The 269873-nt window shown below is 44.8% G+C and overlaps 2 protein-coding genes across 13 annotated transcripts; both read right to left on the minus strand.

Moving 5' to 3' along the window:
* Positions 1-23496: 23496 nt before the first annotated feature.
* Positions 23497-152300, minus strand: ESRRB (estrogen related receptor beta). 4 transcript variants are annotated; one of them, XM_084287576.1, is made up of 9 exons: positions 152175-152300; positions 123566-123666; positions 123283-123388; positions 64082-64491; positions 54161-54277; positions 41108-41218; positions 40281-40442; positions 34396-34665; positions 23497-28045 (listed from the first exon to the last, which is right to left on the minus strand). In XM_084287576.1, exons 4-9 carry the CDS (start codon positions 64476-64478, stop codon positions 27801-27803), a joined length of 1302 nt encoding a protein of 433 aa, XP_084143702.1. In that variant the 5' UTR covers positions 64479-64491; positions 123283-123388; positions 123566-123666; positions 152175-152300; the 3' UTR covers positions 23497-27800. The 4 variants fall into 4 exon arrangements, with proteins under 4 accessions (XP_084143702.1, XP_084143701.1, XP_084143700.1 ...); XM_084287575.1 differs by lacking the exons at positions 123283-123388; positions 123566-123666 and having other exon boundaries at positions 152175-152283; XM_084287574.1 differs by lacking the exons at positions 123283-123388; positions 123566-123666; positions 152175-152300 and adding an exon at positions 107206-107501.
* A 41496-nt stretch (positions 152301-193796) lies between these two features.
* GPATCH2L (G-patch domain containing 2 like) lies at positions 193797-232217 on the minus strand. Of its 9 annotated transcripts, XM_084288161.1 has the most exons (11): positions 232135-232179; positions 231648-231739; positions 230632-231302; positions 224767-224831; positions 221441-221617; positions 221017-221096; positions 218853-218920; positions 217904-217958; positions 215798-215883; positions 206743-206834; positions 193797-201841 (listed from the first exon to the last, which is right to left on the minus strand). In XM_084288161.1, the coding sequence occupies exons 3-11, from the start codon at positions 231288-231290 to the stop codon at positions 201669-201671; spliced, it is 1455 nt and encodes a 484-aa protein (XP_084144287.1). In that variant the 5' UTR covers positions 231291-231302; positions 231648-231739; positions 232135-232179; the 3' UTR covers positions 193797-201668. The 9 variants fall into 9 exon arrangements, with proteins under 9 accessions (XP_084144287.1, XP_084144286.1, XP_084144293.1 ...); XM_084288160.1 differs by lacking the exon at positions 231648-231739 and having other exon boundaries at positions 230632-231299; positions 232135-232217; XM_084288167.1 differs by lacking the exons at positions 217904-217958; positions 231648-231739 and adding an exon at positions 218011-218050 and having other exon boundaries at positions 230632-231299; positions 232135-232217.
* Positions 232218-269873: the final 37656 nt, after the last annotated feature.

The raw sequence follows: 269873 nt of genomic DNA on the forward strand, positions 1-269873 counted from the left end.
AAGGAGAGGAATAGAAATTAATTATTTCCCCCAACCTGAACTCTCTTTGGATTTGTGGGTCCTCTCCCTAAGCACATGAAAAATTCTAGACTATCCAGTACAGCTGTATCAAAGGTGGAAGACTTACTCTTGAAAGGATGAGTTGCTCTTTGTTGAGCCTTTGAAGGAAGACATAATTTTTTCCTTTTTTCCCTTCTTCTTTATTGTACACAGAGCTTTTTGCAGACTAGAGATATTTTTTTGAGCTGCACAGCTTCAGGCAGGAGAATTTTAATTTCTTTTTCAGTGTTATTTTTCTGCATATACTTCACCAGTGCTAATATTTACTTTGCAGTAGTTCCCAGTTAGCTGTCATACAAATATGGAGGCACTGATCGTGTCCCAAAGCCTGGTAATTTAGGCTAGGTCTGAACAAGAAACTTTTGTTGACTTCATGGTTTCCATACATGAAATTATCTTACCCCACATTTGTACTAATAAATGAATGTCAGCTTTAGGAGAATGTGTTGAATTTACTGATATAGTTATAACTTTCTAATACTAAGAAGTTAATATTTTTTTACTTACGGTATTCTAGCATATTGTAAGTCTGGTGCACTGTTTAGATGCTGGATGGATCTGTATGTGCATTGCATACCTAAAAATCCTAAAACAAAATTCAAACATCAAAAATTGGTATGCAATAATGCATTGTTTTGCTTATTCATGTTGTTTCACAACCTAGGTTATTGCTTACTATCTGTTTGTATAAGCTACAGTTGGAGCATTTGAAACCATTTTATGTCATGTTTGTCAGTTCAGCATGGAGGCAACAGATTTGTTTGATTCAGGTAGTTTTTGAAGGCTTAATTAACTGATGCTTAAGTAGCTTTCAGAAAATAAAAAAGGTTCAGGGGGGCTAACTTACATAAAAATATATGCTGGCAAGCCCTAAGTTGGAAAAGCCATCACAACTGAAGAGAAATGTTTATGCAGGTCATCACTAACCTAATGTACACAGAGCTCTTATTTCCACTGTTGAGGTATTCAGCCAGATTGCCATGAAGCTTACTGAATCTGAAAAGACAAAATTCCCTTGCCCTGCTGAGAACAGGGCAGGCAAAGTGACAGCTCTGCCTTCTATGCTGCAGAGAAAACTGCTGTCCGGGGCTGATTTTTGTGCAGGATAATGGATGGAGGAGATGGATTACCAAGTGATAAATCACACAGAGAAATTGGCTGGTGCCAGAACCCATGAGCAAGGAGATAGCTGGCATGCTCTGAAGCGGGTATTGCCATTTCCACCTAAGGAGCACTAGCCTTTATACATACACAGTAAAACAAAACGAGTTAATTACAGGGCAGCTTCTTGCAATAAGGCATTTACAACAAAACAAGAGTGGCAAAGGGAACATGTCAATTCATGTCTGTCTGTATATCTTTATTATTTTTGGGGGAAAGATCAAGGGAAATCCTCTTTGTTCTCATTTTTCCACTTTATTCTCATTAATTAAAGCCCTTAGTGTTATTTTGTAGGGAGAATCAAGGAGAATCACAGGCATCTTTCAGTAAGGAAATAGAGGACCTAACTGAGCATGACACAAATCAATCCTATTCCACATGGTTTGTATGCACTCCCTCTGTCCTGTCAGGCAAAGAATGGTTGCTGGCACTCACTATATAACTCTGTAATCAATTATACTGCTCCACATCACCCTGAAGACCAATGATACTTCGAGCTCGGTGTACTCTGGGCTGGGCACTAGACAGAGTTACTTGGAGATGGTGGAAATTTGGCTTAGTCCTACAACATCTTCGTGTGGGCTGAAAGACTATACTATGCTAGGCACTCTTAAGCGCATCGGAAAAGTGTGCAGTGATGTGCTCTACATGTCAGATTTCCTGAAATGTGCAGCAGAAGTAGGGGCTGTGCAGCTCTCTAGGAGGCTAGGGAGAGGCTGGGAGCACCCAAAGAGTTTGCGAGAGAAAATCTTTGAACTCGTTATTTTCAGGAAGACTGCAGCCCATGGGCACCTAAGCTTTGTCCCATCAAAGCTTTGGGTAGAATCTCTAAAAGTCTTGTGTGTCTTGAGACTTCTTCAGTAAGCGTAACCTGACACTGTTGTTTTTAATAATGTAAAGGATTTGACTGAACCTTGGCAAAGCCATCCATTACACATGGAGTTAACTCATAACTTCTGTGACATGTAGGGTAACTGAGATTCACTCTGTACCCAGACATATGGACACTGGGTTAGCATCTAACACACCAGTAGGGTGGTGGCACTGACTGTCTCTTTTATGTAAAGATCACTGAAGCTTGACCTATATTTTTTGAACATGATATTAGAACTGTGGTTAGATAGTTGATTAATCTTCCAGCTGGCTCCTCCCAAGGACCTGGCATGTATTGAACACTGAAATGACAGATCCACTACCTTGCTCTGCTGTCTCATTGTTGAAAAACCCTGTGTGAGTGATTTAATGTTCAGAGTTTTCCCTGGAAATCCCTTCTATTTCACAGCAGTTTCATTCTAGAGAAAGAGGTGTTGACATAAGATTGCCTTGAATCAAGCTTTTTTGAACTTAAGTTTTTAGATATTCTGACAGTTCCACTGTTTCATGGCAGTATGAAATTTGACAGGGAAAGAACTTGTAAAAAGGGCTTTTTTTTTGTCATTTTCAAGAGTTGACTGCTGGAAATCACTGTTTACATGCTGTAGCTCATGTTTTCCTGGGAAAACACTGTTAAGGTATCAAGGCAGTAAGTAAACATGCAGGCTCCAAGCTGAGGCAGAAAATTACGTTGAGTAGGCTGAAATCTGGCAGAGTTGCATAAGGCTGTGGAGCTGAAACTTCTGGCCTTGCATGGGACTGCCTCACAGCACACCTCACCTTCTTTTGAATCCGTTAGATAGCTGTCCCTTGGCCACATACCCAGGGCTCACATGAGATTAAAAGCAAGGTCGCTGCATTCTCTGCACTACCTCCCAGTCCTCTGTGTGATACCAGCCATCTTCTCCCGACTTTAAAACAATACTGACTCCTCTAGCTGGGAGCAAGAGCACCTCAGTGGTAGAAAACCATTGGATTTGGAGTACAATAATTTTTCTGACACCCACATCTGATGTGGGGGGAAAGGATGTGCCTGAGTCTTTTTCTTCAGAGCAACTAAGGCAGGATCTATGGCCATCACCACTTCTCCCTGCTGCCTGCTCTGAGTACTGTCACCTTGCTTGTGAAGGCACTTTGTTCAGGAGTCAGGAGAGAAGGTTTGTCCCTGCAGGCCCAGCTGGGTGACACCAGCACAGGACTGAGAACTGCCTCTTCGTTCCATAGAAGGATGCTGGACCTTGCTGAGGGGACTGGATGTTTACAATACTATCACTGCGATAAAGGACCCTTCTCCTCTCGAGAGATCTCCAGGCAGTGCTTATGTTACCTGCCACATCCAGTGTGTCTTGAAAACAAATCTCTGCGAAGAAGGTTATCACAGAGCTCTTTATCCGATTCCCTCATATGTCCATCACATGAGGAAAACAATTAGGCTGTGCTGCCTACACCTCGCTTAGAAGAGAAAGGAGCTGGCAGGACTTAGGGTGTGCTGGAAAAGAGGGAAATGACTGTATTTCAGAATGCCTGCCTACAAGAAATCTCCGGTGCCCATTTCAGATTTTTATTTTATTTTTTTTTCACTGACACTAAAAATGAAAAGGAAATGGACTTAATACTTGGGCTGCCTAAAGCGTTTGGTTTGAATGACTCATCTATTGCATTCAGACTCTCCATCCTGCAACACCTATTTGCCAATTGCTAATTAGCTGGCATTGAATTTTCCAAATAGTACTGAATACTTTTTCTGTGATAAATTTGTTTAAAGAAACACATTTGACTCCCCTTGGAGAGAAAGTGGAGTTGATATATGTTACAAGGAGGGACACATTTTCTTTAAGCATACAGCAAGATGTCTGATTGCAGAAGGTTTAACCAGAAGGACAGAAAGGCACAGAGAGACTCATGGATTTTGGAGGTAATACTCTTTATTTTATTAAAAAATTTCACTTAGCATTTTCTAGAAGTTGACTGGCATTTCTTACTTCTGTGACATGGCAGATACAGGCTTAACACTGACCTTTCTAGAGTCTTAGAGTAGCAGAGTTTATCTCTGCTCTGAAACGTGATCACAGTCAACTTTTCATTAATAGAGAGGGCTGGGATGCCCCAGATAATGGGGAAAAAAAAAAAAAGAAAAAAGAAAAAGAAAGAAAAATACATTTTTGAAGACCATCTTTGAATATGTTACCTTCTTGTTAGCAGTTATGTTAAGTTAACCTTACTGACTCTGAAATGAAAATAAAAGCATGTGTGATCTTTTACTTTGTAGTTCTACTGAGGCAGTGGTGCCACGGGGAAAGATGCAGGATGCTGTTCCTCCGCTACCAACCAAAGGGTGCGATCTGACTTCCCAGAAGGCACATGGCAGGAGGCAAGGGAACGGTTGTATTGTGCCCGTAGCATTAGTCAGAACCAGACAGGATTTAAACAGCAGAGCCATTCTAAGTAGCAAGGCACAAGAAATTAGATGATTTTCTGAGGCCTGGGTGAGTTTGTATTCGCAACAGGTAATGACAGCATTATAAAACCTAAGCACATTCGAGTTGGAGTCATTAGGCTTCAAGTACTCACACCATCTCAGAAAGATTTACCCACCATTTAATTTCTGGAAGCACAGGAGAAACAAATAGATATGTGTTTACATTGCATTATGCACATATACACATACATGCACTGATGGCCAAGTGTTTTCAACAGAAACAATTCATTTTGTGCATCAGAGCCCAGCTATACTGACCTTAGGGAGTCCAGCAGGGCTCATCTCTTTCTTCTGCAAAAACAGCCTCCAGGTTTTATGGCAACAGGCTTTCAGCTTCTGCTTAGGAAAGATCTTGAACCTGTGTAGCTTCCAGGGAAGTTGCTGGTGTTTCCAGGTGCTCAATAGTACTCTGAACTGGAGCTTAGACAGACTTTGGAGTAGCCTGGGTCTCTTTATTTATGTGCTTATTAATGGGGATGTTCTGGGAGGGGTTTTTTCATTCCTTTTTATGGACATGCCTGGGTTTTTATAAGAAGACGTATCATATAAATTAACTCATAAATCTTTATTGTGGTCACTTCAAATACTCTGTGATTCACAGTACAAAAATGTGGTGCCTTGGTTTACCAAGAGGCTGCCTAACTAAACTTGCTTTCCTGAGTCTCTTCTGCTGTGCTAGGGCGTTTCTCAGACCACATATCAAGTTGCATTTTTATTATTTTTAAATGCCTCCATGCTTAAGTGCTAGAAATCTATCTTTAATTCCAGGCACTAATATCTCTGGAGAAATGCTTTTTTACGTTAATTCAAAACAAAAAGAGACTGGAGTAAAAAAAATGGAGGAGTTCAGAGTCTGGTTATGCTGCTGAGACTCCAAAGAGTGAGTAAGAAAGCATAAGACAGTATCACCATTGCTCCCCCCAATAAGGGGACAGAATTGCCTACCTGAGTGCCATAACTCATTTACCATTAACAGGCAATAGGGATTTCTTTTTATCTTGTACAGTAATTTTGTACTCTTAAAGGAAGGAAAAGGACCTGTGCAAAAGCAAAACAGAAGTTGGGATAAAAAGCAATGAGATAGTTGGTCTTGACAAGATAACTGGCTAGAGCCTGTTTATCGTGAGTTCAGAAAATCATCTGATAAGGTGCCACATGGCGATTAGTGGAGGAATCAGAAGGGAGAAGGGGGGGGACAGCAACAGGTGGTGATGAAAGTCGAAGTATTGTGCTGGAAAGAGGCTTTTCCAGAAATGATCTAACCATTAATGGCTTTGGCCATACAATTGGCATGGTGCTGGTGGAAGCTCTGAAGCTGGGAGGCATTTTCAGTGTAGAAATGCTTCCAGTAGACAAGAGGAACTTGCAATTGCCCAAGGGCCTGTTACAGCTGCTCCCAAAATAGCACATACAATTCCACCAATATCCCAGAAGGATGGGTATGAACTGGAACAGAGCACACAAAGGTACTAGGCTGGCCAGTGATATGGGAAGCCTGTTTTACAAGATTTAGGAGCTTTGCTAGTTCAGTCAGGCAAAATGAGGAAAGAGGGGCTATGATTTCTGTCTATAAATACATCAAGCCACAAAACCCTCAAGAGAGAGAACAGCTATTTAAGCTTAAGGACAATGTTGGCACAAGAACAAATGGGTATAAACTGTCTGAGAATAAATTAGTCTGGAAATTAAATGAAGGTTTCTAAGCATCAGAGAAGTGAGATTCTGGAACATCCTTCCAAGGGAAAAGAAACAGAATGAATTTTAAGATGGAGCATGATCTTTCATGAAAGGGTGCCTGTGATGGTGCTGGTAGCAGGAAGAGGGTGGACTGTATGACCAAGAAGTCTCTTCCAGTCTGTGCTCTCACCACCTTTCCCCTGCCCTCACCCTAGACCATGCCCCTTCTCTTTTTTAGTACTCTGAGCTCCACCTGCTCCCGCTCTGAAGGCACCATGGACCCCTTATCAGAATTCTGCATTGCAATAGGTTGTTTTTAATCCTCCCCATATCTCCCTTATTTTTTTCCTTGCCGAGCTTGCTGGGCTGTAATGTTTCCCTTCGTGTAATCCATCACAGACACAATGTCGCTTGTGCAAATTAAAATGCACCTCGGAATAATAAAAAAGGGGCTTTTTTTTTTTTTTCTTCCTTCCCAGCAGCAGTTCCTCAACACAAACCATTTGTCTCTGGGCAGGAATTCAAGAATGTTAACCCTGTGTGTACTCCTGTGGGGTACACAGCACCTCCTGTGGGAACAACAATTACTGGAGACCTATGCAGTGAAGGAGGCTGCCTTGTGGAGTGGACCTCGCAGATAGCTGGAACTATAACCCAGTCCTTTGCTTCTGAGCGCATTAATGGTAAGGCCCAATGCAACAAATTAAAGGTCCTCCATATCTGAACAAAACGGTACAACCCAGGAAACCTTCGTAGGAAACCATGTGGTGTGCCACAGAACTCAAAGAGTGGTTGGAGCTAAGCATTGTATAAAGGGTCACCAGGCTATCCCATACTGCTGTGTAGTTCTGGAGGCTGTACTTGGCCTCTAGGTAGGGCACTGGTAACTTGTGCCTTCGAAATAAAGTTACAATGAATCCTTGCTGAACGAATTCCATCCTAGCTGAGACAGTGCATCTAAGAGGTTAAGTCAAGGACAGGATTTTATGTCTTCTTTCTTTCATTTGGGGGGAGGGTGTGAATTTCTCCTCGGTGGCATATAAATTCTTTAAAGTTAAATATGCATCTTAAACACCCATTTCATATGACAAGAAAGGTACAAAACTGGACTGAGAGGTAGGCAGGTACTAGAAGATTTGAGTGCTTGGCTGTAGAGAGGATGTGGCTTTGAACAGCCACCTAGCGTGGAATGACACAGGAATAGCAGTTGGGGGGGTGGACAAAGACTGAATACGGTCCCTGGGAGGGGAGCACTGGTGCTTGGATGGAAAATGCTTCCATAAGGTCATGATTGAGAGATAAAACATATTTGTAGATAATGGCTTTGGCTTTTGGTTTATGGCTTAGGTTTTTGTACATCCTAAATTTTTCTCAGGCACAGTTGGATGATTTTTCTTAATTCCCCAAAGAACCGTTTCACCCTGGACTTTGACTCCCATCAGAACTGTTTTATTTACAGTAAGGGTAGGTCACCTCTCCCTCCAGCAGGACCAATATTTCTTACTCTCCAACTCCTTTCTTGCATCTCCTTCTCCAGATCAGGAGCTTGCTATGCAAGAGGTAATGGCAGTATTAGTGCAGTAACACTTCCACAGCTTTCCATGTCAGGCATGGGGTTTGAATCATCCAGTTTGACGTGGGGAGAAAGCTTATTCACAGAAGGGGAATTAGAACAGGCTACTCAGGATACAGAAAAGAAAACAAAACATTTCAAAGCTTGAGGTTTCTGGCAGAGGAGATTTCTTCATTGTTCTTAATTCTTCTTTGGAATAACAAGGTCAGGAGTTGTTAGAAAAATGGGCACATACCCAACAGTGGGGAAGTGCACAGGCATGCTGAACACGACCAGCAAGGTTGCCAGAGGAGGCTCTTCTCTTTGGGTTGGCCTGATTTTGCCCTCACTAATCCAAGGGACCTCAGCCATTTTACTGTGCTGTAGAAGCTGGGTAGGTGGCTGGTATTCACTTTGTAGAGCAGCGAATTCTATTGATATAATAATTGGCTTTGTATTAACAGCAAGGCTGCTCTATTCATCATTTCCTTCAGGGGTCCCAAACAAATGACATAAAATCCTGGGAGATTGTTCCTTTTCAATTTATTATTTTTTCCAGCTCTTCCTACTGCAAGTCTTGCTCTTTCCAAGCTTCATCCTTATCTTCTGAAAAGAATAATTCCAAGTTGGATCTCTGCTCGTAATTCTCGGTGCCAAAGAAATAGTGCTGTCTTCTTGCAGTGTAATTGTCTTCTTTAATCTCCCTCTCATAATGCAAATCCTCTCATAATTCAAAGAGCCACAATTTTTTTGGAAAACTTTCCGTTTCCAGTAGATCTAAAAACAGCCTTAATTCCTTCAAGACTTATTTCCAAATGAAAAAAGGCTTAAGTGATCGAGCTGTCTGTCTGTGACTGTCAATCTGTCTATAGTTTTTCTCTCATTCCCAACAATAATTTTTGAATCTGTTATCCCAAATGGATTTGCTGAAAGAGATTCAGAAATCTTAAATGTGCTGGGCCCTAAGAAGTTCCCTGGACAGGGAAGAAGACTTTTCAGTGTGTGCTTTGGAATAACATTTCCAACCTCACCCCTTGCTAGACAGAAGGCAGTCCTTTAAAAGGGGTGCATGAATGTCCTAACAGTGGGAAAAACCCTGACTGGAGTTCATACACGTTTACATGCAGCACAGTAAATTCAGTGCCTGGCAGAAATCAGTAGGAAGGTGAGATTCATTCACCCTACTGCTCATGATGCTATATTTAAGGACTTCAGTAGATGATTTCAGAGTTACACAGCTGTGCTCAGTTCTATCTGGTGTATTAATTTGCGTGTTCCTTTCTAATGCCTTCTTCTAGGCTGGATTTGTATTTTCTGTTGCATTTTTTTCACAGGACATAAGTTGTTCATACCTGGCTTTTTCTTCTGAACACTCACGTTTTTCCCATTTTGCTGATTCTTTTGAGTGCAGGCTGACTTTAGCAAGGCAATTCATGTTGCTTAAGTTTCTGTGTCCCTGGCAAAGAGGTGAGGGAGAGCTGGAAAAAGCAAAACCAGACATGACCAGCCTGCCCCATCACATTCGTGACTCTACCCTTGCCATAAATCTTTTTGTCACTGCCAAGTTGTGGGTTACAACAAAAGCAGGAGGGCAGCTGCATTGAGCAGGATAATAACTCACTGAGCCTGCTCCTCACAAAGACTGACAGAGGTGATTTGGCATCCCTCCCTTCACCAGCTACTGCTTTTGCCCTGGTGACCTCCTCCTGTGAAGATGGGGTAAGCCCCGGGAAGGGATTTTTGTTCTTGTCTGAGGAATGGATGGCAAAGTTCTCTGGGGATCCTGAACCTGAGGGAGTATTGTGAAGCATATTTGTCGCTGTGGCCCTCATCTTCTGGACTTCTTTCTCCTTTCTATGTTAGGGCCCCAGTGCCATCACCTTAAGCTGCAGTGCCCTCACAGTACCCTTGGGTAACTACTAAGGCAGCGTGAGAAGAAGCCCATGATCATCTAGAGCTCTCTACTGCACATCCTCTTATAACTATTCTGCATTGGCATCCAGCACTGACTTTGCTCTGCCTATTGAGTTCAATGTGCTGTGGAGCATCTGAGGTTCTTAGCTAAGTGTAGAGAAATAACTTGCCCTTTGTCCCATGCCCTCTTCTGCAGGAACCCATTGGCTCATAGCAGAAGTAACCTGGTAGCTGTGTGCTTCTCTGGAAAGCAACCACACTGCCCTGTGCCCACATCTTGTTATGTGCTGGCATCATTGCTCTGACAGCATGAAGGATGTTTGGTTTTGTTCCTAATGCTGTTATCATTTATCATCCTATTGTAAAGCCAGAACCCACTGTTCACCCGCCCTCTGTCTGTTCCAGGTTTTCGACTCCCCTGCTTTCTGCTATTGTCCAGGTAGGGAAACAACTTGTATCATAGAAACAAGCTGTCTTTCCCCTGGGTACTAGAAAAGAAGAAGCATCCTTTCTGCTCCCTGAAGAGACTGATGATGATGCTGTGACTGATGATGATGCTGTGACTGATGATGATGCTGTGACTGGTTTTTAGCCCTTGAGCTTTGGAGAAACAACTCCAATTATGGACTGGAGAGCTGATAGTAAGCTTACTTGATAGTTGGTCATCACATAGAGATGGTAGCTGGTCCTGAATATGGAGAACTCCTATGCAGGTGATGCCTTTGGAAGATCTTAAGTTTTCTAATGCTAGAGATGGAGAGAGGGATGCAGTGTGCAAACTCCCTGCTCTTCAGATAGTGTAAGACCCTCAAAACTGCCTGGGCTGTAGCATGCCTGGAATATTTCATAGCCAGAGCTGTGGAATATGTAGGGGTAGAAAACGACTGAAAGAGTATCCTGTCTTATTCAGTCTTGTATCCAGGCCTCCAAATGATACAGAAGCAGCCCTCTAAGTGCAGATCAACAGGCCCATAAGTTTCTGTGGGCAAGCTGAAGTAACTCAGAGGCAAGGAGAAGCATCTGTTGGGACTTGGAGATGATGAGGTGAGGAATGGAGACAGCACTCACCTTGTTTGCTCTGGCAATGATTTCAGGTAACAACAACCTGAAGTTGACAAAAATGTAGATTGGAGCTGGAGGTATGCAACATGCTGCTAACATTTATGGTGTAACCATGAACTGTGCCAGAATGATTTTTCTCCTGCCTTTCCTGCCTCAGTCTTGATTGAGTAGTAGTGATGCATCTCATCTCTAGAAGCCTAGAAACATTGCACTGTGTTTCCAGAAATATTGTGTACACCCTGTATGGGATTCCTCAGCCTGCCTTGGAGAGCCAGGCTGCAATGATAAGACTGCTTGCAGAAGGATCAGCTTTGCTCTTGCTGTGCTCAGAAGGGCTTTGATGGGTATTGGACTTCGGGTAGAAGCTTGTTTGGTATGAAATCTTCCAGTAAGCAGAATGATCTCACTCCATGGGCAGGCTTTATCCTATGCATCTGTTGGAGCTGTCAGCATTAGATTCTTATTATCCTTATTTATAGAGCAATATAAGTGCTCTGAGCACTTCACAGATACATAAAAGAGAAGATTTCCATTCTCTAAGGAGCTGGCAGTAACTCAGATGTACAGGAATCATGGGACAATAAGTCAAATTCTGAGGAGGTGTCCTGGATTCAGCTAGGATAGAGTTAATTTTCCTCCTAGTAGCTGGTATGGTGCTGTATTTTGGATTTAGGATAATAATGCTGATAACGCACTGATGGTTTAGTTGTAGCAGAGCAGTGCTAATACAGAGCCAAGGACTTTCCAGCTTCTCACTGATACTGCCATGCCAGTGGGGAGGCTGGGGGTGCACCAGGAACTGGGAGGGGACAGAGCCAGCACAGCTGTCCCAAACTGGCTGCAGGGTTTTTCCATATCATATGGCATCACGCTGAGCAATTATATGGGGTGACTGGCAAGGGTGGGGGGAACCGCTGCTCAGGTATGGGATGGGCATCGGTCAGTGGGTGGTGAGTAACTGCATTGTGCATCACTTGCTTTGTACGTTCTATTATTATTACTATTAATAATAGTAATAATCTTCCTTTTCTGTCCTAGTAAACTGTCTTTATCTTAACCCATGAGTTTTTACCCTTTTTCCCCCTTGAATCTCTCCCCCATCCCACTGGGAGCACTATGTGCCTGCGTGGTGCTTAGCTGCCTGCTGGCTTAAACCCTAACAAGAGGGCAGATGTGGTGGGACAGTTACTCAGGGCAGAAGTCTTTGCAACAAGAGGCTATGACAAGAGGGAGACCCTGTTAGCAACAAGTTCGTGCAGAAAGCAAGTGAGAGTGATGGAGCAAAGGTGCCAATGAGGGAGGCTAAGAGATGGTGGCGAGAGAGTTGACTGGGAAGAGAGGGTTTCAGTGGATGACTCAAAAGGAGCCCAACTCACTGTGCTCCATTCTTTTTCTGCTCCCAGCACTGAGAGAAGATTGAGAACATTTGCACTCTCCCTACTCTTCTACTTCCCTGGCTGCTGAGGAGAGGAGGGAATGATGCTAATGACTGTCATTAACAATACTTAAAGTACATCTGCCAGCAAGTGCCAGGGGCTGCATTTGCCAGAGAAGTTTGCTTGTAGCTGTAACTCCTCGCTCAGGTCGGGGCCTTGCCTTCAGTGCTCAGAGAGACCACCAGCTCCTGAAACCAGTCCCGTGCCATCACAGGCAGCCCAGCGCTGGGTCTCATGCTGTCACCATGCTGGGCACTGCCTGTGGGCATTGCAGAGTTGCTAGCACCAGCCTCGAAGAGCTGGCACAGGAGCAGTGGGGTGTTTTTTCCTCAATGATTGCTAGGGCCTGTGTGTATCCCTTCTCCTTCAAGTAAATCCTTGCAGTGTTTCTCTGTAAAACTCTATTTGTCCTAGTTAAGTAGATTCTAAGCTTAATAGCAGCATAGTTGCTTTACTTACCAATATTTGTGAACCCACGTGCCTCTGTGAAGGGAGCTACAGACTGCAAGTCAGCAGGGTCTCCTGTCCATGTCAGCGTACGTCATCCATGCTGACCTCCCTCCACAAGCCTGCTGGTGGTTGTGGAAGAGGGCTGCAAGGTTTTGCTGCTCTTTTTTTTTTTTTTCTTTTTTTGTCTGCGGTAATGGACAATGATTTCAAAAAATAAAGATACCGTTGTCCTCCCCCCTCAGCTCCCCCTCTCACTTTGTGCCCTGGTCGAACTAAGCACTCCTGCTGCCTTTTATTAATCTTCTCCCGGGACAGTGCTATCAGCAGCCCATCAGCATTCGACATGCCCTCAGTCACTAGCGCTAACTCGATTAGGGCAGTGAGGAGTGACTTACAGGGGAAGCTCTTCTCCACAGGCAGTATTTGCATACAGTGATTGATGCTGATATGTCCTCTAAACACATCCACATTTTGCATTTTAAACAAAGCAATTGCTGTAGAACTGTTCCCTGTCATTCAGCGGGATTCCCAGTGTACCTTCCCTTTCTTAAAATGGCCTCTCTCTTTCCCCAGGAGGACTCTCAGGTGGGATGAAGAGAAGGTCGCTGACTCCACCTTATGCTTAGATGGGAGGAAAGAAAAGCCTGCTGTTTGTCCTGGCTTGTGAAGTTGCTTCTGGACAGCTCTGTGCTGCGTGGGCAGTGTCACACGGTCAATGGACTTTCCACCAAGAAGGTCAAGTTTGAATGGGGCAAGTGATCTGAACAGCTCCTATGTTTCCTTTAAAAACTTTCCTGGTCAGATTTTAGGCCCAGGGTGGGCACTCCCAATATTAACTGTCCCCTCTCTGTCCTGGGAATATATGAGGTGGCTGGCACCCATGCAGTACTGCACATATGTACATGTATGTATGCATAAATGCACCTTCCTTCAACAACTGTCAAAAGAAGCTGTCATGCTTTCTTCCAATTTCTGCTGGGCATTTTATTGGTAGGGCCTGTTCAGATGAAGTTCTGATCTGGAAGTGGTGTCTTAAGCCATATCTTCTGTAGAGGAGAACATGAAGGGAGAAAATGGGTAAGTTTAACTTCTGTTGAAGGAAGGACAAAAGGAACAAAATGATAATACTGGTATTTACCAAGGGAATTCAGCTTGCTTTGCAAAGAAGACAAAGAAGATAAGTTTTTTTTTTTTCCTTTTTTTCCTTTTTTTTCTTTTTTTTCTTTTTCTTATATCCTAAGTGTTTCCTTCCTTTCAAAGAAAAAGTAAATTTGCCCAGAAAGCAACGCACTTTGAACAGCAGCAAGGACTTATCTGTAACTTAGGCTGTTAAGATCCTTGGAGCTGGCACTCAGTCCTCCCATTTGCATGTGGAGTGCAGGGATCACACAGGAGGAAAGATAATAAAATTTACGTAACACTGTATGGAGGTCCCAGAAAGAGCATCTCCTAGAGGCTGCCAGTACCCTTTGCTTTCTAGGTACTCGTGGTTTGCTGCACTGTTAGGGCCTAGGACCTTCAACAAGACTCAGAAGCCTGTTGGTGCAGTGCTCCAGTGAGACCTAAAAAAGCTTTGCTTAGACGTGGTAGGAAATGCCTCTTTTCACCCATTCTGTCATTGCATTCTCATCTCCTGCTTATCTCAGAGGGCTTGGAGTGTGCTGCTGATTGCCCTTCGAGTCTGAAAACCTCGTGGTTTTACAAAGCTAGGCACTTCGTTCGTGGGCTCACACTGTCTGGCTCCATAGACACGAGAGCTCTGCAGAGAAGGTGGCCCTTTTATCTCCTGCCACACCATATTAATTTTGCAAATGTGACAAGCTCAGCTTCGCAAAAATAACATATTGCCCATGTCTTGTTCTATTTAATATTGTATTCAAATGGTCCAAGTGCTCAGCGGTGTGGGCTGGGGGGAATGGCTCTGCAGGTTTCGCTGTCACTTGAGTGGCAGCTGGCTTCCAGAGGTAATTATAGCTGTTCGGTGCCATGGTGCACCAGGCCTCTTGGGGATTAGTGGGGCATCAGGTGCACGACGTCTCAGAGGGAAGCACACAGATGCTTCAGTTCCCAGGCCCTAATGGCCATAAGCTTTATGAATCGTAATATCCACTTGGACCTGGGACTAAAGTGAAGAAGAAACATTGCAATGACCTTGCAAAGGGTGTTTTAATTTTCCACAAGTCCAAAAAGGCAAATTTAGACCTAAGGAGCCTGATTAAAAGTGAATTGCATTGCCATCATGTGGATGCATGGAAGGTAATGTCCCCTCAGAAAAAAATCTGGGGCTCTGATTTCTAAGTTAGAAAAGAAAACAAAGTCATTATAATTATGAAAATTGTTAAGTTAGAATGTTAACAAAATCTGTAGAGGAATTATAATAACAATTTAACTATGGTAGTATCCAAGTAAACACTGAAGTGAGTTTAATGAAAGTGATACGGGTAATTGGTATGAATTATAGTCTAATGTGTTCATTAATGTCACTACTTAGTGACATTAGGTGCTTACAGAATTAGGTGCTAGAAACTTTAAGTACTTAGAAAATTAATATGCAAACTAGATAAAGTAATACGGGATCAGCATGGCCCTTTCTTGTCTTCTTTGGGGTGGGGTTTCCAGGCACCGGACTGCATTAAGAGGCATTAGGCAAAAATCCTATATGCTCTACCTGAGCAATAAAAACTGTTAAAACTGATAACTTGTTAAGTTTCTGCTCAAGTAAAGTGATTTTCTGGAGTAATCGCAGTACCAAAAACAAACCTGACAAAGTAATATGTGTTAATTAGGCTCTGTGATCTTAAACTAATCTAAAAGTTGTTAATCACTAGGCAAAAATGGTTAGACTTGCAAATACTCATGGTAAACAGAATGAAACTGTAGTAGCGTCTGTCTGTGCACCTTCAGGGCACATCAGGTGCAGACTGAGTGCCTCTGCGTCTCCGTGCCTCCAGCATAGGTTAGTGCAGGATGCAATCCTCAGCTTTAGGCCCTCCTGGTTGGGAGCCCTCTGCCTCTGGCCTCTGATGCTTACCCTCAGGTAGGAACCTAGCTGCATTGCCTGGCTGCCCCATAAGGATCCTGTGCTGGTTCCTGTCTTTGCCTCAAGGTCAACTGCTCTTCATTCCTGCAGTGGAGGTTACTCTGTATTGATCAGCTGCTCTGCTCCTGGCTTGCCTCATCCTGGCTGCGTTTTCTATAGCCTGGCCATACCTTGGCCAACATCTTTTGAAGGCTGCTGCTTCCTCCCTACTACTGGTTCACAAAAAGGAGTTGTGCTGCAAGATAAGTGAAAGTCCCAAATCAGTGGGGAGGGGGAATGGATGGGAATGCTTATTTCCAAGGTAAAAGCTTCTAGGCACAGAACCAAGACACCTGCTGGATCATTCTTTTCTGTGTATTTTGCCAAGGAAACAGAAGAGATCAGCCGGCCTTTCTTTGCACCCTAGGGCTCCATCTGGACCAGGCATCCTATAAGGGTTGAAGTAGTAAACTCTTTGCTATAATGTCCTTACAGATTGTTGTATGGCCCTTCTCATGGCACAAGTCAGTCAGCTGCCAGTTCTCATCTGTTAAGACTGGGACAAGTGAAGGACTGATGTTGGAATACCAGGACATCAGGCATAATTTCTGCTACTCTCTTTTGTTGTAGTACCCACAATGGAAATACAGTTAGTACATGAATAAATACAAATATTTTGCTTATGCAGTTTTTCCCAGGACAGCAGTAGGTGGAATGTGGGCGGATGAAAAGCAGTTTTCTGTAGGATATAGCCACACACACACAAAAAAATGAGGAATGAGGTAGGCAGAAGACTTCAGGAGAATCAAAGGAACTTTTAAGGTACAAGGGGGCAGTGGAAAAGAGGGCAAGGACACTGGAGCAAACTGAAATGAATTCTTTGTGCCAGTCCTTTCCCGTGTTTCTAATTTTACTTGATAATTCAACCAATTTACCTGATTCAAAGTAAAGCTCAGTGGTCTGTGACTTCCCAGATCACCCCATATGCCTTTTTTAGAACAACTTACAGCTTTGGCTACCCTTCATTACTCCAGCAGAACAGCTGATTTTAATGAGAGAAGTCATGTTTTCAGAAGCTCAGCCACTTCCATCCCAGACCCCTACAGATCTCCTGGATATACATGGTACACCATGCAGGCGATGATTTGTTATTCTTTAGCAGTTTGTTCCAGCATCTGCTCTCCTGACACCTCAGTCTCAGTAGGTGTCTCATCTTCATTACTTGGGAAGGGTAATTCTGGGAGAGATGTCTTTCCAGCAGGTCTCTCTCTCTTGTGGAGACTCATACAGAGAAGCACTATCTTTTGATGTCTGGATAAGTATTTACCTTTATGGCCTGCTTCTCCAAGAGAGACTTTCCTGTGTGATGCAGCAACAGATAATAGCCATCTCTTCTCCATAAATAAAAGTACTAGGAACACATGAATATGGGACTGGGAGGAATGCTGTGGCTCACACATGTACATGGATCACGCTACATCTCAAAGGTAGCTGTAGTTTTGTTGCTGTCCTTCCTGCTGGGCAGCACTCCCAGAACATCCTTACTCCAAGTCTAATGCCCCTTGTTTACCCTGTTTTGGATTCTTTGCTGCTGGCTATCAAAACCCAGATTTTGGGCAAGAGGTTAAATTCTGTTTCTCAGTCAAAGAGGTGATGATTCCCAGAGAACAGAGCTTGCAGTGAGGGTATGGGGAAACCTCTTGCTGATGGGAAAAATATATTGTAGCTTTTCTGTTGGCTCTGAAGAGTGCTGGGCTTCGCCTGCCTTGTTCAGATGGACTTTCCTCATCCTCTACTATATTACTGTCCCATCTGGAAGTATGGAATATGCAGTAAAAGCACATAACAGCTGCTTGTCACCCTTCCTGTATGTGGGAGTCTGATTAAGTCCATTGATGCTGAAGCTCTGAATTGACATATTCTCCCTTTTGCTATGCATTTTTCTTCCCTTTCTTTTCCTGTATCAGCTTGTAAGCCATGAGAAATCTCCCAAATTTCTCAGAATGCATCATTAGTACCATGTTTTTTGGGCATGTTCCATGAGAAAAGCAAAAAAAGCAAAAAATAAAAGGGGTCATCGAATCCCTGTCCAAGTTGATTCAAGCAGTGCAGCCATTAAATCTCCTAGTATTTTGAGAAGTCCCAGGCATCACTTACATGAGGTTTCAGCCACTTTTCAGGATGTATTTATTTGCAAGCAGCATGCCTTGAGGAAGGAGAGCAGAACCAGGGTTGCTTTATGTGCACTGAGCAGCCACAGAACAGAAAAGAGACCCTGCCCGAAGAGCTGGCAGTAGGCATCAGGTGGAGAAGGAAATGCTTGCTGGGCTAGCATGGCAGTACTGATACCTGCAGTATCTGTTACTGATCTGCAGAAAGGGGATCGCATTTGCTTTTCTATTAATTACATTTTCCATTAGTTATTGATAGTTATAACGATCACCTTATAATTTTTGTAAACCCAAAACATTTTAATTGCCTCTCTAGGCAGGCAGGAGGTTTTGTTTAGCCCTTAAGCATTTACAGCTGACAAAGTACATGGGACACAAGGTAGTCCACGAGCTTTCCTTTTGTTTAGAAAAGGCAGAATGGTCTCCTGATTGAAGAAAGTTGAGAAACACAGCTGTGGAGCATATGTCCTGGCTTTGTCCTCTCCTTCTGGCTCCTTGGTTCTGTCATGATTCTATTCTCAGACACACTTGGAAGGTGTTTAAGATTTATTTGTAAAAATGTTTTTATCTGCTGTGATCACTAAATGTGATCATGATGGTGTTTCTATAATTGCTGTAACTCAAGTCAGGTTAATAACTATTTTGCCAAACGAACACAGCATCATGGGAATGCCACTTTTCTAGTTCAACACTGGCAACATCACATGCTGCTACGTGCTACCCTGCTGCACGGCCTTGCTGGCTTCTGCAGGTAAATTTCAGGTTCTCTTGAATTGCACCGTGGAGCATGAGATGAGCATGGTATTTCACTGACAAGGCAGATGCTGCATAGTTTTTCTTATTGACTAGACCTCCCATGAAAGCTGCCATGGTCTAGTCTGACTGAGGACTGTGGACTTCATTGCTATCTACTTTGGTTGCTTTGTATTCCTTGCAGAGCTGGAATGTCAGCACACCTCAGGAGAGCCTCAGCAATGGGGAACAATAAACATAGTTAACTGGGGTGTCCCTCCTTCCGAGTGGAAGCTATCCAGAACAGTGAACAAGGATGTCCCAAAAGGGGTTTGGAGCAGCTCAGTGTGGTCAGCTAGCACAAGAGTCTGCATATTCACTGACGTTCTTCCCACCCACACGGGCAGTGTGACAGAGACAGAGCATGAGGAGAGAGGCAGGAGAAAGAGAGGCTATCACAGCAGTGAAGAAACCAAAACACAGTGCCTGATCATGAGAAATCAAAAAATTGAGATGGAAAGAAGAAGCTGCAGTAGCAATTTATTTTTTTTTCTGCAGCTCTGAAAAGCTAAAAATGCTCAAGGCAGTGGCAGAGCTGAGGCTAGCACCCAGAAAAGATAATGCCTATGCTAATGCAGTTCCCATAAGCATCACTTCCTTAGGACGCTGCTGAATTTTTATGGTTTGATGAAAAAAGCGGTGGGGGAAATAAGTGATTACCCCAGGCTTGGTTACAGGGGTTCATTAGATAGAATAATAGCCGATGAAATTGTATTTCTTAAGACTGACCCAAAGGATCGTTGATTTGTAGTAGCATTAACCACTGGCAAAAAAATATAAACAAGAGTTTGGTTAATGTGTTTGAGTTTAATAATGTAAATGGTAATGGAAAATTACTTGCACAATTGACTGCTTTCAGTGTTGCAATAGAAAAGAATTTACAATGCTGGAAATGTAATTATTGAAGGTGATTATAATTTTGGCTTCAGTTAGATCATTTTCCTTCCAAATACAACACTCTTCACTCCAATGAGATTATTCATAACTTATGTATTGCACTTGACTTAATTGGCATATGGTGTAAATTAAGCCCTCTCAAAAACATGATTTATGTGCTTTGTTCTAACCGATCTATTAAAGGCAGCTTGTTTTGAGTTGATTCTTGCCAATTTAGGCAAAGTGATTTCAGTTTGCTCTGTCGTGGCTTCTCCTTATCTGATCACTGTCCTGACTTATTATTCAACAACTGCAGTTAAGTTGGAGATGTGTGATAAAGCTGATTGAAAATGTAATGCCAGTTTCTTGAAATCAGAGAGCAAAATGTGTAGTAATTTCATTCATCAGAATAATGCACTTTTTATAGCGTGGTCAATGTGCTCATTTTAAGCGTTTGGAGAAGCAGTAGATTGGTATTTATGATTTTTAAAAGCCGGGATTTCTAAACAGAAAACAAATTTTAAAGTGCAATAGGAAGGAATATATTACCAAAAACCTCTTATCTAATACATCAAGGAATTCATTAAAGATCATCTGCTTTTAAAACACATTTCTGCTATAACAAAAAGATTAGATCAGATAAAGGCCAAGGAGTCTTTTTAGTTCCCTTATTTTCAGATGGAAAAAAATGGAGGAGAAAAACCCCTGTTGGGGAAAAGGCCTCAGCCATCTACAGGCAGAAGGATTCTGATCTGTTAATGTTATTATTGTTAGAAAAATATGGTTTAAATAGGTTAATTTTTTTTAAAGCTATTTTGAAGAAAAATGCAAACTTCAGTAGTGCTGTGAATGAAAGCATAACCAAGAGACTCAGTGGGTGAATGTCTGCATGGAGACAGATACAGGAAGAGTGACCTGACCCTATCTGTGTGTCAGACAGGGACTAGGGTTTTGTCTTTAAAGTATCCAGCTCAAGTGGTGCAAGGCAGCCATTTACCTTTCTCACGATCACATTTTCCTAACTTAATTGGTGCAGTGTGTACCCAGGGAAAGGGGTAAGGATGGCAGCTGCATTTCAGCCCTACAAATAAAGGACTGAGGGTGAAATTGAGAGAGACATAGACTAGTGTGAACAGTAGAAAAAGTGAGCATGGGTCACTGTTCCTTGTGTCTTCTAATACAGGCTGTAAGGGCATGAAATGAGACTTGCTGATGGCATGTTCAGAACAGGCAAGCAGCTACTTCTTTGAATAGTGAGCTAAGCAACTCATTGCTGCTGAGGAGCTGAACACTTGGATTGGTTGAAAAAGTGACTGGACAAATCCATGTAAGAAAAATCATCAGGGGTTATTAAACACAGAGACTTTATCTCTAGCTCCACAAGTCATTGGTCCTTAAATGGCTGGGAGACTTGCTTTTATACCTCCTTGCCCTGTTTTTATGGCCTCTGGTCATCTGCTGCTGGCCACTTTTGGAGTGAGGGAACTGGCTTAAATGTGCCTGCAGTCTGAACCAGTACAGCTGTTTCTGCATGCGCTACCCAGAGATGGTTGCACAACGCTTTCAGCAATGTTAGCATGTGACTGGTGAGATCTAAGGGCTCCGTGAAGCACTGAAGTCTGTAGCAGTCCGTGATGAGTCAGGGGTAGCTGTTGTCTTTCTCAGTTTTTCCTACTAATGATGCTTTGAGCCTTTGGCCAGTTCTGGTCTTTCCCGTGACTTCACTCCTGCTGATCATTATTTGGATGCTGCTACTCCCAGGGCTGATGACTTTTCTAGCCTTACCCAAGCCCCAAGGAAGGAAGCACACAAACACCATAACCATGCTGGTCCTCTCAAAGCTGATTAGCACTTATGGAAAGAGACTTTCTGGCTGCAGTTCTTTTGGATTGGGGCTGTTGTTTTTGGCAGGCTGGCAGCAGTCAGGACTGCTGTGTTTTGCTGAACCATCCTTGGGCTTTCTAAACCCCATGCTCATTAGTCACTGCTCATCCTCTGTCTTTTCCAGCCACCCCCAGCACACTGCTAGGTTAGTCCTCCTGTTCTTCAGGCACAGGTGCTCAGGTTTTTCCACGGTGTCATTTCAACTAGGTTGCAGTGGGAGAGACTGACGTTGTAAAGAAATGGACACAAACTCTCCAGCTTTCTGTTACTGGAAAGTTGAACACTGAAATCTTCTGTACATTACCTAATGTTTGCTTTTGTTCCTTAGCCTGAAAAATGTTGTTGGTTTTCCTTTTATTTTGGGTGCAGGTAGTCACAAGCAACTACTTCAATCATTTGGAGTTGAAGAACATTTCCTAACAGTTAAACGTGCCTCTAACTTGACTTTAGAGAACTCAGTACAAAGAAACCTCCTCCCCAGCTACTCACAAAAACAAACAAAAACAAAACCCAACACCCTACAATTTAGTATGAAGCTCTCCTGTAAGATACAATTTCAGGTTGCCCTCAGCCTTTCTCCCACTGTTCAGTGCACCTACTGTAAGCTTTTTTATTATTATTTTTTTAATTCCAGGGTGACTGAATAATAGTAAGGAAAGCCTAGAAGAACCTGATGGTTGCCAAAGCAGAAGGATGCCCAGGAAATGTAAGGAAGGCAGTTGCTACTTTAGAAGTACAGGAACGAGCAAAGCTTAGATCCCTCAAAGTGTTTGAAGTTGGACGCTGATCTCTGTAGCCCTCTAACTGCCCTTACTGATCCCTTGACCCCAGCAGCTCCAGGTGCCTCACCAACTTTTCGGAACCCCCAAACTACTGCTTTTCTCAGTACCACAGATCAATGATTCCTAGGCTGTATTTAACACAAAGTAAAGTCGGGATTAAACTTCTGCTACCATGGTGGCTAAAATCCAAACTTGCTATGAACTGTTACAACAGTCAAAGAAGGGTGAGGGCTCTAGATGTAGGTGGACTACAAGGGTGAGCGTGAATATACACATGCAGACTTCCTAAGGGACTGTGCTGGTTCAGACTGAGCCCATCACAGAGCAGTATGACTGGGAGGCTGGAGGCAGCTCTTTTAAGTGTAGAAAAGTCTTGTCATTCTTCACCTCCCTCCCAGCTTTGTGCTCATCTTTTTTTTTTCAATCGTGCCCATCTCTCCCATGGCCTCTCCTACCAGCTACTGCTTCTTCAGCCACCTCCTCCTCTTCCTCTTCTTCCTCCTCCTGAGGGCAGGCTGAATGGCTTCTTGGTTGCATGTTTTAGAGGAACCATCCCAGTGAGTACCACTGTCTGTTGAAATTGTTTCAAAAAGGGCCTTGGCAGCACTGACTGAGGTGTATGGGGATGGCAGTGCTTACACAGGGTGTGGAGCTGTCTGTGCTATAGACTCAGATGTAGAATAAAAACCTGGGGTCCTTATTTCTCACGTCTCTGCCCCAGTCGCCACAGCACGTTTCCTTCTGCTTTCTCAAGCAGACACGAGCTTGCCCTCCTGCAGCACCTCACCACCAGATCAATGCAAATGCCATGACTTCAGCACTTGTACCCACTTTATAAGCACTGGACAGCTGCTGCAGTGCTTGCAACACTCTTGATGTCACCGTTGGGCTTAAGCCAATGGTCTATTTTATGATTAGAGATTTTGTTTTTCCCTGGAACAACTTCAAGGCTTTTTCATCACTAGCTCATGTTTATTCCTTGCACCAGTGAAGTGCAGGAGGTGGGGAAAAACGGGTGAGTGGAAGAGACAGAGCGGTTCGTGCCAGGGCCTGACGGCAGTGCCTGCTGAACCAGCCCTCAGCAATGCTCATCTTACAAAAACTCAGAAGCTTGCTGAGAACTTTTTTTCTGGATATGGGAAAAAAACAAAATGAAGACTTCTAAGTGAGAAGCTTGGACTTATTTTCCCTTCCACAGCGTGCAGTGATCAGGCTTTCCCCCACCCCAGCCCTGTCAGTGGGCCTACGTGCCTCCTGAGGGGCAAAATGGAGTGTGTCCTAAACACAATAAACATTACTCTGTATGGGTTAGTTTTTACATTTCTGTGTTTTATTTCTTGTTCTGTTTGAAATGACCTGTACCACAAGAATACAATTTATTTCACAGGTTTTTCTTTTTTTTTTTTTCTTCTTTTTTTTTTTTTTTTTTTTAGGAGCAGATAATAGTTAAGTAGATACTGTTTATGTCACTGACTGTCTATAACTCCCTGCATCATTCTCACAGCCTCTGTCTCCCCAGCTTCCCCATATAAGCCAGCCACAAGAACAAGAGTGGCCTTTGGCCATATGATTGATTATAGCTTGTGGATACAAAGTGGAAGCACTTTTTCTCAGCTCCAGTCGGCAATAAAAGCTCAACAAGTTACATTCTAGGGTCTTTCTCAGTGATTTTCCCCTCTAAGAGCTGCTTACATGTTCCTGGTGCAGCATGTTTTATTTTATACATTTGTTAATTGTTTTTAAAAAAAAAGATGACAGCTTACAAAGAGAAAAATAATGCCCCCTTAGCGTGAACAATACTGCAAGGTTCTGATCGTTGCAGGGGAGTTTCTTGTAGCTTCACAGTTTTGCTGCGAGGTGTAATGCCCAAGTTTCCCCAGAAACCTAATTCTGTGTGGTATTTTACCCTTTCTTTTAATTGATCCCCGTGAGATTCATTTTGCATTACAGGCCAGAGACCGCTGTTCCCAGAGAAGAATGTGCCCAAAAGAGAAGAGCTGGTCACTTGGGAAGAACTGCCTTTTGCAGAGGCTGACAGGTAGGTGGTTTCTGTTATCCGCGCATGCAAATCAGGGGCTCGAGCTGTTTTACCATCACAGTAGCTGTATGTCGGCTTCATGTTTATTCACCATCACTGATACACTTACCTCTTTCTTTTCTTTCAGTCACAGAGGCCGTTTGTGTCCCAAGGCCCAGACTCTGGCACCTTTTGCCCCACGCAGAAGGACAGCTGTATGGAGCTGACTGTGACTCCCAAGTTACAAACGAATGGTATAAAAAGCACTGAGCAGAGCCCAATTCCTGGTTCATGGCTGAAGTACTACATCTCCAGATCTTTTTGTAAGAGGCTATGAGCATTCAAAGAACTAAGCAGTTGCTGAAGCCTCATTTCCTATTTCAGACTGCACTGAGAGAACTACACTAAGATGCCACCCCTCTCTGCAGGCCCAGCTCACCGTGTAGCTGGACATGCCCCTCAGTTGTGGCAGCGTGCTAGTACTAGTGATGTACAGACCAGAATAGCTGGGAAGGGAAAAGGTGCATGGGATTCCTGCACTTGTCTGAAGGGTCCAAGAGACCTGACCTGCTTCCCAATTAAAGGTGGTACAAGACTTTTAAGGGTTAAATTTAGACATGTGTTTCTATCCCAGTTCCTGGGGAGGAGTTTGCATTCCTGGTGTAAAGAGATTAATAAATGTTAATTACTGCCTGCTTCAGGTCCCATCCTATTTCAGACGCAAACATTTCCGAGCCTATTACCTTCAAGCAATGGGGGATAACCAGATGGGCTCCAAGGTTATGCAGCTGTAATGGAGAAAGATGGTCCTGGAAAAAAAAATGCATTTGGTATCTGTGTATTGTTCTGCTAAGGCAGGAGCTGCCTCCATACCATAGCTCAACTCTAAACAGCCAGCAGTGGCTGTGGGCTACAAGCTGATGCAGCAGCTCTCCTTCATAGTCATGCCTGTAGGTTGTTCTCCCTTCTGTTCTGGAAAGCAGGCCCAAATCCAAATTCAATAAAGCTGGAAGAGCCTTTTGCAGCATCACAGAGTGGTTGAGGTCATCTGCTCCAAGCCCCCACTTGAACAGGGTGACTTAGAGCAGATTGCTGCGGACCATTTATTAAATGACCTTTCCAGCCAGGATCCCACAGAACAGGACTTGCTTCTTAGGAGCTTTTGAGCCCACTTTGGGACAGCTGCTTTTGCACAGCTGTGAAGCAAGTTCAAACACAAAGTACTGCGGCTGGCCTGAGTGGGACTCGGCTGGGAAGCAACAGTGGTCAAGTGAGTCCCACTTAGAGGGGATCGTGCAGCCCAGCAAATTTGTGAGTATTTGTGCCACAGCCAGAAAGGGTTGCCAGGTTGCAACACATGGCAAGCTGGCTCTAGTGATGGTTTGCATTTCAGTTTGGTCCCTCTCAGTCACAGATGGGTACAGGGATCATCAGCGCAACCAGAAGCTATAATTTTCTCCCCAGCTGCCTCTGGGAGGGAGATGAGGAAGAGAAGCACAAGTATCTGTTCAAAGCACAAGGCCACTGTGTAATTGCTGCTGCAAGCATGAAAACAGCCCCAGCTCCCATGTGCCTTCTGCCCCTTAGGTCTCTGTTGGCTTACTAATGTGCCTGAAGCAAGACTGAATTCCTTTATTGAGTACAAAATGGGTGAGAGCAGCAATGACTGTACAGTGCACGGAGAACTCAGAGGAGATGGAGCCAAACTGACTCACATACCAGGAGTGGGCTGGCTACACGAGCTGAGAGCTCAGTATCAGCAGCCTCAGTCTCTGAGCTAGCCTGACCTTCACACTGCAGCACCGAGAGCCTGCACAGTGACACGTTCTGCTCCAGTAGAAAACAAGCACCCACTGTCTCCCTGATCACACACCTTGACCGTCTGGAAGGGTTCCTGCTGGGGCCACAGCACCTGGGCTATCCAGGAAGGGACAGAAGCTTGATGGGAACAGAGGCAGTAGAGGTCATGGTGTCTCAAATGCAGATCAGAGACTTTTGCTCACCTCTCCTGCCATGCCACTGACCACAAAACAGACAATACGTTCAGGTTTCATCAGCTCAGGCTGGCTCATATCTAAGTGACCAAGAAAACAACATCTCAGAGAACGCAAACAAGCTGCTTTTGTCAGTCACCCAAATTCCCTTCTGCCGACTGGGAATACAGCAGTTGTGGCTTAGACAGCAGATCTAAACCAAGGCTTGGATGCAGCAGGAACCTTGTTACATGAGAGGAGTAAATAAACATTCCCCCACTTCTTCTCCCACCACCTCGAGGTCAGGTATACAGCTTTTTCCATCAGCAAGAGAACCTCTTAACAGGTCCAGGGGCAATCTATGCTAGCTAGCTCTTTTGCTGCTGTTGAGGATAATAGGATGAGGCAGGGGAAGACAGTAGTTGGGATATTGGATTTGGGGGTTCCACACCACCCTCTAAGTTTATTTCCCTAGGCTGTCACAAAAAAAATAAAATAAAAGCAATCTCTTGGGCTCAGGAGCTGCCTCCACGAAAAAGCAGTTCCTTTGATTCCTAACTAGCATTTGGCAATAAGCCTTAGTCTGTGTGGAGGCAAGGATCTATCACTTTAACGAAGTCTAGGAAAGCCCTGGTTCGGGGTGTACTTATACTTGGGCGGTAACCATGCAGACAAAGCCTTGTGTTCTGTGCCACAAGGAACGAGTGGGGAATGGCACTCAGCTGAGCTGAAGAGGCAGGTTTGATACACTACAGGGTGAAAAGTGTGGAAGAATTGTAGTTAGCACCACATAGGAGAGGATGCAGAGATTATCAAGTCAACCCAGCACGAGAGCTTACATCGGGCTCTTTTCTTTCCTTGCCCTCTGGGAAAGGAGACTTGCGCTCTCTCAGGGACGCACATCCTGCCTCTTCAGGGTCCTGTGGGGATTGTGCATGGGAGGGACTAGCCAGGCGTAATGACACACTGTACAAGGTCGCAGAATATCTTACACAGTTAGGAGCATCTTTCCCGGTAAGAAGTGGGGCCTGTATGTACAAGTGTTAGCTGTCGCTAGAGGAGCCCGGGAGGCAGCCGTTGCGATCAGGAGAGGTCCAGTGGTGCCCCTCTCCAAAGGAGCACCCGCCCTATGGTTAGAACCAGAAAGGTGGCAAAATGAAGGACCCTGGCTGCTTCCCCTTCTATCTGACCCCTCGCAACACCAGCAGATCAAGTTTATATTGACTCTATTCTTCCTCTCTTCCTGCTTTAGTCCCCAGTCCCCCTCCAGCACTGGCGGAGGGAGCTGGGGAGCAGGCGGCCTGGACAGTGCTAAGAGCATCACCGCTCAGAGGGGCCGAGCCCCAGCGACCGCCTCAACAAGTGCAAGGGCATATTCTGGTATTTCCCACAGAGAAAACAAATGAAAAAAAGAGAAACAGGTGACTGATTAAAAGAGTTTCCCCCCTCCTGTACACGAGATTCTGCAGTCACGCCGACAGATAGACATTAAATAATTCTTCCATAATAAATGATTGGAGATAAAAGCCGGCGGTGGCTGCTGCTGCTGTTTGGATTGCTCCATTGTCTGCATCTTTGTTTCTAGTTTGTTCCCCGGCCACTGTCGGCTGGCGCTGGGGCTGTCAGACCTTTGCCTCTAGCATTTCTAGGAAGAGTTTATGCATGGGAACCTTGCCCTGCAGTTTGATGCTGTAGAAGTGCTGCACAGCTTTGGCGGCCGTCTGCCGCAGGAGGGGCAAGGTCAGGAGCAGCTTGCCTGCTCGCCGGGGCTCCTCATTGCGCTGACTCAGCTCGTAGTCCTGCAGGGCTTCGTGGAGAAGGTCCTGGAGTTTCTGCACTGCATCCATGTCCTCTATGTGCATGGAGTCTGGGGGGAGGGAGAAGAGAAAGCAAACAGCAAAATCAGACATGAGGAGGGAAATGCGTTACAGTCCTTAAGCTAAAGATGCTTCCTTTATTTTATTACTTTTCTGGTTTTGTTTCGTTTTGTAAATGAAAAAAAAAAAAAAATCTTACTGGGGTAAAAACACCTTGCTGGCAGGTGCTGCTGCTCCAAAATTTGGCATGAGCCCCAGGAGCTGACCCTCACAGTGCAGGAACAGTGAGGCTGTTGCTGGGGTTGGTGACACCTTGTGCCCCGTGTGCCCGCTTCGCTGGTACCCCAAGTCTGTGTGGGGGTCAGCCTGGGGCCTTTGCGACTCACACTTCCACTTGCCCTCCATGCTCCTGCCGGGGAGAGTCACCCTGCAAGGGGCAGCATCTGCTGTGCTGCCACTTGGGAGCAATCTCATTAAGAATAATTAACACTGCTATAGTGCTTCATCTGTCTAAACTGCCTAATTGCCGTGCAGCTGCTCAGGGTGTCAGCAAGACAGAAAAGCCCCAGCAGGTCACAACCAGTGTGCACAGGGGTGTTGCTGGCCCCACCTTTGTGCATATGCCCCTGCTTTCAGAGACTGCCAGCAGCTGCTCGGAGAGCTTCCCATTTCAGTCCATCACAGAAATCCGTGTGTCCTGCAAGGCCCCTTCCCCCAGGCTGCCAGTTAGATTCCTACAAGCTTGCAGAGTGTGCAAGGCTCCCTGGTGTCTCTCTGGGGCAAAGGTAGCTCGTAGTGACCCCATCCAGAGTCAAGCTGAGGTATGTGAGGTGACCACGGGCGAACACAGGCTGCTGAACTCATGGGTAAGTCCTGATGACAGAGAGCAGCACCACCGAGGGGAGAGGTTGTTCTGGAGAAGCAACCCAAAGACAGCATCGCTGATGGCTTTGCTCTCTTTCGTCTCACTGATACTGGCTTCTTCCTTACAACTCCAACAAGAGCAAGAGACACCGTTGCCTTGTCTTCATTGTTCAGAGACTTTTAATCAATATTGAACCTATTGATAAAGATTGCTGCCACAGGGCAATGAATCCAGGAGCAGCAGCAAAGGGATGCTAGAATAAGCACGCGTGCACGCAGAACTGCACCCGTCTGCCCCTCTAGCTGGGCTTTGCAGTGTAACAGGGGGCTGGTTCAGCCCACACGCATCCAACACAAATGCAAGGGCTTGGGTTCCTGGGTCTGACAGCAGTGAAGAGGAGGGAAGCTGGCTGAAATGCCCAAATCTCTCTAGAAATATATGTCATCTCTGTGGAGAGCTCAACACAAATTAGAGACTGTGAATTTCATAACATACATGTACAGTTATATCAATTTATGATGCATGATTTATGAAGTATTACAACAGTTGAGAAAATATTCTGTCTAGCAAGAAAGCTGTTTAAGAAGCTGTTTAGAAGGACTCCACTAACTAGAGGATATTAAAGGGTTGAACTTCCAAGAAGCCTACTGAGGAAAAATCATTATCGCTACATTTGCTTTTTGTATTGAAGAGACCAGGCAACAAAGGCCAGAAAAGGGCTGGCAGGTCTTCACAGAGACCTGAGCTAGCCACAAAGGTTAATTTGGAGGAGTAGAGAGGGAGAAGCACATTGCCAAATCAGTCTGTCGACTTCCCCCAGATAGGCAGCACCTCTGGAGAACTCCCATGCACAATCAGGGGAAGCAAGTGTGCTTCCTTCCAGATGGCAGAGGTGATTTTGGAGACAGAAGCATTGAGAGCTGGAATTTGGAGAGAAACATGCTCCAGCCTTCTTATTTAATGTTTTTTTTCTGGCCAGGGGCACATGGGGGAGAAGTAATCATATCTTATCAGAGCTCACAGATCCAGTGGGTGCCAGAGGTACCAAGCAGTAAGCCATGCTTCAGCTCAAGGTGGGTGCTCTGCTTTTGAGTACTGATGCTGCTGTGCAGTAGACAATGCTTAAGTTGTGTTCTCATGCCACCTACCCTCTGTACAGTGAGACCTAATAGCCCTAAAAAGCTATGCATATAGATGGAGAGAAATTGGGGAAATAAAGATCAAGGCCTGCCTTTCCTCTCTTTCCTGAAAGCAGCTCAAAATTGGCAGCTGACTGCAAAAAATAAAATAACATTGCAGGATTAATTTCCTTGCAATCCATCAATGAGCTGGTGTCAATGGCATTGATAAACTGTTAATTACAAAATCAATAGCTATGAATTTTTACAGCTGCCAGTGCACTGAGGTGCTCTGGAGGCTGCCTGGCCATGTCCCTGAGGATCAGCAGGCCTAGATGTGAGGCTATATGGCAGGAGCCCTTCTTTCCAGCACCGCTGGCATGGCACATAGGGCAGGTGAGAGGCTGGACAAGGCCTGCTGCCTCCTCACCTAACGCTCTTCTTGCAGCTTCTGGCAGAAGAAGCAAGAACCTACGAGGACCCATTAATGTAGAATTTGCTACACATCCCCTTGCTAGATCCAGACCTTGTTCACTCCATCTCAGCATTAAATGTACTGGCAAAGAAAAAAAAGGTGGGGGCAGGGGATAACGTTTCTCCCTGGCCATTCTAGGTTGTCCTTAACCGAACATGTGCTATATGCTAACCTGGAGGGCTCTTCAAAACACAGGTTGATCAATTTGTATTCTTGTGGCAAGAGGACCTAGAAATGCTTAAGATGAGGCTGCTGTCTCTGAAGGGTAACAGGGTAAGTCTATAGCATGCTTACTGTGTCAAAAAATGGGTGATGATCACACTGTTGGAACATGCTTGTTGCTTTGGGCATTAAGAATTCATTTCTCAGCTCTCTGAAACACACTTAGTAAAGACAGTCTTTGCTTGGATTCTCTCACCCACCAGGTGAGCCCTGGTGGCATTTCACTGAGGATTTAGAGATCAGCCACAGCTCTGGCAGGGCAGCTCCTTCAAAGCAATGCCTGCCCTGTTGTTGGTTTCTCCTCTAGTGAGGAGTGAGTGAGCTGCCCCTTCTGGTTCCATTTTCTTTAATTACTAGAAACAAAGGGTCAACGTACAACGAAGAGAGGAAAGTCCCGAGAAGCTGGATTACATGAGCAATTACACCCAGCAGGGATAGGGGAAATTCAGGAATTTACCTAGATGGAAGGCAAGCAGCAGAAGGCAGGTCTAGGCAGCACAGGTGCTAATCTAAGAGTTCAGCTTTAAACCCTGCCTCTGACCCAGGGGAGTTATGGACTAGCCCCAAGGTAGTCTGCATTCTTAATGGTTTAGGAGTCAGCTGTTTGCATGCAAGCAAATACATGTAGGCTCTGCAAGTTTATTCCATGTCAAAAATACATTAAGAATAATAACATATTAAAAGAATGCAGGGTTGAATGTGAAGGTTATATTATAAAAATACAGCTTGCGCTATCTAGCTTCCTTGTGTGTGTGTCGAAAGGCTCTAGCTGCATGAAAAACAAGATCTCATGTTTTACTTTCAGCAGCAATACGATAACAAAGCAGGATTGTTGTGGCTTATGCTCCTACAGAACCGCACTTCTACCTGCACCAGAACAAACCGGTGAAGTCAGAGTGGCTCTTCCCATCCAGCTGAGGACATGCAGTGGCCTGTGCCTCCTGACCCTTACCTCGGTTTCTTTATTCCACCAAGCTGGAAGCAGAACCCTGAAGCAGCTGATAAGTGTTGTTTTTCGCTCTGTCATTGCTCAGTGTTCCTCCACTCCTGATACAGACCATCCCATAAGCCTTACACTGGGCTTAGTCCTGACAGCAAAGTAAGCAACACCAGCAGAGTGCTTCCGTTGCACTGTGAAGAGCTTGGTGGCATCAAGGCTGGGGTCCTACAACAGCTCTGCTCATAGCATGAGCCAGATAAGTGTCCCAGTATGGCTCGTCTGTCACCCCGTCACTGCACTGAGGAGCCCTTCTCCTTGTTCAGTCCTTGTGACCTTCCTGGTAGACAGGAGGCAGTTTTTTTTTTTTAACAAGAGTTGATTACGTAGCCAAAAGCCACCGTCCCACAATCGAGAGAGGCCAGCCTTGGCCATCTGCCCATCCTGGTTCAGTGGCAAAGTGAAGGCAGCAATTAGAGGTAAAAAAAAAAAAAAAAAAAAAAAGCAATATATGAGAAATTGAAAAAGGGAACTAGATAGCAATTTATATGAATCAGAAGTTATGAAGTGTAGAAAATCGATAAGGGAAGTGAAGGACATTGGAAGAAAATCCAGGGCTGATAGGGCTAAGGACTCCTCAATAAAGAAGAGTTTTATAAATATTTAAGAAAAACAATCATTTGTAGGGGTGCTCTTTTCTGATGGAGATGATTAATCTATTAACAGAATGGGGAGACAGAAGTCCTCAGTGAGTATTCCTGTCCTGAGTTTAGAAAAAAGAAGTGTTATGTACCTGTCTTACATGAAATGAAGATCATCGAATCATAGAATAATGACAATGAAGACTCCTTAGTCTGTTGTTTATGCAAGAAGATATTAGACATCTGTTAGGTACAAACTTCACAGAAATCAGCAGACCTTGCTTTAAGAGATTTAAAATTGCTGGTGAAGGCTCATCTAGAGCAGATTAATGATGAACAAGTCTTGTTATTTTTGAGAAATTCAAAATGTCTGGAGAAGTTCTAATGATGCATATACTTTCCTGGGTCCTGTTCGATAACTGCCATGGTAGCCTGGTGTGAACCAGAGCAAATAAAGGAAAAAGAAATGTGATGTTCAATTAAGACTTAAAAGATGGTATTACAACTACTGCCAGTCAACAGAATACTTTGGAATAAAGGTCTTGTCAAACAAACCTGATTTCATTCTCTGATGAGATTACAAGTTTGGTTGATAAAGTTAACTGTATAGATATAATAGACTTAGGCTTTTATAAGGCACTTGGCTTAGCACCACAGGACATTCTCATTAAAAAATTAGCACTGTGCAATACCAATAAAGCACACTTTCAATTGATTAGTGAACTGGCTAGATGACAGATTTCAAAGTAGCTATCAGTGGTGAATCATCCCTGAAGGAGGAGTTTTCTAGTAGAAATCCACAGGGATCAGTAAAAAAAAACAGATGCTACCCAACATTTTTATCAATGATCTGTAAGTGATTTCTTTCTTTCCTTTTTTTTTTTTTTTCTTTCAAATTTCTGCTAAGATGTGTGGAAGACAAGGAGGAACAGAAGGCTGTAAAATAGGCAGGATAGAGCAGCCTCACAGAGTGTTCTGGACACTTGACGTAACACATCTATAGGCAAGAAATACAGCTATGGGACAGGAACTGTATCATGTCAAGCTGTAAGGTCTAAAGGACCTGGGATCACAGGAGGCAGCTCAGAAAAGATCAGTATGTGGAGGGTGAACTCAGGCAAAATCACATTAGGAATACGGTACCTTTTTTTTTTTTTTTTTTTTTTTTTAATTGAGGGAACAATTTATTTCTAGAGTCAGCTATCATGAAAGGTTTCAATTACCCACTTTATCTTTCTGGAAGATGGCTTTAGCTGAGCACAGAAACTGGACTCAGTGCTGACCTGCAAGGGTGAATTCTGTTGAAAGTTCGGCGAGATGTGAGACAGTGAGACTCCGGGGATGTAGAGGGAGCCCTCGTCACACGGTAGCTTCAGCCAGCTTCCCTTTGGAAGGGACTCCTGAGCAAATATGTGTCTGGCTGTTGTGCAACAGCAGCACAGCACGCAGCACCTCTCGTGTCTCCCACAGGCACAGGCTTCCAGCCTGCTGGCCTGAGAGCCGTGACCTTCCCCACACTAACATGGAGGTACTGGGCTGAGGGCCCTGGCCTTTCTCATCCTTTTCCCGAGAAGAAATAGCACAGTCACAGCAGACTTCTGCCAGCACATCTTATTCTCTGTCATCCAGATGGAAGGGACCCGGGGGGTGGGTGGGATTGAGTGTTTGTTGTCACTGAACATTTCCAGGACCAGACCAGGCAGTCCCAACCCAACAGGGTTCTTTTTTGGGGGGTGGGGTGGTGGGATTTAAAACTGGGACCAGGGTGTCCCTGTTTGTTGTAACTGACCAACACTACTCAGCTGAATGCATGCTTGGCCTAAATTCCCTTATCTGAGCTCATGGCACACGGCCTTTCTCTTAGGGCCAGAAGCCAGCAGCCTGCCCAACCCTGGCTGGTCCCACTTCCTAATACAGGGACAGATTGCAACTGGGGCTGTAGCGGCAGCAAGCCGTACTTCTCCCTCCTTTTCAGCTTGGAGCCTCCATCTCTCTCCTGTCTGTGGACAGAGGAACTTTGGGGATGCTGTATGACATGGGCAGAGCACAGTCTCGGGCACTGGGCCCTAGATTGCTCCCAGGCCAGATAACAGCATGGGCTTTAACTCCCTGATCGTGAGGCTGCCTGAGCCAGGGCTGTACCTGAATTGGCGAGGGCCAGAGCTTTGAGCGTGACAAACTCCTCCTTTTCCACCTTGAGCTTCTTGTAGCGGCGCACCAGTTGTAGGATGGCCAGGTAGAGCTCCAGCAGACCCGTCAGACGAGAGTGTTCTTCATCCATGATGTAGTCCTCAGCATAGACAAGCTTGTCCTCGTACGGCAGGGAGCGGTACACAATGCCCAGGATGAGGATTTCCATCCAGGCGCTCTGCAGTAGGCTCATCTGGTCCCCAAGGGAGAGATTGGAGAACCCTGAGAGGGCAAAAGACAGCCAGGGTCACAGGGGTGTACAGCAAAGCCTCTAGGAGCCTGGGCTCCTTAATTTCCTTGGGATTCATCCCAAGAACTCTCCCCCACTGACCTGCCACTCTCAAAACAAGGCTTACTGAAGCAACCTCTGTCTGTCTGGCAATCAGCACATGCAGAATATGGCAACCTAAGGCTAATGATAACCTCTTTTTAGTGATTTCTACTTCTCCTAATACAGCAGCTGTTTCATACCATGTTTTCCTGCTCACTGTTCCTCCACAGTTTTGTACTGCAGCCTATTTAGTCTCCCCAGCTGAACCAAAGAGCAGAGCAGAGCTCCAGAGAGCAGAAAAGAGGGATCTGATGGGATAGGAGGAAATGACACGGGCCTGAATTTCAAGCACAGCATAATCTCATTCAGCCAACATGAGAAAAGGTCCCACCACAACAGAGCACTGAAGAGTCAAAAGCTGAATATATCTGTGAACAGAATCCTCTTCCACTTGTCACCACTCCCTGAGCTCCATCAGCTTTCTGCCCCTCACAGCCAACAATCCTACGCAGCATAAAAAGACCTTTGTGGTGCTATTCAAGTACCTAAAACGCTGCCAGAAACTGTAGCAATGGAACAAGCAGCCAGCAGTGAAGCAAGGCAACCTCCCCAGATACAGAAAGAGCAATCACAGTCTGGACATAGACAGTGACAGCCCCGGAGCCCTGCTGGCAGTGCTGAGAAAGTGGAGAAGCTGGAACAGAGAAGTCCTATCTGTCCTGAGGGGAAAGGGGTAATAACAACAACAAAAAAAAGTGCACAGGAAGGAAAGCTATATCTGTTCTGTCCTCTGCACCAGGCATGTGAGAAGGCCAGATCACGAAATACCCTAGGAGGCAGGCACTGTACACAGCCATCACAAACAGAGATGCGTTGGTCCCCTCTAGGCAGCTCCTGTCCACTGCTGACAGGCAGGAGCTGTGCTTTTTGGCAGCTCCTTGTGTCTAAAGGTTCCTAAGGCTGTGGGAGAACAGGACACCCCCAGCTGTGCTCCACTCACCTCCCCTGCCAGTTTTAACCCCAATGCTTATTAAACCTCAGGGCTCACTCTCTTCGAGAGGCCTGGCAGCTCATTAGCTGCTGTCCCCAGGAGCCTCCCAGCCCTGCTCACTGCGTGCTAGGCCCAGCAGGACGCGTCTGTCCCACAGCCCTCCCTGCTCACAGTCCTTGGCCCCACATCGGGGCCTCGGTAGCCAGCCACCATGATGATCATTTGATTTCTCTTGTTATCAAGTTGGCAATTAACAAAAGAGCTGATGATTGCTATATTGACTGGCTGTGGGTTCTCTTTTTCTATCTGCACTATCTCAGCCGGGGAAGGGAAGGCAGAAGGGTGGGTTAGTGGTATTTATTTATCACTGCGCCATGTTTTGTGTTTGTGTTGCCAGGGGAAGCAAAGGGTGATAATGGCCTGGCAGCCCTTGGACATCCAATTTCCCTTATCAGGCCACTGAATAGAAAAGAGGCCCCAGGCCACATTAATTAACAGATACCAATCAGCTGTCACGTGTTGTGTGTGCAAGGTCTGAGGGGAGCAGTGGGTGGGAGGGAAGAATCAATAAACCACTGGGGAGGAGAGCCAGAGGGAACAGCTAAAGAGGAGTCCAGGCTACTCGGGAGAAGAGCTGTATATCCAGCTCCATGGCTGTGAGACTGATCCTGGTGCAGCACAGCCCTTGCTCCACATAGCCCTGCACCTGGTGAGGATGTTAGTGCTGCAGCAGTGCTGACCTCCTCCTTCACCTCAGCCTCCTGCAGGCAGTACTGTGCTTTTGTGCTGCTCCTGAATGCGGCCCTCCTGACCGAGTCCAGCAGCAGGCTGAAGCAGCTCTCAGGCTTGGGATCCTGTATCCTCACATCTCCTTGCTGCACAGGGATCTGATGGAATTGGCCCTGACACAGAGAAAGCTGTGCACGGGTACTGTCACAGTCTGGCACCTGGAATCTGTACCCTGCAACCAGCCAAAAGCAGTCCTCTGGGCACCTATCTCCTAGTGCTGACCACAGAGAACAGCCCAGCATTGAGGCTGCTGCCTTAAGTCCAGTTTCTGGGTCAGTCACGTGGCCGTTCTGCACCGTCATTACCCATCTGGGTTACAAGGGGGGTTATGCCATCTCCTCAGCACAGCCTGCCAACAAAATTTGTAAAAGATTGTGAAACAGTGAGGTAGTGCAGGGAGAGGATCCAGAACAGACATGACTCACGCATTTCTGCTAGAGAATAAAAAGTGGAAAATTTTTACTTAACCCAAGCAGTAGCCTGTACACCCAGCATCTCTGTGAATCATTCTTTCCCAGATGTAGTTATGGCAGACAGGGAATTGCACAGCAGAGACCGTGCTTTACCTGTGCCAAGGAGGACAGAAGAGCCAGCTGCAATTGCCCTGCCCACCTGGCAAAGCCCCCTGCCAGAAGCAGTCTCAGGTGGCCAGCGACTCCAGCATCAGCAGGTGGGCATGAAGGAGGGAGTGTTGCAGTGACAGCCCTGGATTTGAAACACGTGGCAGAATTGGGACCCTCCTCTCCCAGTGTTTTCACAAGTAGAATGCAAGTGCTGGAGGACTGTGCTGTACCATATTGCACTCTGCACAAACAAGGGAAGATCAGGTAACGTGGGGTCTCCCAGGGTATAAAACTTGGGATCTGGAATGATAAATGCTAATTTCACCTGGCCAAAATCACAGGCTTGCTATCATAGGTTTGTCACACTGGAGAACCTCCAGCTGTGAAATTCAAGTGCCTTGCCATCATCTTACAGCTTTCAGAAATTGCTAACAATCCAGCTCTTTTGCGTTCCTGAGCTATTTGATGGCATAGCATCCAGAACTTGCCCTTAATCTGTTTCTTGCTTTTTATTCTTGCTGCAGGTCTTATCCTGAAAGATGCTGAATACTCCACAGGCATCAGAAGAAGCCCGAGAAAGTATTTCAGGACACGGAGCCTCCGTCTCCAGCACAGAGCTGCATGAATGTTTCCCTCCTTCCCAGGTGCAGGTTGAGCAAAGCTGCTTTATTTGCAGCAGCTGATGTGACATTCATTCTTTTTTTTTTTTTCTTTTTTTTTTTTTCTTTTTTTTTTTTTTTTCAGTGGTTTGGCAATGGGAGCTCCCAGAATTACAAAAAAAAAAAAAAAAGTCACATAATTTGTGGCAAGTGGAGTTCATAATCTGTTAATTTATTATCATTTCTGTCATCCTGGAGGGCCATTAGCAGAGGTAATAAAGGGAGATGTAATTATAGGATCTGAGGCCACTCCAGACACAGCTGCTGTCACTCCACTTGCCATATTTCATTCTGTGCTAGTACTACCATCTTCCTAGTGAGAACAGCACAACAGCTACCCTGGGAGAGCCTTCATCGTCACCCCTCGAGAGGAGTCTTGTCTCCCTGCATCAAGGCATGCAGAGAAGGTAGATGTTGTTCAAAGACAATTAGCACAGGGGAAGGGGAAGTAGCGGGGAGGGAGCCTCCTACAGAAGGGTACAACTCTGTACTGGCTAAGTGTGGCTTTTGAGCTAATAGCTAGTATGGCTATTGAGCTAATACCACTTGCTGAACACCATTAAATCATGCTTCCTTGCTATCATAGGAGAGTGACTTACTTAAGCTTCACTGATTTTATTTGCTAACACTTGAGGCAGAAGTTTGTGCCAACATCTGGGATCCTGAAGGGTTGGCGTGACTTTAACATCACGCAGTGCTTTACTAATTCCAGTGTGAGCACAAGGCAGGGATATATGATTTTTGTTCCTTTCTCAGTGCTCTCTGTGTCCAACACACAGGAAGCAGTGTCTTTTTTCTCAAAATCTTTGAAAGGCAGAAATACAGGGCATGCATAATCTAGACACCTGGCAGCCTCCTGGCCCTGCCCTGCTCTGCCCCCTTGCTGCCTAACTCAGTAAGTTTCGTACTTGTTTCAGAACTATAGGGTACTTTATTCCATTTTTATGAACTGTCTTTTATTATGTTTGATTCTTGGTACTGCTCCCTTGTGTAACAGCCCCTGAGCTCTCTCCTGTATACACAGTTGTGTTATGATACTGCTCCTGGTCTGAGCTATGCCAGGCTGATGGCTGTTATCATGTTGCAGGGGCTTCGATAGGAAAGGAAAATACAGAGAGAAAACTGAGATGATGACAGGTGTGTCCTGCCTTTCAGAAAGGAGAAGTCCTTTTCAAAGTGCAGGAGTCCTCACTACTATACTCCCATTCTGGGAAAATGATTATGGCAAACTCTATAGGAGCTTGGAGCTGAACATCCCACACTTATCCCACAGCTGCAAGCAAGGGAGCTACAGCAGGGCACCCTGTACAAACAGAAATGGCCAAGGTTAGAGGAACAGACAGCAACACCTTACTGGATGGCCATAGTGGATGACTGAACTGCATTAAAACCACTCCTGTTAACACCCCAAGTACTGGGTTAGTAGAGCAATCCGGGCTGAGTTCCCTAATCGCCACTGTAACCCCACTTGTGATGACTCAGCCCCAGATGGATTCCAGCACTAGTGATGGGTGTAATCCCCGCAGATCTCATGTAAGAAGGGCACCACTGATATTAACCTCTAGTCAGAAACACTGCCCTCAGAAAGTTTCTTCAGACTTTATAGTCCTGCTATGGACTTATTCCATATAGCCCAGAATACCACTGACCTTTTAGTCACAGGAGAAATACTCACACTGAGAAAGAAGGAGCAGCCATCAAAGAGAAAAAGAGGGGTGACAAAAAGAAGTAGAATACATAGGAGAACTGAACTGTCTGCTCACTCATGCTAAGATGCCTCACCAACAAGAGCTTAAAGCCAAGAAGCAAAGTCTGAATCCATCTCCCCAGAACCTCCTTGAGGCTCATGTCTGCTCCTTGTGCCTGGGCCCAGCCTATCTGCAGGTGTGAGACGCTGGTGCTATGTCACTCAATTGCACAGGCACACTCAATTGGATACAGACAGTGAGCCTTCAGAGGCCAGTCACATTGCCAATAAGTTGTCCTCATTATTTTTCAGCACAGAAGCCTGGAGATTCATTGACAATAGTGAGTATGTCCTCCAACCCAATGGGATGTGTTCTGTGATGAATCCAGTATGAAGAAAGCTTTCCTGAGTCTGGGGGCAAGAATGCCCACTACAGACAAGGTGGGTACCTGCCTTGTCATTAGCACTGAAGTCTGGTCACTATTGTAACATTTATTCATCTATAGGCACAACACACCTAGCACTTATTAACGCAGTTCAAAACCTCTAGAGTCCAGCATTCCAAGGGCTGTTCCCCAAGTGCTTTCTCTGTGCCACTCAATACCAGGTATCACCAAGAACTTTACTATAGCCTCTCAAAGCCTACTGCATAATCCCAGGGCGCACACACACACAATCATCAAATTATGCACTTGCACCAGGGGCTATAGTGGAGTTTGTTTCCCATGAAAGCCCACCACAAGCAGTTTTCTGTGACAGTAGTTTCCATCCATCACTATACATAAAAATCCTACTTGCAGACAAACTGATAAGCACAGTGATAAATAATAGCTCCCTTTGCTGTTCATGCTTAGGCCTTGTAATTTCCCCTGTTTACCTGGGATGTGCTTTGCCCAGCCAATGATCACCACCAGTTCCCTGTCTGCCAGGTCACAGAGGGTTGTCAGGGCTTTGATGTCACTCTCCGGCATGGTTGGATCAGGCATGGCATAAATCTTCTCTGGCTCTGCCACCAGCAAGTGGGAGACGATCTTAGTCACTGCACATTTCAAAGGAGAAGTTGTTGTTGTATCTCTCATGACATAAGGTGTCATAACAGCCCTTTCTACAAGGGCCTTCCTGGGAGAACACAGCTAGAACATAGGCTGCAGGACCTCTGAAATGGTTTTGGTCACAACAAGAGGACACTACGCTGCAGCTCTACAGGCTGTAGTGATTTGCCTATGTCAAACCAGCTCTGTAGAGGGCTGACAAAAGGAGCAAGCTACTCTAAGGCTGTCAGCCGCTCTCTCAGGTAGGTCCAACAAGGCTGGGAGGAGACACAAATTGCAAAAAGTAATGGGAGGACTTGGAAAAGCTTAGAGAATTGTTGGAGAGTTATTGGTGATTGGAAGAGAGAAATCAGCACAGGACCAGTTTTGCCAATGCCAGAAAAGTACAGAAAAAAAAAAAAAACACTACATGAATTTTATAATCTCCTACGAAAGTTCAGTGATTTAATCCTAGGTACAATATGTATAGCACCTGGGTTACACCTTAGATGCATCTCATCTGCCTATACACTATGATCATAAGAAAAAATTCCTAGTTCTGGTGACCAATATGGGAACCAGAAGTGACAACTGCTCTGTTGCACATTTTGGGAGACCAATGAAAAGGAATGTAGTGGCTGTCAGATGACCACAATTCAAGACCGATACATACGTGGCTTTTTAGCTGGAGGAGGGATCTGTAAGCTCAGGTAAGTGCTACTCTCAGAATCCAGTCTCCTCTTGTACTTCTGGCGGCCTCCTCGGACTCGATCCAGACGAACACCTGCAGATAAAACACGATAAATTCTCATGATTCCTTATTGCCACAGGAAATCTTGACATTCAGATGTAAAAAATCTCCTAAGATGTCCCCCACAGTCCAGAGATTGTCTCTCTTCCAAACACTTGAGATCCTAACTGAACCCAGAGATCCCAATAATACCACATAAACTGCCTCCAGCTCTAACAATACTGCTGTAAGCTTTACTTTTATTCAAAACATTAAGGAAGACAAAAATTAACCCATTCGAACTCTTGAATCACCATCAATCAAACAGACAAATGAAAAGCCTCAGAATTCAATGCCCTCTGGATGATCTTGCTTTTAAAAGAAAGACTTTAAATGTCAATCAAACCTGCCGTTATAAAAATAAGCTTTTAGATTGTTCTTAAAAATGAGAAGTTAAATGTTCTGTGACCTCTCACTATTTATATTTGAAAAAAGTGATCTATAGCAAATAGATTATGAACTATGAATTCAACAAAAAATGTTTCAGGTTTCATCAAGTAAGGAACTGTAATAAAAGTAGAACCAAATAAATAGAAACAACCTCTACTATAATAAAGCAATGATAAAACTGAGGCAGGGAGACACTGAAGAATTTGTTAGAGTTCTTTCAAAATCCAGTGAATCACACTGAAAATAGCACACTGAAAACAGCTCCCAGTGACTGTCCTCATACAAAAAAAACCAACAAAACAATAGCAGCATCAATAACCAATTGAACAGGAACAGCAGTTGAATTGCTGTTATCTTGTACTGTATCAGGACAAGATACAATATTAAAAAACAAATAGTGAAAAAAGTCATAGACATTTGTCCATTTGTCAGTTATTTCTGGCCAGTCATATTGCTTCTGGTAATCAGCTCCTGTGAAACTGGGGTAACTCAGTCTTGCTGGGAGAAACAGCCATCGTCAAAAAATCCTTCAAGGTAAAAGTAGGTGCAGACAAATAGAATATTTTTTTGAATCTACTCTATACAAGTACTTCCTTAGAAACACAAGTTTATCTAATCTAATCACAGGAACCAATTATGAGATACACTTACTAATCACACTGAGACATTAATATTTTGCAATCAATTTACTGCATAAACACAAACAACTAAAAGCAAACACTCCAAATCTGTTTTGAAACGATGCTTTTTGAACAACCTGTACCTCTGAAAAACCTGAAGCTGGCTGACAAATATTTGACCTTAGAAAGAGGCACATCTGTCGTTTACACGGTGTGTCTCCAGCCAATGCCACGTTTGCTTACTATAGCATGGAAAAGAGAAAGCTTTTACTGTTGTGCTCACACCAGCCCACTGGCACCACATGAAACCATTACTTGCCCAAGACCTAGATCCTGACACTTTGCAACTGGAGCACCCAAAGCAGCTTGATGGACAAACAGCACCAACATCAGCAAGAACGACCAACACCAACTATGCCATCAGTGCCATTACAGCGTGCCAGCAGGAATCCCTGCAGAGCAGGTCTGGAGCTCTCCAAAGCAAAGGAACTGCTGCTCTGGGAGGATGGAAGACATTAGGTGGATAGAAAGATATGAAGCAGAATAGGAGAATTTGGATCAAACCTTTCCTTCCCCTTCCTGTTTTCTATTTCTGAGACTGTATGGAGAATTCACTGATGTCCATGAGCAGAAGTACCACCTTTCCTCCTTTACACAGCAGTTTTTCTGCAAATGTTGCCTACTGCTTCTTTTATCACCATTCTCTGCAGCAAGTAGTCTGTGGGCTAAATTTCTTCTTAGGAGCTCTAGTATGTTCCAGAGAGTGATTTCAGGCAGACAGGGAATCCCAAACCTGAGATCATCTAGGGGGATCCCCAAGGAACAGCATTAGTAGAGTCCTGGGTGAAGCAGGGTACTTACACTTCTGCCCATGATTTCTTTCCCACTATAATCATTCCCTGGTTTCATAAGAAAGGAGACCTCAATGCCACACTGGGCTGAAGGAGTGACACCTACCTATAGCCAGGAAGGAAGGAGAAACACACATTTCAGGAAATGACAGAAAATTGAGTACCCAGGTGTGAAAATTTGGAGGATCGGGAATAAAACTGTTCAAAGGTTATGGAGGAATGCAGAAAAGGTTGCAGGATCCTGAATCAGAGCTTCCCAGGACCCTCATAGAAGAAGAGACACTGGAAGGTCCATTCCCTCATGCCACTGGGCAGGATGTCACTGCAACAGGGAACCATCCTTCTCAGCCCAGGAGAAACCAGCACACAGCCCTCCAGGACGCTTTTGCTGTGCAGTCTGATAAATAGTGCAGAGGGTGGGGTGAAAATGGGGGAAAGAGCTTTCTTTTCCTTCTCCCAAGGAGAAGCGTGCCATCTCCGGTGCTTGGCAGAGGGACGGCTGCACAGGTTGCAGCAGTATTAGGGACCCTCAATCAGATTATAAGGACACAAAGGACTTAAGTGCATTAAAAAAAGATAAGAGAGACGCAGGGAGATTTACCCTCCATCCCTCACCGAGCAGATAGAGGTCTGTTTGCCCAAGGACTTCAGCTTGTTAATTTTGAACAAGGCTTTGTCCTCCTCTTGTTCCCCATCTTGTGTGACACTCCTTGAGGCAAACGCTTTCAATCAGCATTTGCTGAGCCACTGCTGTACCCTGCCATCATCAGCTCCAGCCGCAGAGCCAGTGAGCGGGCTGACCCCTACGTAGCACATCCCAGTGCCCGCTGCTGAGTGCAATAGCAAATAAAAGCATTTCAACCTGAGTCCCTGACTGCAACAGTCCAGAGGTGAGCAACAAGGCCAAAGCCCTTCCCTAGAGATCTGACAGTCTACTGGGTCATATTCAGATGGCAGGAAAGGGCACAGCCAAAAAGCAGGGTCTGATACTGAGCTGTGGTATTCAGGTGGCTCATTAATGCCGGCTGCTCTATGATTTGCTCAGTGGTTGATTTAAGACGGGGAGGGCTGGTTATAATGCAGCTCTGAAAGGGGACACACTACGGGATGTTAAAACAGAGTGGGGAGGCACAGTGGGTAGCTCAGAGAAGCAGTGTGAGGCGAAACATCGAGTGAAGAAACGGAGTGGGAGGTAAACTGAGATACGAATGGAAGCGAGGGGGGGAGAAGGGAGATGAAAGGCAGGGCTGGAGCAAGGCTGGGTGGTACATACACTGTAATCCCAGGTGCAGATTTCACACCAAACATGCAGCCACCTGTGCCTTAACTGGAAGGTGCAGCAGACAGTTATGAGATGCGGTCGGTCCATACTGAAGACTAAGAAAGGGTTTGGTGCCACAGCCTGACAAGACAACGGCAAGAGAAAGCAGTTGCCCTACTGCTCCTGCACAAACCCATTTCTCACGTGGATAACAGCTGTCCAACTCCCAGGAGAGAAGACACTCATCCTACAAAACTCACCACGACAGGCACTGCTGGACCACCCTTCTTGACACCATCAGCGAGGAGGGGCAGCTAGAACAGTGGAAACAGGAGCGCTCACATACATGATGTGAGGTGATACAGTACAGGGCTAGGTTTGGGACGTACCACCCCATTATAACCTAACTTTCTGGCAGCTGCTTCTTCAGAAATGAAGGCTATCTGTGCTGGAAACATCCCCTCTTCTCCCATTCCCGTGATGCAAGGAACCTCCTTACCTTTGGGGGGAACAGCCCTGCCACCCCACGTGAGTGAGGTGTGGAGCTGGTCCCTGTGTCCACCACAGGGATAGGGTCCCAGCTCACCGGTGGCACGCTGACAGCTCCCCAGCCTGCCTGAGCCCACCTACAGAGAGAAGGGCAAACCCAGGGCTGGTGCAGGACTTCTCAGCTCAGCATCCCGCCTGGGGGAGGGCTGTCAGTTTTCGAAGCGTCCTGTGGGTGCCACTCGTGTTCCAAGCACTCGTGCGGAGAGGTCTGTGCCAGCACCGAGCCTCTGCAGTGGGAGACCTGATCTGCTGATCTGTTCGAGCTCCCTTCATTTCTCTGACATGCCCCTCGGAGAGATGTCTGCCCGACAGCTTTGGGATCAGATGTCCCCTTGCTGACTTGATAACATCAGGCTTTGGGGTTTTTTTCTTAATGGAAGTAAAATAATTCCAGCTTTTTTTAAAAGCTGGAGCTAGGCCCAGTCTGTCGGAAGTAAAAATAGCCGAGTATGCAGAGGCAACAGCACACAGAGTCAGGTTTAGTTTCTCTTTTATTTTCTGGGGACTAAAAATAATCTTAAAAGCTCTGTGAAGCTGAGCTCTGGCCATTGGGAAATGCAGTCTAGGCCCAATATCAGCTGTCGTGTCAAATTACTAGCCTCACCTCACTTTCCATCGAGTCCTATCACATGCCTATGAATTGATAGGAACAGAAAGATCCATCTTGCCAAAAGAGCTAACAGAGGAGCCAAGCTACAGGGTTTTTGCACAGTACAATGTGTGTCTAGACCGAGAAGGACACAGCTGAAGGGAGCGATGTCCCTGGGACTGCTTTTGCCCAGCTTCCCTGTTACACCAGCCAGATCCTGTGCCCACTGCCCACCTATACCTTGCGTTGCAGTTTCTGCATCAATGCATCAACCAGCCTGGTTGCTCTCCTGGAGTCTGGGCTGGGGTGGTGCTCTGCAGGTAACAGAGACACCTCTGTCCCTGGGAGCTGCAGTCTGAAGCCCAGGGGTTGGCACTGCCCAAGGAAGCTGGAAGGGAGAAGTATTGTGACCAAGGTGTTCCCTCTCCCCTGTTGCTCTGAACCTCAGGAAAGACAAAAGGATGTGGCAATGGGAGGAGTGAGCCAGGAGGAGACCTATCAAAGAAACAGAGCAACTAAAGGCTTGCTAAGATGGGGAAAGAAATAGACGATGGGGAAAAGCGGGACTGTCTAAAAAGAAGATGGAGAAGCTGTAACCTAAGCTCTCTTTTGTTACTCTGAGATTCCAGCATGGGAGGGGGAGAAGTCCTGTACATACCATTAGGCTCTTGAGCTACTGCAAAAGGATGCCAGCCCCTGGAAAATCTCCTGGCAGATGACTGGTGCAATTCCCCAGCTCATCTGTAATCTAGGAAAGTGACTTGGGGGTCACAGGTCAGCATGGCCAGAAAAACCCTGTGATTAGTGTGGTGCATGTCAACAAGCCTGGGAGTGACACCTGCAGCAGGAGGGTGGGGAACTAGCCTGGAGAGAGGGGCTGTGGCATCAGAGAATCCATCTCCTGTGTTATAAGGGCCTACAGAAAGATTGGATCAGGTCAAGCAGGATGTTGCAGATTGCTCTCCCTTTGATATTTTCAGGGATGTACTAGTTATGTAGAAAAGCTCCTTTCCTGCCCATCTAGCTAAAGAGTCCCTGGACTTGGAGGGACAGGTTATTCCTGTAATGTCTGATGATATACCTGGTTCCAGAGGCTGTCCGTGCATTGGAGCAGCGACACAAGGTGCCCTTGACCCTCACACACACAAGCTGCACATCCCAGGTGGTTGGTTCTGGTGTAACCCGCACAGCTTGTGAACTAAGCCTTCTCCTCCTCCACTGTCTCTGCAGCACTAGCCATTGTTGTCCCTAAAACGTACAGCTTCCTTCCCATGCTGCCACCCCTCAACCTCACCCCCAATCACAGCAAAAAAAAACAACACAGGAATTAAGAAGGGCTTCAAGGGCAGATGGGAACAAAGAATACTTTAGTACCTTGTTCAGCTTTCTGTAGTAACCCCCACAATCACACTCTCACCTTGTGTTCAGGGTCCATGCAAATCTGCTTTGATGGTTTCCCCTCCTAGCCCTCTAACCAGTCTGAGGCAGGACAGTGGCTCGCTCTATTGCCCATAACAGCAACACCCCCGCAGCAGCAGGCTGAGGGGCACTGTGTGAAAGGAGAAGACACAGGCATGCACCTGCCAGGAAAAGACCATGGATGACTTTCACAAAAGGACCTAAAAGATGGCAAAGCTCCAGCCCCACTCACTCTCCAAGACACAGTGCTCAGAACTAAATCCCCTAAGGGGTGTTTTATGCCTGGGTGTGATTTGACTCACTTTACTTTAGACTTTAACAATTTTCATCCGTGCATTTGGGCTCCTTTGACAAGCAACAGAGAGAAGCGGGCACATCCACATTCGCCTCACCCTCCAGACGCTCACCTGAGGAGGAGTGATGACAGATATTTCTCTCCACCGACTATCAGGGGAACCTCATAAATGCCCTGCAGGGTCAGACCAATGCTTTCCCTAGCTCAGTTTCTTATTTTAGTCTATTTAGGTAGAGAATGCAAACCTTTTGGAGCAGGTAAGGGAGCATAAGCATGGGCTGAGAACCAAATTTTTAGATTTGTGACAGTGGAGAGGCCCCCACCTGTGTGTGGAGAGAGGCTCACTTGTGACAGAGGTCTGCAGGGAGATCCTCAGGCCCACCAACACAGCGTGCTGCCACTTCAGCCAGGCCTCGCAGCACAGCTCTGCTTAGGCCTTGCAGCCATAACTGCTCTCCTGAAGCTCTCACCTCAGCAGTGATTTTTCCAATACTCAGAACTAGCATCCAGCTAATATTTAATTCTTAAAATAGAACAGCTTTGCTGGGCAATTCTGAGTAAATACCCCACCTCCCCCAGGATACCCTGCAGCCCAAGGGCTAGTGCAGTCTTCTCAGGTAGATGAGAAAAGGGGATTGAGAATCTCAGCCGAGCTGAGTCATTGGTGAATGTAGGTCACCAGAGCCCATGAAAATGGTCGTGCACATGCCTCAGGTTACTGTAGAGCAGTGGGACATACATCCAGTCCCAATCTGCTCCTGGCTACCTCAAAGGATCTCACTTACTGCACTGTTAGAACTGCCTATAAGTTTGTAGCATGATGGTTGGCAGCTAAAGATCCTTAAATGGTTGTGTTTTTTATCAGCTTCCCCTTTTCTGTACATGTTATAAAAGTACTAAGCATAATTTCTGGTGATGGAGTACACAGTGTTTATCATATACCTGTGTAGAGGTGATGCCTCTCTGAATCTGCACTGCTGTACATCAAAGGTCTGAACTGCTTGTTTGATAGAACAGAGATTTACTTATAGCAAGAACCATGGGGACTCATCTAGGCAGATCAATGGTTCAAAAGGAATGGAGGAAACCAAACTAGACAGACTGATAACCCAATGGAAGTGCCAGAAGGCATGGGGAGAGTCCACGATGCACCAGTGATGTGATCAGAAAAGAGACACCAAGTGCCATCATCCTAACACACGCTTTATTACAGCCCATCCACTGGAAGCCTCTTTGGAGATTTACCGCTGCCCTGCCAAAGACATCACATGCTCTGCGTCACACCACCACCAAGCCCAATTCCAGACGCATCGCAAATGCTCAATTCATGCCTTGGAAAATAGCTGGGTGTGGAAGATATAGACATCAGGATGCCACTCACTGCACCTGGAGATCCTGTTTCAAAGAATGGGGAGGTTGCCTGTCTGTTTTTAAACACAGGGGCATTTTAGAGAAGGAAAAATCATTTTTCATTCTCTCTTTTTTTTTTTTTTTCTCATTTGGATGCCTCCAATAGTGATATTTCTGGCACCGGCTGGAGGCAGAATACTCTATAAATACAAAGCCATTAAATCCCATGCAGCAGCAACCTGATCAGGGCTGCCTTTTAATTTCCTGACATGAGCTGGCCACTAACCCAATTACCCAGAGTCCCCGGAGGAGCCCTCATCCCTTCCCAGGAAGCACAAAGCAAGAACCTGAGCATATTGCAGGGACGTCAGCTGAGCTTTCACTGAAATCAAATATCTTTTCGAGAACACATGGTTTGGAAGCAGGGATGAGGGCAGAAGGGAGAGCTTGCTGGAAACACTTTGCTCCATTGAGAGATTCTGACACTTAAAAACTGAAATGAAACACCCTCCATTTAGTTATGTTGCGAAAAAGGAGCTCCACTGTTGATTCAGTTACATCAGTTTCAGTGAGCAATGAAGGCAAAGTTACTGAGATTGCCAGTGGGAGGAATCCCTTGTTCAGATACTAAATGACTGCACCCAATTTGTACAATCACATAGCCAGGCCAGCCCAAAGGTGATGGATTTGTTTCCTTGGGAAGCATTTGCGACATCAGCCACTGGTTGTAGCTTGTAAGGGAAACTGCAGAGTTAGGACTATTTGTTAGGGATGTTCCACGGGCTACAGGCTTTCCTAATCAGCCAGGGTCTTTAAAGGAGCAACAAGGATTCAAGAGACAGCCACATTGGAAGTCTGTTGATTCCATGCTCCATCATCTCTGCATTGAAGTGGGGACCACCCCCAACATTCAGAGATGCAAGGACTTGGGCAACACAGGAATTATCACGCTGTTTTAAGTTCCTTTCCTGCTTCACAGAACAGGGAACAACATAGCTTCAGAAACATTATATGTGGGAATCCACTGAAGAAAACAGTCTGCAGGGCTTCCAAAACTGTAAAGAACCACATGCCCAGACAACGGTTGGTATGCTCATGAACTTCTACAGTTGTTATCCTCCTAAAAGCTGCCCAGAATCCTTCCAGATGTTGGGCTACAATGGCACCCTGATGTTGATTTGTTATGTCCAGTATTGCCCATTTGTCATTTCCATCCAAGGAGGAGCTCTGTATCGAGGAGCCTTGACATCCCATTGCACCTCACCTGTTATATCCCACCTCTCTTCCCGTGTCCCCAAAACACTTCCCTTTCAAGAGATTAACACAAAAGGAAGGATTAACATCACTGCCCCCACCGTGTCCTTGCCTGGGTCATGGTTCTGCAAGGTGACACGCAGGACTGTGACTTCAGAGAGGCAGCAGAGGTGTGGAAGGCAAGGCTGGGAGGTCATGTTTAACCAGCCAACATCCAAAATCAAATGTCTGAGCCCACTTAAAAAAGCCGTGTGTCATCTGAAATTACATCCACCTCTTGATGACAAGCAAATTGCTGTAGAACAGAAAGGCCATGGGTAGCTAGAGCGTGAATGGCAAGGGTATATTCTCCCTATACCTGACAAGGTATATTGAGGTTTTAAAAGAGACCTGCCAAATCACTGAAATTTCTCTATCCATCATCTTAGAGAGCCAGAGAGACATAGACCTACGCTGTAGAGTCCAGAGCTGAAAAGCTACACTTAGGCCATTGTGATCATGAGACAGTGCTGGGAGCAGACAGGGATGCCCATCTCTCTAAAATGCCTCTTCTCTGCAAGATGCAGAGACACTTTCCCTCACAAGCCATCCCCACTGCCTCGAATCCTTGTAGATAACATCTCCATGTGGGGACAGCAGTAACACAGGTTGCTCAGGTCTTCCTGATTCCTGCAGAACAGGAGACCACACATTTCGGTTGGACAAAGCTGTGGAGATGCCTCAGTTCCCTCTGCCTGCAGGGTGGCACTTCAGGGAGGCCAAGAACAGCAGAGCATGGGTTTTCTAGGGACGAGACCTCTCCACGGGTGCACTGCAACTGGGATCTGCAGGAATCTCAGCCTCCAAGTTCGACACGCTCCAGATGGAAGGGGAAAGCGAGAGACAGGCAGCCAGACGGGCCAGCACCTTGGGCATCCAGGCCAGCTGGGCTCTGCGGGCAGAGCTTTCTGCCTGCTGCTTCCCCCAGTGAGTCTCGCCTGCCCTGCAGCGTCATGCCTGGAGAACCTGAGACAGCAGCATAGCTCTGGTGTCCGTGCAGCTCCCTCGTTGCGATGCATTGATCGGAGATCTCTTAAAGAAAGTGGCCTGGATATTCGAGACACCTATTGATTGCTCCATCGGCTCTCTTCCTGCCCTGATCCTCATTCACTTGGCATTGCCCGAACAACCTGCACCTCTGCACTAAGGGCAGTCTGCCCAGTCCTTACAGGGTGACAGCCAGCCTTCTGCCCCTCTGCAGCCCATGTGCAAGGAGAGAACATGCCTGGTGACCCTAACGCACATTCCCCATGAAAGGACCTAAGTCTGCTCCCACTGAACCCAGCTGAGCATTTCAGGAGTAAGGGAGAGGCTTGGAATCATCACTGCATGGTTTTTGACGTGTTTGAATACTGGTGCCTCCTTCCTAAAAACAAACTCATACCGCATGCCCAGCAAGCAGAATGTGGGACATACATCATGTATAAGGACAATCACCAGAAAAATCTTTCATCTCTTACCAAGAAGAAATCATGAAGCCCTGAACTAGGTACTGATGGAATATCATACTCTTCTTCCTCAGAGTAAGGACAGTTTCATTACCCAGAAATGTTGCCAGTAAGTTACCAGCCCAATGACAAGGACCTCAAGGAGAAATGTGGCAAAAGAGGAATCAGTTTCCAGACCGCTCATTTAGCCACAAGACAATTTTCCCAAAACTCCTGGCAATCAAGCAGGAGAAAGAATCTGGCTTGACAGTCTTCTGCCATGGATGAACCCATGGAAGATGAGAGGTAAATCAAGGGTAAGGAGAAATAGGAAGGGGAACTACTGAAAGGAAAAAAAAAAAAACATATATCATAGCTTGCACATCAAGACACATCTCATCCTAACGAGTACAGGGTAGGCTCTCTGGGAAAGCCAAAGCATCAGGGATTTTTTATATGGTCTAACTACTAGAAACGTACAGCAGGGAACACTGTTGCCCTGGCAAATAAAGGGGTGGATGAACTAACAGAATGACAGATCAGAGATGGAAAAAACCAATGAACCTTTTCTAATCCAAAATCCCTTGTCAATTCTGCATTTTTGAGCAAGTCAAACAATTATGGATTTGTTCTTTCCAGAAACTCCTGGCTCTGTGGAGACCGAAGACTGTGAAACCATTTTTCTTCGTTTTTGGATTTTGCTTTTAAAGATGTGTATTGATTCAATACTGTATATTAATACTTTGTGCTTCCACCAGGCTTCACTTAAAGTTAACTAATCGGTCTTCACGATCATTTTGCAAAGCAATATAACCCTTATTTCTCAGCTGGGGAAACTGAGCAAAAGAAAGAAAGAAAAAGAAGCATGTCCTACATCACTTGACCACTCAGTGTTAGGACACAAGACTCCTGTTCATGGATCGCTATTGTAGGCTCTTCTGCTTCCCTTGATATTGTCACATGTTCTTGCATCCCACTGCTATCAATAAATCTTTACACTGTATATTCCACAGCTCTAAATATTATGGGCAGGATCACAGATACACTAACATCAATAGCAAACCACCCTTCCCTAGTGGCTTTAATGATGCTCAATCAATCCCTATATGAATAACTAAAGACACTTCAGCACAAAAGCAGCCTCAAGAGTCAAATTTCAGTTTGCTGTGGGTAGTATCCCCTAGGGTTCAGGAGTTCAGGCACAGCATGGTGTCAGTGAACCTGCATTGCCTTACAGCCTACCTCTGGTCTGCAAGGAGTTAACGGTTTTCATACAACTTGGAGGCTAAGCCACTGTTCAGATCCTGCTCTGGGCTGTGTTGCACTCATACAACTGGGAGCAGAGGTTGTCCTGGCCGCAGTCAGACAGGCCAGAATGGGCTCCTGCAGCTCTGCTCCCTCAGCTGCCACCTCTGAGATGCTCAGCTACATGGATGCTGGGCAGTGAGCATACCTGGACCTATGCTGCTGCTCTGCAGGGTGTCTGGAGCCACATCATACTTTTAGGGTTGTTTTATGGGATTCATATGAACAGGCTTTCTCATTACCAATCTGCACTCCCACTAAAACCGGTGTCACTAGCATGGACTGGTGTGTGGGTGAGGAGATATTACACTACCCCAGAGCTACCACATGCAGAGAAGCTGGTTTCCAGCAGTCCCTCTCTAACTCCAAAAGCAGGTGCCTCCCTCCCAGCAGTAGATCAAGATCCTCTGTCTATCACCTCTACACCCCCTTGAGGGATGCCAGACTATAGAAGTCTGCATCTCCTCCCCTTGATACCTGGTGTGCTCCAGCAGGAAGTTATTTACCCACAGAAACTATACATCCATCAAAGCATGGGACAGGGTTTAACATCTAATCTACATTCTTAACAACAGTGGCTGCCATCAACTTGCCTCTCAAGAAATGAGAGAGCGCCAGTGCGAAGCAGAACACGCTCAAGTGACATCGTGCAATTCATCACCAGCTGCTAAAATGGTACGACCTGGAAGCACGCTGCGTGCTGGCATCTTGGCTCCAGCACACTGGACTTGCGCAGACCACAGCCAGCTGCTGGTCCTTGTCGCTAAACTGAGGGAACCGTGCTCTGCCAGGAGTGGCAATGCAGAGGGTTACACACAACTCTTCTTCCTCCCCCCTCCTCCTCTCGCTGCCTCTCCCTGAGGGACCCAAAGGAAACAAAGCTTTAAAGTCAATCCATAAGAATGTGTTTAATTGCCACTGAATTCCCTGTGGTTCACCTTGAATGGACAAGGATTGGGAAGGCAAGGGGGGGAAGGGAGGAAAAGCAGCGCAAGAAAGAAGCTGAACACTGCTCAGAGAATACTGAACAGATCAATAGGCTCAGCACAACGCAGGTTGAGCATGCAGGGCAGACGACCCACAGCTCCCAGACAAACCTGTGCTCGCCACCATCTTCAGAAAGTCTCCTGAGTGGGAATACGGGTATACCTTTGCAGCACGCTGTGCCATAGCTCTGCATTAACTCCATCCTTCCCTTCCACAACCCAGCCAACTCAGTCATGATCAAGCAAGAACCTTTCCTTCCCAACACTGCAAAATGACCTGGAGGGCAAGGAGATCAGCACCTTCCAGCATGGGGTTCCTTCAGGAAATCAAATAGTCTGGCACAGCCAATTTCTAGTTATTTGTCAAATTTGCCCTGATGCTGGAAGTAATATCCCAGCACAAGGGTGCTGACTAGAACCACTCTCCTCTCTGGATTGCCCTCTTGGTCACTGCTGATCCTGACTCTTTTAAAAGTCTCGTAAAGAAATACTCTAGAAAAGTCAGAGAGGGCAAGTGTGTAGTTATTCTATGGCATCCTGCAAGGCCTGGATCCAGTTGCTGCCAGGACAGACAGCGATTCTGAATCTGACTCTGTCTTACCTTCTTTCAGCATCCCCACTTTGAGGCATTTCATGAAGCGACAGGCCTGACAGGACTTGCGCCTCCGTTTCGTGATCTCACATTCATTGGTGGCCGGGCAGCTGTATTCAATATTCCCTGCAATCAAACACAGAGATGGTCACCCATGTTCTCCTCACTGATCCAGGGACAGGCTGCAGAGCCCAAATATTCCCAACACCATCAGTCTGTAAGTTTGCTCACTCATTCGCACATACACACACACACACACTGAGACCACAGTTGGCTTGTGATGGCTCTTTGAGAGCCCAGCACTACTTGTCAGAACACATTTCAGAAAACAAAACAAAACAGAAAAAAATATTGCTGTAAGTATTGGGAGAAACCTGTCCATCCAAGGGGCTGACTCAGTGCTTGGCTTTCAGGCACACTATGTCCTCCCAGCACATCATCAATCCTTGTGCTGCGTTAGTTATAATGTGGCCTGTTCCCTGGAGCCCAGGGCTGGGAGGGGGAGCAATCCAGATATTAGCAACATTCCCCTTCCTGCCTGTCTTGCTTAACATCTGTGGGATGGATGTCACCTGTCCTTTCTTGCCTTGCTCAGGGGACCAGGGAGCTCGGAGGCAGCATTTCCCCTTTTGCTTCCTCCTGCCAGATGACACCCTACAGGTAGCAGGGAAGCAGTGATTGAGAAAGATTGATAAGATGTCCTGTAAAATGAATGCACATCTTTTTGATTTTACTTTATGAATCCTTGTGCACCTGCCTCTCATCCCTTTGCAGAGAAAAATCAGCATTTCTTTCCTCATTCCCTTTCATTTACGATCACTTCACAACACTGCCTCCAAGACAAAACAGGAAAAGAAGCATCCAAAATTTATTTTTGGTCACATCATATTTTATCATAAGCCAAGTATATAACTGAAACATGGATGCAGGGGCCTGATCTGAGGACATAATTGGAAGTACACTGAATCACGAGTAATCCAACAATTATTTAGTCCTAGAAGACAACAAACAGAAACAGCTGTCCCTATCCTCCATTCACTTTGAAGATTGTCAAGAAAGCTTGACAATGATGCATTGACTATGACAATGTATTTAAGACAGTCTGGCTGCTAGGTAAAAGCAGCAGCTCCTGAAAAGCTTTCTAAACTCTACAATCAGCTCAACAGCATGGTTGTTTTGGTGGTTCAGATACTGGAAACTGAGATTCAAGAGTTCAGTCAGAGCTGTAGGAGGGAGCATAGGTAAGAGCAGAGAGGTCACAGTCTGGACTTCGTATACCATCAGATTAGAAGGGAAGATCAGAGCTTAGTAGCACCAGGACAGGATACTTGAGTTTTGTTCCTACTTTGGCAGTGGATTTCTATGCTCTTGTGGAAGACACTTCCTTCGTCTGCATAAAGACCAACATGTAGTACATACCACTCTCTGGGAGTGGTGATTAGACCTTGGGGCTAAGTAGTTGGAAAGCCCATTGAGCATCGGAGTTAAAAGGGTGTGATCCAAAAGGAAGGAAGCACCATTTGATTTATCTCACTATTCTTGGCCCCTTGAAACCCCAGAAGCACACAACTCTCAAAGCATAAACGTGGCCTGCCTGGTAGTTACAAACCTTGTACCCCCTACCTCCTGCCTTGTCAAAAGACCTGCAACTTGACCCTTAGCTCCAGACCAGCCATCCCATTTCTCTCCATTGCTCCTCTGTGCCCAAAACACAGTCAGTCTGCAGGAACAGGGAATGCTGCATGAGTTGCTTCCATTCAGACTAAATTTTTTCATTGTGCAGCACTTGAATTTCAATAGCCAACAACGTATCAAGGTTCTCAGCTGGAAACTGAGATTCAGGCCTGATCTCAAGGCAATAAACAAATCCCTGCTCTATACACAGAGCTCCAGCACCTTACAGACCCATGAGTACACAGGCCCTGACCTCAAGATCTGATACTTGCTGTCTCCCACACAGGAAGAGAGAGAGCAGGAACAAACCTGGGATAAAACTTAATCACAGGCTAACTTTGAAAGTCTTTCCTAAGTTTCAGTGTCCACTTTGCACACCAAAGCCAGGACCAGAGTTCTGGAGAGCTATGAGATTTCATGTTTGTTGGTCCCAAGGTAAAAAAATTTGCCTCCTAACACAGGCACTACGCCAAAGACACTAAGCCCTTAGAGTATCCGGAGGCAATGACAGCCCTCTCCAGCAGTTCAAGGTCACTCTACTGAGTGAGGCAGATCCTCCAACATCCTCATGCCTCTCCTTGACAAAGCACTGGGAAGCCTACAGCACAACTAAACTGTGATGGTGTCAGAGTAGGTATGGGGTACCATACACACACTTGAGTATGCTGCTCACAAAGGCATTTCGGTGCTGGGATCACACCTGCTAAAGCAGCATAGCCAGATGAGGGTAGGCACTGGGCAGGCTCCCCTTCCCAGTGGCAGTGCAGTGGCCACCGCATAGCACAAAATCCATGAGGATTGCTAGTACACAAAGGTGAAAAAACAGACCTAACACTGGTGGGACATCCCTCTGGGCACATCATATTGCCTTTGCATCCAACACAGGCTTGTGTGTCCCTTCCACACACACTGTACACTGTCCCAAGGAAGAAGGCACCAGCAACTGTGTCTTACAGCGCTCTTTACAAGGGTACATGCTAGAGGCGAGGCCCAGGGAGCCCCTTCACACAAGACAAAGCTGCAAAAGCAAACGGACTTTATACCAGCCTCCAAATGTGCCCTGCACTGCATGGATGGAAAGCTACAGCTGGGGGCGATACCTGCCATTTTTGCAGGAAGCAGGGACATCACCAGGGAAGGCACAATCAGCATTACCCAAGCAGAGCTCATCCAAGAAAACTATCGTCTCCAAAACTTTAACAAACTTCTCTGACTTTTTTTTTCCTGGTCTCTCAATTTCTTTTATGGTTCCTGGGGCCGGCTGCCAGCACAGCGCACTGCTCACAGCTCCCTGTAATTTCTGTAAGTGCCCTGTGATAAAGTGATGAGATTAACTCATCGAAATTCCAGCAGCCTCCCAGCGGCTGGCGGTCACACTGCCTGCCCGGCTGCCGGCACAGGGGGCTCGGAGAGAGCTCCCCCTTTGCTGAGGCAGCTCAGGGTGCTGCCAGGCCCTGCTGAAGGGTCTCCGTGCACAAGGGCTCACAGAGACAAGCCTGTACTACATGAGTGTAAATGTGGGGTAAGCCTGTGTGTGATTATGTGACCCAGAAGGAAAGGGCAGAAAATGGGATAATCTAACAGACATGGCCTTGCTTTGAACTGTCATTTATTAGAAGAGCGTTCCTTGATTTAGGCAATATTTACATTTGGTCTGAAAAACCTGCCAGGACCTCCCTGATGCCACTGCACAAGATTAACCTTAAAAAATGTCTTCAAAAAAAACCACAAGTGGCTGGTGACAAGATCAGAGTCTGGAGTTGCTCTAGCCTTCATATGTAGCCTTGGAGGGCAAATCACTTCCTCTCTCTGTCTTAGGCTTCCCATCTGCAAAATGAAATGAGCACCAAACCTACCTTCTGGGGGGATCGTGAGTCTTGATTCATTAAGGTCTAACTGCACTTTAAAGCCTTTAGATGAGAGATGCTAAGGAACAGCCAAGGACTATTAAAGTGATAGATCATGTTTTTTATGCTGGAGAACTGCAAAATTACCCTATTTTCTGTAAAATGGGGACCTTTGACTGTTAAACACTTTGGAACATAATTTCCAGTGTACACATAATAGGAGCACCTGAAAACTGCACTCCAGAACTTGGTTATCCAAGAGACCCCGTGGTCACCGTAGCTCTCTGGAAGGGGCAGGTCTGGAAGAGGAGAACTGGGGAATGTGGTAGCATCCCCCACAGCTCCTGCTTAGGTCATGGACAGGGCTCTTCAGGGGAGATGAACTCAAAATCAGTATAGCACTGAAAGCACAAGCTGCTCCCCACCTTACTCGCTGATTCTGCCTTCTGATAAAGCCTTCTCCAGCTTATACAGGGGAACTCAGGAGAGATCAAACAGAAGTAACCATGAAAGTCTTTAGAGCTAAAACCTTTTCAATCTCTGCTTTTTGAAACAAACAAACAATTCTTCTTTCGGGTTCTTCTCTCTTTCTGGTCCATTCCCTTTCACCATTCTTTCCCTCTCCTCTCCTTTCCTTGCATGCTCCATCCTGCTCTGAAATGCTGCACATGGACCTCTCCTTTCCTCTGTTTCATTGGGAAACATCACTGTAGCTTTTCCCAAATTTCATGGAGAAGACCATATTTGGAGATAACTGCTACTAAGTGCCAAATTCTATTCACTCAAGACAAAAAGTCACACTTTTTACCCCAGCAACTTGATGCAGCACACTGCAGGTTGTGACCAGCAGCATGGTGCTACTCTCCTTTGGCACCCTATGGCCAGAGGACTGAGAGCTGTAATTCCCAGGGAAATCCATCTCATAGCCTTCTCAGCTCATGCATTTGTTTCATTTTATCCCCCACCTTTTTTTTTTTTCCCCCAAGAACTGCTTGCAAAATACCATAGGTTTAGGGAAGTCCCATCAAGCAGTCAGTACAGTGCCTCCATGTCAGAGCTGCATGTGACAGTCTGCAGGAGAAAGCAACCAAACCTCTCAACAAGTCATTACCTCCTTTTATTTCAGTACCCCCAAAATTTGGTCCAAATCCTTTTTATCTCCACTTCCAAGGGCAAGTTTGTCATTTAGGTATCCCAGTGAAAAGGGACCTGGAAACTGTAAAATGGCCCACAGCGAGTGCAGAGCACTATCATATTATCACATATGATAATATGTATGCAGTGGATTCTCTATTACCTTCTGCTTATATTAACAGAGACATTATAGTCTGAGTCCTGATGTGAGGATAGGTGTGTTGTGAAAATCAGAGGAAAATCTCTCCAATGATCTGAGCGAGGTGAGAGGAGTTATTTTTTAGGCCACAGTTTTTAAGGAAAGGGATTCTAATATTGGACCTGTACGTCTCTATATAGGCACCTGAACAACAGGCTTGATTTTCAGAAGGGTTATCCTGGGCTTCCAGGAACATGCTCCTGACCTAGGTGCCTAAGCATATGCAAGCATCAGTGGATGCTCCCATTTTCTGAGAGGAAAAAAAAAAAAAAAGCCTAGTATTTGTGTAGTATCTGTGTATACCACAGCCTGGGCTGGTGCTTGGATTAACCAAAATTTTACTTCACATAATTAAAACTGAAATAACAGGGCCAAGCCTCTTAACACTGTGTGAGCAAATGGGGCTAGCTACAGGTCTAACACCGGCACTGTTCGCCTTCTCAGGGTGGCACACCTGGCTTCTACTCCATGCAAAAGGACTTAGACATTTGCACAGCCTGACTCAAGTCATTCTCCTGCCTGCAAGTGGGTGCAGATGTGCCCCAGGGCTCTCTGCTGGCAGCACACATCTTTCTAAGCCTGATGTGCTTTCTCACAGACACTGGGGTTCTGACACAGAAATCCGTATTTACCAAAGGTTCAGAGAACAGATCCTTCTGCACAGAGCAGTCTCTGCAGATGCACTGAGGCTAAGATTAAACAAAACAGAGCTGAGTTGGACTGGATGTAGTTTTCTGACTCCAAGTGCTAGGGCTGTGATAATAAACAGCACTCAAGCATCAGATCCTAGATATACCATGCTGCTTCTGGTTATGTTGCAAAAGCTTTTGGAAAGCTTAGAACACCTCCTGTGTTTCGACTGTGAACTCCCATCTGAGAAGCAGCAGGCACATTTCTGAGAAGGACGAAGGGACATGACAGGGCCTGACTGCCATGGCCTCTACTGCAGGGATGCAAACCTCCCTCCTGCATCTCACAGGCCCTTTTCTGCTCCTGTGGACAGAAACACACTTCCACTCAGGAAGATGTGCAAACTCTCTCAGCTGTTCCTACCTTCCCAGCAGCCATGGTGACCACTACAACAACAACCAGGAGGCCCTAGAAGAGTATGGATTTTGTTACAAATCCCCGCAAATCTTCTGAGCTGCATTATCCACATGTTAAGCCCCTTATTGGTGTAAGGGCATCTCAGCACAGCAGCTGTGGAGCTACACTACAAGAAGCTTGCAAGACTCAAGCAGGGAATCCACAGATGCAGACACTTTACCTGATACACAACCTGCCCACTCAGAAAACGATTGTGCATGTCTCTTCTCTCAGACTCTCCAAAAACCAGTTCTCCCCAGTACAAATGCTTGCAAGTTCTGTTGTATCACCATATGGGTATGAGTTCCAAGCATGCAATGAGCCAATTCACAAAGGTCAGAGGGTGAAATCTTAATTCAGATTTATTTTGCTGAATTTTAAGATTTTATTTTATATTAATGGGTCATTTTAGAAAAAGCCTTAATTTTTTTCTATTTAAAAATGAAAAATAGATGAAGGGTAATCATGAATATGTTGAATAATAAAGGGCTCGTATGGTTACATAGCACTGTTATTAGTTTAATATTCAGAAAAGGTAACTACTCACCAGTTATAACGACTGATGAACAAAAGATAATGACAATATATTTGATTTATATATTATGTTCTATCTACTGAACAAACTACTTCAAGAATGAATATACTTAGATTAAGAATATGTATCCTGTAAGAAATTCAGCATTTGCACTTGTCCTGAATTTGGATGAAAGGATTAGTTAGGATTTCCATGGAATAGAAATTTAAAAAGTTTTAATTCAGAAACATCCAAAACACATTATCTTTCCTGTAACGGACCTTTTCCATTTCATTTGACTAATATGAAATTCTTGGTTTCAAATCAGACCTACCTTAAGCACCAAGAGCAGCACACTTCAAGGTGCCTGAAACTCAGGTTCTCTCCTATCTTGGCTGGACTGCACCATCCACATGCTCACAGTGGCCACAGTGTTTACAAAGGATACCTGCATCAAGGAGGTAAATGCAGACTGCCCCTAGAATCTAATAGGGACCCAAAGCACAGTTCTCACAAAGCAATACATTGATAGAAAAATAGGGCTCAAATTTTGCTGGACAGCCTAATTGACCAAAAATGCTTCAAGTCAATTTAAAGTTTCTGACTCTTCCCCAAAGCACAGCAAGTCCACCCTGGGGACAAAATGACATGTTCAGAGAGAAAGGCCTGCAGCCCAGTGGTGTGTGCTATCATCTGGTCTCAGATTTTTGCCTTTTTATCTCAAGCACTGCCAGTGCTGCAAATTGGAGATAACACAGGTTTCCAGGCCTTGATCCTTGCCTTGGGTCACATCACACAACAGGAGAGATGTCACAGGCGTGACCCCTCTTAACCTGCGGGGCAGATTAGGATGTGGTGTGGGATCCCGGCTTAAGTTTGGCAAAACCAGCTGTTCCAATTCAGCTTGGTTTGGATCCTGCTGACTTTTTTTCCTCCTATCATCAAAATTTTCCTGGGGGAATTCTGACTTGGTAAAAATTCTGCTCTTTGGAGGAATCTTACTGATGGAAAACTCTAACATAGCTGTAGTACTGACCTTGGAGATAACCAGCCATGTACCTGCTAGCTTTCAGCCTATCTCCCTCCCATCACTGGCCTGGCTAAGGGGGAAAGCGAGTGGGAGTTGCCAGGCTCTGCCATACTTTAATTCAAAAGAGGTCTGCAGCTTGGGTGTCTGTTCTTCTCACTGCTGTGGCAGAGGGGCTGTTGCAAGGTCCTCCTGTCTCAAGACATGTAGGTTTTACACGTGATAATGCAGCTAAAAAAAAAAACACAATACACACTATGTCATTCGAAAGGGGGTGAGGGAGAACGGAGCTGTTGTTTAGAGGGGAACTTAACCTGACATTCTGCCTCACGATCAGGGATATCTAAGATAAGGCTGTGGTAGTCTAATCATCTAGGAACCATTTTATAGCAGCTATTGCTAAATAAAGGTACCAAACGTAGAGCCAACAGATTAAATACTCTTGTAATAGTCATTGGTTTTCCAGATCTCAATACCCAAGCACAGGGAAGTGGAGTGGCTGGTCCGAGATCACAAGAGCTGGATGACGAATTTAGTTACTGCATCCCCAAAACACCTGGAGCTCCCTCCCTGTGCACAAATCTTTCAGTCAACACCATTCCCAAATATCAGAACCACGAGAAGACATGAAGATATGATCAGGGAATGCAGCTGTATAACACACATATCTGCAAGCACCACAGAGACATTGGGCAGCCTGGATGAAGATTTTCCCATTTCTTCAGCTAGACAGTTAATACCTCTACTGAATGTACTACAGTTGACAAATGAATACCTTTTGGAAATGTTTTTGCCTCATTGTCTTGTACGTGATGCTTAAACTCTTTCCCCTACATGTCCAGGGCTGTGCTTGAATACATCATGCGCTGCAGCACCACTCTGCAAACATTTTCTTGACTCAGCCAAACTGTGCAGCTCTATTTCCTACCCAATTTCCTCCCTACTTTTGTCCTTCTCTATTTCCTCCCAGGCTCAGCCTTCAGCTCCATAGCTGCAATTGCTCCTCCTCAGCAAAGCACTCCGGGCTCTCCCACTCCTGGGAACTGAAGCATTTTGGTGTCTCCATTGCTAGCCCAAACTGATGACAGCGTGAGAGAACTCTCCACTTGCTCCTTCCCTTGTCTGTTACACGTTAACAGGCAATCAATTAGGGAACCACAGGGAGGATAGGGCTGTCCTGGGGAGAGGGGATTGGAGGGTTGGAGCCTCCCTTCCTCGGATGAAGTCAGCTGCCATATTACCAAGGCTGATACTGGCTCTAGTTACTGTTTCTCTGCATCACTTTCTTTTGAATTATTATGAAAACTCTTCAAAATTTCCTAGTTTCTTTTTTTTTTTTTCCTTCTCTCTCTCTAGGTTAAGCCTATCTTCTCCTCTGCCACAGATGCTCCTGTATCACTCCTATGAGGGGTTAGTTTTTTGGTATTTTCCTCTATAATAAGTCCCTAGAGCTTTGCTTTCAGAGTACTACCCTGTTCCTGCTTTAGTACCTGAACATGCCAAAGAGAAACACTGAAAATGGGTTCAAGTGCTGGAGAAGGGACAGTCTGTGATAACAGCTAGAAGTACGAGTAAAAGTTCAATCACAGGAGATTCAACAATGACAAATCACAGAAACTCTGCGAGAGTAGATGCCAATGCCCTAGGGATGAACATGCCTTCCACTTGGCATAATGAAAGAGGAAAGCTCAGTGGAGCAATACAGAGTGATTATTTCCGCAGCTGGATAGCAGTAAAGAAACAGATCTGGAACCTATGAAATTAAGCTAGAAATAGTTGATTCTGTAGAGATCTGGGCTGAACCACACCCTGTATTGCTCTGTCCACTCCAGAGCTGAACACCCCCAGTGACGGAATGTAATCAGGCATGACTGGCCCGCTCAATGAACAAAACTAAATTGAATGCTCTCCCCACATGTGCATTTCTTTCATTTTGCAGGGGTCAAGGGAGTGCTGGTGTGGTGGGTTGAACCCAGCCAAGTACTCTCACAGCTACTCATCCACTAGATGCCTATCTCTAGTCAACCCACCACAGCTGGGTAAACCCAATGCACCTTTGTGAATTATTCTGTCCTTTATTTTTTTTCTTTTCTTTTTCTTTTCATTTCCCCCCAGTTAGAGAGTGTAGGAAACATAGGGAGTATTTGTGTATTTAGGCACGTACACGTATGCTCCCACACAGCCTGCTCATGTAAGTACACCCAAGCATCCCTGGTTATTGGAGCTTGCCTGGATGCACTTCTACTTTTGGCTACACTGTTGTACCTGTACCTGTGTGCATCTTCGGCAAGCCTTTAGCAGTCAGGACACAGACAGATACCTCATATGTGAATTGTACAAGGAGATCAATGCACTGCAGTTTGTCTACACATACATGCACTGGGGATTTCAAAGTCACCTATGGAATTTCCGATCCTTAGTAAGACTAACAAAAAGTGGTACACCGTACCTTGAATAGTCCTCTTGAAGAAGGCTTTGCACGCCTCACAGGAAGCCACGCCGTAGTGGTACCCCGAAGCAATGTCCCCGCACACCAGGCAGAGCCGCTTGGGGATCGCATTAAGCATGTACTCGCACTTGGTGGGCGAATCCTCCATGATGGCACTGGCGCAGTCATCGTAGCGCTTGCGGCAGGACCCACCGCCAATCCCTGTGCCGTTGAACATGGGTGGTGAGTCCAGGCCGTTGGGGTGGCCACCCATCGCAATGCCGTAGCCACCGCTAGCATCGGAGGAGCCACTCGGGCTGTGGTGGCTGATGGCGTCGATGCCAGAGGATGGGCTGGAGGGCTCGGTCTTGATGAAGGACCCGCAGCTGGAGGAGAGGTGCCGCTCCTCCGTGGCCATTCTGCCGAGCAGCCTGCAGAGAGAGAGAGCAAAAGCACTCAGTGGCCTCCTGGCTAAACACAGCTCCTGGACACTCCAGAGAGAGCCCTCCCTTTCCCACCTCAGTTCAACTCCAGTTGGCTCAGGCAGTTCAGCCCCACACAGGTGCTTCTCCTCAGGGATATGATCACAACTCACTATGAAACACCTTCCTGCTTCCCACCAGCTCACACCGGGAGAAAGTCAAGGCTATTCACGTAGATCACAATTTCAGGCTCTCCACAGTTTACACTGCTGGGAAGGGGTATCAGTGCTGATGAGGCACAATCCACCCACTCCAGGTATCCCCACAACAACAGAGCCTCTCTGTAGCAGGCCAAATTAAAGATGCTCGATTAGTTCAGGATGCCCCACCCTGGCTCTAAGCAAAGAGCTCACAAGCACACCCTGCAAGAAGGATGTGCTCAGCTTGGATTTTTATTTGTAATACAGAAGACTTTGGGTTATTTTCATGTTGGATTCATTCCCTCCCTTCATTAACATCACTAAAAGGGGAGATCAGAAACAGAAGGAAAATCATCTGATCAAAAGCTTCCTCCAGCTTAATCTTAATCTTTCTTCTATCTATTAGTATAAGTCTTTTGCATGGAGAAGCTTTTCTTAAACTTTCACTTCTTAGAGTCTTATGCTCCGAAGTTGCTAGCATAACTAGCAACAGCATCTTTGCCAAATCTGCAAGCTCTTCTTCTTATTTACTGTAGTCATAGATAATCTTATTGCTCATACAAACGTTCAGTCTTTTTTTAGAACTCTGCTAATTTTGATGGTATCTTACGGCAATGAGTTCCAGGGATTACTTGTGCAGTCTATGAACAAAAGGAAAAAAAACACTTCTATTGTGCATGCTGTATTTGCAGCCTTTCAGGTTCCCTTAATATCTCCCGATTTTCCTTCTCAGGAAATGTACTTTTACTATGTTCTCCTCATTCAGCTCTTCATTATCTACACATCTGTTCATCACGCAGAAGTTTTTGCAGACCTCTTATCTGCTTCATCATTCACCTCTGAACTTCCTCTAGTTTGGCTATTTCTGTTCAGTCCCGAAGAGTTCACTGAGGCAACTCTTCAGCAGCATGAAACTGGCACCACTCCATCACTCCTCCAGCTGAAGGTCTGGACAGTAGTCAAGACAAAGGCATGCCATCAATTACCTAGTGACGTTACCATATTTTCAATGTTATTTTCAGCCCATCTCTTATATAACTCCTTATATTGTTTGCTTTTTTTTTTCTTCTTCAAATTAGAATCTAAATTGTTACCATCTCTTCCACAGACTATATTAGCAAGTTACTTACTGAGGTCCTCAGATCTTTTCCTGAGTTGCTACAGTTAATTTAAAATCCATTAAGATCTATGAAAAATCAAATTAATGCCTTCTGAAATGCAACCCTCTGCAATGGTCAACAGTGCACTTCATCTACCACGGTGCTGTCCATGTACCCAGCTTTATTACAATCCTCTGGAGTTCTTCAGTCTTTCTTGAAAATTTAATGTCATCTGCAGAGTCTCATTGTTCGCCCACTTCCAAGTGGAAGTGCATCATTAATGCATGGATCAAACACCACAACACAGATCTTTGTGGGTCATTTATGTTAACCTTTATCATGCTGAAAATTGACTTCCCTCTCTTTCCTGGGTAGGGCATGCCTACTCTTCTGTCTCAGATGCTTATAAATAGATAATAGTATTAACCTGAGAGGTTAAATTTTCCCTCCAGCAAGACAATTTGTCAACAGCTTTTAAGAAAACCTAAATACGTGCTAGCAAATGATTTTCCCGATGACATGTCCAAAGAATTCTGACTGGCTGGGGATGCTTGACTTTTCTTCTTGGAAGCTCTGCTGGTTTAAAGTTACCATACCATGGTCATGTGGGTAATTTCTATTTCTATTTCAGTTTCAACCTATTTACCTGGTACTTGTGGTAACTCCTCCTGCCAAGAGGTCAGACCCATCAGGAGATAGGACAAAACATTCAGTGATACAGCAAGGCTGGGGTGCACATGTTATATGCATCATTTCTGTGTGTCTGTGGATATGAATGTACATACTTGATATGCAGCACCTTCACAGTCCTGCATCCTTATGATCTCATCTGACCCAAGTATCTCTTAATTTTCCCTTCTCTCTTTCATCCTCAATGTTTGACCTCATCTCCCATCTCTGGGATCGATCAGCCAAGTCTGTTATTTAGCAAGACTGTTGACCTTGAGAGTATGGGCAGGCATCTCACGTTCCTGAGCTGCTTTGCCTGGTGTTACTTGAGAGGAATCCAGAGTTTGGTCCCACTCAGAGACGGTGTGATGAGTTGATGAATGCCCATGCCTTGCCCAGAGGGTCACACTGAACTAGAGGCCATGAAGCTGTTACAGGAATAATTGCTGCAGGTGCATTCGTCTTCAATCCTGCAGGACAGCTAGACAGAGTGCAGATCTGCTGGTGTAGCGCCAGCTGACCGTGTGAAGGAAGATGAAGCTTTGCTGGATGAGACCAGTTTTTAGTATCTCACAGCAAAGCTGAAAGCCACTGTGCTCACCAGATTCTGGAACCTCTCACTACATTAGGGGTGCATATGTAGTAAAAACCTGAAGATCGCCAGGCACAGAAACCTGAGGTTAGGGTTAAAGCAGAAGGCAAAACCACCATAAAACATGCTTCTGCATTGAGGAATTCCACGGTAAAAGAAGTTGAAGTTGCAATGATAAGGACAGAGAGAGGACAACACTGTGAAAAAGGCATTACAAGGAAGTGAATTACACTGTCAGACTCGGTCAGGGAAGTTCACATCCCAGCTTCTGTCTCTTAAAATGCCCAGAATTCACTGACTGGGAAGAAATGAAGAGGCAACAAACAAAATCCTGAGCTACATTACAACAGATACTGAAAACTGGGAGCAGAAGGACTTCAGAGAATTAAGGTTAAGCAGAGGTGACAGAAGTCCTCTGGGTCCATGCTTTTATCTACTCCAACTAGGGAATAACATTTCATGTTCCTCATGTTAGTCATAAATGAACCACCCTCACCCTGGTACACTTCCTAGTCCTAGAGTTACCCTTTACAAGTACAAAGTCAAACCTGTTTAAGGAAAATAAAGCTACTACTGCCACGTCTGGTTATGGGAGCATGAGGCGGGGTGAACTCTCCCATTGTTGTATGGTACAATATACTCAGTCAGCTACTCACTGTCTGAGATTGACAAGTATTTTTGGAAGTTCTGTCTACCATATTCCTAAGTGTAATCACCATTTGTAAGACAAGATCCCACAGTGGAGATTACCTGGGAGCACCATTCCCTCAGCCCATCATAAACCAGGGAACTATTAAAAAGTTGTTTGCAACCAGTTCTCAGGACCATTGCCATACATCCAGGCCTCACCATTTAAAAAAATCTTGGTTCTGGACTGATAGACATGACAACTAGCACTGTTTTGTCACCAGCAAGTTAGGGAAGGCTGGGCTTGCCTCAAACCGACTCAGTGAGGTGTTTCCCTCCACTGGAGAAAAAACACCACAAAACACGAGGCCAGTCTCCTAGGACCATCTCACTTCTCAACTCACAACCTCGGTTATGGAGGCCGGTGGTTGCAGTGACTGTCTGGTGGTCAGTCAAGGAGAGCAACACCCCCTACATCCTTACAACTGAGGACACTCCTGTTCCTATCCGAGGCACAGTAATATATAGCAAGTTCTGGTTAGATTTGAACAAATGCTTTAGGGACAAAAGCCCTTAGCACTAAGACAGATCAAAGATCCTAGCTAAGGTGTCTCCGCCACTCCAGAGGTTGTTTTTCTTTTCTGGCCTCTGGTACAGCTTGCATAGTTGGCTTCAGCTGGGCAGCACACACCAAATCAAGCCTCACCAGCTCTGACTTTTCTACAAGTCTCATGAAGATCCTGCGGTGATTTTTAAACAGACTCAGCGTGTACCCTGGCAAGGAAATAAGACATCTTGAACTTCAAGAGCAGCTAAACATTTTTTGCAAAGAGTTCAAAGTGATGAACAGCCATTTTGCTCAGCTCTAGTTACCTTAATAGGAAAGTAAAAGGAGAGAGACTTGATCCAACTCTCCTCCGTGCTGGCACAGGAAACTCCGTTACTATTTCTGTGCCCATGTAACAGGCTTAGAGGTTCTAAACGTTTCGTTCTTTTTCACCTTTCCTCATCATAGGTCATTCCTTCTAATCCCTTTAGCACCTTTGTGGCCCTTCTCTGGCCTTGTTCCAACCAGCCCGGGTCTCTCTTGCAGCAAGGTGCCCTGAGTCGCACACTGCAGCAATGCCACAGCGCTATGGGGAGAGACGCTCTGGAAAGCACACAGCCAGGCAGACTCACCGACCAACTGAGCAGCAGCTCTGCCAGCCACCAGGCTCCACACCAGCTCACATCACCTGATACCCGCTGTCTCACCGGGACCTCTCTGCACATAAGCTACTTTTGCCACCTTGCTCTGCACAAGACGAAATTTGGATTCTCCTTGCTGCAAAGTACACCCATACAGTAGTACCACCTTTAAATCACATACTGCTAGCTGATGCTTGTTTTAGTAAGGTCTTTTAATAATGCTTTTTTTGTTTGTTTGTTTGTTTTTCAGCCTAGAACTTTTTTCCATTCTGAATTGTTTCTAATATTTTCAGATGTGTCAACTGTAAATTTGAGAACCACGTCTTTTACATTTTCTTCCAGGTCACTAATGAGTATTTAAAACTGAAACATCGTCCTTTTGGATACCACCTTTGCAGAAGGATAAAGAATGTCTCTAACCCTTCTGTTTACACTCTGTCAAGCTAATCCATGATTCATTTCACAGGATTTGTATCAAAACCAATTTGATCTAATTTCCCTAATAAGATCTTGAACAGCTTTGTGTCAAAAGCCCATGCATGGTCCAGAGACAGTCTATCCACTGCTTTCATTTTGCCCACTAATTATCTAATTGTATCAAGAAAGGTTATTGTCTGCTCTACTCCTGTTTGATAAACCCACTGCTGTTTATCATTCATAGCACTGTTAGCCTTTGTGTGCCTCTAACTGCCCTCCGACAAGCATGCTCTGATCTTTATGATCCTGGATGTAGGTATGAATATTTAGACCAAATCAAGATTGTGCTTTAGGCATTCGCAGTGTTTATCCTTCAGCGTTATCTCCTTTGGGCAGTGATGCTGAGTTAATGTTACAAGTTTCTCCAATTTTTCTCTAGCTTTTCACCTTTTGCTACTCTTCTACAATGGCTGGAGTGCTTACAAGTTCAATGCTGTCTTGAGAACAATAGCAGTAATGAGAGAGAAAGACTAGATGGTCAGGACCAGAAAAGGAGAAAAATTAGTGTTAAAAGTCCAGGGAGTAAATATTACCTCTTTTTTTTTTTTTTTTTCCTTCCTTTTAAACCTGAAGGATTACGAGTTTCAGATCCATGCAGATAAGGCTATTTTATTAACCCCCTTTGAGGTTATTTTTTTCCAGAAATAGTCATTTGTAACTGTTCACCTCATTACCCCAGTTCTAGATAAGAAAATGACAGGAATTTAGTATTATCTATGTACAAGTCTTTACCTGACTCAAGAGAAAAAAAGACATACCTCTCACACTTGCTTAGCAAGACAGCTAAAACAATACCCAGCTCTGTAATAGATGGTAACTTTCTCCCACCAAAAGGATTCTCTATCAGCTAAGATATACAGAATTCAGTAATTTGGTTCCCTCTCAGGAGCTCTCAGTGCTGATTCAAAACCAAATATCTGACCCTGCACCTTCTCCAAGCAGCCCTCCATATTCTGATCTGGAGCTAGGAGAGTTTAGAGGCACTGCTTCTGATGTTCTTTAATGGTTGGTCTTCATTACATGACCTTCGATAAGAAACTCAAGGTTATCTTGGTGCTATGCTCCAGTTACCTGGAGGAAGGTAAAAATGGGCATCAGAAGTTCTGCCATATAATCCAGTCCCTCCACCAGTATATTCTAGGAAAATCACACACCCACCAACCCAACATGCTGGACATTTTCAACATTAAGACTGAATTTGTCATTAGAAAGAATGTTGAAGTATATCTGTATGACTAGGATGAACTTGGGGAAGGAGTGAGCAAGGGAACACTCTCTCAGACCCTCCTCAGGCAAAACCTTTTTTTCTGGGTACAAGGAACAATGCAAAAGGTCAGAAATGGTCTTTTTTGGTGGTTCTCACGGCCGGATCTGGATTCAAGACAGCATTAAATCTTGAACTTTTAAAGTCCTAAGATCTACCATAAAACTGAAAACCCCTGCAGGCAACATGCCTATACAGGTTGTAACTTCCAGGGGCCCGATAGCTCTGCTTGTGGAACTGTGCTTTAGTCCTGAAGGTCACAACTGGGGAGTCCACAGGGGATTCAAGGTTTTCTTCTCTTTTTTTTTTTTTTTCATTTTTTATTTTTATTTTTTAACTGAGAAGACTGCCAGTATAAATCTGCTTACTTCAGGTCCCAGCTTGTGACAAAACCACTCTTTGGACTGCACAGACATTTTTAGACCAACCACGAAAGACCAAAGACTCTTTAATCAGCAGAAACACCAATGGTTAAACAGAGATAAAAAAAATACCACCTCTTCTTGGTTACAGGCCTATTTTTACTATCAGTATTTGTTAGCCCAGATGACAAACTTACACTGCATGTGTAAATGAGATGTGCATATCATGCCATGGTGCCATTTGGGCAACACAGACTTTGTGTCCTCTACAGGCCATATGAGAAAGCTTCGCAACTCACAGCTGGGTGACAAGCAATAGATCAGCTTCTCAAACACTCGCCGCAGCTCCAGGAACAAGCCAAATTTTGTCAGGTGTTTGTTTTTAGATACAGGAGACAGAAATAAATAATGTTTTCCAAGTGGCAGGCTAGACGTGACAGCTGCAATAACAGCCCGTGTAATTTTGGGTCACGTACACAAGGAGCCTGTGTCACGGAGCCGAGAGGCTCGCACCCGCCGGGCCCCGGCCTGCACCATGGACAGCTCACACACGGCTCCCTGCTTCTGGACACCCCTGTGGTGGTACTGGGAAGGCGAGGCTCAGCACGCCCACCCGTTCTGCTCATCCTTTCGATACAGACTTCAGATGAAACACACCTCCTCACCCTTACTGAGGGGTCCTCTCCACACAACGGGCCATGAATAATGGGATCTGCTGATGTGCCACTTCTGCACTGCAGGTAATTCAGCCGTACCCACCACAGTCCAGGCAGCTGTTTGGGGCATATGTTATCAAACAGGAACATATCCTCTTCCCAGGGCAACCTTCAGTTCTCTCTGGGGCTAGGCAAGAGCTTGGGTGCTGCACAGGTGATGGGCTTCGTTAAAATGTTGGACACCAGATCATAAACATAATTTGCCAAGTTACCAGTGCCTAGGCTTTAGAGGTTTTTATTCAAATAACAGCATTTTGCTTTTCTGTAAAGGACAAGAAAGTCAGAACCTCAAACCAACCTAAATATTTTTCTCCAGAGTGCAAATATGATTTCTAAGGGGTTTGTTGTGCTTGCTAGCAGCAGCTTCCTTTGGCTTGCATGGGCTACGCTGCTATTTTGTAGAGCATGGCAAGATACAGACAGACTATTTGCAAGGCATTTGTCCCTAATATGCCCACACAAATACCACATGCTTGTCTTTGGAACAAACACAAACCACAGCTTAGCAAAATGCTGATGAGTTGCTCTCTAATTTGGAGTGGAAAGCACCGTGTGACTTCTACTCCACACCATGAACACCAGCCTGGACTGTCAGGTTGTACCAAGGTCCAACCGCCAGCCTTTTATTATAAATGAGTGACACCGTCCTAATTCAAATTGCAAACTTTTTCTGACACATCTGGTTTTGCTGGGCATCTAGTCCTGGCTTACTTTGTAAAAACACATCACACTTGGCTTGCCTTTTACCCCTGCTCTGAAGACAGATATGGATTTATTTATTTATTTTTTTGCTTTATAATTTGAAGAGGTCAAGAGAACTTTTGAGTCAGGAGGCTGAAGATGCTAAAACACAAATAGGTAAGGAAGCCAACAAAGTCCCACAGCTCCCTAGCTGCAAGAGCCTATCTAGAGATCCATCTCCAGTGCTCAGCCCTGAGGACCGGAGATCCATCTCCAGTGCTCAGCCCTGTGCATAGTATGAGATCTACCAAAGTGGGTCATGGCATGACACCAGTTCTGCCATGTAGACTGGAAGAACAGATTCCTTGCAGATGAATGGGCAAAGGAAGCCCAAGCTGGTCTCTTCTGCAAGATAAGGAGATGTGGGACAAGTGCTCATACTCTGGCTCTTACACAAATAGTATTTGCTTGTCTAATGCCCAGGAGATATTTTATCCCTTTGACCTGTTGCATAACCAGAGCCCAGTTACGTATCAGTAGATCTGCTCTAGCCCAAGTTAGCTCACGCTGATGGAATCTGCTGCAGCAAACTGTCTGGAGGCTGCTTAATAAATAAAAAGCCTTCTCGTGGGCAGAAGACATTATGGATTTCCTGCTAGTCTTCATCCCTCTCCTCCTTCTTGTAATTTCTCTTCACCCTTAGGACAACACTCTTGTTAGTAAATGGCAAGAAGTATTACACAGATGAAGTGACAATTAATCTGGAGGTGTGACATATATTATCAGTTCATTCTCTTATTAACACATTGCCTTTCTAAAGTACCTTGCCCTCTGGTGTACTAATGGCACTCCCTCCAGAGTGAATTGCTTTAGCACTTGAGCTATTGCTTCTGGCTTATACTTACTGTTGATACACCACAGCAAAACAAGGACCAGGATTCACTTACCATTCACTGTTTATTCAAATACTACCAGCACCCTTTTTCCCCCCATGTTGCCATTCTACATTTCATATTTCCATGCTGTCTATACTTTCTTCCCCCAATACTTCTGCATTTGGAAGATTGATCACACCAGCTCAAAAATTTTGCTTGCTGCAGCAAAGCTGGAACTCAATCCCTGTTGAAACGCTCAGCTAGACCTTCATTTCTTCTTGAATGTCTTTCTTTATACTGTGCCTGTCTAGGGCACTTCTAATCTATATCTCTCTTAGTAGTACCTTCAGTGTCCTTCAGGCACTTGTGAATGAGACTCATGCAACAACATATTCAGTAGAGCACACTTCAAACACTTATACGTCAGAATTTTGCTTTCACCTTTTTGGCTGGGCAAGGAAATGAAAACTTCCATCACAGTCATTCATGTCACATTCGTTTTTGCATCCCAGCCTGATCCTTCGTCTCATCTCATATAGACCTTTTCTTTCAGTCACTACCCTCCTAGCATTTCTGACAGAAAACTGCCACCAGTGCAAATTCCTCAGCCTGCCCTTCCTTGCATTTCAAGATACCCACTGAAAACACCTTTCCCTTCAGCCTTACCTACAACTCATGACGAACAGTAGCAGAAGAAAAAAGAAAGGCACAGAACTATTGCTTAATTATTGAGAAAGGGAGGAAGGACTTAGGATCAGAGATACCCACTTATCAAGAACATCATCCTACAAACAAATCTAAAAAAAGACTAAAGAATCAATATTTCTTCTGAATACTAGCTTACTGAAAGGGTACTGTAAGTTTATTCAGAGAAAACCTGAACTTGTGTGTTCTCCAGCCTGGAGGCGTTTAGGAATTCACTGAGTCTGAGCAGTAGTTAATTTTTTTGGAGGGTGTCTCTCTTACACCTCAAAACTTGTAACTGTGGCAAGACTCTGCCTTTTTCTCCCATCCCTGCTAAGACAATCCAGTCAGGATAGATGAGCTTTACATAGATTCCACCTGTAGCTCCCGGAGAAATCTATAATTAAGTGGCTCATCATGAGAAACATTACTCAAAAACAGATAGATCCTGAAAAAAAAAACCTGAATGAAATTAATTCTACATAAATTACAGCATGCAAAATAACAATGAGCAATTAGTGCTTTTCAATTTGATTTTTTTTTTTTTTAAATCCCCAACTCACCTGGAACCATTTCTAAGATGCTACAGAAGTAAGACAAGATAATAGTATGAAAGCAAACACTGGATCTGTCATGGGCAAGTTCTCCCAAAACCACTGGAAAAATGTGGAAGTGAGAGTGTGTGGAGTCATGGGTGAGGAGGGAGGCACAAGAGAAGAACTGCATGGGGGTCAAGGAGAGACAAGAGGCTCATGCTACCAACTGGGACCAAGATGCAGTACTTGAACAAGCAAAGAAAGTGAGCACGTGAAAGAACCACAGCTAACAAACACCACAGGATTGAGAAGACTAGATGTTGGAAACACCCAGTTTCCTTCTGTGCACCTTGGACTGCTGTGACATAGAGGATTATCTTTAGCTACCTATTTAAGATATCCCCAAGGTTCAGTTTTGCTGAGTCTTTAAAACCCCACCTTTGGTAGGTATTTAGCAGATTTTCTACAACAGACTGCATATACTAAGTAGCCAGTTGTAGCTGACCCAAATTCCAGCCTTGAACCCTAATGACTTGTTCTAAATCCATTTCATTCATCCATCTTCCAGACTGTCCCCATTTCCTTTGACTGACAAAGTACCTTCCAGTCCACTTGAGCCCAGCCCTACCTCAGGCTCCATGGTGTCCTGCTTTCTTACTTGCCTGAACCAAGAGGTGAGAAGGAGACCGTGGTCAACAAAACACTCTTTAGACAGAAAACTGTGTAACAGAAGAAGCACATACTTCATTTTCCCCATCACTCTGGCTTATCTTGCATGTTCTTTTCTCTAGAAACCAACAAGAACTCCCATTCAAAAGGAAATCTAAAGCCAAATGTCCTTAAATTCCTTACATTTTCCTTCCAAATTGGCATCACTGAAAATTTAACTGAATGTGGTTAAAAATATATAAATAAATGTGCTCCTTCCTATCATGATGAACAGATCTTCTCATCCCAGGAAGTTTTTACTTTACCCTGTTACTATTTTCAAACATGAAAGAGAAGAAAATAAGCCTGCAAGATCTTCAACCCATTTCACTTATTTTTCCATGTATTTAGCATCCCTACTAACAGACAAAGAGAAGCCAAGACAGACACAGCAATGCAGACAGATGGGCAGTCGGGCACCTACAAAGATTTACAGCTGCTTCTACACTTTCACACAGCACCTTTCTGAGACAGGCTTAAGTGCTACATAGGACAAAGGCTACCTTCCATAGGGTATCTGTGTATACCGGGTATGCATATGCACACAACCCCATTCCTCATCCTCACACATCTCTCCTTTCCTCATTATCTCGATGCACCTAAATACCATTCCAGCAGTTCACTACAGAAGCCAAACTATGACTTCATATTTCCAGACCATCACAGTGAGTGCTCAGACCTTTACAGGAAACACGATGTACTAAATCAAAAGATTGAAAAAAAATAATAATAAAAAAAGAAAATACGAAAAGAAACACCCCCTTCACTCCCAAACCAAATCAACAAAAACTCTACTGCTTAACTGGGCTACATCATCTGCAGCCTGCACCCTGATCACGGCCCTGTGTCTACCAGAGCATGAGAGGGAGAAGACTGCACATAATTTTACGTATGTCTGCACTCTGTCATGTTTAGTGTTTAAGAACTCTCTGCTTTCTATCCAGAGAGGGTCTGCGACCCTTTGCAGATACTATGTGGAGGGAACTACCCTCTTCATGGAGGGGACCTGAAAAGAAGCAAGTTTCAGCAACCCCCGGCCCGGTATAACCCAGCCCACCCTGCCCGCGTGTCCTCCCCACTGTGCTTGTTCCGTTTGCCCTTGGAATGCTATCACTTATTATCACGCTGACTTCTCCAGATGGGGCATTTTGGCTATTGATCTGATAAATAAACAGCCTGCTCGCTCGATCAAAATGTTATTTTGCATTTCAATTACTGTTCACTAATGCAACCTTCATCCCGCCAAGAGCGCTGCTGGCAATGACACTCGACCTGGCACAGGCGTTTGCAAGCAAATTCGGCAGCGCCTGCTCCAAGCACCTAACGGGATTACCAACCTCCATTAGATGCATAGATGGAGAGGGAGATGGACAGACAGGACTGGGCTGAAGGGGAACAGATGTGTGCAGAATAGAAGGTGTGAGCAACCTGGACAAGGGGCAGGGATAGGCAGAAGCATAAATGCATTCACAACACAGTTTTGCCAAATATTTTGATGGTGGGAGGTCTCAGAAGATGAAGACATCCCCTCCAACCCCCTCCCCTGACAGCTCATAGCAGACAGAATGAGCTCACTGTGTGTGAGCCATGCAAGAGTTCAGAGCAATGGGAAATGGAAATCAATGGCTGGTGATGAGCCAGCAGTGAGCACTGCAAACCCATCGGGGCAAACAGGGTCATTCCTAAAGCAGATTCTGCAGCCTAGGACCATGGGGGTTCAGCTGGCCCCAGAGCTGGACACAGGCTGCAGTGTGTAAACCTGCAGGGAGGAAACCCTCTTAGTCCTTGAGAGTCCCTCCAGTAGAGAAGAAAATGTGACTGCCTCTGGAGAGCATGGTGGTGAAACAGGGAGAAAGGGTTATCCAGATGTGTTGGTAAGAGATGGATCTTTGGCAGGTGTTGGCCTCTGATTCAGCATTCTGTCTACATCAGGGAATACTTTGCCAAATCCCCAAATTGGTTTCACTCAAACCCCACCTACAATGGGAAAGACCACAAATAGCAAGTCAGCGAGTAGCCACCAGCAGTGAGGTCAGGCATGACTGGTTATGAGACAGATCCTAGCCCCAAACTCTTCTGTTCATGTGATGTGCTCCACCAGATGGTCTTGCTTTCTTTGTCTTTGCCCCAGAATCCTCCTGCATGAAGTAGAATGCACCTTGGGCCCCCTTCTTTTTTCCCAAATTTCTAAATGCAACTGAACATGCATCAAAACCTGACTCAGCCATTCAGCAGTGGCTGTAAATGCTACTAAGTCCTTTCACCACCCCCTGTGTAGCATGGCAGGTGCTGGACTTAGCTCCCAGGTGAGAAGGTAATACAAATTATCGAGAAAATGCATTTCTCTTAATTTCCAGAAATCCTTTGATAAAAATCTCCCACCAGACCTGGACTCTCTTCCATCTCATTACCAGACAGAATCCAGACTGAAACTGCCGGTCATCCATGAGTTAAAAATAAACAAACCCATATAACACCCTGACATTATATAAACAAAATGCTAAGTATACCACAATGAACGAGATCAATGTGATGCATAAAGACAGGATCTATAACTCCACACACACACTTCATCTGCTTTGTGTGGCCAGCTCCCAGCTCACTCTGCCCTTGGCAAACTGAGCCTGTGTCCCACACCCACCTCCCTCTGGCCAGGTCTGAGCTGCAGACCTTGCTCTCCCAGACCTGGCTCTTTTTGCCCATCCTTTCTCAGAGCCCAACCTATTGGAAGCAGAGTCTCTGATACATCCCACACCTAGAACACCTCTCTCCCCAGCCACAAACACAGCCCATGGACACATGTATATGTTACGGCTCCGAGTTGCTGGTTCTGTACTTATGACACGGGGCAGTGAAGTATAACATAGTGAGCCCTTACAATGCAGCCAGGAAGTCTCATAGTCGAATTCCAACCTCAACACTAATCTTGTAGACTTCAGCAAGTTGCTGCAGCACCCCGAGGCACTGCTTCAACTGAAAGGCACGGTTATGGTCCTGAGTGACCTCCCAGGAGCACTGTGAGCGTTAATCAGCAGCTATGCTTAAAAGAATGGAGTGTGCAGATGAGTCTACTAAAAAGAACGATGGACAGATAAAGCCCTTGTGCTCACGTGATGGCTTCCACTCCAGATTATTAGCAGAATTTGAACATCTTTCTTCAGCACTGCAGCCCAGAGCTTAGCCTATGTAAGTAGTGTGAATAGTTAGCGTCTTCCTGCATGCAAGCTAGCCAGAGAGGAATAAAACATTGGTTTAACAAATGTGTCAGTGTTATACAGACCAGTCCTGACCTCCTCCCAAATCTGACTCCACTTTAAACCCAATCCCCTGTGACCCAATCTACACAATAACCTTATCTCTAACACCACCTAATCCTATCTCCAGCTCCCTGGGTGCTGCTTCACACACCAACTGCCTCCTGACCACGCCACCATGCCACTCATTTTTCTATTCTGCTTCACGGTTAGACTTCACTAGAAGTTCTTCATCAAGAACTTATTTTCTTGAAAAACGCTTTTCCCTTTCATTACAAAACTAATTCAAATTTTGAAATGTTTTGTACTGTAAGATGTCCAAAACAAGACTAAACAAAATGAGATGTTCAATTTTGCTTTGTTCCTAGCACTGTTTAGCCTGTCACGTGCTGTCTCATGTGTTGTTTGACTGACCAAGTGTGCATTGTTTCAAGAACATAATGAAACAAAATATTGGAAGTTTCCTTTAAACTCTAACAGAATTTCCACTCTGCTTAAAATTTCAGGTTGCAGCCAGATTTTGGGTGAAACGACATTTGCACTCCTTACATCTTCCAGACAGCCCTCTGCTTGCACTTCACTCAGCAGGTCTCATTTCTCAATTTATGTTTACTCAGAAACATGTATGTTCTGATGTACATAGAAATGTTTTGATACATTTATTACCTTATCCTCTTTAGCCAGGCAGCTTAAGGAGAGAGATACCGACAAATAAATTCAATCTAAATCATCTGAAACGTTGGAACTCTACAGAAAAGTTCTGGAATTCAAGAGTATCATGGAAGCTGTGCCATCAACTCACATAAAGTGGACATCCTGTATTCATCATCGCTTTTACATAGTAGGGATTAACCATGCATCAAGGAGCATCACGCAGTCAAAACTCAACCCCTCTGTTTTGAAAGGCGTGTGCTGCTGGAGAAATCCAACTCTGCTTTTCCATCTGGTGCCATTTAAGCTTTACCCCTTTCCTTCCGTATCACAATGAAATCACTGCTGGCATGTAATCAGAAGCTCAGAAACCCTGGCTCTCTATCAACTTACAAAAATTGACCTGGACTTTTTATCCAGTTTGCTGAGAGCTTGAATGAAACTTCTTTCTCATTCACTCATGAGAAGGAGTGCTGCTGAGCGCTTCATTTTACAATGTACTGAGGAAAACTGTTAGAAATTAGTATAAATATTCTGTTACCTGAACCCTACCCAGCATTTTGTAGCTACAGTCAAAATAAATCAGAAGGATTTGGGACAGGATCCTATCTCTTCATTTAAAAGTCTTGATCCAACTACTACTGAAATTAAATAGGGATTTCTATTGATCTGAAGAGGAATTGGACTTCAGGATCTGAAGAGTCATGTGAATGTTGAACACTGCAGCTACTCCGTGCCCTTCACTGGACTTCTGGAGACTCATCTCCTAATGTTAAATCACCTTCTCCAAATACACTTGTATTTCAGATGTCCCTGGGTGAGGAAGGCAAGATGAACAAATCTTTCCCAGTAGAGGGCTTTCTCAGAAATCCCCGCTCAGGTTAACAGACACTCTTCTCCCACCAGTCACTGCACAGATCGATAACCCTAACCCAACGCCTGCAAATCATGGGGCACAGTGAAAGCCTTCACACATCTCAGTCACCAGGTGCCATCCTCAGCAGGTGACTGGCCCGAGCACCCCCTGGAAACCACACTGCTGTCACCTGTGCCAGGTTTGTCCACCCTATGCAAATCAGTCCAGAGAGGAAATTTAGCAACTACAGATTCCCTAAAAAGATCTAATAATGATCCAATTAATTCCTTTGACTCATGTCAAGCAAATAAATAGTACAAGCTCTAGGTGCATCTGACAATTACCCCGCTTGCAAAGAAGAGGTCCCTGTTCAAGCAATTTTCTTACTTCCCACCTTCCCACCCTACAAATAGCAGTATTCTCAAAAACGGATGAATTTAAGGAATCCAAGCTGCGAATCAAAATGGCTACAAGTAGAAAAAACATTTCCCATATTGTACCAATGAACTCCCCAGAGGGAGTTCCACTCCACAGGGCTGACAGCAGCTACTTAGTAGGAAAATCACTGCTCATCCCATGTATGCCTGAACCACCTATTCTGCTCTACTTGTGTACCGGCTGCAGCGCTACTCACCACCTGGCATCCACAGCAAATCTGGTACAGAATAGGGATCAGCAAGGGAGCCACTGAGCCCGGACTGCAGGGCTGGGAGAGGTTGCTCCTGACCGTGCACAAAGGCAGTGCAAACATGAACGTCAATATTCGTTTTCCTATTTTTTGTACGTAATTTAGCTGAGGTGTTTAAGTTCCTGACAAACCTGCAAATGCTTTAAAGTTCCTCTGTCCCTGCAGAACTGCTGGGCAGAGTTTTAGACCACACGTTGTTGAAAGAGATCTTTTTGATATGTTCCTTCCAAAAATTAAAAAGAAAACCATCAAATTTGGTACAGCAAATACCTCATCGACTACAACATGAGATCCCTCCCTACAACATGAGTCACCTCTAAGGTGACTCATGGCCTGAAACTCTGCTGGAGAGATACACAACCAGTCGGACATAGGGCAAGGTTGTAAATTTGAAGCATGCTTCCTGCAAACCTATACTCATTAGTCAGTTTGGAACACTAAAAGACAGAATGAAGTTGTTTTGTCCAGCTTCAACCCTGAACAGTGGAAAACTCATCTGTTTCACAAAAGCACTGGCTTGCAAACCAGAGACATCATTCAAGCCTTGTGAACTTCCAGCAATCCAAATAAATTAATTTTGGTGAAAGCTATTTAAAAAATAACATCTTGCTGTCTAGCAAGAAGGCATATTTTAAAAAGACCCTCTGCATTACAACCCCCCACTTCACATGGCACCTGGAGAAGTCATGGCTGGAGTAGCAGCAGAGAGAGAAGGGAGGTTATGGATTCTGGTGTATCCCCTCAGAGCACTGTTTATTCTAATCAATCAACTGAAAAAATAGCAGCTGAAAGTAATTATTAATAATCAAGTAAAATTGGATTATTTCTCTGCACTGCAGTGTTGTCTGGATTGAGAAGCTGGTGTAGAAATAAAGTTCATCAGAGCAAGCTACTGAAATAAAATTGCTGACCTTGGCAGTTCATCAGACAAGGTGCAGAAAGGAACCTCAATGGAGCATATGTGGATACTATCTGCACTGCAGGAAGGCTAACAAAGATATTATTGGAAGGCAGCTGCGCCTAGACATTTGAATCATCATATAGCCAGCTGTATATTCAAATGACGGTAGTAAGACCTACTGCCAAAGCTCTCCAATTCTGAGGTATCTGTTTTTGTGATTCCTCACTCCTGCAAGCACAACTCAGGTCCCCCTTCCAAACGCATCGTTTGAAAGGGAGGGGCTCAGGTCATCTCTGAAATGTTCTGCCCTCTATGCAGCTGCGGTATTGGTTGATTCTGTACTCAAGCAATGGAATGGAAACATTTCATTTTATTGTATACGTGCAACATGATGCAATACACATCAAAAAGGAACACTGTACCAAACATTTTGCAATATACTCCAGTCAGGACAGTTGATGTTTGCCTAAAACAACCATAACGTGGCATTGCACAGAGAGAGTCATATTCTCAAACACAAGTACCTAATTGTAACTACAAAGCATGCACTTTTACTGCAAAAACAATGGCTCAGTGAACCTCATTCACAAACTCAGACGTAGAACTACATTAGTCATTTGTGTCCATGTCCATGCAATTACAAACGTATCTTGTAAGTACTTTGCAAACTTGATTTAGGAGTCTCCACTTGAAAATTTATCTCAGATATGGTATTAATGGCCAGACTGGATATAAACCACAGTGAAGGTCCCTTGCGGTAGATGGAATTGTACCAATTTAAAAAATATAGGCAGCAAGCCATAGAACTCTACACCTCCAACAAGGAGACATACTACCCAAGTATGTCTGCAAGGGGAATATGCTGCTGCCACTGAAGGAGGCAGAACTTGGAGCTTTCTGACATCTGTATGTGCAAGACCTCAGCCATTAAACTGAATTACCACAGCAAACATTTTGTGTTTAACAGCTTACTAATTACATTTTCAAATTAAATATTTACTCCTATCTTCTACAGCACCCAACAGAATCCGAGTTACTCCCTCATTAAATTTAACAATTTCTTAAATTAAAATAATCCTTTATTTAAAGGGGGCTGGGCAGAATCTGGAGAGTTTCTCTTCCCTCATAACCGTTGGATGGTGCAGAATGCTACACAATCCCCAACACATTAATGATCTTACAGAACGAGGGATCTGAGGAGTGAAGGGTAGCAGGCAGAGGATATATGCACCTACTCTGCTAAGTCTAGTGATCCCCAGGGCAGGCTTTTCCTCATCACTTGAGGAGGAAAGACGGGGAGATGTGGTTTAATATTTTTCTTTGAGTCAGATCAGTCTGGAAAAGTTCTGATAGCGTGGATTATCTACCAGAGCAAAAACATACCATCACTTCTGCAACATTAGTGTCTGCTTCAGGTACCAGCAGAGCAGCATTCAAGAATGGGAACAGGATAAAAAACAGTGCTGGATGAACAGCACCTTGGGTTCACACTATCAGTGCGAGAAGAAAGGGTTAAACCTGCATTGAGGTTCACATCATCCTCCATGGTTTGTGTAAGACCATCAATCAATCAATCTTACTCTCTCCTCCTTTTCTTCCTGGGAACCACTGCAGGAACGTCATGCCCAGGATCTTGTTTAAATCCACGACTCCTCTCTGTCAAGTCAATTCTTCCTATCCTCCCTCAAGCCCCCCCACCCCCAAGACACCTCCCTCCCTCTCTCCCCGAAAAGGGGCCTTCTGAGCTCGTTTTGCTAATGTATTCTCAAACCAAATTAGGGGCCCTGACTCTCGGTGAAGTTCGTGAGTTAGTTGCCGCGATGCACTGAATTAAAGATACCATCTCGGACTCAAATCAGATTAGAGCCCACACACACACATGCAAAAGCCCACTTTCTAATCAATTTTATAAAGGGCCTTCAGCAGAGATACACTAATGGTATTGAGCTAAGATCTTTAAACTAAGTCTGCAAGAAGTCTGCGGAGATAAAATGCACACTGTATTAAAGAGAAAGCTCTTCACTGTGCCCTTCCTACTGAGAACCCAGAGCACATTGGAAAAGCACCTTAAAACACAAAACAGCCCTCCTGAGCCTGAGATGTACCCTCCCATCCTACCCTCATCTTCCTCCTTCAAACCTTTAAGTCTTTTCTTTCACCCACCTTGTCTCAAGCTGTAGCAGAAGGTCCCTGCACAGAGGGCAGAGGAGACAGGGGAGCTACAGAGCCCTGGCATATACTAGCAATTAGACGTAATGAAAATGTGTGGATCCTTTTGGGATTCCTTTTCCATGAATCTACAAGAAGCAAATAAGGTTGGTGATCAGCTGCCCAGGTTTTTCGGGGTGCTCCTACTCCAACAAAGTTGCTCTGCAGTCATGTACAAGATGCTAGGCACGGCCATGCTGCTTGGAGCATATAACTGGGATGCCACTGCAGCCACAACCCCGGCAGAGATGTGACTCTGTGTATGGCAAGGGAATCCCTTTAGAGCAGGAGCTGTGCACACCCAGCATCCTAACATCCTTCTGTCTTCATGTTTCCGGGTTTAGCGGTGGAAGGTCTTGTCTTTGGCAGCACATTTAGCTCTCTGAAGCCAACAATCTGGCTTGAACGTGGAGCCCAGAAAAGGAAGAGCAACAAGACATGAGAAAAAAAAAAAAATAGGTAAAGATTGCCCACAGACAGTGACTTTGAATGGGAAGAAGAAGAGAGAGTTTAATAAACAAGCTGAAATTGGTGATTTAATAGCCCAGTTGTTGCTCAATCACTAACAGCCAGGAGAAGAAAAAAAAAAAAAAGCAAACTGAAGACTCTGGTTTTGCAAAGTTTTGTGTGTCAGATTAGGAAGCAATCGTCTGCTCTGTTTTAATAATTTCAGTAAAAGCACCTCAAAACATTTCACACATTACAAAGCCAAATCTCAGAACCCAACATCAGTCTTTACAGCTGTTCACTTTCTAAGATGCTGCTTCTAAGAAAAGGATGAGAGGACGAGCTAAGGTAACAGAAAGTCTGTGTCTTAACAACAGTCCCTTAAAGACAAATTCCTCTTTACCCATGAGAAAGTACATGTCTTAGATCCTCAAAAATTCTCAGATGCTCAAAATTTTCTTCGTTTCTGAAACTCTAGTCAGCAAACTGAACTGTGACATTCCGCATATACAGTACAGAGCCCCCTCAAAATCTTGACAGAAATAAGTCAAACACAAAATACAGTTCTCTGACCACTGACTAACTAACACACACACTAGTTTAACAACACACTGGAATTGACCACCTGAACTTTCACAGGGCCAACCTTGAGAAAAGCAAGCCTTCCCCATGGTTTTCAGACAGGTGACAGTTCCTAGAGCTTAGAACACCACCTGTGGCCTCCTGCAGCAAAGAAAACCCCAGCTATACTTTTTAAGGGGCTGAGACAACAATCTTCCAAGAGCTTGAGCTCTGCACACTGTTAACACAGAAGAGAGAGGGATTTTAAGGGCCTTCTCAGCTCAAAGCTGTAGCACACGGAGACCACAATTCCCAGGCTGTCATGCGCTCCTTCTTTACCTGTTGGGCTCTGAGGAAAAGCTGGGGTTTGTATGTGCTGCTCCTCCATATTAACTGCTCGTGTGCATGCAGGACGAAATCCAAAGGCTATGCATAATTAGAAAGTGCCCTTTTGACCACCACCCCGTCACCAGCTTCCTCTAGGCTGAGAAATCTGTCCCCTACCAGCAGCCCAGCAAAGCTTCTCAGAGCTCAGACGGGCTCTGCTTTCCCTGAGACGGCTTCAGGCCTCACACCACTCTGGAGTTTTACGATGTTCATGTGCTGAGGATGATGCCAGTTTTCAATGCAATTAACCTTTACAGCCTAATGAAATGGCTCTATTGGCTGCGGTGGCAGCAAGGAGCCCCTTGGCTCTGGCAGGCTCCTGAGGATGGGTTATCGAGGTTGCAGAGCATCACTGCTCCACTTCTATTTGCAGGCTGCTGCTAATCAATGCCAGACCTGAAAGAAGTAGGCAATGCCAGCCCCAGCATCGTACTCCGACACCATATTGATCCCTGGGAGGAGAGGGGACTTGGGTCTGCGCCCATTGATCTGCTGTGTCACAGGCAGACTTCTTCCAGGAACGTACCCAGGCAGCAGCAGCACGCAGCTGGGAGAAAGGAGAAAATTTCTCAGATGGGAAAGCGTAAGGGTTACATCATAGGGGACACCAAGGCAGCAATCTACCCTGTGGCTTAGGAAGATGATGATGTGGGATGGATCTTAAGGTTTTTGTGCTTGCTGTTTTATCCTCCTTAGCTGCAGTGACAGGCACATCAGTACTCCCAGGGGTGGCTGACAACTGCTGCACCCCGAGGGCTGACACTGAGTCCCTTGCCTCCTCTCTAGCTACTGAGTTTTGGGAAGCGGTGGTGGTGGGGAGGGAGGGTTGCAAGTCTGATGTTACACAAGGAGGTGACAGATACCTTTGTCTCCCACACCAAGCCATCCTGCCAATAAAACTCACAGAGCACAAACCTGACCCATATTTGCATAAGACTTTAACCATCTCTGTTGAGATTTGCCCTGCAGTGCTCAGTCGATCTCACTGCTTTAATTCCAAACCTGCCACAGATGTGCCATCACATTCAAGCACTCTAAATTCTAGAACCTAAATTTCAATCTTGAAAAATTCTAAGAATGCTTTTATAATCAGTAAATTCATAGACTAAAAAATATTGGTGTCTGTCTCGGTTGTCTAGGTGGCTTCATGCTCTCACACCATATCATTTTTTTTTTCTACAATGCTGAAGGCAAGAAATTTGCATTAAGAAACAAAACCATAACCTCCACATCACTTCAAAAAAAGAGGCCTCTCATCAAGTACTGCAAGACCAGAAGCTTCCTCCTTTCTCCATCTTTGTTGCTTTTCTGCTTTCAATAAAGCTTGCTTTTGCTTGCACTGTTTCTGGCATCATTATTTTCACACACCTTCCTCCTTCTTTTTTAGAAAATTACATTTTTCAGATACTGTGTGCATCTTTCAAACACAGTCCTGGCTCAAGCTTCTTAAAAAAACATACAGCCTCAGAAGCATCTGCACTGCTCCAGTGTAAGAAAAATGCCTCCAGGACACAGCCAGGACTTAGCTCCATGTCCTGTCACAACGAAGGTAGGTGCTGCTGCTGGTGGCAGTATCCACACAGGTGAAGGTACAACACTACTGTTGAAACCACAGTCATTCAGTGGTGAAGGAGGAGACAAGGAAGTCAAATTACAGTTGCAGCAACTGAGCTTTGCTTGGATCTGAACCGAGCTTTTCTGCTTTCCGGTTACAGAGCACATTAGACAAATAGATGGTGAACACAAACTATTTGAAGACTCCCAGGACAGAGTTCCAACATCAGCCATCCACAGGCCTTCCTCTCAGGTAGTGGTGCCAAGGAGTTTCCTTATCAGAACCTTCCTCTTACACAGCCTTTGGACACTCGGTTCCCATATCTGAGCAGTAAAGGATGATAATGCAGAACTGCCCAGGAGATTAACCTGAATCATAGTTTTGCCCTACTTACTGACCTGGGAAGTAATTAGCTCACCATATTGCCCTTCTTCATGTTACAAGGCTCCCAAGAATAGCAGAGGCACATAGCATTCACATCGGTAAAATTCAAAAGCTTCAGCTCAGCCAATCTGAGGCAGAGCAACCCTGCAGATCAGGGGGAGGCCTGGCTGAGTCGAGCAGAGAAATGAACCTTCAAGCAGCTAAAAAAGGCACACGATGCAGTCCTAGGAAGCCCTGGATTTCACTAAAGAGACAGAGCCAACCCAGAAAGATAGGAACGATGGGAGATGGGGTGAGAAGAAAATAACTCTCTGAAGACTCCGAAAGGCAACAGAAAAGAAAAACAGAAAATAGGTTCTGGTAACTGTAAATCGAAGATGATCCAGATCAGTTTGCAGCGGATCTGCCTTAAAAGGAGACAGGCAACAGGTAAGCTGGAGAAGCAAGAAAAACACTTTGTCCTTTATGCCTTTGGCACAGAGTAAGAATAGAGGCAGGGCACAGACAGTATGATATAGATGTTGCCAGGGCAAAAAGGTCTCTGAAATTAGTGCTTACGCACGCAGTGCAATACACTGGGAGCTGCTCTCAAAGGAGGATATATTCCAGAAATACAAAATGTGCTTATCTCCATATCTGAGCGTCAAAATCAGGACTGCCACGTGCAGCATACGTTTATATATACAAACACAGGAGCCTGCTTGGAAAAGAAGCAAAGACTTCTTTGCCATTCAGCCCCAAATGAGCAGGGACGCTCTCATCTTTCTGTGACCTGTGTCAAGGTAGAACAGATGCATCTGCACTGCACATAAGCTTTCATCTTGATTGTAGAAATTCAAGCTGAAGGACTTAGGACATGTGGCACCCATCTTCAGGAACTCCTCTCCACTAAAGCAAAAAGGAAGTACAATCTAATTTGTGTGATTGTGACTGGGACAGGGCAGGCTTTATTATTAAATGCATTCTTCTCATTGCAAAAGCATTTCACCCAAGGTGTTAGGCGGTGTACGGCGTATTAAAGCATTCGCCCACAAGAACTTGGATTTCAAAGGCAGATTAAAAGAAAGGAGATGCTTCGATCCACAATTTACAGAGAGGGGAGAGACTCGGAGACTTAAAGTCTTTGCTCAGATCACTTTGGGAGGTTACAGAAAAGCTGGGAACTGGGCTTTGATCCTGATCCCAGCTTTAGACCTCTCAGCCTCCTTAAGAACAGAAATTAGGAGAATGGCAGAACCAGAGGAGTTACTTTGCGTGCTTCCAAGAGCAAGGGATATATAAAATTTATCAGTAGGGACAGAATACCACAGAAAATTCAATTGCTTTTTAACAAAGCCCAGCAACAATAACAGTCATTCACATCTGCATAATCTTTATAGATTTGCTCCCAAACTCATTCTTCAAGTACATCTCAACATTTCAGGATATTTCTTCCTTTATATGTTTGCTTAGATTTTGTTTCATGTATTTTAAGAAAAAGATCATTTTCACTCAGAAATGACAACTATGTGAGGACAACTGTTATGTTTAAGCACAGCTACAAAAAGTTAATTTCCTCAAGTTAAAATTCTACCAGTTCCTTGAGAAAAAAAAAAAAAAAATGTCCCAGAGGTAATCCCTACTCACTGGGAACACAAACCAGATAGCAAAACGCAGCCTTGGACAGCAGAAACATCCACATGAGTGTCTGCAGAAGGAAGGAAACAGGGAAAGGATTCCCCTGTCAGGTCAGAAAGCATCAAGTCCGCTCTCTGTGAGCACCGCAGCTAGGTTTGGGGAGTCTGTGCTGCCATCTTCAGGGATGCTCTCTTCTTTCTGTGACCCAAAATCGCAAATGAAGGAAAACAAGAATTTCAACAAAAAGAAAAAATGAAAAAGAAAAGGAGATACCAGCTCCAGCCTTTTCCCTCCAAAACTGCTGGTTGCCATGTCTTGACAAGCTCACAGAGAATCATGGAAATTAAAACTGTGAGAGCCTAGTCCATATACATCCCCAGGCTGCAGTAAAACTAACTAATCATTGGTGCTTAGCCCTGTCTGATTTTTCTCTCTTCTAATCCAGAATAGGATCGGGTGATTATTCAATGTGCCTCGATGGCAGATGCTCAGTCGATGCTAACTAACCATCTTCTTTACAAAGCAATTTCAAAGAGACAGAGTGAGAGACCCTGACCCCTTCCCACAGGGCTGAATTAAAATGAAACAGTTAATTGTGTGCCCACAGGGTTCTAAAAGCCCTGTTTTGCAAGAACAAATCACAGGTATTCCTAAAACTCATGTATGTGTTATTCTTCCTCAGACTAAACAGCTAGATTGGAGGTGCTGCATAACAGCAAAGGTAAATTGAAGGGGACAAACCAGAATCTCCTTGTTTCTGACCTAGCAGACGTGTACGTATCTTGAATCATTCCAAAGTGCCTTTTGATGTGTGCAACTCCCCCCCCTCCTTTTTTTTTTTTTTTTTTTTAAAAGGACAACCCATCCTATATCGCTGTGAATTCTTTGTCTTTTCTCTGAGTTCTTACCTTGTTACATGTACCTTACATTTTTCAAATTGCTTTACAGGCTCCTGGCCACAGGGCCCTCATGGATCAAATATTGCACAACAAAATACAACCCATTAATACTGTGTTTTCAGGTTGAAAATCATGTGCTTGCTCCCCAGCTGCTATGCTGAGACAGGACTTTCTTTGCTGGTCGTAACGCTGACTGAATGGGAACCGTATTCTTCAGATCTCTATTGCCCTCTGGCCTCACTATCCCCGTGCCCTCGGTAAACATAACTGCTCCATCTTCTCAATTCATCTACGTGACAGAAAAAGAAATAATGTTTTTATTCAAATTAAGCACCAACTATTTGCTCCTCCATAGGTCAGGATAATCGCTGAAGGTTACAGATATAAAACAGTGCTATCATTTTTTATTAATATTAACAACCCATCTTTGTTTAAAGCTTTTGGCTTTGTATTTTATTTCACCTACGGTACAGTTATTACCTCACAAAATGGAAGAGTTCCTTTTTTATCCACTCAGGTCACTGTAAAAAATATATTAAAAAATGATGATTTACAGTGAATAAGAAGCAATACGTAGCACCTTTCAACCACAAGGACTTCAAACTGCTACTCAAAATCGTATGCGCATTAAGGGATTGTTTCGCTCATCTGTCTCTGATGCCTAACGCGGCAGCTCTTCTGCAGCACACAGCCAGAGTTCAAGAATTGGAAAAAGAATTGCCTGTCCTATGGAAACTATAGCAGAAAATAAGGAACCAATGTAAATTTCTGAGCTGACATTTTATCAGAACATTAGTACCCACCAAACAAGCAGTACCGCAGTGCCACGATGGGTGCCAGGCTGAAGTGCTGGCTCTTGGAACAACAAACTTGCATTGGCAACACCAGCTCTTGCCCTGCCCTCCACATTCGCTTGCTTACCTTCTGCTCAGCTTTGCTAACCTGCAACAACAGTCGGGACCACAGTTTAGCATATGCACAAATGAAAGAGGAAGGAAAAAGCAAATGGTTTACTCCTAACTGAAGAGACTCCTGCTAAAAAAGGCTGACTGAACAAAGAAAGCTGTCGCTTTGCTGATGGATTATTTTAAAGCCATTCCTCAAAATTTAATAGACAGTCTCTTCTCACACAGTCCTGGCCCTTTCTGTGATCCATCACGTAGACTCAGCTTGGTCCATCTCTTTTGCATGTCTCTCAAACACGCACCTGCCTTCCTCCACGCCATCCCTCACTCCAGCCAACTGACTGGCTGACATCGCCTCGCAGCCAGTGCCCTCGACACGTCCCTCTGCAAGACCTGCATCTCCTGAAAAAATTGGCAGAAAGCAACTCACTAACGATGGGTGCGATGTGCAATGAAGGACTTGTGCTGCCTTTTCAAAACCTTCACAAAATGTAAATGCACTCACAGCCTATTACATTGGGTGGATTGTATTTCTTTTCACCAGCCCCAGCCTGGTGCGGAGCAGGTGGAAAAAAACACAACTAGCAAAACCTTTGTCTTCTTGGCTTTCCAATTGCTGCCTTGGTGCCCTCTCTGCTGCTCCCTTGCCTTTCCCTGTTCACACCAGGCACTCCAGGGCAGTGCAGCATTTCCACACCTCTATCCGCAGACAGCACACCGCAACCCTGTCCTAGGAAAAGGCATTCCCTGTATCATCCTCGAGGGAACCTGCAAAGCTGCTGGTCTTCGTCTCCGAGCCTCCAACACTGCTCTTGAAAGAAGACGTAGAGGTGCTGGGGGTACATAGCTTGTGGATGCTGCTACAGAGGAGGAGATGGAGGGGCAGATCCAGAGGTAGCAGCAGCTGTTACCTTAGGCCACCGTGGAGGAGCCTGAGCAGAGCCCGTCAGAGGCAGCTTAGCCGCACTGTGCTTTGGTCTGTGCAGTAATATCAGCCTCTCACTTTCATGAGTGCTAAATTCTCACAAAAATGTTTTTTTTAAAACCCACCACAGGCGATTAAGCTGTGATCTAGATTAATTAGCTGCCATATTTCATTTTTAAAATCAGAACTGGCCTGTGCTGACACCGAGGAAACTTATAATATTTTTACTCGTACCTAACCGCCTCTGATTTTTCACGCTGCCTGGAACTGAACGGCTGCTCTGGGCCTCACTTACCCATGCCAGGCTGCTGCCTGCACCCACTGCTGAAAGCACTTCTGCTGCACCCCTGGGGACGGTGCTGGGCTGCGGGTGGGGGACCAGGGATCTCCTAATGAAAGTGCTGACCCCGCCGTAACCCACGCGCCCCCAGTAGCATTGCTTCAGTGCTGAAAACAAAAGATTGATGAATTGTATAATGTACTTTTACTGCTGTTAATTTTTCTGAGTGCTGCTGCTTGGTGTCTCCTGGAGGCTAACAGGCCCCTTTGGCCACAGAACGATATTTACTCCAGCCCGGCAGCTGGTGGCAAAACCTGCGTCCTTGCCCTTCCCAGTGATAAGCAGGCGTCAGAACGCGCATCAGGGAAAGGACAAAGTCTGACAGAGGTACAGCATTACTGCACGGAAACATGGCTCACCTTCTGTCTCTGATTTCCTGTGAAGATCTTTCACTTTGCACCTGTAAATCCCTAAATAAAGAGGGGATAAGCTACAACCTTGCCTAGGCAACACCACAGATAAGCCTTTCTAAAACTATTTTCCAAGATGCTAAACTCTCTTACCCAGCCCTATTGTGCTTCCTGTCCATTAACTCTCCAGAACAAATGATGTTCAACTCACCTCCGCAAAGCACCTTTCAGTCTTGATGACACTTGAAATAAATGTTGGCTCCATAACCCCAATTCCAAATCTACATCTCCCAGAGTCAGGAATTCTCTCAGGGACTGAACGTGTTCATCCAGCCCCTGCCATCAGTTCACACTCCTGTCAGGCTGTTTCAAACATTACATTTACCACAGGAGTCGTAACAGCACCATTCTCAGGCCAAGGAGATGCTCCGAGTCTCAGTTCGGCAGGAGGCACCTCCTGAAAACCAAGCTGGAGCTGTGCAGGAGGTAACCGTGCTTGCTTTAGTACAGACAGACACGTACAAGAGGTGTGCACGTGATGCATGTACAAGCATAAGTCATATGGGTGCAGAGGCAAATCCATTTAGACCAAGTAGCAGCAGGCAGGCACCACGTAACTCTCTGTATATTTAGTGTCATGTAAAGTATTTATATGAAATATCAACGCACAGTACTCCACAAAAACAGGTAAAGCACAGAACCTGCTTTACCTTCCCCACACCTGCTAGAGCAAGCAGTGCGCAAACAGAAAGAGAACAGGAACTACCAAGCAATGCCATAGGCCCACAAACTTTTCAAGCAGAAGAGGTGCTGCCATGTGCTGTTCTCTGCTCCCTCCTTCCCACTCAGCAGAAAGGACTTCAGGTAAAAATAAAAATTAGGAGAAAAGTGAAATCATCTCCCGCACCACGCTGCCAAGAGCCAACAAGCAGCACGTGGTAATTCTGCAACGCAGCACTGAGACTTGAAACCTGCAACAGTTTACAGAATAGGCCAGAAAAGTCTTTAAAAATTGGTTGTTGCCCCCAGTCTCCCCCTTTTCCAGCACACTGAACATGAGTTTTTTTTCTGCCGGGGTTATTCCACGGTGCTTCTACCACAAAAAAAGAGGCAGCTGAGCCTTTCCTTCTTCCATGCTACACCAGGGTTGCCCTAATTCACCCCAACTACCGCACAGGACTCCAGCCCCATCCCACCCCAAAATGATGCACTGCTCCTGTCTTCCCCGCTCCCGTGGAGCAGAAGTGCAGCACAGGCCTCCTACCAGCGGCTGATGCGCATCTTCCTTCTCTAGTTGCAGGGATGCTAAACACACTGTAATAAATCTCCTCATCCCACGGGAGCTGTTCACTTTCCTCGGGCCCCACGACATTACACACAGCAGCTCTTTCCAATGTCAAAAGCTCCATTTCAAAGCTCCTTTGCCCTCTGAAAGATCCTGCTGCCCTAACGCCTTATCTCCCCACACTGCAATTTGCTCCCAGCACCACCCAGCTCCCAGATTCCCCACCATGGGTACAGGAGGCAGGCTCTGCATTCAGCCAGTGACAGAGGGATGTCAGGAGGAAGGGACCCACATGCTTGTGTGGGCAGGCTTTACACACATGTTTCTTCCTCACCTTACAAGGATACTGCCAACACTTCCTCCTTGTGGCAAAGAGACAGATCAAATGAGTCCACAAATTAGAAGAGAAGTCCATTCCCAGCCAAGTGGCCACACAGTGCACATTGAATTAAAAAGCACTGAGAAAAACAATTTCTCACAAAGAGAATTTTTTAGGCAAATCCTCATTCAATTTCAGCAGTTGAAACCTATAAATGTGCTACCAAAATCTTTCTTCCTCCTCCTGTGATCTCTCCTTCCCTTAAAGCTGTTGTACTCAAATTCCAACTTTTTTCAGGAAGAAATGGTCATGCACTATCAGTGTGTGTTCAGTAATTCAGATGAGAAAAGTGGTGAGAAATAGATTTTTCCTACTATGCTGCAAACAGAAACCTTAGACAAGGCAAGACGCAGCCACAGAGACTAGACTGCTGCTCTGGGCTTTTCAGCCACCATTGCTCCCTCACAGTGTGACCTCAAGCTCCATGACCTGGGTTCTGCCTTTGTTCACCTTTCCTCCAGCTCGCCATCTCCAGCCAAACGCAGCTCTAACACTGTCCAGTGGAAGGATATAATCCAAAATGCTCAAGATCATTCTGCATCATCAACTCTCCTTTGGATCTCCTGTCCAGAACAGTGGAACATAGCTGGCCATTGCTTTTCACATTCCCTAGCAGCAGCAAACTTCACGACACTAAAGAATCAGATGGCGTTCAACTTAGATTTCCTACCCACAGGGGGATATCAGTAACGTTTCGCTTAAGGTACGGTTTGTTACATTTGCCTTCCATTTTTTCTTAATCCTATGTTTCTAAAGATGTAATTGCTGTTCAGCTTGATGGCATTTATATATATACACACCTTAAAAGAAACTTGACACAAGAATCAGGTCTCTTCTTCCCAGCTGTCATGTTCTAGTCTTTCTCCTTTGCACAGGCCTTCTTCTTCTTCCACTGGTTTCATCTTCATGAATTTGGCAAAGGACATTCTTATCTGGAGCTCTCGGGAATCCCCCACATGTTGGAATGCTTCCTTGGAGTCCTGCTTTACTCTCCTCTGTTGTGTTTTTATCCCAATAATATTCTTTGCAACTTCAGCAAGTTCACACTTCACCTCCTCTCACACCTCATTTGGCATTTTGTCCTCTGTGCATTTTAGCCATGCATCAAACTGCTCCCCAATTATCACTATAGAGCCTTCCCCAACATACTCCAAATTATTCCCAAAGGGCTGAAAGAATCATTTCATGCACTGGAAGCACGAAACCTGAACTCTGAAAGAAGCAGCTGGTGATCTGAGGCACCAGCAGCACCTGGCAGAGTTTTAGACAAGGAAAATGACTAGTTCCTGGCCTTCCATTCAAAACTTTATTTTTTTTTCCCCCCCCTTCAATATGATCTCTTATAGCAGTTCAAGGGATATCTTCCTCTACTGTGATGTTGAGCTGAATGGTCTAGTATTAATCTTGTGCCAGTTTTACACTGGCATACGCCATCTGATTTTGACAGTTACTTGTCATTTATATAAGTATAAATGACAGCCGATTTACGTCCAAAGCACCTTAAAAGACAATTTTAAAAAGCAAGTTCCCAAACACGCTCAAAGTTTGTAGATGGTTTCTTCATCTTGTGGCTTCTGCTTGTCTAGATTCCCATATAAATTCTTAACACAAGCCTCTTCCTTCAACAACACTGACAGCATTTCATGGTTGTTAGTTGCTTTCAGAAGATGAAGTAACCCAATATAAATTACCTATTGCTGCGAGTGAAACAGAACCTGTTAACATAGTAGTTGCTGCTAGAAGGCAGCAAGTACTGTACTGACTACATTATTACTGGCAGAAGGTTTTCTGTCAAGGTAGAAGTCATTTTAATATGGCTTCCTCCTCAAAGATTTTTCTCTATGGCTATTAAAGGTTTTTTTTCCGTGGTTCAGTAGTCCATATCATGAGAAGTGGCAAATCTGAACTTGCACTCTGGTGAGAGTATCAAAGCTACAGTGAGACCAGAGAGATGTAGTTCTCCCAGAAGAAACTAGAGACACTGAGGACTGGGGACAGGGGTCAAAATAATGTCAATCCCAAACTGAATGGATTGTTCCCTGTTAAATCTGTATTTATTTGCTGCTCGCAGCTATTCATTCATCCTATGAAGAAAAGAATCCCAATAAACCAGCTACTGGTAAGGGAAAAGATAAGGAGAGTATTTAAAACAAGTATGCCGACATGTTCATCATATAGTGATGCAGACAAGACTAGATGAGAAATTAGCTACATAAATTCCTGCATCTCCTGGCGAGACACAATTGATTCTCTTGATGAACCGGTTATGCATTTCAAGCCAATATACTTGTGATTCTTAACTCAGGCTGCAAGAGCACCGTGATTCAGATCCCAATGACCCAGTTATTCTCCCAGCTGCCACTCACCTACAAAAGTGACATCAAGATACACTGTCAGGGAACCAGGTAGGGGATACTTCATCTTCATATAGGTTTAGCCTAGATGTACCTAAAATTCTAGTTGTCACATTATTAGGGAAAGAGTGACAAACTAGATATTTTAAGATACCAGAAAACAGTTGTGTCAACTCAAGAATGAGGAAAAGCAAGACATTGCTTCATTTAGGAAACAGTATGCAAACACACCAAAGACGGACTCAGAAAGATGGTAACGTAGTTCCTTGTTGTTTTTCAGAAATAAGGGGGGAAACACTAAGGTTTCTCTCCTAACCAAGCTTCTTTACCGTGAGATCTCCACAGCCAGTGGAATCGCTCCTCTGCGGATGTGGTGACAGCTTCCAAATATGTACCAGCAAAACGAGGAAGGGAGTTTGCAGGGTAGAGCTGGTCAGGGATGACAGAGAGTGTCCTTGGAGGCTCCACAAGGTCCTCGAACATGGAAACCCTCTCTTAATGCAGCAGTGAGAGCACTGCCAACGTGCCCAGGAGAAACCCGCATACACCTTTTAGAGGGCAAAATAATTTGAACGTTTCCAGCGAGCCAGCCTGTGACAAGAAAGGCGTGATGGTGGGTCCCCAGGCAGCCCCTTCCTCAGGAGCGAGGTGCCCGGCGCACTGTCGGCAGAGCCCTGCAGATGGCTGCAGAGCTCCTCCAGCTCCTACCTGCACAGGGGCAATGGGCAGGTGGAGGCAAAGCCTCCAACCTGTCCCCCACCGAGGGAAGCAAAACTACTCTCCTTCCACACGAAGGACATCTCCATTTACATTGCCTTTATTCCTACCCAAATCTAACAGCCAGTCCACCTGCAGGCTGCGTATCAGTGTCTAACCTCCCAAGGATCCTGCATGCCATGTCTTCCCACCTTCTTCTCCCCGCCTCACGTGTTACAGGATACATCTCTGCAGGGACAGGATCAGGTTTTGCATCACAAAATTTTGGGAGCACATCCTTCCTCTACCTCATGATGATAATGATTTTTTCCTTCTCTGCGCCTGCCTTCTGCCAGTTATATGCTCTGAGTGCAGGGCACCCTGACGTCTGCACCAGCCCGTGGTCAGCTACCCAGCACGGGCAAGCTGATGCTCAGTGCAATTTGGTGCCTTCCTTGAAAATGCCAGGCATGGCAAGGAATCATGAAACATTCCTTTACGGTATTTACCTGGTCCCTTTTCAATCTGCACACTTCTGAATCAAATAAATTATCTCCTAAGAGGGAGTCCAGAACTTATAATAGACACCAACCGCCCGGCCTCTTTTAATCCATGCAATATTAGACTCGTTAGTCATCAGGATAACAATCCTATTTGCAAATCAGCTACCTCTATCAGATAACCAACGGGACCTAGTACAATATCTATTAGTCCAACAACATCAGCACCAAGATATATAACTGCTTCTCTACAAAACCCCTTCTTCTAATCCTTCTTAAACTCAACAAGACTGATTGGTTTTTATTATTCATGAATTAATTTTTAACTCTTGGTCCAACAAGGGAATTGAATCTATAACATTTTGCAGAGACTGAGGCAAAGAAACGGTATTGTGAAAAAGCAGGCAATCCAAAAGCAGGTATTTTTTCTTCTTTCAACCAACAATGGGAGGGGGGAACCTGCATCTGTTTTTCCCTGAACACCTGGGGTGAAAATTCTAAGGAAAATGAGCACATTAAAGCAAGTATAAATACCACATCACTGTACTGCAAGAGCTTTTTGTTTGTTTCATAAATACGTTATTAAAAATGGCTATAGAATTAAATTTGTTCATACTTTTAAAAACAAGTCCCTGTTAGAACACAAAAGTGGGGGGAATTTCTACAGTTACAGTCCATATTATCAGTGATACAGGGATCATGGCCACGGTTAGGGCTTAGAGTTCCCTCTGCAATGACAGTCCCCTAACTGTAATTGCTGGAAGAAAAGCACCTGCTCTGTTTTAAAGTAAAGAAAAACAACAAACCACATCTAAAAGAATAAAAAGAGAATGATCAGAAACACTATAGGTATTGAAAAACACAAAGCACATTCCATGTTCAAATAACTTTCTAAGCAAGGGATTCCATAAGGAAAGCAAACTACATTCCGTGCCTTCCAAAAACAAGAAGGCATTGAAAAGAAAAAAAAAAAAAAAAAAAAAAAGAATAAAAAAGAAGTTTCCAAAATAACCAGAATATAATAAATAAATAAATAAATAAAATAAACAAACAAAAATCAAAACCAATGATTTTTTTATTTTTTTTTGTTACGGCACAAGAGCCCAGCTTTATCTGGAGAATGTTGTAGCGGGATCTGTGTCTTGCACATTGTTTTTCAAATTCCCCTGTGGCATTTTATTTTTAAAAAATATTTGCTTATCTTTAAAAATCACAGATTTTAATATGCATTGATGTGTAAACAGAACAGCTATTCACAGTTGTTTAGTAACATCTAACCCTATATACCTACTAATTATTATACCTACTGAGTCCTAACAAAAACACCAAATATTTTTTAAGCACAAATGTTACGTATGGCATATTTGGACGGCATTCTACTTTTACTGAACACCTTCCAAGCAAGGCTATCAAAAGATTTACAAACTGTAATTAAGAAAGACTCAGCACAACCGTGTGATGCAGACAGACTTACCCATTCTCAGTATTTATGCATTTATACATGCATACTCACACGGAAATACGCAACCACATGCAGAAAAACTTGAGTATGGGTATGAAGAGACATTGTAGAGATAACTGTTCGAGTGAAATAGTGCACATACACAGCATAGAATGAACATGTCATTATATATAAAATGATCAGTTTTATACATGCATTTTCCATTAACTTAGTGTGTGCACATCCTTTTAAAAATAAGTATGCACACATATCTCCTGCTAGACGTACATTCATACACTTGCAGATCTCTACGCAAGAAAACTGTTTCTGTCATACTTTGACTCATTCTAGTCCTTTACAGCCTGCTTGGTGCCACTACGCAACTTGCATCAATTATTCTGAGGGAGACGCATCTGGCATCATCTATGTAAAGTAATACATACAGACACGTCAATGCACTTAACCATCATTTTCAGAAGGTCACATTTGCTACAATCTACTACAGCAAAAAGAACCCACAAGAAGCAAAGTTAGCATCCTTCACAAAGCCCAAGCACTGAAAAGCAAGTCCCCAGGTCGGGATTTCCGTGGCTTTGAAAGCGAGGCTGGGTTGTACCTGTGGCCCCCTCCCTGCCCCTGTCCCTGGGCAGGCTGCGTTGCGGGCTGCACCAAACCGCTTGGAAGCCACTGCTTAATGCAGTTAGGTGTAGGGACAGCTCTGATCCATCCAGATACCTCTGCACTACAGATGAATCTGATAACAAAAAACCTCTACTAAAGCGTGTCAGGCAATAGGCTGCAGGGCTTTCAGTTTCACAAGAGAATGGCCTCAGCATCTCCCTGTACCATTACCCCCCTAGACTCCAAAAACGACTCAAAGAACTCTATCAGCAGAAACACAAAAACTACAAAGTAACTGAATCAAACTCAGAGGTAAAATGTAGAAGCAACAAACCATAAGTCTGAGAAAGGGCTGAAGAACTGAATTGGTGTGTTCCACGTTCCAGAGGATTAAATGCCTCTTATTCCTCTACTGCACTTTCTGAACTGTTTAAAACTAAATGGCATTTGCATGCCATACATAGTCCTGAAACAAAGAAAAATAAAAATGCTGCAATTCCTTAAAATTTCTGTATAAATTGAAGATTGCTTTAAAGAATAAAAAACAAAATATAAAGGAAATGTATACTTTAAAAACGTATAAAGACTAATTCTGCTTCTGTGCACCAGAAAGAATTCTGAATCAAGTCCCTGAAATCAGTAGCACCCTATATTCTCCCTCGTCCTATTGCCAAATCTGTGAAAATCTCATCTAGATAGGTATAATTTCTTAAATCAGGAAATAAAAAATATGGCTGAGAATTAGAAAGTTGTCAGATTGACTGAATAAAAACAAAAACTACACAGAAGACTACAGAAAAACAAAAACTGTTGAACAATAATTCTGTAGCATCCTTTAATTTTTTAATATACAAAATGGTGTAAATTTCAGTGAGAAACCCAGTTTGTGATTGTTCACGTCAGCACGTTTTTAAAAAGGTACCAGCGGCAACTGATAGAAAATCGTATTCCTGTCTTATTTTCACACAAGTGTTTGCACATTCTAAAAATGACCACCTCCATATGCAAAATCATAACAGGAGAATTGAACATTTTTTAAAGCTGTTCTTTTGACCTTTCTCTTGAGTAAAAGGACAGCGAGACAATACACTCACCAGCATTGTTCACGGTGACGGCTCCATCACCGGAGATTGAGGGCCATTATTACTAAAGGGAACTTTAAAGTGCCAGGAGAAAAAGGGGAAAAATTAGAAAATAACACTTCTTAATATGCCATATGTACCAGCAGCCTTTCAGAAGAGTAGACACAGAGCAACAAGACATCTTCATGTAAAAACAGCTGCAGTAAAATAGACAATCAGTTCAAAACAAAAGGTGCTATGATAAGAAATTGTCTCCTGTTACGCAGGATACTCTAAACTGAAGGTCCCAGGCACACTCCCATCTCCTACATTATAGGCTTTTCTAATTTAAGAAAAATATGTGACCCTTAAAATACATGGTAAATCCGACAGCATTTCAAGGATCAGAAAAGGAAAATCTGGACTGAAGGTAAGGGGTTCTCATCAGCGTCTCTCACCCTACCAAGAACAAACTAGAACAGGCTTCCTTTTCCTTGCCAGCTTTCAACTGGACGCAATATTTGTGAGATGTCCTTACAGCCACGACAAAAATTGTACGAAAACAGCTACCCATCTCTGTGTTTAATAAATTTCCTCAAACATGCACAAAAATGCAGGAATAAATAAAACCCTTTCCAAAACAAGAACAGTACTACCATTGCCATTTTATTACAACTTAAGTCTTATCTTGAAAATGAAAAATTAAAGAAATGAGTTGATATTTGCATGAAAAAACAAAGGAGTCCTCTTTTCTTTATATACACACAAGTTTGTGACTTTATGAATGGATTCTGTGCTATTCACTAAATCCTTATGGGGCTGGAATATTTTTTTGTAGGACGACAAAGTCAGCCTAAGGGTAACTATACGGAGATTTGCTGGGATCCCACAAAATGAACAGGATTTTTTATCCATTTTTTCCTCCCCCATTCAGAAAGGGAGTGCAAGAAAATTCCAGCTCAGCAGGGACACAGAGCCATCGCAGGTTGTGTGATAACAGCTTGCCACCTGCTTTTCGCAAGTTGTCTCTGCGAAGTGCAAGGGGCACTGAATAGTAACGTTGCCTGTGGTGATAGGAATGCACTGAACAGCTCAGTATGCAAAAGCACTTACTGGTACACAGTGCTCTTCACAAAGGGCATTGCAGAATGCTTTCCAGACTGTGTCAGAAATGCTAGGAGAGAAAGTATTAGTGCGTGTGTTGCGGGAGGAACATAAGCGCTTGCCATCACAATAAAAGAAGGTATTAGCAAATACAGGTACAAAGCTACTCGTAGGGAAAAAAAAAAGAAAAAAAAAAAAGAAAAAAAAGACACCTACCAAACAGCAAACTTAGCAGCAGTCAGACCAAAAGGAGCATTTCTTTGCAAGAGCAGCAAGGGTTAACAGTGGCATACAAGCTCCCGTCCGGTCAAGATGGGGTCAAATGATGTGCAGTGAAAGTTTCAAGTCCTCAATCCCCCAGAGCTTGTTTGCTAATTACATTTGCAATTACAAACATGACAAATATATTAATATACAGTGCGTTCCACCTTGAGCAGGCATGTTTCTCCTCGCAGACAGTCACTGCCAGCAGCCACACTTGCAAGCCCTGGAAGAGGCAAAGTACACAGTGCTCCAGAGGCGAGGATCATTTTGTGGGCACCTCTCTTGCTCTGAAGAGTCAGGGCAAAGCCTGAGAGAGAGCCAGCACAGAAAGCATGGATAAAGACCCAGAGTGAGTTACTTCAATTTAATTCCTAACAAGTAAAACTCACGAGCTGAAGAACTATTAGTAATAAATAAAACTAAATTATGTTCTGTTCCCGATGGCAGGCACCAAGCACTTTCCACATGCAAGCCACGCAGAGACGACTACATTCCCAACTCAAAGGCAGCCGATACTCAGAAGACAGAAAGAAATCAAGATTTTCCTATTTTCAACAAGGTCACCATGAATGAGTAGTGCTAATATCTTCTTTGTTAAGTCCCTTCGCTACACAAACAACCATCTGATTCACAGTTTTCTGTGGAAGCTCTGATCTTGCTTTTTTTTCCCCCAGTTTCTATAGCAGCATTACCTAGGAACCTCACTGCTGGGTACTGGACAGATGCTAAATTTACTTCCTCACAGTGCACAAACTAAAAATTCTGTTGTGTTCTGGCTGTAAAGTTAATGTCAGTAGATCCGTGGAATAAAAAATAGGTCTTATTGGGAAGAATTTCCCAGTCTCCACAATCTGCGATGGAGCTATTGGCTTGTAACACCGGCGGCTGCTATGACCCCTGACTCCTAAACTGAGCAGCACGAATTAGAAGAAGCTGGAGAAAGGATTTTGGCTTTCAGATCCAAGGCTTATCAGCATCTTTTTCTACTTTTCCACTCTGAAGCAATTCTACCACACTCCCCACAGAAATTATGAAGTTCATCTGGCCTCAGTTTTAAGCTTTTTCCCTTCTCCCTTCTTCCATCCGCTAAGAGCGCTTGTGTCCTTTGAGTCCTGGCAAAACTGACAGAGACCCACTGATATAATGCACAACAGAACTTCGTATTGAACTAAAATCATTTGAAAAATACAGGATATTTCAGATGATGTTAAATTCTGAGCAGTAGAAACGAAGCAGACACAGGGCTGGGGAATATCAGCAAAAAGGGCACTGAGGATGGAGCAACGTTCTCTGGGAGAGGAAGAAAACGGGATGTGAAATCTCTGTCACAGCAACTTTCTCTGATGCAATCTCTCCAAAGTCTTTCCCCTCTCAGGCTAAATGCAATATTTATTGATTACTTCAAATCAATGCAATGAAAAAAATCCTATTTTTTTTTTAATATATTGATCTTTCCATATTTCTCAATAATTGATAATGATTAGACCATCTTTACTTTTACAAACAGAATTGAAAGAGGAAGGAAAAGTTGATACAAATACTGTAAAGGTACCAATTTCCTCATCAGCCTCATGCTCAATACGCTCAGTGTAGCAAGACCCCATTCTGTGATGGGAACCTAGTCAGGAACCCCGCAACTAGGCCGTTTCCCTTACAGAGGTTTTTCAATTCAGTCTGTCAATAAAACCCACAGCTCCCTCCCCATTCTCCGCAATTAACAACTCCTCCCTATCCCAGATTTTCAGAGATAGTCAGAGCAGACCATTGCATTCAGCTTCTCTGACTCAGATTTCCTCCCATTCACAGAATATGGACATTTCCAGTAACCTCTCAAATTAAGTCACATTTCCTCGGTCAGTGCATTAGAGTCAGTGACAACAACTTCGTCAATTCTCTTCTGCAGGGTCCGGAATTCACTCTTTCATTGACTTAAAATTCCAGTGTTATACCTTTCCGTCTCTCTATCAAATATATCAGATATCCCTTTCAACTTCTTCCTTCTGCTCATAAAATAATTTTCATTTTTATCAGATCAGTGACTCATGTGTCTTTCTTGTACATCAGAGGAAACTGTGTAAGAGACATAGCATCTGGCAGGATGCCCTTATTTGCCAATGATTTTTATTTTCCCTTCATTATGGTTACTTGGTCAGTTTCTGTCTGTCATGTAGAATATTAATTAGAAACAGAGATGGCAGTTTTGTAGTCCTATCAGTATTTCTAGTAGCAAATCTAGCATGGCAGAAAAAAATATCTCTGGGACATGGAAGTTAAACTAAAAAAGTAAAACTGCCCTATTTCACTCTCCTTTGAAACAGCCTCAGCTTTGCGTATGAGGTACACATAACACTGATATTCAGCATGACCGTATGTATGTGCACATAGCTACAATATACATTTCTATATGCACACATGCATTTGTGTGAATATAATCCCACATTTGATGTGTCCAGGTGCATATTCCTGGTGTCTGCACACGCGTTCCCTTCCTGCCGTACTGCAGACAGACGTTGTCAGCGCAGTGTAACTAATGTATTCTCACCATATGCCTCACCTGAGAGACAAACCGCAGGTACAAATCGTTGCCTTTGTTAATTTGCCAATTCGAACTCATACAAAAGCTTCTCCCTTGGAGCTGCAGCACCTACCCCAGGAATAATTTGCCCAAAGGTCAGTACCAAAAGGTAGGTAGTGGTTGCTTAAGCGTGGATTCCTGTTCAAGAAACCAAACACATAGCTGCCATAGGACACATGCACAGAGGGTCAGAATTAGGCATAAGCATTTTCTTACTCTCACTGCAAGATCCTGCAGTGAGGGAAGCCACACAACCCGCTGACCAGGACTTCCTCAGGTTCCTGGTGCAATCATTCAGCTCAACACACTCAGACAGAGGAAAGGGAACTTTCACTGCTTCAGGAAGACAAATCCAAAAGCTAAAGAGCACGACGAGGGACAGTGAATTCCTTTGCTCAGATACTTTTTGTTCAGTTGCGAGGCTATTACGAATATCAAGTTCTTAAACTTCAAGGTGAAGGGAGTCACTTCTTCTCTCCTTTGCCTCGTTCATTCTCTCTCAATAATTGCAAGGTGAAATACAGTTTCCAGGTAACTGTATGGATCACGTATTGAGTGACCACGTCCACTTCTCTTCCCCCCATTATTTCCTATAGCCTAACAGGCAACTAAGCAAGAAGAGGCAGTTTGCAATATTTTTAATTTCACTCTTAATTTAAGGTTTAATTTGACTAAAAATGCTGCACACATAATTAAAAGCATTATTTTTTTAAATGAGGAAAATAACTATGAAAGTCTTTTTAGTGGCTAAAAAGCCCAGCAGTCAGAACAATGAGTAGATCAGTACCATAAGGATAATATGCTCACACAACTAGGTAGCGATCCAGGCGCAACTACAATCCCTGTATTTGCACGATATGTTCACAATATAATTGTCTTACAGTGGAAGGTAGAAATTGCTAAAGAGGTATATATTGGACCAACTTTTCCCCTCAGTTATAAGAATGCAATCTGAAATCTACCCTCAACAAAACCAAAATGTAAATCAAAGCAGCACCTGACACACTGCACAGACACCTTTAATTATACTGTGTTTTTAAGGCTTCTCATACCTTTTCCTTCTCTCAATAACTTTTTCCAGACTTAAACATTTCCCTGCATTGTCATTGTACTCATCAAATAAAAAAAATACAGAGATGAAGATATTTAAATTCATATTTCTTGGTCTCCCTTCCCCAGCCTCAGCAATGTTAAAAAAAGGTTAGCTGGCACACAAAACCAAGCCAAGCACTTCTCTAAACTGACAGCACTCCGACACTTTCTCTTCTCAAAAATCAGCCCTCCATGTGTACTGTAAAGCTGTAGGGGCTCAGTGGCACTTCCCCCAGGGCCACCTTCATCTGTCTGCTCTGCAGCCAAAGAGTTGTGAACATGGGCAAGGCGCCCTTGACATTACTGGGCGCTGCCTGAGAGCCCGTGGTGAAGTAGCAGGGGTGAGCAGCAATCCCCCACGCAGATTCTTTCTTGCTGTTTTCACGTTGTTGGAGTTCCTTTTCTCAATTCCCAAAGTAGAACAAATAAAAGGAAAAAGTTAACAGACAACACAGTAAGCGATAATGATCTAGCTTTTGATTGTGGCATTTTGTTTTGTTGTTTTTTGTTGATTTGTAATGAAGGTAAATGCACTTTCTATTTTTGACTAAATATTCCAAGACTCCCAGCGGCATACAGAATACATTTCCCTTAAGAAACTGTTTGTTTATTTTTAATTCAAAATGGAGCAGCCACAAGTGAAGTACCAGTGGGGAAAGGAAAATCACATGGGTTAGATTATTAATTTGTATTAACAATACTAAGTCTCATTTTAATGAAACTGCTGGAAGCAGGGGATTAAAGGAAGGAGAAATGTGCGTAAGGACAGATGGAAATATGGGCAAATGAGACAGGAAGACAGGTAAAAGACAGCTGTAATGAGGAAAGGGGGGTAAGTATCTTTGTGGGGTTTTTAAGTGTTTAAATTTTACTAAATACAAGGTGTTCTTCTGAAAACAAAAGCAATGAAACAGACAAAATTGCTTCGCTCCCACATCTCATGACACCACAGAACCTGCGTAGGTGACACACGGATTATTAACATGCAAACACACAAAAGGGGACTCAGCTCAGGCTGAGATTTATCGGAGAGGAGAAACGTGCGTGGAAATGAATCGTTCCAGCGGGCTGGATGCAAACGCTGAAAAGATTTCGCCTTCTTTCCTAACTTCCCAGAAAGGATCGAGCCAAACTTAGCAGGTTAAAGTGCTTTTGAACGCGGCATCGCCAGGCACAGCCCAGTTCGGAATACAAAGAGCAGTGGCAGGTGCTAAGGTATGTGCCAGCGGTCCCAGCTCGGGATGCCTGCTCGATGCCTGCTCTGCTCGCCAGCCCTCCTGCTCGCTCCACTCTTTCCCAGGGCGGGCTACCCGAATAGAAAGCCGTGGGAAAGTACGTTTCCAGGGGGGATTTCGGGTAAAATCGGAGTTTTTTGGTTTAAAAAAAAAAAAAATAGGAAAGGAAAAAAAAAAAAAAACGCATCCACTTTCTGCAATTTCCTACGCACGTCTCTTTAAAGACGCCTGGCAGTAACTCATCTAATAAAAAAAAACCCGGCACCGACGGAAAGTCAAACTGCGCCGGCAGGACCACGGCGCGGAGCGTTGGCAGCCGGCTCCCGGCTGAGGCAGCGCGGCCCCAAGTTGCAGGGACAGGAGCCGAGAGCCCCCCGGAGCCACCCCCCGGCGCTCCCCCCGGCGGTGGCTGGGCTGGGGGTCGCTGCCCTGCCCTGTCCCGTCCTGTCCCGTCCCGTCCCGCCCCCGGCACGGCTGGGCACAGCCCGGCAAGGCACGGTGCAACTCACTGGTTGTGGTAGCCGAGCGGGTCGGAGATGCAGAGCTCGGAAATGTCCATCAGTCCAGTTTGAGCATTCCCGGTCGGAGGAGAAAATTAAAAAAAAATAATAATAATAAAATAAATAAAAATAATAAAAAATAAATAAATAAGGGGAGAGCAAAAGGAAGAAAATAATAATGATAATTTAAAAAAAAAAAAAAAAAAAAAGCAGGCAGGAGATGGAGCGGGGGAAGGAAAGGAGCGAAGTGGCCGAGCCCGGCGGAGCGGGCGGCAGCTCCCTGCCGGGCGGCCACGGAGCGGCGGCGGCGGCGGGAGGCGGGCGGCGGGCGGCGCGCAGGACCCGGCCACGGGGGATTTGTCCGGCCCGAGCCCCGCTGTAGCTTTAACGCCGGGAGCCGGCAGGAGCCGGCAGGGCGGCCATTGGCTCCCGAGCGGGGGCCGGGCTTGCGGGGCGGCTGGGGGAGGCCCGGCCCGGGGAGGGGGGACCGGGGGGGCGCCGGCAGCGGGGCCGCAGGCGCCGCGCTCCCCGGGGCAGGGCCGGGGTGGGCGCCCCGGGGGCAGCCCCGCAGCCCCGGCCACGCGTGGCACGGCCCCGGGCACACGCAGCTCTCCCCGCGGAAGGCACTTGGGAAGCTCTGCCTGCGTGCACGGGCTGTCACCGTTCCCACGCGTGTGTTCACACCTGTGCGATTGCACTGCAGGTACCGCGGGGATGCCACAAGGCAGGAAGCTCGCTGAGGAGCATCTTTACAGAAGCACTCAAAGCTCTCCGGCACAGCACTGACAGCCCGGCTCACGCAGAGGTGTCCTACAGGGGCTACCCGGCCACTGCTACCGACCTTTTGCCTTCCCACCTGCGCTCATGCAAACCTCCCCCGTCCCTCTTCCACACTTCCCGTTTAGAAATCAGTCAAATATATCGAAATTACCTTCACTGATAAACCAGAGGCCTTTTAAAATGGGAAATACAAACACCCGGGTTAAGACTTCGCTCTCCTGTATCAGGCAAACAAAAAGAAAAATGTTGGAGCTACAATGTTCTTCCTTAATACAAGATGCGGGATGGAAGTTGAGGTGAATGTAACACACCTGGAGGAGCGATGAGCTCCCAGAGCTTGTCAGATGAGGGGGCCTGTACAGCAAAGCAGAAAAGGCACTGTGGTTTGGTGGCAGCAAGCACCAAATTGTACAAAAAGTTTTAGTCTAATCAGTATTTGTAGAAACTTGAAGCAGATCATATCCCAAAAAGGAATGGTCAAAGTCACAGCCACTGCAAACCATCTCCTTCGCTGCTGTCAGTGTAACTTCTGCACTACACCCTCTACCAGAGATCTTAACCACTATAGGAAATGCAACAAAACTACCCTACAAAGCAATGGTACGCCCTGGTGTGTCCCCCAGCTGCGGGGGACAAGCTGGGTGACTCTGATCAACTTCCCTTAAGATAAGGCAGCCTAAGGATATCCCACAAATGAGAATTCTGTTATGGTGGCAGGCTTCTGCGAAGAAGTTAAGGAGAACAGATACTTAGGTTAGAAAATGGGAGCCAGAGCAAGGACCCATCCACAGTTTTATAAGTACAGCAGAGTCTGCTCACCTGAATGTTTCAGGTGACACAAAATTCAGACCATACATCCATCCAGGAAGCAGGATTAAAGCAAATGGAAACATACACACATGTATTTTTGCACACCCAAGTGATACATCAGCACCATGGAAACTCTAAGATGCTTTAAACGTTAATGAGGCAGAGGACAAGGGCTTGGGGGCAGCATGAGTAGGGCCCAAGATTGTCAGGAAGGAGTCTCACCATCCACGCCGGGGAACACCTGATTCAAAGAGGGTCAAGGAGGAGGAAACCAGCACCAGGGTGGTCCTGATGCGCAGCAGCATGGGAGCCTGGGGAGGCACACAGGGCCAGGACGTGGGGAGGCTACAGCCCAAGAGCAGCTAGGATGCTTGCAGGGAGCTGGTTTTGGCTGAAAGCGATTTTCTCCAGAAAGATGCTCACCGGCTGCATCCCGGCTGTGCAGAGATTGGGGTGGGCTCTGGGTGAATGGGACACTGGGGGGGAATGGCCCAGCAGGCATGTTCTGCTTGCCCAGCAGCCAGTGTTTTAATTTGTCTCTTTAAGTTTTATTCAGGCCGAGGTGAGGCAAGCAGGGGCCCATGTGATCGCCTGGCACAAGGTCCACGGGGCCGAATTAACTGATAGCGGCAGCACAATGGTGGGTTTGTGCTCTGGAAATGGGCTGCTGCTGACAGAGAACTCCCCAGGTAAGGTGGGTATTTACAGAGGGGTGCAGAAATGTAACTTTAATCTCTTCTGACCCAGTGCAAACGAACAAATGGTGCTTCCCCTGCCTTGAGAGGAGCTGTGCAAAGGCCTGGCTCTTCCTTTCTCAGAAGGCTGGAAAGGAATTACCTCTGCTGGCTGTGCCTGACCTGTGCGCTTGAATTCCTTACGGAAGGGGACAGGAGTCCTGCAGGCTGGCTTTGGAACTTCAGGAGGCTTCAGCTTCCTTTGCAACCCCCGTGCTTGCTTGCGCTCTTCTCACAGCTTTTGCCAAATTTCTCTTCCCCCCCAAGAATAAAGAAGGGAACACGGATCCCACCATGAACTTCTTTCCAATGCATGTTGTGAAAAAAGTGCCAGAACAAGGACTCAGGCTGCCAGATCTGGAAGCCAAAAGCCCCAGTTTGGGTAAACACAAGGCAGAACGGCGCATACAACAGCAAAGCGAGCTGCCCCCACGAGCACAGCCTTTGTTTGCTGGCCTGACCAAGCCCTGCCCTGGCAAGTGTGACCAGGTGGGATAACAATCATAAGGCAGTCCCTGGATTTTGAGGCCCCCAGTTCTTCTCACACCGATCCCAATGTGGAGCAAGAGCTTTCCATCAGTGCTAGCCTAGGATGGAGCCACAGCAGCACCAGGTCTTTGAGACACACAAACTCCCCCCTCCCAGGATAGAAAGCAAGAAATGCAAAGACATCTTTTGTACTTTCACTGGCTCTTCCAAGAGATGACAGATTAAGAATTTCTCTAGAACTTTCCCCCCCAGCTTTTAACAACTACGCTATTTTTGATGGATTAGCTTTTTTACTTTTTTTTTTTTTTTTTCCAATTTTTATCATGGAAATAATAATCAACTTTCCAGCAAGCTGACTGATTGACTGACAGAAATTTCATTTGGACTAATATGGGAGCAACTTGCAAATCATGCCAAACAAACTTGATTTCACTTGTTGATAAGGTTTTTTTTTGTGAATAAGGAAAATACATGTACAGCAGATGGAGATATCCAGTTACTTTCAAGGGTTTGGGATTTTTTTTTCCCTTTTATGAAGGCCATACTATTGTATTCTCACAAGGAAGTAAATGAGGAGGTACACAGGGCAAAACCCATACAGAATTAGGAGAGCTAAGCTGAGCAGACAGACTCATGTACACACACTCTTGCCTTGTCCAGTGGGGAAAAGGAGCTCAATAAGAAGCCTTTCCCAGCTTCCAATTCATTTAAGGAAACAACAGTTACACATGGACCATTGGGATGAATTTAGAAGACAACCCTTTTACACTTCAGAGGCCAACAGTACTGCTTGGACTTCACAGAAGTCACTGCATTGCATGCCCTGATCCCTCTGCTTTGCAAGGAGGTTAGTAACTGTGGAGAGAAACTTAGGTCCTCTGAGCACAAGTCCCTGCTCACCGGTGGGCATTCGCCACTCCCACATATATCACCCCTTGCTCCACCTATCTCAGATACAGACTCGACCCATGTGGACAAAACAACCTTCTTTGTTTTGAGGCTCGGTTCTATTTTCCCTCCCTACGCCTAAACAAAACAGCTCCCTGTCCCCACCAAACACAATTTGTTGATCTCTACCAAACTCCATATTGATTTTTGTTTCCTCCAAAACCTCTTAATTGGCCTCCTGAACAATATACTCCATCTAAAAGGCATCACCACCATCACTGCTAAGCTCAACATCTAAGCAGGAAATAGTTTTCGCACTCTTATTTTTAACTAACTGCCCATCTGAACATCCTAAGACATGCTTCAAGCATTACCTAGTCTTGGAAACAATAATTCTCAACCTATAGATGTCAAATCATATCATAAAGAGGTTATGTGACTTGCCCAAGATCAATCTGAGCAATATGCAGCACAGCATGGCTCTGAATACATATCTTAACCCTTACTGTCCTGCTTTGACTTGGAATTCCCTATCCCCAAAACACGACCTTTCATTAGGTTCTGACTTTTTCCTGTTTTGTGTTCAGATACAGCAATGTTAGGAGCCTCGAGAGAAGGCAAATGTAATCCTTCCATTATCAATGAGAAGTTAAAACTTTCTTTTAATAACCCCTACTTTTGGAGGGCCAGTGCTGTTTTTTGTCTTTCCATACCTGCTTTTGTCTTTGCAGTGTTAATAGCAGGACAAGTTCTGCTTCCAGAGCAGAACACAGTCCTGTTGGCATCCTAGATGAAAGTGTCCAGATACACACACACAAAGATAAGCTAGGAGAAGCCATATTAACTTTTACACAATTCAAAACAGGGCATCAGAGTAAGAGCCAGGCACTGAGTGTTTTACTAAATAGGAAGAGACACCATTTTCTAGATTTTCAAAGACCTCATAGTAAGAAACATACTTTCTTTTGTATGAGGGAGGCAAGAGAGTAAGTTTTATAGCTGGGATTATGCTTTTATCTCTCTCGCATCATCAGTTTTCTGGGGTATTTAATATGGACTTCTACCCTCCCTTACTCAGAAATAGTACAATTTATCTGCTTCCATGTTTTGTCAATCTACTTCGTCAGCCAGACTTTGCCAAGCTCTTGTTTAACTAAGCAGTCAGCAATCGTCCTCAAAAAAGGTAGGTAATTACTGAAGTAGATTGATCTTGTAGACTTAGAAAATCTCAAAGGAGGGCTGTGTCCCAGCTCCACATTTTGACCTGTTGCTGATGTGTTTCCTGTGATGTATTACAGTAACCCTCAGTTGGGCCACCTTGGTTGAGCAGAACATGGCCAAGACATTGACTGGAAAGTGATTTTATCCAAACTGACAGCTACACATCATCTACTAGCACACTCACCGCTATTTCCCAGACTCTCTCCAAATTGCAGCAAAGCAGAAATGAACCTTTCCCCAGCCATAATCCCAGGTGTCCACAGAGCAGCACTTGGGCTATTTGCTTAGCCACCAAGAGTAGGGAGGCAACATGGAATCAAGGGGTCTTGAAATTCTGTTTAGCCACCACAGACCCTTCAGCAGACATGACAACCGTGGCTCTCCCAGTATGGTGGTTCATCCTGTCAGATGGGACAAAGTCAAACACCTTCACTTTCTTTCCTACCTGAGTACACCAGCTTCAAGTCTTGTATTTGAAAAGGCCAAGGTGGGAGGTCAGGAGAACAGGGGATGCTTGTTCATACCTCTAAGCTGGGGAGATGATTTGCTGCTTCTCTCTGTATTCTCATGCACTCTAACCAACCACCCGAGGACCCCAGTATTCACTGTACCAGTTTACTCACTGAACTGCTCAAAATAAATACCTGTTTTGTCAAAAAGGATAACAGTTACTAATTGTAATGCTGCAAGGAAAGCATTAAAATATTTTTTGGCATGTGCAATTGTAATGCTGAGTGTCTCAGCCCAGAAAAACAGAGAAACTTAAAGAACCAAAATGATTCAGAGTTACATCTGCTAGCAAGCACATCCAACATGGGCTAAGCAGTGAAGATGGAGTATAATTTTTCCAAGACTATGATTGAAACAGGCACCTAAAGTTATCTTGCATGTGCTTTTCTCAGCAACAGCAATAAGGCAGCTGCAGTGGACCATGCTTTCCAGTTTGAATTCTACGACGTGACAAAAAACAGTGGGTATGTGTGCAATTTCCTCTTTAGCTGGGTGCTCTGCATAGGTAACAGAGCTTTCGGAAAGTGACGTAGGACGTTATAAAGAAGCAAACCAGTGAAAGGTTTCCATCCAGGGTATATGGCATGTAGAAAGCAAGGATTAAAGGCTTTCTTTTCCCCGCAGAAACCTCCACCTGGCCTCATCTGGGTACAGTCAACAGAAGACTACTGACTTCACATGGTTGGCCAGACCAAATACAGAAGAGCTCACTGACAGTGGATCTGTGCACAAGTGTTTAACAGTGAGACAAATCTGCAGATTCCAAGTGACCTTAGGAAACCTGATGCGTGACAGTCTGGAAAAAAAAAAACAGAGATCATCACACGACCAGGACTGCCCTTCTGGTCACCTTCTCCAGCCCCAGAATATTCCAGTTTCAAACAGCAAGGGGTTACAGGGTTTGGCTGAAGCCAGACATGACAGAGGACAGCTTCCTTCTGACAACAACACAAAAGCACCAAGCCCCCTCTGCTCTGGATCCTCCAAGCAGCTCAGTTAAGTACACCTACACTCTGAAGATCTGTTCTGCACTAACTTTAATGTTTTACAACAGCACAGATTTGTTCACAACTCCCTCTTGAGTGTATTTATTACTTGTACAACATTTATTTCACTTTCTGGACAGGAGCAAATTGGAAATACGGGTTGAGGTTGTGACATCATTTTATTAGATGGCTTTTATAGGGTTATAACAAACCCTATCCCAAACTTAACATACTTTTAACTTCTGAGTCCCATCAGCTGTACCTCATTCAGATACCTGCAATAAAGTGCATATTAGGAAATCAAAAGTCATTAACATTCACACACTATGCCTACATGAATGATCAGGGTTTCATGGTGCTTTTTCAAAAAAGAAATTGAAAACAACAAGAAATCCAATCCTTACCTATACCACATACCTAAACACTATTTAGGGGTGGCAGAGCAACTCAGGACCATATAAACTTGTCTTCTTTAGCTGTACAATATATGCATATACAGGATCATGAGGGTAGCCAGTCAAAAGGAAATACATGCTGATTACCAGAAAGCTTTTCTATGCAAAGGAAAGGAGAAGCTTCACTAATCAGCCCTACTTCTGCTAAGCAGACCTGTGTACTCCAAAAGATAGCACTCTATCATGTGTGAAAATACAAGTCCCTAGGTATCTTTGTTACAGTCCTATTGGGGTGACTTCCAAGTCTAAGTTTCTCAGAGATCCAGGCACAGAAGAAGTTGCGGGCAGCAATAATGCCATCTCCTGATGGACCCAAATATGCATCACTGGATTTCAGCAAATACGCCTTCATCCTTCCTGTGTTGCCAGCTTTGCCATTCTTGTGGCAGCATTAGAGAAAATTACTTTTCAGTATCATTGTTAAGGCAAACTCAAATCTCACTCCCATGTGGTCTGAGGGTGACTTTGGTGCTGCAGCCTCCTAGCAACAGGTCCCCCACTGTGCTTAGAAAGGAAAATGTGATTTTGGTCTTTCACTCATCTCTTGAGCACCTTTCTTGTAGTGATGATCAAGGAATACCAACATCCACCTCTTTGCTCCTCCATTAAATATACCAAGCTTGCATTAAATATTTACAGCCAGATGAAATCAGCAGTACTCATCTTTTAGGCCTTGCTTATCAACTTTTGGCAATGCTTCATAACTCATGTGGTAAGCAACGCAGTAAAGGGTAGGCTTTATGCCAAGACATATGTATGTATGCTCCATAGGTGGTTGTTACCAGGTTCCTCCTGGGAACCATACAGCCTGGGGCCAGCACTCCCCTTTGCTGCTTTTTCAGAGTACCAAGAGGCCAAGCAGAAGGAAGACGGTAGGAGGGAAGGACTGTCACTTCTTCAAAAATTGAGGTCCACAAACCAGCCAACGATGTGGCACCTGGGAGGGCCTTGCCTTGCTTCCTAGTTAGAAGGTACCAGGTGAGGGTACCTGGAGAAACCACGTTGTTTCCAGGGGCTCATTGCAGGAGAAGAGCCATTAAACTGATTGGTCAAGCAGGGTGGTTAAAGCAAAGACAAAAACGTAGGTCGTCAGACTTGATTAGCCCAGGAATCATTTTAGTTGAATCCACATCCCATTTGGCAGTACAACCATACTCACAGCAAGCTGCATTTCACCCAGCCGGCCTGTTGCCTCTTCCAAAGGCACCATGAGGGAGCACCACTGGCCTGCAGCACAACTCCAGGCAGTGCCAGTACACGTCCTGGGGAACTGCCCAGCAACGTAATAACGTTCAGAACATGCCTTGCACGTCCTACTGCCCAGCACGTGTGCTCTGCCTGCAGAGGCATTACTAATACTTCCAGAAATACAAAATACTTCTCCATAGACGCACCAAGATGACAGCCATCAGATAAGCAATAAATGTCTTCAGGGGTTGCATAGGGCTACATACCAAGCACCTTTAGATTACATAGGACCAATTTTAATTTTATTTTTTTAAAATTTACTACAGTTTATATATACAAAGTTCAAGAACACCACTGTAAGCCCTAAATATTTGGCCAGCTCTCAAACACCCATTAATGAGATGTTGTAGGTCAGCTGAGCAGACAACTGAGAGCCTGCACTCTGAATTTAAGTTCCCAAACTTTTTCCTGCTCACTGTGGACAACAAATAAGCACTCAGATTCCTCAGTAGAACAGTTCAGATGGAAGGAACCTTCAAAGATCATCTAGTTCAACTGCCTAACCACTTCAGGGCTTACCAAAAGTTAGAGCATATTACTAAGGGCATTCTCCAAATGTCTTTTGAACACTGACAGACATGGGACATCAACCACCTCCCTAGGAAGCCTGTTCCAGTGTGTGACCACCCTCATGGTAAAGAAAATCTTCCTAATATCCCATCTGAACCTCCCCTGGCACAGCTTTGCGCCATTCTCATGTATCCTATCATTGGTTACCAAGGAGAAATGACCAGCACCTCCCTCTCCACTTCTCTACCTCAGGAAGTTGTAGAGAGCAGTTAAGTCACCTCTGAGCCTTATTTTCTCCAAACTTCACAACGCAAGTCTTCTTAGCCTTACCTCACAGGATATGCCTTCCAGCCCTTTCACCAGCTTTGTTGCCCTCCTCTGGATGCTCTCAAGCATCTTAACATCCTTTTTATAGTGTTGAGCCCAGAACTGCACATAATACTTCTGTGCAGTAATTAGCTCTCCCAACAGTAAGGGTCTCAGTAAGGGTCAACAGTAAGGGTCTCTCAAGCAAGGGTCAATGCTAGCTGCAATACCTGGGGAGGTGCCCGGCAGAGGTTTGTCAGAATAAGCCATGGGGCAGCATGCTAGAGCCAGTATACTGTAGGTGCACCTGCAGTGCTACCATTTCAACTCACCCCAAACTCCTGACACAACCTAAATACCCCCCAAAACTCTCTCCCTAAAAGAAATTGTTCCTTCAAAAATAGGAGAAGAAGCTGGGTCATCAGGTGAGGGTGGAATTGGTTTAAAAGCCATTAAGAAGAAAGCAACCCAGGCGTTCAGGAGCAATCACAGCTGCTTGGGCTGATCAGGAGAGACAGAGGGGATTATTTATTTATGGAGTTCCTGCTCTCCCTGGGCAGGCATATCCACTGGGGAAGCTTTAAGAGAAGTGGGGAGCAGGAGGCTGCTGGGAATCCTCCAGAGGTTTTCCTGGCTTGGGTCTCAGGAGAGTTAAACACAATTCATGCCCAGAGTGCCCAGGAGGCATCAACTGTCTCTCAGAGCAGGAAAGGCCAGAAAGAGCATCGCGCAGGTCTCTGATGGGACAGAGCCCCGGGCACCCGAGGTGCCATGCAACCTCTGCATAGCTTTCAGTAAGATCCCTTCAGACCAATAGAGCTTCAGTACATAGCTGCTTCTGTTTCTCTTTTCTCGTGGTTCAGCTGCTTCCTTTAAACACAGATCAAGTGTCTCAAGGGACTCAGCAAGCGTTTAACAGACCTGCCTGATGGAAGGACCTCCAATGAGAAAACCAAGACCTGAAAATCCCAATAGACAACCTCAATTCAATCCACAGCTGATAGAGCAACCCTGAAGTTAGATGCAACCAGCTCCTTCTGCACAGAAAGCACATCACTCTAGTCTGTATCCACAGCTCATCCAAACATCCTAAACATAGGGGGAGGGAGGGACTAGCAGATTAAACGAAAGGAAATAACCGAATTGAGAAACAGCATGGAGAAAAAGATCAAGTATTCTTTTTCAAGGTACAGTACAGACTTTGCTGATAAAGCTCCTTATTGTTCCCCCAAACTGGGAGGTGAAGAGGACTTATTCCCTAAAACCATGAAGTTTCCTCCTGTATTCAGAGCTGACCTTTCACCACAACTGAAAAAAAAGAGCTGTAGAGACAGACGCGTGCAGACCAGCCCAGACACATCTGGTAACTACCCTCCTCTCCTGACTTCGGTCAGAGAGCCACAAAGGGGAACCAGGGCTTGGAAACTATCAAATATGACCTGAATTTCTTGTTGGAAAATGCTGCAGAAGAAAAACGTTTCAAAAGGGTCACTGATGGGGGCCGAACAGATTATATGATTGGTACAGCCTGTGCTGTGTCAATTCATGTCTCCCTGAAATTCATTACTGATGAGATGCCAGAGATTGAGATGAAAAGGGCAGGAGCAGACAGTGCACTACTGCTTTAGACACATTTTATTCAACATTCCCAGTTTCTTCCTGCTCCCCCTGCCCGGTATCCCTTGCATTGCTCCCCAGTGATGCTATTCCCTCCCTCTTCCTGCCTCAAATCAGGATATTGCTGTGTGCTGCTCAAGTTCCTGCAAAGCCAGTTACGGCAGCAAAATAGCTCAGGAATACATAAAGTAGTTTGGGAAACCTTTGAAAATGTAAGAACTGAAGGACAACAGGGTAGCATCTTCATTAAGATCAGTGATCCAAGGTAGCCTCAACATCAGATAGGCACACAGTGAGAGAGCTTCAGCAAGTCCTAACTCACAGACTGTCTTCCCCCCAGTCTGCTTCTCACCATATGAAACGTGATTTCTGCTAAATACAGGAAATACATAGAAATGCAACAAAATAGCTTTGTTCTTCCAGCCCATGTTCCTCCAAACAAGGGGCAGTATTAAAAGGATCCATTTGCAACGGAACAGGTCTTATTTGGCCTTTCAAAGAGACCTTCCTTTGCTGCCTGTTCAGAAACAGGTTGCATTTTCACAGTTCCTATGACCTTTCTTTCCCAGTCTGGGAAGAACATCATTAAGCACTGATAGCTGGTTAATCCTGATGGGAGACTGCTCCAGAGAGTGGTCTCCCCAGGGGAGCTGGAACACAGAAGATTCAGGACTCCCTGGGGAGCTCTCCTGCTTTGACCTGAGTAGTGGCTTAAAAATCTTTACAAGGCCACACCAAATACACTGCTAGTTTACAAGCGCCAGGTTTATTATTTTATGTATTTTAATGCACACTGTTTGGGAATTCCAATTCATCCCTTATTTTCCAAACTATAGCTTTAGGTTCTTAAATCCTCTAGAGTCTTCATTGTTATTTGCTCCTTTATGCTCTTGTTTGCCTTTTTTTTTTTTTTTTTTTTTTTTTATTTCCCTTCCAACTTGCCAAAAGAAAAAAAAAAAAAACACACATCCATTTCAACTCTGTTCCTGACCAGTCAACTTTGCTTTCAGAGTCTGGCACACCAATTTCCCCTGCTGCAACTGTCAGGTTACAAAAACAAAAGGAGAACATTCACTTCCTTGTGAAACACTTCCCATTGAGATCTTTCAGTCACAGTAATTTCTGCAGCATGCTCTGTGCTTTCACAGAGTCTCAATTTTGCAGAAATCCAAGGCTTAATCTGTACTTATTGACATGCCTTTGACAGCCAGGAGGAGGCCTCTCCTTCCTGCTAAGGTACACTCAGGCCTCTGCATGGGTGACATTACCTCTGTACTGCTGGGCACAGGATTCCCCCAGTGGCACTGGTATTAGAGACGTCCAGTGTTTGCCTCCTCTCTTCGCAGGCTTTCTTTGCATGATGTGACTGCAGTATAATTCAAGGTACAATTTAAAATAGATTATTTTAAGCTCTAAATGTGCAAAAGGCTCTCATTACTACTGAAACTAAACCTGTTTAGGCATCTAATGAGCCCAAATGAAGTATCCTCAAACTGGCAGGAGAGCATCCGTGGTTTGGATTTTCACTAGTTTAAATGGATTGTCTCAAAATCGATACAAGTTTAAGTGTACAGCTTCCCTGTGTAGAACAGATCTTCTCCGGACTGAGAAAGTGGCATCACTTACAAAATAAAATACTGCCTGTGCAAGGGTATAACACCTATTAATGAGTACCACAAAGCAGCACCGAGAAGAAGGGGCAGAGGAGATAGCTGCATGCAACTTGTTAGGAAATACTGCACCCAAGAAGGGGTATCTAGAAGTGACAGCCAACTAACGAAAGTTTCAGGGATATCCCAGTATATTCAAGATCCTCCCATGGTTGGGAAACATAAGGAAAAAAAACACATGGGTGTATCTCCAGAGACACAGAATGTTTTCAGGTACAGTACCTGCATTACACAGGGGCTCGGGGCTCTCTGTCAGCAGAGGATGCAAATTGGTTAAAGTGAACGGTGCACAGAGCAAGGCTGCCCATCTTGCAGCACTCTAGCCCTACATCCCTGCCTCCCAGGGCAGCTCACAGAGACTTGCTGTCAAGAAAACCCTCCCAGAAGACGCAACAGCCTTTGTGGGAGGCTGGGGCCAGAATCCGCTCCTGTCAAACAGCTCTCCAGCCCAGGATGTGACTGCGGCTGGTGAAACATGTTAGCTAATGAAGATTGAGTCAGGCAGGCAGAGACGATCCCCTCAGCCTGTTAATCCACTTAGGGAAGGAGAAGGGAAACCTGAGCTGAATTCCTGTGCTCCCTGTGATGGACTGTACTCTGCTTCAGCACCTATGCAGAGCAAAAACAACCAGAGCTGGACTGGGGAGAGCTCTGAACACAAGATGAGGGCTTTTGGGAGGCACGATGAAGAGGACAGACTCAGGGAACAGCAATCCCTGTGCTGGCTTTTGTGCTTACTGGGGCTAATAAACCAAACTGTGCTTTACCTGCCCCCTCACCATGAGGAAGCAGGATGAGGCTGGATATGAGCTTCTGCCCGACAGCAGGGCAGGGTGAGCACAGACACCCTGAGCTGTTTTTCACACAGCAAAAAGGCTTCCCAAGGGGTCAGCTCGGATTCCAGGGTCAGAAAATCAAAGAGAGCATTTGTGCCCCACACATCCATCGTTACAGCAGCGACGGAAAGCCAGCCCAAGCCTCCTGTCCAGTTTAACTCCTACGATTTACAGGGACGATGGGTGCCAATCCCGGGAAATGTCAGATTATCCTTAACCACCAGAGGGTGCTCCCCATCTCAAAGACAGAGTCAATGTCAGATTCACCCAGACAGTTAGAGGAGCCTTCACTTCCAGCAATCGGGGAATCTGAGCAAGGGAAAAATTAGAAGATTAATAATAAATAATTATTAATGAATCTGATCCTGTGTCTCCCCTCTCTTTCCCCATCCCTCCTGTCCGGGCAAGGTAAGGCCCTTTGTCCTGTTTGTCCTCTGTGTCCTGCTCAGTCAGGTGATTTTCTCACACTGGAGGTTAAATCACTTTTATTCTTTTCTCCTAGATCATGGATCCAGAGCAGCAAATAAACATTTTCCGCTTGGCAGGTCTGTAAAGAATGAGAGTCCAGCCTGCCTGCCTGCGAGCATGGTAAGGATCGCACCCTCTGGGCACACAGCTTTTTGCAGTGTCAAGGCCTCGCCTTACCCCTGCACAGCTGCAGCAGGGTGGGGTGCACCAGCCCTTGTTTGCAGGCTCATTTTCCCTGCTCTGTCCTAAGCCATTTTTCCAGAGGGCAGGTGCTTGCTGTGCAGAGATGCCTCAAGATGATGCTTTCAGAGCTGATGTGCCCAAGTTTTGGGGCACTAGCACTGCCAATAATACAACTGGAGGGAAAGACAGTTCACTTTGGGAATGCAGGGCCCCCACAGCCTTTCTTCCTCCGCTCACTGGCAAGGAGCAGAGTCTTGTGACTGAAGCGACATGCTCAGGAGCCATGCACCTGGCAATGTGCTGCTTTGTGCATCGCCTTCCCTTTTGCATAGGTTAGAAATAATACCCCAGAGTTACATCATATGGGGAGAACACAGCAGTTAGGGTTTAATCATAAGGGTCATATTGCACCCTGGCATTCAGAAAAGAGAGCTTAAAGCATGCCAAGTAAGATCAGGCACCTATGCAAAGCAGACCAGCTCTGCTGACACGTCTGGCATAACATCCATTTGCCTCAGCCCCAGCTTGCTTTGATAGTCCAGGTCTGTGTGTCCCACGGGAAAACCAGCTCTCGTTGATGGCTCCCACCCAGCACACATGCTGCATTTGCTGTCTGACCACCACAAGAACAGATTGTTGTATTCCTTCTTTAATTGCTCTTTCCTCTCTCCTTTGGCCACTAGTGCCAGGTCCTGCCTGCAGGGATTATTGTCAGAGTTCCTGCTCTTGGGTATCCTGGCATCACTTTTTGTTCTGTCCTCTTTAAACCAATAACAACATTTTTTCTGATAAAAGAGTGAAAATCAAGCAGTTAAACCCCTGCACAAGGAACTCTCATTCAGTCCAAAGCATATTTGATAGGATTGGCTTGCTTAATGTCCAGAATGAACCATTATCTGCAGTACATGTGGGAAACAGTGCTTTCCAATTCAACTGGTCAACAGTAACACTAGCCATACTTGAGAGAGGCTTCACACTCTGCAGCCAAAATAGGCCAATGAATCCTCCTCCAGTGTTTGAAATTGTGAGAAGGGAAAGAGGTGAAAATATAAAAGATTTTATGGTCAGTTCTCAGACACTTGCAATAGACAATTCTACTTGCTACAAACAAAACTTCGGGGCTATGTGTCACAGCTACACTTCTTGCACTACTCATACCATTTTCCCTGCAAACATAGCAAATACTAGACATGGCACAGAAAGGTTAACCAGTGCTGGGTTTGGACACCAACCATCCTAGCATTATTAACATTCAAATCCTCAACTCAGTAAGTTTTAACACTACTCCATTACCATTCCGGTCACCATAAACGTGTTTGTAAACATGTACGTAACCTCATTTTTGATGACTGATTATCTAAATATAGGTATTTTGATAATTACTTTTTTGTGTACTTTCACTAAGAGCTCAAGTTTTGTCATTCTTCCTCCTACCACTATAGCAACAACTTTTCACATCATTTTATAGCCCTAATGACATTCTCCTTTCTTGCATATTGCTGCATAGGAAAATTATGTGGGTTTTTATTCTTTTAATTCCTGTTAGTGGGTTTTAAGATCTCAGATTTTCTCTGATTCCTTTACTCTTCAGAACAGCAGTATTTGGGTGTCATTTTTGCTCATGAAGCCAAATTACAGCGAGATCTGTCTTCCACATGAAGTTGCACCCCATGGTAGATACACATGGTAGATACACATGGTAGATATTACAACTTGGGGATTACATACTATTTAAGATGAACCGGTTTTGACTACCTGCAATTAGCTGCAACTACACAAAATAGAAACTCTTCCTCCAAGCAGAGATGCTGGGACAACACCATCTTACAGCACATAAATTTGTCAAGTACAACAGGAACAGCGAAACAAAACAAAAAAAACTGTGCATTAAATAGGGCACACTACAAATGCAGTTAAGAATTAGAAAATGACACAATTGTGTTTACTACAAGTGAGGAACACTCCTAGCTCTTGGGTACATGCACATTATTTTACAGACATTAATTACACGATCATATTTTTCCCCACAGGATCTCACCTCAGTCTGCACTCAGAAAGGATTGTGTCCATGCAAAGAGCAGCTATTTGAAATACTGTTTTCTGCTCAGAGTGACTGGTGTGGCCCCAGGCCTTATTTACTACACATTATTCAAACCTGGCTCTGGAGATTTACTCATTTCCTCATGTGTTTTTCTTTGGGCTTATCATTACACTGTCCAAGGGCTTCACCATCCCAAGATCATTTATTTTCACACACCCCTATGAAAGGAGGGGGTATTTTTATTCCCATTTTATGGGTGAATAATTGAGGACCACTGTGAAAGGTGTTTGCTAATTCTGGGTGCCGAGTCTGAGACATACACAGCATGACTGACCTGTGTTTGTATAGCACTGTGCTAGTGGATTCCCATTCACTTCATCTGCAGCTGTAAGCACTCACTGCTTCTGTAAAGTAGGTCCTTTGGGATCAAAAAAGGTTCGCTATAAAACAGGGAACGCACAATTAAACACACACTGGCACAACAGCTGCTTAAAAAACTTAAAGACTCATACAGAAATGGTCAGAGAGAAAGTCAACTGCCAGGTCAGAATTTCTCTGCCTCAGCCATAAAAGCTTCTCTTTCTCTCCCGCCGTCCCTTGTCTCACTCACTACACACCTGACAAATGAGGCAGGGGTCCTACAGATGGTCTCTTTCACCGTGCAACTCTGATTTATCTCAGAGTAGGTCCATCACACGCAGTGAATGAGGCAGGGGTCCTGTGGAAGAAATAGCATAGAGGACATGTTGCTAAAACCTGAGTTGTGTAAGACGCACAGTTAGGTTGACAGAAACGTACAGAGTATAACTGGCCTTTCTCCACCTTCCAGTTCTTGTGTTAGCACCCTTCAGAGTGCTCTTTTCAGTTTGTTGTTTCTTTCACAGAAAAAAAAAAATAAAATAATAATCCCTCACAATGCATCACAATGACATTTCTGTGGGTTATCAGAAAAGACAGGCCCATCATGCTATTACCAAGGTAATGGAGCAAACAGGCTGCAGGAGTAGGTCATTCTCCTCTGTGAAGAGTAACATGAGCAGCATGAAACACCAGGTGAATTTCGGACACTGATGACTACCGAGGAATAATGAGTCAGAGGCTCTGCTGACCATTCAACCCAAGTTGTGCCTCTTTTTCTCCAATCCAGACCATCCCAGCCCACTCTCTTCATTGTCTTTACCTCCTCACCCCAACCCTTCCCTTTGCTCTCATCTCACCTCCCCAAACACCATTCCCCTACAATGTGCATTCCCAGCTTGCTTGTTCAACAGCTGCCTGTGACCATTCACTACCCCTCCTCACTTTTTTACTACCCCTCCTCACCTTTTTGCCCGTTCTCCTTGCCCCATCTTCCCATTACTTTGGTGGCCCCACTTACTGATATCCCATCACCCGACACAGTCCTGTCTGTCCATCCAGTGGGGCTTCAAAATGTAATTTTTGAGCTTTATGAAATCTTCTTGAATTATTTCTACACAGAAGGAAGGCAAAATCCAAAAACACCGAATAAACCCTATTTTGTCTTTTAAAACACATGTTATTTTTTACAAAAGTTTTCCCCAAACAAATCTGTCAGAGATATAGAAAATGCGTAAGGTAATGACTAAAGCTAGGCAGTGGTATGAACAGCTTAAATGAAATTTTACAGGGAGTACTAGAAGAAAAATGCAGTGCTAGTAGTCTCTGCTGCAGATTTGAAGGTAAAAACTAAGGAAGATGCTTAAACAAGAAAGAGTCCTGCTGCCATCTCTTTTTAAAACTTCCCATGGTTGGTTATATTAGCATTTGGATGTCAGGCCTGTGATGGTTAGCAAAGTGCTGGTACTCCTTCATATACTATCCAGGTAGCTTATAGATGCTAGCACTTATTTGATACACACACCTGCATCCATCTCAGGCTTGCGTCAGCTGGTCACAAGATCATACACATCTTAGAGTCACGGGATATAAGGCAAGGACCAGGTCAGCTGGTTGCTGCGTCCCTTTGTCCCAACTGAGGATCAGCCTTAGCAGCATTATGTTGACAGATGTTTTTTCAGCCTGCTCCAAAAAACTTCCAGCATTTCCCAGTCTGTGTTCTAATGCTTCTGTATTGTTGCTAACACAAACTTTGTAACGCAGAACTGAAATCTCCCACACTGCACTCAAAGCCCATTTACTTCCAGCTCTAAGAACAATAGATATAGCAAACAGCTTAATTGCTTCCTCCTGGACAGAGCCTCTTACAATTTAAAGAGGCATTCCCCAGCCCCTGTCTAATATCTAGATTTCAATGAAAGAAATATTAACCAGCCTAAACAAAAACAAATTAGTACCTCAGTCCCTCCGATTTCATCTCTCCAGGTCTCTAAGCTTATCACTTGGAAGGCCACAGATTTTGCAGCCAGCAGGCTGGCTTGTGGCAGACAAGCCAAATTTCCCTTCTCTTCTAGGGGACTCCAGCTGACTCAGTAGCCATGCCTCACTGCAGTTACAAAAAAAAAAAAAAAAAAAAAAAAAAAAGGTGTCCTGCCTTCCAGTGCTGTGCCCTGAGCACAAACCAATCTCCTCTTGCTGACAAGCAGTGACGACATGCCAGATTTCATATGAACCAGCTCCCAGGACACTGCAAGTCCACCTCCTTGGCACATGCAGGACAGAGAGCATACAGAATGACTGGAGTTGCACAGGAGCAACGCCATCGAGTTATAACTTTTGGAACTTCACATCGTTAGGATAACAAAGGTTTGCCTCCAGTGTTACAAACAGCTCCCACGGAGGCCAGGAGCCATTCTGCACAGATAGGAAACGGGGACCTTTTCTTCCATAAAGCCTTGGTGAAGTGTTGTGTGGGGGAAGGCATACTGACAGCCCAAAGGCACGTGCAACTGCTCTGCACTGTGTTTGCACAACTGCGTGAGACCGTATCCCTTGGTGATGTTATTCACAGGCCTTGGCCGACAGTAAATAAGACAGTGGAGCTTGATTCATGAGGGATGACAGGAAATCTATAACATGTGGGCTCTATAATCTGCTCGCTACTGCGTAGCAAAATGAAAGAACAACAGTCCAATTACTGAGTCCTTGCTGATCCCAAGCATATCCTCCAGATCTTGTTGTGCTCAGAGCACGGGGAGTCTGTGGGCACCGAGGGAAAGCCAGCTCTGGCTCAGGCCCAGTTTTCCATGCTGGGCAGCGCAGCAACATTTTGGAAGCATCAGACTACCTTCCAGTGGACACAAACACTGCCTAGGCTGGCGTGAACTTCAGAGGAAAGTTCTGGAGAGCGGCAGGCAGCTGAGCTCAGATCACCAGCCCAGGATATCAGTCACTGCGCTCCACTGCAAGCCTCCCAGGGCCCAGAGGGCCGGCCTAGCCAGGGAGCACAGATCCACCAGTGCAGCCAGGCACAGCCAGGGTTAGAAACAGCGTCAAAACACACCTTGTAGGGAAGGAGATGAGCTGGGGGGAAATGTGAGTTCTGGGGCCAGGCAGAAGAGGGATGACTGAAGAGAAGGTTTCACATCAAGTGGAGAGCTGGCCCATGAAAGAGCAAGGAAGAAATCTGCTCTGTGGCTGCTGCTCTCACAGACTGCTCTTGTGCCACCAGTGCTGAGGACACATGGAAAGACAGAAGAAGGTTTCTTTTGGACAAAACAGTGATGCTAATCCCAAACAGAAGGAGGAGGAAATGATTTTGCATCCTACTGTGTGGTGTCAGAAAACCCACACGGCTGCCCTTTTTCTCTAGCCAAACTTACACTTTTCATTCCTTACATCTCTGGCCCTTATCGCTTCACACCTTTCAGATCTACCTCGTGCCTCCTAGGAAAGGGGCAAAGGGAACTTTTCTCACTTTGGCAACAGGTAAACAGCATGGCAGGATGGGGAGGGGGAACAATTTCCACTTGATCCCTAGTAAAGGCTTTCTCCTTTGCTGAGTGCACACTCTGGGGACTGCTGTCCTTTCCCTGCTTCCCCCTACAACCATCTCTGCCACCACCCCCCTTCCCCCCCCCCCCTTGTTATCTGTCAGTAAACAGTAATTAAAGATGTGGCCTGCTTGATAAAGCTCCCGCCCGCCCTCACACGGTGCTGCCCTCTCGGACGTGTCTAATTAAAATCCTGATGAGAAGATGAAGAAATCCCAGCAGCTGGGAATCTGCTGACTCTCCCCGCGCTCGGCCTCTTCATTACTGACGACGAGGCAGAGAGATATAAAGGACCCCGGGAAATGCTCCGGCAGACCAATCGATACAGCCTTTTGTGGGACGTGACGGACCGCTCCAGCCTGCCTTTTGAACTGTGCAGGTAATGAGGATGCTGGAGCCTGGCTCACTGCACGGGGCTGGTGGGCAAGACTTCCCCACTCATCCTGCTACGGTGCTGCTCCTGGGAACAGCACCCAGAGCCCCTGCAGCTTGGCAGCCCCTCACACCACGCAGAACTAACACAGCTATAGCAGCTGGGGGATTTATGTGTTCCCCACCAACCCAAGCTCCAGAAATCACTGCTTGTAGTACCAGAATGCCGCCAGAGCTCTACCCACTCCATCACTTCTATCCAATGTGTGTATATGTGTACATACACTGCAAAACGCTGAAAACCAGCACAGAACTGCTCAGAATGAAACCAGCACCAAGTGCACACCGTTGTGTCCACACAGACACTCATGGGAACAGCACACTTTCACTCCTCTGCCAGGGTTTTGTGCTAAGGTGATGTTCTTGATATGCACAAAATAAAACAGCAAAGGTTTGCATGAAATGCACAGCAATATCATCATCATGAATCACCATACCTCTATTTAGACACACTTCACTTCATGTAAATACATCAGCTAAATGATTTTATTCTTGTGTTTTTTTTCTGAGACTTATTTTACATGGAAACATGCACGTTTTCACTGGCACACTCATGTTTATCCAAATATAAGCAATGAAATTGCTTAGTTTCAAAATGAAAGAAATAGTAAAGGAATAGAAGCAGACTTATATTTTCTAAAGTTTAGAAGTGTATTTCAGGCACCTGCTTCCACATCCCTTGTGAGCATGCCCACAGGAGGTACACTCATCCTGGGGACTAGGATCATGTGCAAGAATGGGGTGTGTATACGGTTGCAAATACAAGTGCATTGTGCATGTAGGAAAAGCATGTTCCACATGTGGAATCAATAAAAAGTTTTTGAGTTCACACCTCCTGCTCCACAAACCACTCCTGCTCATGCGATCAGCATCAGTCCAGCAACAGCTGGTGCTCTCAGGATCTTAGCTAGGTCCTTGGAACTTATCCCCCCAAAAAAGAAACCAAAAAGAAAAAAAAAAAAAAAAAAAACAAACAAAACAAACAAACAAACAAAAAAAAAAAAAAACAAAAAAAAACCAATTGTTTTCTTTCCTAGTTCCTCAAATTTCATAACCTTTCTAGATCATACGCATCAAAAAATATACAAAAGTTGAAAAATAAATTTCATTAAAAACTCATAAGGTAAGTAATGCCTATGGTTATGATTTTCTGAAACGCCACAGTCCTGCCCCGCTGTTGTCAGTAAGCCCCCAGGTCCCAAGAGAAATCACATAACAAATCATTCCTGGTCTGGTTTAATACTGAGTTAAACTTGTGCAAAAAAAATAATAAATAAATCCCCAAACAGCTCACAACAAATAGTCCATAGCACAATGTTATCCGTAACAGCAAGAAGAGGTCAACCAAATGCAGCAGCAACGTGCCCAAAGGTGCTACTGAAAAGGGACTCTGGAGATTGCTCTGGAAAAGATGAGTGAAGAAGGGCAGCAGAGGGGAATCCTGGTGGGAATGGTGGCAGCAGCACTGTTGCAGGGAAGCTCACTGCCTCTCCTGGCCCTGCAGCCTCCCTTGGCAAGAGATGGTACTGTGCAGAACAAGACAGCAGCACTGAGTGCACAGAGCTCTCCGTGCAATCCCCGCCTGTCCCAGTACCTGTACTTGATGGAATGACACATTGCTGCAGCAGCTAATAAATAGAAGTAATTTGATTAGCTTTCCCTAACTAGCGATAAGATCCTGACAAACCCTTTTTAATGCGTTTCTGGAGCAGGATGAAATTGTTTCATTTGGCGAGCAGGGCCCCACGGGAGTTGCCTCCAAGCTCCTTTAGTGAGAGGTAAAAATATGCCAATCATTAATGAGGGGAGAATTACGGAGACTTTAATGCAATCAGAAAAGAGGAGCCCTGAGGCAGCTGGGGAATAAAACCTGCCCTTAAATCAGAGGCAGGCAGCTGGAGCATGGAAATAAAGGCATACACAAGCATGTACATGCACACACACATACCTACCGCACACAGAGATTGTGTACAGCTGCTGAAAATACACTGGGAGATTTGCCTGGGCAACAAATACCCATCTCAGCAAATGGTATCCATCTTCACCAAAAAACAATTGTAAAAAAAAAAAAATCACAACAAGCTACATCGACTTGTCACACACACACAGAGAGGGAAGGGACCACTGTTCGTGCAATCCCCACACACTCACACACGTAGAACTGCAGTTTTCACCATTTCAAACCAAAACCTTTTGTGGAGGAGGCATGTTGGCTGCTTGGGCATCAAGCAGCAGCAGCGAGGCAGCTTTGCCAAGTGGAAGGGTGCCTCTCTCAGGGCCAGACTTGCTGCGTGCACACAACATGTCCAAACCCCTTGATCTGTCCTCCAACCAGGGCACTTATGCCAGAGGCAGCATCTACTCTGGATGTTGAAAGGCAGCTCCTCCCATCCCTTCCCCACTCCCTCCTCAGCCACTTCAGTGAATTCCCTTCCTCGGGTGAAACAGCTCTTACATGAAACCTATAACTTTTATTCTGAAGCAAACGAGAAGTCTTCAGGCTGCTGGCATTTCCCCTAGCACTGCGGCAGGCAGGAGCTGGGGCAGACCCGAGTGGCCTGCCTGGCTCTGATTTTGCAGGTGTCTATGTTCTTTCAGAAATTCCTTTTCTGACAGACAGCATCCCATCCTTCTGCAGCAATGCTCTAACTCCACCCAACAGAACACAAATGGCTGTGTCAGCACGGACCATCCCAGAGAACACTAGCTCCCAGTTTAATGGGGGGGGAAAAAAAAGCCAGGATGGCTTTTTCTATTCTCTCTTCCAGATCCTCCACCTTGTTTACTTGAAAATAACAGGCTAGAGCACTGGGATATCAAACACCAACCGTCTTTCCTCTCCCAGACACACAAAACATGATGCCACAAGGTCCAAATATGCAGTACTTTTTCCCTAGTTTGAGTGAACACTAAATAATAGGGGAGCAACTGAATGGTTGGCGAGAACAACAGGAAAGTCAATACTTAATTCTGGCCTTAAAACACACATGGGCAGCTGCAAGACAAGTATTTCTTCCTCGCAAAACCCCTGTATTACAGTGAGAGTACCTGTAGCACCCCTGCCCTCTGCTAGATGGACTGACTGTCCTGCTTAATGCGCACTGTAAGGCTTGTATTGAGAAAGCTAAGCTGATTCTTCTGACAGAGACATTATCAGACACCTCTGCCACAAAAAGGCTGTGCTTCTACACCATATTCGCACGTATACTAGATAATTGTGGGATGAGAATGCTGGTGTGACTATTAGCCATTTAATCCTACAGACAAAGGAATTATAGTCACCAAGACAGAGTAAAAGATAATGGAAAAGTAAACAGGGGCCTGTCCTGAGACAGGGAGCTCGAAGCTCAACATGTAAGTTAGGGTAGGCAGCAGGCAAATGCATATCAAGGACAGAGCTGCATGTCCCACTGCTACATGAGTGCAGAATACTTAGTCATAGGTGAGGGGGCTTCATGTCCCTCACAAACAGCTCCTGACTGCTTGAGTCATGCAATGATGGGCACCTAGAGCAGTACAGAAGAGTTCTCTGTGGCTGAAAGTTCAGAATGAAAAATATCTCAGAAGGTAAGAAAACCTCAAAGGTTCTCCCAAATTCTCTCAGTACTGTCCAAGACTGAAAGGATCAAAGCTGCTGTTGGGCACATCACCCAGCCAGACTGCATTCCCCTGAAAGACAGAGAAATCACCTCCTAGAAACAGAAACAAGTGAGATGACCCTTGCAGAGAAACCATCAAGACTGTAGAAACTGGCTAACAGGGAATTCAGCATTGTGTTAGCACAAGGCTTTCTAACATTTAGGAATCGTATTGCTGCCCTTTTGGGATTGGGGCCAGTTTTGATCAGAAGCTCCAGTTGAATTCAGTGATTTCTTCTGGTCAAGAGGTTTAGGCCATTCAAGACAATTACTAGACTCCCTCCATGGATGCATTCTGAGGCGCTCCAGGTTTTACTACAGACACAGTCCAGCCCAGCCTATAGCAGAGCTGTTCGCAACAGCCTCCTCCGAGCAGCAGGCAGAGGTCTGAGCTGGTGTCACACAGTGTGGCTCCACATACAGGACTGCCTCACTGCAAACAACTTCTCATCCTGGTTTGTTATGATTAAAAATGCACGTCACCCAGAGAGGCCTTGGAGTGGAACCCAGCTGGAAATTGGATCATTAATATTCCTTCTCATGCCCATTGCCACAAATTTCTTACCTCCCCAGAAGCAATTGCTAATGATGCAACAATTTAGGGTCTTGGACTAAAAGCGAAGAGAAGTCAAGACTAAACTGCCCATCGTTACTCCAGTTCATCCATCTTTGCCCATATCCTGACATTCCATCAATCTTATGCCAGCGTGCTGCATGTCAGATGTCTTTCGGCCCTTTCAAGCACCTGTTCCCAATTTATTTACCAAAAGGCCTTTAGCTTCCTAAAGCATCAGGAAGGAGATTGAAGATGATCCTCATTCCCAAGCAGCTGCAAACATGAGGAAAGAAAACTGAGTGTCTGGCTCTAACCCTTGGCCAGCACACTTTCTAAACCATTAAGGTGCTGTCCAAGGGCTGGAGCAAAAAAACGCAAAGCAAGTGTAGGACATACCACACAACTGAGAATCTCACAGATGTACAAATGGGGATGTACCATTTTTATCAGACAGGTTTACGTAGGAGCTCACCTCAACCCAATGAGTTACAGCAGTAACAGCACATGAAGTAGACAAGCTGTGAGAGGTACAACTCCCCCATCACTGCTACAATGACCCTTAGAAGGGATCCAGGAGCAGGACATAGAGCAAGTGACTGAAATCCCCTGATAGTTGTTGTGCTCACTCACAGGCCCATCTGAACCTTTCCCCCTGTACAGCACTTACATTAGACAGCAAGCAGCACAACTTAACCAAGGCTACACCACTGATCATGAAAATAATAAAATAATGATAAAGACATTTTCTCCTGGGACTTCAGCATCACCACTCTGGACTGCTCATGCACATTGGTACAGGGCAGAGGAAGTTCATTCTTGCTTGTCAGCTGAGCTGATATTCATTTGGCCGCAGGCAGCACAGACTCCAAGAGGGTGAATGTCTGGCTGAGAGGTGGAGTAGCCCGTCAGACAGCAACTAGCACAAGGGAGACACGAAAACAGCACTGGCCACAGGAATTAGGTCACAGGAATCAACTATAAGTTCTTCTGCAAGCATCTATTAAGCCTCCAGCATCTCAGACAACTACCCCAGAAGCATCTGTCTCCCTGAAAGCATTTTGCATCTTAGACAGCTAAAAATTCTTTGGGAAATTTTCAAAATGCACATCATGCTGAGGACTTGCTCTATGTGCCTCTCCATAACACCACTGCACCACAAATAGCTCCAGAATGGGGTGTTTATTAATACAGTGCTGTAGTTTAATGGGAAACTGCTCCTGCCACATTCAAAGCTGTATGTTTGACACTTGCACTTTGATGCCACTGGTTCTTTTGCTTTACTTCATGTCAGAAATAATAATTTTCACTGAAAAAAACACCACAACTTTGGCAGTAAAATGCATAACTACATCACCAGCTATCTCACTGCAGGAACGTGAATGGTGACAGTAGCAGAGTGATGAGCTCAGTGAATGTACACAGCAGTAACAGCTCAAAGTGATCTGGAAAAGGAGCTGTCCTATCAGTCAATTAGTGTAGCCAAGACCTTGCCACACCAATTTGAGATGAGGACGAAGAAGAACTAAAAAAAAAAAAAAAAAAAAAAGAAGAACCAGCAGCGGGTCCAGAAATATATGGCTGGTCTTACCTACTTCAAACACATACCTATTTCAAAAAAACAACCAACCTAAACAGCTTACTGGGCCACACCACAGATATTTCCTGATTACTTGAATGTAATAAGCAATCATCACCTCTGCCTATTCCCTTTAGCAGCTCCTAGCAGCTGTTTGCATCTCAGCCTAGTGGTCTGTTCACAAGGGCAGAGCCTTGGTTGCTACTGGAAGCCAACAGTGCCCCAGTGAAGTCAAAGCTACAGCCCACACGAAGGTAGATAAGTGATTAAAGGTATTTTAAAGAGACAACAGATAGGAAGAAAACTCTGCCACAGATTTGTAAACTCCTGTTTGTGTGGAATAAACACAGCACAGCAGACTCCTCGCAAGGACTCGTGACTTCTTGCACATCACCGAATGCCACAGACTGCTGGGTGTGGGCAGCTGAATCATTCAACCTTATCTCAAGGCTGCGGCCTCTACTCTTCCTACTCAGAAAGAGAGACAACCCCTGAGCCCTCCTCACCCCCCAAGCCTCAGCCTCCCCGGCATTCCTGGGACCACGTTATGTGCCTTTGCAGGATGCCCCCTCTGTGAATGCAAGGGCAGAGCAGAAGGGTGCCCTTGGCAGTCCTGCTGAGGGAGCAGTGTCTGCCATGCCATAAATTAACATCCTCCTCAAAGTATTTAGGGGGGACAGAGGGCAAAAAAAAATAATCTCAAATAGTTTCTCCTTTCCTGCCAATTGTCCCCACCTTCTACCTCAATCCTGGCTGGATTCCCCCTTCCCCCTGTCCTCAGCTAGCACCGCCAGGCTCAGTCCTCCTCACCCTAGCCCCCCCTCCCCAAGGACAAGCAAAGTTATTACAATAATGAATTAGCCAGGCTGCTTACTGCTGCCAGTGGCGAAGGCAATTATCCCACTCCACGTCCCCAGCCACCGCTCAGCTCCCTCATAAAGAGAGGCTTTTGGGGCCGCTTTGTGCTTTGATTGGAAATGAAGAGATTGCTAATTAGGGAACCCCTGCTGGGATCGGGCTGGCAGGAACAATGGTGAAACGGACGGAGCACACGTCCATTTAGAGAGGGGTGGGGGGAGAAGAGAGAAATGTGAGCTCCTCTGTAATGTAGTGCATCCTCTGCTCATGCCATAAACAACAGGGCAGACAATTTTATAGAGCTTTTCACCTTTTAAAGCATGCTAATTTGTTTATAGGAAGCGATAATTTGGTGTGTGTTTGCATAGGTCAATGCCTGTAGTTTCTGTGTACAGTATGGATTGATGCATGCGTACATACACACAGTCATTTCCAGAGAGGCATTTCCTTAAAGAGTGTGTCTACACAGCTGACCGTATATTTCTTGTCATTTGCTGAGCAGCACGCATCAATCCTGCATTAACAGGGAAAGATGCGTAGACAAGTCTATTGATGAGTATTAACACAGAATTTAATGCCTGAATTCACAAATCACCAAAGTTGAAAATGACTTACCAAATTAGTCAGTTCACCTGAGGCTTGCCCAGCACCTGCTTCCATTGCTTTGCCCAAGTGCTTTAAATGACAAATAGACCTCCAGAAGGAGAAAATTTCACCATTAATACAACATTTTCTTAAAACTCCTCTTACTTCAATTGCGCTAACTATCCATGGGGGTCACAGAAGCTAAATTCACCTTTCCAGGCTTATGAATTGCCCACAAACAAGTTACAGAAAACCTCCCTTGCAGTGCACGAGCACATCTGCACAGCACTGCACCAAGGACCCTCATATATGTAACACACATTTTGTGCTCTAGTCACTTCTAACCACTGTCAAAAAAAAAAATACCTCCCGCAACAGATCAACATGCAAATCATACCACTTATAAAATACAGACTATCAACAAGAGCAAATGCCTCACCTTTTTGTGCAAAGCTGATACAAGACAGCTGGAACCTATCCTGCATTGCTCAGTTAACTAAGTAAATCCATCAGGGAAGGACACAGGTACCATGTAAAACTGAAAGTATAGGTTTCATCCCATGTATTTGCCCTGCGATACAGGAAATTTGCATATTGTTGATTAGCATTAGGTGACTTATGCAAGGTAAAGCAAATTTCACATTTTAAGCTTGAACTTACATTTCAGAACTCCCTTGTAGATACAAGCATTTGAACTACTCAAGTGTGCTTTTCCCTGAAAATGCTTTCAGTAAAGTACAAGTCTTAACAGAAAGTGAGCACTAAAGGGTGGAAACATGGTTGAACTGAAAATGACTTTCAAATTCATAGACTATTTCTCCCTGCTGTTTGCTCACCTCTAGTGTTTATATCCTTCAAACAGTTGTAGCTAGTTTTCATGTTCCCTTCTTAGTCATCACTTAGCCAAGCTCCACATATTTAGTTCTTTTGATCTTCCCTCATAAAAACAATCCCTCCAGCTCTGTCATCATTTTTGTTGTTCTTCTCTTACTACCTTCCAAGTTTTCTCTGCATTTTTTTGCTTCTAGTGCCCAGAGCTGAAAGTCTCTCTCCAGAGTGGTACAAAGCAGGAACACTACATCATTGCTTCATGATGTCCTGCCTCCGTACAACACTGTCAAGTCTCACGCAAAGGCCAACATTTGTGACCTGCCCACTTTTTCGCCTTGGTCTGAGGTGCTGTAATGTCAACTCAGATTGGACTTGCCAGGCACCACCATTCCCCTTCACTCTTTCACTCAATTCTCCAATATGTTCCACTTACCTGAGGAGTGTTTCCCTCAAGTAAGTACAGCCTGAAAGGAAAATCCTGTGTCAGAAACATGCTTAGGGTTGCATTAGTTTGCTGACAACCCTGTATTTACCCACAGCACGTACAAAACATGACCACTTAAAAGCAAGGAAACATCTACCTATGGACATCAAGGGCCAAGTTGTAATGTGGTATACACAAGCAGAGCTTGTTGGTTTCACCACAGCTGTGCCGGTTTACACCAGCTGAGAAGCTATTTCCATAAGTCTTAAACTGGCTGTATCACAAACAATCACATTATTCAGAGAAAGTACAAAGAAAAGCATATTTCACCCCAGCAGTTGCAATTCCTGATGCTCAAAGCCCTGTTACCTTGATTTCATAATCCAAATATTTTCTTTTAAGGGATATGGCTACAGTGAGCATATTAACAATTCAACTTATCTACCAAGTGGTACTGGAATTCTTTGTAAAAGCATTTACAGCTGCTCTCTGACAGCAACACTAATTTGGAAAAAAAAGAGATTCATTCACAGGGTCTGATTTTAAGTAGCCTAATATCCTAGCAAAGGTGGATGAAAGGAGGTGGCCTTCTCATTGCATTATAGTAGGCAGGTTGGGGCAGTCAACAGAAGAAATAATCAAATATTCTAAAATCCTGAAAGACAGAAGCAAACCCGGATTCACCCTCTCATGTGCCTAACAATGGACTGCTAGTTCTGATCTTACATGAACTCATTCTCTTTCAGAGCACAACTTGCTCGAAATAGTAATTCAGTTCTTAACAACCATTCCTGTGCAAAAGGAGCAAGTATGAACATAGCAGTACTCAACCCAGGATTTATTCCCCATATTCGTCCTGGAGCAACACAACTACATTCTGCCACATGCAGTATGGGCAAAGGCCAAAGTCTCTTAGGGCATACTGAGTTTTTTTCTCTGGGAGATTTTAATATAACATTTTCATCTGGAAATTACCAAGCAAAGAACCACATCTCTTCTCCCCTCTGCAGAAGTGTAGATATCCCTTTAGTTTCATGAAGATAACACGTGTGTTACATTCAAAGAGCATAAAACTTTGTTCTCCTTGCCTGTTTTTCTCCTTTAGGAGTTTGGCTCTTACAAATCAGATTGTAGGGGGGAAAAAAAAAAAAAAAAAAAAAAAAAAAAGAGTCTCTCTACATAGGCTGCATCTATGCTTTAATCCACATCTGGTGCTGACAGAGGACATCCCACTGTCCTTCCCACCCCCCTCATTCCCACATTTGTCCTGTGTCCCTTAAAATCATGGAATATCCTGAATTAGAGGGGACACATAAGAAACTTTGAGTCCAATGCCTGACTCCACACAGGGCAACCTAAGAGCTAAATCATATATCTAAGACTGTTGTCCAAACACAATTCTTGGACACCGACAGGCATGGGGCTGTGATGACTTCCACGAGAAGCTTGTTCCAGTGCCTGCCACCCTCTCAGTGAAGATTTTTTTTTCCTAATATCCAATCTGAGCTTCCCCATATGCAGTATTGCATTAAGCAAAGTAGTGCCAGCAGGTCAGGTGAGGTGATCCTTCCCCTCTCCACAGCACTGGTGAGGCCACATCTGGACTGCTGCATCCAGTTCTGGACCACCCAGTACATGAAAGACACAGATGTACTGGAGATAGTCCAATGCAGGACTACCAAGATGCTGAATGGAATGGAGCATCTCTGCTGTGAGGAGAGGCTGAGAGAGTTAGGACTGTTCATCCTGGAGAAGGGGAGGCTCAGGGAGCTCCCATCAATGTCTATAAATAGCTGAAGAGAGGGTGCACAGAGAACAGAGTCAGGCTCTTTCTAGGGGTGCCCAGTGCTAAGACAAGAGGCAATGGGCACAAACTGGAACACAGAAAGCTCCCTCTGAACATCAGGAAGCACTTCAGTGCTACACAGGTGATGAAGCTCTGGCACAGGTTGCCCAGGTAGGCTGTGGAGTCTCCCCTTCTTGGGGATCTTCAAAAGCCACCTGGATGTGGTCCTGGGAAACCTGCTCTGGGTGTCCTGGCTTGAGGAAGGGATTGGACCAGATGACCTCCAGAGGTCCCTGCCAACCCTAACCATTCTGTGATGCTCTGATCTTATCAGTGGTCACCAGAGAGAAGAGATCAGCTTCAGATCCCCCTTGTGAGGGGTTGTACACAGCAGTAAGGTCACCCCTTAGTCTCCTCCAAGCTGAAGAAACCAAGAAACTCTACTCATAAGTTACACCCTCTAGTTCTTTCACCATCTTCATTGACCCTCCTTCAGGCACATTCTAATATATTCTTTTATGTCCTTTTATTGTGTAACCCCAAACTGTACTCAAGACCACAGTACTCAAGGTGAGCCTACACCAATGCCAGCTATAGTAGGACAATAATTTGTTCCCACCAGTTGACACACATGAATGTATAGCTCAGACTGAGGAGATGATCTGAATTAAAAATGCAAGAAGGTTAGTTTAATTCAAACTGAACACAAGACAGATTACTGTAAACCCAGGTGTACATGACATACGGCATCCACATTGCTAATGTACAGCTGCTGTAACATCAGATACATACTTTACTTATGTTTGGGGTATTTTTCTTTTAAAATTTCCATTTTTGTGCCGGTAAATGATGACATGGTTGAGACAGAATGAGACTGAAAGACATAATTACTGAATTGAAAAGCATGATGCTGTCAGCCCAGTACTTGCTAGAAACAAAGTCTATCCAGTGAGAGATCTGAGAAGCATAATAAATTTAATTCTAAGAATAGGCTAAAGAGTGACCTGATCTAATTGTAAGTGGGGGGAAAAATTAATAGTAGAGTTCTTTAATCTAGCTTTAAAAGGATGTAAGACAAGAGCATTCCTAGTATCCAGAACTGGACAAATTCCACTTTGCAATAAAGAGCATGTTTTCATTTTTAAATGGCAGGAATTGGCCACTGGGACATGTCAAGAGGCATTCTGGATAATCTATCACAATGTCTTTAAATCAAGGCTGTGTGTCTCTCTAGATGTTGATGTTGGGAAGCTAACAGATCACTACAGGAGCTACAGCACCAAAGCAGTGTGGGTCTACCTTAAACTCTGTTTAGATTCCTTTTGATTCTTTAAGAGTTGTAGAAAGCAAGACAAACATATACAAATACAAACATATACAAATACTGCTTTGGTCTGTTGAAACAGTTCACTAAGAAGTGTTTGTGTTGTATTATCCAGAACTTTTTGGTTCCCTATAAGCTTCAACAAAGAAGAATTACAAATGGTTTTTATAAAGCAATTCCTTATACATTATAATAAACAAAGTGGCCATTTAAATCTATTAATGTCTTGATTTTTATTTTATTTAAGACCTGCTTTATTTTAAAATTTTATTCAAGCTTCATAGAGTAAACTGTATATAGGAAAAATACATTGTATAAATCTACCACATCAGGGTTACAAAATGAGGGAAGAGAGCTGCCTCTCAAACAGCGAACACCACTGCTATGCTGTCCATGTTTGCCTTTACTGTTACAATATGCATTTTTAATATGGGGGCATTGGAAGCCTGAAGTCAAGCTATGGACTCTGCTGTGACACATGCTTGTAAACAGGAGAGGAAATATTTTCTCTTCGAGCTTCATATACTTTGGCTAACCAGACACTGATCTAGTTTCAACAGCTAAAACAAATCTATCCTTCAATTTCAAGTGACTATAGCCATGTTCCATTGGAAGATACTGTCATAGTACGGTGATAATATTTCTGTATTTTCCTCTATTAAGTTGCAATGTACTGCCTATTGAAGGCCTCTTAAACCCACACACTGCTGTTCTCCAACTAGCCCTCTGGTTTGTCATACCAGGATGTTCTCAAAAACCGCTCACCTCTCCTTTCCGCAACCTCTCTCAAACTTCAGCTTCTAAAACAATGCTAGCAAGGCTCACTTTCCTACTACAACTTACTGCCTCTAGCCTCTTTGTAAAATTTATAGTGCCTTTTCTCCAAATGGATCACAATCACCTTTCCAGATTCTACTTTTCTATAATGGTGACCGAGGACTAATTATGTTCACCCCATCACTCACCTGGAAAGGGAGAAGAAATTACAAAAGAAAAACACTGAATCCACTGAATATTTTTCTAGAGTTTCCTTACTCTGAAATTAAATTCTTAAATATGCTAAATATTCTAGTTGAATACAGCGAGGTGTCTCTTTTTTAATCACTTGCAGAACAACTGATGGTAGGGGAAAAAATCTTTCATGACATGGTTAATTTTTTAGGAAGCCCCAGTCACACTTACTCATTTGAAAAACTACACTAGCATAGCCTGGGGGAAGAGGAGACAGCAGCTATAGGGGTAATATGTGTTCTCAGTTTCAAGTACCTGACTGAAGAAGCAGTCCCTGAATCCTGGCAGATGCAGACTTCCATTGCAGAGCTTTATTGATGCACCCACCATGGCTGCAGAGAGGCTGGCCCAGACCACAGGTGAGGACTTGCCACATGGCAGCCTCTGGAAAAAGGTCTTCTCCAAGCTTGAGAGAGAATGTCCTGCTCCCCATAAAGAACTGCTACCTGTGTCTAGCCTTGCACCCTGGCCTAGAAGACAGGTTTAAGACACAGAAAGGAACCACAAAACTCAAAGCACAAAACCTTTCAAACAGAAAGGCAACAAAAGTTACAGAGCAGTGCAAGAGACTGATGCAAAGTGCTAGCAGGGGTCAAAACATTGAGTTTTGTTGCGGTAAGGAGGATTTAGAGATAGGACTCAAGTTCAAAGAGTACTGAAGAGTGGAAACAGCGAGGAAAGAAACTCAAGAGGAAACTAGAGAGAAAGAAAAAAAAAAAAAAAAAGCGAAGAAATTAAGACAGAATTTAAATTGAGTAACCAGTAAAAATTCTGTGGTAACAGAAGGGCTCAAGCTGTAGAACTGTCACCCCAGCACGGCATGGAAGAAAGTTGTGCAAGCAAAGCAAATCAGACAGAAGAAAAAGGACTGAAAGCTAAGAAGCTTTTTCCATTTCTGACTGCTGTGATTCTACATCCCAGAACAGCTGGGAAGCTTAGAAGAGGTAGAGCTACTGTCACAAAATATCTGTAGAAAATACAGGACCACCACTTCCCCCAAATCAGTAGCACATTACTGACAGAAACAGCTTTCCATACTCAGAAAAGATTACAGGCTTCTCCTTTAAGGGACATTTAAGCAGGGAGTATTTTTTCTTCCCTAATGATAGGAGAAGGAAGTGAAGGAGGTCAGAGTTCTGCAGACCTCTTTGCACTCCCTGTGGTCTAGTTAAGGAGACTTAAAAGGATTCAGATTAAGTGGGGTGGCTTTGTCGATTACACACAGAGAAGAAAATGACCCCGTGTGGTAAGTGTTTCCAGGACAGCTGCTCCGTTGGTGAAACACTGCTGCATTCCAGAAATAAACTCCTACAGTCAAATTAGCAGCTCGAGCCCTCTCTCCGCAGAAACGTGCCTTTACCGAAGTTGCAGCAGTTCCCAGATGAATGGGAAACCAGCAGCATAAATTCCTGCTTGGCTTGACTTTTAAATAGTAAATGGTGCAAACATATTTTTGTACAATATCAGCCTATAGTCACATAATTGTCCCACATTATTGATGGGCTCAAAAAAAAAAAAAAGGAAAATTGGGAATATTTCTGGCTGGGTTGGAGAGCTACAGCTAGCATAAATCCCCGCCAGTCCAGGCTTGCCATGAGTTTTTCAGGTCTCAGTAGTTATCAGGACTTCAGTGTAAGAGATTTGGGTTTAATTCCAACGTGGGTCAGTACCTACCAGTGCAAAGTATAGCAGAAACATGTAAAAAACAATCAACATTTGAACCAAGACAGGAGGCACTGTTGCCTGGCCTCCTCTAGCTCCCAAAAAGTAACACAGAGCTGCCCTCTCACTACAGAGGTGAATTCTGGGCTGTGAAAGAGAAATTTGCTCAGAAGCCCCAAAGCACAGATTCATGTTTTACTGAAGACATCCTACAAAACTACAGCAAAACTACAACACGACACAGCTTCCAACTTTATACAGGTTTACAGACGGCTGCATTGGAGAAGGCCCATGAAATCTTGGGAGGTGGGGGGGGGGGGGGGGAGGAAAGAGCCAAAACATGAAACTACAACTTTCAGATGACAGTAGGGCACGTTTTCAGTGCTCTGGGCTCACAAGGTAGGCATTGGGCAAGCAACAGGCTGCTCCATGTAACCAACGAGTGCACAGAAGTTTGTGAACCTCTTCTCTTTTTTTGCACTGGATCCTCAATTTATAAGCAAAAAATGTTGTGTTTGCCCAAATGCCTCCTCTGTCAGGTAATCAAGAGCTTTGGGAACATGCAGGAAGATGTTCCACTGCATAAGGAAAGTACTGCAGGCCCACCACATCCCCTCACTCACAGATAGGAAAGATGAAGCTGGAAGCATTGCTGTAGTTGCATGGAACAAGCATCAGAATTCAAATAAACTGTTGGATGTTATAGTATAGTTCCCATTTAATTCAACACATCTTCTCCACCAGGCGACACAGCAATGCAATGCTCTTCTGACTCAACACACCACCAAACCAAAGCCCATTAGGTGACTAAACCTTCTGCAGCCCTATGCAGTGCAGAGCAGAGGATGTTACACTTCGAAACAAGCTCACAGCTTCTGCATCATCTGGTTTTACACATCCTCTAATCCATTTCCTCTTTTCCTTTGCGCCTTTCTCTGCCCTGCAAATTCCACTGCAAAAGGCACCCAGCCACTGGTCAAAAAGGATAAAGTCAGGAAGCATCATTTGTGCTGAGCCGAGCCTCACTCCCTGACTGCATTCTCGTATTCACTGCTACTTTCATGGTGGCTTATCTACCCCAGAAACTTCCACAGCTTTGGGAATGTGGCCTGTAACAGCAGAAAACCAGTGTAAACAAAATATAAATGCTGCATGTTTTTAATGTGGCATCAACATAAATAGTTCAGAGGCCGGCACTGAGTGACAACACCGGTTCTACTCACAACAGGAGCCATGAGAACAGCCACGCCAGGTGAAGTTAGGAGGTTAGCTAGTTCCATGTTTCATCTCTGATAACAGCCACTAGCACATGCTTAGGGGAACACTAACAAAGGAAAATGTTGTTCCTGCTCTTCACCTTGCTGTGCTTTTATGGCTTAGACTGTTCCCTTTAGACCACAATTTGTACTTTCCACTGATAAGACGACGTATTCCCTTAATTCCTTGATATCTTCTTGAGTTCACCCATACCTTTGCTACTGAATGATGCAAAGGCCAACAAATCCCACTGTTTAATTTTGTGTTATATGAAAAAATACTTCCTTTGGTTTCTTCAAAGTCTGCTTCCTAAGAAGTATTAAAAAAGAAAGAAAATGACTACAGCATTAGAATAAAAAGAGGAAAACACATACATGTACAGAGATACTGTGAATGTCTAGCAGAGGTCTCTTCTAGCTAAGAAAGTGGAGGTGCTAATTTTGCAAAGCAAAGAATTAGTCAGACTTTACACAGAGACAAAGGGGTACACTTTTTTTTTTTTTCTTTTTTGTATCTTTTAGTTGAGTGCACAGTAAGTAAAGCCACCTGCATTCAAAACCAACCACACTCACAGCAATGCATTACCACAAATTCCTGTCTCAGTTACCCTCAACTTTCTTATTGCCACAGACTTCATGACTGACTCTGCTCCCGGTAGTCTCTTGTCTTGAATCAGATTGTAGGGTCTTTAGGACAGAACTGGTCTCGTAACTAAATGCAGCAGTCCCAAGAGAAGGGATTGTGTCATGATATAAACAACAAGGGCAAAATGGAAGCAACAGTCAAAGCTGCCAGCACAACTCGTAGCCATACACTGAGAGCTAGTTAAACAAAAGTGGAACAGTCACAGCATGGGGTTTATTAAGTAATAGATAATAATTTTACATTACATAATACACAATGTTGCATACTATATTAAACCCAGTACAGTAAGCCTCAAATGTTCAACTACTGATCAAGTCCCAAAATAAACATAATTATATTCTCTTATCCCCCCAACCAACCAACAGAAGAAAAAAAAAAAAAAGGAAAAAAAAAAGCTGGCTTTACGCTTTCTAGTTGCTCCCTAAAACCTTCAGTCTAGACACTTCTTTCTTTTAAAAGAAAGCTGCAATTTTTCTCATCAATTCCTTTCACATGGTGGAGATGTAAAGTAAAACATCAAGTACAGCAAAGTTGTTGGCAACATCAAAGAAGATGAACTATAGAAATGATATATAGGGTAATTAAATGGCTCTAAGTTATTTGCGTATCTCTATATATAAGCTGGCTTGACTTAATAAAGAAACATTTCACAATAGCTTTTTTGGCCCTCCTGGCTTTCTGCAAGATGCTGTAATCCACTCCAAATGGGCCCAAGCTTTCATGGCTTTCTGACCTGGCTGTGGGAAGCTGCAGAGACCTGTCTGAGCCTCCTTGTAACACAACAACACATCCAGAAATGGAAAAGGTGCAAAGCACGTGAGTACAAAGCAGGGAGAAAAGGAGATATGGAGCACGATGAGCAAGCTGCCCTTTTATTTCTGCAAGTGAGAGTCCAAATTTGTAGTCACCAGAATGGTCTAGCTAAGGCTGTGAGCCAAGCCCAATTTGCAAGCTGACTGCAACTGGTGCCTCAGGGGAAATACTGTGAGAGCTTCCCCAGCACTCTGTGCTGCAAGGGAGGGTCCCACAGCCCAGAAACAGGCAGGAAACCGTGTGCCCCCCACCCACAGCCACAGAAGCACCCTACAGACCCTTAAGGCTGCCACTCCATGTGCTGTGCCCTTTGGACATCTGATTCATGCATCTACAGGTATCGGTGTAGCTGAGCAGACAGAAAGCATTGCTCCTCCAGCAGCTCCTGTAGCAAGTCAGTGTTTCTCCTTCTACCACCCTGGGGCCAGAAAGAAATGCCTGACTTCTCAGGGCAGGTTTGAAGCTTCAGTGCAAAGCCCGTGGGATGTTTCATCACCCCACCACCAGCCCATGCAGGTGGCTAGAAGTTAGCACGGGGCTCAGGACCAAGAGTTCAACCACGTTAGCCACTATAAGGCAGTAACGCTTGCTGAGCTGCCTCCCTGCACACGCACACCTCCCTGGGAGCAGACAGACGAGTGGTAAACTTGACACATGTCTAGCACGGGTTTTTTCTGGGATGGGTTAGCAACAGAACAGCTCTGCCTTTGCACTATCCTAGGTAAACAGAGGATGTTGCTGGTACAAAGTGCCTCAAAGTGGCAGGAACAGCATTATCACTTCAGTGCTGTTTCCTGAAGGATCAATAAGCCAAGACAATCAATTCTTCTGGCTAGTCCTTATTCCCCAGGAGAAGGCCCAGCTCCCAGCCCCCATCATTTAACCCTTCACAAACACACCAGCAGCACCAGTAATTGTATCCTCCTTTAAACACACACTACACGAGCCCACGTGCCAGAAGAGACCAGAGAGCTGCAAGGAACATGGCCAGGTGAGCAGGGGGTTGCAGAGAGGAATGGCCCATTACCTCGGCTAAGCAAAAACATCTCCATATATCGCCCTTTAAGCATGTGTCCTTGCATCCAATTTCTTTGTATGGGATAGATTGTCCCAAAGAAACCATACCTTCAGCTCTCTATCCCCCACTACTTCTCTGTGCAGGGAGTACAGGGCGTTCCCAGGGCACCAGCTGGCACTCACCAAAGAGGGCTGCATAGGCAGTAGATGGCACGGACAGTTATTACAGACCCAGGGCTAGAGCCTGCTACACACAAAACTGAAGTTTAATCCTATATAGCAGAAAAAGAGCAAGAGGGATAGGGAGAAAGCTCAGGATGAATGGAAAAAAAAAATGATTATTTGCACTGTGAAAAAGGGAATAAGGGCTACAGGAAGCAAAACACTGGGCCGTACTATGAGTCTGCAGTAACACAAAGCGTTTTGATGTGATCATGCAACTCTCCAGAGGCCACGGAGAGTGGGCAAGCAGGAACCCCATTTAAGATGGGCAAAACAAATCATCACATCAGTGAAGAGACTCACCTTAGGCTGAACAGAGAGTCTGTGTCAGAGCTGGAATTAAAAAACAACAGTGAAACAAATTGCTTGGTATGAAGGTTGGCCATGAATACATTTAAGCTGTTCACAGAGTTTTCTACCTAAAAAGCAGTAGGGCGTGGGATAGGTTCCCAGAAGGACTATTGAGAGGATCCTGATGCAAGGAACCCTTTCCTAGCGTTTGTTTTCACTCACAAAATCCTTGCAGTTTTCCCCCACCCAAAGAAAGTATTAGCCAATGGTTTTAATTTGAGAGCAGCCCCACTGTCAGGGCTACAGATTATGGGTCCAAGAAGCAGGACTGAGAAAAATCATATTCACAGGAGCTCTCCAGCAATCTACATGAGTTCACGTCACCAGCAACGAAAGGTTGAAACACCCTATCCTAGGCTGTGGGGACTCAGTGCAACAGGGAAGAACTTCCTACCTACAGGGAAGCAGTAGAAAGAGCTGCCAATGATAGCAGCTGAGAATTTAAATAACCCAGGAGTCCTGGGGGAAAGAGAAAGGCCTGAGGATGGAGAGTAAAGCAAAGAAAAAGAAAGCTGTCTGACAGGCCTGGTGGCAGGCATACCCTCTCTTCTCACCCAGAAAGTCACCCTCCAGACCCTGTGAGCTTTAGAGGGATGTTGCTGACATGCCTGTGTTTTGGTACGTGGCTCCTGGTCATTTGCTCAGGCCTAGTACAAAGAGGTGATCACAGGAGGCTGGGGAAACGAGAACTTCTGGAGTGCATTTCCTGCTGATCCGGTGAACACAATTATGAAGAGAGAGAGAATCCATTCTGAGAGCAGCGTGAAACTCTTGTGAGCAGGATCATTCGCATCTCACATGGTAGAGGGAAGGGAAAGGGCAGCGACTCCTTAATGAATAAAAATAGCCACTTATGCTTGCCTCTCATACACGTGAGGTTCAGGATTTGTAGCTTGGCATATGCTTTCCAGTATTCAAATAAGATTTAGTTATAAGTTTTATCCCATTAGAAAGGGTAGTTTCCCCTAAAGACACAGCCTTTTTTCCTTTTTTTTTTTTTTCCTAGAGACTTCCAAACATCCCAAGGCTTTAAGAATATCATTACTTTCAAGTCAACATGGCAAGTAAACCGTGTTCTACGAGTTTAAACAGTAAAAGTGTTTGCTTCCCTGAAATTCCTACACCACTATACAACCATCTTTTAAATAAACATGGTATAGATGGACAACAGCAAGAACAGAGTTTTACGTAGCTCATGGAAGAGCTGAAAATCATTTTTCAGTTCCCCGGTTCTTCATAATCTGTATGTATGCCAGGCAAAGCTGCACTGAAATACAACTACCTTCAGAGTAAACAGCAACCCATTCATAGGATTCAGCATAGCACTGGAAAGGATGAAAAAAAAAAAAAAAAAAAAAAAAAAAAAAGGAGAAGGAGAAGGAAGAGCAATTTGTCTAAAAGTTAATCAGGGAAAATCTAAGTATAAACTTAGATTTATACTTAGGCCATGAGTACACCAGAACGGAGCAGGAGAAGAAAAGGCTCAGTCAAACAGAAGAGAAAGTGGGATGGGAAGATGGGGAAGGTAGGAAAACAATGTTATACAGCGCTCAGCTCAGCCACAGAAAGCTCATGTCTCAAAGTGATCTGCTGTGGGTGCCTCTTATTAGAGGGAAAGAACACAATTATTATGTATTTCAAATGCATTTAATAAAGTACACTCTAGCTGGTGGTGCTCTCCTCAGCAGGTCCAGGCACAGAGCACAAAGAGAAACGGGCCTCAGGCATTCACATCAGGTCGCAGTTTTAAATAATTTTTCAACTAGGGCAAGGTGCCAACTCTTACCTCAAGGTGCTGCACCCAGATAGACATGTCAGCAAAAACACGAAGTTCAGTATATAAAGGATGACCACCAATACACATGGCTCCAGAGACAAACAGGAACTGATTTTTATTTTTTGCCAGAGCTTACCACCTATGAAAAATAAACCCAGACCTTCATCTCAACAAGAGTCACCAGGCCTAAATTAATACCAAGTGTGAAGGACATCTCCATTGACTTTGTTTGGTTTTACTAGGAGTAAATTAACCTTTCTGCTTGCCTTATCCAAACTGGACGACCTTCTTTGGTGGCTTGTACCAAATGTATTTAAACACAAAACAGCAACAAGAAGAACAAAAAACCCACCAAACCCAGCAATGTGGGGTAACTCCTTGTTGCCAGCACAAAAACCTCTTGTTTTCAAGCTATGCACCTGTGTCAGTGATTTGCAGTCAGAATGCCATAGGCAAACCAGCTATTTGGGGTGTATTCAAGGTTGTTCTCTGTAGGTCTTAGAGTACTTTTGATGTCGGCCATATATCATTTTACAGGCAGGGAAACTGAGGAACACAGAGACATGAGTTGGCCATATGAGTCAGAAGACAGCAGGTTTCTATCCTTACTCCTTTTCAGGACACCTCTTTACAGAAGAGGGGCATGATCATGGCACGGCCTTAATTTTGTGCAGTCTGATAGAACTTCTAAGTCCAAGCTCAGAGCAAAAAAAGCCTACTGCTAGCTAGTTGACAACACCCCACTTAGCAACACAGGTCCTCTGCTTGCTGCAGGCAGGATAGCTCTTTCTCAGCAGCAGAAGGGTCTACCCAAGCATTTATGATGAACTCATCACAAAAGCAATCAGACATTAATTTGGTCAATCATTCCTATGATAGTGAACCCAGTTCTCCAACTAAACTACTTGACCCAAGACTCCAGCTAACCTGGAGGACAGAAAAAAAAAAAAGCCACCAGACACATTAGTCTATTGAAAAGAAGTGGAATAATTTAGATATTAATTTACCCATACCTTTTTTTTTTTTTTTTTTTTAAAAAAAGAAAAGGTTAGCCAAGAGTTAAATAGAACCAAAAATACAATACATTAAAAATGTATTATTAGTGCCTGGATTTAAAAGGAAGCCCACCTTCCAGTTCTTCCCATTTAGAAGAGCATTTATTTGGAGTTTCTACTGGGCTACAGCATGCACTGCATGTGTCCTGCTTTGCTAAAGGAGAGCCTTTCTGAAGCATCACTTGACTTTGTTTTAAATATCTCACTACAGTTTCCATTTTAGCTCTGTGAGATGATTATTTTTTTCTCACCAAACTGAAGTTATACAGCAGTTGAAAATGCTGATGGCTTAACTGGTTTCTTTCCCCCCCGCCCCCCACCTCCACAGCAGCCCTGAGGGGTTTTAACTCTTTCTGCAGCACTGAAATCCTGCTTTTGGAGTTCAATGTTTAACTCGCGCTGGGAGACTCATAAATATTCGGAGTCACTCTCTCCCTCTCTGTTTGATTAGGAAATGAGCCTTTAACTCAATGTAATCCCCAAGCCATTAACAAAAAAGCCCTCAACAGCTCCACTATTAGAATTTCACTCCTAACCCACAGAGGATTGAATTAGATTAACATAACTACCCGCAATCTGAGTTTATTTTCTGTGCCAGATAGAAATGTGTCTTCAGGAAAGGAAAAGAAGAGAGCGGGAGAGCAAGCATAGCATAATGAAATGTAAAAATAGAGAGATGAGAAATAGATGGACAGATGTACAGGTGAAACGATAAAAGAGGTGAGAGACAGCAAAAGCAAGAGATAGCTACACAATCTTTAATAACTGGCTGCTGGCTTTGGGGGTTTTATTCAGAAGGCCCCCAAAAAACATAGAATTTTTCAAGAAGAGTATTTTTTCTTGATGTTTACTCCATATTCTCAGTGACTTACAGCGAGACACCTGAGCATGCTGTACTCCAGACACCTGTGCAGAAGATTTGGCACAGGTTATATTTATAATTCTCAGGAGGTGTCGTACTCTGCAATGGAAGGAGGGGCATGAGAAAGAAATCTGCATGTCAATCACTACTTTGCCATCAAGGAAACAAACAAACTGGGATGAATAAAAAAGATTTTTCATTCCTTATAAACATATATAATTAATTAAAATAAATTAAATCATGCAACAGCTCTGCGATAACTACACTAAGTCACTTTGGAGGTTCATAGGTGCTTAGTCCACATGAAATGAATCATTAGTGAGACAGAAACTAAATAACAAAGACTTCCTTACACATAATGCATCAAAGTCTTTCTCTAACCACAGATAACTCCATCCCTCCCCTCAAATAAAAGGGGACCCTTAAGCCTTTGATTGGTACACCACAGGGCAGTAGATGCTTAGCGATGTTTTCCAAATGCAATAATAAAACGATACAGCAGGTTGAACAGGGGAAAAGACACATGTGGTTAAAAGCAAAGGATAAAGTCCAGCAGCTATGTGGACACAACTACTGAATAGTCCAAAAAATTCTTAAGACTAAACCTTTTCCAGCTTTATACTCAGAGGACTTCTTTGGGAATGCTAAAATGTATCATAAAGGAATTTTTGCAGTAATTCCTGAGCGTAGTCATGCTGAAATTTCTCTATTTGTAAGAAGGAAAAGGAGTCAATTTTTATTTTTCGAGTGATAAGACACCATTTGGCTTTCAATTTTTAGAAGGACCTCAGACCAGCTATTTGATAGATTCTTTGTTAGTTACAGAGTCAGCAATTTTATTTTTTAATGTCTTTCAGAAAAAAAAAATCTACTCTCCTTTTATTACACAATAACATTGCATTGTCACAGAGAGGCAATAAAGGTAATCTCGTGCCAAAACAAACAGAAAGGGGGCTTAAATAATTTAAATATATTCATTTTTAAGTAAAGCAAAAAGCCTTAATAATCAAAAGGAAGCTTTCTATGATGAGAATGGTCAGGCTGACAGTTTTGTTTTATTTGGGGGGAGGGGAGCTTCAGAGCATGCAGCATATTCACTAGAATTATTTGGAGCATTATTTGTGTATGAAAATTCACCGTGTTTATCAGTATCGTCCTAAAAGCCTGCCTTAAATCTAGAATTTTAACTGAAAGAAGAAATTATATCCATGATTAAAAACTTAAAGATAATTGTAGTCAGTATTTTTGTTCCTTGAACTTAAGTTAAAAACTCTGAGAATTATAAAATATACATCAAATAAAATAAATAACTGCCTCTTTGTCACATTTCTACTGCCGGTCCAAGCAATTCAGCTATCATCTGTTCCCAGCACTTGATATTTTAATTGTGAAACAGCTCTGGTTTAATTGTTCTGTTCTTATTAGACACTTGTTCCATCTAAATTATGTTTAAGTTAAGCTTTGTTTTCCTTCTTGTTGCTTTCAAAGATTACAATGATAGGGAAAAAAGTTTTTATAACATTTATTCCATGTGCAACTTATACTAAATTAAAAATTGAAAATTACAATTCTTGCATTTTGGGGGGCAGATATTATAAGCACAAGAAATCAAGGAATATTTTCCATGCTTAAAAATAAATTAAAACTAAGTTCTGTAAAAGATGTAACCCAAACCTCGGAGGCCAAAATAAAAACCTCTTTGACTTCCAGTATTTTGTCAAAAAAATACGATAAAAGCTATTAATAAAAAAAAAGTTTGTAAGTAATTATTAGGTCTTGCTTCTCTTCATTCTCCTGCTAAAAATAAATACTCAAAAAGTGTATCATTGTTCAAACCATTTTGCATTTTGGCTGCTTTAAAGCAAACAACTTGCTGGCAATCAGAGGCAGAGTAAGTTCCTTCTTGGATTGCCACTGTGCCGACTTTGCAAAGACTTGCACCCCTCTTTTGTCATTGAAGAGTTGCTTTGGGACTTTTAAAACTGGAGAGACATCAACTGCTCAATGACAAAGGCATTCAGTAAAAGCAAAATTTCATTTTCATCTTCCTGCTAAGAGGAGACTTGATATGCTTTCTTTTTTTTTTTTTTTTTTTTGGGGGGGGGGGGGGGGGGTGGTAAGTAGAGGAAAGGGTGTCACTTGGTTCTTTTAAGACAGGACTGCTGAAGTTTCCAGGTTTGCCTTTACCAGCACGGGATAAATAGCACCTGTCCTTGGTAAGCCCTTAAGCAGAGTTACGTTATACATTGACCTTTTTGGAATGCCAGCAAACCTGACCATTTCTATTCCCAAAACGCAGCCGTTCCACTCAAACTTTCACTTGCTTATTTCCAGAGGAAAAAGGAACTCTCATACAGTGCAACCATCTGATTTCTATAAAGTTCTGAAACCAACTCCTATCCTTATGGGTCACACTGACCTTCCTTTGACAGGGTGAATATAAAAAAAAATCTACGTTACCTTTAACCACATTATGATGTTACCATAATTTTTAGTCCAGATAAAAGGAATGGTGCACAGCAATACTTGGATCAAAAAAACACCACCAAAAACAAAACCCAAACCACAAAAAAAAAAAAAAAAAACAAAAACCAACCCCATAAATGCAATAAAGGTAGAAGTTCAGTACTTACATGCTGCAGGCTGAGAGATGAACCTCGAGGCTGGAGTAGAATTTCCCTTGCCCTCAGGTGTTTCTAATTGCTGATTAAATATCTTTTGGTTCCGCCTGCACCAGCCGACAGTCCCCTCTGCGTCTCTGCCTCTCTTTGTGACTAGGACACAGTACTCCGAGTCCCAACCTATAAATAGATCCCAGCTCTGTGATTGATATAACAGGCAGCTGACAAAAAAAAAAAAAAAAAAAAAAAAAAAAAAAAGAGAGGGAAGAAATAACCAGGTCTTAAGCAAAGCAACAGAAGCTGGGCTTTTAACTCTGTGCTGTGCCCAGGGAGGAGTCCCCCACAGTCACCCGTGGGCATCAGAAAGAGAAAGTGCAAGGCAATTACTTTCCCAGCAGCATTACAGCAACTTGAGGCATGTAAAGCAAGTGAACAAAATTCAGTGCACAAAGAAGGAGAGGGAAAGCACGACTGGCGGACTGCATCCAACTCTTCTGCGATTTAACAGAAATAGATGTTATTTTAAAAACAAGTTAGGGATTCTGACAAAATGAAAGAAAAGTTCAAAGTTGAGTTCTGGGGGGTTGGTCCTGGCGTGTTTGTATTTCTGCTGCAGAATAAACTGGGACTAGTGGGTAGGTCAGCAATTTAACAGTTTGGCAGTTTACTTAGTGTCTCAGCCCACAAACACTATTTGATGAGGCTGCTCCTGAAAACAGAACCGAGGGTATTGACGATGCATTGCCTACTGGCTCAGCAGAAATCACTGAGCTCTCACGGACCGAACCATCACTTCTGATCATATCCCTGACTGCCAGGAGAAATCTCCTAACAAGTTACAGGGATCAGCACAGCTCTTTTGTAGAGGCTGGGCTGGGAGTCTACGGTCTGGGCAATGACCTGAGATAAAGCATCAGGAATGCTTTTACCCTGGTCCCCATTAATGGATTGGAGTAATGGCCCTGGACTTTCCAAATCTAACTTCTGCAGGTTCTCCTCTTGGACCCACAGTCAGGCAAGTCCAAAAGCTGCTCCAGGAGGCAGCCGGTCCTCCACGCTCCTAGATGATCACAGCTCCCAACAGAACCTTACTGGTTAAGCAGTGTCATAGCAAATGGACTCAAAGGCAAGGCAGTTCCAGATGGATGCCAGGAGAAAGGTAGGAAAGTAGAGGGAGAGCAGTCGGCTGAGAGTGAAAGCTGTTTTGCCTCTACACTGCTACCTTTGGCAGTACCAGCTACAAACACCCCTAGCACCACACTCAGCTCTGCAGGCAGAAGTACTAGTGCAGACAGAGTAGCAGATCCACCAGCCTTCTTTTCAACATACTGCTAGGCTTGCTTGTGCTGAGATGCTACAGAAATGCTGAACTCATAAAGAGCAGGATAAAATCCTCAGGCACTAAGCCCATGCTGAACCCCATGGTTCTTTGGCTCGGTGGCTAACAGTACCTGAGCTATTTAAGCTAGTTTAGGCATGTCTACATTGCACTGCAGCTGCTGCTCTTGCTGGAGTGAAGTGAGTTAGTTCAACAGGGGCAGCTATCCCAGCCATCCTAAAGTCAGTCAAGGACCCACCACATCATAGCCAAGGTCTCACATCAATGCGGCTATTGATTATTTGGGGAGATAAAAGTCAGTTTTTCATTTTGGGCCAAATACAGCTGCATGAATGATTTGCCTCTTGCCAGTATGCTTTGTGTCTAAGCTAGTAGGATTTAACCAAAATATTAAAAAAAAAAAAAAAAAAACAACAAAAAAAAAACACCCTTCTCACAGGATGAGGACCTGATGAAGTGCTGTGGAAAGACTCATGACTTCTAGACATTTTCCTCAGTGGAGGTTCCGCACTGCAAAGTTTCACATGCCACTTTACCACTGCTTCACATCCCCCAGTTTAAAAAAACAGAGATAACAATTCTTAACAATGCACTTTAAAGCACGTGTCTACAGATGAAGACGTACAAATGAAGAAGGGGAAAAAAAAAAAACACAACTCTCTGATAGGCTGAGCTCTAGTGTGGAAACACACCCTCCATTCCCTGCCAGATTCTGGTCCTTCACCTTCACCTAGTTGAATGATCCACCTCAGATAAAAATTTACCCGACCAAACAAAGCATTTTTTTTTTTTTGCATTTCAGACCTCTCATTTGGTGTAGTACATAATACGAGGTGTTTTGGGCTTTAACATTCAGAGCTGTACAACATTTTATACCTCCCACTGCTATCAGAAGGAATTTTAGAAGCTCAGTACACAGAATAATCAGGCTGAGGCACAGCATATCAAGGTCCTAAAACAGGGGCACCTAAATCCAGCAGTCACTTTTGAAAAACTCAGCTTTAACAACAGCATAGTCAAACACAGACCCTGAATACTTTACCATTTTCAAGCTGTTGTTTGCCATTCTATATTGTTGACATGTAAATATCTCCAAATATTACACTGTCAAGCCTTGTTTTGTGTAGAATGGTACTATCCCTGCCCCATTACACTGCCATGGACCAAACATGAACCCCATGTCTAAGCTTTGGGCACTTCTTAATCAGGTTGCCAAGAAGCTCTATTCAGTCATCAGGTCCAGGTGCAGTGCTTATCATTGGCACCCCCTATCCAGAGCTGAGCAAAATCAGACACACATTAGTCCCCCATTCACCCACTTTCCATCTGGAGGACAAAGGGATGATGAGGACCTGCCAGCATGCAGCTGTTAGCTAGTATGGATAAACCTTGAATGGAGGTAGTATTCCTCCCACCCTCCCTTTTTGCCTTTAGGCAGCAGGAGATGTGACCTTAACTGCTCCTGACTGGGGTACCCAGCAGTTCAGAGACCTCCCTTAGGTAAAACCTCAAACCCAAGTCCCCTGCCCCCATGGCCATCACCTCCTGTATACAAACACCTCTTCATTCCAGGCACTACAGACTCAGGGTGAGGCAGGGAATGCATCCAACAGTAGAGGCCACAAGACTGAATGCCTGCTTCAAAACACTGTAAAAAGGAAGACAGAAGATTTCAAAAGAACCCTCAGATACTTTAAAAAACAACCACCAAAAAAAAAATAAAAAAAATAAAAAAAGATTAACATCAGGGGCTTGTAGAGTCTATAAAGCCTCAACTCTTTCCTTGAGGCACCCCAGGAAAGTAGAAGACATTGTAAAGTGCAAGTACAGCTTTACAGTCTTTTCTGCTTGTTTTTTTTTGGGGAGGTATTTTTTAAAACATCTTGTGCCAGGGCTAGTTTCATCATATGCCTGTATTTCAGTATCAGATTTTGGCAGACGTAAAATTTCAGAACTCATTTTTCTTCAAACACAAGGAGTTTAAGGCTTGCTGCAAATCTGGGCAGAGTTTGCTTGGATACATACATGCCATTATAGAATAATGCAAAATATACTTTCCTCCAGACGATAAAAATAAATACAATTCACAGTTACCCTTATTAGACGAAGACACAGCAAAAACAGTTCAAGCTTGAAAATACTGGGCCAATCAATGGCATCCAATGGAATGCAATGGAATTTTCACCCACACATTAAACCACGCAGATAATCTTTGTCCCTTCTCGCATGAGCCTCAGGATGCTTCTGTGCACATCTGATTTATGTGATGTGAGTGTGGAGCTCAGAATCACTGCTGCTTTTATATCAGGGAATGCAGGTATGAATAAAAGTTTTAAAAGAAACTAAAAGTCCGCTCTGCAATTTCAAAGTCTAGACACAAACCAAGAAGAACAATCGTAAAGCACAATAAAGTTTCACCAGCAGAGTCACGCTACCCTGAAAGTCTTGCAAGCCCAAAATTCCAGGACAGTTCTGTTAGAACCCTGCTGGATTTAGCAAGGTCTGAATTTCACAGATTTCAAACAGGGGCTACTTCCAAGACCAAGAAAGATACTAGAAAAGGATAATTCTTTTCACATATAGGAAGTGAATGTAAAAAAAAAAAAAAAAAAAAAACTCTTTCAGGACTGTGAAAACAAAAACATAAGGCATAAACGACGTGCAAAAGGAGAAGTTTGAGTAGTAATATTCCCAGATGCTTGGCACACGTAGTATTACTCATAGATTTGACTTAACAGGTAGTTAAATATACTATGCATTTTGACACAAAACAAGTACTCTGAAAAACAACAGATGCTCAAAAGGAAACAACTGATATTATTGCTGTGAGCCATCCTTATTTGTTTTTAATGCTGCAAACTTCTTATTACATCAATACCGTTTGTGCAACCAGTATCCTGAGCAGGATACTTTTGGCAGATGCTGAACCAAAGGGTCCATACGTCTGCATCCAGACCTTACCAGACCTTTCATCTATTCCATATACCTTTCATGGTGCGTACCATGCTGTCTGTCATGTCAAGTCTGTTATCACCAGAGGAAGTCACACTGCTTGGTTAACATATTTGTAAACTTTGCTCCTACATATTTTATTAATTTTCAGGTATGTGAAAATGACCAAGATTTTCACACAAGTCCCCTACCAGATTTAGCCATTCCAGCTGAAGATGTTACCACCTTCTGCTGCCTGCCAGCTGGAGATTAGGGCTCCAGAAGCTCTGCAGCATAAGGGAACCTTTGAGAGTTTTCTAAACTGCTTCAGGCAAAGGACATCAAGTTAGGGCTCCAGAACTTTCCTGGATTAGGAAGCACCCAAATCTGTTCTTTCATTTCCAAAGCCGCAGGCAGAAAAAAAGTCTTCACCTGGCATCTGTGGCAGTTTAGAAGAGGTTATAACCATTGGCTTTAACAAGAACTACAGCAAGTCCAGAAAAACTCTACCTTGTTTTTGTGAGTCCACCAGTAATAACAAAGAATGAATAAAAAATGCCTTGGCCTGAGCAGCAGACACGTATCAAAGTACGCCCAGAGAATACCCAGAGTGAGCACTCTGTTCTACACATACACACAGAAATAAAACCTGGAAAGATTTAACTAAAGTCTGAAAGCACCAGGGCAACCATATGCCAGATTACATTTAAACACGCAACTTTAGTCAATCTGCCGCATACAGTATGATAATAGAGCCCCGTCTACCCTTACCTCACTTAGATCCCTCCTAAACTTCCGCTTCTACTGCAGACATGTGCCTAAAAGAGCTTCTGTGTTTACACCCAGCAAAATACAATGAAACAGAAGACTCTCTTGGACGTGCTCCTACCTAAATTGGTGTAACCACGATATACTCTCTCTGGAAACCACCATCTTCTTCTTCCAATCGCACGCTGCAACGCATTTCACCGACATTGGGCTGTCAATTCCATCACTTGGGGCAGGCGCCTTTCTCGCTTTCAACTTGTTGTGGATGCTTTGCAGAAAAGCTCATTGCTGTTGCTGTACCACTTGTTTAGGACCTTGTTTAGCACCAGCAAGTCCACACCTGTGCTGGCAGGGCATTAGCTGTGCACTCAGACAAATCTCAAAGCAGCGCGGCAGCCTAGCAAGGTCGGCTTCAGGCAAGAGATAGTGTTTCATGTTCTCAGTGACCTTGGCAATGGTGGGGAGGGAGAGGAAGCAGGGTAGTTTTATAGCAAATAACTATTGTAATAAAGCTCATAGCAATTCTCATAGCAGGAGAAGCAGGACAAAGTGAGATTTAAACTAGTTCTGGTGCCAGATCAAATAGGAGGGATTGGGACTGCCAGAAACAGGTTCCCCCTGGGTTTTTGTTTTTGTTTTGTTTTTAATTCAGATTCCTTCAGAGAACTTCTACAAAACCCAAACAGCTACATTATAACCACAGACAGGCCTAACCATAATGTCTGGCTCCAGATCTAAACTCCTTACAGCCAGACTGTTAGTTCAGCTCCCCAGAAAAATCATCACCATTTTCCAAAGGCATGCATGAGGGTGGGAGGTTATTACTGCTCCCTCTTCCCCTCCCCAAGGAGAGGCCACATATTCTTTGATTGTGTGTCTTACTCAATAAAAAAAAAGATATGAAAAAAATAAATTAAAATAAAAATTTAACAGATTAAGTTCGTCAAAGAAAGGGGATGTTCCTGGCTGCAGATATCCAAATGAGGAAAAAGCCTTTACAGAAGCCCTTCGGGCACACACTGAGTGGCTTCAGGGCTGCCCACCCACCTCCATCCGTGCAGAGGACATACCTGGTGATTGGCACAATCCAGGTGAGTCTACAGAGGAAAACAAGTGCCAGAACAAGCTTCTCAGCCTCTAAAACAAGAAAATAAAGGGAAATTCTGAAGTGGGTGCCTCATGAGCCCCCTCTGAAGCAACATGACCAACCTCCCAACCTGCCTGATCTCTGAGTCAGGTAAATTGTGTCTGAAAGACCCTTGCCCCTGTCCAGAGCTGGTTTGAGGGAGAAGGCACAGCTCTCACTGTCCTCAAAATGCCATCAAACAAGTGTCTTTCAGCACATCTGCACTGTGTGTCCATGTCCAGGCCCTGGCTGTGGTGATCTGCAAAGGGAGCTTCTGTGAGGAGAGGCCGGGGCTGCCTGCTGCTGGACACAGGTGGCCCCAATGCACAGCACAGCTGAGCCTCTCAGTCAGGCTACTGGCACCTCAGGGAAACTGTGGTTAAGAAAGGGCAGAAAACGCAGCACTGGCAGTGAGGAGCAAAAAAAAACCTTGTGGCACTCAGGGGTGGAGGAGGGAAAACAGTCGTAAAGGAAGGGAGTGAAGTTTTGCCTGGAAAGAAGGGGAAGGTGGGGGAAAGTGCTTTAGTTATTGCCTTTGTTTCTCACCATCCTACTCTTTTTTAATCAAAAATAAATTAAAATATTTTTCCCTAAGCTGAGTCTGTCTTCCCCATGACAGTAATTGGTAAGTGATATCCCCATCCGTACTTGACCCACAAACTTTTTCATTTTCTCCCTTGTCCTGCTGAGGTAGGGGAGTAAGAGAACGGCTGGGTGAGGCTTTGGCAGCCAGGAATAGACAGGACACCAAAAATAATCCAGAACTGTGCCGGAAACTGTTTCGTTCCTGCAGGAGAGGCTACTCTCCCACGCAGATCATACCAAAACCCTACCTCCAACTCCTGACTGATGAGGGAATTAAGCCACCAGATTTGGGAGCACTTCAGGGCACATGTGACTTCCACAGACACTGCAATCTGTCTGCAGAGGCCTGCCTCAATTCCCTCGCTGGCAGTGAAGTTCTGCCACCATAAACACTCCCTCACAGTGGGTAAATCAAACACGAAATAGCAGACTAAACACTACTCTCACAGCAGCCTCTCCAGCTCATGGCTGGATCCACTTACACCCCTGGAGGAACTGGGATCCATATCTTCAGCTAACGCCTCTCACCTCTGTGCCATCTAAAGTAACTTCTGAACCCACTCTGTGGCTGCCAGGACTTTGACAGAGAGTTGTAAACCCTTGTGGCTGTTCTGAACATGTACAGACCCAAGTAAAATCCCCTCTCCCATATCTCTATAGGCTAACCAAAACAAGTTATGCTGAATTTAGGCTTCATCGTAGTAATACGTGAGGTGGGTTTTACCTCTTCACTGCAATTTTGCTGCTGTCTCCTCTGCTTCCTCACCTCACCCCTCAAAGTCCTTCTTAATCCAAAGGCTGCCAGTCACATCTGAAAGTTCTCCCCATCCAGATCCATAAGGCATGGGAGTCCTCACCACCCTGCAGTCTGGATAACCTCAAAACTCAGCATTTCCTCTCCAAGAGGACAGACAGAGGAAAGGAAAAAAGGACGGGACCCTTTTATTTAAATGTAGTTATCCATATCTGCAATGAAAAAGGTTTTTGCAGAAGGATTTGGTGATCCCCTCTGCTCCTATGGCAGACAGAAATTCATCTCACCAGCTCAGAGCTATCCCACATGAAGAAGCAAAGCTAGAGCACACACGTAGTGGAACAAGCTGCAGGGACCATCAACACCCCTGTCAAGCATTACTGCTCATTTCAGTCACTGAGGACTTGGTCCGGGGATGCTTTGCACCAAGAGGACCTAAAAGATGAGCCACACACGTGGTCCCAGCAGAGAGGCAGCAGTGCTGGGGAGTACCAAGATAACATGGCCGTTGCTCAGGCCAAGTGCACCACAGCTACCCCTCTCAGCCATCCTGAGCCACACGCTGCAATTTAACACCCCCCACAGCCTGAGAAGGACCCCCAAACCCAACAGTTTCCCTGCCAACCATCCAGAGCCCCTCTCACTCAGACTTGTGGCACCACATGCCACAGACAACATCCCCCTTGCAATGCATCTCAGGCCCCCATGGGATAGCACCCGGTGCTTGCATCCTTGCTCCTAAGGCTTGTTAGCATCACACCAGTCTTCCACCCTGCTTCCAGCCCCCTCCACAGACAGCAGCCCCCCAGTGGACAGGCCCCTTCTGGGCACAGAGGTGCCATGAAGTTCACCACAAACAGCTCTCACATTCTTACTCTGCAGTGGATTTACCCAAAGCTCTTGGAAACGGCTGGTCGAGGAAGGTTCCTGTCAAGTCCACGTTTCAGAAAAAGACATTTCGTCGCTTGGTCCCTCGCTGCCGCTTTAGTCCATGCTCCTACTGCACTGGGACATAGCCTCGCCTGGAATAACCAGTCCCTTCCATCGCTTCTGCCTAGGGCCCTGTGGCCACCAGGAGGAGAGGCCCAGTTCCTTGCCCATCCCCTCCCTTGAAAAAGGTGTCATGGGCACGGCCTCAGCACGTGCTTGCGCCAGGCCATGGCTCCCCATAGCGCACAGAGAGGAAAATCCAAAGCATTCGCGTGTAGCTTCTTCCCTGACAGAACGCACACCAGGCAATCCTGTGCTCACAAGATTGAAAATATTCCACAAACTCACTACCCTTCTGTTTCACACCTGTGCAGTAGTAAGTTCTCTGCAAAAAGTGATAGATTCAGCCCTCTGTGCCTTTGTGAGGCAGGGCAGCGGCTTCAGAGCACTTTGCAAACAGGTAACAAAAACTTCAATAGAAGCAGACCCTTTTTTATGTCCTGTACCAGGTAAGGGTATGATAACAAAATGGAACTCTAAAGGGCTACTTCAGCACGCTCTGAATGAGCAGGTTTGGATTTTGGCAGAAAGCACCAATCATAGGGACCTTACATCCAGATGAGAATCAGGCTAGACTAATTTGAACGGAGATCACCATGAAACAGCATCTAGGCTGAGTTATCTCCACGTGGTGCTCTCCTGAGCCCTGTAAATACACATTAAGTTAGCATAGACAAGACCAGAACCTCTTGCTCTGGAATAAATCATGTGCCTTGACATAAGCCCCTGGGATCCATTCACATGGTGAAGCCCCGTGGAAACCTCCTGCTCTTTGGGAAGCCTGTTCTCCAGAGTTGTTGTGCTATGTATGCATTATTCTTCTGGAGAAATTTCTTTTTGCCACATTATCAGATGACACAATTCACAATTTTAAACCTGTAGAAATGGGATGTTAGAAAATGTATAGTCTGTGGAATTTTTTTCACGTTTCCTTCTTACGTTCCCCGAGAAGATAGCTTATGTTTGGAGAAAAAAAAAAAAAAAAAAAGTTTATTCTGTTCTCCACTTTCTAAGTGTAGCACCCAACAAGACAATGGTTTCCTAAAGCTCTGTCAACATTTTACGAACAGGAAATTTAAGAAAAACACGAGTTTTTGGGAGGAAATGTTTGGAAGTCTTCTGTTAGACCTTTTGTTCTGACTAGTAATCAGGAGAAATTGTTACTCACTCTGGAAAACTTTAATCAAAGAGTAAGACTTGACACCAAAACCACAGTATTAAGAAGCAGGCCTCTGAACTGCTCATTGATTCCCTTCTTCAGAGGTGATTTCTTGAGCCAGGTTCTCCATCACTACAAACTCTTATTTCACCTTCTTCTTCAGAACATGCAGAGAAGCTGCTTCTGCATTATTATATTATGCTTGCAAAATGTTACCCATTCCCCTTGCAAACATTGAGACATGAAGACGGACAGCCTCAGTAGTCCGTGTAGTAACAAGACTGCAGACAAAACCCATTCAAACATTACTTTTATTTAGTGGTACAGAGCAATACAAAAGTAAGGAAATTCCCTAACAAAAATGTCGTTAAGGCTGTGACATGACAGAGATGGCTACGGAGTTACTCTTCATCTCTAAGAATTATTTTATGTTTCCAGATGCCTTGTAAATGATAATTTTCACCACAACTAATTACAGACACACCGTGGTGACTCCCCAGCCAGACTTGTATCCCTTTTATGTTATTATTATTATTATTACAAGCAGCATTCAGAACCTCAGTGAGGTCCTGGACCTTTGACACTAAACACCATGCATATGTATATATGCAAATACGGTCTTTATTGCAAATACTTTGTAATTTGAGGCCTGGTCTGCATCATTTCTGTATAAACATAACTATCCCACTTCACAGGAGTGATTCTATAAGAATATAGCACAGAGCAAAGTTATGTAACTATAACCAGATCCATGTTATTCCAGCTTACATCTCCAAAAAAGCTATCTATGCTGAAAGAAGACAAATCCAATGAAAACCGGGTCATGCACAAGCTAGAGGACAGAAGATAAGAGTCAATAAAGACATCAGCAGTTTCACATCTGTGTTTTTACAACTGTGCCCCAACTTACCTCGTGAAAGAATCTTCTACAGGAAATTTTGGGTGTGCACTGCCTTCTCAGGGATGTGAAACAAAGGTGCCTTGTTTCTCTTGTGTTTGACTGTCTTTTTAACTATTATTCTGAGGCTGCAATGTTATTCACCTCTTACTAAATTCCAGGGAATCCACATGCATTAGCAGTATTATGAACGTTCAGAATTAGGGAAGCTCATGCCTTTCTAGTTACTAGAGAATCTCTGTGGGTGTGTGGGTGGCTGTGTGTGTGTGTGTGTGAGAGAGAGAGAGAGAGACTGACCAACCAGTAAATCCTCTGATGCACACGCAGTAAGATGTGAGCCTCAACTGAACTCTTCTGTAATTGGGGCATTTGGACAGTCCCTGTCCCATGCGGATTTCCTGGACTCTAATAAGAGTGAGCTCATTCTGCAGTCTTTTCCTAAGGGATAATAATAAGGTCTTCCTCTTCTACCTGTCACCTATTTCATGAAACTTGCATCAACTTAATACCTTTCAGACTTCTGACTGGGTGCAAAATGTGTTCAAAATTAGATAACAGCTTCAAAAGTTGCAGAAACTTACCCAGTGCAATCACATACACAAGAAAGAAAAGCAGGCCTAACAACAAATCTGGGTTAAACCGACAAGGCATTTTTCTAAGGAACAAAATGTTGCAACATAATCTGTATTTCATTTACTTAAAAAAAAAAAAAATACAACTTTCACTTTTAAGCCAAAAAGATCTGGATTCAGGAACTCTCACCAGTGCAATGCTCAGCTTCACCCTTGTTCACTCCTCTTGTGCTGCCATACCCTTCCTCACAGAGCATGTCTCACTTTGTCCCTGCGCTGCCTGACATGCAGCATTGAAAGAGGGCAGGCATGTGCTGGTATGGCTCCATGAGGCTGTCCTGATGATTCTGTGATTAGAGGCAGATTTAGGGACAAGCTTCCTTGGCCCCAGCGTACATGCATGTGCTAACTGTCATCCTTCATATGTTGATAAATGGTCACGCACAAAGCCCTGGAACTGAAAGCCACATTGTTGTGCTAGATTTATTCCCTTTTCTTACTATGTTCTGTGTTTCAAACCACCTCTGTTCACTCTGAGTCTCTTAGGAACTGCATGGATATGAAGCAATGGCAGGCTGCAGCCTGGACACCTCCCTTTGCTTCCCTTCAGCACTGTATTACTCCAAGGAGGCTGGGATGGTCCTCTGCATTCTCAGAATCCAACTTCCTACAAGGCAGGTTTCTTGGAAGAAAATGCTGCAGACGGCTATGTTCTCTAGAGTCAAACCTCAGGATAAATAGGTCTGGATTGTGTTGGTCCCATATGAGGCATCAATGCTATGTCTTTGTCTTATCACTCCACTCCTCCCCCTTCACAAATCCAAAACACTTTCTCTGAATAATCTCAACTGCACTGATTTCTTCCCTCTGCAAGGGAGCCTGGAGCCTGCACTGATATTTTTAGGTAACCCACTTGCTCAGTTTCTTTCCCCTCTGTGAATAGATCCTTCACTTATTCTAACTCATACTGCCGCCACACACATTCCTCATCTCGTTCTTGTTCTGGCACTCTCTCAGAACTGTAAATGCAGCACCTACTTCTTAGATACATGGCTACACTATCACTTGCTGCTGGTTTTTGTGTCTGAGCTCTCCTATGGCTGTACCCCCTATGACCAGCAGTACAGAGATCATAAGGAGACCTTGATAATGCTTCAACCACTTAATATTTTTATGTAGGAAGCCAAGCAAAAATTCCAATTAGTATTTTTATGATTATTCATTAAACCTGATATAGATCCCTTTCCAAAGGAAAGGGAGTAAGATACCCAGCCAGCATGTAGCCTACAATTGAAGAAGTTTCTCATCCAAATTCTGTCTTGCTTCATAACAGCAGTTGGCATAAAATATTGTGAGTCTGGCAGGAGGAAGCTTTGGTGCCAAGTTTATTGAAGTACGAACAAGGAAACTGGTGACAACACAGGACGGGATCAATCCAGTTGGATGGCTGCATCCAACCCATGCTGCTGTCACCTCAAAGGAATTTCCCTTTTGGTATAACTATGACCTGGGTTCTTACTCTGTTCCAAAGCCGAAGATGGCATCTTAGGAATACCTTTTTACACACACCTCTTCTTTCAGTCTATGTGCTTTCTCCCATCTAATTGCTTTTTTTTTTTTTTTTTTTTTTTTTTTTTTCTTTTGCTTCTTCTCGCTCTCAGTCTTCCCTCTTTCCCTCTCCTTTTTATTTTGGCCCACAAACAAACCCCTTCCCCAGCATGTCAACAGCAGTGGGAAGTAACCTAATTAATAGTTCCTTGATAGCCTACCCCACACACGCACACACCCATCCCCCCAGTATCCCACTGGCAATTCAAGAGCCCTCTCTAAAGAAAGGAAAATATTTCCATACTAATTAATAACAACATCGGGTATTTCTGGGCGGAAGGATCTCGGATTCCCATCTGGGCCTATATCTCTCGAGCTGACTGAGCAATTGTACCTCAAAACACATTTCCCTTTCCAAATCCTTGTGTCATTAACTGTTTGTGCTGCTCTCCGCATCAAACATCTTTGTCAGCCTGGCTTGTATCTTAACTGGTATATTTGCAATTGAGTTCAGGCTAAATTCCTTCAGTGCTCAGCTTGCCTCTCTCTTTCAGAACGTGCCACTTGCTCATAAACCTACATTGCTTCCCTCATGCCTTCTCCATCAGGATTCATGTGAGCCAAGGACCTTTCCATGTTGTGGTTCTCCAAGGACACAGATGCTACCAGATCCATTTAAAATGTCTCTGCTGCTTGACATCCCCTGACATCCACTTCACTGTCTCTGTTTCTGCCACAACCGCTTTTAAAAAATCAAGTGCTGCTTTTGAAGCACGCCTGCAGAGGTGGAGGAGATCTCAGAGTTGGCTGATATATGGCACAGATTTATTCTATATGGCTTGTGTTTTCATGTAATAGTATAGTCCTACTATACTGTCTTCTCATGCTAATAAAAGATGCTTCACTGAGGACTGTGTACATTTGGGCTTGCAGGGAAGAGAGGGACCATATGAGAATTTTTCCATCCTGGCCTGGAATCATCAAAAGGAAGAGTTGTGTCTCCTGCCCCTAGAGATGACCTGAAACAGCTAGACTAGTTAGTTCCTCTATATCTCAGGCCAGCAAAAGAACAAAAAGCAAATAAAGACAAATGTGGAAAACACTGGTGCTTCTGAAGAAAAAAATGCAGGAAGGCAGAGCTCTTCTCAATGAGAAAAAACAGTAGGGTTCCTGTACCACCTACCAGTTCCTTAAAGCTGTGACAAATGAGCAAGAGTATTTCCTATAAGCCCTATACAGACAGAATTGTGATAGGGGACACCAGCATTGAAAGAGACAGCCAGACCCCATCCTACACACTGGAAGACACCAGGCTGTCTCCAGGGACTGTCGAAGTAGCAGGAACAAGAATAACAGCCACAGAAAGGTTCACAGCAAGAAGATTCCCACAAGCACGGGTCCCTTTTCTACACAGAGTTAGCTGAAAAATACTTTCAGATAAGCATTTAGATAAAACAAATGCATAAGGAGAACGTTTACTAAGCAGTGAGCTGGTGAGAGGCATCTTCAAAACAGAGCAGTAAAGAAAGACCTGTAAAATGCAACAAACGAGGAAGATAAGTGAGGTGCCTCCACATATTCTGTCGCTGTGGTGCTGCATGCACAGCCTCCACCACGTCACATGTTCCACGTGTCCATTTCCTATGCCAGCCTTCTTCTGAAGAGCCTTATAGAGCCTGAGGAGCCCCAGCTTTTCCCCAAGCCTCCCTACGTCCTCATAGCCCCCAGTGCCTGCCTGGCCACAGATTTGCCCAGAATCCACAAAAAAAAAAAAAAAAAAAAAAAAAAAAAAAAAAACCAAAAAAAAAATCCTGCACAGCAGTGCCTTGCACAGCAAAGCACACGTTTCCATCCACAAGGCTGAAAGAAGGAAGGATGGAAGGAACAGCAGAAGAAAGGATCCCTTTTAAAGGAGGGGGAAGAAGGATGGCAACAGAGGCAAATAGGAGGGAGAGTGAGAGGGGCCATAAATTCCCTTCTAATTCCAAATAATTCCGATTACATGGATGAGTAGTTTTCAATCAGAAAGATAATCTCAAAGATAGATGGCAGGATAATTGCTCGTTGGCGCGACGTAAATATTGTGTCGTTTCTATTAATCTCAGCGAATCGGGTGTCAGGGTTGTCACTCATTCATCAAAACAAATTAAAAAAAACATATTAAAAAAAGAGAGTGATGCTAGAGGGAGGGGGATGTGTATCCAATAAGCAACTGAAGGCGTGCAAGGTAATGAATGCTGCTTACATGCTGTTTGTATTTTTTGGTTTATAAAAGCTAAAAGTAATTCAGGCAGTAGGTCTTTATTAACCTCTCAGTAGGGACTGCAAGGGGCAGTGCTGCATGCAGAACAGCAATAGGGCTGCAGAATGGGACTAGGAGAGCACAACAGGGGGAAGGAAGCATATGACAGACCCCAGATATCATGACTGGGTAGTCTGGACAGGAGATACTGCAGGATCACAGTATCTGGGAGAAAGGACATGGATCACACCATAAAACTAAGGCAGTGCCACCACATGCCATGTGTAGGAGTGGGCAGGGAATGGAGAGTGGTGTGGGGTGGTTAGCAAACAAGGCACATGGTGCTCCTAAATGGTGCAATTTGCCAACCAGCTGCAGGATAACAGCATGTCTCTGCCTCACTGTTATAACCCCTAGCTCCCTGGCACTGTATCACTTAGGCATTGTGCCCCCTCTCCCCAGCCCTGTAACCTGCCTGCTCTCAAGCACTCTTTATGGGGCAAATACAGCCCTTCAGTCCCCTGGCCAGGCAGCAGTCTACTCTCTTAGTTCATTTCTGCTGATCCAACAGGAACAAGCATCCCCATTTCCCAGCACTCTCCCATTCTGAAGGGACCCCTCACTTGCCTTGGCCCGCACTTACAGGTAATAGCTAGGGTCACACACTGGCCATTCACCATGACATCACCCTGATTGCACAGATAATTTCCTTAGGAAGACCCTCATTCCACTCTGATATCTCTTTCCTGTGGGTTGACACCTCTTTTCTCAGGTTAGAAGCCCTGATCTTAGCATCTGTGCATGGGAGTTTCCCTGGTGGGTGCTAGTCTGAAAATACCACTCACAGCACACAGCTGACATTGGTTTGCTGGTCCAGAGAGCTTGGAGCAAATGACCTCAAAGAAAAGGCTGCCCATGTACCTTTCTGTGTTCCCAAGGATATAGTCACATCATTCCAAGAGTGGAAAACTTACACTATAGACCATAGCCTCCAGCCATGCCATCCTGTGCTGCGCCCCACAAGAGCTGGTGGACCCATCTAGAAAAGCATTTGGAGAGATGAATGCCCCAGGAAACTCAGCTGTGGGCAGGAAGCGGTTCATAACCGAGCAGGGAGGTTCTCCAAGTCAGAACTATTTGAGCCTGCTGCTCACTGCTGTGATGTGACAGGGAACCCTTACCATGCATCACGATCATCTGAAGCCACTGAAGATCCTATGGTCCTCTTACAACAAGTCGCCTCAGTTTGGTGTTGTCTATGCAGCATTTCTGTGGGGCTTGAAAGCAACTGTTCCTTTCCCTGCCTGCAGTCTGGAATGGCCAAAACACTGCTTGAAGCTTGGGCTCTGACTGATGTGTTGCAAGTACTTTGAGATGAAAGAAATGCAGAGGTATTACGTTTTTAGACCAGGCTTAGTCTGTCAGCTAAGACAAGTTTTACCCTCCTGAGCTCCAGGAAGAAGCTGACAGATTTTGGCTGTAAGTTAGCTTAGTGCTTTGCAAACAGCCTGCTAACACAAGGACCTGAACCAGTGCCCAGTGGCTGTCTTCACTAAACGGATTTGAAAAATGCTAATATTTCATCCCTGGCCACAACAGCGTTTCTGTTCATTTACTGCTGTTGTTTGTTAAGTGAACTTATTTATTTAAAATGCCATTCTATGGGCAGCTCCTGTTGAAAGCTGGAAACAAATTCCCCATGGATGTCCTCATGCCAGGCTGTGGCAGACCTGGTCCCAATGTAGGCCAAGATTCATTAGGATTGAGTGCTGTTCTCACTGCACGGTCCTCTGGGACAGAGGGAGCGCAGAGACTTGTCCCAGCAATACTTTTAACCTGTCAATCCAGCCAGCAACGCAATATCCGCTGGGGATTTCAGCTGCTTCTGTGATCCTGCCTTATCTCCCTACATCCCCTGGCGTGCCCGCCACTCGGTGAAATGTCACTTCTCTCTCCCCTTCTTCCAAGATGGAAGTGAACTTGTGTGCCTGGCAGGGGGGCTGACAGACATGAGCTGAAAGGCTGTCAAGGACCCACTGAAAAGCGGGCAAGCCACGCTGTGTCAGATTTCGGGGTCTAACACTGCAGCTTTCTGTCTGCTCTTGGGCCAGCTCTAAATGGAGCCTTTGATAGGCAGCCAGGCAGCTGTCATCACAGGGTCAGCCTCAGAAGCAGGAGGGTACGAGCACCTGGGAAGCACATGCCAGTGCACGGAGAATAGCAGCAGCATTGTGAGGCTGGGCACTGCCGGGAACCAGGGGCGCTGGAACAAGGGGAGAGCCGAGTGTTAGACAGCGGGATGCACCGAGTGCCTCCGTCCACAAATCCCAGAGAAACCTCAGTTCCACAGTGACTTCTCATGGGTGAAGTGCCACCACAAAACCAGCCTCCTAACTCCTCAGTGCTCATCTCTCTCACTAAGAAATTAGCCTAAAGGAGACTCCTAAAGGGTAAAGTGTGCAAAGAACGCTATTTCCGATAACCACTCAATGTCATATCCCACTTCCCATGGGTGGGAACAGCAGCGGCCTTTTACTTTGTTGTGGCTGAACTCAGGGCACCTAAGCATGAGTAGATGCTCAAGAGCAGCGTGCCTCCTCCCACTACATCACAACTTTTCTAGTGAGCACCTATGTAGGTCCCTAATACAAGAGATTCAGCTCACCCCTGATGGCTGTGTGGGGAGAATAAAATGCTACGTGAAAGGTATCTCCATGATAGCTTCACCCAAAGGCCTGATACCCATGCCTGTGCAAGCTGGAGTTACAGTTTTCAGCCCAGTTTATGACTACCAATTAAGCCAGTTCTATCACTCTGGAACAAGAGTTGGTCCTTTGCTTAGAATCAAGGACTTTCAAGTTACACCTGAAACACCTTGGTGTGGGAACCAGCTCACAGTCTGGACCCTCAGATAATGTTTTTTTCTTTTCTTCTTCTTCCAGAGACACTTTTGGAAAACCAGCACCTGTAGAGCGAGAGTTCTGTCACAAATGAGAGATTGGATGAAACTGAAAATGTTAGTAAATGATGAACATCATTGCAAGTCATCAGCAAAAGAACAGGTCAAAAACTCAGTTGCACCTGGGTCCGTGCTAGGACTACTGATATATATTATGAGTGACCTGAAAACTGTTGGTAGAAAACTGCAGATGACAGCCTTGTTTAAATTAATCAAGGTAAATGTGGACTCAGAAGAACCTCAGACTGACAAAGCTGGATGGAAGGGCAGACAATTGAGAGTGAAATCTAGCATCAGCCAAAGCCGGGCAGGGCAGACTGTCCTCAGCACTTCCATAGGGCTGGAATTTCCAGATGAATACAGGAAACAGACGTTTCAATAGCAATGACCTTTAATTCTACATCAGTGTCAAGAAAAAAAAAAAAAAAGCACAAAACACCACTCATTCAGATACCCCAGGAAGGAAATACTAAGTGATAATAGATAGGAATTTTTGTCCCTATCTTCTGTACTCTACAGAAGCACTGCCTCTGAGGAGAAATGTCTTTACCCTTTTATTCCCTTCCTCGGATACTACTATAAAGAGCACACTGGAACTATGCTCTCTCTCAAAGAGAGCTACCACAGTCAGTTAGCACTGGATAACTTGTGGATGAAGACAGGAGGAAGAGAAGTGCAAAGCTGAGAGATAAAAGTGCCTGAAGAAGCCACTGCAACATGCTTCTTTGCAATAGGAGCATGGCACAACATTCAATGACAGCAAAAAGCAAGTCCTCATTTAGAATATATGCAGCCACATTAACTCATGGGACTTACCCCCACCAGGTAGCAGTCAAGATACTGATTAAGCAGGATTTAAAATAGGATTAATTAGGAGTATGAATTAGGAGGTGATTTATACAGGTTCTCCAGTTGTCTACTCTCTCACTAACAGCAGCCAAAACCTGCTGCAAGAGTCTCAGAGTAGTTTGGGATAATCTGCCTCCTAACATCAGGATACAAATATAAATTATAATCTCAACAGAGATTCAATTTAAACCTGCAGCACGTGGTGCCCTACTTCCCCAAAACTTCATAAGCTGGCAGGACTCTGCACACTGCAGGGTAGCAGTGTTCCTACAGAACATTCCTCCAGAAAAAGATTAGAACTGTACACAGCTGTCCCCTCACCTGGCCAAGGCACCACCAACTGGATCCACCTTCTAGGAGAAAAGGCAAAGAACACCCACACTTGGAGGCTGAAGTCAACCTCAAACCAGCAGGAGAAATAACTTACCCTCCAGTCTCCATGCTCCAAACCCAGCTCTCCTGGAGCACCCTATATCAACCACCCTGGGAAAGAGCACAAAAGGAGCAGGCAGATAATTGGTGCCAACTTGTGGGATAACTTGTGCGTCTCAGCCCACCGTGGTCTATTTCAAGTGCTGGATGGCTCCTTTCTGTGTAATTCCTCTGCACCTTCTTCCCTCCAGACCTCCCTCCTCTGCACCTCTAGATGAGGAGATAGCTGTGGGCACCAGAAGCTACAGGAAGATAAGCCTGACTTGTTACCCAGAGGCAGAACAACTGCACCGGCCATGTGAACCCAGCTTGCTGGGGTCAGGCTACAAAGCACTGCAGGGTACAAAAAGCCATCAAAAGGAAAAATGATAATCTTCCTTCCCTGGTTACATTTCCCAGCTCTGCCTGGCCCTTTCCTGACCTTTACAGACTGACAACCCACTAAAGATGAACGTACACACACAGACACACACACCCCTTGCACAGAGCATTCCCCACATAGCGTAACTGCCCAGGACCAGCCAGCTCCAACATTCGGTGGCATCAGGATTGATGCTACCCTATGAAAACACTTGCATTATACATTCCCTTTAACCTGCTCCACTTAGGATGAGGTAGGCACAGCAGACCCTCTCCGGATTGGTGAGTACAAGCTCACCCTAAGAAAAGCCCACTCATTTCCCCTCACTGGAGCACTACAAGGACTGTGTAGAGACTTCATCACTGCATGAGCACCTCTGGGGACATCTAAGGCCCTTCTCACTGGATAGTCCCATGCAGAGCAGCACAGCACTCATAGCTCCCAGCTGTGAGAAACGCAGACCTGCTCTTCAAGGGATGGGTTTCCAGAGTCCTCTGGACAGTGAGGTGATGTGAGAGATGACACCTCTAGCTAGTGGGAAAAATAGGGGCATATTTAGCACATGTCCCAGCTGAAAAGCAGGAATGTCAGGGCCATAAGGCAGCATAACCTGCAGCAATGGCCCAACACAGTCTAGGCCTGACAACAAGGCAGATTCCCCAACAGCACAAACGGTGAACATTAACCTCTTCCAAGAGCCCTACTGCTCCATTTTGTCTCTCAAATGCTAAATAGAGAACACAGAGTCTAATGCCACAACAAAAGCCTGGAAGCCCTGGTCCTGAGCCTGGCTCACCCACATTAACACCTCCCTAGCACTGACTTCATTACTTCCCTCCTCCTCTGTTTCTCCACAACAAGTTCCTCTGGGGATGGTGTTGATCAGGGTGGCCATGCCTGAGTAGCTCTCTGGAGATGCTGAAAGGGAATACTGGAGAAGGACAGAGCAGGTTGCTTACAGTGCATTTGGTTACAGATTGCACTCATTTCCTGCCTCCATCAGCCTTCTGCTCCTGCACTGCAGCAAAATCCTTCTGATCCCACACCTGGACCCCATTCAGAGCTCTTCTGTCACTGATCAGCTACGCTGCCCTGAGGGCACCCTAAAGGCAGAGCTCCTTACAGAGGGCACAGGTCTCCTCTCCAGAGCATGCTCACGGACCCAGCTGTATGCACAGTGCTTCTGACCACACTCCCATGGGCTAATCCATCAGCACTCAGACACAGACTACATGTCTATCCAAACCTCACAGAGGCCTCTGGGAGGATTTCCACTGACTTCCACAAACAGTGAGTCAGACTCGTTTGTCTCTCCAAGGAACACATTCTTAGGATTCCCCCCATGGACAGTAACCTACCAGTCTCCAGATACCAAATGACTAACCTCACATGACTGCACATCCTCCTGGCACTGCAGTCTTTTAGGCTTCTCTTCTCCAAATACCGTGTTCAATCTGGTTTGCTTTCACTCGAACATCTCCTGGCACCAGGAACCTTTATTTCCTACCACTCTTTCCAATTTCCAAATCCCTTTGGCATCTCCACGCTGCAGTCACTGGTTACAGTGCTCCCAATTTAGTTTCCTCTGTGGAAATTAATTAATAGATATATAGAAGAGGAGGAAAGCAGACTAATGAAAAGGATTAATCATACCAGGCTGAATGCTGATCCCTGTCCCACCTCACTGGCCATCTCATACTATTACATACCAGCTTTTCAATGACTAAGACAAGATCTTTCTGTCTCAAACTTACAATGATCATTCTTTGACCGGTTTTCAGTTTCCATTCTCTTTCCTATCTGGAAAGAGATCCTATCCTATTTGTTTGGAGAACAAATGAACACTGCTAATGGGATTTCATATAGCAGAATCATATAGCAGATTCACTAGGACTCAGATACATGTAAGGTATCAGCCAAAAAGGTGAGTGAACAAGCAAAAGCAACTGCAATCTAAGAGCACTTGCCTGGCCTGGTTTACTCTCCATACTGTCTTCACAGATGTCATTACTTGCTCCTAAGAGCTCCACTTCATTTCTTTCTCTTTTCCATCTCAGTTTCCAAGGAGATACCTCCACCACAAGAACCTCGATACTCCCACCGTCCCTATCCCTTGCTTCCAGCCTCTCTTGAGCACATTTCTGCTCACATCATCTTACACTAAAGCTGGAAATAAGGAAAACCAAGGTACAATCTGAAGAGCTCAAGAATTTATATAAAAATATCTGCAGTAGCTGAAAGTACTATACATTTGCATGTATAGGCACGCCAGTGAATGTAAAGTCACTTTCGGCCCTGGAAAGCTCCTCACTGCTTCTCACAAGTAGGAAGTGGCCACAAAAAGTGCTCAACATCCAGAGGAACTTTGCAGCTTCAATTACAACCGCTGCATTTAAGCTGCCTGTGGATCACTAATGATGATGCTGACAGATATCTCAAGAAGAATGAGACCAATGCTCTATCTATCTCATTCTGAGGCCTGAAAAAAAAATTAAAAAAAATCAATTTATTTGTTATCTGAATATCTCTCAAGGAAGATGGCAGAGCAAATGTGTCCTTCCCATACGCACAAAATTTGCTGGGTTGGAGTACAGGTCCATTTCCCTCCTCAGGGAAGGCAAGATATACTGCTTCCCAGAATGTCTCCAGATTGGTCCAAGATTGTTATGAGCGGGCTAATAAATGGGTTAAAACTTGATTGGAAGATTAGTCTCTGAGGGCAATGGTTATATACTGCCTCAAGGTCAGTAACAAGATGTATGCAGGGGTACATCCCGGGACCCGACCTGTTTAAAATCTGTGTGGATGATTTGGAGGATGAGAATGTGCTTTGTCACATCAAGTTTACACTTGACACAAAACTGGAGGGGTGGTCAATATGCTCAAAGCATGGCTGCCATCCAGAAGGACCTACACAAGCTGCAGGAATTGGACTAAGATGAACCTTGTGGCATTCAACAAGGACAAACATGAAGTCCCACACCTTGGAAGAAATAAGACACTGCAGCAGTCCACGGCATGCAATGCCTGGTTGGGCAGCAGTTCTGCTGAAGAGGACCTGGGGCCTGATGGGCAGTAAACTGAGTAAGAGCCAGCAGTACGCCCTGGCAGCAAAAATGGCCAACAGTACCCTGAGCTGTATTCACAGGACCACAGCCTGTAATTATTTCCCTTCAATTAACACTTGTCAGACTACATCTTGAATATGGCGTTCAGATTTGGGGGCCTCCGTACAAGAGAGAGATTGATAAATAGGAACAAGTTAAATAGAAGGTGAACAAGGTGGCCAGGGAGGCTGGAGCATGTGCCTTGCAAGGGAAGACTGAGGGTACCAGGCTTGTTTAGCCTGGAGAAGAGGTGGCCTTGGAGGCACCTAGCAGCAGACATTCAATTCAGACACCTACCAGGAGCTTATCAAGAGTCAGACTCTTTACAGAAGTACAAGGAGGGATGGCAATACACAACAGATAGAAATAGAAACAAGAGAGGTTCACAGTGGATAGAAGAAAAAGCTTTTCCAGCATGAAGACTGTCAAGCATTGGTACAAGCTGCACAGAGAGGCTGTGCCATCTCCATCTTTGGAGGTTTCCAAGGTGTGACAAGGATAATTTATACCAAGAGCCTCCAAAGATCTTGCCGGTGATCTCACTCAATACTTAAAATAAATAATTAAATGAAAATTTTAAAGTCCTATGAAACTCAGGCAAAGTCTGAAGCAGTGATAGTGAAATTCCCATATTCTGAAAAGGACAAATGGATGTTGTCAGGGAACTCTAGATTGGTTAGGCTTGATCTCAGCCTGGACAAAACAACGAAACAGTTAATTCAGAATTATAATGGGAAAAATAAAATCAGAGGCTAAAAATATAATGGAAACTAGGTCTTGTTAGGCTGCTACCCTGCTGCCTTATCTCTTTGGCTCTTTATTCCTTTTTTTCTAAGGCAGGATGACAAGCTCTGGGCTGGGCTGCAGGGGAGAGGGGGGCAGACCTTTGCCCAAGGACTGGCAGGTAAGAAAACTGGGGAGAGATGTATCCCCACGGAGATAGAGGGGCAGAGCTGGGGGCTACAACCTCTGCTCCTGATTAAAGGCAGGCTGCACACCTGCCTCTGGAGGAACAAATATCATGAGGAGCGTGGGGCAGTGTGAGCAGCTGGGCAGGGAGGGTACTCCCTGAGATGTGCCCTGGATTGAAACAAGGAAGACAGTGGGCAAAGTTGTCCAGAAACAGTGTCTCCCACCATCTTCACAAACAGATGGAAACAAAATACAAAATTATTTGCTTCTAACTTCCTTCTATTACATCTCAAGTAGCAAATGTGTACTGTGAGCAACCTACATGGTATGCAATTTATGGATTAAAAACTGGCTTCCCATTTAAGATCCAAGAGCATCTGTCAGCGGTAAGACAGCACTAAACAGAGAGACTAGCAAAAGCTTGCCTTGGCTCACTGCAATTCCAACTCGTTGGTTTACATACTACCTACAGATTGGTGGAATGAATTAAAACAAGGAGAGAGGCTACTCTCAGCCACATAATTATCATCATTCTTTATAACTCAGCAACACACAGCCCAACGCAAAGTACAAAGTGGGACTGATGCTGCAGGGGATCATCACAGAGGCAAACTTGGGAGTCCCAGGCACAACACGAGCTCTCATGTAAACCTTGCATCTATCATGTGGGAAAGTTTGAGGAAGAGGTAAATATCCTGCATGCATCAATAAGGCAGTCAGGAGATCCCTTGCCCCACAGCAGGTGCAAGCATTTTGCTCCCTTGTTTATTCAAGGCTGCGAGGACATAGCATGGCAAAGCACCTGAGAGCAGGGTGCCTGTCTTGTAGGCAGAACTGGAAGGAGTTCCAGAGCCAGGAGGTCGAAGGGTGCAGCTTCAGAATGAGGCATTGCCATGCTGCCTCTCCATGGTAAGGGGAATTATAAGAAAAACGAGGCAGATGAACTCACAGTGGCTTGGGGCCCTTTGCACAAGATTAGTTACGACCTGGACGAGTGTTTATGAATCCTTGCAGGCATTCTGGATGAACTTGTGTTGCAGGAATTTGTTTGCACCCTGAGCAGGATACACCATCATGGATTGCAGCAAGACAGACTGTGCACATCTGAGAACTTATTAAAAGCTGTCTACAGAGGATGTGCAACATGGCTCTGAGTAGATATGGACAGATTGCACAAGGTCACTGGAGACGTGACTGGCTCACTGCTAGCCTGGTTAGTTGTATTTGCTCTTTCCAACAGCTCAGTTCCCAAAAAAGACCCTCATTTCTATCCTTCAGTAATCAGTCAAGGGTCAAACGAAATGCAGAAACCATCCCAGAAAATGAAAGGGCAGCTGATTTCATACACCAATTTCCCTTTTACTGAGAGCTGCCACAAACAGTCCCCAGTGCAAGTCCTCTTTGATATGTAGGCTAAGAGACAAAGTAGTTCTGAGTGCTCCCGTGTCACTCCATAAAAGCACTGCAATAGCCCACAGTAACTGACCACTAACTCCCTAGCACTACAGTCCCTGCTCTATTCCCCATGCTTCTTTTTGCCAGGAGGCATAATCTATTCAGTCCTTGCTGGATTGTTTTGTGGAGCACTCTGATTAGTGCTGAACCAAAATCACCCAACCCTTGTGGACCTTTTTTCCCCCCTCCTACTACCAGAATGAGATTTCATCTTGATGTTCAGAGCCTGGAGACCCAGAGGCCAGAGGTCACCACACGATCCACTGAGCCACCCAGTCCCTAGATCACAATGTTAACAAATCACCATTTATCTTTGTTACTACAGCAAGTGTCCAAGGCAAAACGGTGCCAAAGATCACATCTGTTGGGATAACCTATTGATTTGTGTCATATTCCGCCCAATCCCTATTTTATTCTTGCTCAAGCAGAGGTCAAGGCAGGTTAAAAATAACTCCTTCAGTCTGAGGTGCTGGACTGAGGATTTTAAAGGCGGCTTGTTCTTCCCAAGGGTGGGGGCTCAAAAATCTCTCCAACAAGCAACAGGAGTAGTAAAGCTACAGCCATCACCAGCAAGAACTTGCACTTGGGGAACTCATGCCACAAGAGAAGGCTTTGCAGCTTTAACTAAGAGATTTTTTTATTTTTTTTAAGAGAGAATAAATCAGTCTTCTTAGTTCATTCAAGCAACTAAGCATTACAAAAGTTTACGTGATGTACATACACAGTATATGCTTTGAAGTACCAGCGCAGGCTGATGCAGCTTCTATTACAGCATTCACACCTCCCAGCCAAAGTACACAGGCCAGCATCAGCATAATTCATTGTCCTTATTCTACAGTAAGTTATGTTTTTGAACTTTATTACAGGGGTAAAAAGAACAAAAAGATCAGAGTTGAAGGTGTTACTGCTGTTCCTAACACTTAAGCTCATGTATCATTTTTGTCAGAGAACTCTCTAGGTAGATGCAAATTTTTATTTATATTATTTTATCCCATTTCAAAACACTTTACACGGGAGTTAAATTGCCAACATTTTAGAGATATTTTACCTTCCATTAACATTATGGCCTGTAGAAAATTAAATTTTAAACTAATACACATTTCCCCAGCTTTTTCATTAAAGAAACATAATGTTCATTCAAAGCAGAAAACAGATCTTTAATGCATCTACACGGCCTCCTGAAATTTTTCCCAATGATGCAAAAGATGATCTTGCCTTTACTCGGGCTTTGGTAACTCCACCCCTATACTCAGATGATTAGGAAAGCAGCCCAGTTTGTTATTTCATCTTCTTCTAACACCAGAGTCTCTGATGTTCTTACTAAAGCTCTAAGGGAACCCTAATAAGTGGGCAGTCCTCTTTTTATCTCCACACAGATACACATTTGCATATCGTTTATCTAATGACCACACTATAGAAGGCCACTGAAATCTTCTGCAGAAGGAAGGAGATTAAAGCAACCTGTGCTACCAGGTGGTAGAAATAATCACTCTGATGGAGAGAGAGAGAATAAAATCAACTTATTACCAGCACCTTGCCTGTAGAGGAGAGAGTATCAAGAACTGCAACATGTCTCAGAAAATTTCCTTGCTTATCTAAAAAGTGCTGATAAAATTGGTTCCCTTTCCATTTCTTCCTTGGAAATGAGGGGCCAGCATATTTTAGGAGCACACTTTAGTCATAGTACTCTGGACAAGAAACAAAAAAAACATCCTGGCCTTATGTAGAAGATGTAGTGTGGCCATGATGCTGTGCAGGACCTCCTTGGGAAGTGAATGTTCAGAAACCCCACCTCCAACAGGACGATGGTGTAAAACTTCCCTGTGAAAAGTCTTTGTATAAGGCAGTTTACTGGATTACACCAATAAAAGCCGGGCTCTGTGTCTGATGATCCAGACATCAGCCACCTTAACGCTGTCACAACAAGCACAAGAAATATCAGAAGGGGCTGATGTTCTCCTGGACCTGCAGACAGGCACAGGAGATGCAGCCATTTCACCCTTCCTCAGCATCCTGCAGTTTTGGCAGAGACGGCAGGGGGTACTAGCCAAAACCTCTCCTAGACACCATCAAGAAACACGCACTTGTTTGTCCACAGAACTACTCGGTCCCGTGGCTAAGCAGGCTCTGAGATCACCGACAGTCACCAGATCCAACATGCAGCAGCCAGCAAAGCCAAAGAGCAGCTGATGTCCCAGCAGTGCCACGCTCACCTGTGCGATGCACGCTCCAAAGTCACCTCCTCCCCAAGGCATCCCTTCACTGGATGTTTCTCCCGCAGGAGGGCAGAGCCCAGCGCTGGGCTGCAGGAGCCAGCTGCAAGAAGATTTAACCAGCCATGGCTGCTCATTTACAGGTTAAAGAGGAGACCTCCAGCACAGCCAGGGGCAGGAGGCAGCAGGGAGCTGGCGAAGCACTCCCCTTTCTGCTCCCTCTCGAGCGGTTCTGCGGGCGATTACTCCGGAGCACCCAGCCATACCGAAATCAATAAACAATTTCTACGCAGCTCGGAGGACTTTGCCACACTTAATAAAAGTCTCCAGGCACAGTTATGGCTTCATTTCACCTTAACGTCTTCTTTAACTGCCCCTTCTTTTCAAGATCAATTAGAAGCACGTGCAAAGAGAATAAAAACAAAACAACAACAAAAAAAAAAACAGGGGAAAAAAATAGATGCAAGGTCAACTAGGCAGCCCAGCTCTCTTCCTCCCCTTACCACTCTCCTAATGGGCATGTGTAAATACAGGGACTGACAGGTAACTCATGCCCATTACAGCCCCTGGTTCTGGGCACAGACCAGCCCAAGACCAGCCTTATTTCGGAGATCTGGACTATCTGGTAAGACTCAACTGAGCCTGTAGGAGAAACCTTTGTTCCCTGCAACTTCAGTGCAAATTCAGGACCCCATAACAATTCCAGATACAAAGGGTTGGTTTTAACTCTACCTATTCTTGAAAGGGATACAGCACAGGCACATATGAGCAGGTCTTTGTCTTGCCCTCAGGTGTTTCCAGTCTCACTATCTCAATCATGCCTTGACTTCTGATGAGACATCCAGAACCCTGCCACTGAACCATCCTCAATTCCCCAGCAACTGACAAGAGGAAAGGGGTAATGAAGAATAACTTCCATTAACAGGAATTGGGGGCAAATAGCTGCATTTTGGCCTCTCCTCCAACCTTGCAAATTAGGGTGCTAATATTGCTTTGATGTTATGTATTCAGGTTGAATGTATTATAAAAAGTTGTTTGTTTGTTGTTTTGTTTTATTTTTTGTTTTATTTTGTTATGACTGCAATGGCTGGTTCTGCACCTGGGACATAAGCTCTTGCACAGACCATAGGACAGTGACGTTGTGGAGGACCTGTCCCATACACCCGACCTGCAGTCCCTAAGAGGCTCCTTGAGTCCAAATGCTTCCTCAGATAGAACCCAGAGTCCCTGCCCTGGGCTTTGCTGAGCCTGCTGGCCACCATGGCTATTCAGTCAATGTCAGCTGAACCAACTCCTTCATCATTTTGCAACATTTTAGACCTGTGCAAATTACGATTAAACAGCTCCATGCCCCTGACGTCACCACAGTCCCTTAACCAAAACTGTACAGTACAAACTGACTGAAATCATTAAAACTCATCGATTCTTCTAACTGCTGCAGGAATCAGCAAGGGAATATCTTGTTTGCACTCATCCCATCAGACATGGGAAGGAGTCAGCAGAGAGAAACCCTGGGCAAGCAGCCCAGGGGGGCTGAGCCATCCAGAAAAGACACTGCTGAACTGCCTCCACTTGGTAGCGTTAGCCCAGGAAGTACTGTTCCCAGAGGCAATAGTTTGGCCTCCTAGACTGCTGTTAGAGAAATGGATCTTCCCACTGAAAGCACAGCTTGAGAGCACAAAGCATGGGGACTACAGAAAGCAGGACACCACTTACCACCGTGCCACTGTCACCAGCAAGGCATCTCCCAACTGAGGCCTCAATTCACAAGTGCATCTATACTGAGTGTGGGTCTCTTTTTATGCCTCTTTCACAGGAGCAAAGAGTACAAAGGAGGAAGCTTGGGGACAGGCAGACACCGCTCTCCAGCTGGCTCCCACTGCTTTGGTATGGCACACAGAGAGCTAAATGCATGCACACAGTCATTGTAGCAGTCTGGCTTTTGGGATAAAAAAAATCCACACCGTGGATAAAAAATAAGGTGATATAAAGAGGAAAATTTCACTCAGCTTTCAATCCAAATCATATTTCCCTGATAACATCTCCAAAGTGTGGGCTGTGCTCCCCAAAGACATCTACTTAATAACTTGGTTCCTCTTCTTGCCTATACATGCCTTCAGACACACGTCTTCCCTGATGCCTTTCAGTGTACTTTAGCTGGTATCCTGGGATGCCCTGGCTCAGGTTCTGAAAACTAAGAACCTGTCAAGAATTCTCTCTTTTTTGCATGTTTATTTCACACTGATTTCATCACAGATCATGTGTCATCCTCTCTTTTATTACTTGTGGCCTACACCTTGTCTCTGCTTGGACGGTACAATCGCTGGACAATAAATGCTCCTATTCAAGACCAGTAAAGCATCAGGGTCAGCTAGACTTCAGTATTGAGCAGAACCTTCTAGGGACTATAGAAAACAAGTTTACAATGATCTTCCAGGCTACAGCAATCACTCAGAGTATCACCTTGGTCGATGGATTGCTTTGCTAAAAGAACACTCCTTACATCTCCCAAATATAAGCACAACTTTTCCAGGAGGCCACCCAGTGACTGATCTTCACATTATCCTTGCTGAAGGAGTTTAAAGTTCTTTAGCGACCACTCACTGGACACTATGCAGATTTCTCTGCATGCTCACCATGAAAACTTCAAAATAACCCAAGTACACATCAGATAGAGTGAAGCATTTAAAAGCAGGTTATACAAACCTGCACCTGGTTATATAATTTGAGACCCCTTAAAGAACATTGAGATCACCAGTATATTAAAGAACACGTCAGAAACTAATAGGGTGTTAAATATTTCCAACTGCAAAGAGCTTACATGGCTGGAAGGATACAGCTCCAGTAAAAGTCTGTATGCTGCATCGCAAGCCTTCAGCAAGAACTGTGATTTTCCTGCTTGCACTATTTTACAGACTGTTCAAGGCTAAAGAAAATTTAGCTTTATTATTTAAACATGAAATATCTTAGTGGTACCCTCTCATAGCAAACTGGTCTTCCTCTTTGATGTTTAATCTTGTACGGTGGTTCTACAGCCTGAACTAGTGTGGGGGTACATGGCAGGGCCCAGAAACTGTGACCCACAATGGAACATCGCAACAACAGCAAGATCTATAAACTCACAGAAAAATACTTTGAGTAACACCTGGTTTGTCTGGGAGCATTTGGAAGGAAGAGAAGGGGCTAGACAGAACACACATGGAGGCCAAATCATGAAGACCCCAAACTTGTCACTTTTGTCACAAAAAAACATTGCTTGAAACAAAATAATTTAGTAAAAGTATCACCAAGACAAAGGGGATGTGACATCCCTGACAAAGAAGGGATGAGACCTCTTAAACCAACTGCTAAGGTGTTTGGAGTCAGAAGGGAACTTCATGCTCCACAGACATGATACTATATATTTATTACACATCAATTTGTGTCTACCTGGAAAGAACAAGTTAGAAACAAGGTAATCTCCCAGGCTGTGACAAAGCTAGCTTTCTATTTAGAATCTGTAATGCCACAAATAAAAGAAAGTGCACAGCATTTTCAGAACTGCCCAAGCCTTCTCACCTGCACATTCAACCCTGGTTTGTATGCGTAGAGTACAGATGCGAGTAATCTGATTTTTTAATTCTTTTTTCTCCAATGACCAAGCACATGGCTACATGCAAGCAAGACCAGGAGTTAAACATTAGTATTAACAATGTCTTGCCTCAACAGAAGTAAAACCACCTTTAATGACCTGATTCTATGAACATATAAAAGTAAGATCCTCCATAAAGAGGTAAAAAGCTATTAATCACACACTATACGATTCAACTAACATTGTTCAAGGATGAGCCCTATCATGGTTGAAGCAACCTTTCTTTTTTGGAATAAGCAAGCACCTTCCTATGGTACTGCCCATATGATGGTTTATGATGGAATATGATGGTTTCCATATTAACCATTTCCATATTTCTGTTATATTCATAACAGAAAACCCGTCTCAGTGCTGAGTGACCAAGGATCCTTATCAGGATGGGAATTTATATCTAGTAGGATGTCCAAATGGATATGGCAGATAGGAGAATATGAAGATCTTTTTGCACGTGAATGCACATCTTAATTGACCAGGCATGCTTGCAGCTTTTTCCTCTTTTTTTTTCTTCTTTTTTTCTTTTTAAATGGCAGTCATTTCTCCTCAGGCCTTCAGGACTCCAGAGCATTTAGTGTAGCCAAACTGAATAAAAACTAATTCATAATGATCTGTCATAATTCCGTGCCAGGATATGGGGAAATGGACCAAATGGTTTCCCAAAGGGAGATTTATGTTGGAAGGGGGAATGGCAGAAAACATAAACCAAGTCTAAGCTTCTGAATATTGTGTTGCATCCCCTGAGCACAAGAGGGAAATGGAAGGACAGCTTAAAAAACGGGTCCCTTTACCCTGATCCCTCTACTGCTGGCAAGGCTGGGATTTTATACAGGAAAGAAGAGAGAACTAAAAGAAGGGTCTGGAACAGAAAAGATCAGAGCTCTTTTTCCATTGCCAACATGACAGCCCTAAGGACCCAACAAAGGAATGTATCGGCTTGTCTTCCCCTGTTAAAGATCACTTGAGCTGTGGCATTTTACTGCACCCTTCCATCCAACTGGATCACCTCCAGTGACACTTATTCTTCAATTAACAGGAGAAAGGATTTAATGCAGGAATGCCCTCATGCTGCTGCCTTGCCAGAGGTGCATGAAGCGCTCCAGGATGCCAAGAGGCCTGACAAATACATAATCCTTTGGGATAAGGGCTTTTACACCTTTTTTGGGGCTGATGTGGAAATGCTCACCAGCAAAACAAGTCATTGCAGCATGTGAAAATGAGAACATTCTGCCCAGTGAACCAGTCTGCTTTAGGCCTTCCTAGATAAAAATACATGGTCCAATCTCATGTTCTTTCCAAAAATCCAGGAGCAGAGAGAGTAACTGCACTTGTGTCCCTGAGAATTACTCAGCACAGCCCACCTCTGCCTTGGGTGACAACAGCATTGCCCTGGACCACCTCCCCATGAGTACACGGGGGCTGGGGAGCTGGGCTCGCCCTCCCTCTGCTGAGGGACATCAGCACCACAGCTGGGCGCACCCAGGGGTACAGAGCTCAACCTGTGCTGAAGCATCAGCACCACCCTCAGAGGATGAGCATGGCCTGGATCCCCTGGACATGGCAGGCAGGAGAATACAAAGATCTTTTGGAATCTGAATGCCAGTCTAAATCGACCAGGCCTGTTTGGGGCCTTTTTTTTTTTTTTCTTTATTTTTTTAAAGGTAGTTATTTCTCTTCTCACCCTCAGGACTCCGGAGTATTTCAGCATTGTCCACGTGACTAGCTTTCCTCCACCCTACTTACTAAAAGTGGACAAGAAAATAAAAACATCTGTGCTCAACAGGGCAGATGGATTTGTAAAACTGGGTGGGACAGGGCAAGCTGAAAGCTGGTTGTTGATATGACCATGAATGTGAGGGAGGGCTCTAGAGACACAAAGATGCGAAAGAATGATCAGCGTGTCCCTTGTTCCAAGACAAGTTTCTCACTCCTGTTATTTCCTCCCTGGCCATCTTGTCCTTCCTTAGTGAGCACTTAGCGAGTTTCCCCGTTAACCAGCCTTAAGCCTCCCTCTCTTTCTCAGGTGACAGCCTGCTGTAGGAGGCAGCCGCCTCACCAGGCAGCAATACATGGTGGAGAGAAAATTCCTGTAAGCAGCTTCCTTGTGACTGAAGCAGCAACCTTGACCAGTCACTTCAGAGCCCCGTTACATCCATAATGATACTGTCTCCACCTTTCCCTTCCCCCCAGCATGAAAGATGAGTGGTTGTGTGGAACGAGTCCCCGAGCTGTGATGGGAATCCGTCTCGCTTGGCTGCAAAAAATATATATATCCTGGTATGGCTATGATGAATCCTTTCATTATTCATCTGCAATTGCCCTGCTACTGCTGCTGTTCCGTTCTCTCTCTCTCTCTTTCTTTTATAAATAAAAATGGAAACAGATTAATGACAAATGTTGACAGTGATTGCTTTTAAGCAGCCACACCTGAACGTGGGCTGTGGGAGAGGAGCGGTGGCACAGCAACATCAGAGGAATGGAAAAACCAGGAAAGACTAAGCAAGAGATGGGAAAAGATAAAGATGCTCATTCCAAGTGGGCTAGATGAGCAGTGACCAGAGCAGAGCATCTTTCTGGTGGCGATGACCTCAATTTGCTCCAACAAGCGAGCTCTGGATTACCAGAGCTATGTATCCAAAATACCTAAAATAACTAGCAGCAGTCATTGGTGCTGTTAAAGATTTCTGGAGAAATGCTTGCAGAAGCTCCACCAGATTATTGACAGGATGAAATGGCAATGCACAGAGAGGCAGTCACTCACAGCAGACCCCAGCCATGAATAAATACCTGAGAATCCTGCTCATCCCACTCCTCTCCTGGAGACCAGAGAACATCAAAGCACCTAGCTGGTGCAGCCCCTGAAGCCACTTGTGTCCTGGGAATGTGGCTTGGACAGGCACAGGCAGCCTGTGACCGGTCAGGCCACAGGCGAACAGTGACTGAGAGCATCCAACAGAGACAAATCTGGCCTCATGACACCCTTCCCTGTCCACTCCCACTGCATCAAGGAACATACCAAGTCCTTTACTCAAGTAATGCTCCAGGAAGCTGCATTAATTATTCCCAGTGAATGTTTCACTTCTTTACTGAAGAAAGGACAGGAGAAGAAGAGAAGCTGGAAAGGTGGTATCCAGGCCTTTGAGAAAGAACAACTGACTCCCTTTATTTTTATTTCTGATCTTAAAATCCTTACAGCCATTCTGAGCAGATGGGCTGCAGGTGGCAAATTGCTCTCAAGATGCTGCCTTCTTGTAACCAAACTGTATGCATCCTGGTGCACCATCTCCTGATCCATACTTCGAGTTCTCTCTACAGACAGGTGGAAGACCAGACCTCCAAAAGGGCCAGCTGCTCAGTGTCCCACACACTGCTGCAGCATTGCAGCCATTGCACGTGCCTTAGTATTTAACCTAGATATTGCCCCTCAGACCTTCTAAGTGCTGTGTACACAACCTGTGCTCAATGGAATCAATCTTCTCTCCCCCATGGAAGGGCCAGAGGTCATTCTCTTGTCCTTCACTCCTATTATACTATTATCCAAACCAGCTAGGGATCTAGAGGTTATATTCATGTTTTTCCATTCTTCTCTTTGCTTTTTATCTCTTCCTCCTCCTCCTCCACATACAACTCGAGTTCTCTTATCATTGATGTATGTCTCCCTACTCCATGGTCATCTCCAGCAACTGTAGTCTCCTCCTCTAGGTCCCAAACTTCCTACCTCGAACACCACCTATCCACCCAAAGATACCATCTCTGGTAAAAGAATCCTCTCCCAAACCATCTCCACGACTAGCTCACCTTCGATTACACCCTCTAGCTGGCTCCTTATTCCCATCAAACAGTTTGGCATCGCATTTGTGCCCAGAGATGTGCATGGACACATTGCTGTTTGCTCCCTGCCAGCCTCCCACTTAAATAAAATCATTTTTATCCTTCCCTCAGAATTGCTCCTGCTCTTTCTGTGCCAAGCCACCCTCCTGTTGTCCTCAAAGCTGCTCACACTGCTCCCTGGACTTCTTTCAACAGCAGCTAATGCAAGACATTACAGCACAGGAGCCTGCGCCAACACCCAGCGCACAAACAAAGACCAGATACATGAGAGGAGGGAACACACTGTCAGCATTTAATAATGAACACTAATTGCAAACAGGGGGACGGAGTTCTCCATCCCTGTTCTCTCAGCAGCCAGAAGCCACCCGAGCCAAGCGACGTGGCCATTCACAACCCAGGACCTGCTCATTGCTGAACGGGCCCTGCTCGGCGGCTCACTGCCACCAGCCCGCTCGGTGTCTGACCGACCCACTGAACGGACAGCCCCTTGGAGCCTTCCTCGTGTCCCACCAGTGCAAGGACACAGAAATACAAGGCCCTCAGGCAACTTCAAAAGCTTTCTGGACGTGCTGCAGATTTGCTCTGCAATCCTTGTGAAGTTCTAGCTTTCCTGACCCTCTGGTTTTCTTGAGAAGATTGCCATACACCTCCCACCAGGACACTGCGGGACATGCTGTTTGCAGGCCACAACATCTCTGAGGCTCTACTGAAAGTGGCTGCAGAGGACAGCAGGCTTCTTTAGTAACATTCTTGTTCACCAGAAGGGCTGTTCTCATCACACACCCTCTTAGCTCAATGAGATGCCAAGAGGTTTTCATCGTTTTGCCCCATTGCCCACTACTCCACACAGATAAGCAAGTCACCCCCCAGGAAGTGATCCACCTCAAGGACACTTCAGATTCTCCAAAGAAGACAAACTCCATCCAGCCATAATCCCTTTTTTAGGTAGCATATGCAGTTGTCTGACAGGAAACATCCCATCTTACCTTTTTATGGTGTAAAAACTCATAAAGAACACCCGAAGAGGGGCACAGTTCCTGGTGAGGCAGTTCCATGCGACTTTACAGCCCCCGCAAAGCACCTCTTGCAGCCTTAGACCGTGTGGAGTTGCCATGAGCTGCTGAATCCCTTGAGAACACAGGGTAGTGGGCACAAGTCTGTGAGTGACTGCACCAAAGTTAAAAGCTTGGTGCTGTCAGTTGGGTGAGTCTCCCTCCTTCACACTCTTCTTTCCCAGGCCTTTCCCCCGGAGCCCGCCCTCCTCCCAAGGCCCAGTCCTGTCCTCATGCCTTGTGTTGCCTCTGGCACTCCTCACACACATCAGTTCAGCCAGATCAACTGATTAAACCAGCAGAAAACAAGTTTTTTGTTGTTGTTGTTCCTGCTGTTTGTATTTTTGTTCCCTCCAGTTAGTCTCCTGGTAGGGGGTTGATGCAACTCAGGGGTGTCCAAGGTGTTCAAGGATATCACAACCAGGCATGGGAAGACGATGGGGTGGGAATGGGAGGAGAAGGCTTCCCCTATCAGCTGTGATGAACTGCTTACCTCACCCCATGGCATTTGCACCCTCTATTTTCAATTAAGAATATAATTACCTTAAAAGTACAGCCAACTGTGAAGACTTTGCAGGATGTATTTGGATAAGAAAGTAGCAGCAAATTGGAAGGTCAGCACTCTTCCAGGTTTCTGTATGCTGTAGGCTTTCAGCTCCCACAGGCATTCAAGATGAGTGCATTGCAGCTGAACTCACTGTCCTAATCTATCCACCTGCATATTCAGTCCATACTACATGTTCCTGTAGCCCTCACTGTTCTTCTAGGTTTTTAACCTACACAGCCCTCTTCTCTCTCTCAGTATCCATCCCTCTCCTCCGGGTCTGGGCCAGTAGTTGCATAGTTATTGGTGGAGTTATTGAGGACAGCACCAAGAGAGAGTTTCAGCTTTTGCCTTGCCTTACAAACTCTGTTACTAGTTTTGGTTATGTTTTTCAAATGAACACCCTGCATTAAGCCACATGAAATTTCAGGCTCAACAGCACCAACCAGATTTACACTCTGTGGAAAGACAGAAGACCTGAGGTCTATTGACCTTCACACCACATTGCTAAGTCCACCTTTCATTCAAGCTTAGGTTTAATGAGATGACATGAAGAGCCTAAGTAATAGGATATAGTATTCATATGGATATGAACTGTACAAGCAAAGGCCTAGTCTGGCCTCTCTTTTTCTTCCTTATCCTGCCCCTTGTGTCTCACAGCTTCACCCTTTTGCCCTTGCTCTGACTCTTTCCTGATCCTCCCATCAGGTGACAATTTGAATTTTAAAGCCATTTACACTCCAAAAGGGGCATAATCAGATTTTTATCCCATACTTTTCTGATGTGACTTTTTTATTATGACATCAAGTACTGACCCATAATAAGGATGTAAATGCCCACTTTAATGTCTATTACCCATATCTGCAGATGCATATAAAATTATAGTATCATCACATAACTACATATTAACCTCTTGAGCTCCATGACAGACAAGCTCTCCCGGGAACACTGTATTCCAATTTCCAGCAGTAGTTCAGTGACAAGCAGTAGAAGTTGTACTCATCCATACCCCAAACACTCAAGGTGCCTGCAGAATGACAGAGAACTCACATTCTGAATACACCAGGTACGGTCCTTTCAGTTCCCAGCTTTCTGTGATAAGAATTTGAGTCCTTCCCCTGAAAAAGTACCACAGTTACATTTAAGTATACATACAGGTGTGATGTAGCTTACCCAAAATCAATTTGTGGGTTTCAGCAGAGCTGCATCTGAGTCACATGGCAGTGCGCAGTCATCTCTTTACCCACAGGGAGTAACAGAGAGAGCATAAGGTGTACAGCAACACTGTGTGTCATCTCATGCCTCTGAAGAGCAAAACATGCACTTTGCTCAGAAAGTACCCATCTTGCACAGGTGTAAAGGTGCGGTGTGTGAGCAAGGGATGATGTGGTCCACAATGCTTTATAGCATGAATCAGGATACCACGAGTGCAGCTACCTGTCCCATCTCAAGATGGTATTTGTGGAAATTCAAGGAAATTGAGACATTTCTGATTTTTCAGTTTAATGGCATCTGCTTACATCAGGAATTGGGTGTTCATCTATGAACAGAGCCTGTGAACCACATCTGACACAAGAATCACAGAATGGCTGGGGTTGGAAGGGACTATGAAGATCATCTAACTCCAACCCCCTGCCATGGGCAGGGATGCCACCCAATGGATCAGGTTGGCCAAGGCCCCATCCAGCCTGGCCTCGAACTCCTCCAGGAATGGGGCATCCACAGCTTCTCTCAGCAACCTGTTCCAGTGCCTCACCACCCTCACAGTGAAGAATTTCCTCATACTATCTAATCTGAATCCTCTTTTAGTTTAAGACCATTCCCCCTTGTCTTGTCATTATCTATCCAAGTAAAGAGTCCTTCCCCATCCTTTTTGTAAGGCCCCTTTAAGAAACTTGCAGGATGCAAGTTTGCCCCTACAAAAACTTGCAGGAAGGGTTTTTGTTTGGTCATTTTTAAAGAAAAGTGAAAAAAAAATGAAGAGTTGTTAATTTCTCTACAAGATTTAAACCTGAGAATCAAAGTAGAGAACAGAACAAAATGCAGGACTGGCAAAAGTTAATGCTGCTTTTCTTAATACTTTTCCCCTTTGCTTTCTGATACAGCTCAGTCAGATAATTGATTGTGGTTCCAAAGATGGTCTCTGACCTTATGGCAGAAATATGAACAAAGACTTTTCATATTTTAACTCTCTACTAAACTGGGCACTGACAGGCAGCCTACCATTTGTTAAAAAACAGCTGGTTTTTGCACGGTATAGTCATTGCTTTGGAGTTTGGGGGTGAGAATCAGAAGGCAACACTTGAAGAGTCAGTGCAGGATGTATCAACAGTCACATCGTCCTGTGGTGTTCAGGTAAAAGTATATGCAGTGCAACTGCTCAAGACCAATTTTTCACCTACCTATTGCTCTTCTTCAAGTCATAGTGGACAACCTATTTCAAAGCAGATCTTCGGTGAAACCACACACTTGGGCTGTCCTTTGCTTTCCAATTAATTTCAAAACTAGGAATCATAGATATTTACAGAGAGAAAACATGTTTTGGGAAGCTGTAATATCCTGTAAGAAAGCTCCAGCACAAAGTGAATAGATACCAAAAATCCCTAGCTTAAAAATAAATTTTATATATGTATAATAAATATATATATACACACACTTATGTATGCATAATTTTATATATATATACACACATTTCTGGTTACAGATACAAATATTCAAAAGTAAAGAAATGAACTGCCATCCTAATTCATCCCTCTGCACATATGCATTGCAATAACATCAAATCAAACGAGCACAGTTTATTTTCTATGAACTCCAGCCTCATACAGAGCACAGAGCACACACCTCTGGGGAGGTGAGGTCTGAGAAGTCCGAGAACTGAAGGAGATTGGGTTTGACTATCTGCTGCTTAAGACAGAAAGAGCAAAGACTGAAACTGTCAAAACAAAGTTATTGTGATGAAAACAAGTGACCACCAGCCCTGGAGAGATGCCTGCCTGCCACTTCTCTGATGCCTGAGAAGCAAGAGAGATACTCCAATGAGGAGCACAGTGCTCCTCACCTCATTGGTACGTTGTGGCTGGATTTCCAGAAGCTCTGAGCACTCACTGCTGCTGTGGAACTTAGTAGGAAATTGATTTGAATCTACAAAAGGTTACAAATTAAGCCATTCCAAATTGACCATTCCTTGGTACCTTGTCTTGGCCCCCCCACCTCCCAAGAGATAATCCCTATTTTTTGTTTTATTCATTCTGCATTCATCTATAAAATAAGGGTGACAATCATACCCAAATTCCTAGCACATAAATAAACCCATTAACAGTCTAAGCTACTACAAGCAGGAGGCACCCCGAAGAGACTGACAAGGATTGATGGAATTGGAGCCTGGTTTGCCATGGAAGCATGAAATTTCCACTTCTTTCTTTCTTTCTTTTGTTAAATAACGCACTTTGCTTAAACGTCTAAATAAATGGAAACCCAGGAAGCGTCTTGCAGTCATGCAGCATCCCCAGCGATGTGGTCAGGAGGATGGGAAACACCACCAGCCCCAGGGTAGCCCCATGGCAGTCCCTGCGCTGGTTGAGTGCATGGCCACGACAGCCCTACATCATCCCACGGGAATCCAAAAGGACCAGCAAGGGAGAAAAAGCACATGAAAGCTCGCCTTGCTGCTGATTTTTATAGGCAACTTTTGTGATGACACTGGACAGACAGGAAAGAAATCACAGGATTTCTTTCACTTACCACACAACGCCCAGCATCAAGAGCATCTTCACCTCTGGCTTTCTCAAAACAGGAGTGCATGTTTCCCCAGGGAAAGGGGGAGTGAGGGGGAAATCCACACATTTGCAAACTATGTTGTGAAGCAGGATGAAGAAGACTCCTAAGGCAAGGTTGGTGAAACTTTCAGGAAGAGTTCTCCAACTAGAGCTCTTCCAATATATTGCAATTTTAAAGGTGTTCTGCAAAATCCATGTTTCATCTCCCTAATGGCAGCACCTCCTGACTAAAGTATGCTCAAGTCTGCTCTTGTTCTCGTCTTTAGGTATGTCCCTGTCACTCTTCAATAGGATTGAATGAAATGAATGTCACTTAGCTTTTTGAAACTCTCTATACTACTTTATACAACTTTTCATTAAAAAAATTAAGTAACTGCCATTACTGAAAAATTAGTTGACTTTGGTAGAGAACAAATTCTGTACTCCTAGATTTGAACTATCATTTATTTAGCTGTGTGAAATCCTCCATGAGTACATAGTAAGTCTACCTGTATTCATTTGTAGTTTCAGGTGATTCTCTGAGCTGGAAAATTATAAAACAAACATGGTCTGAAAACACCAGTAGAAGATAAAAAACACCACTTGGATGGGACCCCACAGCCAGCCCGGCTACTGAAGTTACCACCTGCTTTTGCATGTAGAACTAAGGGTATATGAAAACAAACAAAAAAGTTAGCATAAAAAAAAAAAAAAAAGACATCCCAATTATCGAATGAAATGCTTCATTACAAAGAAAAAATGCAGGTACAGCATCTGACTATTTTTGACTGTTACCCACAGCTCACCATATTTGTCAAACTGGGGCACATCCTGTAAGACAATCTGTTCTTAAGAGCTCTTTTCACCTTCCTCCCAACAAAAATCAGCACATCCGACCAGAAACACTTCCCAGTTCCCAGAGGTGTGGCTTGCAGATGAGAGAGAAAAAAAGGTAACATTTCTAAAAATTGGAAAACAAAACAAATTAAAAGGACACACATAATATTGACAACTTGAAGTAATTTCAAAAAGATCTTGATCTTTGTTTAAAAGCATTCAATCAGCTTGGATTCTAATTTTTCATGATTTATTTGTGGGAACAGTTAATGTAGAAGGAGCCCTACTTCCACAAGTACGTATAGCTATCAATTTGGGGATGAAAATACATGCAAAAGAAAATTCAAAGTCCACTGCTCGTTTGATCTTTGAAGCCACTGCTACCATGGTTAAAAAAAATAAATAAAAGAACGAGGCTAATCAATCTTAAAAGGATGTTAGTGTTGGCAAAATAAATGGATATCCATTAAAATATCAATTGGAACTGACCTACTCATTTAAATGAAATCCTTTTTGGGACTGGGTAGATCTGAAGTGGTGACTTGGAAGTGAAAGACTACTTAAGAAACTCTGGAATCTTTTCAAACTCCAAACAGGGAGCATCACAATTGCCTAGAGATGACATCATGACAAATCAGGAAACAAAATCATTGAAGAAAAAAAAAAAAAAAAAAAAAGGACATAAGTGAGTTACCTGAACTCCTTGACTTCAGTTTGCAGTTCAAAGGAAAAAAGCATAGTAACTTCATACAGACCCTCAGCTAACAGCTTATATTTAAGAAAACCGTCAAGGAAGCATGCAAATTATGGACATTGCAGTTCTGTAAATCTTCTTCAATGTCACTGTACCTTCTCCTACTTTCAACCCAGTTTGTTTTGTATCAGATACAACAATTCTTTCATAAATTGATTTATTTCCAGTTTTTATAATCAGAACAGAGATTCTGCAAGACCCTTGTTCAGAGAATACATGTTTAAGACAAAATAATACAAGCAAGAATCTTATTTACATGTTACCCCCAAAACAGAGTCCTACGAATCCAGAGTCTATTAAACAGTTAAATCTTATGACCACGTACAACATTTGTGACATGTACAATGTGGTTTGTTACAGGTTTTGAGCAGTAGACCTGTTTGTGAACTCTCTCTAGGTAAGCTGTCTGGGACAGAAGGAAGCTAGACTGAAACTGAAGGCTTTGGCTAACTGTCTGGTGTCACCAGACTTGAAAGAAAACTCGAAGGCTTCAGCAGTGCCTAGGGGCTCAAGTCAGGCCAGACCAGTCTCAGCTCACGGCACTCACACACCATGCTGGACAACAACAAGAGGTGCTGGCATGAGACATTAATACTACGTCCAGGGCTTGGGATTTGATTCATAAAATAGGTTAGGTTGGAAGGGACCTTAAAGATCTAAGCAACAATTTGAACGTGGCACTATTCCTTCACTATATCTTACATCTATTTTGGAACAAAGATAGCACGATGTATTTCAAAGCTGCACTCCACAAGGTCGCTGCTCCGTAAAGTTGTACAAAAAGTACAAAAGTTAGAGCATAGACTCCCAGAAAAGCGCTTCCTCTGGTCACAGCATCTCCTCTCAGGTGATTGCAGCACAACTCTTCCACAGGGAGAAACCTCCCATCTTGCTCTTTTGGTGTGATAGTGAAAGCTAAAGGCCATCACAGAGACACTTCTACTGAGAGGCAGCTTTTTATGCCACAAAAGAGGAAAGATGCAACTATCCTATCAGGGTAATAACCCACCAATGCTCTTCCTTCACTTGCCTCCAATTCCAGTGCAATGTTCACACAGTTGAATTTAAAGAACTGAGACAAAGCTGCTGAAGCTAAGCTTGTACATGGTGAATGCCACCCTGAGACAGCAGCCAGTACAGCAAGAACGAGGAAGTCCTCAGCAAGGAGCATCTTTCACTGAGTGATCATGTGTCTCAACATTGCACAATTGTATGTCATTGTACTGCTCAGAAATCAACAAGCGTGCAGAAATGATGCATCATTTCAGATGGCAGAGGTAATTTTTTTCTCACTTTGCACCTTCCCATGCAAATTTCAAGACAATTTTTTTAGTAACACCATAAAACTTCCACCACCATGGTCTTTCTCTCTGTTTGCCAAAAGATTTCCCATTTTTCAACAGATCTCTACAATGTAGAAAAAAAAAAAGCCAGACTTCTCCAAGATTCTAAACCAGAAGCAACTCTCATTTCATGTAGACAGTAAAATCGAACAAAAGTGACTGGAAAATCCTATAAAATTGACCATTCGTTGCCTTTTAGATGCCTCTATATTTATCTCAGTAGTTTATATTTGGCTACAACACTCTTTCAAGGAAGCTGCTGCTGTCTTTAAAGCAAAGCCTGAAGATACAAAGAACCTACAGTTTCCACAGTGCTTTGTTCCATGGTTAATTTGTCCTTACTGTTCAAACCTCACACCCTATTTCTACCTTGAATTCATCTGACTGTGGCTTCCAGCTTATTTTTATGCCCATCTGCTCAAGATGTGAAATGCTTTATTTCTTGGTATTTCCACTTCCATTGGGGACTTTCTACTACACAGGCAAGGCATCTCTGATCCTCTTCTGATAAAACCAAAGAGACTAAGCTCTTAAGTATTCTGAATTAAGATCCTTTAGTCCAAAATTGCACTGTAATACAGCTAAAGAAACATGGTGCGTTTCAGAATATTTATAATAATAAAAAAGATTATTATTTCTAGGAGTCTGTGCATTGAAAAGCAGCTATAAGAACTTTAGACTGAGTCTGCTGCCTCCATACCAGCATTATGGTAGCGTTACAGCAGTATCTGGACAGCAAGGATTAACATGATGTGTGGTTACATGAATATATGAAAGCTGAATAGCAACGGGCAAGCAAGATTTCCTGCCTCTGTAAAGAATACTTTGTGCAGACACTAGAACTGAATGCAGATGAATGTGGAATACTGGGTATTTTCATGCAGGAATGGAATTAAAAGGCTGAATGACAAGTTTTATAGTGTGAAGCTTATGAATAATGACTTACATGTGTTAATGGATTACAAGTACTTGTTGGCTGTGTATAGCTAGTTATACAAGACAAAGAAGCCTAGTTGTAAAGGAAGAATAGGACTTCCCAAGCTTGCTGGAAAAAAGCATAACAAGAAAACGCCAGGATGATGATATCTAGGAAAAGAGAAGATGCGATTTCCTAATAGGGAGGGCAATTAATAACAAAAACTAAGGAAGATGAGTTACTCCTTACTTGAAGCTTCTGAAGTCAGATTACTTGTCCTTCTAAAAATATAATTAAATCCAGTTGCAGGATACCACAGCTAAAAGGTTCACAAAAGCTTTCTCCAGCTTTGGAGAAAGTTTAAGTCTTTTTTGTTACCTGGCACTGTGGCTGAGAGAGTGTAAAAGGGAGGTCTCGCTATATAATTCCTTTGTTCTCAGGTACCCCCTAGACATCCAGACCTGGCCACTGTGAGACAGAATACAAACTAGACAGACCTTCAGCCTGACCCAGTGCAGCCTTCCTTATGCTGTTCATCCCATTCCTTCAGAGGTTACAAGGAAAAGAGGCCAGCTTTGCAAAACCCTGATCATCCTCATAATACTGGCAGCTCTGCTTTAAGACAATGAATACACTGGGTCACACACGCAGGGGTCAGCAATACTTTTTCCAATTACTTTCTGCAGATATATGTATTTTGCATCTTTCTTTCATATAAATGAAGCTGTACCTGTCCATTTTCTACTTCTACCAATTCTTTGAGTTGGTGCAAGAATTCTCTTTCTGGGTGTGCCAGTTGGCACACTATTCTCAACACGCTACAGTCACACTAACAGCCAGGTCTGCACTTGGGAAGGAATTTTACCTGCGTTAAAATTGTGATGTACACTGAGGGTTCCCTATGTCTCCACAACACAAGTCTGTATGTTACCTGACTGAGGGCTCCAGGAACTGGTGCCAGTTCAGTCTCACCTGCCTGTGAGTCAGTTTACTTCCTTAAACAATGAGATGCTTTGGTATAGTTAAGAGGTTACGTTCTTTCTCTGTGCCAAGCTCTGTCCTTGTACTGAGTAAAAATTAATGGCTTAAGAATCTTGTCTTGCCTTCTGTAAAGCAAGTAGCCCCTTATGTTTTATACTCTAAGAAACTTTACTGCATTTTAAGGTACAAAAGCAGGATGTCTCCAATGCAAACACAAACTGGAATAGAAAGCAGTATTACAGTGAGAGCAGAATTTTGTCCTCCTTTGATATTTCCCTAAAATAGTATTACTTCTATAACCAATACCCCTACTGAAGTACATTTTCTGAACAAATGACTGGTAGCAGCCTTTACTTTTGTTTCACTGAAATTTTTCTGGTTCAGAAACTGATCCTGAAGACAACAAATCAAAGTTCTTATCCACTTTACAGAATTTCTTTTCAGATTCCTGGCACATATGTTGTGGTTTTTTTGTAGCATGTTCTTTCTTCAGTGCAGAGGGGGATTACAGTGTTAAAAAAGACACACAATCACTCTCACTGCTGCCCCTCCACCTATTTCCCTTCTCATCCTCTGCCCACCGAGCAGCTGTCCACAACACCCGCAAGGTAACAGCATGAGCTTCTGCAATTTGAAGGACAGCACTAACCATCTCAGTGTCATTATTCAGGAATGGTAGCAAGACACACCTCTGCACAGCACAATCACGAAGCTAATCTATCATTCGGTAGCACTACTCCCAGCCTCTTATGAGTTTCTCTCCAACTATTGTTTTGCTGCTTTCTTTGCTCTTTACTGCACCTTATCTTAAAATCATAAAACCATTCTTTTAATTTGCACCTCTCCAGTACCTACTAAACTGGAACTTAAGCCTCACTAGAGCTCATTGGAACTACTGGAAACGTGCAAAGAACAGCTACTTAAATGTGTTCCTCCCAGCTCTTTCTCTTCCACTGAATGTGCACCTTCTTGCCACACATACACAAAATTCTTTTTGCATAAGAGTGTCATTATGAGCTGGTCTCCACAATCTTTGAAAACTTGGGGGAAACTGCATGATGTGACAGGGGCAAGAAGGGCAGTATATTGTGCCTCTTTCTAAAAAGGCATTGAGGACCACCTGGGGAATAACAGACGAGTGAACCTTACCTCAGTCCCTCGTAAGTTTATGGAGCAAGTTCTGGAAGCCATTTCCAAGCATCCAAAGGACATAAAGGTGACTAGGAACAGGCAGCCATATTTAACAAGGGAAAATCATACCTATTAATCTGACTGCCTTCTAGGATGAAATGACAGGCTCTGTGAAGGAGCAGAGGGCAGTGGGCACTGCTTACATGGACCTCAGCAAGCCTCTCATTGCAGTCTCTCACAGCATCCTCGCAGCCAAATTGGGGAGCTATGGACTGGACACAGCCCAGTATGAGAGGTCAGTGAGAAATGGGTTGAACTGTCAGGCTCAAAGAATAACAAACAGTGGTTTGAAGTGTACATGGTGGCAAGTTATGAGAAGCATGCCTCAGAAGACAATACTGGGATCGATGCTGTTCAGCATCTTCATAATGATGCGGAGAACAGAACAGAACATACTCTCAAAGAGAGAAGAAAAATATGCCATAGATAGGGGGAGCTGCTGATATGATAGAGGGCGGGGATACCATACAAAGGGACCTTGACAGACTGAGGAGACAGAATCCTCCTGAATTCCAACCAAGGTAGATGCAGATTCTTGTACCTGGGACAGGTTTAAGGAACCTGCCTTGGAGGAAAAGAGATGAAGCAACGAACCCAGTTCATTCATTTAAGAACGCTGCAAGTATTCAAAACTGAATGAAGCTACTGGAGTATGAAGATGAATTTAGATAAACACCCTGGAGGAACAAGATGAAACATGACATGTGATTCATATAGCTTGTCTGCCAGTCAGGAGAATCAAATTTGGTTGAGAGCCTGACTGACCTACAAATGGATTCCAGTGTAGAAATAGGAAAGACAGGGAAGCTACAAGAATTTAGGTCTCCCAGCACTTCCAGGAAGCTGCCATAGCCAGAAGCATGATTAATCAAGACAAGGCCTGCTGTAGTTACTCTTCAGTAGCACGACAGGTACATTCAACCTTTAAAGGCAAGGAGGACCTCCTAGGAAGCTTACAACCTTAGGGCTTACTCAGATGAACAGTGCCACTGACCTCAATAGGAAAAGCTGATGATAATTTATCTTTCACTGCCCCCAGAGGAAAATCATGCGAAGTCTGGTGTCCTTCCTCCCAAGAGGGAGATGAAGGCTGTCGATTCCCTAACACCTCTTGTAAAGGTTTTAAACTGTCCTGCCACCACAAAAGAAACAGTATTGCTCTGAAGAATACTTAGAATATATCTTGCTGTATCAGAATTGTTCTAAAAAAGGGGAACATAGAAGACCAGATTTTAAAATTGCAACTAAATGCTTGGTAACTGGAATGAGTCCATTAAATAGACTCAAACCAAGAGAGGTTGTGGAAGAGCCTTCATGAGATAAACACTGAATTGCACAAATGCTCTTTCAGGGGACCACTCCCTGCAAGTTGGGTTACGAAGCTCTAAACCAAAAATTTATTTGCTGGCTGTCAGGAGAATGCGACCACCATTGCCTTCACTGTGCTCACAAGTACAAGACAGACAATTGCCTACTTTTCAGGTTTCCTTTCTCTTTATAAATTCTAGATCACAGGCCCTCCAAGTGTTTAGACTTCTTCCATTACCTCTCAAGCATCACTGAGCCAAGTGCTCCAAGTACAAAATAAGACAATCCAAGGGCTGCTTTAAAACAGGAACACTCCTCATTCCACAAAGCCTTCGCTGCTTGTCCCATAATCCAAACTGACCTCTGTACACCTTTGGCAAGGTAAAAAGGCTTTCCCTGTTCTAAATAGTTCTAAAATGTACCACTAAAAACAAAATAATATTCTGAGGGGGATTTGCATGGGCAGATCTGACAGTTTGCTTGGGCTGCGAAATACAAATCCAATTTGGATCTCTCCCCAAGAATAAGTAGGTATTAGGGGATCAGACACAGGCCGTGTGTCTGTAATGTAACTGTATTTGTCAATCATGATTTAGACTGAGCTGTTCAATTTTTTGTTTTGTATATGTTATGACCATTTAACATATTAATACATAATTAAATATAAAACACTGCCTTATAGCTTTGAAATCAAATCTGTCCCTCAGCTATTTGATTTATAAGGGAGAGGCAAACACTGTAAAACCACTAAAAACACTGCAAAAAAAAACAGTAAAAACAGCGCTAACTGCACATCCGCATTCAAAATGAATTTTACAAGCTTCAGTTGCCCTGTCTGGAAGCTCCACCCAGAGAGAAAAACAAAAGTAATTGTGTGCATACAAATATGTCCTATTTTTAAAGGACTTGGGAACCCATGAGGCCACAGGCCCTTTGACATGTGCTATACAGGTATATATCCTAAAAATTTATCCCAAAATAAATTCCAGGCAGAGTAACTCAATAAAAGTACATGTAATGCGATCATGAATAGATGAAAAAGAGGGGAGAAATCACTATCCGTATATTCTGCGAGAGAGAAGGTAACAGAGGACCAAGTGAAAGCATTACAAAGAGAACAGAATCTCTTCTGTGTATGCTGCAGAGTAAAGTACAATCAACAGCAGGTGGAGACACCTCCAACAGATAGAGCAGACAATGCTTTTTTGAAGGGAGTGAGAACATGAGACATATATGGTCTGATCAGTACCAAGAAGGTTTTGAACACAAGTGACACTTCAAATGTTTTTTTTTTTTGTTGTTGTTGTTCAGTTACATGGTAACTTCGATGGAAAATGTTCTGGGAAATGCAGACAGTCTCTTTTGAAGTTAAACACTGAGAAACAGAAGTTAGATATAACCTCTACCATACTTGAAGGATATTTGAGGGCCCAGGTTCCTTTCCATGACACCAGCTTGCACATTTATGTCCAAGTGGTTCTTCCAAATCCTTATCCAGTAGGAGATTTAGGAAAGAACATGCAATACACAAAGCAAGATGAAAGACATTCAGAAGACGGGAGAAGGAAATGGACCGTGCTGTCAGTGAGCCTGGGGCAATTTCTGAATGGACAAGCACTGTATTTGCTTCACTAGAAGCAACATAGTTTGAGTTCATTCACACATGGCCTAAAAACATTCTGCTACTACAGAATTCAGGTTCCATGTTTTATCTCGTTAGCATTCCCTCCTAATTCCCCAGCCAAGAAATCTTCCTGGCCTTGGAGAAAGCAGGGGGACTTTCACACAGAAAATGCCAAATGCAGTAAATAAGCAACATGTCCATGGATGAATATAGATCAAGATCTGAAAATCCAAAAGATTCTGTATACAACCCAGCACATAGGAGCTGGCATCAGGGAAGGAGATGAATGCATAATAAATACAGCAATAGCAAGAACAGTTTAAAAAGTCACTGCAGTCCCAACACTGATTACCTTTTTTTAAACACAGATTCACAAACATCGTTTAGATATGCGGGGCACGCAGATCTATCTGGATGACGGCACGCATCACGTGCCGATACTGAAGATATCACTACTGCCAAACAAGATGTTTGATGAAGACATACACCAGAGTCAAACACTCCCAAAATCCAGCAAGCTTTTACAGTTGCAATGGTTTCTTTTAGCTGTATCCGGGGCTCTTCTCTGGCGGCATTTTAAAAAAGTTAGTGGAGGCAGCAATAGTGGCTTTCTCAGCTGCTGGTGTTTTCCCTGTCCACTCAGAGTTCTGGGATCTCAGGGATGTTGTTGCTGGTAGGTCTGACTCTGCAGCATCCGTGTGCACAGATAAAGTCGCTGAAATATAAAATTGCAGGAAAGGGGGAGCAGAGGAAGAGAATAGGAAAAGGAGATTAAAAAAAAAAAACAAGTTAGAACAAGTGATTTCATGGCAAACTCCTCATATATATCATTACTTATATAAGGGTGCTATTGATTGAGTTCCTGCAAGTTCTGCCCCCTCCAAATTCTTTGAAAGACAGGTTCTTGAGAGCATTAGCATCCTTGCCCTGATGATTCCCACATTTAGAATTCCAAGCTACCACTAACCAGTCCCCTTAGTCAGAGTTCCTATTGAAAATCAACAAGTCTCTGAAAACTTGACAATTTTCAGGTTGAAAAGCTCAGTTAAAGAAGAGAACATAGGTCACCATCAATACCAATGGTACCATGAACCTCCACATACATCCAATGTGGTAAATCAGACTATTAGAACAAGAAGCTACCTGGCTAAGCAAGGCTGCAATCCATTCCCATTTTCTCAATACAAATGCTGCTTCAAAATGGGACAGGCTATAATTAGCAGGAAGGATTTGAAAATCCACAGCTCAACCAACCAGTAACCCAAATTTCTAGAACGATTGCAAGAAAACCTAGAAATATGACAGTTTGCTCCCATTCTCAGTATCCTGAATCACAAGCAGAACAGAGTAATGTAATAATTGTGTTTTTATTACAAGCTGCTTCTGCTGCTCTGCAGTGGATGGAGGATAAAGAGGCCGTAATAAGCCGCAACTAGAGGACTGACTGCTTTGAAGTTTAAATAAAAAAATAGCATCAAGGGCTGAGGTTCCACACTCAGTAGACCTGGATCCCAACAATCTTGCTCGTGCACATCCAAAACAGTGAGTCATTTCCACACAACCACAACAACGCAGCTGATAACAGCACACACAGTGTTCTACATGTAGCCCATTGATTTCCTCCGTCTGAACATTCCAAAAAAAAAAAAAAAAGAAAAACTAAGCAAAAGTCCTTAAGCTAATAATCACCACCGATATTACACCACTAGCAGCCTCCCCACTTGGGCTCTTCATCTTTGATCAAAGGAAAAAAAAACAGGCTTCTTATTATGGGGTGCCATCACAGCATGGGAACAAGCAAATGCATTATCAAGAAATAAAGGGCAAAATTCACTAAATTGCCACTACTCAGACTGTTCTCTAATACGCAGTTTCAGAAGCAGTTGTTACCTTTTAGAATTTTTTTAATTACTTTATAAGTATGAATGCACGTCAAGACAGACAAAATCTATTTATGAGGATTTTTCCTCCAGACTCCCCCCTGCAGTAATAAGTGAATAAGATGTGAGTTTCCACACACACTGCTACGTGTGTAAGGTGACTAAAGCACACAACTGCTGAACACCTCAGTGGAAAGCTGGACAATTGTTCACTACGTATTTCATGACTTGTGGTCTGCTCTGAAAAATGGAAGACAGATGTGACAATCTTCATGAGATCCCTTTCAAGCTAGAGAATAACTACAATGAGAAGGAAGTTTTACAAAGCATTTTTTGAGACAAGCTCTGCTATGCCCCAGGGGACATTATTCCAAATATATCTCACTGAAACTGAGTTTACTGAATACAAGGACACTACCCTTGTGTTTTGAAGCCCCTAGCCTTAGATCACTGAAAATCTGAAGGATTTTTATCACCATAGACTTTCCACTTCCCTAGGCATGGTTGCTGGTCAATAAATTGGATGAACTTTTCATCTAATCCAGCACAGCCACTCTTTCTCACTGCCAGATTTTCTTATTCTACTGCCAAACTACACCAGTCAGACTTTTGTTCTTGCTTTGTGGAAGCCTCATGCTTTAGGGCTCTCACACTGCTGAATCACGCAGCACAGAAAGCACGAACTTTAATTTTCAATCTCTCTCAACACTTGCGTGTGACAACTTATTTTTGGTAGTAACAGTCATCCCCTGACGTGCAAATGAATTTTGAATTTTCTGGCAATTTTTTTTGTTGCTCTCAGCATCCAGGCCTTTTTCCAAAATGTTATTCTTCAACCACAGCTGTGGTATTTAGGCTAATTAGTCTCAAAGGGTGGACAAATAATGGAAGTTTAATGCTGTAACAATAGAGACCTAGGCACTTCTGCTACAACAATACATGTTTTTTGATGTTTATACAAAGGTCTCTAACAAAGCATCCTTTACCAGAACCCATAACTACTGTCATAAAAGCATGTGAGAAGACATGGAATAAACCTAGCTTGCTTGGCTCCCAAATAATCCTATCTCCAGCTCCCTTCTCTCATTCCTGCAATTAGAAGGGAGCTAGCATCTACATCTCATATTCCTTTTATTAGCATCTTCTGATTTCAGCCAAATTCAACTCAAAACTTTCAGTGGATGGCGGTGGCAGGGGAGGCGACAGGGGAAGATTTGTAGCTGCATGTTTAAGAAAGAAGCTAAATTCATCACAATGACAGGGGAGAGTGTTGGCAGAGATTTGAGCTATTTATTCTTTTAGGAAAATCCTATAAAGAATGACACGAGGAAGCCTCTATCTGCAGTCTTGTTCATCACACTAGTGAGGAGTCCGATAACAGATGTATGCAGTAGCGTGATTTAGTGCCGGGAGCTGGCCCCTGATGTGTATTAATACAGCGGCAAAGCGGAACGAGCCCCTCTTCATCACTCATCTCTATAAAAGAGGTGGAATCCGAGATGGCCCGATGTTCGGCAGAGCAAGCCCATTTGTTCTGCTGACTGATGGAGCCAGCTCAGGCTGTGTCCTTCACCTCCATGGGGCACTCAGGTTGCAAAAAAGGAGATCACTGAAGCAGGACCTGGTCAACAAGTGAGACGGGAGCAGTTGGACTCAGCTAAGAATCTATTTAAAAGTGAAGAAATCCAACACTGCATATGCATGCAGTGACAGTCATGGGCTCGCGTTCTGATTCACCCATGTTTCATCTTTTGAAAAAGGAGTAAGACACCACAAACAGAGCCTCTGTAGTGAGAAAATGAGGCTGCCATGATTCCTCAGGGACAGGGGAATCCAGGGTAGGACATTTATGTAGCGACGAGTAAATGTATACAAGGCAGAAAAATCTCCATCTGCCTCACCAACGTCTAACAAGTCTAAGAGGCTTCAGTTAATTCTACATTACTGCAGAGTAATCCTGTGTTAGTGTTATTTCTTCAGACATTAGTCATTCTGCAGTCAGATCACCTTCGGTGGAAATAATATCAGTTTTTAGAAGTTTCCAAGTTACATGCCCAGGTTGTGCTCCAGCTGCATTTGAGAGACTGCTGTGGAAAGTTAGCTAGGACTCAGCTGCAGTTACCCTATCACATGAGTGTCTTTCTGCAAGCACTGTAGCAAACCCTGCCCATCTGTTAATGTTGCTGGGGCTGTTTTTATAAACAGGGTGTAAGGCAGAGCTCTTTACCATTTCTACCTTTAAAGATCCTGCAGCACTTCTCTCTTGATGATCAGCACAAGCAGCTTGCCCAGCTTCCAGCAACTACACCCTCCTTCCTTAATTTGCAATACTGTTTTTCTCCCTCATCCTCCCTAAAAGATTGTCAGACATCTGTGCTATATTCCATTGCTGAATTCCACTCCAGATGCAGCTTCAGCTCTGTAAAAAGATGCTCACTATACACTCTGCCTAATCAGTTAAGTAAAATGTACATAATATTTTGAAACATGCATGCATTAAAGTAGAAGCTCTCCCTATAGAGCATGACCAGCAATGCAGTACAGAAGTTACACTTCAAACAAAAACTACACAGACAGGTAAAAACATCTCATAATGAGACACTAGCATTCATACCAAGAAAACCTAATACCTCAGAACTAAAATTCTGTGGCTACCATACACAATTTTACTAACCCTTTCACTTCAGAAGTCTGAGTACGCTAACACAGGATATTCAAAAGCTAGAAAAGAACATACTAAATAAACTGTCAATAACAAGTAACACTTCTGCTGAGCAACAGATTATTAATGTTCTTTTCTTTTTTAATATGGAACCTTTTAGGCAGTCTGCACTCCAGACCTATGACTTGAAGAGAGAGGACAACTTTCTTCCCTATTTCATTATTCTACTGTCTATCACCAGCCCAACGAAGAAACCCAAACCTCATTTCCCTCTATTCATCACCAGTTTCTTTGGCCTTCATGGTTTTCACATCACTATTTTTCCCATCAGTTCACCCAATTCTTTGTCACTGGATTACAACCATAGTTTCTTAATGAGCTAGTTGTGAGAACATCAGTCACTTGATAGCAGGCAAAATATTTTAAGAGGTGGGGTAGGCTGAAAGGCCAGAAGTCAGTCTCCTAAAACCTTCTGTGTTCTGTGGATTTACACTTTTAAAGATTCTGATGAGTAATCACTTTCCAGAATTAAATCATAGGAAAACACTACACCCCCAGAGCAAGAAAAAGAAAAAAATTGACTACTTTCACCCACAACGGTAAGACAACTCCAAGGGAGTTAGGTCTTCTCAACTAATGATCATATAAAAATTACCATATTTCTGCTCCTGCCAAAGTGTCCAGAGGCACCCTGAAAAAGGGCACAAAGCCACCAGCTAATGTCAGCTCAACACTGAAGGCACACACTGTGTACACCAATCACCTTCTTATTACCATATACTGCATAATTTAGGAACAGTGGAAATAACACCTTCTGGCAAAACAGATTATTAGCCCCTGCACAGTGGAGCATTAAGTTACCTTACTATAACTACATTATGAAGGATTTGTTTACTTGGCAGCTTTTGATGCTCCACAAAACACACATGATATTCTCTTACATGTTGCCTTTCTCACACTTGTATTTTTAGTTTCAAATCAAGGTAATGCTATTTTTGACTGTTCTGACTCTGGCACTCTGCCCAAGAGGGACACAACTTTAGAAATGCTGGCAGACAGATAAATCCAGGTTACCTGATGTTGGGCTGGATGTGGAGGCTGCAGCTGGCTTTCGTTTCCTCTTGATGTCCCTTGAGCATGGTGGTCCCAGGTGTACATTTGCTTGCCTACAGAGAAATTAAAACAGCCAGTTAAACTCTGTTCCAGCATCACCTTCCCTTGAAACTCTGGCCAGTCATCCTCCAACCCTCCTCCACAACACCCTCTTAATCAATAGTTAATGTGAACCAAGAGCTTCTCAGGGAAGTTTTCCTCAGATTTTTTGTTAACATAACATTATGCTCACACTTCTTTTAAGAGCACACAAACATAAGCTGAGCAAAATAATAATTATTTCCTAGCAATTAAAGGATCTAGTTTTGTATTCACTTTTAAATAACCTTTGCATAAGTAAAGACAAGATCAAGCAGAGATATGAGACACCCTATCATTACTTCTGTACAAGTCTAAAAAACGTCTGCAAGGTTGCATTGAAGAAATTACAAGACATTTATTCCCTTATTCAGAAACTAGCTTAAACTTATTTAAAACTGTAGTCATCTTACGAAGTACGTATAGTCCAAGTGTCCATGAATACTATTTCCACTATGACTGTAAGTTTATATAGTTAGAAATGCAAAACTGTTTCACGAATTTTCAAAATCATGATTTCCTTATAGAAAGTGCAGTGAAAACAGCTGGATCTGGCTTGCAGTATCATCGCCTCGCTGCACCTGTAAGGTAGCTGAAAGGCATAATCTGTCCCAGTCATATCAGCTGTTGAGTCTGAAGCCTACCAATGACCACTTTATTAACCCTTTGCCAACTAAGAAGAAACCTGCCTTACTAGGACATGCTTGAACAGAGCCATCCTCCAAGTTCTAGACTTAGGAAGAACTGAGGTTTAATTCAGAAAAGACAGTCTTGGCAGCAGTCCAGAGAACCTTCTCAAATACAATCCATAATGAATACAAATGCATAATTTAGCAGTGATGTTGGATTCAAACCCCTGCTTTGTCTGAGATAACAGAATTTCTTTGGCAAGTTGTTTGGTTGCTCTCTGCATCAGATGTGATGTGACAAATGCAGAACTGCCGTGCAAATAAAAACCAGTAAAGACTGTAAGGTGTTTACATCATGTAAAGATTAGAACCATATACATTTTGACAATTAAGTGATGAAATGCTTCTGTCTTTAAAGCTTATTTTGATTTCTTTTCCTGAACATTTAACATTTATCAAGTGCTGAAAACTTTTACAAATAGCAAGAGGGAAAGATTGCAGCTTCATACCTCCATGCCAAAATTTATTAAAAAAAAAAAATTGTAATATATACAATTTCAGAAGCTGAATTTATGCAAATAGGAAGTTTCCTGTTGTAGCTACATAGAACAATGTAGGGAAGCACAAAAAATTCCCTGTGCAAGCCAAAACTATAAATTGTTTGAATACTACTGGGTCTATCTACTTACCTGTAACAAGCATGCAATCACAAAATAAGAAAGAAAACAACAAAATAGCTACTATTCTGTATTCTCAACTACTATTTTGAAGTTCTACATGATTTGTAAACTTAATTTGACATTAAGTAGTTTACTTTTTTTTTTAACCTGTTATATTTTAACCTGTATATATTTTGTTATATTTCACTAAGGGCCAATTTTTCAAATCCTTGATTTCTGGGAGCACATATTAACATAATCAGAACTAAAGGCTTGCAAAAATACCAGCACAACTGGAGACTGCATGTACAAATCTTTTGTTTATACACATATATGACTAACTTGTAAGTGACCTCATGCATGCTAAAAAAAAATATGCTTTTGTACATGGTTGTGATAGTGGCCAAATAGTATTTTGGCACAGTTTTACAATGCATTCTGAAACATTTAGGCACACATAGCCCAAGGAAAAGATAGTGTCAATCAAGTGGAACATCAGGTTTTTATTTAGCATCACTGTTACAAGATTAGATTACTAACTAGATGACTTTATGATTACATACAACAATCCAAATAATCTTATTATATAATAAAGAAAAGATTCACTTTTAATTTTATGAGCTTACACTACATAAGCTAACTGATCCTTGGCAGATAATCACTACAGACTACAAAGGAAGTATGCACAATCATTTCTAAGTGACTTTATGCAATTTTTCCCGGTTCACAAATGTTACAGCTAAATTTAGAATTAGAGCTCCTGGTTCTCAGATCCATGCTCAGACCGTATCTACCTCTACCTCACAATTGCACAGAACGAAAGAAGAAAAAAAAAAGTCTAAGAATCTCAAAATCCCTTCTTGTACTAAAAATAAAGGCAAATTGTACTCCAGCTGGAGACTAGTAGCAAGGATGCTGAATCTATCAGCCCTGCCTCTAACACACAAAGGCTCAGAGGTCATAAATTGCCTCTGTAACGTGTATTTTGTTCAGGTTTATCCCTTATTGATCATCCACACTCCAGTTAGTAAATCAGGAACCTATTGATTACTCACTGGCTCTGACTGCCCTGGTGTTAAAAGTGTCAGTTTCAAGTGGTTGGTGCACTTTACGGGCACCGTAAATCTGCATACAGGGAATCTCCAGGTGGTAGGTACCTTGGGAGAAGGAGAAAGAAGAATGCACACAGGAATGATAGACCTCATTAAGACACGGACAGGAAGGGTACCTGAGGCACATTTTATGAAATATGCTTTCTTTGGTAGCTAATACACCTTTCAATTTCTGTTTACTAACCTAAATACAGGTGCTATATTGGTAAGAGAATAGGTTGGCAAATACCAGTGTAACAGCAGACTCTTAGAAACACCACCACCAAGAAGGTAAGGCAGTGGGCATGCATAGCATACCACCTAACATTGGACAGGCTGAACTATGAATTGTGAAAATCTGTTACAGGCTGCAACAATGAATTAGTTGTTCTGTGAAAGGTAAGTTTAAACAACTCTTCTGTACAGTTCAAAATGACTCAGAAGTAAAACAGAACAAGAACAAGAGGAAAGGATGACTGAAAATACACATTGGTACACTGTCACAAGCCTCTGTGAAGAAGTCATAGGTACAGAGCTTTGTGGGATGACAGATTTGGGCCTAAACTGAGAAAGCCGAATGGTACTTACTCCATCCTTACTGGCTATTTCTTCTGCTAGGATTCTATAATTTCCTTGGTGTTGCACAAACAACAAGAAGTAAATAATTGCCTGATAACTTTTGGACAATGGCTGGTGGATCTTAAGTAAAAACAAAGTTGCAGTACTCAGTCTCTGTTGGATCCAATAGGCGACCACAGAAAACCTACCTTACAGTCCAGAAAGGACTGAAATTCTACCCTGGGAAGAGAGAAAGTAGAACAGATCTGGAGACACAAAGCAGGCTCCAAAGTACAGCCTGGGTACCTGGGTAGCCACAATATATCCAAATCAACACTGTGACCTCTCACTAACAGGAGATAACAAAAAATTACATATGTACAGAAAAAAATGGTTTTCTCTGAAAAAAGTATAGTTTTTTTTCTGACTGTGATGTGCTTTTATTTATTTATTTTTTTAAAAATCATAAGCTAAACCCATATTTCCTGGGTAATTCCTTATCTTTTGATTGTACCATAGCACTCAAGGTACCTGATTCTGCATGCAGGTCACACTGGAGAAAAAGCAGGCTTTGCTATGCACAAAGCTGGGATTCGTTGTTGTCTTTAGTGTGTCAAAAGGATTTTGAGCAATGCTTTCTTTTTCTCTTTGACATACTAATTCTATGATGTTTTATTTTTATTTTCTTTAAAGGAACTGTAATTGCATACACCGGAGTCCTATTTCACTCCTACAGTTCAAGCTGACTGCATGTTGGACTATCAGGGTCATTTGAGCTTGCTACTGCTTAACCCTGTCATAGATTTAAAAATGGAAAATTGTAGGTTTTAAGTCTGGCAAACAATATAATCCGTGGAAAACAATGTCTGCACAAGCAGACACAAGCTCACAAAGAACCTGACTGAACAGGATCAGGCCTCTCACACCTTAGTCTGTAAAGTGAAGTCTAGATTGTAAAATGATGTCCACTCAAAATCCAGAGTAAAATACAACTCAGTCTCGTAACAGAGACCTCTAAGAAGATCCTGCACAGCTAACTGTGACAGTCTGTGGCCTTCTTAGAAAGGGGTGGCGTATCAGACACCTGGGGGTATATGCCTCTTGCTGTAATCTCAACATTATTCAGTTTCTCTGCTGACAATCTTTATTCTACCCCAATCCCTGGAAGATGCAGAGCACGTGGATTGTGTAGTGAAAATAAGGTAGCCATTAATCTACTGTCATACAAACAAGGGGTGCTATTATCCTCATGTTAAAAGTAAATGTTCAACAAGGAAACTGCTACCAGAAGAATTCCACACAGCCCAGCTGTTGCAGTTGCGATGCTGAATTCCCAGCAAACATAGGCCAAATGAAAGGTTCTTCCTCTAAGCCCTGAAGTGTTACCTGAGGCTGTTTATGGTGGCTTCACAAAATTAATAGTAAGAGCAGAGTTCCTCCTCCTCTTTGAAACTATAGACCCAGCTGGGCACCAAAGTCTGATCTGCACACAACATTTGTAAATCAATACAAGTTGCTCATCCAGTCTGCATATAAAGCTGCCATACAAGTAGCTCCTGTTACCACATCACAACGCTGATATTTGTCTGCAGCAGTCTCCTCTGCCCTGCAGAGCCTCATGAGACAACTGCTAGAGCACATTTTCAGATTTCAAAATCACTAACAGGTCAGTCCACTTCTTAAATCATCTGAATGTCACGGGCCTTCATGCAGCTGCACTCTGTTCCCCAAGTAAGCATTCTAACAAGAGGGAACACATTTTTTTCTAGTTTCCCAAGTAAGTGTTCTGAATAGAGATGATGCGATCCCATACTGTGTTCACTGTTTTCATACTGACTCATGGTATGTGTGCTAGAAACAGCCCTAATATTTGCCAGGCCTGCTGAGTACATGGATTTCACAGTGGCAACATACTTCATAGAGGAAGGAAGAGATAGTAAGTAAACAAGATTCTGAAGCCAAGGGGAATTTATTTTTCACTCCGGAGAATTAGGATTCACCAAAATGGAAGCATTAGGCCTTAGACAACTGCGTATGACACTAGGTTGATAGCTGCTGTTCACTGCATGCCTGTCAGAAGAATTCAGTTATATCCCCAGCTGGAATATTAGCTAGGCTTTAGAAGCAAAGGAAGACATGAAAGTGTTCTGGCTAAGTGGAAAAAATAGAAATAAAAATTTGAGAGAAAGATGCCTAAAGCAGTCAACAGCAAAGACAGTTTTATATACAGACATTCCAGGAAGATGAAGATGTGTGGATAGGTCACATGAAATGAGCAAGATACTGTCCTGGTCAAGTGGGACAGCATGAACTCAGAAACAATCATTCACTCCTTCAGCTATCTCAGGAAAGGCCTGACATTGCAGGCAATTCCTATACCTCCACATGCTTGCGTAAGAGGCAGAAATGGAAAAAAAAAAAAAAAGTGATTTACTTAAACATGCATATTTCTATAGCTGGAATTAGAATTAGAGACCTTCAAGCCTTTCCACTCTAAAAGCACCAACAAATCAGGGTTTGGAGCACCTAGCAGTTTACTAGATGATCACCTACCCTTTTAGATTTCTATCCCATGTTCCAGGAAAGATTCAAGTCTTGCTTCTAAACCCAGTTAAGCCTCTAGGTTTATGGTTAATATTAGTTGAGAGGGCATGCAAATGATGTACTCCTCATTTCTTTGAGGATTTAGCTGAACTGTTCAGAGGTCTAACGTAATTCTTCAAATCTTCATCTTGAACTTCTACTTGCCATCTCACTGGGCACTGAGGTCCACTTTTCTTATAAACTCCGGTCAGAGCATTTAATTAAGTTTTTCACCCATAACCCTATTTTCAAGGCTAGACACACCATAAATGACATTAGGGACAATTTATCATCTTCTACCTTCCTCTCTTGTTCTACCTGTTATTAAAACTTAAATTGAAGGGAACATTGGCTGTAGGCTCTTCTGAAACTCCGATCCAGCCTCAGTGGAATAACATTCCACCAACCCACAACCTGTAACATCTTTCTACTGATAGAGCCATTGGATACCCAGAATCTAATAACATTCTGCTTGAGCCTGTACAAAATCCTTTTCAGGAGAGTTAAAGACTTAAAGAAGAAAATTCTGTACAGACCACTCCTTTCACCCAGAGAGGGAAACAGGTAGAGGGTAAAGAGGGGAAGGATCACTTGGACTGTCCACGCAAGTCTCTGCTTGCCTGCTTTTAACAGCCTGCATCGTCAAGCAGAAACCTTAACAGACAAGACATGATTAGCAAACGCTTTGTGCTCTTAAAGGAGAGTAATTATAGGCATGTGAAAAAAGGAAGAGATCCCCGAGGTACTCTTCCTTGCATGCCTCCCGAGAGGCAGCAGGGCCATTAAAAATTCCATGATGAAGAGGAAAAACAGCCTGGGAACAGCCAGGAGGCAATACAGCAAATTAATACACCAGCTGTCCCTTGGGAGGACTGCAAGAAAGCAGGAAACTCTCCTCGCTTCACAAAATAAAATTATACCACTAATGATAACAGTCACCACACACACAAAACTGCTTCTAATGATGGGTGTGAAATTCCCAGTGCTATGCACACACTTTGAATGAAATCTCTTCTCATCACAGACATAAAGCAAGAAAGGTAATCTTGGCAGTGTACAATTCACACAGCCTTTCAAATAAGACTTCCCAAGGAACCTTCCACATAGAACTTCCTCCTTGACACTGAAAAGCCTTTCTTGAACGCCCCCATCTGCGCTCAGTATTCTGAGCAACAGATCTGGTTAAATGAAGCACTGGGTTACCAGTGACATGCTGCACTTCCAGATGAACTGCACCAAAATCCACCACAGAGGAAAAGAAAACCTTTCCACTAGAGAGGACAGACTCTACCTGGTAGTTATGCTCCATTGGACACATCTGTGATAGCAGAAGCTAAGCAGAGAGGTAGTTTTCCATCAAGCAGTGGGCATCAAGTTGAAGAAATATCATCAAGACAGGTTCTTCTTTAATGTATTTCACAGAATTCTCAGGGCATTAGCACCCCCACCCCATTCCAACAAATCTCTGAGCAGAGTTTCTTGAGGACAAGATGCAAGCTGTTAGGACCTTACTAAATCATAAAATACTAGAATTGACTCCATCCATGAAAAAAGAGGAAGAATTAACTGGGGCTCAATGGCTGAACAGAGCTTACAGAGATCACCTGAAATTCCTGTAGGAAAACAGACTGCCAATGGACTTAGCTCTTGAAGTACCTAAAGAACTACTATTAAGAGAACATACCTGTGGAGGAATCAATTTCCTTCTGTGCCCTTGGCAGCATTTTTACATAAAGCAGGCACCTCGCACTAAAGAATTCAATCCCTGCCACATTATGAGGCCATCTAACATTTTTTATTCTTAGCATAGTTGCCCTCCACTCCCCCAACCCCACCAAAGATGAGCACATTTGCCACTATAAGAAGGAACTGCTTTCCTAAATGACAGGCACTTAAAAATGCAGTCACTGCTAGGATGAGACAAGCAACTTCTCTGCCAACATTCAGTAACAATTCATTGGGGATACTGTTTGTCAGGACTGCAGTCACCTGCTCCTTAGAGGAAGGAATCAAGCATATGTCCATTGGTTAACTAGACTATATATGCAGTAAAACCAAGCAAACATGATCACTCCAGCTTCAGAAATCTCTTACAACACTCAATAGTTTTGGAAAAGCCCTTCACTGATCATCATAAAGGCAGAACTTTGCTACAGTCAAATTTGTGGGCAGGAGCTGTCCAGATCTCCTTTCCAGAGGACAAACACCAAACAGCTGGTCTCACCTGTAATTTCTGCATAACACAAAGTGAAACACCTGAGGCAAAAGAAAGGTTATCCTCACTGCAGATGAAGAGATCAATTAATTTTGCTTCACAGGCACAAAACATCCCCAGAATGGGGCAAAAGCACAGAAAGGAACCAATTTGCTGATGCACAATCTTCTGGATTCTTTTTATTCTCATCCAGCTGACCGTTTAAGAGTTGATTTCCCTCCCTTCCCCCTACCTCCCCTTCCAGCTTTAGCATGCTGGCTACAGCAGCATGAGGTCATGGTGCGACATCACAAAATTCCCTGCAGTAGCCAGTGGGAGGAGAGGCTTTGCTGGGTGGGTGCCAAGCTTCAGTTTATAGACACATACAACCTCAGTACATTTTTCATGCTCTATTTGCTAATTAACAAGGGGGAAAAAAAGCCAGGAAGCTTGAAGTCCAGACAGTTCTTTCAGATTTGATCCTTCGTACGAGCACATAAGCAGAGCTGTCCCCCAAGCAAGTCTGTCACATTGTATAGTGAAAGAGCGCAACCTTACCTTTAAATAGTCACCTGCAGCACAAGAACAGGAGTCACCTCCAAGACCAAGACCACCTCCAACACTTGGATTTCATTTAGGCTTAGTCAGCAAAAGGTGCCCAAAGAGCATGTTAACCCCAACCACGCAGATTCAAATGTTAACCCCAACATTTGGCCAGACCAGATCTAAATTGCAATAGAGAAAGATACCAAGCCACTGGAGGTCACCTCAGGTGAGTTCTGAATCTGTTCAGAGGGTCTATTTTAGGCACCCAGGAGACCAAAACGCCTCAGCAAAGCACTCACACTAGTCTGTCAGCACTTTCCCTTTCATCTCATTCTGATTTGAATATTGGGGAACAATACTGTGCCCATTTGCACCTACATAACAGACTCGCAGCAACTCGTTGCACAACGAAAAATAGATCACATTTATTTCTAAAAAGACCGTATACTCTGCCTGTCTGTCACACAAAATATTTCAATATGTCCTGAGTGCTTAGAGTACTGAGTCTGCCAGCTAAGCTGCGTTGGTATGTTCCATGCTAAGTTTGAACACAGGCCTCGCAAGGAAAAGTGCATTAACTTCCAGGCCAGTGACTACTGTTCAGACTGCATAGTGCTCCTGAAGGGAAGTACGGGAGGGAAGTCAGACAACCCCAACAGAGCAGAGCAAGGGAGTTACCTGGCGGTGCAGTGTGCTGGTGAGCATCTTCGGTGGGAAGCATCAGCAAGCACATCCAGAGAGTACAGAGGAGATAATGGATTGAACTGGAAAGTCAAGAGATTTTATTTAAGCAAAGTGTTAAAGGAAATAGTCTCCAGATACAGCTGCTCAGATCTACTCCCTGTAGTTGTTCATACAGTATAAGGAAATCTTTTCAAAATCCCAATGGATGAGCCTAGATGAGAACTGACTCTCAATTCAGATGAAAAGTTAGCACAGGGTGCAACAGAAAAAACTCATAACCATCTTCTCCCGACAGACAGCCCTACAGGCACACTTTTCTTCCACCTCACATAATTACATATGCTGGTTGACTAAGAGCATACTTGAAGAGCTCTACTGCTGCATACCACAAGCAAAAAGTTCTCCTCCCTGTAGTGAAGCCCCCTGTCCACATTCATATTGCAGCATGAAAAGTCACTGCTACAAACAGTGCAATCACAGAACTTCCCAACAGTGCCAATATTCCCGGTGGCCATACGTGTCACTGAAACAGATCTCTAGAAGGCTCAAGGCCCACCAGGCTCAGATCACAACGAGCTCCCAATTCATTCCACAGCAAGTGAGCTGCTCCTCCCATTCACAAGCTTCCCTTGCAAACTGCTTAAAACGATTTTCTGAAACCACGTGTGGTCAGGCTAATCTTGCATCCTTTGTAAGATATACACTAGACAAACCCTAAAGGCATCAAGCCTGTGCTTCACTGTAGAAAACATAACTCTAATATATTTTTTATGAGACAGGAAAGATATGGAACAAATCTACTCATAAAATGCACATCAAAAGCTTTGTTCGGTTCACGTAGAAGATTTAGAGTGGTCTTCGGTCTGGGGTGCCCACGTTACACTTCCATTCAGGGTCTCCTCTTTGTTTATAATTCACACCACAAGCAAAAAATTCATTCCCATCTGCTTTGCAAGGTGCTTCACCAGTTCCCAGAACACTTGTTCTTGAATTACTAGGGTGACTGGTACATGCATTTCTGGATAGGGATAATCCACAGCTGTAGAAGACCTCTCGTCAGAAATGCTTTATGCTAGTCTAGAACTCAGTACTGGGCCTTTGCCTTCAAACTTTCTGGCAGAGAAGAGGTACTAAGTACAACAAAGCTTCCATTATTGGTAAGCTCCTCCTTAAATTGGACTATTAGTTTATCATCAGTGAAATAACACCACAGCCGCACAGTAGGGGAGAATCACCAGTAACTCTCTGCAGCTGCTTCAAGTTCAGTTATGAAAAATAAAACTGATTTATACAGGTCATTTTGAAAGCTTACAGAGTTATCATTCTTAAAAATATAAAAGTGGTATGTGAAATGCTGCCATTAACAAGAAACGCACAGTTGCACAAAGGCCTAGAAATTACTTTGCACAAAGTCATGGAAATAATTTCTTGCCACGTATGTATTTATAGTCACCTGAAGGGTAAAACAACTTTCAGTCCTAGTGTTCACCAATCAAAAACCAACTTGCAATGGAGCAGAAGGGAGTGTGCAGTACAAGGAACACTGTTACAACATGACCGCTCAATTGGAAGTTGTTTTTTTCTTTGCTTGCTGCTATCAGGAACCCGTGCTCTTACACTGTAAGTAAAAAAGCCTCCTACCACTGAAGCTATGCAAGATTTACATACAGAGAATACAAAACAGTATGAGTACCTACACAAGAACTTCAGTCAGTTAAAAGAGTGCCTATTTCTCTTGCTAATCACCTCTTACTTTTTCCTGTTACAGTTGTTTATTCAATTAGTCAGGTAACTTTTTTTTTTTTTTTTTACCCATTCTCTGTTGAAGAGACTATCAGGAAAAACAAAGCATTCAAAAAGAGAAAAATGTTCCAAATATTATAGAATTTTATGAGGCCAAAGTTCCTCCTGCCAAGAGTTACTTTCCCTCCCACTCATTATTGGAGAGGTAGGCATATGCTAACCTGAAACAGGGAGATAAACAAAAGGAGTTTGTGAGCTATTCAGTTCAAACAGACAATATAATGCTAGTGACATGAGTTGCATTCAAAGCCCAGAAGACATGAGTTACTAAAACAAGAAGGGACAAGGCTACCTTACCTCACGTGCAAACGCCACAGTGTGAGGGAAATCAGAAGCCAGCACTTTGTTCTTTCTAGAGAGAATGAAACCAAGAAAATAAAAAAAGTAGAGCACAGTCAGCTTACCTGGTTGCGATCTCTCTTCCCCATGGATGGTAACCAAAAACTGGAAGGAGGCAGTCGAAAGGACAGGTGGGAGCAACGCCAAGGAAGGAAGGAACACAGGGAAAAATGAGGGTTGAGGATAAGGACAGAAGGGCAAGAGAAGGACAAAGATGGAGGGAGAAAGAGAAAGATTAAACATCAATAAGACTCGTTAAAAACAAGAAATTTCAAACCCAGGGAAGAGAACTGGATACCAGCAGGTGGTGAATCAGGCTGGACCCACTGCACTACACTCAGGAGGAGTCACCTTTACTGCTTTTACCTAGCCATAGCCCAACAAGAACAACATTAGAGAGATGCCAAGGAATAGGCACCATGTCTATTTCCATTGGTGGCTACAATTTTAAAACACAAACTGGGGAAGGAGACAGAGAACACCAAAGAAAGAATGCAATTTCACTACTGCCTTGTCAGCATCATTTCTACAGTCAGGGTGTGTAACAATAGCGTGAGTCCACAAAGAAGCTTTTTAAATAACTAACATACAGGGCTCAATCTTCTCACACTGTGCAGGAGATACGCAGCTATTACAATGGCACAGTGTAAGAGAGGGGGAAAGAAAAAGCTGACTGGATCCAAAAGGACATCTGAGCAGTGTCAACATACTAGGGCAGCCTAGTAACTAAAGAGTCAGCAATTTCAAATAAGAAAACAGAGAAGCTGTCAGCAGAGGACTGTCTCCCATTCAGCAGGTGACTGCATTCTTAAGTTACCCCAAAGCTCTTCATTCACAAAAGGGAAGAGGACCCCGTAGTTCTTCCTCCCCTCCCAGAGCTCTACCCAACAGCTGTTAAGGGCCTTACTCTTTCTGGCGCGGATCACTAACAATATGACCTAGCCTCTCGGTGCCCACAGTGCTCATGGAGGTCTCCTGAAACACAAAGACAGGTAAAATGTTGCAGACTCATGCAATGAGCAGACCTAAGTTTGCTACTGCCCATAAGAATAGATCTTGCTCCCCCAGCCCACTCTCAGCTAAATTTACCCACCCTCTCCTTTTAGAATCTCAACCTAGTTGATTTAGTTAATTATAATGGCAGAAGACCATTTGGTTTTTATGTTGTTGCCATTGTTATTTATTTATTTTACTGTTTTAGCTACTACATTTGCTTGCACAGGGGTGCACAAAGGACTGAACCAGCATGAAGTATGTGGCACAAAGATGCAGTGAAGAACAGGGAAAATGGCTGAGGTATGCTTGTTTCCAGTTTGCTGGTGTCAGCTGAGGCAGGCACAGGCTGAGAGGTCAGGACATCACACTACCCCACCCTACTAACAGAAATCTTCCTCACAAAACTGCATCCAGCCTCTTCAACCAAAGGGGAAAGGGACTCACAAAGAGCAGGTGAATGAAACAAGGAAGAAGCATAAAGTTTGCCCTTCCTGAAAACAGCAATTTAGCATGAGGACATCTAGCATCTATAAAGAAAAAAGTATATCCAATGAGAAAGGACTTGCTCTGGGAGCATGTTTTTCCCTGTGATTCACTGCCCTGTGTATGGCTTGAGGCTGGTGTACACATACACACACAGCCTGAAGCACCAGCTGTTCATATCTGCATAGCAGCTCCCTCCAGGAAAGAAAAATACTTTGTGGTAAGGGTGTGAAGATGAGGGTAAAAGGTTTTCTCAGTTAAGAATGTTCACGGTTTCACTCCAGGTTACATAAGCAAAACACATTCAAAGTTTAGGGGGAGTAGTAACAGCAGGGGTAAAAGATGGGCTATTTGTTATAGCAGGAAAATTATTAACTGAAAGTGCCGTAATGTTTAAATTTACGGTTTATTACTGTGTAAATTACAAGCCGTACTTTTGGTAATTAGCAGCTCGCTGGCGGGGAGCTCTGAATGAAACTCATTATTTATGATTACAATTTAGAGAGAGATGGGGAAGGGGGAGCAGTGACCTCCGCTGCAAATGACAAAGATCCCTTTAAGGTGATGAAGATGAATTAAACAAGTAAATATTATCCTTCTCATTTGGATCATTAGAGGTGCTGCCAACAGGCCCAGCCACTTGCAGGTGGCCTGAGGAACCCTACCCCAAAGCCAGGCTCTTGCCTGCTGAGGATTCATATTTTAAATACTTGTTACAACTAAGCAAGGTGAGTGGAAGGAAGAAGGGACAAACAAGGATCTTCAGGTATGACAACAGCTTCTGAAGAAGAAATCCCACTTGCCTAGAATCCAAGCCCCTCTAACACACCTTAGAGTTAACAAACTCTCTAAAGCCAGCCAATTCAGAACATAAGCAGCTGTCTTCAAGATCACGTCCCAGTAAAACGTAACATAGCAGACTCTCAGAAACATCTTTTATAGTACACAACTGCACTCCACACTCCAACATCCAGACCAAGCATCCAGACCATCTGCCAAGTATTGTTTATTCCTTTAAGAACAGGATTAGCATTTTTGCCCTATGCTTATAAAAAATGGTTAATGACCATAAAAAAAAAAAGGTCAATGGCTTTGGGTAACATTACTGTATATACCCTTTCACTCTATCTCATCACTAAAAATGGAACAGCTAAGACCACCTGCTTCTGCAGTCATTTATATCAGTTTTCTTCCCAACCTAAAATTTTACCTTCCTTCAGCTTTTGGTTACCTCTCTGCCCTTGTACTCCTAAATTACAGGCATGTAAAAGTCTCATGCTATCATTATTTTCCCCTACTTACTGTCTAAATCTTCTTGATATTTATTTTCTTTGTCATTCATCTTCAGACCTCCTATCATACTGATCTTAGCACTAATCAACCGTCTCTGCCACTCCAAGCCTGTCTCAAAATCCACTTGGTTGCTCAATCAACTTTCAGCAGTGAAAACATTTAACCGAATCGAAGACTGTATGAAAAAACTGCACAGGGCTCCCTTTCTGCAGGAAAGGATTCAAGTGCAGTCTTAGAATAGCACTTCAGCAATAATCAGCATTGGAAATACAAATGAATTATCTTGCAAAAGGGAATACCTTGCCAACAAGCCTCCTTCGACCTTTTCGGAGACAACGGGCAGCAGCTCCTGGAAGGCGATTCAGGCGAGCATGAAAGCCTGAAAATCAAACACAGGAGAACTGAAAATTCTTCCTGGTAAAACAGCCAGGAAAAATTGTTGATTCAGTGGTCAAAATAGTATTTCTGTCTCTGTTTCTCAATCCACATGAAGTAAATATGCAATTTTATTCACAAATCAAAAACCCCATTTAAAAAAAAAAGACAGCTGATAAGAGGAATAATGAGTATTTTTGTCTTCTACAGTACTAGTGCAGCTATTTTTAGCTAGATTATTACAAACAGATCACTAATATCAGTTTATGTTGCAGCACCTGTGAATAAAATCTACTCATCATCAACATCAAAAATTCACATTCACACGTCATTCCTTGTGGAGCTCACCTCTCTGAGCTGGTCGCGAGGGCAAAAGAAACGTGGAATCTGAAAGCTTTTCCAGTCCTGAGTCAATCCGCTCCACTTCAGATCGGTGGTCAGCTCCCCACTTGGGAAGGAGGTTGGGGACAGTGAATCCTGGGACACATTCTCCTTCATAAAACCAATCACTCTGCTCATCATCTCCTAAAGAAACAGGATGGAATTACCAACGAGAAACGCCAATGTGCCCTGTGACTGTCCCACAAAGTACTACAGGTAGGCATTTTTGGATGTGGAATAACAGCTGAAGTCTCATTAGGAGTTCCTTCCTGAAGAACCTTATATTTGTATTCTGTTTCAATCACCTGCAGTAACTATGGAGCCTCACTAAATGCTTTAAACTATACAACTCAGTCTACAAAATTTCCCTACAGAACAAAGCCTTCTTTATAGACCTGCCTAGGGCAGCTTTAGCACTCTGTTGCGGCTGCATCTCATCAACCTTAGTTCAGTGCTGTGTGATGTCTAATGCACAACTCTTCCTCTGAAGTAATTACTGTGACAGAAGTAGAGGCCAATCATTTGGCACACACGTTCTAGGCCACCACAGGAAAGATTTCACAACAGGACACCAGGCTCACAGAGTAGGCAAAAGGAGCATACTCACTGATGATGCAGATCCCTAGTCTCCTAATACAGCAGCAAACAGGAAAAAAATAAGGCTTTGAAATGGTTGCTCTGAGTGTAAATATTAACCATACAGTGAGTCTCACTCAATCAAAATTCCTTAAAATCTGTCAGAACTACAACCTCCCTGCAAAACTAGAGCAGCAGCAGCAACAGAAGTCATTACCACAATGACTCCATAAAGCAGGGACACTGTAATTAATAGTTGCAGTCTAATACTGACCTGCATTGGACACCATTCAGGGTAAACCTGCCTGGCCGGAAATCCCCTGGGGGCAGTAGCACGTGAGAAGTGTAAGAAAAAGCAGGAAGACAGCAGAGAGACACTTAGCCCTTCAGTATCCCATCTAAGAAACAGTCCTGTGCAATTGCAAGGTACTTTACCTTGCCTGAAAACATTACTAACACACCTGACTTCGGGAAAACTCTCATTTGCCTATCATTAAGACACGAGGATTCCCAGTTATTCTCCTCTCTCTCTTTACCAAGTCACATTATCCCTGACTGAACTCCATTATGCCTACCCACACACCTTGCCAGCCAAAAAAAGCAGAAAAAAACTCATCCAAGTATGAATCATCTCACACATAACAGAAGAAGCTGCACCCAAAACCAATCAGCAACAGCAAAGACAGCCAGAACACTTCAACCTAAAGCTCTCACACTGCCTATTTCTGTGATGTCAGTTGATCGAGAATGCTTATGACAAACATATTTTGAAATATAGACATACCCCTACCCACCTTACATTAAACAAAAGGTTAGTAATGTTGTCTAGGTCTTCTAAGCGATCATAACTCATGCAAAAATATCCCTTACACTTTTGGCTCTGCGAGCATAGAGCAATGTCATACCTCAAATCACTACTTCCACATGACAAACATTAACAACCAGGATCATGTACTAATACCTCTGCAACATTTGCCTTGAGCAATTCCTGTGCATTTTACAAAAACTTTCAATCAAATTACACAGTAGGATCATCCTCCGCTCACTGCAATTTCAGCTACCAGTGCATTTCAAAGACAACTCATTTAATTAGCCACAGCAAATATGTATTACACAACATAACCTCAAAAGGAGGGGGAAAAAAGCTCTATTCAACTTAAGTACATTGCTATTTCAACTTATTCAGTTTGGGATTGACTAGAAAACTATCTTTGGTATGATCTATGACAAAAAAAGTATCTTTTGTGTTCTCTCCACTTCACTGAAGCAAAGACCTGTTATTTACTTCTCTATGACCAGAAATTATCAAAAAAGGAGGGAAAAAGATGTTCCTTATTTAACCTGAAAATGCAACAACATGTGATTTTCTAAGATCTCATCAGCTCTTTTTAACGTAAGCTAAAACATCTTCTGCATACAAAACTGTCACAGTATAAACTGTTTAAACAAGCAGAGGTGACCACAAACCTCTAACAGGTATGTATGCATGCACACATGTATACGTGCACATCATCTACAGCAATCTTGTCTTGAGTGATGAGGTAAAAATTCAACTCTTCAGTCACCACACTGCTTCAGCACCTGGTATGCTAGTGCTCACTAATTTCAGCTCCCCAAGAAGAGTTATCAGCAAAAACAGGGGATGGAAGATTTGGCCTTCCTGTTGATTTTGAAGTAAGGGAGGCTGAAAAAATTGTTTCCAGAGCAATGCTGATCTCTGAAATTCATACTCTTAGGGAAAGTACTCCAGCCATCTATGGTCACAACAGATCAGCCCTACAGTCTAACACATCATCGTAAAAAACTGTACGTATGTTTGCTAACACCATACTGCCTCACACAGACACCTGGGCTGGTAACAAGTTAGTGGGAGCAATATTTCCCACTGAGTTACTGGTTCTACTTCCTTTAGCACTCACATATTCCCAGAAGAGATCTCATCCAAATCTTAGCTTTTGAAATGTGACAGAGTGCACACCTGCATGATCTACATGGCTTTACAGGTCTCTAGGGTCATATCCCACCTGCTCCAAGTGTAATAGTCCCGAGTGCCTATGTGCCTACTGCAACTGTTTTTGCACTTACTTCCACCACATCCCCCAGAAACTGAGCACTAAGCTGTCACTGATAAAATCAGCATACAGTCCACACTCAAAACCCCTAAGAAATCATTTCTGCAGTAGACATTGAAGATATTAGGCTCAATTAAGGCACACAAGAGCAAGGGAAGAACAGGTATTTACAGAAATAAAATCTATCACACATTACTGGTTTTCTTAGCAGTTCCTTAGGTGATTTGTCATACTAACTGATTTTTTGGAGCTTTCTTTTCCTGCCCATAGAGATAAAAATAACGACAGATTCGGGCTGTGGTATGTAAACAACATCTAAAACACCTACAGCGATAGATCATTAACTTTGCTATCTCACTAGGGAAAGCTCTTAAACTTTTCTTCTGTTTCCAGGCCTTGCCAGAATAGTAGTTCCTTATATATACTAAATGTTATAGATCTGATATACAAGAGTGTACTGTTACCAAAAATCACACCTTTCTAGCCCTCTCAGATCATTTTCTTAACTTCTAGTACCTCTCAGCCACTAGCCTTTCTCCTGTACTTCCCTCTCTGTCTGTCTTCAAACTTAGATCCTTCTTTGTATTTATAAGTTAATAGAAATTCTCCAGTAACACTTGAAGAAAATCACAGGACAGTTGTTACCTTGGCGGCCCTCATCATTGGTAAACAGGCCAGTATCACTGCTGCTGCATACACTGCTGGTTTCACTGCAACAAAAACAAACAAACAAAAAACACTAAAAAAAAATGTTGTCATTCCACCAGAAAAAAAGCAAAAAGCATTTTCTTACATTTTACTAGCTTCTCTGAGACCAAAATGCTATACATATTTCACAGAAATTAGTTACCATTGCATTTCAGATACATGACTGGCTCTAGCATGGGATATAATAACTTCCTGTTAAATCCTAGCAATGCTGCATCACTTGGAAAAGAGTAGAATCCTGTATCTAGTCTAGTTCTAACATATCAAAAAGTAATTAATACAATGGCATTTGCCTCGGGTACTAGAGTTAATAACCTAACTCTGACATTGTGTGGAATACTCAGTAGGAAATTAAGTGTTGTTAACTGTCCTTGGGTCACTTAAAAGCTATTGAAAATATCTAAAGTTTTGTATTTCAGACTTCTTTTTTTTTTTTTTCTCAAATGTTTTACAGAGCTACATAAAGCCCCCTTCAATCTACAGCAACTTTTATTTTCTTTAGAGGGAAGAGCAATGGGTACATTTGTAACTCCTCAGCTAAATACCTTAGCACAGCAGGACTTGCTACTGCTCAACGCCGCACGCTTTGCATTTGCTGAAGCGGTTACAGGAGACTTAATTCCTGAACCAATGAATTAAACTAGAAATTAATGTGTAGAAAGCCGTTAATTGACTGTAAAACTAGATGAATATTTGCAGCAGAAGTACATGCTCAGGTCAGTCCCAAGCATCTGATGGCTTTAATGCTGATATTAAATCAATCCTCAGACACTTCGAGCAATACTTCCCCTGATTTAGCTGAGGGATATAAGAACAAGCGGAGCTATTTTCTGCCCACCCCTTTATCACTAAGGCCCTATAGGAGATGTGAACACCAGATGTAAGTCAGCATCCCAATCAATCCCTAGTCGGGGAGTGTTAGAAAGCATCCCTTGATCCCTCCAGGGGGATTGGGTCATACTAGACACCAACTCCTTTAGTTCTCAAAGCAGAAGGATGGGTTATCACACAAAGTGTAATCCCAAAGAACTGCAGGAACATAATAAACCTATTCTTCAGTATATTGTTGCTCTTGGAAAATACACTCTGAAGTGTAACCAAATAAACTCATTGTGTGGGGGTTATCTATAAGCTTTGCATCTTCATCATTGCATAAAGGCCATTTAAACTGCAAGGATGAACAGTCTGTATGTTATTCCCACATTTCAGTATGTAAGTTGATATCAAATTCCAAATCAATTCATTACAAAGTTCGGCCATCCACTCGCCCTCCCACATAAACACAATAGCAATTAAGGCCAAGGACCGATAACCATGAGTCATTTGTTTCACTCCTAGCTCTCCTACCAACTCACTGTAAGACCCTGGACAAATCTCTTAGTGTGTCTGCTTTCCCTTTTGAAAGCCTGGATTAATAGTCCTCACAAGCAGCAGATGCAAGGATTGAGTGACTGCTTCGTAAGGGTTTTAGCATCTTCAGAGGAAGGGTGCCTGAGAAAGGAAAAAGCATTAAGTCAAGATTCCAGATCACATTAACAGTACTTTAAGCATCCTGTTGTACTGAGAGCTGTTTAGTTCCTTACAGATAAACATTACTGCCAGTGCCCTACTTGAATGAATTTTTGTGGCTCTCACTCACCCTCTTTACCACTCATTTTACATTTCAGGGCTGAACACAAACTAGACTCCTCCACAAGCCTTTCTGCAGGTCCAGTAAGCGCTGATTAATGACCTCCACTTGCAAAGGAGGCTACTTACCTTAACCATGAAATAATGAATCCTATTGATCCAACAACCTACTGCTATAGAGTGTTATTGATCACCCAATCTTTGGTTAAAATGGTCCTCATTTAGCAATTTCACTGTCACAAACACCTGGAGCAAAGCATGCTTATAATTAAATAGTTTGGGGGAGTTAAAGTGAGAGGTGATGGACAGAGATCTCAGGTTTCCCCCATTTATTCTTTCTCCTGAGCTATTGTTTGTGTCAGGAGAGATATTGATTTTCTATAAAAATAAGAAAACAAGAGGCACCGAGGGGCTGCAGAAGGTCAGGCTGGGCTGGAGAAGGAGGGGATGCTGAACACTCTGTCTTTGTCACTTGCCTTCCAAGAGAGGAATTTTTTCTTTACTGAGAGACTGGCCCCCAATTCATCAGCGTAGCCAGGCTCTCGAGTGCCACTGCAGGCTGTCATCAAAACAACTCCCTTCCAGCAGCGCTGGTTACACTCCCGGGCCAGAATACATCAGCATCAGCCAGCAAAGTCACAGCACTGGTGGGTCAGTGCAATGCAGTTTGAAAAAGTCAAGTTACAGCACGTGATAGTAGATTAGCCAAACCAAACATCTCTCACCAGTGAGCACATCACTCAAAATGATTTGTCAGACAGCTCTTGTACCATGGTTTGTTCTGCCCTCAAGCTAAACCCAGACCATTCTGAGAGTACTCAGCTTAGATCAACAAGAACTTCAGCACTCAATATATAATTTCCCTTTGCTTTATTATGGCTGCAGGGAATCTCGGAGCATTAGAAGAGACAGAAGGTTACTTCTAACAGTCTTAGCAGTTAATTGTCACCCTTGTACAAATATACAGATGACTATTTAAACTAACATCGCTTGCTTCCGCTGTTGTTTCCACAATTATTTACAAATTAGGCTTTGAGTCGTGTCATTACCCAACTTAGAAACATCACTTTCCCTCATCATGTTCCTGCACATCTTTCCTTCTCTCAGTTTACATTCACCTCTTGCCATGTTTGGCAATTTCAAGTATTTCATTCTATGCACAGTTTGAATCACAATGATGCAGCACATCTTCTTCCATAAAAAGATGAGGTGAAGCCCTACAAGCAAACTGCAAGCACTACCTCCCCGTTAAGGATACATTTCTGAAGCCTTCTCAATGAATGGGAGTCTATCTATTGAATACAGTAGGCTTTTGATCTGACTTGGGATAAGGAGCTTTGTAGAAAGCAGAGAAAATGCTGGTATGTTAGCATTTAAAGAGATTCTTCTCTACATAACAAAGAAAAGCAAGTGTCATTGGAGTGGAGGAAAAAGAATGTGAAAGAAACCATCAGTTCTGAATGTACAATTTAGTTTGTGTAAAAACACATTAGTTTGGTAACACACCCCATCACTGGGGGTCTCTTTTCCCAGGTGAAAAGCAAAGGACACGAGGCAGGGAGGTGGTGGAGTCACCATCCCTGAAGGTATTTAAGAGATGTGTGGATGTGGTGCTTAGGGACATGGTTTAGCAGTGGACTTGCAGCGTTAGGTGGTTGGACATGATGATCTTGAAGGTTTATCCAACCAAAATGATTCCATGAACAGCAGCGGAACCAATACAGCATCAAAATGCTCCATAAATTGCTCGATCATGATGGGTTGTTTCCAAGTACTGTGAGCTTTATCAGCCACTTTCCCTCCCCTCAGCTGGCGATGACACCCACACGATCCTCTCTCCTAGGCATCCCATTTTCTTCTCCTTTCCTCAGGCTATGCCCTTGTTACACATCTCTGCAAAGTACTCCTCTCATGGTACCAGGAAAAGCAGCTAGAGCAGAGTAAGAGCAGGGTGAGCACAGCCAGTTTTGCTCTGCTAGCAGCAAAGAGCTATATTTGGAGCGGCAGAGACCAAAGCCTGATCCTCCACTGCTGCGAGGGATAGTTAGTCTGCAGCAAAGAGAGTTGCGTGTGTTTCTCTCCAACTTTGACCCTCCCTAGTGAGTCACCGCACAGATCACACATGTGGTGTTGGAGACATCAAATATTCTGAGAAATATTTGATTTCTCAGAAAGAGAATCCCAAGGATTTGGCAGCAGATGGTAAGTGTCATTTGATGCAGACACTTGCACAATAATTAGTTTGAGAGCAAGGGACAACTGAGACAGAACAAAGCGATATCCTCAGCATGGTCCTTAAGTAACAGTCCAGACAAAGCTGTTTGCTTACTCTTCTAAAGTCTGGCACAAATAAAGGCTGGATGAAAGCCTGCTGGTTTAAGTTCAAGTTTGACATGATGGAACAGGCTCTGACTGGTAGAAAAACCTCAAGGAACCCTGTCCATCACTGCCACATCAGGTAAGACTATCTTTCAGTCCATCACCAGTGACATGCAACATTCAGGGGCTACTTGGTGTGTTTCCTTTCCTGGACTACCAGCAACAGCACTGAAAAGACTGAAGTGCTTTTAACAACACATAATAAAAAGACGTCCACTAGTCTCTGGAAAAGGCCCACTCTGTACTCACTTTTTAACCTAAAGAGAGCCACTTTTCAAGAAAAAAAAAAGACCTTTTGACCTTTTTTTTTTTTTTTTTTTTTTTTTTTGCTACTTCCATCCTCTAACAGTCACACACAAACCAAAAAAGCAATAGTGGTTCCCAGGATCAGGACAGTGAGGATGTATCACAGCCTGTGCTTCTCAGAGTCTCTCAGAAAATACCTTTGAGCAGTTTGCCGCTATTACCCACAAAGCCCTCGATAACCAAGTGCCACTTGTCCACTCTGACAAACTGCAGCAGCTAGACAGCCAGAACACTTAAATGAACCCGAACATATGAACAATTACACTGGAGCAAACAATTATACTTGTCAAATTCACTGCCCTCTCTCTGACAGTGCCTATTACAGTGGATGCCTGAGGAAAGAATGTAAGACCATAACACCAATTGACTATTTCCTTGGTATGTTCCTATAGCTTCCAGCAGTTTCAGGGCTTCCTGAGCATGATCTTCTATCTGGACTATAACGCTTAACAGCCCCTGATAAATCCATCCTCCACATCCCCCACTTGGATACGTTAAAGTTTCTCCAAAGTGTCCCACAGCAGAATTCCAAAAATTGTGTGTATGAAAAGTAATACACTTTTTTATTGAATGTCTCCTGCTTCTCACACAATGACAGTCTCTACTCCCTTTTTGTACGCTATTCGTTAAGAAATCTCCTCCATTTGACTCTCAGCAATTGTTTCTTTTCTAACCTGAAAAGTCTCTTTGTACAGAAGCAGCTTTACAACTCTAAATATTCTAAAAATTAAACTCAAGGGAAAACTTCTCAAGAGCAACACACGAACAAACTCAGACCACAATATTTACATTTCTTATTTTCATCTCTATACATTTCTTATTTCATCAGAAGTTCTTCAAAACTGGACACAGAGATATGCCAGACTCCACTGCTTGTGCAGACCTGTCCTGTAAGTATACAGAAGTTGGGTGAAACTGAATTAATCTTCTCACTACTTTCTCCCAAAGCTAGCCTTTCAGGACCTGATTCCAGATCCACTTAGAGATGCAGAACTGCAGGCAAGATGTTTTGACTGAGGTCCATACAGTACCTGCACAGAGGGCTAGCGGTCATGATGGGAGATCTGACCTGCTCTCTGTTATTACTTATGGTAAATTCTGAAAACAAGACAGTTCAAATCAATTGGACAACCCAAGTGCCAGCAGGGGATTTAGCTGCCAATTCTCAAGCCACGAGCATGCTACTTTGTAGCAGCAGAGCCACAGACTTTTCAGAGGGCTGATTGTATCATATAAGCCAGAAACATAATAACTTTGCCAACTTTTCAAAGTGTTTGTCCACAAAGAAGTGTTTGTCAACACTAACAGGAAAGGCTGCTGGAAGAAAATCTACAGTTTAAAAGTAGCTGAGGGATTTCCACTCTTCAAAAAGAGAACAGCATTGAATAATTTTGATAAGAACTTCTCAAAGCAAAGCACGGGATTTACAAGCAGCTGCAAGTGAGGCAGCCAGCTAGCTCTAACACAGGGAAGAAACCGAGATCTCACCATTCAGACATATTTTCATCTGAGCCCTGCTTCTGCTCATCAGCTTCGCACTCCATCCGCTCCTTCCTTCCCCCTTTGCTGAGGAAGGGCCTGTTCTCTCCTGTTTCACAAAGGCCACGACTAGATGACGTCCAAGGCGCGTTTTCCTTCCAGCGTGAAAGACGCTGTTTCTTAGCTGACTTGAACCTGCAGCCCCTCTCGTAGTTCCACTCTGACACCCTGAGCTTTTGCTGCAGACTGGCAGCCACCTCCGATGTCACGCGTTTGACTTTCCGACGGCGCCTGAGAGGTCGACAAGGCGCGTTCTCTGTAAAGGAGTCTGACTCATGCCACGAGTGTTGCTTGCTCCTCAGGGTGGCACTGAGAGCTGGATGTCGTTTGACCACTGCTGTGTCATCAGAGTCACTGAAATTGGCTGTCAGCACCTCCCGGCAATCCTTCACAGCTTCATCCAAGCTTGACTCTGAGGCCTCGCTGTAGCAGCAGGCATGCTCTGCCTGATGCGTGAAGTCTGAGCGTCGTTTGCGACCCCGTCTCTTGCGAAGCTGACGTCGCTGCTGCCGTGGGCTTAAGGCCATCTCTTCCCATAGCTCATCCAGCTTGTTTTGTTCTGAAGTCTGCTCTAAGGCTGAAGCCAAGTCATGCACCAGTTCATCCATTGGCAACGCCTACTAAAAATGACAGCAAACAATTAGCACCAGACATAAATATCACTACTAACATGTTGCTAAACTACAGTATACTATAGCCTTTGTAACATTCACTGAGTTACACACTTACTTTGAGCTGCCTGGCAGAAACAATGCAGCACAACTGCTGTTTCTTGGGCTAATGTTCACTCCTTCCTCCCTTTTGCAAGAGTTAAAACCTGCTTCTAACCATGGTGGTAGGGACGTCACTACTGTGGCAGCTGGGTCAAGTGCTCTGAAAAGGCCTTACGGCTGCATCTTTTGCTTTGAAGGCATGTGCTCTATTACACATCTTAAGGGCGACAGAGCCTGCAACTAGCTCCCTACCTGCTGTGATTGTGCTGGCTACTATAAGCCACAGGGATCAGCCCGCACGGCAAGCAGAGGGAAGTCTTCCCAAAAGTAGACAGGCAGTAAAGCTGGGAGCAAAACAAGAAGTAAAACAGGCAGCTGGCAACTCAGCACCAGCACAAGCCACACGGGACCCTGTGCTCCTTGCGACAGCGTGCGCAACACCAAGCCCTGCTTGCCACAGGCGGGCTTCCCACCCCTCCTCCCTCCGGGCTGTCAGCGCCCCAAACCCCTACCCCCCCCCAGCCACCTCCCCCTCCGTGCCACGCCGAGGCGGGATTCCCCTCCCCAAACCCACGGCTTCACACCCAGCCACCGGGCCCCGTCCCACAGCAGCCCCGGCTACCTCAGGCCGCCCCACAACGCCCCCCAGCCCCCGGGCAGCCCCCGGGCAGCCCCCGGCCCCTGCCGCGCACCGAGGCCCGACCCTGGGAGCCCACCGAGGCCCCCCGGCCCCGCTCACCGGCCCGCGGCCGCTCCGCCCGCCCCTCGCAACGGCGCTTCCGGCCTCCCCGGGCCGCTTCCTCCCCGCCCGCCCCGCCGAGGGGCGGGCCTGGAGCCGGGGGTTGGCCCGGGACGGGGCCGCGGCACCTCCCGGAACGCCCCTCGGGGCCGCGGGGGGGAGCCCTGAGGGAGCGCCGCGGGATGGCGGCGGCCTCCCAGGGGCGTCCCCTCAGCAGTGGTCCCGTTTCTGCCGAGCTCTGCCCCCCCCGAGCCGCTTCCAGGCGCTGTGGGGATGGGGTGGGCGCGAGGTGCCTCGACGTGGCACCGCCACCACGCCACCGAGGCTTACTGTCACCCCAAAACACAACTTGTCCCACATGGAGACCCCCCACCCCCCGTGTCTTTACATTCACAGAATCACAGAATTTCTAGGTTGGAAGATCATCGAGTCCAACCTCTGACCTAACACTAACAGTCCCCACTAAACCATATCCCTAATTCCACCCCAGTGACCGCTGAACACCTTCAGGCACAGTGTATGAGGCCCTTCCTGAAGCTCAGCACCCAGATCTCTGATCTTCACACATCCCTTGATTCACTGCGTGTACCTTATCAGGCGCCGCGGGTCGGGTTATGAAGTTCTTATTTATGGAAATATCAGCCACCGGCTTATCTGACCTCTGGCCTGCTTGCGAATGAAAGTAACGTCTGCCCTATAGAAGGCCCGGTGTTCCTGATCGATTTTCTGAAGATTTGTGCTTTGGTAGGCCCTGTTGTCGGAGTCCCAGCCCGTGTCTCTACAGATCATTAGCTGCTAATAGAAGCTGTATGTTCGCAGCCCTTGTCATGCGCTCACTCTTGCGCTGCTTGATTTTTATTTTTATTTTTTAATTGCAAGATGTAGGTAACCAGTAAACTAGGTACCCAAACTCCTCTGTTTCATTCCAGTGCTGACACACCAATTTTATATATCTGGGTGAAACTTTGTTATTTCTCACGTTAAACCTCTCTGTGTAATTCCCCTGTCCTTCTTAAGCATATTCTTAAAATCTCTCCCATTTTATAGGTCACCAGCAGCCATCAGGAAAGCCAAGTGTGACCCCACACTCACGTTTTACTTAGCTTTCCCTTTTGTTTCCCACCTTTCTGTTTATTTAATCCACGTGGCAGCATTCATATTCAAGCCAATATTGGTTCATTTTTCAAGTAACATTTTACGAGGCAGTATATTAAAGGCTTTGCTGAAGTCCAGATATATTACGTACATGGCATTCTCTTCATCTGCTAATTTTGTAAATTAAATCAGAGAAAGTAATCAGCTTTGTCTGACATGATTTGTTCTCTATAAATCTACACCGCTGCTTATTGCACGTAGATCTATTATCCTTTGTATTTTTGCATTTTTTTTCTGCTTCTATCCTGTCTGTGGCCAGGAACAGAAGTTATTCTGAAACGGCGATAATTGCCAAGATCGCGACTTCACCCTGCTCCCCCCTAAAAGACTGGTACTGTGCTTGCTCTTCCTCAGTCCTCTGGCACCCTCCCTAGTTTGCTAAGATACTTCAGGAATAACGGTAAGAGAAGCCTTGAGCTTGTGGCTGACTCCTACACCCCTCTAGGACAATCACCATTTAGCTTCACTGAGTTCTCTCCATGCCATTTCTCCAACTCGTCCTTTATTTTGTTCTGAGCTGTCATTTTAACATTTTCATTACCTTTTAGTTGTCTGAGAAATTTCCATGGAAAAAAAAAAATATTAAAAGAAGAAAAACAGTCATTCAGTAGATCATTTTTATCCAATTCGTAATGTGTGACTTCAGTTAAGTTACTTTCTCTGCATCAATTCATCTCTAAATGTCTGTGCTTTTGTCGTTTTAACCCTTTCTATGGCATTAACTCACTCTATTTGACTGCAGCATTTTGTTTTCACTGTCAGTTTCCTATTTCCAATACAGGGGTTTTCTTTTTACTCTCAGATCTGAGAGCCAATCCCTCCTAAAATCTAATCCTGTTTTACCGCTGCAATCCTTTTTCATGCTTCAGGATATAAAACAGCTACAAAATGTCTGGGTTAGAGAGAAACTCCCCTGATGGGAAGGTTATTCTGTAAACATCCACTTCAGAGCTTCTTACCCCTTCATTTCGATCACTCCGTGCTGGCTGCGGTTCTGGGCAGGACAACAAATTAGACAAACAGTTGTGTAAAAGCATTCCTGTGTTGGTGTGTCCTGGGCAGATGCACAACAGCAGATGCCCAGGCTAATTTCTCTTATTTTCCATTTGTTTTCCCGAACAGTTCTCTGCTGTTCTTTTGGTCGGCAAGCTGTTTTGCAACTGATATAAATTTTACTTCACCTATTTTTTTTTAAAACAAATTTCAGCATTTTAAACTAAATTTCAACAGATGTCAGCAGCTTCTTCCTGATTTGGGGGAGGTGGGGGCTGATTTTCTGGAAGAAGGTTAAAGGTAGCAGAAGTGTTTTTGCAATTTGCAAGTCACAAGAACTACTAATACGATCCAGAAATAGTTCATTCACAGTACAAGAAAGAAAAAAAAAAAAAAAAAAAAAAAAAAAGACACTAGGAGTTAGAGAAATAATAATGGGGCAATTAGGATAATCTAGTTTTGTACAGTTTATGATATTTCTGTATTTCTGTTCTGTCTCACAAAGTTGAGAAGTGAGATGGTAACTATAAATTCTGAATCCTTGCCTGAGTTCAACGTAATCCCTCATCCCTGGCAAATTATTTAATATTTGTGTAGTTTGTGGATTTCCTGCATGGACAACAGGAACTGGTCCATCTTCTCAGCATTCATTTTGCTTGTGAAATGCTCTGGGCATGCAAAATGTTCAGCACTCTTATCCTAGCTGGATTGTTAGCCTTTCCTGGGCTTTGCACATGCAGCTATACTTTTCCTGCCCAAAGGCTGTTGTGACCAGCACCAAACTGTTTCTGGGACTAGAGATGGGAGCGGAGATGGTGGTGGTGAGGGACATTCCTGAGGTGAGCAGGAAAGGAAGGTCCATGGGATGCTTACAGCTGTTGTTGCTGCTTCTTTGCCAAGCTCATGCTCCAGCTGGCACAGGGAGAGGTATGGCCTGGTAGGACAGGAGGAGTAAAGGGGTCGTTGCTCTACCCCCGCAAATGATCTGAGTGGTCCCATGGTGCTTCTCAGCAAAACCTTCCAGGGGTTAAAAGGAAAAAGAGAGAGACAGAAAGGGGACAAGAGACAAAGGGAGGAATAAAGTCAAAAAATGTGCCGTGAAGCTTCTTGCAGCAAAATGCGGAGAAAGTCATTTCCAACTTCTTTCATCTCGGAGATGAAGCCACTAAATAAAAGGGCAGCGCAGAACACAAGGGCTTTTAATCTGTCTCATCTCCTTCATAATAACTGCAAATTTTCCCTGGGCTCCTGGGAGTGAGCCTCTTTCCTCTGTCTTTGCCTTATCTCCCCCCTCCATATTTCACAGCCGGCTCGGCTCCCCTCACTCGGCTGCCCCCGGCCTAGTCTCCGAAAGGCCTGTGGGAGCCGCCAGCTCCCAGGGCCGCATTGTTCCCGGCTTGGGAGGAAGCTCAGGGAGGGAATTGAAGGCAAGTCAAAGGGAAACGGCATCATCGCTGCTTCATTAATGGGAACCTTTCAGCAGAAAACATATCAGAGCGAGGTCTTTTCAGAGGCAGTAATTAGCAATTTGGAGCCTTCCCCCCTCAGGAGATGCAGCTGCGATCTAACAAGTGGGAGCAGTGCTCGCCTCCTTTTACGCTTCGTATTTATTGTTTTTCATTTTCTCCATCTTCCTCCCATTGTCCGGCCTCCTCCTCGCTGCCAGATAAGGGCCCTTTATTAATCGCTCCCTTTTAATTCTTCATTAATGATAATAACTTTCTCTGGCACGCGGAGAGGAGTTAATCTTTCCTGGGTATTGAGAAAGGACAGGGCTGAAAGGGAGGGAGCGAAGAAGTGCATGGTGGACAAGGCTGTACCACCACATACTGCCCTCCCTCCCCACCGCCTGGAAAGAGCTCCTGGAGACTTTGGGTGTCGAGCCGTGAGATGCCCCTTGGAAAGTCCTGGGCTGACAGTGTGGATTTGGTAGGACAAACCCTGGCTCAGGGAGCAGGTATACTTGGGCCAGATGGAGGCAACTCCTCGGTGTCTTTGCCAAAAAGCCAGTGGATTGGTGTAACTGGTGGTCTGTGTCTACTCATCTTGTAAGAACACTCCCTCAGGCACCTTCAAAGCCCGATTTCCAAACTGCCAATATTGCCCAAAATTTAAATAGCACCTGAAAGTGGGAAAAAAAAAATGTATCTGGGAGGCTCTGCACAGGACAAGGCCCTCCTTGGTGCCTCCCTCCAACCAGTCTGTTCTTTCTGAGCACTGAATGGAGATGCAGATCCAACCTCAGTCAGGATTCACGAGGGATTTATGGCTGCAAGCAGCTGGCTGAGCAATGACCATGTGTGGGGCATGTGGTGAGAGCTGTGACAAGGGGCCAGTCCTGCTGATATGACCAAGTCAAATTCCTATCTACTGTGGAGAGGGCGCTGTGAGCAAATAGGTGTGAGACAGCTTAAAGCAAATGTGGTTATTTCTGTGATAGGCAAGAGACAAAGCATCACAGATGCAGAGTTCCTCAGGAAAGAAATTTAAATAGTAAGAGAAACCAGTTTTACTTGGATTCTTCTATGGCAAGGACATTTATATATAGTATGCAGGGTGCTAATAGTGCTGTAACTTAGAAGTAAGTTACAAAAAGAGAAACTGAGTGCAAGCAAGGCAGGAACTGAAGAACCACTAACAAGTTACAGGAATACCTCTAGTCTTACAACTAAAAGGCCAATCATGAAGCTCCTCATCTCTTACTTAACTCATTCTATTTGATGATTTTCTTTACTTGGCAATAGATCACTGCCTCCTGTATAATTGTAACAGTCTGGGTTCTTGCTGTGGCTGCCTGTCCCCCAGCCATCGCTGGTGTAATAACAGTGGCCGCTGAGCCACCCAAAGGGGCACTCATCAGTCTCCCAGCTGGCCTCTAGGGCCCAGCTAAATTCTGTGAGTTTTCTTTGATGCTCAGAAAAGAAATACGTTCACTGTGGCTGCAAAGAGCTGGAAGTGGCACTGGTGATGCTGGTGGGCACTGGAACATCGTGGACGTTAATGTCGGGTGGCAGGAACTGGATGCTAGCTTGCCGTCAGCAAGAGCAAGCAGCATTTCAAAAACTGTGGGCCTCAAACACAGCCAGCAGAGCCGAATGCAGGGATCACCCACAAGGACTGGTGAAGCCTCGAGGAGGGTGGAACGATGACTTTTTCAGTTATAATAATTGCGGGTTTTGCTTCCTGAAGGTCCTCTTGCTCCCCTCCTGTTGTCCTTGCACCTTGTCATTATCTGCCTGTTGCAGTGAGAGCAGCTGGAACACGGGAATGCAGAAGGTCTTTGTAGATAATGCTGCAGGGCATGCCACAAGTCTGCATAAAGCAGCCAAGCAGAAGAGGCAGAAGGCCTCACTGGCTGTATTGTCATTCCCAATTCAAGGGGAAGATGAAGATGCCCTGCTAGCTGCATGTATGAGCAGGGCTGGGCGTTTCAGCCAGGGGCGCACTTGTTGGAGGAGCCCTGAAAGTTGTCTGGTATCTGTAGGTTGGTCTGGGCCTGGTGCTGCTCTTTACACATGGATCTCTTATGCATATGGGTCTATAAATGCTTTAGAAAGCAACCAAGACGACAGCGTACCCTGAGTCACAAGTGTTACTAAAACCTTTGCACACAGCAGCAGCTGGATCCCTGTCCCAGGCTGTACCTAACCTCCCTCTGCCCTCCAGTCCAGCCTGCAGTCAGGACTCCCCTCCCTGGTCTCCATGTGGTTGCTCATCCCTTCTACCATCTCTTTCTTCCTGCCCCGTGCATTTTCCTGGTCCTTACCTCTTGTTGCTCGGGCCCTGAGCTGATCTGCAAGCCCCCACCCCTCAAGCAGATCCTGCTCACTGCCTTACCTGGCTTTTGTGTGCTGGGTGCTGTGACTTTCCACAGCTGTTCCCAGCACGGAGCCCAGGCACCCCCCTCCTGCTGCCCCATGCAGCGGCCAGGGGAGCCTGCAGTGCTGACATTGCCAAGCCTTTCGGAGGTTTGAGAGCGCTTCATGGTAAGGAAGAAGGCGGCAGCATGGATCTGCGGGGAGGGGGAGGGGAGCAGCCTGACAATCCCCTTCGAATTATAAACATATCCTCTTTAAATACATTTCTAAGGATAACATTTGTATTACTGCGTCCTGTGGCTGCTGATAGGGCCCTGCTTATCGCCTTGGTCTCTCCTCCTTTCTCTGGGCCCTGCTGGGAAAGGTCCCTATCTGGAGCCGAGCTGGCAATCCTCCGCCAAGCAATTGTTTCAGTCCAGGGGAAAAATTAATTTCTGCCTATCGTTAATTGAGAGAATTGTGTGGAGAGCTGGGAGGGGGGCTGGTGGGGGGGGAGTGGGGGATGGAATGGGGAAGAGAGAGATCGTGTTATTAACAGTGTCCCTTTCATAACTAAATACCCTGATTTCCATCAGTGAGATGAGAGGCTCATTACAGCAAGAAGGTGATTAGAGAACTTGGAGGAGCTATCAGGCTGAGCAGGAGAGTGGCAGGGAATTCGGGAGGGACTTGCAGCAGAAGGGCAGCCGCACCAACCAACCATCCCCTCTCACCCACACTGCCTTCTCCTCCACCCCTCTTCTCCCTGTCAGGCTGTGACCCTCTGCACACATCGCAGGAAAAAGCCACGAAGAAGTTCCAAAGATCAGCAGTTTCAGCTGGAGAGATGCTTTATGTGGGGGCAGAGGCTACAGACTCATAACTGAAAACCCACTGGAGATGACCAGGTCCTAAAGGCCCAGCTGAGAGTTCATTAGAATTCCTTTTATAATCAATGAAGAAGATGCAAAAAACATTGACCTCCTTCCAAGCTACACCGGGAGGTCATGCATGGTCATTCAGGGAGTCTCTACATTGATTCCTCAACAGGTGGCTAAAAACCAGGACTCCTGACCATCTCACTCACCAAAATGGCATACAGGTGGAAGAAAACTACCCCAATGCTACTCTGATACAGCTTTTGCACCACTCTTTGCATGCATGTCCCCTACAAGATATTTCCCCTGTTTTAGAGGTATCACTGCTGTGATACAGCCCACCAGCCCCCAAGCCATCTCATGCACCATGTGTACGTCTTCATGAATTTGCTGTCCTTCAGCTCACAATTGCTCCCCTGACAAATAGCTGCAGAATCCCCTTGATTCCTGACATTGCTAGAAATAACTTTCTCCCCCTTCGGGAAGGTAAGCAGCCTTGAAAATTCATCCAGCCCACATAAACATTAGGGGATGGGACTCGGATAAAAAGTTGAACTTCTCCCACCCTGCATGTGAATGAAGCAATGAAAAAAATCCATCAATTTAATTTTCCTTCTTTTTTAATATAAATCTTTGCCATCCCAGAACAAATCTGCAGTAGACAAGATGATAATAAAGATTCTACTTAATTAGAGCAATCTATCTAACCCATTGTTAATATTAGTTAATGCTTTAGTTATTAGGGTTTTTCTGTTATTAGTCCATTGCCAATACTGCACTTAAGACTGTTAAAAATCCTGTTCTGAGATGATAAAGGAGTCTTCAGCAAGTTCCAAACTGGAGAGAAAAGGTGCAACAGAGAAGTCAAAGTATCAACTGACCAGAGACAGATTGAAAACATGATCGGGACTGAACTCTCCTCTTCCTTTGATGAAAACCACTCCTCTAGGATAGAGAGAGGGGCAGAATGTCTCACTCCCAAGACTCCAAGAAACTCGATATAGTATGGCACTCATAATAAATTGATGTGAAAATAAAAATACTTTTAGAAGGTAAATGCACTTCTTTTCCTCTAAATCACACAGGAGAACATGAAGGCAGACAGAAGTGTTCTGTTTCACAGTACACAGAGTTCTCAATAAAGTAGCACAAACAACCTCTCCTAACTCCCACCCCATGCAGATCTCCTACCTCTTCTTAGCCTAATCCCATCTACCCATGACCATGCGTTGAGCTCTAGTAATCTCCAGCTCCTCAGGGAGATCCAGACAGAATCCAAAGCAGACCCTCCACACAAGGCAAACCCTCCCATTTTAACACTAAGTTTTATTGCTTTCAAGTAGAGGAAAGACCCAGAAGTACGTGGTCTCTTGCAAAGCTAGCTGGAGGGCAGAGTGGTCACCGTGGTCCATTCGATCCTCAGCAATTTCTCTTTGTTCACTTATCCCCATGAGACAATTACCAGCAAATGGCAAATTGTTAAGACTGTCTGTGCCAACAGTTAATAGTAGGCACAGAGCCAGACTCAGAAAACTTTGAAGTCAGAATGATTTGTGAGAACTTGTATATTTAGCCTTTCCTCTTTAACGCAGTCCATTTCTTGCTGATTTCTTGTGGAAATCACCAGTAAAATGGAAATGGAGGAAAAAAGCCTGTCATAGTTTGTGTTAGTCATGTCATCTAAAGATGCTGGAGCTCCACCTTGAATTTCTAGTATTACCAGTCAATTAATGAATAAAGAAGATCCCAAATTCATAGGTAGCTTTGGTCTAATCCAATTGATAATTAGGCCAACACAGACTTCGTGGCTCCTCAGCTACTCTGACCTCTGGCCAGAGGGGCACTGGAAAAAAATTACATGACTGGCAGTACTCAGCCCTGGGCAGTTGGACACAAGCATCCTCCAGCCAAGCCATAAAGAGCTGCAAGCTGGTGGTAGCCTCTGGCTGTGGATACCTAGTCTGAACTATTGTTCTGCACTTACGTAATTGAGGTTGTCTTCAAGTGGCGAAATCAAGGACCTAAATCTCAAACCAAAACCGATCAGGCACTTGGAAAAACCTCAGCTGCTAGCTGCTTTCTGCCTCAGACAGTAGTCTGGCACCAGCTTTGCAAGGCTGCAGCAGTGAGGTCTGAGGAACAGCCTGCATGGCTGCTTCTCATCCTCTCACTCTCCGCAGCACATCAGGAAAATGGTATAGAAAGGAGAGTGCCAGCTCAGCCTCCCACTAAATCCATCCCAGTCAATGGTTCTGAAGTGTCAATTAGACTGACTAGCATAGAATGAGACCAGGAAAGGGGACAACTGGAATACATAAATGGAACAGAAAGAGAAGATATTTGGAGGAAAAAGATCCAAGTAGTGACAGTGAACCAAAAGCAGTGACTGAGGTAACTCCAGAAGATGGGTGGGAAAAAGAAGAGAGGATTACAGCTTCTCAAACAGGAAAAAGTGCTGAAAAGAAGAAAAAGAACAGACAGAACTTTAATATTAGAGATATAAGATCTATGTGATCATTTCATTAAATGGGTCAATGAGAAAACAGCATAAAAGTTGACAGATGGTATACAAAGAGAAAAAATTAAAAGCAAATTAACTGAGGGAAGGTGGGAAACCAACCAAGAAAGTACCTGCAGCTTCAACGCTACTGAACTGAAATGACCGATGTTCCTATTTATTTTTACTTTCTTGGCCATCACCCTGCATCTAACTTCTCTTTGCCTCTTTTTGTTGAGTCTGTCAGCATGGGATTCAAAAGGGACAGTGATTATTTTGACCATATCTTTCTGCATTATCATGAGTTACTCCAGATCTTGTAATGAGACAGCTAAAGAAGAAAGGAGAGCATAATTGAATGCCACCAAAGCATGCCGAACTACCTCAGCAATTAAGAAGAAAGCTCCCTCCCACACACACAGCTGGTCCTGCTGAAACCCTTCTTGGTGCTCACAATGCTTGGCTGATGTTGAGGGCCAAACTGCAGTTAGCTGGAGCCCTTGGAGAGAATGGGACAAAGGTGCGAGTGCTGGAAACCAGTTCTTAGGGCAACTCAGATGCTCTAATGATCTGTTGTGTCCCAGGGTAGTGCGATCTGGGACAGGCCCTGCTCTGTCACCGGGTGTATGCACTTCCCAGCATCTTTGCTCCAGAACATCAGTTCAGCACAGAGAAAGAAGTGAGAATCAGCCAAACTCATTGAACGAAAGAGAACATGACACCTGTACAAAGAGGGACAGACAAACAAGCAGAGCTACAAGCAGAGAATGTGGGAGAATTTCAGGAGGAAGAGTTTGAAAAACAGAAATGTGACTACAAAGAGAGGAGAGTGAGGGTGAATTAGACAGAGAGAGATGGAGACAGGGGTCGTGTTTGGAGGAAAGAGCACGGGGGGAGAAAGGAGGGGGCAAAGTCCGAGGCACTCAGTGAGTTCAGAACAATCTCCATTCTCCGCAGCGCTTTCTGTTTAAAAAAATAAAAAAGGAATGATGGAGAAGGGGAGAGAGTCAGACAAGTTTAATGATGTGTGTTCAAAGCTCAGATTGGAAAAATGACAGAGAAAAGCAGCCTGTTTCGGCTCTAATAAATTGTTCTTTGCTGTAAGAGACGCCTGTCGCAGCATTAATACAGGGCCCTAATACACGGGTCAGGGTTAAGTAATTTTCTCCGGCAACTTAAGCGAATAATGAAGCTGGCAGCGGCTAGTGGCGCAGTGGGAGAGATGGCCCGGGCCGCCAGCACTTTGTCTTCATTTATTATGCCAGCTCTCATGATTTGGGTACTGGCTGCAGCAACGGGAAGCCTCCGCCGAGGAGATATCGCTTCATTTCGGCAAGGTAATGAAAGCTGGGATGGGGGGAGGATAAACCAATTTGCTGGCTGACATGGGAAGGAGTGATTTGCAGACCTGGGTGAGGGAGGGGGGTGGCCAAGCGAGAGGAAGCACAAGGCTAAACCAAGGGGGGTGCTCAAGGCCCTTCCCTGAGGTAATGGCACCGACACCATGGTTGTGGGGAAGGCAACGGAAGATCAGGCAGGAGGGGATAGTGGGGCTGGAGCACAGGAGATACCAGCTCCTGAGGGGGCAGGGAGCAGGGAAGAGCCACCAGGGAGGACAGCAAGGGTAGGAGAGAGACAGAGGCTGATGGAAGAAGCAGCGGCTGGAGCAGGTTCAAGGGCTGGTGGATCAAAGCTGAAGAACATGCAGTGGTGGGATGAGGAAAGACAAGCAGAGAGCAGCCGTGTTGGGGAAGGCAAGCACAAGAAGCAGGGTGAAAGGGAGAACAAATAAGGTTGTTTTGTCATTGATGGTAAGGGAGACTCATGAGCTCCTTGTCTGAGGCACGGACACTCAGGAACTCACTGAAGTTCACCCCCACCAAGCTCATCACTCTTGTCATGAGGGAGAAAGTCTGGATGAAGCACAAGGCTACCCTGCAGCCACAGCACTCCAGGGAGAAGAGGGAACTTGTGTCTCCTGGACTCTCTCCCCACCACACAGGCTTAGGCAATGCTGCTTCAAGCCTACTTCTTCAAAGCAGATTAGCAATGACCGATTTGGTGACTTAACTCCCCAGCCGTGGGTGTAACTCGGACCAGGCCAGGCATAGTGGTCATGTGCTCTGAGTACTCTGCACTGCTATCTTCTCATCCTGCCTGAGGGGATAGCAGCTGGGATGCTATCTTCATCCCTGTTCCAAAATACCTGCACCTCTCAGAGCACATCCCTACCTCCTTCAAGCCCTATGCTCCCTGCTCCCAAAACAGCAAAGGGAACAGAGGGGACAGAGCCCGGACAGAGCTGAGTCTGGGACTCTTACATTTCTCCCCTCCTCCCCCTCCTCTCGATGTGGGTTAAGGATTTCCAATAAGGACCAAGTGTTGGAGGCTTAACACTGCAGTCTCTGGAGAAGCAGGCCAATTTCACACTAATCTTCCCCATGAAGGGAGAGAGCATCGGAAGCAAGAATTACATCAAAGAGAAGTTAATGCTGAGAAGCAGACGACAAAAAGGAGCTGCTTTCAGTTTCAAATGAATACACACAGCTGGATTAAGAGATCAGGCAGCTCAAAGCCTGTATCACAAGCTTTGGTACCCAGGATTTAGCCAGCAGGGAAGAGTTCTGATCTGGGGGCTCTTTGAAAGGAGAGGAGGGTCTTTATGGAGCACTGCAGGTATTCGAGAAGAGCTGGGTAGAAGACACAGAAGGCTGATCTCTTGGTCTGGCCTCTGCTGACCTCTTCTAATAAATATCATGACAGACTCAGATAATGAGATGGGCTTGTACAGCCTACATAGCTCCTGAAGCCTTCTTTCGGTAAGCATGTGGTTATCCTGGTATTTCCCCCTGCCCCATGTGCTAGCAGACACAAAACCAGTCAGGGTCTCACAGCCCTCCCTCCCCTTTTAGTCTGGGGCATTTCAGCTGTGTGGGGAATAGCCCTTCAGGTCCTGAGATGCAGGCAGTCCTTTCCCTCTTGGCAGGAGGCACATTCAGCTTCAAGCACAAGTAGCAAAGGCAGCTGAGCTCCCTGTAATATAAAACGCACCCTCTGGAGGAAAGGAGAGGAGAGGCTGATTGCAGTAATGTGTCTGTTGTCCCATTTTAAGTGGTGCTGAAGTGAGTCCCAGCACGCTCCCCCCACCGGGAGGCTGACAGGTGTAAATCCCGCGATGAATGAAGGCACCGAGCCCTATAAAGCCAGTGTCTCTCCACGCATCTCCGCTCTGATTGACTTGTCCGCTCTCTAAGGCTGACTCTATCAGCTCCTTGCTGCCTCCAATTCCAGGTGTGATTTAGTTTGGAGATGAGAGGTGACAGTTAACATTGGTACTCGTCAGTGTAGATCAGACACAGTCACGCTGTCTTCTCCTGCCTCGCTCACTTGCCTCCTCCCCCATGCTCCCCACCCCTCGGGTATCTCCCACTCTTAGCTGTTCCTCTCATTCTCCCTGCCTATTCTCATCCAATCCCTCTGTTTACCATCATATCTTTTTGCCTCCAATCACCATTGTCACAGCTCATCTGCAGCAAATCATTCCCTTTTGCTTCTCTTTTCTGACCCGGAATAACAAATTCTTAATGCCTTCTTCAAGAAAGCTTCTCTTGTGTAAAGACTAGGAACAGCTGTTTTGGCTTGTCCTTTCCAGCCCCCTATAAAGCCAAGCAAGTAATATCTCACAAATACTCTATTTGCCAAACTTAACCTATTTCTCCATTCATGAGTTGTTCATTCAGGTTTAATTCTCTTGAGTGTATTTGCTGTTTGGAATTCACCAAACAGCTTTGAGGAATGAGTCTGGGCTTGACGACAGAAGAAAAGAAGGGTTTTGCACTTGGTATGTGAGATTACAACTGCCTTGTTTCGTTTGGAAGGGCTTCTTGTAGTCCATATGCTGTAATATCATACAACAACCCTAGAACCAACATTTCTGATACAAATGCTCAGATTTCGTATTTGGAACTCCTCCTTGATTTAAGATTCCCAGTTCACCAAACAGCTCCTGCCAATGCCTACTGTCTGTAATCCTTATGGAAAAGGAACACAATGGAGATGAATCACACTTAGTAGAGGTAATAACTGAAAAGTCTGATGTAATCACACAGCTCCTTTTAACCCAAGTAACTTAATGTTCTATATCAATATTAGTCTCCCATTTCCCACTCATGTTCTATTTTAGTCCCTAGTACTTTGCATAAGAGGTTTTCTTTAAGTCACACTAAAAAGACAATGACTCCAGCATGATCAAATAGGAGATGACTCAATGGACAATGCACTGGTTAGGTTAATCCTCTTTTCTTCCTACCCTTATAATTTTCAGTAAGTTTCGTAGCTGATTCCCAATGATGTATACTCTTTTTTTTTCCAAATGGTGGGTCACCCATCATCAAGAGTTTCACCACAGAAGAGTGGAATCATAGATCTACAGACAAGCTGGAAGAGTCTGTATGAACAATGGAGAACAGGCTAAGAACCTGTCTGGACAGTGAAGTTGAAGAAAAAGGTGAACCAGACAGAAGGACCCAGGGAAGCTGAGCAAGAGTGATCAGAGACCTAGAAAATCTGGCCAGCAAGGCAGATTTATTTAGTCTAGATGGAAAAGAAGACTGGAGGGGTACATGGTGACAATCTTCTGATACATATCAGGGTGCTTCAAAGAGGCAGAGTCCTTGGAGAGTAGAAGTTGTCCCCTTCAACTTCATGAAGGGAGATTTAGAAAGCTGGGAGAACTTCTTAGCTGTTTCTGTAGCAAAGTCCTAAAAGAATGTGGTTAGAGAGGTGGAGGTAACACCATCGTTTTTCCTCAGGACCAAGGTATGCAAGCATTTGGAAGGAATTACATAGGTATTTTGGGCCTGGATTAGATTAATTTTCCCACTGTAATTTCTCCAAATCTGCAAATATATTGATGACACTGCTCATGTGACAAACTACCCATAACTCATAGTCCCTTCCAGAAATAAACACACTACTGAAAATCTGCAGTGGAACCACGTCAGCATGGAAATTATAGCAATATGAGGCATGAGGTAAGTTCCTATCTATGATTCCCAGCATGGTTATGACAAAATGGAGAGGAAAAGCAGAAGAGCCACTATACATGTACCATGACACTGCTGAGAATCTGGAGGAATGTGTCATCTTCTTTGCAGGAAAGACCAAGATGTATAATTTGGAGACTGCAGGTTGCCTGTTCCAGGTATCACTGAGTTTTGTGATTCTTTCTAAGTTTAGGTGTTTTAATGATAAAGTAAGTTATGAGTCCTTGTGCTTTAATGAGGTGTGACAGTAGTTCTGTCCAGGGCTGGTGAGAAAGACACTTATCCTTTAAGAATACACTTATCCTTTAATTCAAACTGGATGAATAATATTTACTCTTAGCTTATTCAGTGATATTTTTCCTCTAACCATAAATTATTCCTCTGGTTAAAGATCTGCACTTCGAGCTATACCAGTGCGAGAATAGTGATGCTATGAGAAGCTACTAAGGTCAGTTGGTTCCTTTACATTTGGTCTCTTTTGGATTGGTTTTGTTTTATTTATTACAGAGGTTTTGTTGACATCTGTTTGTAACCACTCATCCTCCTAACCTGGAGGCTCCATGAATAAGATCTATCCCAGCCCTATGGATCACCAAGAAGTCACATCTGTTCCTCCTGACACGTTTGCCCCTTCAGTTTGAAGGGCTGTCCTTCCCTGTACTGTCAAACAAGGCTAGTCAAAAGCTCAAAGTGGCACTGTGTACCCCATTACCATCCTCAAACTACATAAGTTTATGGGGAGACCTTCATTGTGTAACACACCAGACCTGTGGACAGAAAGAGGAAATTCAAACATACAGTCTACCTGGTGCATCTGGAAGACTGCTCAGGCAGCCTCAGCTTTTCCACAGGAGACCCCAGACATGGGAAGTGCAGAGGGAAACAGACAGTGCCAGCACTGCGTGCCTGAGCCTACCAAATTCTGTCAGCTGAGCCCCAGCAGATCTTGCAGGCCTATCATTTCTGTACGCCTGAAGACACCCCTGCCAGTGTAGTGTTGTCAGTGCTGGGATGCAGCAGCAGAGGGGACTTGCAGCACTTCAGTGACCAAAAGCCTCTCCAAACAGAGGGTTACCTCCTGATCCCTGCATCTTTCCAAATGCCATTTCTCTCCATCCTGCCCTTCAGAGGCTAGAAGTTCAGTTCTGGGGAGCAGACTGGCTTTTGCACTTCCTACTTCTCTTGAAAACACAGAGCCCGTTTCCCATAACTCGCTGTATGTCCATCCGCTCCCCCTCCCTGCCTCAGCACCTCTTTCCCTACCTCCAGCCCGGGTGACGATCCATGAAAGCCCCCAGCAGTATGTCACGGGAGTGATAATTACATCCCCCACTCGCATCATGCCGCCTGCTGCTGACCTCTCACCCCTCCTCTCTTTTAATCACCCCCTGGCATCAGTCACTCTGACAGGGCAGCGGCACGGCACACGTGACGTGTCAGCCCAGGGACATGACTTATAGGGCCCGGCCGGTGGACAAAGGGAAGGGAGATAGGCAGCATAAATCTCCAGGGTGAATAAAAGAGAGTGATGGGGCACTCTGCTGGGGCCTGCGTTAGCAGATTCTCGGCCTCTTGTTATTCAGCCCAGAGTTATGGTGATGAGGAAGTGGCCGAGAGTGACACGCGCTGGTCCCAATCAACCTTGCGAAACCTGCGGAGACCTGGAGGAGCCTTAATGTCACGCCTGGCTGGAGGGCCCCAACGAGGCACAGGCGCATGTGGGCCAGGGGAGCAGCCAGGGCAGTCCCCAGCCACCAGAGGCATCTGACCAGCAAGGGCTTCATCTGTCGGGGCAAGGCACTAAGTCACACAGAATGAGGACAGAAGACCCCAGGTTGTACCTCTCCACCTCAACTGAGTGTGGCTGGGGCAGGATCTTCACATCAAAGCACCTGCTGGTGGCCCAGGACACCTCCAGCTTCTCCCCCAGCTCACAAACCAGCCCTCTGCCCACTCACAGGGTCACCTGCCATACATCTCCTTTCCATCTCCTCCTTGCACTCACCTGTTGCTTGGAATTATATCACCTCAGTCAGCTGCTGCCACTCTGAAGGCTTAGGACATTCAGGTTTCCACCAAGCAGCAGTCCCACACCACTCCTCTGGTGGGACAGAATTGCTCCTCTAGGGACTGCAGAGAACTTTTACCTCTGTACAGGGTGCAGGACAGCATGTTGCCTACCTAAACCTGTTAAGATGGGTGCCTCAATGGATGAAGAGCTCCATGAGGACGTGTCTGGTCTGCCATCACTGTGCCATGACAGTCACTACCCAGGGTCCCTACAGGTCATTGAATTCCCCTTACCTATCTTTGTCAGAAGGGACAGTGGCAAGGCAGAGCTGATGTCCCCAGTAGCTCTGTGACTCCCCTAGCACCACACCTTCAGAGAAGAGAAGTCCAGGAGAGCCTACACCAGCACACCGCAGGTGAGGGGTCTCAGCACAGCCATATCAGCACCCCACATGTCCTGTGGGATACCCTCTCCCCCCACTGAGTGTCCCCAGCTGGGTTCCCCTCCCTGCCTACCCTCCCCCAGCCCCTCAGCAGCATGAGAGGAGACTTTTGGCTGGACTGGGACCTGCTCAGCCCCGGAGATGTGACCAAACATAGCCCCACACCTCCCACCCCATCCTTCCTGAAGGCCCCATTCCTGCCTTGTGGCTTCTCTCTGGGCTGAGGGGGAAGCCCTGCAGCCCCCTGCCTCCTCGCCAGCTGGGTCCTAGTCTCCGAGATGGGAACACACAGCTCCCTGCCCTCCTCCCCCCCATCTGCCTTTTAACGATGATGGAGGCTGCTGTCAGCGTGCAGCGACAGTAATAAACACTCTTCTTAATAACACAGGGTGTCCCTCTTATTAAAATGAATAGACTTCTGTGGTGAAGCCGGGCTGCCTGCCTTGCAGCCTGGTGGGGACAGCAGCCCTCAAGCAGAGCAGTTTATCTGCTGTAATTACTACAGCAGCTTCGGCTCCAGGACATCCCTAGTTACAGCACAGTACTGTAGCCCCAGACAGAGGCACACGGACAGCCCAAGGTACCTTCCAACACACAGAAATGCAGGCAGATAATTACCTGCATGCCTGCAAACACCTATAGTAAGTGCCATGATGCAGAGACATAGAGCAGGGTTAAATGCACTCACAGCCAGGCTTGTAGGCATCCTAAGCCCCACTCCTTCCTCTTCTCTCCTGCATAACAGGCATATTAACACACATCTGTAACCACGCTGTGCTGAATACAGGTAGAAGAGGACAAATACTTGGCCCGTGGGTGAGAACCCCCTCCTCTGACAGCTCACAATACACGTGCTCAATCTTTCCTGTTCCCTGGTCAATGAGAGCCACAGGATAAATGTCTTTCAGGTTTTATATACCAGCATTTCTCACCCATATGGAAGCTGCCTATTTCCCACCCACTGATTCCACAGGATCTCTGTATCCCAAGCACCCTCTTTCACCTTGCATGCTGTAGCCAAACACCAAGTTGAGCATTCATGGGACAGGCAAGGAAACCATCCAATATGATGCTTGACAGCAGTTCTTTCGGAGGTATGTTTGGACTGGCTATCACAGAAAACTCTGTGCAGGCTTTCAGGCCTGGGAAACCAAAGCATTCCTCTCCTCTGCCCATTTTCACAGCATTTACTTAGCTGTCTGTTTCTGCAGATATGCCCAGGAAGAGCTGCACTGGGAAGCACTTTTTACTCCTTTGGAGGATTATCCAAGGGGGAAAAAAATCTATCAGAAAGAAAAATGACAGTAGCACATCCCTACATCCAACAGTTCTCTGGACTGCAGAGAGCCAGCAAGACCAGTACAGGTCTACTTCATCTCACCCATCAAGGAGTAAGTAATCACAGAGGACCAGACCTCAGCCACTGCATCGTTTTTCTGCAGCCTCAGTGCAATAAGCAGCTTTCTGCACTGCTGTCACCATCAAACCCTGAAGAACTCCCTCCCTCGCAGGCCTCAAGTGTTGAGGCCCACCTAACCTTGCAGTGCTCCTCACAGAAGGCCCAGCAGCAGGCAGAAAATCCAGTAATTGTCAATTTAGCAGATTTGGCAATTGGGTGGAATCAAAATCTGATTCATGTACAGCCAGGAGAAGCAGTCTGCAGGACCCTACCACAAAGAACCAGACTGAGGTGTATATGCCTTACCATCTGAGAGAGAGACTGGCCCTTCCCAGAAAATTTAGATATTGAAATCTTACTGTTTTCGTTTGGTACAGTAAGAGACTAGGGCATTGGAGCAAGTAGGAAGAAAATAATGCAACAAATAATGATGAATAAACCAGTCTTTCTCAGCCAGCGGTTTCCTGGGTTCACAAGCCAAATGCTTCACAAGAAAGCTGCAGACCTGCTGTTTATGCACATCTCTCAAATCCCTCATGTGTCATGTCGTGAATTATCCATATTTCTGCTCAGAGGAAGGCTAGCAAGCATATATTTTGGGGGGTAGCTGACAAATGCAAAACAAGACAAGGATCTAATATATGCTTCAAGACAAGGACCTAAGAATGCTTCCAAAGACTCAGTAGTACCCCAGAATGAATCAATCTCTCTACCTACTTGCAAACAGACTACACCACATTTGTCAATGTTACTTCCACCTTCCCAGGTTCTGGCATGGATGCTCCAAAGCCCACTTCTCACCAGCAGACCTAGACTTCCAGATTCACACAGCTCCTCACTGCCAAGAGCTGCTGGCCAGGGCTTTCCAAGCTGCAAGCCTCTGCTGGCAGAGAGGCCTGGAGCAGCAGGGAATGGCTGCCCTGCAGGGAACCCCAGTGGCCAGAGAGGTCCTGATGCACTATCTGCATAGCAGTAATGGTGCTGCATGCCACTGCAGATGGAGAAGAAAACTATAGATAAATAATTTTTCTTTCCTTCTGTTGAGAAAGCAGTTGAAACTTCATTCACTGCAGCCCTTGGCTCAGGCAGTGACATCAAAGAAGTGCTGCTCTCTGGAGACACTGGGCAGTAGCTCACTGCCTGTCACCACACAGCATATGGAAAACACAAGAGGAAAGGAGGTTGCAGACCTCCTCTGCCAGGCAGAGAAGGACCTGGGAGTGATGGTGGATAGTCAGCTGAATATGAGCCAGCAGTGTGCTCAGGTGGCCAAGAAGGCCAACGGCATCCTGGCTTGTATCAGGAACAGTGTGACCAGCAGGGCTAGGGAGGTGATCGTCCCCCTGTACTCAGCTCTGGTGAGGCCGCACCTCGAGTACTGTGTTCAGTTTGGGGCCCCTCGCTACAAGAAGGACATGGAGGTGCTTGAGCGGGTGCAGAGAAGGGCGACGAAGCTGGTGAGGGGCCTGGAGAACAAGTCCTACGAGGAGCGGCTGAGGGAGCTGGGCTTGTTCAGCCTGGAGAAGAGGAGGCTCAGGGGCGACCTTATTGCTCTCTATGGGTACCTCAAGGGAGGCTGTAGCGAGGGGGGGTTGGTCTGTTCTCCCACGTGCCTGGTGACAGGACGAGGGGGAATGGGCTAAAGTTGCGCCAGGGGAGTTTTAGGTTAGATGTTAGGAAGAACTTCTTTACTGAAAGGGTTGTGAGGCATTGGAACAGGCTGCCCAGGGAAGTGGTGGAGTCACCATCCCTGGAAGTCTTCAAAAGACGTTTAGATGTAGAGCTTAGGGATATGGTTTAGTGGGGACTGTTAGTGTTAGGTCAGAGGTTGGACTCAATGATCTTGAGGTCTCTTCCAACCTAGAAATTCTGTGATTCTGTGATTCTGTGCAGTGTCCTGAGTGAAGAGTTTTTCAACCATGGATACTCCAAGTCCTGAACAGGCCTCCTGCTTCATGTAGCCTGCAGAGAAAGTTTTTGCTTGAGGACATGGTTCACCATTGCTACAGGGAAGTGAGTCACATGGGAGAGCAGAGAATCAGTCTTACAAAAACCTCAGCACCAGTGACACCAAATTAACATCAAGGTTTTGCTGCTGGTGCTCCTTGCTGTGGGATGCTGAAGGACTTCATCACACCATGCAAGAGTTACAGAAGCATGCACACAGAAAAACGCTGTGGCCAACAGCCTGGGCAGAGGATGAGGAGACAGGGAAGGACCATTTTAATGCTCTCTAGAAAGCTCAGACCACAGTTTTGGCAAATCAGTTTCTGAGCAGGTGCCTCGGTGGTCAGACAGAGGGCAATGTGTGCCACCCAGCTGCAGAGCTGTGTGGTGCTGAGCAGGGTGCTGGGAGGAGGTGGGCTCTGGGGAGAGCTGAGCAGCAGAAGGCACATCCCAGATAGAGACTCTCAAGCGCTTGACATCCAGAGAAACTGAGCCATAAGGATTCAGCCCCATGAATTCACCAGGCTCACATGCTCTAAGAGGCTGTGACATGTCAAGAAGCAGATGAAGAAATTATTCCGAGCAAGTGTATTTTTCTCCCATTGCCCCGCAGACAAGCACATACAGATAAAGAGAGACCTCTAGTGATGCTGGAGGGACTTTGCCTGTCCTCCCCCTCCGAGCATCCCTCACAGCTAGAAACAAACAGCTTGGTTGCTCTGACTTGTGCAGTAATCACTTTCCTCCTGAGCCACAGAAAAACAGGGGCCGATCGTAAGAATATGTGCTCAACCACAGAGCTGGAGAGGTGCCACTCCGAAAAATGGGCTCAGATCTTGGCCACCTCTGCTTCTCCAGTTGCACCTCCCAAACTCCAGTCCCGGGCATACACTTCAGCAGGCATGTGGAGAACAGTAATTGCCAGGGCCAGGAGATATTCAAAATTGCAGCCCAAGTGCACGTGGCTGAAGCTGGCATCTGGTAGGAGAGGGAGCTCAGCTGCTGGCAGCTCAGCACGGCTGGAGGCAGGAGCAAGGAGCAAGTTGTGGCTGAACTGTCACACCAGGAGACACTGCATCTCCCTCACACAGCTCTGACAACTGCAGCATCACACATGCAGCCGCAGGACAGAACAGCGCTTCGGTTCTTGCTGTATTCAACCCCGAATTCCCAGGGTACAGCCTCACAGTGGGTGATGGAGTGCATGTATGGGTGTGTTCATGCCAAGCTCCCCATGCCCAGCACAGGGAGAAGGCAAGCAAACACCACCACCATTTACCATTCACCTCCTCAACTCTGCCCAAACAAGGGCAGGACACAGAGCCAAGAAAAGAATTGTTAGGTCTATTCAGACAGCAAACTACTACGTTAAGCTTTCCAGGTATGAAAAGGATTTGAGAGGAAACACCAGAAGAGGCACAAGCTAGAGGTACACCTGGCTATGGCAGAGACACAGCAATTGCTCTACGCGAAGTGAAAAGGCAGACAAATATAACCTGTCCTGTATACCCATGGCAAGAAAAGAAAGGAAGAGCTCCTGCCACCTTCTCTTCAGTTCAGAGCCTTGATTGCTCAGTTAGCAGCTCCTGTACTCGCTGCTTTCCACTCTGCAGTCTCTCCTGTTGCCCAGCCAGTCTGTAAATCAAGAGGGAGCAGCTCTTTTCCTGGACTTCTTTTCTCTTGTGCTAGTCCAAGCCCCAGTGACCTCCTGCTGGGAGGAGGGGGGGCAGTTCACTGGGGCTGTCGTATTTTGCTGGAATGTTTTATTTTCTGTGCTGAATGAAGAGTAATTGTGGAGGGGAGGGAGAGCGCAAGCACAAGAAAGTGTGCGCACTGCCAGCCAGGCTGATGTCCTTGTCCCACAAGGTTATGGAACCATTTTAGCTCAAATAATAATAAAAAAGCCTCATAGAAGCAAGGGATTCATAAAACAAAATATGAGCTGGGCATTTGGCAGCAGCTGCCCACAGAGTGGGAAGCACACACTGAAGTCTGAAGGTAGACAGACTCTGTACCCTCCCAGCAGCTCTGCAATTTCAGGAAACTGGCAGGGTTTATCATAGCACAGGCATGCATGTGCACACATGTAGCAACAGATAGCTGCCACAAGCCTACTTGCTTTCCTTGATTACTTGACTAATGTTATTTCAGATATTCAGTCCCACAGAACTGAGAGGCACTCAGACTAAGGAGCACATCTGACCCACATGTGAGCAACGTGAGAGCAGCTTGCCCAGGGAGCTCTCCCTCTGCCCCGCTTGGTCCCAGCACACTACACAGGCACAGCAGAAATGCGGCTTCAACTATTGCATGAGGCACTTGCACTGAATGTTTCTATCCTATTTAGAGGACAAACATCAAGAAGTACAGAATAACAAATCAACCTACACCAGAGACAGAAAAACCTCCCCTCCTAGAATTCAAAAACTATGGGGGCTTGCAAACTTGGGATGAAATCCCAGGAGATATATAAATTCTTCCAAGTGATAAATAAGGCCCTGAGGATCAAATTCAAGACTTTCTAGAGGAAAACAAAAAAAAAACACACACACACACACAATTGTGCATTGTATTTTGGTGAGCTACAATAATAATAATTATTTCTTTGTTGTAACAGGCCAGGCACACATGAAGATTTCCTGACTACAAAGGCTATGCTGCTTGTTGATCTCTAGTCTGTCAAGACAGACATTTGGAGCAAATTCAGAGGGACTGGGGACAAGTTAGGACTACCTGGTACTTTGGCAAAGTCCACTGTTAATAAGAGATGGGTTAACAAAAAAGCATACTGAATAATATAGAAAATCAACCCGTGTTGTTAAAAGACAACATCTATTTCTTCCTGATGGGTGTTCTTACATTAAAAGGCCTACAGTTAACTATTAAAGCTGAAGGCAGGATCTGAGCAATCAGGTGGGTTTTGAGTTTATGACTCAGCACAAAAACTAGACTAATGACCAGCAACCACCAGCCTACACTGGAAGCAGCTGTGCCCATCAACTCTCCAAGGTCAATGACTCAAGACCAGAGAAAACAAACCATAGGAACAAATAGAAAGAGAGCATGAGGACAGATCAGAAATGCTTTACTGAAAGAAAACCAGCTATGATTAGTCTACAAATAATCTTGAGCAACATTACAAGAGAAAGAAACATTACCAGGACTTGCAAAACAAGGATGTCATCTTGAAGAGGCCACTGATAAAGCTGAATTACAAGGAGGTGAAGGCAACAATGTAATCTGATCAGGAATCACAAGGATTAAATTGCTAATTTCAGCACAGCTGACAAACAGCTTTGGGATGCCAGGATGAGAACCCTCCAAAACACTGTTTGATGCATTTTTCAGGGACTAGGGGCTTAGTAGAGCAGTGGCAAAAGTCTTGGGCTAAATTTAACAGTATTAGCAAATCCATGCCAGAGAAGCAGTAAACTTGAGAAACAGAGAGCAGCAGACATACACAATGCTGAGGGATGCAAGGCCACACACATTCACCTGTTTGCTGTCTCCAGACTAACTCCAACTGGTGATCCATGTCAGCAAGCAGTGATGACACGCTGTTCCTAAGGGAGAGTGACCCCAAAAGCAGGGGTAACACAAACCCAGGTAGTGTCTGGACAAGGGCACAGTCTTGTAGCACAACAATGGGCAGAAGCATGGCCCACTGCCAGGCCCAAGCAAGGCAAAGCAGTGAGCCTGGCCCAGCAGCCATCCAGGGAGCATGGCCTGAAGCAGCAAAACATGGGGCTGAAGTGACTGCTGCAGTATTGGTGTGGGGTCCATCTAGGAGAAGAAGACAGAGACAGCTGAAGACATGTAAACCTATAGCAGGGCTCAAGAAGCAACTATGGCCCCAGGCTGGGCTTAAATGGGCCCATGGGCAGAGAGAGGGTGGGGTGCCCCAGGTGAGACCATTCAGGGCAATTAGGGCCTGTTGGTGCCCTCAGGGCTTGGCCAGTTTTGCTGAATCTACAGTTGTTCTTCACATGGGGTAGGATCATCCACTTAGGGAGCTGATGTGGCATCACATATCCTCACTAGCTGTCTCTTAGTGACAGCCTTCATTAGATGCTCCTGTAACAAGTCTGCTTGAACTCAGACACAGGGGAAGATGTTTGCTCAGTCCCTGAGGAAAGGATTTAACAATATTCATGCAATAACACTATAAAACAAACAACTACAAAGATATGTATATATATATCCCCTCAAACTGAATTAAAAGTAATACTACCCTATTTCAGAGAAACACGGAATGGCTGAGGTTGGACAAAATCCCACTTGCTCCAGAAGCCCCACAGTCCGCCGGCCTATGTCCCCAGTCTGACACCAGTAATGGCACTAAATTCCACCACAATGCTCCCCCAGCAGCTGGTTTCTGGGCACAAAGTCTGTAGGACCCTTCCAGATCCACAGAGCTGTACCCCCCAACTACTGATGCTGGCACCCCCACCCCTGCCAGTGGCTGCACCACAGGCCAGGGGTGTCCACTCCTGACTCCTGCAGCCATGACCAACCTTCACTCACACACATACAGCCCGCGCCTGGAGCTGGCGTGTGGTCTTTGCAGCATGCAGACACATGGGAGAGAGTGTGAATACACAGAGAGAGCTAGGAAAATGCTTCAGGACCAAAAAACAAAACAAAACAAAAAAAAAAAGTATTGCTATGTTCCCAATGAAGCAGAAGGCCTCTGGCTCGAGCGAGCCAAGTGAGAGTACAGCATCCCTCCTGCAGCTCCCTGTGTCCAGGTAGAGACACAGCTCCCCATGGGGTCAGTTAGTCTGCCTTGGGCACAGGGGACAAAACAGGAGGCTCTTCCAAAAAGTGCCTTTTTCATAGAATTATAGAAAAGCTTGGGTTGGAAGGGATCAGAAAGATCATCTAACTCCAGCCCCCCCTGCAGGGGCCCTCCTCTGGACTCTTTCTAAAAGATTCACAGCTTTGTTGTGCTGGCAGCCCCAGACCTGGATGCAGGGCTCCAGGTGGGGCCTCACGAGGGCAGAGCAGAGGGGTACAATCCCCTCCCTCAACCTGCTGGTCACTCCTCTGTTGATGCAGCCCACGACACAGTCAGATTTCTGGACTGCAAATGTGCACTGCTGGCTTGTGTTGAACCTTTCATGTACCATAATCCCCAAGACCTCTCCACTGGGCAGCTCTCAATGAGTTCTTCTCCCAGTCTGTACTCCTGTCTGGGATTGTGTCTTGGCCTTCTTTACCTGTAGTCTTCAATTGTGGCCACCCAGAGCAATGCTGCTCAGGGGGAATAGGTCCATTCTCATCGCTGCCTGGACAGTTCATGTGCTAAGAGGGGCAAAAAGTGCTACAGGATGAAATATCAAAGAGAAGCAGCAGGGAGGAATAGTGGGGGACAGTTTGTTGCTGCGAGGGTGCCTTGTGCTGGGAGCTGCATGAAGCCCAGTCCCAATCCCGATAAGCTGGGTGAGACTGAGGAAACGCAGTGTGTCTGGGTGAGCTCAGGGTCTGCTGCTCCCCTCCCTGGCACCACGCTCTCCCCATCCACCCCACGGGCTCTGAAGGAAGCAGCACAGCAACTGCCATGCCCATAGGCGCGTTGGTCACTTATTCCCCCGCTGCATCTAGCTATTTATTTATTTGATGTAGAAGCCTTCGCGTGATCCCCCCCCCACCCCTCGCCTCTTTTTGCCATCTGTCCGTTCTCTTGGAAATCTGTTCCATCTGACCTCGAGCTGACCAGCGCATCCCTCGTCCCTCCATCCTGCCACGGGCTCCTCCAGACGTCCCCAGCTCAGCTCAGGGGCTTTTAGCTGACTATGCAAATGTCGCCCAGCCAGCTGGTGTCTGCCTCCCAGAAACACATGTTCCAAAGCCCCCCGGACAGCCGGGGGGGAGGAGGGGACAAGTCCCTGCGCCCCGGCCCGGGGGCTGTGCGGAGAAAGTTACTTAGCCAGGAATTATTCAGCAAGCAGATGGGAGGAGGGAGGGAAGGAAGGAAGGGGAGCGGAGAAAGTAAGAGCACGGCGCCTCTGCGTGAGCTCACGTAGGTGTGGGTGTGTGGGGTCCCAGGTGTGTGAGCGTGTGGGGTGTGAATAAAGGGGTATGAGGGAGGCGTGCAGGTCAGGGGAGGATGTTCCCGGTTGTTTTATGGCCCTTTCCTCCTCATGACAGCTTGTGCTGCATGCAGAAGGGGCTGTAATAGCGCAGCATAAAGGAGATGCAGCTGGCAGAGCCAAACATCAGGCCCTCAGAAAGAGCCCCCCCAGAGAGGTACTAAAGCACGGCAAGGCCAGAAGGCCTCATTTTAATTTATTCTTCAAGATCTCTCTCTTCTCCATGTCCTAGCATGTAACCAGCCACCTCAGCTCTCTGGGTCCCCATTCATGCAGAGGGAAAAGGTAGAGATGCTGGAATGGGAGCTGAGGGTTTGGGGAGGGCTTTGGGGCTGAACCAAGTAAGGAAGGGAGCAGGAGATCATTGCCACAGCACCCCACCAGGGCTAGTAAACACTGTAGGACATGTGCCCAGCCAGAAAGCCACCTGCAGGTAGAAGTCCAGCTCATTTGGATATCTTTACAGGACAAAGACTCTGGCACAGGCATTTCCTGGGGTGCTGGCAAGGAACAGGATTAATATGATGATACTTGCTAGGTCTTTGCCATGTGTAAAATTAGAGGAGCTATTGGAGAGAAAAGGCTAAAGCACCCACAGTGCTTCTTGTGGACCCCCTCGGCCAATTTGGTGGCTATGCTGCTACACCCAAAGGCTAATGCATCCCATTTCTCAGGCGGAAAGGAAAGGTTGGATCCATACATAATCACACTGGGCTTGGCCTCCCTTTCTCCACAAAGTGCAGAAATTCCTTTTCTTTACCTCTTTCAGGCACACTCCCTTAAGACTTCAGGCTTCTGCGTATTTACTTCTGGGCATTTACTGCTAGCATTTGAACAAGGGGACAGCAAGTCACATTTCACTGCCTCCCCTAGGCTTAAGAAAGATCAGGACATTGGCTCTTCAAATTTAACGAGATTCCTCTTTATAATAATAACTAAAACTAGAAGTAGCCAAGGTACCTCTCTTCCCCAACCTAAATTTCTCCTGTCACAACAGCAGCTCTGTCCCTCTGATGAGGACCCCCTGGGCTCCCTGGGAGAAGGCAGGATGGCAGCTCCAGATGTAGCTGACAGATGATGCTCTTCCTGGCCATGGGCAAGAACTGCGAGATGGTGAGCTGCCAGGAGCAGCTTAAGGCAGAACTGCAGAGTGTGTGTGCGAGGGAAACCGGGAGGTAACAGAAACATCTATGCAGTGCACAGGAGAACTGCTGGACAATGGAGACGTCTCCTTTGGGTCCTGACTACAGGCGACAATGAAACCTGTCTCCAAGTCAAACCTGATGGTAGAAAAAAAGCCCATTGTGTGAAACAAGCCCAGGCAGTGCCATGTGCTCCTCCTCAGTGAGTTTAGCAGGACACCAACCAAGGTAACCAGGGTTGAGTTTGTTCCCCTAAATGTGCTCAGAGTGTGGGGTAAGGACAGCCACCATCCACAGATGGAATGGACTGCTCCTGCCCGCATCTGTGGCCAGCTGATCTGGATTAGAGTAGCTCCCAGAATATCACTGGGTTTTACAAAGAGGAAAGTGAATGTGAATGGGTATTGCCAGTCCTTAGGTGTATGCTGATGTGGTTGGGTTTGGTGTAAGAAAAAAAAGAAAAAGTTGCTGTGTTTTGTTTTGGTTTGTTTTGGTTTGGTTGTTGTTGTGTTTTTTTTGTTGTTGTTGTTGGTTTTTTTTTGTTGTTGTTTTTTTTGTTTTACTGAAAAAGAATTCTGGATTATGTTTGCTGAACAGCAAGGCTCAACAAAGGCAAAGTGAGGGGAAACCACAGAGCAGGTCAGCAGATTTGAGCATACAGCCAGGACTAAGCATACAAACCAGGCTCTAGCTCTGGCACTTTGAATGTGTGCCGGTTCCCATTGGGGTGCGGGTCCCCTCCAGCCACCATCCCCAGGCTCTTCCTGACGGTGGTTTGCGGGGGAGCATACTTCTCCCCGAAGGAGAACAGATGAGGCTACATTGTTCCGTGGTGGAAGAGGTCTGGGGACATTTCAGTGTGTGCCATGCCATACAGCTTGAATTTACTCATACAGGCAACACTGGAGAAGCCCATGAAAGGGCACCAAATCCCATTTCAAGAGAAACTCAGAAACTATAAATCAGCACATGCCCTCCGATCCTCAGTGCGCAGCCAGACCCATCGAGTAGGAGCCAGCACCTGGGCCTATAAACCCTCATCCTGACCACAAAAACAGAACTTGGGCATCCACTTGGCTGCGGCCTCGGGCAGTAGTCCTCTCCTCCTGGCTGCCAGCATACACGAGGAGCCCGGGGCCGGCAGCACTGCTGCCACCCGTGCCACCCCAAGGGAATGGGAGCAGGGCTGAATCCCTGCCGGGTTCCCGGCCTCCTCGGGGAGGCTGCGAGGCAGAGCACGGGCGAGGAGGGGGAGCGGGCTGCCTCTCACGTCTCCTCTCCCTTTGTACGTACCTCCCGGTACGATTATTAAACGCAAATTACAAACGATGTGACCCAAGCGATCTTTATTTCTTCTTTCACCAAGTGGTGCCTGCGGGGTCCTGATTCTGAATTCCGTTTCAATTACCAATGCCATTTTAACACAAAGCGGCTTCTGTCTGCAATTACCGGCACCGACGGCAGCGCAGAGACAGCTCGGGTGGCAGAACACAAAAGCCTGGCATCTTCCGCCTGTTTAGAAACTTTCATTTGCTGTGATTAAAGGCAGGAGGCGCGGGAGGTGTCTGTACGCAGCAGCGTGCTCTCAGCTGCAGCACTCCGTCGCGGTGAAGTCCCTGAGAAACCAACCCTCAGCGCTCACCTCCACGAGTCGCTGGCTAGGAAGGACTTCAGCTGATGTTCCAGCCGCTGTTATGCAGAGGGACCGGTGGCATTAACCCCATCATGCCTTAACTTAGCGAGCAAACTCTCTGCTTTCACCTGCAAAGCCAAGCAGCCGGGGCTGGGGAGCAGGTTGGTGCAAAGATGAGTGTTTTTCCTTTACGTTAGCAAGCTCAAGCACTTAATGCTTTACAAAACACATTCTCCTCACCTGCACAGGAAATGCAGCCTCCTGTAGGTAGAAGGGTAGGAAATGGCACATATATTCCTGGCACGGATTAGCACAAGCAGAGGTGAAGAGGAACCCCATACCCATTGATACGGGTACCAGAGGCACACACGTTTGTGTGGCTCCCTGCAGCTGCACAAGAGCCCGGCTCTGCCTCGAGCCAGGGCTCCATCTGAGCACCAACCCACAGAGAGATGCAGCCCCAGGCAGCAGTCAGGCACCTCCTCTCTGTTGCCCCAACCACACCATTTTTGCTGCTGCTGCTTCGGCACATCTGGTTCTGCCCAGCTCTCTGGGGGGACATGGTGCCCAGTCAGAGGAGAGGGAGCAGGGGGACCCTCAGGAAGATGCTGTTATGCCCTTCAAAATACTCCCAGAGCATGCATGGAGCGAGTCTCAAGGCTCCTAACCCCAAAACCAGGCTGAGGTAGGCGGTCTGTAGGGTTGGGAAGGTGGCTGGCCCCCAGGTGCTGCACAGCACCCATTTTCCAGCAAGCCCCCAGCAGGGAGTTGAGTGGGTTCCTCTTCTCCAGAGGTTCATTAGGGATTGCTAAATCCCACAGCCTCCCATGAGGGTGGCTGGGACAGTCTTTGTCCCATTGATGGCAGGCAACCAAGGACACCCTGGTTCTCCCCACCCCACGGTGCCGCACCATGGGGCACCAAGCACTGCCTGAGCCCCGTCCCCAGGAGCTGTTGGGGGTGAGGAGGGGACAATTTACAGTCCCGGTGGCGGAGCCGTTTGTCACGCCGAGCCCTGGCACCTTGTTCTACCCGTGTTGTGCGTGTTTTATTGGTGTTGAGCAGAGGGAGGCCGGAGCAGAGGGGAGCCTGGGAGGAAAGGCACTCAAGTGAAAAATGAACCAAGGCAAACAGGATTGAGAAAGAGAGAGAGGGAGAGACATGCAGGAGAAGGGGGCGAAGGGGCCAGATTATAAAACACAAGACAAATGTCCTCACTGGCAGCAGGGTTAGGGAAAAGAGGGAGAGGGGAGAAATGAGGGGGGCAGGGGAGGGAAAAGAAAGAGAATAAAGACGGTGCCTTGTGGCCAGCGCTATCCTAGTGGGATCGGGGAGGCTCGTGTAGTCAGAAAAATAATTCTCAGGCTAACAAAGCAAGAAGAGGGGGGCGGGAGGGGAGGAAAGCTACAGATCCAAATGCAAAGTGCCCCAGGGTGTCCAATCTGCTGGGTTTAAAAAAAAAAAAAATCATTTTGCCTCATCCCCTTCCCTCCCCCACCAGGGAGCCGGCTCCTTCCCCGTCCCCCCGCCGCCGCCACCAAAAGGAGCGGGCCCAGGGAGGGAGCAGGAGGTCTGTTTAGAATTTCACATCCCTTCCATCCTTCTCCCTCAGTGCTAAACTTTCAAGACAAAAATCATAAAACGAGGCGCTTTGTTGGCGAGGCAGATTCAGAGATCTTCCTGTTAGGAACAAGAAAGGGAAGAGAGAGACAGAGAGAAAGACAGAGAGATAGCTAGATGGAGGGCTGGCTTTGTGCTTGCAACAAGCCACTAAAGGTGCATTTTTAATTAAATTTATACAAAATGTGTCAGTTTTATCTCTATGTTTCAAACCTGACTCTTTTCTATCAAAGTAAAGTATTGATCTTCACTGCCCCGAAGCTACCTGACTGAATTAAACAGAATAAATAGAAGAAGGACTGAAAGGGCTTAGAAACAACTGCAGAGAGGCGAATGTTTAATGGCTCCATAGTCATTTGCTGCAATTAAAAAACAAAACCGTTTAGAGGGGCTGTTAACACCTTGAAGTCTGAAAATCCTCACTTCAAAAAAGCCCCAAAACAGCTCCCAGGCAAAACATTTTAATTGCCATAAATACTTCCAACCTCCGCCATCGCTGGCGTGTGTGCATGGTGTGCAGACAGACAAACAGAGCCCTGGACCCAACAGGACAGAAACGCGGAGCTGGCAAGGTACAGATACGCTCTGTAGGGTGCAGACACCCCCAGCCCAGGAAAGGAGTGTGCCCAGTGGGACCCAGACACACTTCCACTCTTTGTAAGCAAAAACACCATTAACTGGGCAAGTTAAAGGTGGTTGTTTTAGACCCACACACATATTCCAGGGCCATTTACCTAATGTGACATTTTTCTCAAAGCTGGCCATACCCAACTGCATACAAGGCAGGTCATGGGTGGCTTACAGGGCCCCCTCTGTGCCTGTCTCATGTCACAAGAAGCTGCTGTGGACTTTGTGCCACAACTGGTCCCACTCGGTCAAAAACTGAGCCGGGGCTGGGACACCTGTGACGAGAGCCCCTGGGACAGGCAGGCCCAGCAACTGCATTAAATGCTCTTAATCATCCTGAAAATTACAAAAGAAAAAAAAAATAGAAAAAAAAAAAAAGCACATTTATATTTACTTGGTTAATCTCAAAGCATGCGCTACTTACCCAAAAAAGCCTTACCAAAGCCTTTCTGAATGCCCTGCGCATCCCTCAAAGTGGGGATCTCCCATCCCTTCTCTGGGGTCCTGCTAGGGTTGAGCTCAGCAGCACAGTTCAATTTGGGGACTGTTTAGAGGGAGACAAGCAGGCTGAAGAGCCCTATCAGCTTTGGGCTTCCAGAGTTTGGCATATCCACCCGTTTATTCAGTGGGTTGATTCACCGAGCCACCCGCACACATAACCCCGCAGGCCACAGGGAGCCACATGCTTAGCTCCACTTTGGCTTCGGAGCTCGAACCGCTGAGAAAGTTGCTTGACTTGGACCAGATCCTTTGGCAGTCTCCCAGGGCACTTTCCTGGCTTTGTGGGCAGTTTCGCTGATCGGGGCGATGATCAAAGCAAGCCTCCAGCCTATCGCTCGGACTGGAAGTCCGTCTTTTTCACTGCTTCAGAATGTCCCACAGCACCAAAAAAGGTGTCCCTCATCATTTCAGTGCCAAAAAGCATCCTGAGAATTTCCCTTACTTGGATCTGGAGCGGGATGACTTTTGCTGGAGGAGTAGGGTCAGATAATAAAAGCTCAGTCCAGCTCTTAGTGCCTTATTAGTTTAGGCAAGTGAACTCTGCATTTTCTCATCTTTCAAACATTTTGTTCAATTCAGTAATTGTCACTCATTGTCTGCCATCAATAACCGGCTATAAAACAGCCACACTCTGTAGGTTTTTTTCCCTAACATTTTCTTGGGTGGAAGAAAAGCGAGAGAAAAGATTTCCTGGGAGTAAGAAGACATTTCGCCTGGAGGCTACAGCGTGGATGTCACCATGCACAGCTCCTGCCTGCCGTTGGTAACAAACCCCATGTTTTCAAGGCATCTGCTTAGCCATACACCTGGGTCTGTGCTGCCACAGCTCCTCACCAGCACCTGAGCTGCAGGTGAATGCTCCTCACAGTCAGCTGAGATGCTGAAAAGCAACAGAAGTGCAGGGACGGAGAGCAGCGCGCTGCTTGATAGCATTTCAGAGCTGTGCTCCCGCCTGAGCACCGAGTCCTGCCCTGTCCCCTCCGTGGGCCTGCAGCCTCTCAGGGGTGGAGCAGCCCTACAAATCTGAGCTAGGTGCCATATTCTGTAGCAGAGGGCACATACGCACTCAGTCAACACCACGGCATGTGCGTCCCAAGCGAACCGTCTGGGAACCAAGGAACCTGGCGCTGAGGTTGAATGCTCCCGCTGCTCCCCGCCAAGCTCCTGCTGCCGCACTTCAGAGCGCTTTGCTTCGTTACGGACCCCTGATTAACACTTTCTAAGCATTTCAGCCCACCCTCCGGTCACTTTACGGGTTGCAATGAATGCAGATTGGAGTTTATGGGTTCATAAAAGCATGAATTAAGTCAACAATTTTTCCCCCAGCCTATTTGCACAGCCCTTCCTCGAACGACCTGGCCCTTCAGACAACACAAATATTTCAGCTCAAGCGAACTGCCCAGCAAGGCATTTTTAAGGGGTCAGACTCAAACCGGTGCCCAGGAAGTGCTGTGCAGCCCGGTGCTTGCAGCTTTTCCAGCCTCTCCCCCGACATCCCCTATCTTCGGGCTGTGGAAAACGCTGTCACCCAGCAATCTGCCCCTTTTCCTGCTCGCCGCGTATCGCCGCTGTGATCAGCCCTATCTCTGCGAGGAGGAGGGGCTGGCTGACCAAATTTCTTTAATTAAAAGAAAAAGGATCAGGTTTATTCCAGATAAGCAGGCAGGATTAAAACAGACAGAAAGAATAGACAAGGGGCAGCTGTCAGCACTCCAGCCGATCCAGCGCGATTATTAATAACGATAAGCAGGAGAAGAGGGCTAATAAAGGGATAATGAAGCGGTCCTGAAAGTGACAGGAGATGCAGCCCGATAAGGGGCCATGTGGCCCGGAGCTGCCCCAGCCCCAGTGAGGTTTGCTGCAGAGCATCTCACTGGGGCCAGCTCGGGGAGCGGACACCCAGAGGAATGGTTCTTGGTATCTACGAGACCTTCCCAGTCTGGATTTCTGCTCTCAGCTCTTGCAGTCCCCCCACTCTCTCTCAGCACATCCCCAATATGCAGGCTGCCTGTGTCCTGGTTCACACTTGCGGTTGTCCAAAAAGGTGGAGGGATGTGGCTGGAGGAAGAGCAGCCAGTGGAGAGTTGGCTCTGGGTGTCCTTTTCTGAAGGAAAGCTCACGTGCAGGGCATGAAGCACAGACAAAGACCGCTGCAGCCTGGAGGCAACACGTGCACCCACCTGTACCAGCTGGATGCAGGTCCTGGCCACGGTGCCGCTCGTCAGAGGGGGAATATGGTGGGCAAAGTTCTTTCCTGGGAGCCATTAAGCAGTGAATGAGAGCCTGCCTAACAGCAAATCCAGTCTCTGTTCTCTCTGTTGGGGAGAGGCTCAAATCGTCTTTTGGGATACCCAGCAGAAGTGGGAAACAAGAGGGAGAATGAGGAGTCGGCACCGCACAGCAAGCCGCAGAAGGCCAGATGGCTGGAGAAGGGTGGGCTTGCTCAGGGAGCACTCTGGGAGGAATTAAGGCTGTTTGGGACAAATTCGGTCTCTTTTCAATTCAAGCACCCCCTTTTCACCCCCGAGCCTAGAGTATCTTCATCAGAGATTGGAAGACTGATGAAGACCATGGGCTGAGCCCCCCCTGCTCCGCCAGGGCTGCTCCGCCAGGCCGAGCGAGGAGCGGGAGTTGGGCTCTGGCTCGCGCTGCCTGGCTCCGCGCTCCTGCCACTCCAGGTCACCGCAGCAGATGCTGGGAGCATATGCCATGAATTAATTCCGCTTTCCCTGAGACGCTCCGGCGAGAGGAACGGCAGCGCCTTTCCAGCTTATTACCATAGGAGCCCCCCCACCTCCCGTCACTTTGTCACACTTCATAAAACAACCAGCCAGGGTCCCTTTAAGAGGCTCCAGGCTGGCAGGCAGGCTCTCTAATGGAAAGTTGCTAGGCCTGGCTTTTTTTTCAGCTTTTATTTTCTACACTTTTGTCCAGAGCTGTGTGTGCAGACTCTTCCAACAGCCCCTCACCCCTCCCCAACAAACTGTACTCTAGTAAGGCATCTCCACTAAGACAGTCAATACTATACCTATTATAAACAAACCCAAATATTCTTAAACATGATAGGACCTAGAATTCTTTTTTTTTTTTTTTTTTTTAATTTATGCATTTCTTTTGCATTGTGTGTGACGAGGCTAACCGCTCACCAGGTCTTGGAGAGGCACTCGAGGGCACACTGTTACACCACACCTCACCCTCCGTGATGCAGGTCTGCGGAGGCTGACAAACTTCACAGGATGGCCCTGCAGCCTTACTCATCAGCACTTGTGAAACACAGAGAATCTCCCTTGATAAAAGTGGTAAAAAACAGTAAAAAAAATAAAAATAAAAATAAAAAAAAAAACTACGCCTCAGCTAGGCACAGCCCAGATGGCTGATGTGAGATCCCTGGAGCAGGGCACACAGTTCTGCCCTCAGTTCTCACTATGCCTGAGGATCAAAGAGAGCTACACCTAGAAAAAAAATTACACCTGCCATTTCCTCCTCTGCACACTCTTTCACTGGACTTTTCAGAAATGCAGGCTCCTGAGCAGCTCTGTGGCAGCCTGCACACGCTGGTGCTTCACCAAGAGCTGGCCTGGGCTGGCAGAGGTACCTCCTTGTTTCTTTTCTGCACCAGGACCTGAGAGGGAGAAGGCATGGTCTCAGCCTCTTCCCAAGCACTGCAACCAAAACACAACTGCGGAAGGAAGGCAAAAGGGAACAGCTTCCTGGAGAAAGGCGAGGAACCAGACAGCTCACCTCCCTTCTTCCAACTGGGAAAGTAATTGAAAAGACATGGAAACAAGTCTCAGTCTATTAAGTTTATTGAAGGAAATTAAAGAGACAACTTGACCACGGTGCACATAAATACTTGAGCAAGTAGAAAATATCTGACAGCATGGCTTATCTGGGAAGGTGAAAGCGTAATCAGACTCACGGAACAGAAGATGAAACAAAAACTGAGTCTAGAAATAAAGCAGATTTTCAATCACAAGGGCAGTCACCTGCTGGAATAATGAACCAGGGAAGACTTTCAACTATACTGCCTGTCTTTCTAAAAGGCAGGCGAAGCTCAGCCACATCTCACTGGACTCTGCCATGGCCTGTATTATAGCAGGTCAGACGAAATGATCAAAGCTGCTCATTTTCCCTTAAAACAGATGAGGCTGTGATTTTTTTCAGGCCCCACTCCCAAACTCTGCCCATGTATGTTTTGGGCTCCCAAGGACCCAGCCTGGCCCATGCACTCTTGTCTCCCTCCCACCCTGAGGCCCCGAGGCACGGGGAGGCTGACAGGACTCTGCCCCAGGCACACTCCTCTGGGAGATTTTGTGCAGCTCCTCCATCACAAAGCCACCACAGCTCAGCAGCAAAGGCCTTGTTAAATCCCACGACGCTTCTCTTGCCCTCTGTTCTCTCCTGCCTCTTCGACAGCACCTGCTCTGCCCTTGCTCCCCTCCAAACGTTACACAAACCGTGTTCCCAATCACCCATCCTCCTTATTCCTCTTGCCCCTACCCTTGCTCCAGGCCCCCCCTGTGCCTCAGATGGCCCCCCATGCCTTCACACCCTCTCACCAGGAAGGTCTCTGGGGGTCCCATATCCCTTCTTGCTACAAAGGGTGCTTTCCTCTTCCTCTTGATTCCTGAAGGGTCTGCGTGGCCTCCGAGGGGCTCAGCACTGTTTCACAGCCCTGATGCACTTCTCCTCCCTCGCTGCTGGGGCAGCAGCCCCACAGGGGTGCTCTGCCCACCCAGGAAGATCAGAGGCAGAAGGTGAGAGGGGCAGGATGGTTGGTGCCACACACTGCTGCTGGAGGAGCAATGGATTTGGCACGACTCCTGCCTGGAGCACTTGTGCAGCCTACATTTAGGCTGCAGTCCTAAATGCTGTTTAGCTTTCCACTTTTAATGATCCAAGTGGCCAGCAATGCCACCTCGCCACATCCCTAAAGAAAACTCCACAAATATGCCACATGTCACAGACCCAGTCTCAGGCTGGACAGCCAAAGAGTTGGATTCGTAGTTCACCCACTCTTGTGACTCAGGCCTGGGCATCCTCTCAGCTTTTGTGGTCACTGAAAACCGGTTGATTTGCACTGAATATGGTGGAACCAGGCGAGCAGCTTAGAGGATCAGTGTGGATTAGTGCCTCAGCTCAAGTAGAAGGGAGAGAGCTCACACTCAATGGTCTGTCATTTGTAGCTGAGAGCAGAGACTCTGCTTTCTCTGTTATGCTTGAGATAGGAACTGCACAAATCTACATCCCATTCCTCCTTCTCTTTACCATTCTTTTCCTCTCACACAGGCTTGTTGGGCTTTTCTAATTTACTAAGCTACTTTAGTTTCCTAAACTTAGTATGTGTTTTTATTTTTATTATTTATTATTGTTGTTCGTTTGTTTTTTTGTTTGTTTGTTTGTTTTTTCCAGGAATGTAGGAAGAATCCTAAATTCTCTTTGGCCTTGGTGTGTCAGTGAAAAAGAGACATTGGCCCAGCTGGGAAGTTTCTTTTCATAACAAAACAAATTTCTCTGCTCATGGAAAGATTTCAGGACTATCGTCCACACACTGAACCCAAAGCTTCTCTCTCACCTAATTTTCTACTTAGAGGGGAGATTTCTTGATTTTACCAAACTTAGCATCTCCTTGAGACAGATGATCCTTCTCCTGTTTTGTTGGCCCCAGACTGGGACCCAGTTGCTTCTCTCTTGCTGGTAGATTTTTTTTTTTGGCCTATCAACTCTGATCTGAAATTTTTCAGAGTACTCAGCTGTCCTGCTCTCAGTGCAAGAATAAGAATGCAGTGCTCCATTAGACCGACCAAACAAGCTAAGAAAAGCAACACAATGAGCCTTCCTCCCAGCACCTGCACTGCCCCCAGAAGTATACAGCAAGATCCTCCAGTGGGACAAGGCTTTGAAGGACATTGGCTTAGAAGTAATATTACTGTTTCCTGCAAATAATGACCACAGTTCTA

This window comes from Netta rufina, assembly GCF_964035555.1.
Source record: "Netta rufina genome assembly, chromosome: 5".
NCBI lineage: Eukaryota > Metazoa > Chordata > Aves > Anseriformes > Anatidae > Netta > Netta rufina.

What these genes read in the sequence shown, in the direction of transcription:
- ESRRB (XM_084287574.1), bottom strand. Translation starts at nt 107,255, where the DNA reads ATGGACATTTCCGAGCTCTGCATCTCCGACCCGCTCGGCTACCACAAC. An exon ending in CTTCAAGAGGACTATTCAAG is followed by an intron (nt 54,278 to 64,081) that starts GTACGGTGTACC and finishes GTTTGATTGCAG; the next exon opens with GGAATATTGAATACAGCTGC. An exon ending in TCTGGCCCTCGCCAATTCAG is followed by an intron (nt 28,046 to 34,395) that starts GTACAGCCCTGG and finishes CCCTCCCCCCAG; the next exon opens with ACTCCATGCACATAGAGGAC.
- GPATCH2L (XM_084288160.1), bottom strand. Translation starts at nt 231,290, where the DNA reads ATGGATGAACTGGTGCATGACTTGGCTTCAGCCTTAGAGCAGACTTCA. An exon ending in GATGAAAATATGTCTGAATG is followed by an intron (nt 224,832 to 230,631) that starts GTGAGATCTCGG and finishes TTTTTGTTGCAG; the next exon opens with TGAAACCAGCAGTGTATGCA. An exon ending in CACATCCAGCCCAACATCAG is followed by an intron (nt 201,842 to 206,742) that starts GTAACCTGGATT and finishes TTTATATTTCAG; the next exon opens with CGACTTTATCTGTGCACACG.